The 252,227-nt window shown below is 46.2% G+C and overlaps 3 protein-coding genes across 4 annotated transcripts; 1 reads left to right on the top strand and 2 right to left on the bottom strand.

Moving 5' to 3' along the window:
- Positions 1 to 17,591: 17,591 nt before the first annotated feature.
- Positions 17,592 to 17,867, bottom strand: HRK (harakiri, BCL2 interacting protein; the record flags this gene model as incomplete). Its single annotated transcript, XM_079717058.1, has 1 exon — positions 17,592 to 17,867. One exon carries the CDS (start codon positions 17,865 to 17,867, stop codon positions 17,592 to 17,594), a length of 276 nt encoding a protein of 91 aa, XP_079573184.1.
- A 20,071-nt stretch (positions 17,868 to 37,938) lies between these two features.
- On the top strand, positions 37,939 to 158,036 carry FBXW8 (F-box and WD repeat domain containing 8; the record flags this gene model as incomplete). Its single annotated transcript, XM_079717310.1, has 11 exons — positions 37,939 to 38,259; positions 53,737 to 53,841; positions 65,962 to 66,126; positions 70,043 to 70,131; positions 83,363 to 83,520; positions 111,757 to 111,953; positions 115,102 to 115,308; positions 140,885 to 141,012; positions 154,293 to 154,466; positions 156,900 to 157,010; positions 157,892 to 158,036. 11 exons carry the CDS (start codon positions 37,939 to 37,941, stop codon positions 158,034 to 158,036), a joined length of 1,800 nt encoding a protein of 599 aa, XP_079573436.1.
- A 7,677-nt stretch (positions 158,037 to 165,713) lies between these two features.
- Positions 165,714 to 229,234, bottom strand: TESC (tescalcin; the record flags this gene model as incomplete). Of its 2 annotated transcripts, XM_079717883.1 has the most annotated exons (8): positions 165,714 to 165,791; positions 168,057 to 168,104; positions 171,939 to 172,046; positions 172,143 to 172,204; positions 173,859 to 173,998; positions 180,263 to 180,343; positions 202,302 to 202,371; positions 229,177 to 229,234. In XM_079717883.1, 8 exons carry the CDS (start codon positions 229,232 to 229,234, stop codon positions 165,714 to 165,716), a joined length of 645 nt encoding a protein of 214 aa, XP_079574009.1. The 2 variants fall into 2 exon arrangements, with proteins under 2 accessions (XP_079574009.1, XP_079574010.1); XM_079717884.1 differs by lacking the exon at positions 180,263 to 180,343.
- Positions 229,235 to 252,227: the final 22,993 nt, after the last annotated feature.

Below are 252,227 nucleotides of genomic sequence, written 5' to 3'. Positions count from 1 at the left end.
ATCCTCTGACCTTTAACCTGTGTCTAGGTAGTCAGCACATCCCCACTGTGGTCTTGAAGGTTCAGCCTTAAAGCAGCAGAGAGCTATGATCGCGTACAACTACAGTAATGAAAACCCCCTCCCCAGAAAATGGGGTCAGCTGGAAAGTCTAGCGTCTGGCTAGGAAAGTGACTAAATAAAAGCAGAGACTGTATTTCATATCATTCTAATGAATTTGCCTTCTCTGAGTTCACGGCTTGGCGGGGATGTCACCTGCTGCCCCCTGACGACCTTGCCTACACACTCATCCCCTGTAAACATAACTGCAGGAAGGGCTCCAGCCATGAAGGGAAACAAATTCTCTATAAACAAGCTTTCCTTTTGGCTTTGCCGAATTCCAAGCTGTCGGAGGTCGGCCGGGGGGAGGGGTGGGTGGGAAGCTGCCCTCACGTTCAGCAGTTCTGGGTTGCATTTTTCTTTAAAGGGCTATTTAGGAAAACATAAGGCATGGATTTGTTTTTTCTTTTTAAACAAAGACAGCTCTCAGCTTGCAGCAGCGCTGAAAGCTCCTGCATTCTAAAGGACCTGGTAATTTTCAGCAACACCCATGAGAAAGAATTGCCGTTTCAGACCCATGTCAACCTGAAAAAGGCTGGTCCCTCTGCTGGTTTCTTAGAACTGGAAGAGTGTCTGCAGACCAGACCAGCAGACCCCCTCTCCACAGGTACCGCGTGGTGACCTGCAAATCCAACCTTGTAGAATGACTGAACCTGCAGCCTCGTGCCTCACCATCTCAGCTTTGAAAAGGTCAGCGTGAGCCCTGCACAGAGGAATAATACGGGTTGTTGTTGGATATTTTTTTTAATGAAAGCAAAAAATTATCATCACTCCCTGAAGAGTCTTTGCAGCCAAGTCTCAGTCCAGCACACATCTTTTTTTAGCCCTTCTAGAAACTTCTGAAAATAGTAGCTTATCCTGGGGGGGAAAAAAAAAATCAGACCCTCAGAAAGTGAGATGCTGGTGCATTTCATTGAAATTACCCTCTCCCTCCCCCAACGTCCCTGGCTTATAAATCACCCTTGACCAGAAGGTAGCCATTTCTTGGCTCTTCAATCCATAAAACCTAAGCCCTAAATCCCCTTGGGGAGTCGGGGAGGCTGTGGTCTGAACTCGCAGGGTACTTGCGGGTGGAGGAGGCAGCAAACAAGTCACACGTGAGGTCAGTTTTCCACCCCGTAACCAGCAAGCCACTCAGTGCCATCACCCCCCGCTTCCTCCCTCCCAGAGCCCAAGGTTTGCTCCAAAACACCTCCGTATATTCATCCCCACATAGAGAAAGAGAAAAGACTCTCAAGTGGCACTTTTGTGACTGATTCCTTTAAAATAAGAATCTGAAACAGCAAAATAGAAACCTCTCTCATCCCCTGGCCTTGCAGGTCTGGCAACAGCATACCATGACAGCACCAGCAAGCACACACTTAGCACCAGCAAAATTTAAGCGAAGCACCAGAGACACCAGATTGGTAGGGGGGGAAAATGCCATTTGTCTTGATAACCGTGGGCCTAGCCATCTATCTAGGTAGGTAGAGAGAGAGAGGCTAGGACTTGTCAAGACTTAGAAATGGAGGTATCCCAGACTGCCCCTACAAAATTGGCCCTGAGTCCTCACTTTTCTTTTCTATTTTGCTTTTTGCACTTTCACCTCCTCCTCCACCGGCATCCCTTCCCAGGCAGTTGGTCGCCTCTGAAGCTAATTCCCACAAGTCTCTGCAAAATTTCTAGGTACACAGTAAGCATCTCTCTTCCACTGCCCCAGACATGAAAGAGCATCAAAGTTCACATCGGAAGGTGCAGAAAAGGGAGGGGACCACGTCCTCGACAAGGCATGCACTGAAGAATAATATTCATATTTTCTTTTTCTATATATAGAGAGCTGTATGTAAATAGTGTCGGGGTGTCTGTTTCTGCAGCTGGATATCAAAGAGGGCTTCCCCAGTCCCATTCCGCGTTGCTACTATTGCTCCAGGCGCCGTCTTTATTCTCCACTTCCTTCTCGAAGTGCCAACTGCGGCCTTTCAAGCTCTGGGCTCCCCCCTCAGGAAAATGGGAACCGGCCTTCTCCAAGGACACAGGGTTTTCACCAACCTGTGGAGGGAAAGATTTGTATTTCAGTCAGTAGGCACATGCAGACAGCCACTGGGGATGACGTCAGCGCCTTGGGCCGCTGCACAGCCAGCTCCACTTGTCGGGAGGGGGAGGGGGATAGGCGAGAGCTGCTAGATACCAAAGCTCGGATTTGGAAGGAAAGGTTCCCCCAAAGCTAGTCTTGGTGCTGCCCCTCCCCCCAAAGCTCTGTCCACACGGCAGCCTTCCTTAAACATATATATGCACATGCACACGCACACACACACACACACACACCCCTCGTTTTGAGACCTACATGTTTACATAGGCATCTTCTGTGATTTAAAAAGACAATGTAGAGACACACTACTTTTTTTGCTCCTCCGTGTCAGGAACGGGACCATCATCTATTCATTTCATAGATCCATATTCAAGGCAGACTTGTAGGACAGTCTCTGCTGTCATCCATCCACCCACCCATCCATCCATTCACTCATTCACTGACGAGCACGCCAAGCACCATACTAGGTGTTACAGATCCAATGACACAGTTCTTACCCTTAAGGGGCTCAAAAGCCAACAAAGGGAGATGAGATGAAATCAATAATGACAGTGTCATGGGAAGAGCCTGCAATCTGGGTAGACATGGGCTATGGGAGCCCACAGGAGAGGCAGCTCACGAGGGAGGAGGGGAAGTCAGAGAAAGAGGAAGACCCCTGCTGAGTACTGAACGATGCCAGTGAATTAGCCAGGATAAGGGGAGGTATTCCCGGCGGGGCAGAGAAAAACAGTGCATACCCAAGAGAATGGAAACTATATATCCATGCAAAAGCTTGTACACAAATGTTCAGAGCAGCATTATCTAGAATGGCCCCAACGTGGAAACAACCCAAATGCCCATCACCTGATGAATGCATAAATAAGTAGGGTATTTCCATACAATGGAATACTATTTGGCCATAAAAAGGAATGAATCACTGACACATGCTACAATATGGATGAACCTTGAAGACATGCTGCTAAATGAAAGAAGCCAGACACGAAAGGGACAAATGTTGTATGATTCCATTTACAGGGAATGTCTAGAACAAGCAAATCTATAAAGCAAGCAAGCAGATTTGTGGTTGCCCAGGGCTGGGGAGGAATGTAAGCAACTGGGGACTAAATGCTAATGAATACGAGGCTTCTGTTGGGGAACTGAAAATGCTCTAAAATTGATTGCGGGGATGGCTGCACAACTCTGGAAATATAATAAACACCACTGACTTGTGCTTGGGCTTCCCCACAATGTGGCAGCCTCACGGTAGATGGGATTCTGACCTGGTATCTTAGAGCTCCAAAGGCAAGTGTCTCGGAGGGTCAGATGGAAGCTGCTTTGCCTTTTTTGACCCAGCTTCAGAAGTCACTTTGGTTAACAGCAGATCACAAGCCAGCCCAGATTTAAGGGGAGTGGAATTAGACGCTACCCCATGGGGGAGTGGCAAGGTTCTAGAACAGCAAATGGGAGAGAAGATATTGTTGTGGCCATCTTTGGATTACGCAGTCTAACACAGAGTTTCAGAAAGTGTTCAGGGCTCTGAAGGTAACACACGAAGATAATGTAAAAGGATGTGAAGTATATCAGGAGGAGGAGAGGAAGAGCGAGAGGAGGAGAGGGAGGGAGTACAGGAAGGGGATGAAGAGAGGAGGGGAGGAAGGGAGAAGAAACAGGACACAGAGGAAGGACATAGCATGACTAGGTCAGGGAGCTCGATGAGCTTCAAGCAAAGACTGGGCCCTGGGGCCAGGGGGGAGGTGAGGTTGGAGAGTCAGCAGAGGAGATAAACACAATTCGTACATTACTCTAAAGCAGGTGGTGGGAAAACTGCCATGTGCATGATACAAACCACATGGTGTAGGAGAGAGATGACTTTATGACCTTCAAGTGGACAAAAGTCCGGGATATTGACTTGTATGAACTGCACCAACAGCCTCCCTTGGCCTCTGGTCTCCTCCGGGGTCTGGTTCACAGAAGGCAGCAATGGCCTGGCGAGACAGGGCCACAGGTCGGCCGGAGTACCTGCCAGGAAGCTCTCTGGTGCAGCTCCGGGCCCCTCTCCAGGCTCTGGGTCCTGTCCCCTTTAGGCCAGAGGGGCTGCCAGCCTGGGAGTGGGGCTGCAGGATCCCTCACTGATTTCCTAAACCCTGCGCACACTTTGCCATCGAACCTTTACTAAATCCTCCTCTGATGACTCAGTTTGGGGGTGCTCTCTGCCTCTTACTTGGACCCTGACCGATACATACAACTGCGTCCATAATCACATGGACCCCACAATCTACCTTAGCTGCTGGTCACAAGAATCTGAATCAGCAACTTCAAACCTTTTGCTTTTGACCTGCTCAGGTGGAAGGAGAAGACCCCCTCAGCCCGCCAACCACCAACCCCCACCCCGTTCCCCTCCTGTCCCATCAGGGCACAAGCGAAGAAGCCATTCTGCTTTACTGGATGTTTTCATGGAATACTGACTCAGAGTCACCGTTAACTCAACTGAGAAGCACACTCAATTTAGTTCATGGAAACCAGCTTCCGTAACCCCTAAAAATCTCACTTTGTTGGTGTCTAGTCATACTGACCTATAGAGTCAAAGTCAGTGGGACCCTGCAGCATTAGCCTGAGGTGATTATGCTGCCTTAAGCACGGGTACAAAAAAGGAACGACGGAGGGAGAGAAAGAAACCACGTTTATTAAGCACCTACTGTGTGTTATGGAGTGTGCTGACTTCATGCTAAGTATTGTTCTCTGCACAAGATAAAGCTCAGTGCCTGCCCTCAATTGGCCTCCAGTCTTACTGGGGAAGACATGAAATACCAGAGGCCAGGACGGTAAAAGACCATTGTCTGCAGACAATGAGTGTGCAGACACATTGGTCTGGGTGTGTTTAGAGCCCAGAAGTCGGTATGCGGTTACACTCACCAGGAAAGCTTCAGAGAGGAAGCAGGATTTGAACTGGGCCTTGAAGATACACAGACAATTTTTTTTTTAATTAAATGGTTTGTTTGTTTGTTTTTAATTTTATTTATTTATTTATTTTTGGCTGTGTTGGGTCTTCGTTGCTGTGCGAGGGCTTTCTCTAGTTGCGGCGAGCGGGGGCCACTCTTGATCGCGGTGCGCGGGCCTCTCACTGTCGTGGCCTCTCTTGTTGTGGAGCACAAGCTCCAGACGCACAGGCTCACTAGTTGTGGCTCACGGGCCTAGTTGCTCCGCGGCATGTGGGATCTTCCCAGACCAGGGCTTGAACCCGTGTCCCCTGCATTGGCAGGCAGATTCTCAACCACTGCGCCACCAGGGAAGCCCCAGACAATGTTTTTGCCATATTTGGAAGAAGGCAGGATCATTTAGGTGGGGAAAGGGCCTAAGCAAGGCACAAGGGCAGTGACAAGTATGGCTCAAACAGGGGACCCTGACGAGCAGGGAACTGCATCTGAAAGTTGTGACAATTGAGGCTGTGTCGATACCTGAGTTGAATGGAGATGATGAAGGGAAAATAACAGTGGCATCAGGCGAGAAACTGTATTGTTTCCTTGCAAAACTAGGACCAGCAACTGATTTTCACTTTTCCTACCTGTAAATCATTGAGCCTATAATGAGTCTTTCTAAGGGTTTCCAAGGGCTGCTAAATGGACAAATTCCTGTGCCCGTTTGTTTACTGATTACCGGCTGGCGTCCACAGTGAAGGATGAACATTAGAAGCACACCTCTGCACGGCATCAACCAGCCAGTGGACACCATGACAGCACGTTCCACAATCAGAGGGTGGGCCTATGTATACACTTCTGGAGGATTGTGTTTGTCTGTTTGTTTTTTAGTTAGCATTTTTTTCACTTCAGGATATGTTATGTCAGTAAGTATAACTCTTTTTTTTGTTTGTTTCTTCTGGGGGACTTTAAATTGGACACCCTCCACTAGCCCACAGAAGCAGTCAGATAAATGTGCTCAAGGATGTTCCCTCCAGCTTTATTTGTAATAAATTTGGAATTTATTACAAATCTGTAGTTTGGAAACAACCCATGTGTTTATTGATAGGAGACTGGATTAACAAATTAAGCCACCTGCCTATTACAAAGAGGTAAATCTAAATGTACTGACACAGAAAGATGGCTATGATTTTTAATTGAAAAGAGCAAATGCCCCAGATCTTTTTTCCTTTAATGAATATGTGTGTGTGTATGCATACACAGATAGCTATATCTATCTATATATCCATATAAAAAGTATGGCAGAGAGGCAAAATAGTATAATGGTTAAGAGCCCAGACTGGAGCTCGACACCTGAGTTGGAATCCTGATTCAGACACTTAAAAGCTGTGTGATCTTGGGCCAGTTATTAACCTCTCTGGGTCTCAGTTTCCTTATACGGAAAAGGTGGGGGAGTATATCGAATCTTACTGTGTTGATGTAAGGACTGAAAGTATTAACATATGTGAGGACTTAGAAGTCCAGCACACAGTAAGGTCTGCATTTGTTGTTATCATTATTGTTATTGTTGTTATATACTCCAGACTGAAAGTTACCCCAGGGGAGTGGCTTTGGGGGTGGAGTAAAAGAACAATTACAGCGCTCTACTTTATATACTTTGCTTCTGTATTGTTTATGTTATTTTTTTCTTTTCTTTTTTTGAAAGGAGTAAGGAGTCACTGCACAATTTTAAACTAGTTTAAAAACATAAAGCCCACAGCTCCCTATGAACCACTTGAACTGCCCCTGGGATGTTTTTCCTCAAACTTGGCTCATAAAGCAGTTTCTCAAATGCTGACTCACAACCAAAGCTCACAACTGAAGAGATTCATGAAACGCCTGTTCTTAAATGTCCCTGTTTCCACTTTGCACCCACAGAGTGGAGGGGCGGGGGACAGAGGGGGAGAACATGAAGCCTCGAGAGCCTGGCTGCCTGGGCTGGGGCGCTGCAGGTGGAGAGCTGTGAGCTGTGAATCCCGCTGCGGCATTAGAGCAGGAGCCTCACCTCCTTTTCCCTACATCTGAGAAGAGTTAGGACTCTTGGGTTCCCTCCTAAGAGGTCCCAATTTTTAATTTAAAAAAATATCTTTTTTGCTCTTGCCGTTTGCATATGTGGTAAGTTAGAAGTTCAAATAGCAGAGAATGATATAGAAATAAAAGGAAAGCTGCCTTCACTCCACCCCTAAGCCTCCCAGAATACTTTCTGTGCATTTACACACCCCTTGTCTCACCCCTTGACCCACCATTTCATCCTCAGGGCTCAGCACCATGCCCTGCACAGAGCAGGTGTTCAATTCAACCTGTTGAGTGACAGTGGCTAAGTGAGCACGTGAATAATGGTGGTCACTTCCCCACTCTTCCATCTGTTTTTTTTAATTAATTTTTTTTGGAGTATAGTTGATTTACAATGTTGTATTAGCTTCTGCTGTGCAGCAAAGTGAATCAGTTACACGTGTACATATATCCACTCTTTTTTATTCTATTCCCATATAGGTCATAACAGAGTATTGAGTAGAGTTTCCTGTGCTAGACAGTAGGTTCTTATTACCCACTCTTCCATCTTTGGTTTCCACAGGTTGATTTTGACCATGGAGTTCAAATGGTACCAGTGGTCGGTCCTGATGTCTAAGAATCATGGGTACAAAGCTCTCCATGTGGAATCCTCCTAGAGGGAAGATGCTCTGGTCCATGTTATCATTTTAATCTCTGTCCATGTAGCTCATGCTGGCCAGTTAGGACACTGGGCTCTGAGGAGACGGTGGCTGAGGGGACTAAAAGAGCAGAAGGCTAGGTGTGGGGTGTACGAGAAAGGAAGAGGCCATCTGGCAGCTCCTGGAAGATGTGTTTCCTTCTCTCTGCCTATCTATCTATTGCCCCTGTTATCTGTGAATAGTTATCAATGCTATCAGTGAACAGTTATTGATTATATGAAGTCTGTGGAGAGAGCCCAGAGACCTCAGAGCTCTGCCCACTATGAAGTTCTGGCAGGTGGGCCTTGAATGCCAAACTAACTTGATGTCTAAAAGAATAAGCACTGAGAAGTTGGGGGTAGCACAGCACACAATCGACACCAAACCAAATGGACAGACCCTTCTTAAAGCAATCTCGCCTTATGTATCACGTTACAACACACACATTCTTTCACCCAACAAGTTCACCTCTAGGAACTTCAGTTTTTTGTGTTTTTTTTTTGCAAAGTTGTCCAAACAAGAATGTTCACTAAACCTCACTTACGAACTATCAGAAAATAGGGAACAGCGTAAATATCCTGGGGATGTGACCAAATAAGGAAATCGTGGTCCATCCAAGCACTGGAACACCATGCAGCCATAAAAAAAAAAAAAGATGAAAACCTCTGTTGACATGGGAACATCTCAGCAACCTATTTTTACTGGGGAAAAAACAGATTACAAAACAGCATGAACAGTATGATCTCATTTATTTAAAATAGGATGCACATGTGGGTGTGTCTACGCATCAAGGGAAGTCTGGCAGGGTGGTCTCCGAAACCAGAGGTCATAAATTTAAATGCACTGGCCCCAGTAACGTGTGCCCAGGAGGGGCCAGGGTCAGTGGAGAGTTTGTGTCCCATCTAAAGAGGTTTCTGACACTCATCTCCAGCTTTTTACTGCCACATGGGACTTGGTATTTTCAGATCTTTCTGTTTTTTCAATAAAAACTGGAAACCCGGACTTCAATATGAAAGTGCCTGATTTTTAAGCCTGTGGGGGAAGACATGCAAGTCAAATAAAGCTAAATGGCAGGCCAATTACAGCCAGGAAACCACCAGGTTTCGACCTCTGCCTAGACACTAAGACATTCTTCGACAGAGACAGCTGGCATGTAAGCCCACCTCATTTTCACCTTCAGAAGCCACCTCTGTGCCTTGGTTTCCCCATCTATGAGGTGAGGGAGTTGCGTTAGGTGGTTTCTAAAGTCTTGTCTGTTTCTGGCTGTGTTTTTAGAACAGTGATCTCTTTGGGTCATAGATCTTTTGAGATCAAAGCAATGATTTCTCTCTGAAGTCGGGGGGCGGGGGCGGCAAATAGAGGAGTATGAAGTCAGCCAGTTTCATGTCTCATTTCTGGGGGTGTCCCCAATTCCCTGAGCCCCTCCCAAATTCATTCATTCATTTACTCATTCATCCATCCATTCATTCAGTAGTTAGTGAATGCCCATTCTGCACTGGTCACCATGCCAGGTGCTGGGATACAGTGATGGACAAAAAGCCAGGACTGGGGCCCTCATGGGACCTGGAAGCTAGTGTCCCCCAGGTTGGCGAGTCCTGTCCTGGAGGTTCCCCCAGCCCCGGCGCAGTGGCTTAAGAAGGCTGTTGGTGATCCACAGAGTTGGGGGCGGGGGCAGGATTAGCAACTGCTTTGTGCAAAAAGCTCAGAAAAGTCCCCTAAGAGTTCCCACCATACTCTGAATATGGGCCCGTGGACTGAAATTTACACCAAATAAGAACAACACATTGGGCTTCCCTGGTGGCGCAGTGGTTGAGAGTCCGCCTGCCGATGCAGGGGATATGGGTTCGTGCCCCGGTCCAGGAAGATCCCACGTGCTGTGGAGCGGCTGGGCCAGTGAGCCATGGCCACTGAGCCTGCGCGTCTGGAGCCTGTGCTGCGCAACAGGAGAGGCCACAACAGTGAGAGGCCCGCGTACCGCAAAAAAAAAAAAAAAAGAAAGAACAACACATATCCTGCACTATCATTCACCCTTTTCTGAACAGCAGTGAGATACCTTATACGCTCAGAAGGCAGAGGGACATGCCTAAGGTCACATAACTGGGAAATGGCAGATCAGGACTGGATCTGAAAGTCAGCCTGACTCCAAACTTCATGTCACTGTCCATCAAGCTGTCCTACCTCGGCATAAAATCTGGGTGAATTAGATAAACAGTTACCAGCAGTTAAATTTTCTGAATCAAGAATGAGGCCCCATGGTGTGCCAACAGGCTGAAACATTATAAATGAGCAGTAACTAGAACGAATTCATCTATGTGGCAAAATAGTGAGAAGACTTATAAGTAGAGGTGAAAAGCCTAATGAGTGTGGTGATAGCTGGTTGTCCAAGGAAAGAATTTCAGTTCAACATTAAATAATACTAAAAAGCACATCAAGTCTCAACGTATATTTAATTGTTAGTCTAAAAAGGTACAGCTTTTTAGAAATGGATACAACCTTAACTAGAGAGTAAAATAAACATAAACCATAGTTGGCCTAAAAGCTTTATATTCTTTTTATAATAAAAGAATGTTTACGTACACTTTTGATATCAAAGTTCCACATGTGGGCATTCTTAAGAAAATCATCTGTGATGTACCCGAAGAGTTACACCCAAGGATGTTCTGCATCACACTGGAAACTGTCTAAATGTCCAATAATAGCTGCATGAGGAGGTAAATGGTGGGAGAGCCAGAGAAATACTAGGCAACCTCTAAGAAGCGTGTCGTAGAAAATACTATAAAGCATGGAGAAATGTCCATGATATAATGACAAAGTCAGATTACAGGGCTTCCCTGGTGGCGCAGTGGTTGAGAGTCCACCTGCCGATGCAGGGGACACGGGTTCGTGCCCCGGTCAGGGAAGATCCCACATGCCGCGGAGCGGCTGGGCCTGTGAGCCGTGGCCGCTGAGCCTGCGCGTCCGGAGCCTGTGCTCCGCAACGGGAGAGGCCACAGCAGTGAGAGGCCTGTGTACCACAAAAAAAAAAAAAAAAAAAAAGTCAGATTACAGAGAATGTACTTAGAGGGATTCTCTTTGGTAAAGTACCTCTCAGTGCATTTTTTTTTAATGGAAAGAAACCTCTCAAAATGTTAACAATGGGTAGTGAGATAAAAACAATCGATTAAATTTTTCTTTTTTTCAGTATTTTCCAAGTATTTGATAACATGCTTGTAATATTTTTTGTAATCAAGATAAAGCTATTTTTTCTTAAAAAAAGGAATATTACATAAAGTTTCCCAAAACAATTTAATTCCATCTTGCCCAAGCCCATGGTCTGTGGAGCAAAAGTTCAAAGATGGCAACACTCTGTGGGGCAGCCAATTTTCTCTCCACAGGGCACGGAAAGGAGTTTTTTCTTTGCCTGGATATCCAGCAGTACTGAAAGGACACATCTCACTGATGTGGCCTAAAACAGAGATCCCTCACCCAACTGCAGGGGCACCAGTTTAAAGCAGGAAGGAGGGAGGGGAGACAATACGGAATTGAATGGAAATCCAGCCAATATCCACAACCTTCTGAGGGCACTGAGGGCTGGGCATCAGTGAGCTGCCACAGGGGCCAGAATCTCTCAGACCTTGGTGAGAGGTCTCCTCCAGTGAGAGTAGGCTGTGGTGGGGGTCAGAGCCGGGGTCTCCTGCCCCTGAGGTCTAGGAGCATCTGAGGCCGGGTTCTGGGACTTACTCATCTCTGCATCCCTGCATCCTGGCGCCTAGCCCTGAGCTGGTGCTCAATTCATATTTGCAAATGCATGAGGATGAGTAATTTATTGCATCACATCTAATTCTCCTCTTATAAAGCACCTCTTCATGTACTGTCAGCACTTGTGAATCCCTTGACAACAAAACTGAACCTCCCTACCATGGGCCTGATCTAGCCCCTGCCTGCCCTCTGACTTCCTCTCCCCCAAGTTCATGTGGTCTTAGCCCACTGCTCGTTTTCCTCTTCCTCAAACACACAGTGCAAAGTCTCACCTCCCCAGAACACCTTGCTTCCAGGTACTCACGTGGTTGGCTCCTTTTCGTCTCTCACATCATTGTTTCCTTGGTTCCTTCTCAAAGTGGCCATCTCCAACCACTGCAGGTAAGGAGCGCCCCAGGCTCTCGCTATGAAAGGCATACCTCGGAGATATTTGCATTTTCTACAAATCGAAGGTTTGTGGCAACTCTGTGTCAAGCAACTCTATTGATGCCATTTTTCTTTCCAACAGCATTTGCTCACTTCGTGTCTCTGTGTCACATTTGGATAATTCTCCCAATATTTCAAATCTTTCATCATTATTATATTTGTTACGGTGATCTGTGATCTTTGATGTGATTATTGCAAAAAGATTATGACTTATGGAAGGTTTAGATGATGGTTAGCATTTTTTAGCAATAAAGTATTTTTAAATTGAGGTGTGTGCATTGTTTTTAAAGATGTAATACTACTGCACACTTAATAGACTACAGTATAATGTAAATATAACTTTTATATGCACTGGGAAACCAAAAAATTTGTGACTCGCCTTATTGCAGGGGTCTAACCAAACCCACAATGTCTCCGAGGTATGCCTGTACATTATCTTCGTGTGTTACCTTCAGAGCCCTGAACACTTTCTGGAAGTCTGTGTTAGACTGCATAATCCAAAGATGGCCACAACAATATCTTCTCTCCCACTTGCTATTCTAGAACCTTGCCACTCCCCCATGGGGTAGTGTCTAATTCCACTCCCCTTAAATCTGGGCTGGCTTGTGATCTGCTTTTAACCAAAGTGATTTCTGAAGCTGGGTCAAAAAAGGCAAAGCAGCTTCCATCTGACCCTCGGAGACACTTGCCTTTGGAGCTCTAAGATACCAGGTCAGAATCCATCTACTGTGAGGCTGCCATGTTGTGGGGAAGCCCAAGCCACAAGAGGAGACTGAGTGTAGATGCTCTGATTGGCACTCCCAGCTGGTACCCAGCATCAACAGCCAGGCCTATAAATGAAGATCCCATCACCATGACTCGAGCCCCCAGTCAGCCTGGAACTGAGACAAGTCACCCCTGCTATGCTTTGTCTGAATTTCTAACCCACAGAATGTATGAGCCTAATTGAATAGTTGTTTTAAGCCACTAAGTTTTGGAGTAATTGGTTACACAGCAGTTGTAACCAGAACAATCTTTACTGATTTATCATCTGTCTCTTCCCACTAAAATGTAGGCTCCATGAGAGCAGGGGCTTCTATGTCTTGGTCCTTCCTGTGTCCACCATGCCCTGCACACAGTAGGAACTCAATAATTAATAGGTGAAAAAGTGAAAGAAGCCAAATTTAGGAAACACTAATGCTCATCGTGCACAGTTTCTGAATGATTCATGTATTCACCATAGTTATTTTGTATCTACTACGTGACAAGCAAGCTGCCATGGGCTAGGGACAGTGTGGGGCAGCTCACTGTTACCATGAAATCCTGTCACACACAGTGATGACCAGAAGGGAGACAGAAGCCCCCACTCCACTCCTCCCACCCCCAATGTAGGTCTGAAAAGCTGACTTTTCAAAAAAACCAGAATTATTCCCGGGTGCGGCTGTTTTTACATCCACAGCTCAGTCACTTGAATCCTGGCCTCTCAGTAGGCAAGAGAGTGACTCCAGACAGCGACCATGTGGCAGGAAGGCTGCCACCGTCCTGCACATCTGGCCGTTTCCCTGGGGGGCGGCGGGGGTTTCCTCCCCAACAGCTGTCTCCTCCTCCACTCACTCCTTTCCTTCCCTGACTAGGCTTTCAACCTCTAAAAGTAATCCTGGCAGGGGTGCAGCAGTCTGGGAGGGAGGCCTGAGGGATGCGCCTCCAGGTTTAACCACTTAATCCCCAAAATACCTGCCAAGAACCAGTTAGCATGTCTGGCGGGCAGGCCAGACCGTCATTAATTCATTAAAGCAGGCTCCTGCTGGCCCATTATCTTCCTCGCTGCTGACCACGTCGCCTCTTGGGTGCGCAGAGTACCCCTTTCTCCCTCCTTAGTCCTAAGGCAAGGTTCTGCCCACCCCAGCCGGAATCCTCCTCCTTCTCTTTCCCTCCCCCCACCACCCAAGGCAAGTGACACTTCTCCTCCCTCCCACACTTCCACCAGCCAGCGCTCACCATAAAGCATCTTTTGTTCCCTCTCCTGTATCTTAGAGCAGTGACTGGTTAAATCACACCCATTCTCCGCCCAGCCTCCCCAGCCTCCAAGGGGCTTCCCCCGAGGCTCCCTCAGAAAGGGAATCTCTCTAGTGCAGGAATTCAAGGCTCACCACCCCTTCTGCTTGCCGCCCCGGTATCATCTCCTCCCCTGCATCCCTCAAGTCATCTGACGGGCTGCATGCTGCAGGCCCTCAAAGGCAGAAACTCCAATGCCAGTTCTGACTTTGCCATTGATCGATCCTTTGGGACAACTCAGGTGGACTCTCTCTGCCTCAGTTTCCCCTTTGAATGGCATTAACCATTTCATAGCATCCTCTGACAACTGAACTAAGTGCCAGGCACTGCACTGGGCACGTGAAATAGATGCTCTCCTATCAACCTCCCAACAATCCTGATAGAGATACAGCTCCGGTTTACAGATAAAGGCTCAGAGAGGTTATGGTTCTTATCCAAGGTCACACTGCCAGAAAGTTCTTGGGCTGGGACTTAAATCCAGTTTCATCTGATCCCTAAACCCATGCTCTTAACCCCTATACTATCCTGGCCCATGTGGTCTTGATTCCCCAAAATGGCAAGTAAGAATACTCTGGAATCACCAGCAATGACAATGGCAAAGTGTTGTCTGCTTTAGGAAAGAAAGATATTAAATGCACAATCATAGTCATGATAGCTCACATTTATATTCACTTCTTATGTGCCAGGCACTGTTCTAGAGCTCTCTGTAAATGACTTCATTTTACCCTCTTGACAACAGCTGTGCATTTAAGTACTATTATTGTCCCCATTTTACATATGGGAAAACTGAGTCTCAGAGGGGAGGTTGAATTTTTGTTTGTTTGTTTAATGATGACTTCTGAGAAAACTATTGCTGGCTCACAGTACAGGCTCAAAACAAGCTTGTTGAAACTGCTGTCGTGCATATAGCTAAGCTCACCTTTAACCTAAGAGAATGGTCTGCCCTAGATGGCTGATTCGGGCCTCCCTGAAACAAATAAGGCACCCTGTGAGCATTCCCATTTCTCTTCTGGGGTAGGAAATGTGGAGAGGACCACACACAGAACTCAACAAACTATCTTTCTCCAGGAGATTTCCTTTCACGTCTTGCTAACTTACCGAAGGCTGGGGAAAGATGGGTTTCCCCCGGTTAAGCCAAAAGCACAAGAAAGGCCCGAGTTGGAGGTAGCAGCGAGAGAAGCCAAGTCCTTGTGATAGGGGCCGAGCCTGGGAGACCCAGCAAGGCGAACCCCGGGATGGTAGTGGTATACATTCTGTTCAATACCATTCTACCGGCGATCCCAGGGAGTGAGGTGCAGCGCGGCAGGAAAGCCGTGCCGGGCATCCTGGGGTCAGGGCACCCGAGGCGGGAGGACCCTAGAGGGTGTGCCTGCTGGGGACGCCCGGACGGGACACAGCAGGATGGAGGAGAACCCAGGGGTATGCTGAGGAGGTGGCCTGGAGTCGGGACGTAGCACGGGGCTCTGGGGCAGAATCAGACTCAGGAAGGGGAAGTAAACTGCGACGACAATTATCCGCTGACGCCGCACCGGCGAAAACTCCTCCCCGCACCCCTTCCTTGTCGCGTGGGTCCTTCCCCGCGCCTGAGCTCAGAGAGGCGCGCTGCGTTCGCCCCGCGCGCCCTCGCGGAGGTTTCGGGCCACCTCCAGGGCGGCAGCCTCCTCCTGAGGGCCCCGTGAGCACCCCCGGCCCCGACGCGCGCCAGTCGGGCTCTGGCTGGGCGCTCTCCGCCCCCTGGGTGGGACGCCCAGCATCCTGCACCGTCTAGTCCCGAGAAGGCAGCGCTTGCCCAGCCTCGCCTGGTCTCCAAGCCTGGAGGAAGCGGTGTCCTAGCCCTCCTCCCCGTTTCTACTGGATTCCTCTCGCTTCCCATCTTTCTAATCCACGTTCCCACTACCTTGTCCTCCAGAAACTCCCTCTTTCTCCAGCTCCCCCGCCTTTCTTTCCTCGTCTCGCCGCCCGTTTTTTCTTTGCCTCCTTTCCCACCTTCATTCCGCCTTTCCCTAAATTACACACTTTGGGTTTCCCGTCTCTTGCTTGGCTCCCTTTTTCTGCCCCACCTCCCCGTGCCCCCGTCCAAAATTTTGGTCCTGCCTCTAGGATTCGGCGGCCCCAGCCTGGGCTTCTGCGGCCGAGGGCAGCCCCGGGCCTCTCTTCCGGGAGATGGAGAATCGGATGGGACCTCCGAGCCGGGCAGAGAGCGTCCCGAAGCGCGCACCTCTCTTCGCCAGCGCCCGGGCTGCGCCGGCCCACGAGACATCTGTCGCCCGCGCTCCCGGCTCACACCCCGCGCACCCCCGCATCTCCCCGGGCGCTGCCACCCCCCACGCTCCGGCTGCCGCCTCTCCCTGCGGGCGCCGCGCCAGCTTCCCAGGGTGTTGGCGCACCGCGGGGCTCAGCCGCGACCCGAGCGCTCGGTTTCTATGGGCCATGGCATCCTGAGGCTGGCCTTCTCACCTTCGACCTTCACCTTCCGGCCCTAGACCCACCTTTGGTGGGCTCAGCCTGATTCCCTCCACTCGCACTCATGCAGCTCTCCTCTCTATTCCAGAATCTGAAAAGACGATCCTTACACGTTTGCTCCCCTAAAGCGCCTAGCAAAGTGCCAGGCGCACAGCTGGTGCTCAGTAATTCCCCAATCCCAAGGGCCCAGCGCACAGTAGGTGCTCAGTACCTTTCTCCTACTGGTACCAGACACACTAAGCGCTCCATAGTCACCCCCCACCCCCGCCGCGCAGTGCCTAGCATACTGCAGGCTCTCAAACACCTCCTCCTTCAACAAGGCCTAGCACCCAGAAAGAGCTCAATTGATGCTCTTTCATTAAGGCTTCCCCTTGGAGTTTCCCTGAGAGCCTCCGATCCCAGCTCACTTGGGGGCATCTTCTTCATCTCAGTTCCTCCGTTTGGTGAAGAGGAGGCCAAGCTCCTCAAACGGGACACCTCGCTGGAGGGGAGATGAAGTTGCCAGAGCGGAGGAAAACTTAGGTAGGGAGAAAGACGGAGCCGGCCAGAAACCAGGAGGGGGAGGAAGTCGCGAGAAGTGCTCGGGGCGCCGGGAGACGGGCAACAGAAACCGGAGAAGTGACACTTAAGGAGAAGGGGGTTTGGAGCGGCGGTGATGGAAACGGTGGCGACTCTGGAGTGGCAGGCGTCTGAAAGAGGACTGAGGACTCGTCTTGAAACCGCGATAGATTATAATTCTTTGGCTTGGCCTGTAACTGTTCCCAGAGCAAGCCCAGTTTTTACTTATACTGTGTGTTTGCTTGAGCCGCTGGTGGGGCTTACGGAGGCTAAAGTCCTCCCAAAGCCACCCCGATGGAGAGAGTGGCAAGATGCGCTTAAGGACTCGGAAAGAAGGGGCAGAAACGGTGGAGCCGGTACTTGGAAGGAGAGGTGGGGACTGCCTGGGAGGGGGACCGAGATCCTTGCGGAGGAAGAAGGAGAGGGGAAGAGAAGAACGCCAAACTTGAGGCTCTCCCGCTCCCAAGCCAGCCGCAAGTCTTCAGTCCCCAGACACCGCGCGCTGGCGCTCGCTCCCTCGCTCGCGTACCTGTTGCTCGCTCCGGCTGGGTCTCGGCTCCGGCCCCACCAAGAAGCCCCGCGTTCCTACAAGTTCCGCCTGCCGAGCAGCCAGGCCGCCAGCGCCGCCACCTGCGCGGCCGCGCACAGCCAGGGCCAGTAGGTGGGGAGCGCGCTGGGCGCCGGCGCCCTCCGGCTCCGCGCGCGGCGCCGCCACATGGTGCGCTGGTGCAGCTCGTCGCCGAGCGCCTTGAGCCGGGCGGCCGTGAGCTGCGCGGCGGACGAGCGCAGACCCAGGCGGCCCGCGCTGCAGGCGCACACCGCCGGCGGGCCGCGGCCGCGGTGCAGGGGGCACGGGCACATGACCGCTCGCCTCGCTCCCTCCCCGCGTCGGCCGCCCCTCGCCTCCTCTGCCTCGGCCTCTGCGCCTGCCTCCGCCGCGCTCCAGTCGCCGGGGGCCTCCCCTGGACACCAAGTTTCTCCTTGTGTTGTGCGTTTGTTGTGCTGACGGCGCTATTATTAATTAAAGTGTCACATGGTGGAGGGGGCGGGGAGGGCGCGGGGAGGGGGGTTACATCATCCGGCCCCGGGGGGGGGGGGGCTGCAGGCAGAAGAAACCAAGAGGTAACTTTTAACCCTAGCGGCGCCGGCAGTGAGGGGGCACGCGGGTTGGGAGAAGAGGAGCGCGGGGCGCTGGGACGCCTGAAGGCGACCGGCCGCTTGGGTCTCTGGCTTCTGGGGTCGCGGGAGACCCTCGCGGAGGCGTGGAGCGCCGGGGGAGGTTTTCTCCTGCATTATTCAAAAAATGTTCCGAAGCTATTGTTTGGTTTGGGGGAGGTGGGTCGATTCAAAATCTCATGAGAGGGCCGGATCCAACCCAACTTGCCTACTTTCAGGTCTGACTCCGCACCTGTAGGCTGCGGATACGAGCACACCCGACGCACAACCCCACCCCCATCTGAGATAGGCCGCCAGACCCTTCCTTAAGCGCCCGCAGCGCCGCTAGAAACCTTGATGGAGGCGGGGAGAGGATTAGGGGGTCGGCCCTTAGTCTCGGCTGTTCCCGGCACACCGCGCCTCCGCCCGAAAGACCCTCACAAGGGGTTTTCCAGAAGGAAACTTATTTTTGTCTGCTTCCTTTGTCAAAATTACTTTCCTGCAGGGGTTAGTTTCTAGCAGTGATCCCGATTTAACGCGCAATGGCGACTCTAAGGGGTCGGCGGGGTCGGGGATGGGGGCCTCCGGCAGGGAATTTTAGCTCCTTTTTTTTTTTTTTTTTTTTTTTCCCAATCCGAGAACTGCCCCTATGACCCTCCAGACTAGAAAATCTGGAAGGTGCAGATGGGTGAAGGGACTCTCGGGATTCTTCGGAGGAGAATGAGACCTTCACCCGCCTTGAATCCATGGGGATTCAGAAAACTGGGGGAGCCTGGAGGTGGCTCCAAGCCAGACTTCTAGGTCCTGATGAGGCAGCTCTGATCCTCTTCCTCCCACGGGCAGGGTGTTGCCAAGGCCTGAGGAGTCCTTTGGTCACTTGGAAAAGATTCTTCAAGACTATGAACTTAGTTTGGGTCTGGATTTATCATGGAGAGATTTCCCCTTGACCTGCAGCATGGTCAGGGCTCAGATCCCAGCTGTGCTCTGTGATCTTGGTGGCTCTTTAGATCCACCCAACCCCAATTCTCCTATTTAATAATGGTCAACACTTACTGAGTGCCTTCTGTGTAGGTTACTGGGCTAAGGCCCCTGTCTACACTGCCTAAAGTGAGTTTCCACGTTCTAGGGTGGTGAGAGTGTGCTGTTACTATCCTGTTTTACAGATGAGGAAACTGAGGCACAGGGAGGTAAGGTCTCTTGCCGGGAGATCACAGAGTTAATGAGGAATAAACCTGGATCTAAGTTAGGGCAGTCTGCCGCAGGCTTTAAACTCTTAACCATGGTTTTATACTGCCCCCTGTAATCTGTGAATAATAATACCTCCCTCCTAGGATGGGGCAGAGATTAAATGAGAGAAATGTATGCCAAGCACCTGGCATGCAGCGGGCCCTGGATAAACCTTGGTTCCCTTTGCTTCTGGCCAGAACCACTTCCCCATTCTCCTGGGACTCACCTCCTTAATCCCCCCTAGTCTTTGCAGAGGGGACCTGATCCATTGCCCAGTGTAGTGTTCCAAGAATGAAGATACAGTGTCTATTTAAAAAGCCCTTTGGATTTAAACTGAACAATTCCCTCCCCCCACCCCCGTTTTAATCTGCACGCTTTTAACGGCTCACTTCATGGACATTAATTTTAATGGGACGATTATTACCCTGTTTGGAAGCCTGCCCCTCAAAATGCTGGGCTCGTGAGGTGCCGCTGGGTCGGGTCCCGGCAGCTTGGATGTTTTCTGTAGCGGAGAGAGTGCAGCCTTGGCCGTGGGCACTGGGGACGTGTCATTCAGCAGAGGGAGAAGAGGGGGTGATGGGAAAGTGGGGGAGAAGAGAAGACCTCCTCTCCCCCCAGTACTCTGCAGGTGACAGTCAGTCCCTAAATTGGCTCACCTTAGAGTGGGCCCACCAAGTCTCCCATTCACTAACTGGGGAACTTGGCCTTGAGATGAGGCTTTTTGGAGCCTCCATTTCCTCAACTGTAAATTGGGAATAATAGTACCTACTTCTATAGTACCTACCTCATAAATAAGATCATACCAGGAAGCCCTGAGCATGGTGCCCAGCACACCCGTGAGCATTTAATAAATGTTGGCTACTGTTACTATTTTATAGTAGATCATGCACTCGCTAAACAGCGTGCTTTGAAGAATGTTGGAAGGCCCGCACCCTCAAATATATATGGTTCCCCTATTGTGAACTGGCAATTCTGTCACTGATGTTGAGTATTGTCTAGAAAAAGCAAATTCTTTGGGAGAGTGACATGTAACACTCTCCTAACGCTTTAGTAAAAATGCATTTTTGATTTTCACGTTTAATAAACACACGGTGCTTACTCTGTGCCAGGCACTGTTCTAAGTGCCTTAGATGTATCAACTCATTTAACGACCCTATGTAATAGGACAGGTGTGATTATTAGTCCTTTGTTTTGGATGAGCAAACTGAGGCGGAGCATTTAAGTAATTTGACCAGGGTCATACAGCTCTCTGGCCCCAGAGTTAATGCTCTTTAGCATTATGTCACCACTGGGGACTTAGGAAGAGGGAGGCAGGGCGGCTGTTATGGGCTGAACTGTGTCCCCCTAAAATTCCTGTGCAGAAGTCCTAAACCCCAGGACCTCAGAATGTGACTGTATTTGGAGACAAGGCCTTTAAAGAGGTGATTAAGTTAAAATGAGGTCATTAGAGCTGGGCCCCAATCCAATATGACTGGTCTTCTTATAAGAAGAGAGAGAGACACCACGGGTACATGGCCGCGTGCAAGCCAAGAAGAGAGGCCTCAGATAAAACCCACCCTGCTGACACCTTGATCTTGGACTTCTGGCCTCCAGAGCTGTGAGAAAATAACTTTTTGATGTTTAGGCCCCCCACTCTGTAGTGCTTTGTTATGGCAGCCCTAATACAGAGGGAGTGAGAGGGGAAAAATGCCCTAAAGGTAAGCTAGAAGTAGATATTCACCAGACTATCGCCACTTTTTTTTTCTTTTCTTTTTCCTCCCCATCCCCCATTATTTTTTCTCTTTTAGGTTGCTTTATTTGCTTTTAGGCCTTACGGATTCTGAAACGGTGCACCTCAGATTGGGACTTGAACCCACATGCCAGGACTCAAACCTGGCCAAAACCCACGGTTTTCCGACTGAGATCACACACCTGGTTTCAGGACTTAATGAAGCTCAGGTTCCTGATGTCTCATCGCAGAAAGAATTCAGTGAGAGACAAAGTGATAGGTAAGAAGTGGATTTATTTAGAGAGAAACACACTCCCCAGACAGAACGTGGGCCATCTCAGAAGGTGAGAAAGGCCTATGGCCACTTTTACTGCCGAGCACATGCCTGGATATTTTTCTAGGACTGTTCATCCGTTTCCCTTCCTCCTCCTTCATGTCCTGTTGGAGATCTTTAAGGGAGGAGGAGTTTAAGGGGATTATTTTGAGAAATAGTTCATGAAATCCAGTTGATACATTTATTCAGAGAAAACTTTCCATACCAACTGCAAGGATGTGCAGCCTCTTTCTTATAAAGAAATAAGATAGATTTTTCTAGGCCATGAAGACTTCTTATAGTACCCCAGTGCTTAAAACTGGGCTTAGCACATGGCAAGTGTTCAGTAAATATTTGTCAAAAGGAAGAAAGAAAGAAAGCAAGGAAGAAAGGAAGGGAGGAAGAAAGGAAGAAGGAAAGAGGGAAGGAACGAATGAGTGAATGGTAAGCATCCTGCTTTGTCTTTCCCACTTTCAGACATGCGTGGTGATGTACATAGAATTGTTATTATCAATAACATTAAAAAAATTTTTGCCGCAAATCATTCCTTTACCTTCTACAGAAATCAAAACTCAAGTGTTTCTAGCAGGAAGTGTATGTGTATTGGGGGGGTGCGTAGTATTTCTTTTCTTTAATTGAATCAATAATAACCTATCCTGGTGTTGGAGACCAACTGAGCCTTACCTTACGGTGTTTTAATTCATGTGGCTTGGTGAAGTGATAAATGAATGAACAGCTGTTGCCTCCTCCAAACAGCTGTGTTTCCTGAAGCCATGTATTAATGCCAGGGCCAGATTTGATGCCAGGTGTTGGCCTGGTGAACAACAGAGTTCTTGAATCTAAATCAGAGTTATAGCACAGTGGTTTGACACCCTGTGCCAGAGAAACCTGGGTTTGAACTCTAGCCCCATCATACAATGTTGGGCCCTGCCTTGGGCATAATTTTCATCTCTCTGAGCCCCCACTTTCCCATCTGTAAAATGGGAATAATAATCAAAACACCTACCTCATTGGGTTGTTGTGAGGATTAAAAGAAAGAATGTATCAAGCGTTCAGCAAAGTGCTTGGCACTCAATAAATGTTTGTTATGGCCCTTGTTGATGTATCAGGATTATTAAGCATCCACTTAAGAAACAGAACAGGGACCATGACCCAAACCCACTGGGAAAACAGAGGATTAATATTTCAGTGAGTCCAGTATTCAATTACATCACAGTTATTCCTAGGAAAGTCCCTTGCATTCAATAGAGCCAGAGCAGCACGGTGCTCATCTCTCATATTTATCCTATTTAACCCTCTGATACCTGGAAAGATGGGGTAATTCCTCCAGGGCTCTCCTAATTATTCATTTGCTACTTCTCCCTTAAGGATATTTTTGTTGTAAGTAAAGAGAAAACAGCAGTCGAATGTCCACAGCAGGAGAGAAAAGATTAACCAGCCCATAACTGTAGTCTCATCAATACTTTAAGTGTAAAGGGTAAAGCTCACTTAAATAAAACCTAATTCCTTGATTACTGGAGTCACAGGAGATGGGGCTGATTAAACTTGTACTCCCATGGGGCTTCCCTAGTGGCGCAGTAGTTAAGAATCTGCCTGCCTATGCAAGGGACACGGGTTCGAGCCCTGGTTCAGGAAGATCCCACATGCGGTAGAGCAACTAAGTCTGTGTGCCACAACTGCTGAGCCTGCGCTCTAGAGCCCATGAACCACAGCTATTGAGCCCGCGGGCCGCAGCTACTGAAGCCCACATGCCTAGAACCTGTGCTCCGCAACAAACAATAGCCCCCGCTGGCCGCAACTAGAGAAAGCCCACACGCAGCAACGAAGACCCAACGCAGGCAAAAAATAAATAAAATATAAATTTAAACTTGTACTCCTGCTGTGAAAATTCAGACATATTGTGCTTTGCTCAGGCAATAATCACTTTATTGTAGGCAACAGAGCTTACTTTAAACAAGTGAATCACTAGACTTGAAATTATACTGATGAGAGGATAAATACTAGAGAACAATTTGGCAGACCTGGAAAAATTGGAAATTCACATACCCTATGACCTGGTGATTACATTTCTAGCTATTTACTCTAGATCAGTGGTTCTCAACTAAGGACAGTTTTGCTCCCCTGGAGATATTTGGCAAAGTCTGGAGATGTTTTCTGGTTGTCAAAACTGAAGGGTTCTACTAGCATCTAATGGGTAGAAGCTTGGGATGCCACTTAACAGCCTACAATGCACAGACAGCAAAGAATTATCTAGCCCAAAATGTCAATAGTGCCAAGTGTGGGAAACCCTGTCCTAGATATAGCAGGTGGTATACATTTGGTAGAGACTTAAATCCTAAGAGTTTTTATTATTTACTTGACAATGAGTCCAGAGCAGAAATTGGCAAACTATGGTATGTGAGCCAATCGGTCTGCTGCCTGTTTTTGTAATAATTTTATTGGAATACAGTCATGCTCATTCATTTACATATAGTTTCTGGCTGCATTTCTGCTGCAACAGCAGAGTTGAATAGTTGCAACAGAAATCATATGGCCTGAAAATTGTAAAATATTACTATCTTGCCCTTTACAGAAAAAGTATGCCAACCCCTGGTGTGGAGGAAGACAAGCTCAGGGTTGGGTTTGTGGTACAATTATTTCATTAAGAATCAGGCTATGTCTTTGCTTCTGCTCCACAGTCCTCAGTATTTTGGTTTTGGTCCTCAGGCTTATTGCCTCGTGGCTGCAAGGTGGCTGCCACAGCTCCAGATATCACATGTGTACTGGGTTAAATAGTGTCCTCCAAAGTTTGTCTCCATCTGGAAGCTGTGAATGTGACCTTATTTGAAGATAGAGTCTTTGCACATGTAAACAAGTTAAGACAAGGTCATACAGGATTAGGGTGTGTCCAAATCCAATGACTGATGTCCTCATAAGAGGAGGAAAATTTGGACACAGACATGCACAGAGGGAAAATGACTAAGGTACAGAGCTGTCTGTCATGGGGACCACATCATAGTTCAACTTCTCCCTGTGCCCAGTCCTGCTTCTTTCTCCTCCCTTCTCTAGGTGGCAATCCCAAGGGTGTCCCTAACAAACGCCTGTATGCGAATCTCCATCTCAGATTGGCTTCCTGGGAAACCCTACAATAACCATGTTAAATCTTCCACCTTTGTTGAAATGGAAGTCCTGACACATAGTAAAGACAGCTATACTATGGATGGCTGAATGGGTAAACAAATGTGGTCTATCCATACAAGGAAATATTATTCAGCCTTGAAGAGGAAGGAAATCTTGATACATGCTACAAAGTGAATGAGTCTTGAAAACATGCTAAGTGAAATAAGCCAGACACAAAAGGACAAGTACTGTATGATTCCACTTATATGAGGTTTCTAGAGTAGTCAAACCCACAGAGACAGACAGTAGAATGGTGGTTGCCAGGGGCTGGGGGGAGGGGAGATGGGTATTTAGTGTTTCATGGATACAGAGTTTCATTTGGGGAGGATGAAAAAGTTCTGAAGATGGATGGTGGTCATGGTTACAACAGTGTGAATGTACTTAATGCCACTAAACTGTACACTTAAAAATGGTTAAGATGGGGGAATTCCCTGGCGGTCCAGTGGTTAGGACTCGGCACTCTCACTGCCGGGGCCTGGGGTCCCCGGTCAGGGAATTAAGATCCCGCAAGCCACGTGGCTCAGCCAAAAAAAAATGGTTAAGATGGTAAATTTTATGTTATTTATATATATATATATATATATATATATATATATTTTTTTTTTTTTTTTTGGCTGCTTTGGGTCTTCGTTGCTGCTCGCAGGCTTTATCTACTTGCTGCAAGCTGGGGCTACTCTTCATTGTGGTGTGTGGCCTTCTCATTGTGGTGGCTTCTCTTGTTGTGGAGCATGGGCTCTAGGCGCACGGACTTCAGTAGTTGCAGCATGCAGGCTCAGTAGTTGTGGCGCCCAGGCTTAGATGTTCCTTGGCATGTGGGATCTTCCTGGACCAGGGATCGAACTTGTGTCCCCTACACTGGCAGGCAGATTCTTAACCACTGCACCACCACGGAAGTCCCAATGTTGTATATATTTTAGCACCGTAAAAAAAAAAATCAAATCAACAGCAACAAAACACCCTCATACAATCATGATTCCAAATCTAAAAACGTTTTATCGTTCTTAATCTTTTCCTTTGCTTATCCCCACAGCTTTTTAGATCCATAGAATCTCAGATGTGGAAAGTCCCCAGAAATCATCTCAAAGTGTGTGTCCCTGGACCAGCAGCAATAGGATCGTCTGAAAATTTATTGGCAGTGCAAATTCTCCAGCTTTAACCAGACCAGTCAGTCAGGCACTGTGGCGTAGGGTCCCACCCCCTGTGTTTCTGATGCTCGTTAAAGTGTGAAAACTGATGGCCTAGGTTATTTTTTGTATTTTGCTGATGAGGAAAGTGGGAATGATAGAGGTCAGGTGACTTGCCCAAGATCACAGAGCTAGCTCCTGGATGTGTTAGAACAGCAGCCAAAGTCTTTGGGCTTCCTCTTTCCTCAACACTCTGCCTACCAGTTGTCCCCAGATTCCGTACTAGATGGAGTCAGGGATTGTAGTACATGTGTTAAGTTAATTCTCTTTCCTTTATGCAACCTAATGTTCCAGGAATGCTTATCCCCAACTGCAGTAGAAGAAAGTGAGCCCAACAGAGAGAAAGAGGGAGAGAGAAGGAGGAAGAAAGAGAGAGAGAAGGAGGAAGGCGGGGGAGAACCAACAGTAAGAGAGATCTGAAGCCTGAGTTTACTTTACCCTTGAACTTCCCAGAGCAAAAATAGATTCTCTTTTTAGCTAAAGTCATTTTAAGTTGGGTTTCTGTTTCTATCAACCTAAGAATCTTCTAGTGTGATGAAAAGGAGTGGTAAGAGGGGATATCTTTGCCTTGTTCCTAATCTTAGTTGGAAAGCTTCTAGTTTCTCACCATTAAGTATGATGTTAGCTATAGGTTTTTTTGGTAGATATTCTTTATCAACTTGAGGAAGTTCCCCTCTTTTCTTATTTTACTGAGAGGTTTTATCATGAATGGGTGCTGGATTTTGTCAAATGCTTTTTCTGCATCTATTGACATAATCATTAGATTTTTCTTTTTTAGCCTGCTGATGTGATGAATTGCCTTAACTGATTTTTGAGTATTGAACCAGCCTTGCATAGCTGGGATAAATCCTACTTGGTCATTCTTTTGGGTTCCTGGATCCAGTTCTAACATTGGTGGGGAGGGTTCCCCCCACCAACAAGCAATTATCCAGACACCAGCAGGGTGTCCTGCGATTCAAGTCAACTCTCATGCTCTCTACCTGGAGAGAGCATCAGAGTCTACAGGTTAAGGGTTCAGTTCTACAAGACTGCCCCCCCACCTTAGTTCAGATGCCAGTCGAAAGCCTGGGTTGTTACCTGTACTTCTGACCCACTGGGCTTTAAATCAGAGGTTCCCACGACCTCCTCCTCAGGTTTGATTAATTTGCTAGAGTGGCTCACAGAACTCAGAAACATGTAACTGGTTTATTACGAAAGGATATAACTCAGGACCAGCCAGATGGAAGAGATGCATAGGGCAAGGTATGAGGGGAGAGAGTGTGCCCTCTCCAGGCTCATCACTCTCCCCACATCTCCACATGTTCACCAATCCAGAAGCTGTCCAAACCCCATCCTTTTGGATTTTTATGGAGGCTTGATTGCATAGTCATGATTGGTGAAATCATTGGCCATTGGTGATCGAATCAAATCTCCAGACCATCTCCCTAACCTAGAGGTCAGTGGGGTAGGACTGAAAGTTCCAACCCTCTAATCACATGGTTGGTTCTACGGGCAACCAGCCCATCCTTAGGTGCCTTCCAAAAGTCACCTCATTCGCATAACAAAAGGTAACTTGACCATTCTCAAAACTTAGGAAATTCCAAAGGTTTCAGGAGCTGTGAGCCACGAACCAAAGAGGAAAACCAAATACGTGTGAGAAATATATTTGGTCAGCCAAATGACCAATTATACTGATATGTCTTTCTTAAAAGTAATATCACAGTCATGGTATGTAATTCTTTTTATTCATTGGTGGATTTGATTTGCTAATATTTTGCTGAGACTATTTGCATCTATGTTCATCTATCTTCATGAGAGATATTAGTCTGTAGTTTTCTGAAAATGTCTTTGTTAGGGTATTAGGGTAATGCAGGCCTCATAGAATGAGTTAGGAAGTATTCCCTCTGCTTCTATCCTCTGAAACAGATTGTGGAGAATTTGTAGAATTTATTCCTTAAATGCTTGATAGAAGTCACTAGTGAACCCATCTGGGCCTGGTGCTTTCTGTTTTAGAAGGTTATTAACTACTGATTCAATTTCTTCAGTAGATGTAAGCCTATTCAGATCATCTATTTCTTCTTGTGTGGGTTCTCATCCAAGTTATCAAATTTGTGGGCATAGAGTTGTTTATAATATTCTTTTTTTATCCTTTTAATGTCCATGGGATCTGTAGCGCTATCCCCTCTTTTATTTCTGATATTAGTCATTTACATCCTTTCTCTTTTTTTCCCTTCTCCCATGTGGAGGCTGGAGCTGACTGGATTTGGACATTTCCCTTCCTCCAAGTCAGTTAGGTTCTGATAATACTCTAGCAGGTTACCCTCTGGTTAACTAGTTTCTCCTAAGGGCAGACCTGGTTAAGAAGAACAGAATACTCTGGTGTATTTCAAAATGGTTCATTTCCTGTCTCCCTGCTGGAACTATGAGGGGACTTTTCTCTGATATTTACTGCGAGAACTTGATGGAGCTTCTGGAGGAAAACCTCAGAAAAGTGTGGAGCCCCACTGTGACTGGGTCCCCTGGGGCTTTTAACTCTCAGACTTGAGCACACTGAACCTCAGGCAATTCATCCACGACAGCTCCGATTTTCCTACCCCAGCACTGTTCTGCTTGTGAGCCCCTGCTTCAGTAAGCTGGACTCCCTGTATTCACCTGTTTCACCAATCTTGGGGGCAGTGGTTTGCTCTATCTTCACCTCTCTTATGGATCCGAGAAGAGTTGATGATTTTTCAGTCTGTTCAGCTTTGCACTTGTTGTTAGGACAGAGTGGAGACTTCAAAGCTTTTTACATGCAGAATCAGAAGTCAACCAAAGAATCTTAACTAATACAGAATCTAACCCAGCCTGGAGAAGGAAAAAGGAAAGGAAGGCTTCTTGGAGGAGGTGACCTCTAAAATGAAACCTGGTAGGAGTTAGGCTGATGCAGGTGAGAGGGGATAGGAGCCTGATGGGGTGGAAAGCTCTAAGAGATTGAGATGATTAGAGCTTAGAGACTGAGGGACAGTGTTGAGAAATCAGACTGCAAACGTGAGCTAGAGACAGACTTCAGAAAGTCTTACGTAGCGTTGACCTTGGAGAAATATTGTGAAAATGGACATTAAGATTCACAGCACTGACATGTCACCAAGGAACTCAGGCACATTTTAGACATTCTCTACTTCATTCTCATGACAGCTCCTGTGATGTCCATCTGCAAAGTGCTTTGAGGAAATTCTGAGTGGCTTAAGGCATTTTGCTGCTATTAAGTCCCCATATAAATTGCAACTTATTGGCTCAATTGTTTGATTTCCTATTTTTCTTTCCATTTGTGTGTCACATGTAATTAGAGTTCCGAAGTGCTCAGTGCACCAAAGTGCTCAGAGTGATTTTTCTATAAAACAGAGAGGAGAGGAGATGCATGTCTTCAGCAGATTGCAAAGTGGAATAGACCAAGCAACCCTTTCTATCTCCTATATGAGCACTCGTGTTGAGATTTATGACTTTCAATGACATCCCTCACTTCTTTCTTAAAGGAGTGAATTCATCTTTCTCTTACTTTTTTTTTTGTGTGTGTGTAGTTGTGCATATCTTTATTACTTGCAGCCTCATCAGTAACACAAATATTTATTGAGCGTCTACTATGTGTGGTCACAAACCTCAGAAACACCTTCTTCCTTCTCTTAGCTTCATCACCCATGGATTCATTCGTTTCGTCATTCGTTCATTCATTCATTCATCCAACCAACCAACTAACAATTATCTAGCACATCCTACGAACCAAGCTGAGGACACAAGGATGAACAAGATAGAGATGGCCCAACCCTCAGGGAGGCTACATTCTAATAGGGGAGACACACAAACAAGTAAATAATAATGAAAACAAGTTAACTGTTAAGGGTCAGTTTCAGTGATGGAGAAAATTGTGTGTGGATGCATTACTTAGATGAGGCACTTAGGGATGGCTTGTCTGAGGAGGTCCCACGTAAGCCGAGAACTAAAGGGTGGATGGGGTCAGCTGCACTGAGGAGTGACGTGGGAAGAGTATTTTAGGACAACAGAAGTGTGTGCAAAGGCCCCCCAAGGTAGAAAACGGCTTGCTGCTTCAGACCACAGATAGGTTTGAATGGGAAGGTGTAAAATATACATTGAACCCTCATACACTGCTGGTGGGGATGTAAAGTGACACAGCCAATTTGAAAAAATCGTGTGGCAGTTCCTCAAATGATTCAGCATGATTAAAAATGATGTAATCCAGCAATTCCACTCTTCAGTATATACCCCAGAGAAATATAAGCACAACTACATAAAAACCTGTACATGAATGTTCATAACAGTGTTATTCATAAGAGCCAAAAGGTGGAAACAACCCAAATGCCCATCAGTGGATGAATGGATAATCAAAATGTGTTCCATTCATACAATGGAATGTTATTCAGCCATAAAAATGAATGAGTACTGACACATGCTACAACATGAATGAACCTTGAAAACACTATGCTAAGTGAAAGAAGCCAGTCTCATATGACCATATATCAAATGATTCCATTTCTATGAACTGTGCAGAATAGAGAAATCTATACAGAAAACAGAATTGTGGTTGCCCAGGAGAGGATTAGGGGTGATGGTTAAAGGGAGTGGGGTATCTTTTTTGGGTGGTGATGTTCTAAAATGTGGTGATGGTTTCGTGTATCTGTGAATATTCTAAAAGCCATCGAATTGTGCACTTTATTTTATTATTATTTTTTGGCCACACCACTCAGCTTGTGGGATTTTAGTTCCCTGATCAGGGACTGAACCTGGGCCCCATCAGTGAAAGCACCAAGTCCTAACCATTGGACTGCCGGGGAATTCCCAAATTGTGCATTTTTAAATGGGTGAATTGTACAGTATGTGAATTTTATCTCAATAAAGCTGTTTTTAAAAATGGATTTGTTATTTCAAGAACAGGTGAGGCACCTTGAGGTGTTTTCAACAGGGGAGTGTGCTGACCTGATTCACTTTTTCTTTTTCTTTTTTTTTGGCCTTGCTGCAGGGCATGGGGGATCTTAGTTCTCCAACCAGGTATCGAACCCACGCACCCTGCATTGGAAGTACGGAGTCTTAAGCACTGGACCGCCAGGGAAGTTCATGATTCACTTCTTCAAAAGCTCTCTGTCGGTTTTTATTCATTGCCAGGAGCCAGAGTGGAGGTAGGGAGACCAGTGAGGAGATACTCCAGGTGTGATGATGATGCCTTGGACTTTGGGCTGTCAGATTTAACAAATAAAAGTAAATGGCACCTAGTTAAATTGGAATTTCAGATAAGCAAATAATTTTTTTTTAAATATAAGTATGTCCCACAGATTGCATAGGACATATTTATACTAAAAAGTTTTTCTTTGCTTATCTGAAATTCAAATTTTGCGTAGGCATACTTATACTAAAAAAATAAATAAATCATTGTCTATCTGAAATTCCAATTTAACTGGGCATCAGTATTTTATCTGGCAACCCTACTTGGACCAGGATGGTGGCAGGGGAGGTGGAGAGAAGCAGACAGATTCAAGATATACTGTGAAGGGGGGCTTCCCTGGTGGCGCAGTGGTTGAGAGTCCGCCTGCCGATGCAGGGGACACAGGTTCGTGCCCCGGTCCGGGAAGATCCCACATGCCGCAGAGCAGCTGGGCCCGTGAGCCATGGCCGCTGAGCCTGCGTGTCCGGAGCCTGTGCTCCGCAAGGGGAGAGGCCACAACAGTGAGTAGGCCCGCGTACCATAAAAAAAAAAAAAAAAAAAAAGATATACTGTGAAGGTAGAATTGTCAGGACTTGCTGATGTGAGAGGAAGGGGAGAGGAACAACCAGCTTCTTGGCTGCAGCGTCAGGGTAGCGGCGTCATTTGCTGAGATAGGAAACACTTGGTCGGGGTTGCAGAGAAACAAGTTGGGAGGGAGGATTTGGAATTGAAGAAACGATGTTAGCGTTCCTGTCTTAACGGAGTCACGGTCAAAGTCATGCTAACAAGAATCTGTTCCTGTGAACCCAGACCAGGACGGCTCCAGGAAAAACCCAAGCTTGCCTTGGTGTGTTGCTTCCTAAGTAGGCAGGCAAGGAAATCAGCTCTTGGAGTCTCAGAGTCTAAGCTGGAGTGAGAGCCCCAAAACCATGGCCGCCTCCATGAACAGAGCGTCTCTGATGAGCCTCAGGTGGAGCTGAATTTTCAAGACAAATGAAAGGGACCCAGGGATAGAACCCTGGGGAGAATAACACCTACAGAGGGAGGGGTTTTGGAACCAGGCTGGGGAGATGAAAGGGGTGAGGGCTTCAATAAAAACAAGAGGAGACTGAGGAGAGAGAAACAGATATGGGGACTGGTGTCCATATGGGACAACCTCCTTTTAAGTGATTAAGTCTGTAACTGGCAGCTGACACTGAATTCCGTCTGTTCAGCATTTTAAAAAATGGAATTATTGATGGGAGAATTCTCAAGAACAAGCAAATTGTTTCTTGCTATAGATAGTTCTTCCTTAAGACCACAGTTGTTCCCCAAGGAATTTTATATTTTGCTATTTATGAAGGCATAAAACAGCAACAAAGGGCAATAATGCCTATAGCAATGAATACACCAGGGTCATGTTGATATGCGAAATGGCTGCTTGTAAAATTCTGATGTTTTTGTTAATGTTTCTAAACACTATACTTTGAAGTCACAATTATTTCTTTCTATTAGTTTCATGTTCGTCTCCTGGTGTTCTTCACTCATTAGTGGCCCCAAATGAGGTGTCATTCCTCAATCCTGCTCACAAGAGCTAAAGAGGTATCTTAATGGTAAGTGGAAGGGAGCTTTGTCCTAATTGATGGATTGCTCAAGAATGAACTACCGTTGGGGTTTGGAGGCTACTGAATGCAATTTACACTTTTAATAAAAATCTTTATTCTTTAAAAATCAAAATTTGTTGCTAGTCATTAAAAATCAAGATACTGGGTTTTGGAAGATTAAGATCCAACGGTGGCTGGAGCAGAGTTTTGGTTTCCCCTCTAGATAGGCGTCCACACTCCCTTTGCCGCTGTCCACACCTGCTCTAGTTGCCTCATTTTGATTTCATGGAGTCACCTGAAGGCATTTGACTCTGTGGTCACTGAAGGCCTTCTGTGGTAGGCTGAACAATGGCCCCCAAAGATAGCCAGGTCCTAATCTCTGGCACCTTGGAATGCTACCTTAGATGGCAAAAAGGTTTTTGCTGATGTGACTAAATTAAGGATCTTGAGGGACCTCCCTGGCGGGCCAGTGGGTAAGACTCTTCGCTTCCACTGCAGGGGGCACCGGTTCCATCCCTGGTTGGGAAACTAAGATCCTGCATGCTGCGCAGTGGCCAAAAAACAGAGTAAATTAAGGATCTTGAGATGGGGAGAGGAGCCTGGATTCCCCAGGTGGGCCTTATGTAATCACAGGAATCCTTACAAGAGGGAGGCAGAGGGAGACCTGAACGCAGAGACGGAAGGTAGTGTGATGGCGGAAGGAAGACGCTACCCTGCTGGCTTTGAAGATGGAGCCACGAGCGAAGGAACGCAAGGAGTGCACGTTCTAGAAGCTGGAAAAGGTAAGAAAACAGATTCTCCTCTCAAGCCTCTGAGGAAGCAGGGCCCTGCCAGCACCTTAATTTCAGCCCGGTGCAATGGATCTTGGACGTCTGGCTTCTAGAACTGTAAAAGAATAATTGCGTGTTTTTTTTTTTTTTTTGCGGTACACGGGCCTCTCACTGTTGTGGCCTCTCCTGCTGCGGAGCACAGGCTCCGGACGTGCAGGCTCAGCGGCCATGGCTCACGGGCCCAGCCGCTCCGCGGCATGTGGGATCTTCCCAGACCGGGGCACGAACCCGTGTCCCCTGCATCAGCAGGCGGAGTCTCAACCACTACGCCACCAGGGAAGCCCGCGTGTTGTTTTTAAGTCACTTTGTTTGTGTGTTATTAATTTGTTACAGCAGCCATGGAAACTGATAAACCCTCTCGTACATGAGAGCAAGTTAATGATCTTTGCTCCTGGCCCCCACTGTAACTACTTTTTTGAGACCTCCCTGACTCTGCAGTGAAGAAGTTCTTGAACCCTTGTAGTCCAGCATATGAGTGGTCTGAGGAGGAGGAGTGAGGCAGGAGGTACTTGGGGAAGGGTGTTGGCCATTTTCAGCCATCTTTCTGGGGCTCCAGCAGAGCTGGGGTTTGGAGGGGAGCGTACAACATCTCGACCATGGGCAGAGGAGGTGTGCAGGCACGGGAAGCACTAAGACTGACTTCCCAGAGCCTCCTTCCTGTGACAGTCTTGCACATGTTTTAGTCTGGTCCAGTATCCCTTCCCTCTTTGGCTGTTTTGGGGAACTCTGCTGCCTCACTTCATACGGTCCTGGAAATCCACCCCACTGTAGTCCCCGCTCCTTAGTCAGGGCCTGGAATGTGACCCAAACCAGCCCATTCCAGTGATCCTCTGGGATGGTGGTTCTCAAGCTGGATTGTGCATCAGAGTCACCTGGAGGGACTGTTAAAGCACAGGTTGCTAGGGTTGCATCAGAGTATCCTATTCAGTAGTCTGGCCTGACGGTTTGCATTCCTAAGGAGTCCCCAGGTGATGCTGGTCCAAGGGCCACACTCTGAGAGCTCCGGCTCTGGGACTTTGAATCCCAGAATGTGGAAGACAGGTGGTGAGTGTAACCAAAATGGATGGTTCAGGATTTCCTACAATGACATCTCTGAATCTGACCTGGTTCTGGGCATTCCAAGGGGCTAGTCATTCCTCTTTTCCTTTATTTCTCCGAGTTCGATTACTTTACGCTTGAGGTATCGAGATTTGATATCTGTTGCTTGCAACCAAAGATATCTAATGGATTGGACTTGCAAGGAACACTCTTGATAGGGGAAAAGGTGGGGCTCATGGAACACTAGACATACAGAGGATAGGTTAGACATAATCTCTAACTGCCAAGACCGTATTAATGTGGATCATAACGATCATTCACAGAATGCCTGCTATGTGCCTTATGGATGCTAGCATATGGTACATCTTATGGCATCTTACCAGCCTTACTCTGAAGGGAAGATATCTTTACCTTTATTTTTAAAATAAATTTATTTATTTTACTTATTTACTTTTGGCTGCGTTGGGTCTTCGTTGCTGAACGTGGGCTCTCTCCAGTTGCGGCGAGCGGGGGCTACTCTTCCGTTGCAGAGCACAGGTTCCGGACGCACAGGCTCAGCGGCCATGGCTCACGGGCCCAGCCGCTCCGCGGCACATGGGATCCTCCCCAACTGGGGCACAAACCCACGTCCCCTGCATCAGCAGGCGGACTCTCAACCACTGCGTCACCAGGGAAGCCCTTTACCTTTATTTTTCATTTGAGGATATGGAGGCCCAGGAATTTACTATTTTATTGGGAAGATATAAAATCAACATAATATTCTTAGTGAATGGTAGGCAATACTGAGAAAAGGACAGTATTTCCCTTCCTCTTAGCATTTTTCTCCCCTCTTTCTTCATTTTCCCTGGGTGACTAATTGCCCCATTAGCCTGCCCCCTCTGCCCCTTAAAATTCTTTTAAAGGGGCAAGAGGAAACTGACTTTTTGACCATCAAAATTAGGCATTTAAAACTTTTTCTAGTTTTCTTTTCAAGTATTAGATGCTCCATAAGTCCTAGAGATATAAAAAGAGCCTTATTTGCCTTCTGACCCACAAGCAGATAAATAAAAACAAGTTTGATCTTTGGAATTCATATGGAAAGCATCTAGAATGAAGTGGGATGTTAGCGAGTGTTTGGGGGGAAAATAGCTGCTCATTTTATCTTTATAACTAAAAATACTTATGGGGCACTTCTAATGCCCTACACTACATCCTCTTGATTTGCCGTTTACTTCAGCCTTGGCTATAGCAACTGACTTGTGCCTGACAGTCCCTCCTGTTAATTGTATAGAGTATCTCTTGCTTTTTGCCCCAGCGTCTCTTCACTGCCTTGGTGTGGGACATCCATGGGAATCTGTTTACTTATATTCAACCTGGAAGTGAAAGATTATGAAAAACCCATGGTTTAACCTTTCTCTAACGGAGGATGAGCCAGTGGCTAAATGTTCCCTCCCAGCTCTTACTTCTTGGGAGGACAATCTTCAAGCCTCCTTAGAAGGTCCCAGTGAGATTGAGTGTACGTTGCCCAGAACAGGACCAACCCAAGAATGCTCTTCGGATTAGCTGTCCCTCCTTCCCTGTTTTAGTCTTCTCGGTCCCCCACGTTTCTTCTCTGGAATCACTCCTACAAATAACTAGCTGCTTGCAAGCCTAGGTCTCAGGCTCTGCTTTCTGGAGGAACTCAGGCTGGGACAACATTTATTGTAGCAAATTATAATATACAGATAAAGAAAAAGAACACTAAAACACCCATAATTCTGTTCTCTCTAGAGATCTCTTTTGGTAAGATTTGGGTGTATATTCTTCTTAATGCATACACTCTCTTTAAGAGACACCACTGGGATCATGCCCTACATACAGTTATGTATCCCGACTTTGCTATATTGTGAATAATTTTCACGTAGTTAAGTTTTCTTCTCCAGTGTAATTTAATAGTGGCACAGTTTTTCAATAGCTGCACAGTTTTTCATTTACTCATTCATTATATGTAGTACTATGTGCCAGACACTGTTTTGAGCACTGAAGACATAGCAAAGAACAAATAGATGAGGTCTCTGCTCTCACGAAGCTGACAAGCCAGTTAGGATCTTTCTTACATTCTAATGGAGAATAACTTAATTAACCAATGCCCTATTGTCAACTACTTAGATTGCTTCTGATATTTAGCACTATAAACAATGCTTCAGTGAACCTCCCTGAAGGTATTCTTTGAACTCCTCAATCTTCTTCTCTTGGATAAGTTCCTAGAAGTGGAATTGCTGGAAGAAAGAGGATGTGAGTAAATGAAGGTGCTGGGATTCCCACCTAGATCCAACTCTGGCACCCAGGCTGTCAACAACCATGCTGGTGATATCACTGAATTTGAAAATAGACACACACACACACACACACACACACACACACACGCATGGTAACCAGAGGTGCCACCAAATGGTTCCTAGCTGGTCTAGATGTGTGGGCTCTATGATTCTGATAATTAATAGGTCAGGTATGGACTAAGAAAGAGGATTAGAATCCTGGGTCTGCAAATTACCAGCTGTGTGATCTGTGGCTATTTATCTGTAAAGTGGAGACAGTAGTTCTCACTTTAAGTGTTGTTATTAAGTAAATATTTATTGAGCTCCTATTAATCACTGGCCTCCAAGCTAAGAACTGACAGTCCAGTAGGGAAGGGAGATGTTAGTAAGACATCACACAGATATAAAATTACAAATTGTGTTCTGTGCTATTAAGTATGGGATGCTGTTGAGAATGAATAGCAGGGAGACGTGATTTGCGGGGGCGAGGTTTGGGAGTTTGGGAGAACTGAGATATGAAAGATGTGTGAGAGTTAACCAGGTCAAGGTGGGGATAAAAGTCCCTGAGGAGCGAACAACAGATACAAAGCCCTTAGAAGGTGGTATGCTGTTGTATGCCTCTTACTTTCCAATCTCATAGCCCTCTCACTTGCAGTTCCTTCTGGAAAGATCTCTTATGAGATCTGATCTTCCCATGGCTGGTTTCTCTCCTCATTTAGCTTTTAGCTCACACGGCGTATCAGACAGTCCATTCTCTGACCATCCTTCTAAAAGTAATCCTCCCATCCCTGTCCCTCGCCTTGTTTTATTACCTTACCTTGTTTTAGCTTCTTCATAACGCTTCCCACGGATTCAAACGTTCATATTCGTTTGTTGAACGCCTCCTCCTTCCCACCCCCTCACTTGAATGCAAACCCCTAGAGGGAAGAGATTATTTTTGTTGCTGCAGGTTCAAATACTGAATTCTCAGCACCTGACATAGTAGTTGCTCAATGCATGTTTGAATGAAAAAACAGGGCTTGGCTCACAGTCTGCGCTTGGCAAAAGCCACAAGCGGAAAGTTGAGAAGCTGGGGCGGGGGCAGGGCACAGACCCCGGCCTGGGTTGCCGCAAGCCACAGCGCCAGGGACAGCCGGAGGGGAGCACTGGGGGCGGGGCCGGGCACGCCACCCGGAACCCGAGCGCGGCAGCGGCGGCGGTTTCCGGCGGCGGCGGACACTTCCCGCGGAGGGACCGTCCCGTGGCACCTGGTGGGCCGGAGAGGACGCGGCGGGCCGGGAGCGGCGGCGATGGCCGACCACAGTTTGGACGAGTTCCGCCGGCGCTGGGAGGAGGAGCTGGCGCAGACCCAGGCGCTGAGGAAGCGGCGGCGGCCCGAGGTTGCCGAGCGGCGGCCGCGGCGGCCCGAGGTGGTCCCTGGGCGCGGCGAGCAGCAGGCCTCGGGGTACCTGGCGCTGGCCCAGGGCCTTTTGGAGGGCGCGGGGCGGCCCCCGGTGGCGCGGGCGACCCGGGCCGAGAGGCAGGAGGCGGCGAGCCGTTCCCGCTCCCCTCCGGCCCGCGAGGCTGCCGGCGGCGGGGAGCAGCTGGTGGATCAGCTCATCCGGGACCTGGTGAGTGGCCGTCGCCTCCCGCCGAGGCACGGGCTGGCCGTCGCCCCGGTACAAATGGCCTAATGAGTTGGAAAGTAACTGTGTGCCACCAGTGTGGGGGTGGGGAAATGAGTAGAGGTACACACCCCTGTGTTTGTGAGTGCATTGAGTATCTCTGGAAGGTGTGGTTCCCAGCTGGGGGCGATTTTGTGCCCCGTTTTGGCAGTGTCTGCAGACATTTTTGGATGCCACAATTGGGGCGGGGGTGTGTTCGCTGCAAGCGTCTAGTGGGTAGAGGCCAGGAATGCTCATGAACATTCTACAATGCACGGGACAGCACCCACAAAAAATTATCTGGTCTAAAATGTCAGCAAGTATGAGACCGAGAAATCCTGATCTAGAAGGGTTCCTAAACTTTTAACAAGGTTGCCTTTGTGGAGGAGAACTCACGACGTGGATAGGAAGGAATTTTAACTTTTCTCTATATAGTGTTTGTACAGTTCAAGTTTTTCTAACTGTTCATGCATTACTTCAGTTAAAGCAGAAAAAAAACTTTTGATAAGAACCTCCATGCTAATCATAGTGCTCATTTTGTGGGGCATGAATCCCTTCCAGAATCTGGAGGAAGCCAGGAACCCTCTCTCTTTAAAAAAAAAAAAAAAAAAAAAGCCCCTTTCACAAAGGTGGCACAATCAAGATCACCTGAAACACATTCATGTTTAAGAGTTGGAAAAAGGCAGCAGGTTTTAATGACTTAAATTGGGCTCAAAGGCAGCGTCTATGGCTTCTCAATAGGGAGTAATTCTGTAATTGCTAAGCTGTTTCCAGAAGAAGTGGCTTATTCAACATAATATGTAGTAATATTCAAATAACATTAGTAGCTATAAGATTTCTCAGAGTTTCTGGTTCTGTGCTCTGCCTATCTCTAAGGTTAGATATAAACTTTTTGTGTGTGTATGTGTGTGTTATAAGCGTTCTCATTTAATGTGTTAATTCTTATATATGAAAATTCATATTGGCGTCATGCGTGCTTCTGTAAGAAGCGGGTCATCATTGAAGAAGTCTGACATGTAAAAATTAAATTTGTTGGGCTTCCCTGGTGGCGCAGTGGTTGAGAGTCCGCCTGCCGATGCAGGGGACACGGGTTCGTGTCCTGCTCAGGGAAGATCCCACATGCCGTGGAGCGGCTGGGCCCGTGAGCCATGGCCGCTGGGCCTGCGCGTCCGGAGCCTGTGCTCTGCAACGGGAGAGGCCACAACAGTGAGAGGCCCGCGTACCGAGAAAAAAAAAAAAATTAAATTTGTCAGTGGCTTGGGAAGGTGACTTAGCACCTGGTTAAGTTGTTCAGGCCAGTCCAGATCTGCACAGTAGTTATCCCCACAAAAGTAAACTTGTAGGCTGAGGCAAGACCAGCTTTGGGGGTAAAGAGAAACAGGAATGTGGATTATTAGGACAAAGGCACATTTGGGGCCTCACAAATCCTCCCCACTGAATATGGCATTGTATTCAGGAGTCAGAACAATCCTGGGAGGTAGGTATTGTCAGTCTCATTTTACAAACGAGGAAATGCAGGTTTTCTGTAATTTGCCCAGGGTTACCCAGCTGCAAGTTCTTGGGATTGAATTTGGATTCAGATCTGTTGGACTTCAAATTTCACCAGGTAGGAGTTCCCAAAACTTGGCTTGCTGTAACAATCACATTAAGCCTTATTAAAATATAGGTTCTGGCCCTTCCCAGCCCTGCTGCATCAGTTTCCAGAGGAGGGGCCCAGAAACCTGGTGATTGGGATGATTAGGTGAGTTTGAGACATTGATCTCAGCTGTACAGCTTATTTTGGTTTGAGTTCTTGATTCCCTAGTCTTTCTAGTCCTAACATTCCTGAGGCACAGGCATTGATACCAAAAATAGTGGAGCCCTAACTGAAGTATCCTGAAAATGGAAGCGGCCTGCCTGCTGGAGGATCCAAGGGACTTAAGAATCTGTTTCATTTATAGTTAGAAAAAGCCTGCCCTGGAGTATATGCCCTTGATCCCTTCTGCTCCCTTTGGAATCACCACATTAGGTTCTGCTAGGCTCTAAGCTATCGTGAGGAGCATCCAACTTTGGGGCACCGCTAGTGGTTTTGTTTTTTTGTTTGTTTTTTGTACTTAGCAATCATCAGTAACACTGCTATAAATAAAAAATAAAGTAATAATAATTCATTGCGGGCTTACTTGTTTGTCTCCTGGGTATTGTCTTGTCAGGGTTTAGAGACATTGTCTTCTTCAGTTCTCCCAATGGCCCTCTCCAGTGGACAGCATTAGTCCCATATGACAGATGAGGTTTAGGAAAGTAATTGTTTTAAGGGACCCACCCAGTATCTTCAGTCTGAGAAATGATGGCAGCCTTTATAGAAAAGGTATTTCAGGGGTTGTAAGTCCCAAAGCCCACAGAGGGCAGGGAGGAAATGCAAATGAGTGAAGTAGGCTACATGTTACTCATTTGATCCTTCTTTTCCTAGTTCATCAGGTGTTGTGTCTTCAGATTCCAGCCATACTTTTGTAATAATTTGTTTCATAACGGCTACCGTTCTTTTTGTCACATTAAGTAGTAAACATAACGGTGTAGATATTGTCTTCACAATACCCCTAAAGAAAAATACTTAACCGTTTTTTCTTGAAGCACAGCCCTCCTCTTGGTCTTGTTTCCCCCCTTTTTAAAAATTAAAAAAAAAAGGCAACCTCTCTATTGAAGTGTACCAACCATAAATGTACATCTTGATGTATTTCCAAGAGTGTACACATCAATGTAAACAGCACCCAGGTTACAGAACAACATTACCAGCTTTTCAGAACCCTTATGTGTGCCATTCCACCCAAGGGTAACCACTCACCTGACTTCTAACGTCTTATTTATTTATTTATTTTTTAAAAATTGGGCGTCTCAATTATCCTTTATTTGTAGTTTACCTTGAATTACTCTGGTAACCTATTGAAGTTCTTTTTTTTTTTTTTTCCTCCAATTCACGCTGTCTTGGCGCACGTACGTGTCACCGGCTCTTTTTTTTTTAAATTTTATTTATTTATTTATGGCTGTGTTGGGTCTTCGTTTCTGTGCGAGGGCTTTCTCTAGTTGTGGCAAGTGGGGGCCACTCCTCATCGCGGTGCGCGGGCCTCTCACTATCGCGGCCTCTCTTGTTGCGGAGCACAGGCTCCAGACGCGCAGGCTCAGTAATTGTGGCTCACGGGGCCAGCTGCTCCGGGGCATGTGGGATCTTCCCAGACCAGGGCTCGAACCCGTGTATCCTGCGTTGGCAGGCGGACTCTCAACCACTGCGCCACCAGGGAAGCCTCTAACGTCTTATTTTAATTTTATCTGATTTTGAACTATATAAGTAGAATCATACAACACATACTTTTGGGTTCTTGTGCACAGCAGTATGTGTGAGATTTATCCCTATAAATATGCCACATCTTACTAATTCTGTTGATGGGCATTATTGATAACTAGTTTGTTAATAGCCAGTTTGGGGCTGTCAGGAATAGTGCTGCTGTGAACATTTTGTACATCTTTTGGAACATATGTACACACTCTTCTTGGGTATTTGCTTAGGAGTGGAATTGCCGGGTTACAGGATATGTGTATGTTCAGCCTTAGTAGATAATGACCATTTTCCAAAGTGGTTGTGCTGTTTTTTTCACTTTTCATAGTAACTGGAGTATGTGGAATATAGTGTTTCACTTTCTTCTTTGCCGTAAATATACCACCACCCAACTGAGACGACATATGGCGACTGAACGTGACCCTAGCATGGATGAGATGATAGTGACGAATTGGAAAATGTTAAGCTGTGGCTGGGCTGGAAGCGAGAACCTCTGCCCAGGTCAGCTCCTTGTTGCCGTGTAAGAATGTGGTCCTGGTGTTGCAGAGTCTTTAGGGTTTTTTCCCCCCAAATTGCGATTATGTATTTTTATGTGGGCTCTATCAGTTTTTGCTACGAAAAACCCCCAAAACTTTGGCTTAAGACAACCAAGATTTATTTAGCTCACCATCTTGCAGAGTGACAGTTGAGCTGGGCATGAGTGGGCTCATGTACCTGTCTGAGGTTAACTCCTGTCGGCAAGGCAGCTCCACTTCTGGTTGTGTGTGTGTGTGTGTGTCTGGATTACGTGTCTCATCTTCCAGCACGTTAGCCCTGGGTGGACCTTACCAGAGTTATGAGAGCAGCAAAAACGCAAGTCCCAACCCCCAAGTGCTTTTGAAGTCTCTGCCTAGGTCATGTTTGTTATTGTCTCATTGACCAACGCAATTCATATGGCCTCACCCAGAGTCAGATACCCAAATGCTTGAACACAGAGAGGCATGAACAAATTAGGGGACTAGTTAATATAACTATCTACCACAGAAACTCTTCCCACTTTTAGTTTTTGTTAACATATGTACACGATAGAAAACGACACCTCTCCTTCGGCTAGATTTGCCTTGGGCCATGAGTTTGTGATCTTTGCCTTATGTCTTCCCAAGGATCCTTTGATCTGTGGGTGACTCCTGAAAAGGAAAATTTAGTTCCATTTTGGACTCCCCAGAAACTCTGACAGGCTCATCCAGTTGACATGAAAGGGAAATAAAAAGCCGGTACCACCTGCTAACACCCCCTATCCCCTTTTTCCCCCACCTTTGGAGCACTCTGTTGTACCAGCACATCCTGTTGTGTTTTTGGTGCAGTCTCCTTCACTTCAGTCTTCAGTATCATCACTAGAGCAAGAACAACTAGTACGTTAGCACTCAGCAGTGAAATTGCCTCTTGATGGGAGCGTGAACAGCATCGCCTTACAGTGTCACATGGCCGGTACAGGCAAGACCTTTGATGGACAAGCCCAGCTGAAACGAAAACTTAGAAATGACTCCCACTGAGCCTCGTCTTCTCTTGTGAAGCTTTTAGTAATAGTGCTTAGAAACCATCTGTTTCAGATGGTGAGTTAGGGACACCTAAATTGTCTTTTTGGTATATGGTTGAGTTAGTGAAAGAAATGATACAGCCCTGCATAGAATTTTAGAGGCAGTAGGCACTTTGTCTTTTTTGTCTTTTTTCCCTTTCTCAGTAAATTCAGGCTTCTCACAGATAGTGGAGTATAATTGCAAGTATGCTGCTGCTTTCTTCACTGTGGTGGTTATGAAATCCAGTTGCTCGTTCCCATCTCTATTTAGGTGATGTGTCAGGACTCTGGGCTGCAAGCAGTCAGCACCCAACTCATACTGGCTTAAAAAAAACCAAACTGGAATCTGTTGATTCATGTAACTGAAAATTCCAGCTGTGGTCCTTGTTCTGGGTGGTTTTATGATGTAACTAGAAGTCTCTCCATCTTTCTTTTTTTTGTCCTCCCCCCACCCCAGTTTTACTGAGATGTAATTGACATAGAACACTGACAGGTACAGCTCGGTGACTTGACATATGTATATGTTACAAAATGATTACCACAGTAAGTTTAGTTAACATCAGTTACCTCAATAGTTACAAATTTTTTTTTCTCTGTAGAAATCTCTCCATCTCTCAGTCCTGCTTTCCTTTTGTTGGCTTTATTCATAGAATTGGCTTTATCCCAATTTGGGATAAAATGGCTGCCAGCAACTCCAGTCTTATATTCTGTCAGCTTAGCAACCCAGGGGAAAGAGAGCATCTGTTTTATGCAGCAGAAGTTATGAACTTAAATTCCCATTGATCCAGACTGGGTCATGGAGCCATCCTCAAACCAGTCACTGACACAAATTGGCCAGGCTCATATCCACTGCCCACTCCTGAAGATAAGCGTGGGGTCAGCCCCACCTAAGCCATGTTGACCAAGAGTGGGGTGGTTTCCTAAAAGAAAAGAGGGGATGGATGTTGGGCAGAAACAACAGATGACCACTTTAAGTGGGTAACTGTTTGAAGCGGCGCTAACTGTAGCAACGTAGGTGATTTCTGTTCATCCAACATATTTATGGATCAGCTGGGTGCCAGGGAATCAGTAGTAAGCAGAATGGACACAGTCTCTGACCTCAGAAGCCTAGTCTTGCTTCTTTTAACTGAAAGGGTAACATTAATGGAGCAGGATGGCTCTGGTTACAAGTCCAGGCTCGGAATTGGGCGGACCTGAGTTCAGATGCGGTCTCTGCTGCTGACTTGTCTGACCTTGGGCAGTTCACTTACCCTGCCTTATCAAATGAGGACCAGGCTAGTATGATCTTGTGTAGAGGCTGGGACATTCTTAGCACCAAGCTGGCTTACAATAAGTAGACAGTAAATTAAAACTGGTGCTATTATTATCATTAGTATTGCAGAAAAGTTCATTATACTATCTCACTTCCTCTTTGCTAAAGCTTATCCCTGGTGAGCCTCTTGCTTCAAGCCGCCCCCTGGAATCCCTGGAGGGCAGTGTCTCTTGTCTTCCTCTTGTAACCCCACCTATGGTACTCAGTGCAGTGGGGGCCCCGTCGGCATGTGTGGAATTGAAATAACACGGGCAGAGCTGCTGCTTCCAACAGCAGCCTCATAAGGAGGCTCTGTGATGGTTAGAACCCCTGTGAACATTCAGAGCGTTACGATTTGGGTTTTCAGGCCTGATGAAAGTTTTAATACTGTTGGCCAATATTTATTGCTCACTTTGTCAATATTTAATTTGTCAGAGCCTACATCTATGTTGTCAACAGGTCAATTTGATGACTTGACTTTCCTCTTTTTTTATTTTTTATTTTTTAATTTTTTTTTTTTGCGGTACATGGGCCTCTCACTGTTGTGGCCTCTCCCGTTGCAGAGCACAGGCTCCGGACGCGCAGGCTCAGCGGCCATGGCTCACGGTCCCAGCCACTCCGCGGCATGTGGGATCATCCCAGACTGGGGCACAAACCCGTGTCCCCCGCATCGGCAGGCGGACTCTCAACCACTGCGCCACCAGGGAAGCCCTCCTCTTTTTTTTAAAGTTAGAAACAAGTAAGGAAACTGACTAATACAAAATGAGAAGGCAACCGAGTCAAATGTGAACTCATGCATTGGCTTACCTGGAGTGACTTTCCTTCCGCTTTCTGTCCTTTGCCTTCCTTTTAAGGCTTAACTTGATTCTTGTTCCTATGTTAACTCTCCCCTGATCCCTCCAGCCCAAGGTTCTCTGCCTTTTCCTTTACTCCAACTAAAATGTTCTCTTGTCAGTGCCATGTATTTTTTTCCTGTTACGAGTGAGCACATGTCTACTTGGGCACGTTTTATAATGGTCTCTTGTACACTAGAACAACTTGTAACTTAGGACGTCTGCTTGTTGAAAGGTTCTGCTGCTTGAAGCAGCCTGGGCTCCATTCATTCACTCCTCAAGTACTCATTAGGTGGCTTCTTGGTACCAGGTACTCTTCTAGGCACTGAGGCTACAGCAGTGAACAAGTCAGAAAAAATTCATGCTCTTAGAAAGCCCACATCCTGGGCAAGAGGGAGATGGACAATGAACAAATAATTGTCAGGTAATAGATGCCCTGGAGAAGAATAAAGCAGGTGGAAGGGGTAGTGTGTGTATGTGTTGGGGGTAGTGCTGTCCAAGAGGGCCTTCCTGGGAAGGTCATGCTTATGGAAGGGGTGAGGGAGCAAGTGTGCAGAGATTCGGGGGAGGGCATTCTAGGCAGGGAACCGCAAGTGCAGAGGTTCTGTGGTGGCCATGGCCAGCTGGCCTCGTGGGCCCGTGTGACCTGTGCAGTCACATAGGGCCTCAGGCTTAGAAGCACCCTGTGCTTGGTTTAATGCTCTGTTGTTGCCATCTTGACATTCTTAATATTAAACAAGGGGCCCTGCATTTCCAGTTTCCACTGGGCTCTACAAATGATGTAGCCAATTCTGATGGTACGAATGTGCTTGGAGTATTTGGGACCCTTGACGTGAAGCTCTTTCCGCAAACAACCCGTACCCGCACAGGCCCCCCTGGGACCGGAAGCTTTTGATAAGGGAGCTCCCCCTCCCCCTCCCCTCTTGACTTCTTTCTGGAGAGAAAAACTGTATCCCAGTTTAGACTAAAAGGGGGCTTAGAAAGCAGAGGTCGTGCGTCCTCTGCCTCCCTAGCTTTCTCCACTGCCCAGCCTCCTGGGGTCGCCCCAGCCCACGCTGCCCGATTGTTTAGATGGCTCTCTTGTGTCCACCCCTTGCCAGAGTGCCCAGGGGAATCATACCAGTAGGTGGTGGATGATAATGGCTCTTGAAGTTGGGAAGCCCGTTAAAAAGAATCAAATCCCATGGACGTTTAATGTGCATCTACTGTATGCAGTGCAATGTGCCTGTTAGATACTGTAGTGTTAAAGTTCAGCTATATCATCCACGTATGCTGTCAACAAAAATTTATTGAATACCTTTTGCTCTTTCTCATAGCGAGGCAAGGGATTAGGTTAAATGTTAAACAATAAGTTGGCCTTTTGTGGACTGCTTGGGAGCTTAACCACTCTTTACAGCATTGTTGCTTCGGAGAAATGATTTCCAGGTTCTAAATAGCTGGCTTCCTGATGAACTTGGGAATACCTTGGGGGGGCTATCTCTATTGCCTTTTGTAGACTCCAGTTTTTATTCCATTTTATGGGACAGTGATTTAGCTCTATAAAAGATTTTAGCTCTTTGAGTGTTGATATCATTTCTTATACATTTGCTAACAGTACCTCCCTCCCCCCAGCACCTGGCATGGACCTGAATTCAGATAATGTTTTGAACATAAAACACCTTATCTTAAAAATGTATTGTTTTTCTTTGTGAAACTATCACATGGTTATTGTAAAAAATATTGAGGAAATTCAGAAGAATAGAAAGATGAAAACAAAAATCTCTTGTAATGTCATTGCTCAGTGGATACAGCTGTTAACATTTTGGTGGACTTTCGTCATTGTTTTTCTTTTGTATAAATAAGAACATGTTTTGAGACACATTTGGGAATGTAAATGAATGGCTGTTTATCTTGACAGTGTTTCAGACCTTTTTTTCCCCTAATCAACTAATTTTATTTTTCTTAAAGAAAATGCGGGTGAAACTGGAACTCATCTATTCCTTCTGATTGAGATTGTGTGCGTCTATTCCTTAGCAGTATGTAGAAAGTTGAGATAAATTCATGTAGAAAACAGTCTCCTTTCAGTGACAGATTTAGCAGAAACGCTATATATCTATTGTTTGAACTCAGGTGCTTTTCTTAGTTTCTTAACACACCATCTAGAGAGATCTCTCCTGTTGTTTGCCCTGGAGATTACCCTGGGAACAAACCTTAAGTCAGTTTCTTCACTTTTTACTGATTTGGCTCTTAGTAATTATCCCTTCTTCTACTAAACAAGAGAAGACAGATTAAATGTCTAACAGTAAGGCACAAAACCAGTCCATTTACAGACTTAGTCTTACATTAGCACATAAGAGTACAAATCAGCCTCCCTGGGGATGGATCTATTTGCAATTTCTCTTAGCGTTTTTGGAGTAAGTCCAGTAGACTTTGGGAAAATCTAGTATTCACTGACTTTGAATTAACAAAGTAACATGACCCCTTTGTGGTGGCTTTTTTTTTTTTGGCTTGATTGGGAAAGGATTGATTCTTACGTCTTTTGGTAAGTTAGGGTTGTGGTTCTCAACTTTTGGTTTGTATGAGGATTCCTGAGGAAGAGTTGCTTGAGCCCCATCTCTGGGAATTTGGGACATTAGGTCTGAGTGAGACCCTGGGTTTTTGGTTTAAAAACACACACACACACACACACACCCCTCCACAGATGATTTTGATGTATAATATAGGACAAGAGTCACCAATACTGGAGAGAGAATCAATATCTCAACCATTAAAAAAAAAATTAAAACCCAAGTTGTATGTTGTCTAAAGGGTATCCTTCTTTAAATTTGAAGGAATGTTAATACTTTAAATTTACTGGTCTTCTGTAGCATAAATTTGTCCATTCTAAATTATTCTCTAAACATTGTAGTCATACATTTTTATAGTACGACCACATTTCCTATATTTCAAGTGTCTCTTTTCTTCTTGGAATATCTTAGTTTCTGAACTGCCAACTTGTCCATTTCCATATTTAAGTTAGTATAGATATAGTTGGTTAATGTGGCCCATAACTTTTAGGGTGGCTGTATGCTTCAAAATAGCCTAGATGGAAGTCTGATAGAACCTTTTATTTTTTTTATTTTTAATTATTTTCTATTTAGAGACTGCAGTTAAATTCTTTTTTTTAACATCTTTATTGGAGTATAATTGCTAAAAATAGGGAACACTTCACAAATTTGCGTGTCATCCTTGTGCAGGGGCCATGCTAATCTTCTCTGTATTGTTCCAATTTTAGTATATGTGCTGCTGAAGCGAGCACTGATAGCACCTTTTAGATGGCAGGGTATTTCTCTGCACACTAGTAGCAAGTAGTAGTTTTTTTTTTTTTTTACTTTGTGAACCAGGGTAGTACCAAATGAGAGTGCTTAGGACCTTCTGCTACTATTAAGGTATATGTGGTTACTGGGCTGCAGCCTCTGTCCAGGATGTGGCTCCACATCCTTGTCAGATTATGCTGTACCTATAAAAGAACTGGATTTTTAACCACAGGATCAAGCATGCTCGTAACTCTCAATCTTTTGTAAGGTGTTCCCCAAGTGATATGTTACTGATAATAAGAGAGAGAAGTTTATGAGTGATTTACTTAACCCTGAAGCTGATCTAGTTTTTTGTTTTTGGTATAATAACATCACTCTAACTTACCTGCATTCCACTGTTGCCTCCTTAGTAGAAAGGGAAGTAGGTTACCTAGACTAATGTCTCTGGAGTTGTGCATAAGAGCCCTTGTGAATGTGCTGAACACAGGACTGTTTGGGAATAAAGATTAGATTTTCCGTGAAACAGACTCTGAGATAGAGATTTGCATGCAGGTGGTTTCATGGGTTGGCCTTTCTGAGGGGTCCCACATAGAGGTCTTTATACTCAGCTGAGTAGTCATTGGATGCACACTGCCCTCGAGGAGGGAGTGTAACCTGGAATGAGGCAGCTTTTTGGCCAAGGGCAGTGCCTGGGAAGGGACACAGCTATGAGCCAGTGGCAGGCAGCATTCTGGGCATCTTGGGGGAAAGTGTCATGGATCCAGAGGGGGAATCTGAGTGACCCACCACAGCGTCCACTACAAGAGCCAATGATAGAATGTCTTGCCAGAAGGATTCTAAGGGTGCAACATGAAACTTCAGCATTTGGTCTCCTGACCTTGTGGGTCTACATATTTCTTAAGATATGGAGATGTGGACCTTCCTTTAGTATGTTGGTTTCTTTTTTTTTTTTTTTTTTCCCTGCCATTCCCAGCCAGTGGTAGCAACAGGGAAGGTCATTTACATAAGAGTCTGGGACTTGATCTCTTTGGGATTGACCATCATTTTGGAGTTTAGATGCAATTCTAAGAGCACAGTGATTTTTTTTCCCACTCTTCACACCTTTTATTTTATTATTATTTTAAATATTTATTGGAGTATAATTGCTTTACATTGTTGTGTTAGTTGCTGCTGTATAACAGAGTGAATCAGCTATATGTATGCATATATCCTCGTATCCCCTCCCTTTTGTGTCTCCCACCCTCCCTATCCCACCCCTCTAGGTGGTCACAAAGCACTGAGCTGATCTCCCTGGGCTATGCGGCTGCTTCCCACTAGCTATCTGTTTTACATTTGGTAGTGTATATATGTCCATGCCACTCTCTCACTTTGTCCTAGCTTGCCCTTCCCCCTCCCCATATCAAGTCCATTCTCTAGTAGTTCTGTGTCTTTATTCCCATCTTGCCTCTAGATTCCTCATGACCATTTTTTTTTCTTAGATTCCATATATATGTGTTAGCATATGGTATTTGTTTTTCTCTTTCTCTTACTTCACTCTGTATGACAGATTCTAGGTCCATCCACCTTACTACAAATAATTTCGTTTCTTTTTATGGCTGAGTAATATTCCATTGTATATATGTGCCACATCTTCTTTATCCATTCATCTGTCGATGGACACTTAGGTTGCTTCCATGTCCTGGCTACTGTAAATAGAGCTGCAATGAACATTGTGGTACGTGACTCTTTTTGAGTTATGGTTTTCTCAGGATGTATGCCCAGTAGTGGGATTGCTGGGTCATATAGTAGTTCTATTTGTAGTTTTTGAAGGAACCTCCATACTGTTCTCCATAGTGGCTGTATCCATTTACATTCCCACCAACAGTGTAGGAGAGTTCCCTTTTCTAAGAGCACAGTGATTTAAACAAAAAAGTTTGGCTTAGTGATGTTGGTGTTTACATAATTATCATTCAGTGCTTGGAAGCAGTTGTTGCTCTCCAGAACTTATAAATGATCAAGAACAGTAACCCCGTGTGTTAGCAGTGAGACCAGCATGGAGCCTCTGACTGTTTGCTGGCATGGGAGCCCTCATACCCCGGACTGGCTGTTCACACCCTGCTGGCTACCCCCTTTTCATCCTCTGTGCACCAGAGCAGATCCGTCTGTGGTTATTACTGTGGTATAAGCTTTTTAAATTGATGATTCTTTTTTAAAAGCCCTCTTGGAAAAGCCCTTGTTGTGCGGTTACTTTCAGTATTCATACTTCTGAATGACAGCTTCTGCTGTACCATTCCCTTTCCACTGTCATCGACCATCATGTGCTTATCTCGTGACAAGGGGAGACAACTTTCTGTGTAAACAACAAGCTGACGTGGGGTCTACGTGGAATGTGGACCTAATCAAAAGTATGTGTTGAAGGAGAAAAAGGGACCTGGAATGCCACTCAAGGAAAGAAAATAGTACTATTAACAATCAATTATTGCATGCTTAGCCTGGATACTTGTGCCAGGCCCTTTCCATGTATTATTTCATTTTATTCTCATAACTGCCCTATGAATAACATATTAGGTGTGTTAATATCTGTTTCATAGATGAGGAAGCTAAGAATCAGCTGCTTTTAGCCTGGTCTCGTGGCTAGTCGGATGGCAGAACTGGGATGATCAGTTGGAATCTGTGCTCTAACCCTCCGTGCTCTGCTGCATCCCAGAGGTCGTGGGGGCTGGCGTGAAGGAGGATGGTGGCAGAGGTTGGAGTGTGCTGAGGCAGAGGCGGTGTTTTCTAGGATGAGAGTAGAGAACTGGCCAACTGAACAGGCAAAAGGGAGAAGGCACCTGCCACCAGAATTGTGACTTTTCTGCACCAGCAAAACTAAAAACAGAGATGACTTCTCATGCTTCATCACAGTAGTGTCAAGTACAGACATTAGTTTATAGGGGGTCCCGAAGGGACCGATTGAAGAAAGCAATGCCTCTGGCAGCAGGGAGAAAATAAAAAAAAGCTAATTATGAGTTCAGTTTGCACGAGTGCAGACTTTTCTTTGCCTTTATTCTGCTTGTATGAGGACAGGGAACATTTTTCTCTTGTTTCTTTACTGAGTGGATAAGGTAGACTTCTCCACCTCACCATAGTCAAAAAATCCAAAAGAGAAAGCAGAAGGAAGGCCAGAGCTGTGAATGATAGTCTTGTACTGTGTGCAGCTTTCCTCGATTCCCTCCATAGTTACGATAAGGAGTCTCAAGTTGGATCTGGGCATAGAGAAAGTGATGCCTCTCTTTCTTGACGAGTAAAGCTGATTAGCTGTAGGAGGGGACCTAGCATGACATTAGACAAATGACTTTCCATTATTGTTTTAGGCAAGGACCCCTTTGTCTTCCAATTACACTTGCAGATTTTTTTCTGTTGTTTTCTGTACAGCCAACACTGCTGTCCTGATTTAACATTCCGTTCCTTCTTTGCCCGCCGAGAACTGTCAACTCTTCCTCTTTTTTCCTCTAGAGATTCTTCTTGGCCTTCATGCTTAGCCTTGCGCTGTTTTTGCAGTTGAATACATTACCTCCTTATGCCCTGGATTATGTTTTAGCCCTGAGACTCCTAGATGAATGGAAACATGATTCCAGAAAAATCTTCACCCTGAATTGTGGTAGGGTTTGAGTCAGTGCTCACACTCCCTTAAAAATGCTGAGATTCTTTTCATGCAGCCTTGCAATATACAACTGTTGTATTTGAGTGGTGAATTAATAATTTGCTTGCAACCAGTAAGTCACCGATGTCAGCCAAAGCTTATTAAAAATGAACTTTATTAAGCAAGTTTTGTTGGGATGCAGAGCTCTGCTTTCCCCAGCTTTACAGGAGCACGCACCAAAGTGAGCTTTGGCAGGTGGATTCGGGAACAGGCAGAGGGATACATGTGCACACTTGGCCTTTTTTCTGTTTCACCCTCGTATTTCTTTGTGCTACCAGGATCGTCATGACAGCCTTATCTCTCAAATAAAGCCTGTTACCTCATCCCTAATTGCTTATCCAAAGGCAGGCGAGCTCTAATTTCTCCACATTAATAAATGACACTGAAGAAGAACTGCTCTGTTTGCACTGGCTCACTCAGGTTAAGCAGCACAAGCCCCCGGGTGCATTAGGAAACCTTGTGCTTCTCCTGTGGCCACGGGTAGATGGACTCACCTTACCCAAGAGCAGCACTTCATCTGTTTACTTTTTGCTCACGTTCACAGCCCTGTCCCCCTCTTCCTGATGAAAACACCGCAGTGACCTAGGTCAGCATTTCTTCTCTGTGGGCACTCACCCCCCTCCAAGTTGGGGGCTAGTAGCAGTTGTCCTGGAAGGACCAGTGGCCTCCCTGATTCCAAAGCTCTTTCTTGACTGCCTACCACTCACCTTTCCTTAGAAGCTGAGAGGTTTTCCACAAACCTTTGCATTGATTCCTGTGGCACACCCCAGGTTGTGAGATGGCACCCCTGCTTTTTTTTTTTTTTTTTTTGGCAGTACGCAGGCCTCTCACCACTGTGGCCTCCCCTGTTGCGGAGCACAGGCTCCGGACGCGCAGGCTCAATGGCCATGGCTCATGGGCCCAGCCGCTCCGCGGCATGTGGGATCTTCCCGGACCGGGGCACGAACCCGCGTCCCCTGCATCGGCAGGCGGACTCTCAACCACTGCGCCACCAGGGAAGCCCTCCTTTTTTTTTTTTTTTTTTTTTTTTTTTTTTTTTTTTGTGGTATGCGGGCCTCTCACTGTTGTGGCCTCTCCCGTTGCGGAGCACAGGCTCCGGATGCGCAGGCTCAGCAGCCATGGCTCACGGGCCCAGCCGCTCCGCGGCATATGGGATCCTCCCAGACCGGGGCACGAACCCGTATCCCCTGCATCGGCAGGCGGACTCTCAACCACTGCGCCACCAGGGAGGCCCAGCCCTCCTTTTTGAAACATTACGGGAAATGGTCTTGTGGAGTTTAGAAGTGAATGTAAGGAGGGTAAGCTTGTGGGGGTCGGATAATTGAGAGTAGCTGTCAAGCTCTGAATTAGTTCTATGACGGTGCTCTGCGGAATAGTAAGAATGCTTTGCTCCTCCTGGGAATCAGCATCTTCTCTCTTGTCACCACTTAAGGCTATTGCTGGTCATTTAAAGGGCATGTAAATATGAACATTTTCATATCTCAGAATCTTAAACTTATTTCTTTTCTTTTTTCCTCCTCAGAATGAAATGGATGACGTGCCCTTCTTTGATATCCAACTGCCTTACGAGTTGGCAATCAATATATTTCAGTATCTGGACAGGAAAGAACTAGGAAGGTGTGCGCAGGTAAGCTGTCATTAATGGATGGTCAGGATTTACCTACATGTGTAATTCAAGTATGGGAAGCTCCTCCATAGCAGAAATTTACTTTACAGAATGACAGACTTTAAAGAATTAATGAGTTGGATAGCAGCTTTACTTGAAGGAAAGCAACCTTGACCTTAAACAATTATGTTCCATATCACCATGTCGTGTTTATCTTCTTGTGACCGTCTGTCCCAGAGCTGTGCTCCTCCTGCAGTCTGAGTTATGGCTGACCTGTGGCAGCGTGCTCAAGGCTGACAAGGTTGTACTTGCCTTTACTGAGATCGCCAGACCTGTTAACGTCCTCTAATGCAAAGATGCAAGGCCTTGGTTCATTCACGCCAGTCGTTAGGTTGGGAGCTGAGGGTCAGCCTGGGGACAAAACAGTGAAGTCATGTTCCACTGTATGATCCAAATTACCCTTCAAACACCAGAGTTCCACTCAGTGAGGCGCGAGGCATGTGAGAGCTGAGATCCACCGAGGGAATTGCAGATCGGCGTCACCCATCGCATGCCTACTCTGGGGCACGTGCCCATGGCGTGGAATGGTGGGAGATACAGTCTAGGCTGGACTTTATTGTGTGCATGAATCACAGGGGATCTTGATAAAATGCTAATTGGGATTCAGGAGGTCTGGGGTGTGACCCAGTGATCTGCATTTCTACCAGGTGATGCCAGTGTGGCTTTGGCCATGCTTTAAGAGGCAAGCATTTATATCAGTAAAGTTAGTCTGTTATTCTCTTCCTTTTGGTGAAGAATGTCTAATTTCTCATAAGTTAAATGTGTATGTGATTGCTGACCATTTGGCTTTTCATGGACAACTGTGTTCCCAGAAGGCACTGGAGTATCCATTGCCAAAGAAGTAATTTGTTTAGTGGTTACTGTTTCCCATCCCTGGATCCTATAATGCATTTGATACAAGTTTCTGTACCTTCAGGAGAAAGAGTTCAGTGAAATTCAGTGGTAGGAGAACTATACAATAAAAATCTGAAACACCACCATGAATATGAAGGTAAAAATATTAAGGCAGTTTGAGGGTGGTGAAAACTGTAGACAGACTCTAGAGCTGTCAAACTCCATGGCAGTTCAGTGAAATGACACAAAATACAGGACAATTTAGAGAGTTTCTGGTTTTACTCTATTCCCCTATTATGGTTTTACCCTATTATGAAGCATTTTGCTTAATCAAAATTATTTTTCTACTTAAATATGAATTTGAGAAAGTGTTCAGTATTTTTGATTGCCACAGCATCAGTTAAGGGAGGGTATTGGCAAATATTTTTTTTTTTTTTTTTTTTTTTTTTTTTTTTTTTGGTGGTACGTGGGCCTCTCATTGTTGTGGCCTCTCCCGTTGCGGAGCACAGACTCCGGACGCGCAGGCCCAGCAGCCATGGCTCACGGGCCCAGCCGCTCCGCGGCATGTGGGATCTTCCCGGACCGGGGCACGAACCCGTGTCCCCTGCATTGGCAGGCGGACTCTCAACCACTGCGCCACCAGGGAAGCCCTTGGCAAATATTTTTTGATGCAGGGTGTGGAAATCTTTTGGAAGAAACTATGCAGAGGCTAAAATTCACAAAATAAAAATGTTTGAAGTGTAAACCATGCTCAGAGCCTATCGACTGCATTAAGTAAGAGTACCTACATTGTCTTCTTCTTTGCCTTGGAAATTGGATTTGTTATATTCTAACTTTACACATTGGCCCTGTTCCCAAGAGTTGAAAACAAGGGTGTAGCTAAACGAGTCCAGCTCCTGGATTTCAGCCTGATGCTGTTAGCCAAAGTCTTGGAACAGGGTCTAATAGCTAGCTTTCCACAAAGTCAGCCTTAGATGATAAAATCTTCATCCTTGATAGGGAGCTGCTGTTTAAGGAATCATTTCTTTTTACATTGCTTTTGCTCTCCTGCTTTGTAGAGGGCCATGTGGCTTTCACATCTGCTGCTGGTTTTCTCATCCAAAGAGTTTATCAGTGAAAGATAGAATCTGGTGGAAGAAGAAATCCCCCTTTTGGTACAGTGGGGCTGCATTCCAGGGTAGATTGGTTATGCTGGTGAGATTATTCTGCAGGTGTGAACAGTTTAATTTGCAACACAGTAGTCCAATTGTGCACCAGAATTCTTCCCTCTTGGGCCAGTTGGATTTGGGTTTTTGTGGTTGAACCTAATTTTTAGAGCACATGTATAAGAATAGAAAATATCCTTAAACAGAACCCCTGAGGTGGCTCTGATCTTCTAAGCCAGGATTTTTTTCGTAGAGCTTTTGCACAAAGATGACGATGGATGGCCAGTAGTTTGTGACTTGGCTTTGTTTTTTTCAAGCATTAAAAGAAAACCACAAAGTAATAAAAATAAGTAGCATTTTCATTTGTTTCTCATGGTGTTTTTATTTTTGAAACAGGAAAAGGGCCTTCTGCTGAATGGAATGTCCTGCTGCTTTATGATTTTATTTTAGAGGGGGCTTGCTCTCTCCGTCTAGCTCTTTCTCTCTGGTTCTCTTTTAATCTAGCCGCCTTGGGATTTCAGTGAAAGTGGTTGGGCCAGTTATGTGGAATTGGCACCATAAACTATATGAGTGCCCTTGGAGAAAACCTGTTTGCTTAGATCCTTATGCCAAATTGGTAACTGACTAACAGTAAGGAACCCTGATTGGGGCGGACTTCTGAGATTTCATTATGCCACAGACTATACTGGAGAATTGATTTGGCTCTTGACTTTGTCTCCTTTCTGCATCCCCTCTCTTTTCTGCTTTGTGAGGCTTTACGCTTCAAAACTAAAGTCCCCTTACGTTAGTTTGTGATCCTGTGTACCCTGAATGCTGACCTTCCTAGCTCCTTGGTATCCATACTTGTCCCTCGAGGGATTTAGTATCTCTGTGGGAGAGTATCATGCTGGGATGTCTCAAACAGTGTGGGTTTTAGTAAGCAGTTATGCTTGGGGCAGTTCATTGAGCAGTTTATCGTTTTGCTACTTATAATTTTTTGTTCTTTTGCGTGTGTGTGTGTGTGTGTATGTGTGTGTATGTCCACAGGATTTCCAAACACTTTAAAGGGTAATATTTTAAAATGGACAACAATGACAAAATTGTCGATTTTGAAATTACAAAATTGTTTGGTTTTTATGAGAAAAGTGAGTGTGCTGTTATATTACAACATGAGTAATTCTAAGGAGTAAAGGTTTTTAAGTATTTACCGATGTTCATTTAAAAAACTTTAAAAGTAATTAGAAATTCATAAGTTGCAAAAAATAGTGCAGAGAAGTTCTGTGTACCCTTCCCCCAGTTTCCTCCATTGGTAATGTCTTGCAGACTGTAGCCCAATATCAAAACCAGGAATTGACATTTGCAGAGTCCATGGAGCTTATTCAGATTTCACCAGTTTAATACACACTTATTTGTGTGTATTTAAGTCTACGCAGTTTTATCACGTGTGTAGATTTGAGTGACCACACAGTCAAGATATAGAATTTTCATCACAAGAATCCTGCTACTCTTTTATAGCCATGTCCTTCCCTAACCCCTGGCAACCTCGAATTTGTTCTCCATCTCTATAACTTTATTTTTTCATTTTCAATTTTAGCATATATTTTAGTTATGTGTATTTCCTAATGTGTAAGTTTAGATATAGAGCTGCAAAGGCAACAGGGCCATGATTTTCAAGTAAAAGGTAGAAAAACGTCCTTGAAGAATGTAATAAAGAAAAAGAAAGAAGATGGGAGAGGTTAAAAACTTAAGATTTATGTTAAAATTGGCAAGCAAGAAGTAGGTGTTTCAAAAATAAATAAGTAGCTCTGGAACTAAAGCCCAGTGTATTAGATTATGATATTTCAAGTTTCAAGGCAAATGTGATCTTATGATCTTCCCAGATGTCCAAATAGGAGAAACTAAAATTTGAGTTTTTCTAGCTACAGATCTTAATGACATTTTTAAAGGTTGGGAATTTAGAGCCAAGCGTGCCTGGTTGATTTTCAGAGCAGAAATTATTCTGAGGACCTGTAGTTGCTGGCAGGGTTCCGTTAGTTCTTAATTTCCACCTTTGCCCCCAGACTTCTCTCAGGGAGATATGTGCATGCCTGACACCCAAGCATCCACAGAAGTTTCCTTTTGATTCCCCAGGTTCCAGTGGCTGCTCCCTCTAAAAGGGGTTAGGGAGAAGCAAAGCAACTCCAGAAAAAAAGATGGGGAACTAGATGAAACAAGAATGGCAAAATATTGATAATCATTTGAACAGAGTGGGGGTGACTTGGGAGTTTTTTTACGCTGTTCACTTTACTTTTGTGTGGTTGAAATTTTTCATATTAAAATTTAAAAGAGAAAAAAATCAGAAAGCAAGAGATTATATTTGAATAAGAAAGTCAAAGCCTTCTGAGAGCAGCAAATGCCAGGAGCTGACCTTTAAAAATAAAAACAATCCAGTTTTTTTTCATAATTTTTGAATTTTATTTTATTTTTTTATACAGCAGGTTCTTATTAGTTATCTATTTTATATATATTAGTGTATACATGTCAATCCCAACCTCCCAATTCATCACACCACCACCACCCCCTGCCACCGCTTCCCCCCCTTGGTGTCCATACATTTGTTCTCTACATCTGTCTCTATTTGTGCCTTGCAGACTGGTTCATCTGTACCATTTTTCTAGGTTCCACAAGTATGCGTTAATATGCGATATTTGTTTTTCTCTCTCTGACTTACTTTGTATGACAGTCTCTAGATCCATCCATGTCTCTACAAATGATCCAATTTCATTCCTTTTTATGGATGAGTAACATTCCATTGTATATATGTACAACATCTTCTTTATCCATTTGTCTGTTGATGGGCATTTAGGTTGCATCCATGACCTGGCTATTGTAAATAGTGCTGCAGTGAACATTGGGGTGCATGTGTCTTTTTGAATTATGGTTTTCTCTGGCTATATACCCAGCAATCCAGTTTCTTTAGGTGTTGAACTTAAAAAAAAAAAAAAGTTGGACTTATTCTTCTCATTCAGTTATTTACAGAGGGCCTACTATGTGCCATGTACCATTCTACACGGTGAACAAAACATAAAAACCCCTGCCTTTTGGAAAGCTTTACATTATGTGCAGTAAATATATCATTAAATATCGAATATATCTGATGGTGGTAAGTGCTATGGAGAAAAATGAGACAGCAGAGATGATGTTGGGGGTTGCATCATCTGGGGTGGCCAGGGAAGACTTCATAGAGAAGGTGACCTTTCAGCAGAGACCTGAGGAGGGAAGAAGGAAGCTGGGCAGGTCTCTGGCAGAGGGGGATAGCAGGTGCAGAGGCCTTGAGGTGAGTGTACCTGTTGTGTGAGGAACAGCAGGAAGGTCAGACTGGCTAGGCTGTGGCAGCTGAGTAATGGCCTCCCTGAGATGTTCATGCCCTAATCCTCAGGCCTGTGACTACGTTATCTTTTATGGTAAAAAGACCGTTGCAGATGTAAGTTAAGGATCTTCACATGGAGTCATCTTGGATTATCCAGGTGGGTTCATTGTGACTACGGAGCTCCTTAGAGGGAGGCAGGAGGTCAGAGAGGAGAGGAGATGCTATGTTGCTGGCTTTGAAAATGGAGGAAGAGGTTGCAAGCCAAGGAATGTACGTGGCCCCTCAAAGCTGGAAAAGGTGAAGAAACAGATCGTCCCCTGAAGCCTCCAGGAGGAATGCAACCCTGCTGCCAACACCTTGATTTTATTTTATTTTTTGGCCACGCTGTGCAGCTTATGGGGTCTTAGTTCCCCAACCTGGGATTGAACCCGTGCCTCCTGCAGTGGAAACATGGACCTCCAGGGAGTTCCCCCAACACCTTGATTTTAGACTTCTGGCCCCCAGAACTGTAAGAGAATAAATGTGTGTCATTTAAAGCCGTAAGTTTGTAATAAGTTGTTAGAATATCAATAGGAAACTAACACAGGGATGTAGTGAGCAAACAGGGCTAAGAGAAGGAGAGATGGTCCAAATTCAAAAGGCACTTAATCTGTTAACAGAACTTGAACTTTTATTCTGAATGAGATGGGAAGCCATTGAAGTGTTTTAATCAGAGGAGTGACAAGGTCTGACATATGTTAAAAGGGATCATTTTCGCTGTCATGTGAAGAATATGCCAGGGGACAAGGCCGGCAGCAAGGAGACCAGTTTGAAGGCTACATGGTGGTTTGGACCAGGACTGTGCTGGTAGAAGTGGGTGGAGTCAGGGTTGCTGATGGGTTGGGTGTGGGGAGAGGAGGAAGAGTCAGCAGGACTCCAGGGTGTTTGGCCTGAGCAGCTGGGTGGATGAGGTTACCATTACTAACCAGGGGAAATGTTGGGATGAGCAAGTCTGGGGGGAAGATCAGCACTTGAATGTGAGGCTGCAGGTGAGTTCTGGGTTGAACTCAGGGTTGAAGATGTAAATTTGGAAGCAGTCAGCACATGGATGGTATTTAAAGCCAGGAAACTGAGTGTAGATAGAGGAGGAGATTAGGGGTTGGGCCCTGGCACGACAGTGAGTAGACGATAAGCAGACTGAGAAGGCGGTACCTGTGAGCTGGGAAGAAACCTAGCGTGCACAGTCCTCTGAACCAAGGGAGAGCAATTTTCAAGGAGGTGAAAGTGATCAAAGGTAACAAGCGGTCAAGTGAGAGGAGGGCTGAGAAAAGACTGCTGGGTTTAGCAAAGGGAGGTCAGTGGTGTGTCCTCCCCAGGTAGACTTCCTTATGTCATTGTGTGACTGGAACAGTGACACTTTTTCCCCTGTTGTGGGCCTCACTGGTAACCTTAATCCAGGCAGAGTTAATAAAGCTAGTTTTTGAGACAAGGTTTTTTTTTTTTTTTTTTTAATGCTGCAATTCATAGTGGTGCTATAAAGCAAAATGCTGGAAACACTTTTATTAGCAAATTCTTGCAGCTGAGGCTCACTCAGTGGGGCTTTTACTAGGCAGGGCCAGTCCAATCCTGGTGTATTAAAGAAAGACCATTAGGCCTTTGGAAAATTCAGGCTCGTAAACTTTCTAGATTTAATGTAATTTAAGAAATCAAAACAATTAGATTTCCTTTTGGTGATACTCTTTAAAATTTACTTGTGAAAGTTTTAACTAGGTGTTTTTCTTGTTGATTTTTTCCCCCTTCAGGATTAAAAGAAATTCTTAAAGCCTGTCATTTTTGTTCTCCTTTAAAAGAAGAATAAAAAGGCAACCCTCTCTTTATCATTTGCTAAAGAAATTGTTGGCACATTTGTGTTCAATACCTAATCGTAGATACAATCCTGATCCCTTTTTGGAAGTAATTCTCACCTCTAGCTTTTATAAATCCCTCAAAGAGCTTTATTGTTTGTTTTCCAGGATTAAACTTTATCCTGAATATTATTTTCTACAGAAGAGGCCCTGTGGTCTAGGGGTTAGTGGTGGCGATGACGCACCGAAACATCAACTTTTTGTTCTCAGGTTTTTATCCCATAACCCTGTTGTACAAATTTCAGATTGTGTTATTTAAGACAATTTGACATTTTCTTCAAAGCTGATATAAAAAAATGTTTTCGGCTTCCAAGATTTTTTAAGGTCTGACATATATTTGAGAGTTCTTGAAAGTCCCTGAAAAGTTTCTCCGTTTTAAAGTGGCTGGAATTTGTACAGTTTAGTACTCATTAAAACTCATCCAGAATGTTTAATTGGGATATTCTAGTTTGTAGTCACTGAGCATTGAATTTGGATTCTCCTGAAATGATGATGATTCACTGGCTTCATCTAACAAAGTGCAGCCTTGTAGCTAATTTTTGGACTGCAGAATTACAAAGATTACCCGCTGTTGGGGGCCAGTCTTGTGATCCAACTCGACTGTAAGGGCAGAGACCAGAACTTTTCCCTCTAGCTTCCCCAGCCATGGGCAGGCGGCCCCAATCTGGTCATTTCCGTGGGGTGTCACCACCTGCAAAAGGTGTCAATTTGGCAGGTTGAGGTGGAAAGTAGATAAGAATTGCTGGCCTTAGTGCCTGCGTACAGTTGGTGCCCGATATATGTTTTAATTGACTGAGTGATACCTATATCAGTGTTCTGTAAGGTGTCTTCGGGAGGACACTGGGCTTTTGAGACACTCCTTGTAAGAAGAGTTCAGGAGCCAGATAAGTTCGAGGAATGCAGCCTCTTATATTTCCTTCTTAGAGATATGCAACACGTGTCAGTCTGTTAAAAGCTCTGAGAAGTTCTGCAGTGAAAAGTCCTGCTTAGTTTTGTTTAAACCAGTGTTCTCCAAACTCGTGTGACCGTGGAATCCTTTTTTAAAGTAACTTATTAATACCCTAAGGAGCTGCTATTCTATTGAATATGCTTTGGGAAGTGCTGGTCTGTGTAGTGAAATAATGAGTCTGGGTCTTTCATCTAGTAGTTACATTTCATAAATTCTACAAAATTTTACATTTTATAATTTTTACACAAAAGTGCTGATGTATCCCAGGGATCAGAGTAAACTGCCATGTGGTTGGCTAGCACTTCGTGCCTTTGAGAACCCATGAGGGTGTCTGTGTGTTCACCCTTATACTTTATTTAACCCTGAATTGCAGGGGCCTATGGGAGAAGTACTCTGCTCTGGAGCTATTTGAGCTGTAGCCTGGCTCCGTCACAGCTGATGTTGGTCTGTCCCTATCTGTGCTTCATGATTGCCTAGTGCTGAGACTCACTTTGGCACAGACAGATGGACAGACACCACCCAGTGTCATGGACAGGCTCAGCTGTGGACCAAACATGCCAAAAATAAAACCATGGTGTTCTGTCTAGTCGAAACTGGAACTCCAGTGTTACTGAGTCATTATCCCATTCTTTATTGCCTGACCACTTGTGATCAGATGAGGGTTTGTTTCCCCGATGCCTTTATGGCTAAGATGGAGAAGTGTGGGATGACAGTGTGGTTAAGTGGATTTGTAACTGATGCTGTGGCCGTGCCTGGGGTGGGCTGCTTAATGGATCCATGTCAGCCTTGGGGGAGGGCTCTAGTGGTTTGCCACGGGCTCCATCCTCAGCCCTATCCTGGTTAATTTTTTAAAATAATTAAGACATGAAACCCCACAGACTGTATTTTGCTGATGACTTATGTAAAGGAAAAGTAGCATACCTACAATGGATAACAGAATTGAGATGCAAAAATGATATAAAATGCTGGGGGTGGGTATGTGCGATGAGCTGGAATTTAAAATGGATAGAAAGTTTAGAAAGTTAAGAATTTAAGTTTAAAACATAATAGTGTGAGAGTAAGAAATGGGGACTTTTTTTTCTTTAATTGCAACTTGTATTTAAAAAGACTGAAGATTGATAAATACCAAACTGAGGTTACTGTTGGCGAGAAAAGGATGTGGACACTGGGAGATGCATAGGAGTTTTAAGCTTATTGGTAATATTTCTTAAGCAGGGTGGTGTATCCGTGGGTGTTTGTAATATGTACCTTTTTGTCTGCCTTAAATATTTAATAAAATAAACAGACTCCAGAAGCTCTGGACCATACGTTCTGTAACCATGAGGATGTATCTTCAAGTGAAGTAGCAAATTAGTATCTGGTAAAATCCTTCTGTTCATGGCACTTGACAGTCTATATCTGGGGTATTGTTTAGTCCTGAGTATCACTTTTGAAGAGGGACACCAGAGATGCATAAATACTAGGGTACATTTCAGAGATAATGGGTAGGGGAGCTAGTCCTATGACAATTAGTTGGAGAAAATGGGTGTGTTTAGACCAGTGAAGAAGTGACTAAGGGGAAATGTGATGGCTGCCTTCAGCCATTTAAGGAGCTGTCAGTATGTCTTTTTTGTTCCTCTTTTCCTATATTACTATCTTCTTTTTTTTTTTTTTTAAGAAGTTTATTTATTTAAGTGTGTTGGGTCTTCGTTGCTGCACGTGGGCTTTCTCTAGTTGTGGCGAGCGGGGGCTACTCTTTGTTGTGGTGCACGGGCTTCTCATTGTGGTGGCTTCTCTTGTGGAGCACGGGCTCTAGGCGTGTGGGCTTCAGTAGTTGTGGCTCGCGGGCTCTAGAGCGTAGGCTCAGTAGTTGTGGCACACGGGCTTAGTTGCTCCGTGGCGTGTGGGATCTTCCCAGACCAGGGCTCGAACCCGTATCCCCTGCATTGGCACGTGGATTATTAACCACTGTGCCACCAGGGAAGCCCTGTTTGGTTCTTTAAAAAAAAAAAAAAATATTGTCTCTTTGTCAATATTCTCTACTTTGTGAGACATTTTGCTCATAAGTTTATTTCTTTAGATATGCTTTCCTTTAGTATTTTGAATATATTTATAATGGGGTATCCCACTCCCCAGGTTTTCCTTTTAAGGCTTTCGATTAGCCTCCTTTTAGCCCTACTTGGTAGTGCCATGTCAGGCAGCTGCACTGTTAAACAGTTGTCCCTTATTTTTTTCTGACAAATGCCCTGGATATAGGACAGAGTTAGCTATAAGTCAGATTAGATAAAGACAAGCCATGAGAACAGAGCTTTCTAGCAAGCTGCCAGACAGGCCAAATAGTGACGTTTCTCTGGGGATGGTAGTTTTGGAGAGCTATAAACCCATTTGGCCTCTCTGGGAGCTGCTAGACTGCTGGTTTTTACAGCTGCTATAGTTGGAGGCTGTTGGTTTTCAAGGCTACCATGGAACTAGAGGATGAGGATGGGATTAATGCAAGTGAAGACAATACAAAGGTTGCTATTCTTACCAAGATTCAGCCATTTTTCTTGAATAGATGCTTCTCAGAATGTTGCAAGCCTTTAGTTAATTTCTAGAGTTCTGAAAAAGTTGATTTTGACAGTTTTTGGCAGTATTCTTGTTGGTTTTGTGGAGGACCAGATTTTCGGAGATCTTCAACTCTGTAGTCCTGGAAGCTAACTCCCTAGAGGTATTTCTCAAATGAGGCACCCTTGTGTCATGAGAGTCTGCCATGCACGTGCTGTGTGCTCTCTCTCTGTCTCGTGTTCTCTCTTCTTGTCTGAGTATTTGATGTCTTGAAGTGGCCCCAAGGGAGTGTTAAGGAGCACACGTTACCATGAACCACTGGTCGTGACTCTTACTGTATTAGAAGTGAGGCTAAACCTTTGGGTGGACAGCAAGCAGAGTGTGGTGCAGACCCTGGATCATGTTGATCTGCTGGATCAGTTTCTCATTTTGCGAGCAGAGTCCATCTTTTGCAGTCTGCCCAGCTTTGTACATTATCCCATGATGAAGTAAATCCATCATTCCCCAAAGTTAGGGTTGGAAGACAAAGCACTAATAGCTAAAATGGCCATTTCCTCTGGATACTGTTGGGATTTGAAATTCAGTCCAGTCATAATATTAATTTCTCTATATCAGATCTTTTTTTTTTTTTTTCCTGCATTACGCGGGCCTCTCACTGTTGTGGCCTCTCCCGTTGCGGAGCACAGGCCCTGGACGCGCAGGCTCAGTGGCCATGGCTCACGGGCCCAGCCGCTCCACGGCATGTGGGATCTTCCCGGACCAGGGCACGAACCCGTGTCCCCTGCATCGGCAGGCGGACTCTCAACCACTGCGCCACCAGGGAAGCCCTCTATATCAGATCTTACCATCCTAGATAATTGCTTGAGTTTTCTGTTAAATAATTTTTTTAATCTACACATTTAAAATCTAAGTTTTTGCACATAATATAAATCTGAATTTCTCATATGACTAGAAGTTTTGGGTTATGGATATTTTATTACAGCTCTTTACTTCAGAGGTCATTGGTCTCTAGCTCTATAAGAGGGAAATACAAGTGCTTATTGGTAAAAAGTAAAGAGATTCTGTTCTGAAAAACTGTGTATGATTTTATATCTATTAACGTGTTACAGTGTGTATTTTATGCCTTTTATGTATTTGTGTATTTTTTCTCTTTATATTTTATACATATATATGTATAAAATAATTTAACCAAGTAGTTTAAAATGTGATATTACATGGTAGTACAACAATTTTGAAATCTTGAAAGATAAAACAGGAAACATTTGCTTGTATTTTTTTTCACCTCAGAGTGTTTTGTTAATGAGACATTTTATACTGCCATAAACCCAGGGCAGTAATAAAGGTGTTGATTGATTTTTGGATGACAAGGGACTTCTCTAATTGCAGAATTTGACATTTGTGTCACTTCTGCTGTTTTAGGTGAGCAAGACGTGGAAGGTGATTGCAGAAGATGAAGTACTCTGGTACAGGCTGTGCCAGCAGGAAGGGCACCTTCCCGAGAGCAGCATCTCCGATTATTCTTGCTGGAAGCTCATCTTCCAAGAGTGCCGAGCCAAGGAACACATGTTAAGAACCAACTGGAAGGTAGGCAGTGGCCAATATCATTACCTGTAGGGGAATAGCCTGCAAGGACACAGGAATCCGAGCCCGGGATTAAACACCGAGTCCTTCCAATTTCACCTGAGATTAACTGCCAGAAACAAAGAGAGGAGGAGGATGGTGAGCATCCCTTCAGCCGTTGGTGATTTGTTGCCCCTTTTGTTGCGCATTAGAGTATCTGCCCTTGTTTTCAAGCACACTCTTTGGGAGCGTCCTGTTGTCCTCTAGGAGAGGAGGGGCGAGACCGAGGATCCGGTCCCCTCGCCTCTGATGGTCGGGGTCTTTGGGCTAGTGCTCAGTGCAGCCCCTTTTCACTGCCACCATCTCCCTGGATGGACCAAGAAAGCACCACCTGAATACAGAAGAGGGGCTGAAAATGCTATTTCCAGCAAATTCTAAGAGGGAGATCATTAAGCATCTCTAAGTACTGGCTTCTCTTCCCTCACATAACCTATTGGCTTGCTTCCATAACATTTATCACTTCAGAATTTCTACAGAAATATTAGATCACAGCTGTGAATTTGCACAGAACAGTGTTTCTGTAGAAAATAACTGTCAAGAACAGTGTTACATAAAGCTGTTTAAGGCATGACGAGACAGCAGTGTGGTGCCCGTTTCTTCCCACCTGGGTAGCTGGAAATTCAGTTGGAAGGAAAGGACAGAGCTGTATTCTTTCCCCTTCCGTAAAGGTCAATCCTAATAGACTTTGAGATTAACAGGCTTCTGCTCATTACTGATCGTGACGTATTGCCTATGTGCACGTCTGTCCCCAGTCACCCCGTAACCTGATTAGTGACCGATACTCTTGATCTGGGCAGCATCCCAGTTCCTAGCAAAGTTAATAAGAGTAGTGTCCCTCTAACTCGGGTTTCTCAACCCCAGCACTAGTGCCATCTGGGACCGATACTTTGCGGTGAGGGCTGTCCTGGGCATTGCGGGATCTTCCACAGCATGTCCAGCCTCTCCCCAGTATATGCCAGAAGCGTTCTCTTCCTCCCCGCAGCTCTGACGACCAAAAAGTCTTCAGACCAGTCCGATGTCCCCTGAGGGCAAAATCAGCCCTGGGTGCGGACCATCCTTCTAAAGAGGATTAGCATAGCCATCCTTCGGCCATGAAGACCCACCACTACGTACAAATCCCTCTGGCCCCCGCCCTGTGTATCCCCTCCAGGTAGTAAACTCGCATGGAGCGACCCCTCGCCCTCTTGCCCATTCGCTTGGGTATGTCTGCGTGAAGGACATAAGTGAGAGCAGGCATTGGGTTTGCCAAAGCTGCTTAGACAGGCTGGGGGCCGGAGGGCAGAGGGTCTGACCCTGGCAGGAGGAGCCATAATTTAAGGAAAGCTTGAGAGTGAGGCATTTGCTAGGGCCTTTCTGTCCGGGAAGGAGGGATACTTTTGAGATTGGTGAGCATGAGAGCTGGAGATATTCCATGTACCCTGGCTCGAATTCATAAATGTCAGATTCTAAGAGAGAAAGCAGCAGCTGAGTTCTTTGTTTCCTCTTTGGTATTAGAAAGCTAGGGAGGGAAGCAGGTACAGCCGCCTCATCCAGGCCGGAGGGGGCAGAAGTGAAGGTGTTTAAAGACCCGCCTCATAGCATCTGGCACTTAATGCCAGTATACAGGTTACATGCAATCTAACTGAACGTCTGTTCTGTTGTTTTTCTCCAGCAAGCCCAAAGCCATGTGTTTGATAAGTGCTCAATAAGAGGTCGTTGCTTGAATGACCCGGAGTCAAACTGCAGGGAGACTGGAGGGAGGCTTCTCTGTGGAGTGTCTCTGGCCCATTTCCTGCACTGTTACCTGTGAGGACTACAGAAGTAAAATGTCAAATGACGACTCTTGCGTTAACTGTAGTGATTCTAGAATGAAAGGAATTCTTATGAAAACATGAAAGGTAGTGCAGAGCAAGGTGTTTTCCCTTTGTGTGCCTCTGCTTTCTCATCTCTAATGTGGAGCTGAGAGTAGCTGCGTCTAATGATATATCTAACACTCCTCCCACAGGGCGTGGCCTGTGTCTGCTGCTCAGTTAGCATTGGCCTTGGCACGCAGATGCTGTGGTTTGGTGCTATTCGTGGTCAACCTCAGGATGGGTTGGGAAGGTGATTTGGTGTGGCATCTCCTAGGTTGGTGTTTGAGGAAGCTGAGAAGGGGCCCCAGGGTTCTCAGTACTTCCACACAGGGGATGACCTGTGAATGCAGGAACTTACCTGGACCTGCAGTTCAGAGCCAGCGTGCAAATGATGCTCCTTTCCCTGGTGTTTGCATACACTCATTTCACTGTAGCATTCTAGGATCTCTCTAATCCAGAATACCAGTGTGGGGTTGGAGCCCTTGATGGGGAGGAAGCCACATGACGAAACTTAGTGGAGGACGTGAGCACGCAGGCCCTCTCCTTTTCTTTCAATAGCTTGTCCCTCAAAAGAGCTTTGCTGTTCTTGTCATTTTGTCTGTGGCCCTCGAACAGATGATTCTCAAGTCCTTCCCTTCCATCCCCATGTCTCCACTAGCAGGACAGCCCCACCTGGATGTGTCCAGTTGTGTCCCTCAGCCTTGGACTTGGTCCTCGAGTTCAGTGAGATCACCATGCAGACCGTCTTGCACAGTGCCTGGAGTACAGCTGCTTAATAAACGTTGGCTTTAATGGAACGGATGTCATCATCTGTCTCCTAATAATATAAATAGTAATAGTAACTACCATTTATTGAAAACCTGCTGTGTGCTGAGAACTGTGCTTGCCACTTACACACACTGTTTCTAATCCTTGTGCTGGTACAGCAAAGTTGAAATTATGGATGGCTTGGTATTTTTTTTTTAATTGAAGTATATAGTTGACTTACAGTATTGTTTCAGGCGTACAGCAAAGCAACTCAGTTATGTGTATATATTTTTTGATGGCTTGGTGTTGAATACCTTTTATTCATGCTTGCTTTTTGGCTTAACTGTCCTGCCCTCCCCTTCCCAACATCCCACATGTAAATACTTTCTATTCTTCAAGATTCCCTTTATTTTAAAAATAATTATTTTATTTATACATATTTTGAATCAATAAATAAACAATCGTGTTGCAGTAAATCAAAAGTCATAAAAGGGCATATACTGGAAAATACATCTCCCTCTCACCTCTCTCCACCTACCACCTAGTTCCCTCCTCAGGAGCAACTGTGTTACGGGTTTTAGGATTTCCTTTAAATACCATTTCCATGAACCTCTGACCTCTCAGTCAAAAACAATGTCTTTTCTTTTCCCCATCCTGATTTTTATCTTGTTGTATATACTTTTTCATTTTATCCTGAGAGCATTTATAAGAGGTGTTAACAGGTAAAATACCATTAACTACTTTCTCTCCTCTGAACTGAACTTTTTTTTTTTTTTTTTTTTTTTTTGCGGTACGCGGGCCTCTCACTGTCGTGGCCTCTCCTGTTGCGGAGCACAGCCTCTGGACGCGCAGGCTCAACGGCCATGGCTCACGGGCCCAGCCGCTCCGCGGCACGTGGGATCCTCCCAGACCAGGGCACGAACCCATGTCCCCTGCATCGGCAGGCGGACTCTCAACCACTGCGCCACCAGGGAAGCCCTGAACTGAACTTTTTAAATACACTTTATACATGTCTTCACTAGCAGCCTACTGCAGAGTGGAGAGGTTAACGTCCTGTAATCCCCTCAGGGACAGGGCCAGCGTCTCGTGCGTCCCGTGCCCAGTAGTTTCATTCAGTGTGCTTGTAACTCATAAATACATAGCTTAACATATTAGTTGTCTTTGTCCTTTCGAATGTCTTGATAACTATGGACACGGTCCATGCCATAAAAAAAACTGCCATGAATGTAGTTGAGAGCGAAATGCTTTGTCTCCCGGCTATCCAGAGAATAGTATAAACCGCACCCCCTTTTCTTATGCAGAATCGCAAAGGTGCCGTGAGTGAGCTGGAACACATTCCTGACGCAGTTTTATGTGATGTGCATTCTCACGATGGTGTTGTCATTGCTGGGTAAGCAAAAACAGTTTTTCAGTTAATATTCTTTTTTTTTTTTTTTTTGTGGTACGTGGGCCTCTCACTGTTGTGGCCTCTCCCGTTGCGGAGCACAGGCTCCGGACACACAGGCTCAGCGGCCATGGCTCACGGGCCCAGCCACTCCGCGGCATGTGGGATCTTCCCAGACCGGGGCACGAACCCTTGTCCCCTGCATCGGCAGGCGGACTCTCAACCACTGCGCCACCAGGGAAGCCCCAGGTGCTATTCTTTATTCTTGCTCTCTTGTTCTGAAGCCTTTATTATGAGGAAGGGCTGTGGCCACAGGTAATCTTCCTTCCCCACCACACAGTTCATATTTGCAGTTAACTTGCCCTGAAATTGGCTTTTTGTTGGTCTCCATTGCCAAGAAATTTAATTCTAACTTCTGTAAATTCCTTTGGCTTCTGTTCCAAAAACCACTTTCATGAATTCTTCATATTTTATTACAGAGATGTTTTTATGTGTTTCTTTAATGTATAATAAGAAGATAACTTTCTTCTTGGATTAACAAGATGTCTTGAACTAGAGTCTCACATTGTGTACTTAATGCCATAGAGACCAGGACACGTAAACTTCTGAGTCTGGATTGACTTCGGAGTGAGACACCCAAAAGTGGTTTCTACCTGGAGGAGCAAACAAAAACAGACCTTGGACTTAACAGCTTAGTAGCAGGAGAGCCTTTTTCTTTAAAGAAAACTCTTTCCTTCAGAAGCATTCCTTCATTGAAATTTCCAAGAGTCAGATTATTTTAATATTTTGTGGTCCGTAGTACCTATGTAAAAGTATTTTGCTTCAAACAAGATAAGCCTTAGGAGGAACACTTTCCATTAGCTTGTGTTTTACTGGCCATGATTTCGAGGCCAGTAAATACCCTTCTTGGGAGTGCTATAGAACTGTTACTTTTAGAAAAATTAATGGACCAGAAATCTAGAATTTTATCCCTTCAGTTACCAGTGTGGCTCAAGGCTTCTGCCCCTCATTGCTCAAGTATGGGCCTGAGAGCTCATGCTAGGTAAGATCCTTTTCACCTGCTAATTCTGAGATTCCTCAATAACTCCCAAAGGGACTGGGATCATTCTAGCTTAAAGAAGTTTCCTGGTGTGTCAGAGGCCTTTGAGGACAGACTGTTGAGACTGAACTGAAAGAGTCATAAAAGGAATTAGAAATAAGGGAGACGATTCTCGAAAGCCAATTATGAATTTCTTATCTGGACACTAGTCCAGATGCCAGTCCTTCTTTTCCTGCCTCTCCGTTCCCTCGAGGCCTGCTCAACATTACAGATTATGCCAGCACAAAGCAAAGCGATGGCAGAGTTTAGTGGATCGATAAGATGAAACTTGATCTGTGGGTCAGAGAGGCTCCTCATGGCCCCTCTTTCTAAGAGAACCTTACGTTTATGGCCTAGCATCAGATACTTCAATCTTGCTTGTATATAGAGCATTTTGTGTTTATCATTAAAATTTTATCAGGTGGTTACGATGCTTGTTTTCTGGGTCAGATCTTGAATCCCTTTTCATTTGAGACAGCGGTGTTTGTGGTTACCTCATTCCCAATCAATGTTGTATTCACCAGGCTTTCTGCAGTTATGTATCTCCAAGGAGCTTCTTAAAGAGACAGTGGCCATCTCACCATTTCCTTCTCTTTTACTTCTCTTGCATTTCTCCTATTTTGCATCTTCCCTTCCTTTTTCTCTATTTTTTTACACAAGTAGAATCTGTTCAGATGCTTAGTTTTTTTATATCTGCATTTAACCGATGTGACATTTTTGCATTTAAACCTGTTAAATGTATTTTATATAATTGATGAAGATTATGTTGCAGAATCTCGCCCCAGCTTCTTCCCAGCTTTTCAGTCCTTTCGTGTGAATGTTCCTGGTTTGGAGCTGCATTGCTTAGGCTTAGACTAATTTGTGTCACACTTAAGCTTAGAGCGAACCCAGTCTTGGCTCTGCCTTACTCTTCTTTGCGCGCAGAAACAGGGCACCCTTCAGACATGCATTCACTCGGACACGCTGAGACACTCGAGTCCCTGTCCAGTGAAAGGACCTGGAAGCCTCTCACCTGAGGTTTGTTTTTCCAGCAGAGGAAACAGACGTTATTCTCAAAGCTTTTGATCTTTCACTCTTGTCCATGAGTGTTTGCTTCCTTTCCTATCTCATGGGTGATAGTTTTCCAGTTACCTTTTCCTGATGTTTGGAGCCTTTGAAATTTGTTTCCAACCTCCCTTTCTCCTCATTACTCTTCCCAGGGCACCTTTGGTTCCCCACCCCCCACCACACTGTCCTAGTTACCTCTGACCGTGTCATTTTTTTAACTTGAGATGCAATTTCCATACCATAAAATCCACCCTTTTAAATTGTGTCAGTGATTTTTAGTATATTCACAAGGTTGTATAACTGCCCACCATTATCTAATTCTAGAACGTTTTCATTACCCCCAAAAGTAACCCAGTCCCCGTTTTTTCACGCCCAGCTCAAGCCTTGCCTCCTCCCACAGGTTCCATGCGGCGCTAGCCTATTAGCGCCCACTGCCGCTCCGCCCGGCGTCTACCCTCCTCACACCTCCGGAGGGGTGATTATCTGCACTTTATAAGGCAGCTAATCACGCGGCCTTGAGGCTTCGCCTAAGCATTTTTGTCTTAACTTTACAGCCATGTATTTTTTTTCAGTTAATTTGTAAGCATCTTTTAAAACTAGAGGTGATATATAATATTTCATTAAATGCTCTGTAGTACTAATACATTTTTTTAGTCTGAAAAAAAGCATTAACATTTGGTAGACTCCCTTCCCCCCACCTGTATACTACATGTTACGTGGGAAGCTGGAGGAATTCCTAATTTCTTTTGTCTGTTCTCTGATTTCTTAGTTTTTTTCAACTTAGAATCATACAGCTTGAAACCCGGAAGGAACTTAGAGATTCTCTTCGGAAATGCTCATTCTGGGTGAGGTAGCTGAGGCTCCGCAAGGTCCGGGGAGTGGGGCTGGCACCCGTGCCCTGCCTGCCCCGCTGTGCTTCTGTTGGGGGCGTGCAGAGAACCGGGCCCCAGTGCTGCCTTCTCCAGCCCTCGCTCGCTACTCTGATGGCTTGGCTATTATAGCGTCACTTTGGTTTCTTTTATGGCATGTATGGACCCTTCCTTTCTGTTAAAAATGAAAACAGTAGTAAAACCACATTGTCTTTGCAAAACTATTAGAAAGTGGAGAAGAGAAATTCCACCTAAATCCCAGCATGCTACCACAATTCCCGTTGTGGTTTTTGGTGTGTACCATTTATTTTTCTGCCTGTTTTTTAATACATATTTTAATTACTGGATTTAGGCGGATGGATTTTTATTTTTTCCAGATTACGAAATTATTTTAGGGACTTCCCTGGCAGTCCAGTGGTTAAGACTCTGCACTTCCACTGCAGGGGGCACGGGTTCGATCCATGGGTGGGGAACTAGGATCCTGAATGCCGTGTGGCACAGCCAAGAAATTTTTAAAAAGAAATTATTTTAAAATGCATTCATAATCCTCAACTTCTTTTCCATTTAACTTTTTGCCTTGAAGTCTCTAAACCATCCCTCAAACCCCGTCTCCTGAGTGCACCTTCCTTTTTTTCGGTCAATGCCATAAATAAAGGTAAAGATCAAGAGTTTGATCTTGTTGACTGTACCGTCTTAAAATGGTGGGGGCCATGTATTAAGCATGTTTGTAACCTCAGAGCCTAACACCAGTCCCAGCACCGAGGAAACTTTGGGGAAGGTATGTAGAGAAGGAAAACTCCTTGCACTTCTGAGACCCTGCACTCTCTGAGCCTCCTTACCGCATCTTTGACTTACCAAACTCTTACTCTGGCCCTTCCTCATGCCTCTCTGTGGTGTCATGTGGCCACCTAGCAGTGATATGCAGCATCCCAGAAAATACCAGAAACAGTTGTTTTCTTTGCTGGTCAGGTAAGTGGAAGTTCCTTCAACGGTGACTATGTATGTAATTCAAATACAACCTTTACTTTGATTTTTTCTGGCTAAAATTTCCCATTTCTTTAACCTGAGAATAATTTGTGCTGAGAAGCCACCAATCTCTGCTATAAGCCACCTGTCTCTTTCTCTCAGAGCTCAGCCTCTGTCTGTGTTTTCTTTGTGATCTGGTAGCGTTCCTGAAATGCGGTGAGGTTTAGTGTGTGCCTTCCTTGGATTTAGAAGAAGAGATGTTATCTAGAAAGTTGGTTGATAATAAGTGATTAGGAAGCATGGTGTTTGTTTCTTTGTTTTTGTTTGTTTGTGGTGAGAGCTCCGAGAATTTTAGAATGTCTCTCAAATTATACGTTTAGCATTGAGGGAAAAGACTAGAAGGGACGAGGTTATGACGGCATCCCCGTCCTGTTTTGTGAGGCCTAGACTGTCCTCTTTCTCCACAGTTGCACTCTGGGAGTTAAGGATGTTGAAAACAGATGACATCGTGAGTTCAGAAGGGTCACATTATAACCTGAGATGTAGGTCTAGGTATAATTTGCCAGGAATATATTCGCTTTACTGCCATCTAGTGAAGGAGAGCATCTCGGGTAAAACTTGCGGGAGAAAGTCAAGCAGGGGGCTCACTGGGAGCCTTGTGCCCGCTCTGCTAACCATTAAGCTATTAGCTCGCGAGAAGCTTTTATCAGATGCCCAGGAGTATGGTGGTGTTTTGCAATGAAGTCCCTCCTCACTGTTACTTAAGATTCATAAGTCTGAAGCGTTTCAGTTTGCATAAGAAAGCACACTATTCACATTAGAGGACCATTCCCCGTGCACCCCACCCCCCGTTTTGGTTTTAAAAAACATCATGCCCCCTCTTTGTGTCAAGGTTTTTCTCAACACTCCTAAATGCCTCTCCTTCCGTTTTCCACTGTGGTGATCTGCCTTTTTAGGGTGCAACTCCTGCCTTGACTGGAAGGAACAGTGACTGTGTATCCATGTTTCTTCTCTGTCAAGTGTGGTTGGAGGGAAAACTGGATCGTCTGATGTCTCCAAGTGCTAGGTGTCTTCTTTCCCTGAAAAGTACTCAGTTGTCCTGTTTGGTCTCCTGCATTTCCTCCATCTCCGTTCCCTCTGAGGCAAGTGACACCAGGCAAAACCGCCCACACGTCTCTAGCAGCCAAGTGACCTCTGGCTGTCGTTCTGGCTTTTATCCTTCCTAGAGCTCTGTCTGTCACAACCTGGACAGAGTCGAGAGGGTTGCCAGTCTTATGTAGACATGAAGCAACATTTTGAGCTTCCAGTTTATATATGTAAAATTTGGTGTCTGAATCTCTGGTTGGTTCACTTTGCCTATTGACACTTTATTGGAATGTTATCATTGTTTATAATTAAGAACTGTTGGAAAATAGTAGTTCAGACATAGGCACGTGTCTAAGGTAACTTGAAATATCTTGCTTTTAGCCATTTTTTCTCCACTTTTCCCAGTAATTAAAAATGTGCCTTTGTATTGACCATGCACCATGCCAAAATATGGCTTTGATCTGAAATAGTGTGTATTTGCCCTGAATTTTACAACACTTGCTATTCAGGAGCTGAGGACCTCAAGGATGGTGTTTATAATACTCTAGCTTCATGTGAATGTATAAAAATGGATAATACCTAGGATTACTTTGAGGCTCTTGAGATGATAACAGATGCTTTGTAAATACAGATTGGTGATAAAAATTGAGGCTCTTGAGATGCTAACAGATGCTTTGTAAATACAGATTGGTGATAAAAATTGCATTAGATAAATGTCACCCCATATTTATTCTTACTAAGGACTTGCTTTCTGTCTTTCTCCTTTTTAAAAAAACTTTTTCTCTTGACAGTTCCTTTCAACCTTGCGTTATATAGATTTTGTGCTGCTGCTTATTATGACATTGGATTGTTTCCCATAAAGAATTCGATCATTACCCGCTAGGGACCTCTTTTTATAAATACTTTTATTTATTTATTTTCTGCTGTGAGGTATACATGCTTTTCTGGTAAATAAGTCTGAGGTAAGATATTGATAAGAGACCAGAGGAGAGCTTTACATTTATTATATCCTTAATGAAGGAGCTCCAGAATATCCTTAATAAATACTGGTGAACTCATGACTGCATTTATCCATCTCTGGTTCTCCAAGGAATAATGGGAAGGGCCACAGCTACAGTAACTCTGCATAATCATCATTGACTCTGACTCTATTGATTGTGATTAACCAAGATGTATGGAAAACAGTTTTCAGTGTGTAGTGCATGAATCTCGTAAGGTCCATTAAGATGTTCATTATTTTTCAATTGATGCATCTTAAGCTGCCCTTGATGTTTGTAGTAGTGCATTTCCACAGAAAGACTGCACCGTGGGATTGAGTTCATTTTGTTAATTGCATAACACAACACAGTCATGTTTCATAGAAAACAGTAAATACTCTTGCTTTCATTGATTTGTAATCTTTGGTATTACTAAAGAAAGTATGGAGTATGTGTGACTAGATCCTAAAACCTCTGCATGTTAAGGGCATAAACGTTTCTTGAAACGTGGGCACTGCACTTGTAGGGACCCCTGCCTAATTGCTTTGTAGGCTTTAAACCACTTCCATCTTCTGAGTTTAAGTCAGAATCGTTCATTCAGTATGTACTAAGCACAGATGAATACTGCAGACACATTCCTTGCTGAGGGGAGGGGTACACATCCCTTGCTCATAGGCCAAAGGGATACGGTTACAGGTGGTTACAGGACAGTGTGAGAGAGGTTAGGGTAGGGGAAGAGTGGGCACCATAACACACTGACTGGCGAGAGGCTCCTAGTGTAGGCTTCAGGTCTGGCAGGGTTTCTCCTGAGAAGTGACTTCTCAGTTGAGTCTGGAAGGGATGACTAGGAGTTGGCCAGGCAGAGTTTTTATTTATTTATTTATTTGGCTGCACCAGGTCTTCGTTGCGGCACGCAGGCTCCTTTAGTTGTGGCATTCGGCACCTAGTTCCCTGACCAGGTATCGAACCCGGGCCCCCTGCGTTGGGAGCGTGGAGTCTTACCCACTGGGCCACCAGGGAAGTCCCCAGGCAGAGTTTTGTATGGAGTAAGGACGCAGGTAACTTGCATAGATTCCGTGGCTCCTCACTCCCAAACCAACGGTGGGCATGAAAAATCCGTGACAGCATTTATTTTTCTGGTGAGTTGGATGGAATACAGCTTCAGAATCCTTCTCAACACAGGGCTGTAGGCAGCCACTACTGATTTATTGGGTTTGACACACAAATGAAACCATTTGCTGTTCCTGGCCTGAGGCCTCATAACAAGGCTCCGTTTGGCTGCTGTGAGTACTTGATCAGAATAGACTTGTGACTTTGGGGGTGGCTGTACGAGTATGGTCCTGTAGAGGGTGAAGTTTTACCAGCCATCCCACATGTGCTCCCACATCACCTGTGAAGCACGTGTAGGCGGCACCTTTGCATCTGCCCAGTCCCACGCCCCTTGCCAGCATACTGAGCTTTTTCGTTGTTGGCTTCTTGCCTTCCAGTTGAGCTGTAGTGGTAGAATTGATGAGTTAGGGTCAGGGGCTATGTCCCGCAAGCCTGAGTCACAGTATTGAAAACAGTAAATTCCTTATATTGCACTTAAATGGGGATGGTTCTTAAAAGCCGTATGTGTTTACAGACACTCATCAGAGGAGGCAGAGTGACTTGTTGGCTAAAGCAGCAGTTAGAGAAAAGCCTGGGGACCCGGTTTGACCCCAGCTGTGCCACTAAAATGTTTCTTGTGACCTTGGGTAAGTCACTTAACCTGACTTCCAGATTCTTAAAACAGTGCCCCAGGTTGTTGTGAAGAGCCTTGAAAAAAATTTTTTTAGCAAATCACTGGCAGCTGGAAGCAAAATGGAACCATCCCCCCACAGCTCCCACCTGCTTGGCTCCTTAGACGAGGAGAAAGGTTCAAGGTTGTTTGCAGCTGTACAGCATTTCTTCCATTTTCTTCAGGTCTCCTAGTCCAAATAAGTAGTCTGCTTATTGGAAATGTTCTAGTTAATGAAAGCTCTTCAGTGGTAAATCATTTTAAATTGGCAGTTCCTCTGGTGTGCCGAGCTTCAAAGAGGCTCTATTCCCATTCTTTCAACAAAAAATCAGCTGTGGTCTCTGACCTATTTATTTGGAGGTAAACTCAATGTTGCCAAGCATAAAAAAAGACTGGGAAAAGCATACATCTTCACTGGTCCGTGCCGTGGGCCGGGACCTCCTTACTCGTTTGGAAAAGGCTTCTTTCTTCCTTAGTTTTTCTTTAGTGTTCTTACATCAGCTAATATATTAGTCGCAGTTGTACTTTGCACAGGCACTAATTAGAGAGCCATCAACATTGGGGTCCAAAGGCTTACTGACAATGCAACTGTCATAGTGGTGTCTTAATTGGTTGAGTGTAATTGTCATTAGGCAGCCGTAAAGACATCTGGAGCTCTGGAGAAAAATCAGCCCTTTCCCTACCTCCCTTTCCTATCTGTTCTTGCTTCTCCTGGCCAACGTTATTAAGCGCTTTTAGATCACATTTAGGGTTTGGTCCAGGTCCCTCTGCCCCAAACAATGTTTTACTTTCATGAAAATGTCTGTTTCTTTAGCACGAGTTCATTAACACACCACTGCTGTGGTTGCTTTCAAGTGTTAGATTTTAGAGCCTATTGCTGAGTCATCATGTAGTACCTGCTGAAATAGGATATTTATTCTCTTTTCCCATCATAAAGGAGACACCGAGTCTTTTATATTTGCCTCGTGAGTTGTTTTGCAGCATTTATGCTATTATCATGCTTTCTGGCCATGAAGAATGGAGTTGATTTAAACGGATATATATGAAAAATTTCATGTTTACCAAAATAATTTAGCTAATTCCGTGTTTTATAGAGAGGTTTTAATCAGTTTGGAAGTAAATGCAAGAAGTCTGACGCATCTCGATGCCTGCATTCCGGGTGTTTCACTGCTCATTAGCACTAGAAGGTGGGCAGCAGAAAGAAAAGGAGATGCCACTCAAACCAGCTGGGGACCCCCTTCTTCCAGCTGTGTGTAAGGCACTGTGACGGAGGCTGTGGCGTTGAGGTGGGGCGTTCACGAGGACTTCACGGTCAGGGTGAGGAGACGTGGGATGTAGCAGTGAATGCCATTTCTTCAGGTCCAAGGGCACAGTAGTTGTTGAGTCAGAGAGGCTTCATGGAGGAGGAGGGCCTGGGCTAGGCCTTGAGACGTTGGTGGGCTTGAGTGAGGTAGGTGGTTCTCAATCTTGGTGGCACGTTGGGAAACACTGTTGTCTGGTTCCACCCCCAGAGAGTCAGATTTCATTGATCTGGTGTGCCCTTGGGTATTGGGAGTTTTAAAAGCATCCCAGGTGACTCTAATGTGTAGCCAAGGTTGACCCACCCAGCTGGGTCATGGGGAGGGAAGGGGCTCCAGAAAGGAGGAGCCAAGGTGCAGAGGCACCTATGGTGTGGAAGCCAGTGAACGGCAGGCCTGGCTAGAGGCTAGCTCATGCTAAGGAAGAGGAGAAAATGAGGCTGGAAGAGGGGTGGAGGCCAGTTTATGGAGAGTTCTCAGTGCCTGGCCTGTAGTTCAGGCTTCATTCAGTGTGGTGTTGAGGCCTCAGGATTTACAGAGGGCTTCCTAGGTGTCAAGTACTATTCTAGTTCTACTGTTCTGGTCACTGGATCAACATCAGTGAGCAAGACCCAACCCCTGACCTTAGAAGCTTGTGGGTTTCTAGGGGAGGTGAACAGTCAGATGACTACACACGAGAGGAAAGTCTAGGCCGCTGTCATGGTAGATGATAAGGCTCGGGGTCTAGTGTGGAGGGCGAGGGAGAGAGGGAGAGAGATCTGCATAGTCAACAGGTATTTTTGAGGGCTTGGCTGGTGCGGGGCTGGCTGCAGGTGGGCGAGGCTCCGGAGTGAGGAGGCTGCTGTGGGGCGGCTGGGAGCTGATGCGGGAGCGGGACCCGGTGGCAGCCTGGGAACGAGAAGAGCAGGAAGGGCGTGCGGACCGCATGTGTAGCAGTGTGGGTGGCCGGGGAAGGAGGTGTTGAGGAGCCCCCCGGTTTTGTACCAGTGACCTGGGATGGATGCTGTCACCGACAGAATCAGGAGCTTGCAACAGGCCAGTCGGGTTGTGGGCTGAGGCTTTCTGAGGAGAGCACGTGTTTAATTTTAGGTGGGTGGAATTGCAGTGGGAAGGGGACAACCTCATGGAAGAAAAGGCTGGTCAGGAGCCTTTTAGATGTGAAAAGGTGCTCCTCTCTGTGTGACCTCTGCCCTCCGTCTCTCCTCTTCCCCCAGAAGAGAGAGACAGATTGTATTTCATAGCTCACGGTTGTGTGGTTCAGCAGTTTTCCAAGTTTTGGTTTGGTTGTTGTTGCTTTACCTTGGAACTCCTTGTGTAAAGGGAGCTTGCGGATGGTGGAGCTCAGGCCACCCAAATCCTGTCCTCTGTACCCACTAAGGGGGCACCTCAAAGGACCCCGTGAAGACGGCTGGTGTGGTCCCATATACAGGTCATAAGAGACAGAATGACCAAGACTGATGGGAAGGAAATACATTTTCCTGGTTTGGGTACTGCTTTCTCTCAGAGTTCCGGAGTCCTCTGATCTCCTGAGGTCCCTCTGCCTTTCACTTACCTTCTCTGTGTTTCTGAAAGACATTGCCATCCTTCTTATGCTTCTTTTCTGAACTGGCTGGTTCCTTTCACATAGAATTTAACCTTAAGAATCTAATAATCATACACAGCCTAGAAATTCAACCATGTTATCTCTGGTGAGTGTCTCTGTTGCTAAGTATGTGGCTTTATTGCAGGGAATGCTCGAGTCATTTTAGGGTGTCAGGGTGAGCCTGGTAGTTTTGGTGCAGTGCAGTGTGTGTTCTTTTTTTTTTTTTTTTTTTTTTTTTTTTTTGTGGTACGCGGGCCTCTCACTGCCGTGGCCTCTCCCGCTGCGGAGCACAGGCTCCGGATGCGCAGGCTCAGCAGCCATGGCTCACGGGCCCAGCCGCTCCGCGGCATATGGGATCCTCCCAGACCGGGGCATGAACCCGTATCCCCTGCATCGGCAGACGGACCCTCAACCACTGCGCCACCAGGGAGGCCCCGCAGTGTGTGTTCTTACGGAGGTTTCCTCATTGAAGGTGGTCTGGAGCACTGCCTGGAGGGTCTGGGAGCCAGCGGCCGTGCTTTGCCCGTGGCGATATCAATATCTGCCTTTGCTTGTGCATCGCCAGGTGTAATGACACTCATGGAGTGAGCGTTTCTATTTACTGGAAGATCTGTGGTCAAACAGAGCCCCATCAGTCCAGTTTTAGAAAGCACATCTCTCCTATTTGCCTCTTTACACTATGCATACACTCCAGTCATTGTCCTACAGGGAGAGAGTCCAGTGCTCCAACCTAGAGAATGTGTGTGACAGAATGGCCTTTGAATTCATAATGTACGTATTTGCTGTCAACTAATAATTTGAGGGAAACACTGCTACATTTAGTAAATGAAGCATTCCTGAATCAGAATATTCCCAGTTTCTTTATTAAGAAACCTCACATGAGAAATTCATCTATAACTACTTCCTAGATGCATCATGTCATAGACTTCAGTAATTAAATAAATCTTGGAGTTATCTTGTTCGATTCTACACTTGTAATGTGAGGTCAAAGAAGGAACTATGGCTTGGCCTCAGGAAGACAGAACACCTTTGCAGTTGTCTGCCTGTCTCTGTGTTTGTGTGGGTTCATCATGAGACTCTTACCCCGTTTCTTTTTTTTTTAAATCTTTATTGGAGTATAATTGCTTCACAATGCTATATGTTAGTTTCTGTTGTACAACAAAGTGAATCAGCCATATGCATACATATATCCCCATATCCCCTCCCTCTAGGTTGTCACAAAACACCGACCTGATCTCCCTGTACTCAGCCATAAAAAGAAACAAAATTGAGTTATTTGTAGTGAGGTGGATGGACCTAGAGTCTGTCATGCAGAGTGAAGTCAGAGAAAGAAAAACAAATACCGTACGCTAACGCATATACATGGAATCTAAAAGAAAAAAAAATGGTACTGATGAACCTAGTGGCAGGGCGGGAATAAAGACACAGACATAGAGAATGGACTTGAGGACACGGGGCTGGAGGGGAGAGGTGGAAGCTGGGGTGAAGTGAGAGGAGCATCGATATACATCCATTACCCCGTTCCTAACGTGCTTTCCCACTGTTGCTTTACATGTTGAATCAAACCCCCTGTAGCAGATGTGAGGAGCTTAGCGTAGACACCTCAGTGGCAGCCAGCGCACCACCTCATCATCTGGCCATTCCATTATCGTCGGGGCCTGGTGTCTGAGCAGGTTCCGGCCCTGCCTTGGCTTTGCTGGAGTGAGGCATTTGCTGGAGTGGCAGGAGTAATCGGAGAGAGTGAGGGCTCCTGTCCTCTGAGCGGGCAAGACCGGGGAGTGTCAGACATTTCGGCAAGAGCTTTCATGAGAAGGCAGCACTGTCTGGCTGCTAAAGGCAAGATTTAATTGTTTCAGCAAATCAATTAGTCTTTAGGGACTTTAATCAGTCAAATCTGATGCATGGATGAAGTATTAGAAAGCTTGTGCCTGTAAGACCATTAGTCCTTAGCAGTTCCCTCTCTGTCTTTCGCGTGTGTGTGTCTGTGTATAAATAGTGTGGCTTCTACACATTTCTGCTAGTGATCCCTTTACTGGGAGGACTTAAGTTAGCAGATTGGTTATAATAGTCAAAAAGGAAAAACAAGAAGATCTTGCTACCCAATTTTTTTTTTTTTTTTTTTTTTTTGCGGTACACGGGCCTCTCACTGTTGTGGCCTCTCCCGTTGCGGAGCACAGGCTCCGGACGCGCAGGCTCAGCGGCCATGGCTCACGGGCCCAGCCGCTCCGCGGCACGTGGGATCTTCCCGGACCGGGGCACGAACCCACGTCGCCTGCATCGGCAGGCGGAGTCTGAACCACTGCGCCACCAGGGAAGCCCGCTACCCAATTTTTTATTCCAGTATTCTCATTTGAAATTGTCCCATTGTGTTACGAGAACAGGAAACGTGCTCTTGGCCTTTCTGTTACGAGTTGCCATTTCCTCTTGTTGGAGTGACTCGTGTAAACAGTGTTGCAGCAGTGGCTCCACACCGGCCAGATCGGACTCCTCTGTCGTTTTAAGGCTTCTCCATTCTCTCCACGGTGGCCCTGCTCTCCACTCCCCGTTTGGAACCAAGCGTGTCCTTCTCTTCCAGATATACATCAGGGGACGTGAGGGTGTGGGACACCCGCACCTGGGACTACACAGCCCCCTTCCTGGAATCGGACTACGAGGAGGATGAGCCTGGAATGCAGCCATATGTCTCCTTTGTGAGGATAAACAGCTCGCTGGCGGTAGCAGCTTATGAGGATGGTAAGTAACCACAAGCCTCCTTGACAAAGCTTGACAAAAATTAAGCAGCTGTGGCCAGCTCCACCCATAATCCCTCCGTACATACATGTGGGCACACACATATTCACACACACACACCCTTATTCTTGCCTTTATGTGAAGAAGTTGGCCAGTAACCCTCAGTGCATTAGTAGGCATTGGAACACAGCGCCCTTTGAAACTGGTGTTTAATTCCTACTGGAACTGTAGGGCTGGGTTTTAGAGCCAGACACAAGGCTGGCCAAGCCATCTTAAGCAAATAACTTGTTTGGTGTTAAGTATACTTGGCCTACTTTTCCTTTAGTCTCTGCTTGATCCAAAGGAAACAGTGAAAAGAGGATAGACATAGATAATCTATTGACAAATATGGAAATAGAAAAATAAAGGTAGGCAGGGCCTACCTTTTCCTGGCACTTACATACCATACGAGATAATTTATGGTAATATGTTGTCTCTCTGGGACCAACAGAATTCTCTTTGTGTGGGGGCAACTGTGGATTTACAGCACTAGGTAAGAAGAGTCTAATAATTTTGATGGCCGTGATATTGTATTACTACCTCTCATGCTCCTGACTTCCATTATGTTGTAAAGTTTGAGTCTCCAAAAGCTTTGTCTCCCCACTTGCCTGAAAGTTGGATCACAAGATATTGCAGAATGTTAGCATTCCTGTCATGGCATGGTTGCAGATCTTCAGAGGTAGCTCAGAGGGACAAAACTGTAGTAAAGGAGCTAATGGGGAATTTTATATCCATATGCCATTTAAGAAATAAAAATTAGAGCTGAAATATTAAATACTTTCATTTTATTACTTTAACAACATGAACTCTGTTTTTTTGGTTTGACATTAGTTGGGCACCATTGATGGATTTTCCTTCAGCCTCTAGAAATTCAGCTAAGCTGTCTCTGGGGTATGTCATAGTTTGTGTATGTTGGTTAACATCCTGGATAGATAACATAAGAGCAGCTTGAGTGTGATTCCTATGTGCCGAATTATCAATGAGGTTTTTTTCAAACAACTATGCAGAAGTTGTAATACTTTTAAGTTAGAATCATATACAGTTTTATTTATTTATTTATTTATTTTGTGGTACGCGGGCCTCTCACTGTTGTGGCCTCTCCCGTTGCGGAGCACAGGCTCCGGACGCACAGGCTCAGCGGCCATGGCTCACGGGCCCAGCCGCTCTGCGGCATGTGGGATCTTCCCGGACCGGGGCACGAACCCGTGTCCCCTGCATCGGCAGGCGGACTCTCAACCACTGCGCCACCAGGGAAGCTCCCATATACAGTTTTAGAACCATCCAGTAGCCTCTTCCTGCCACACACACATTCTTCTTCGGATCGGGAAACTGAGGTCCAGAGAAGCCGACTAAGTTATTTCCTTGAGGTTGAATCATTCATCAGTAGCAAATCGAGAACTTTGGTTGTATCTTCTAGGCCGTGCCAGGGATGTAGTGCTGTTTATGTAATGACTCCACAGAGACACTTATAAAGAGGTGCATCTCAGTTTTTTGCACCCTCACATCTCATATCTTGTGAGCTTGAAAATACAGCTTTTGGTGATGTGCAAGTGTGCTGCTGGTTTTAGTTTGTTGGTTAGAATTGTAGTTGTCACCCTTATCCCTGTCGTTGCACAGAAATATTAGGAAACCTTGTAGATAGGCTAGGGAAACTTGTTTTTTCAGTAAATACTTGGCACATAATTGTCATAATGTATTTTAAATACTTGGTTTAAAAAAATTTCGTAGTTAAAATTCAAACAAAGCACAAAAGGATAATATATAAAAAAAGAAAATGTATACAAAGAAGTTGAAGTGTTCCTGCCTGCTCCCCTAGTCCTAGTTCCTCTGACGTTTCACACGTATGTCCCACTCTGTGTACTCTTCTGCATGTTGCTTATTCACCTAATGACACATCTTGGGATCTTTCCATATTAGCACTTATAGGTAAACCCTGTTCTTTTTTAGCTTGTGTAGTATTGCATTATGTGGCTGTACTATATTTATTAGGGCCCTTAATGGTGCACATTTGGATTGGTTTTTGTTGTTGTTGTTATTAGAAGCAGTGCTGCAAAACAATATCCTTGAACAAGTATCGTGATGGACTTATGCAAGTATAGTCACAGAGTAAATTACCAGTAATTACCGGATTGGAGGCTACAGATGCTTTACATTTTGATAAATGCTGCCAGATTGCCCTCCAAAAGGGTTTCACTAGTTTATAGTCTCACTAAAAGTATATGAGAATGACTGCTTCCTCATGCTTGTCTGATAGGTGGACATGGTATTTCACTGTTGTTTTTGTTTACCTTTCTTTATATAAGTATATATGAACATCTCTTCATTGTGTTTTTAGGTGTTTGTATTTCTTTCTCTGCAGATTGTTTCCCCATTTTCTTTGGGTTGTTATCTTCTGCAGTTGAAAATAAAGGGCTAAGGAAATAACCCTTGTCATTGATTTTAAATATTTTTTCAATTTGTCCCTTATTCTTCAGTGGACTTTGTTTATGGTTTATTTTTCTAGACAGTAGTTATGTGTGTATGTGTATATATGATTTTAATTTTTTAATCCGTAAATGAGTGGGTTTTATTTTGTAATTTAATGCATTTGACTAAGTAATACATTTTAAGGGATGTAAGATCAAGCTAATATATAAAGTTATGCATTGCCAAGTCTTGCTTCTACCCATTTTTGTCCACTCCATTCTAAAGCAGCCATATTTTTTAGTTTGTTTTCGATCCTTCCAGTATTTCTTTATTGTAAATACAAGTAAATATTAGTATCTATTCACATTCTCTCCTCCCCCCGCCCTTTTTTTTTTTTTTTTGGCTGCGTTGGGTCATCTTTGCTGCGCGTGGGCTTTCTCTAGTTTCGGTGACTGGGGGCTACTCTTCATTGTGGTGTGTGGGCTTGTCATTGTGGTGGTTTCTCTTGTTGCAGAACACGGGCTCTAGGGGCGTGGGTTTCAGTAATTGTGGCGCACGGGCTTAGTTGCTCCGCAGCATGTGGGATCTTCCTGGACCAGGGAACGAACCTGTGTCCCCTGCATTGGCAGGCGGATTCTTAACCACTTCGCCACCAGGGAAGTCCCTTCCCCCCTTTTTAAACAAAAGATAGCATACTAGTTTATATCATCCCATACCTTGGTTTTTTTCACTTAATGGCGTATCTTTTTTTTAATTGGATAAATTTGACATGTAACATTGTGTAAGTTTAAGGTATACAGTGTGTTACTTTGATACATTTATATACTGTAATATGGCTGCCATTGTAGTGATATTTATCACTACATAATTACAGTACAATATTGTTATCTGTATTCATTATACTATACATTAGAACCCTGTGGTTTATTCACCACTTGTTACAAGTTTGTACCTTTAAACACCATCAATCTTATCCCACCTGTCCCCCCACCCCCTGGTAACCACCGTTTTACTCCGTTTTTTTAAACAGGTTTGACTTTCAGATTTCACATGTAGGTGATACCATATAGTACTTGTCTTTCTCTGACTTTATCTCACTTAACATAATATGCTCAAAGTCCATCCACGTTCTTGAAAATGGCAGGATTTCCTTCTTTCTCATGGCTGAATAATATTTTATTGTGTATGTATACCACGTCTTTTTTATCCATTCATCCATTGATGGGCATTTGGCTTGTATCCATATCTTGGCTATTGTAAATAATGCTGTAATAAACCTGGGAATGCTTACATCTCGTTAATGACATAGCTTGAAACGTTGTCCACGTCAGTGTATGGAGAAGATGCTCCTTTTTCATGGTATTCCATTGTGTACAGGCACTGTGGTTTATTTACACAGTCCTTTATTGAGGAACAGTTGTGTTATGCTTTTGCTATTACAGTGTGGTAGTGAAAAGCCTTGTATATATGACATTTCATGTAAATGCAGGAAGGATTATTTCCTACAAAAATGTCTGGGTCAAAAGGTGGGTGCGAATGGGCTTATATTATTTTGCACTCGAACCAGCAGGGTATGAAGTTGTGCCCATTTTCTCAGCAAAGTATGTTTCAAACTGTTCATTATTTGTCACTTTGATAGATAAGAAATGGTATCCAAATGTTTCAACTTACATTTCTCTTAGTGTGAGAGAGGTTGAATTTTTTCACATGTGTACCTGCTACTTATAATTCTTTTTTCTTCTGTTACTGTTAGGGCTTAAAAATTTTTTTTTTTATTGAGATGATACTATATAAATTTCAGGTGTACAACATAGTGATTCACAATTTTTAAAGGTTGTACTCCATTTATAGTTTTTCTAAAATATTGACTATATTCCCTGTGCTGTACAATGTATCCTGGTAGCTTATTTATTTTATACATAGTAGTTTGTACCTCTTAAACCCCTACCCCATCTTGCCCCATCTGCCCCTCCCCCTTCCCTCTCCCAGTAGTAACCACTAGTTTATTCTCTGTATCTATGAGTCTGCTTCTTTTTTGTTGTATTTGCTAGTTTGTTTTATTTTTAAGATTCCACATATAAGTGAGATCATACAGTATCTGTCTCTCTGTCTGACTTATTTCACTTATCATAATGCCCTCTAAGTCCATCCATGTTGTTGCAAATGGCAAAATTCTATTCTTTTTTATGGCTGAGAGGTATTCCATTGTGTGTGTGTGTGTGTGTGTGTGTGTGTGTGTGTGTGTACACCACATCTTCTTTACCCATTCATCTGTTGATGGACAATTAGGTTGCTTCCATATCTTGGCTATTGTAAATAATGCTGCTATGAAGATTGGAGTGCATGTATCTTTTCAAATTAATGTTTTCATTTTTTTTTCAAATATATACCCAGGAGTGGAATTGCTTAGTCATATGGTAGTTACATTTTTAGTTTTTTGAGGAACCTCCATACTGTTTTCCACAGTGGCTGCACCAATTTACATTCCCACCAGCAGTGTATAAGGGTTCCCTTTTCTCCACATCCTTGCCAACGTTTGTTATTTGTGTTCTTTTGGATGATAGTGTTATGGCTTATCTTTATATTTGAATCTTGACCAGTATAGAGTTCATCCTAGAATAGTATATGAATCTGATTATATCTTTCCAGCATCTCTTATTAGAAAGCCCATCTCTACCTCACTGGTTTGAGGTGCTGCCTTTACAAGTTTTTGCATCTGAAACTCTTTTAGTATTTCGGTCTGTTTCTGGATGTTACATTCTGTTCAGTTGATCTGTCTAGTTGTTTACACTTACATCATCACGTTGGTCTGTCTTATTATTTTGGGTTTCATTTTACCCTTCTGTGGGTAAAATCTATAGTACTTCCTTGGCTGCATCATTTACATTGAAATCTTTGCTTTGTCTTGAATTCCTTTTGGTATTAGGATTGTTTCTTTGATAAAAGCTCCTGTGTTTTCTTGCTCCTCTCTCACTCAGCTTGTTTTACCAGTCTGATGGGAATTGTTACTTTCTGAGATAAGCAACAGCTTCTTATTCCCCCCTCCAACCTCACCCCAGACCTCAGGTAGCATTGTCTTTGGTCTTATTTCAGTTTAACAGATTGTCACTGTGGTATTTGTACCAACCTACTCCTGAGTAACTACTTCTGGGCAAAGACAGGTTGAAATAATCAAACACACATTTTGTATTGCTTCTTTCTAGGAGCAGGGAACATGCGCTTCTTAGGCAGTGCCATAGCACAAAGGAAATTCACCTCATGAGGTCTGAAATTCGTGACTGTGCCCCACAGAAAAGAAGAATAAGATAATAAAATGAGCCAGTGAACTTCAGCTCCCTGTTTGTGCCAAAGGGAAGCTCTGTAGCTATTGAGACCCCCTTGATGGTCTGTCTGTACACATATTCTCCGCAGAAGGCATCAGGTCCAGAGGGGGAGATGGAAACTGCTTTGAGAAAAAGTTAGTCATCCCCACGTCCTTTTTAGCCTCCTGGCCCTGCAGGAACACTGTACCACCCACCTGGGGTGTTGAGATTTGGCAAGATGATCCACAGTTGTGATTTTTTGAATTCCAACCCACTGGCCTCATATTTCTTCTGCCTTGTTTCCGATTGTCAGCACTGGCCGTCCTCCAGTTTGATTTTACCACTAATTGTGTTGCACGTTACCGTACCGAAATGAATCAAATCAAAATGCTTTTCCTGGAGCATTAGATAAAGCAGGCGAAGGTTCTGAGTAATGAGCAGATGCTACTAATGCAGGGACAGTGCAGACCTTGCCAGGACTCCATCTGCTCCATGCTTGCCTGCCTTTGGCCTGGAGCCGCAGCACTGGGGAATGGCAGTATACTCAACCCGCTCCCTGTTCAGAGTTTGTCACGAAAACTCACTCTTCGGTGAGAAATGAGATTACACACTTCTTAGGTGCAAAGAAGTTCTTATTTGTCCCCCTCAGTGGAGAGAGGAGAGACAAGACCCAGTGCACATTAGCATGTGGAAGCCTAGATAGGACAGCCAACAGTCGTCTTTTTGTGGTGCCATCAAGCAAGGCAAAGTGGCTTATCCACTCCTGCAGCACTCCTAGTGCAATTGTCTGAATACACGCATGCTCCATTGTCCAGGGTTGTGCCTGACCTGGGCCGAAGTGACTATGATTTCTCATTTACTGTCATGCACACAATGGGTGGGAGTGGGTCTCTCCAAGCGTCTTCTTAGCAGTGAACAGTAGGACCATATTTTAGACGGCTGTAGAGACTAGGTGCTTCTAAAGTTTTATTTGTAATTTTATGTTTAATAAAAAATCAGTTCTTCAATAGTTTTGTTTATGTGTCTCATTTGTATGTTGATGATGACATTTCAATTTAATAGCATAACCTTTGAATGTAATATTCAATCTTCTCCTCTCCCCTGGTGTTTCAGAAGTGGATTATTAACATAATAATGCATTGCTTGGGAGATGGCTAAGATACCTGACTGTGGATTGTGGAGAATTTTGTGTTTTTTCAAGGCCTGCCTTTTCTGGTCATTTTTCTCTTAAAAGTTTCAATAAGTAATTCTTGCCTGAAACCGTTGCCTACCCTTAGGTCTTAGGAGTCTTATTCAGACACTCAGTGGATAAAACAATATGAAACAACTTTCTGATAAAAACCAAAAAAATACCAGATGGAGTCCTTTTTTCTTAACAGTAAGAGTGCTCACATTTTAAAGATATTCAGAGTGGATTTAAAAATTGAAATGCAGAGTTTTGAACTGAGGTGGTTCTTTCCATACTGAGGAAGTATTTCTTAGGGCACTGAACTTTAAAGTTGACTGCCGCCTGGAATGGTCTAGGGTGTTAGATTTTGTTTCATAGACAAGCCATAGAGACTATGTTTATGTGATGGAGGAAGTTGCTGAATAAAAATGTTTTTTTAAAGTTTTTCTATTCTTCAGTGAGGGGAGTTTGAAGTTATATTTGTTTTACACTTGCTTATATGTGCTTTGGACTGAATATGCATTGTAACTAAATAATAGTTCAGTGTTCCTCAAGTAGCATTCCACAGATAAAATCGTGGGTGGGAGTTGTGAGATCTCTAGAATTTTTTTTTTTTTTTTTTTTTTTAAGTAGTAGAGGGAAGGATTATTTATTTATTTATTTATTTATTTATTTATTTATTTTTGGCTGTGTTGGGTCTTCGTTTCATGTGAGGGCTTTCTCTAGTTGCGGCAAGCGGGGGCCACTCTTCATCGCGGTGCGTGGGCCTTTCCCTGTCACGGCCTCTCTTGTTGCGGGGCACAGGCTCCAGACACGCAGGCTCAGCAGTTGTGGCTCACGGGCCCAGTTGCTCTGCGGCACGTGGGATCTTCCCAGACCAGGGCTCGAACCCGTGTCCCCTGCATTGGCAGGCAGATTTTCAACCACTGCGCCACCAGGGAAGCCCAGGAAGTTTTTTAAAATCTTTGTATTTTTATGGTAATTTAAAAAAGGAATCTGGATCTTTTGACCTTGTAACTAAACCATACTGTGAGATCTCATTATTTGAATTTGCATTTTGTAGTCACAGGCTGTTGGCATCAAGTGATCACCTGTGTGCCTTGTAATGCTTTGTTTTTCACACTGATTCATAGATGAATTCTTAGAGGTCTGCAAACTCTCAAATTTAAGAAACACTGGAGAGGGAAGTTCTCATGCTTTAGGCACACATTAGTAGATGATCAATTTCTAGGATAACTACAAAATTTTGAAGTTACTAGTGAAAATAATTTGAAATAGTTTTATCATGCAGGAAACAGTGGCACATTGCATTTATGATACAAGGTTTGGTGTTAATCCTTTGGTTAACTGGGGGGTGGTTTTACTGAACACTGATATATTTTTTTAAATACATCTTTATTGGAGTATAATCGCTTTACAACGTTGTGTTAGTTTCTGCTGTACAAGAAAGTGAATCAACTATATGCATACATATATCCCCATATCCCCTCCCTCTTGGGTCTCCCTCCCACCCTCCCTATCCCACCCCTCTAGGTCATCACAGAGCACTGAGCTGATCTCCCTCTGCTATGCAGTAGCTTCCCACTAGCTATCTATTTTACATTTGGTAGTGTATATATGTCAGTGCTACTCTCTCATTGTGTCCCAGCCTCCCCTTCCCCCACTGTACCCTCAAGTCCGTTCTCAACGTCTGCATCTTTATTCCTGCCCTACCACTAGGTTCATCAGTACCAGTTTTCTAGATTCCATACATATGCGTTAGCGTACGGTATTTGTTTTTCTCTTCCTGACTTACTTCACTCTGTATGACAGACTCTAGGTCCATCCACCTCACTAAAAATAACTCATTTTCGTTCCTTTTTATGGCTAATACTCCATAGTGTATATTGAACGCTGATTTTTTTTTTAACATCTTTACTGGAGTATAGTCGCTTTACAACGTTGTGTTAGTTTCTGCTGTACAAGAAAGTGAATCAGCTATATGCATACATATATCCCCATATCCCCTCCCTCTTGCATCTCCCTCCCACCCTCCTTATCCCACCCCTCTTGGTGGTCACACAGCACCGAGCTGATCTCCCTGTACTTTGCAGCTGCTTCCCACTAGCTATATATTTTACATTTGGTAGTGTATATATGTCAGTGCTACTCTCTCACTTCGTCCCAGCTTACCCTTCCCCCTCTGTGTCCTCAAGTCCATTCTCTACGTCTGCATCTTTATTACTGTCCTGCCCCTAGGTTCATTAGAACCATTTTTTTAGATTCCGTATATATTGAACACTGATTTTTAATGACACAGCACGATGCATAAATTTTGAACTGAATGAAATTTAGAAACAGTATATCAGTATATGGGATGTAGCTAAGGCAATGCTTAGAAGGAAATTTGTAGCATTAAGTGCTTATATTAGAAAAGAGAAAGTCTCAAATCAACAGTATAGTTTTTCACCTTAAACTAGAAAAAGAAGAGAAAGTTAAACAAAATAAGCAGAAGGAATAAAGTAATAAAGATAAGGGCAGAAATCAATGAAGTAGAATAGAGAAAAAAACAATAGAGGAAAATCAATGAAATGGGCAGCTGTTCCTTTGAAAATGTTGACCGAATTGACAAACCCTAACCAGATTGATCAGGAAAAAAAGAGAGAAGAAATGAATTACCAACATGAGGAATGTAAGAGGGGACATCACTACAGATCCTGTAGATATTAAAAAGTTACAGTGAACTATTATGAACAACTTTATGCCAGTAAATTCAACCAGTTAGATAAAATGGATACATTGATTTTTTTGAAAAACAAACTACCTAAGTTCACTTGATAAGAACTGTAAAACATGAATAGCTATATTTCCATTAAATAAATTGAATTTGTAATTTAGAAGTTTCCACAAAGAAGACTGCAAGCCAAATGGCTTTACTGGTGAATTCTCCCAGACATTTAAGGAAGAAATAATACCAGTTCTATACACTTCCATAAAATAGACTAAGAGGAACACTTCTCAACTCAGCTTGTGAGGCCAGCATTACCTATCAAGACTAAAGAAGAAAAAATAATAACTAATATACGATAACAAGTATACTACAGATTGATAGTCCTCATGAACATAGATGTAAAAATCCTTTAGTGTTATCATTAGAACTTTCATTGTAAATCCATCCTGATTGAGAAGTCACTTAGTTTTCAGGGCAGCTACTGAAAACATTTGTAAGATACAAGTTAATATGTTTTTACTTTTGTTAGAGATAGCCTTTCAAATTATTTTTTAAAACCATTTTATTATGGAAAATTCAAAATATGCAGAAGTGGAGAGAATAGTATGATGAGCCCCCACATCCCTGTCCCTCAGCTTCAGTAGTTACCAGCATTGCTTTTAAATTACACAGGTTTCTAAATATTACACAGTTATATCACTCAACATATGAGTGGAGCTATTTTTGAAGACAGACATATTTTCCTGTTAGCAGTAAACAGTAGTTTTAAAAAGAAAAAGAACAAGGAGGCTAAGACTTACTGAATGCCAGTCCTGGCCCAGGCCCTACTGAATGCCAGTCCTGGCCCAGGCCCTGTGCCGGCCTGATCCAGGAGAAGTGGTGGTGATGTTACAGATTCCTTTGGAGGTTTTTTGGTTTTGTTTTTTAATTTATTTTATTTATTCATTTTTGGCTGCATTGGGTCTTCCCTTCTGCGCGTGGGCTCCCTTTAGTTGCAGCGAGCGGGGGCCACTCTTGCGGCGGTGTGTGAGCTTCTCATTGTGGTGGCCTCTCCTGTTGCAGAACACGGGCTCTAGGCACGTGGGCTTCAGTAGTTGTGGCATGCGGGCTCAGCAGTTGAGGCTCGCGGGCTCTAGAGAGCAGGCTCAGTAGTTGTGGCGCACAGGCTTAGTTGCTCCGTGGCATGTGGAATCTTCCAAGACCAGGGCTCGAACCTATGTCCCCTGCATTGGCAGGCGGAATCCTAACCGCTGCGCCACGAGGGAAGCCCTTTCCTTTGGAGTTTAATTCACCTTAACCCATCAATGAATCGGAAGTAGAATTTGAGTTTTTAATTTAATTTTGTATATCCGTGTTAAATATTAATTATAAAATTATGTGGATTGTGATTGGAAAAAATAATAAAGATATCTCATCACTGATAAAATTAATATTTATAAAGATATGTGTACAAATTTTAACAAATTGTTTGATGTAGTATTACATGTAGAAAAAACATCTAGTAAAAAAGTGTTCTTTCTCTCCCTACCACTGCCGGGTCCTGGTTCCCCCCAGTCACCCCCTCTCTTCTCTAGAGACGTTGACCACTCCCAGTGTCTGATATAGTTTTCCAGATACACTCTATATTGTTTACATCACTTAGTTATAGTGCAGGAGAAAATTGGCTGGAGTTAGTGGCTGTGTGCACAATAATGTCTTTCTTGCACTATCTGCCTTCTCTGCACTTCCCCTTATAGAAGAGCTGGTCCAAATTCTTCCTCATTGATCTGTTTTTCCTTTGACTTTGCTAACTGTAAATGTTTCTATTTAGTCACATTGTCATATTCCTACACTATATCACTTGCCTCCTTTTTAATTTACTGTCTCTTTGTTTTTGATTCTTCTTTTTAGAATGTTCTTTCTTTCTGCTTTGAACTTAAGACTACTGAATATATTCATCTTTCCTCCTTCTTGACTCAGTTTCTGCCTTGGTGATCTTATGTCTTGTCATTCCTTTGCTTATGCACTAACCAGTCACTTCATTGGTCCACAAGCCCATTCACATTCCCTTGTCAGTATGGAATGCAGCTTCCAGAATACTTCATATGTATTGTTTTTCTGCCATAAGCAACAGAGTTCAGCTTTAGAGCTCTGTTCAGCTGGGACGTTGAGGATGAGTGGATGCAGCATTTAGGTGAGGGATAAATTTCATTTAGTTTTTTGTTTCAAGACCCTCCATGATTTAGCCCTTCTCTGTGTCCCTTGTTTACGCTGATTTTAATGTCCTACTGACCTCTTCTCCCATGAAAGCAGAACTTGTTTTTTGGGGGGTTTTTTTTTTTTGTTTTTTGTTTTTGGTGGTATGCGGGCCTCTCACTGTTGTGGCCTCTCCCGTTGAGGAGCACAGGCTCCGGACACGCAGGCCCAGCGGCTATGGCTCACGGGCCTAGCCGCTCCGCGGCATGTGGGATCTTCCCAGAATGGGGCACGAACCTGTGTCCCCTGCATCGGCAGGCGGACTCTCAACCACTGCGCCACCAGGGAAGCCCCAGAACTTGTTTTGTCCTCTCAAACTTTACGCCACTTACATCTCTGGCTTACATTTCATAGTGATGTTGTGTAGACTTAATGAGTGAAGAGGTACACGTTTAGTGAGTGCTGTGGGTATATTTATTTATTTATTTATTCTAAATGCCCGATTTAATACATGAATCAAACATGAAGAAGCCCAAAGAAATAACCCTTGAAGCATCCTTGAAAATCTCTTAACAACTGGTTTCTTCAGCACACGTCTCTTTAACACACAGATTCTTTAACATGTGCCCATGATGCAGATATTTTACGCAACTGGTTACAAGGAGCGCCTTATGCTTAGACATGAGACATGCAAGAGGGAAAGCAGTCATTCAGCTGTGGGTTTATGAGAAGCGTCTATATCAATGAACCCCAGTCCCACCAAAAATGTTACTACTGGGACCTGTGCTTGGCTGCCTCCTGACTCTCCCCTCTCCCAGCTCTTCCTACTTTCCCAGCCTGGTCCAAGCTTCATCAAAGCTATTTTTGGTTACTGCATCACACACACACACACACACACACACACCACACACCACACACCACACACCACACACACACCACACACACACCACACACACACCCCAGTCAGCACTCCCATGGCTGCCGTGGGCCAAGGAGAAACTCAGCAGGCAAACCTCCAAATATTTGGGCTGAGAGCAGTGCCTGAAGGGCAAATATCAGGGCCCCTGGACTGGGTGGGGCCCAACTCCATCCTCACCCCATCCTGGGTCAGAAGCATCCCCACACACACACATGCACTTGGCCAGCCTCCTCAGGGCTGGGAGGTGGCCTGCCCTGGGCCCCTGTTTGCTCCAGGTTTACACTGTAGTAAAAATACGCCTTTTCTCTGTCGGCCAGAGATCTGCAGGATTGGCTTTCTTGCATGGCTCCTCCTCTGACATACAGGGAAGAGCAAGGAACATTTACTGATCACCTATGACCTGTATGGGTGTATTTTAAATTTCTGTTAAGGTGCTTTTTCTCATTGCAGAATTTCCTTTGACTCCTCCTTAATTTCTTATAGGCAAGTGTTTATTTACATGGTGGAAATTTATGAATAGTCAATGTCACTCAGTGTCTGAACTGCAGTTAGTTGATCTTGTCTACTTAATTATTATGAAGCTGAGACCAAGCCTCAGGTGTTTATTGTGCAAGCTCAAGTGAACAGGAGCTCATGGCTAAAATAAGTTCTGATCAAGAAAGCGCTATGGGGGCTTTCCTGGTGGCGCAGTGGTTGAGAGTCCACCTGCCGATGCAGGGGACATGGGTTCGTGTCCCGGTCCGGGAAGATCCCACATACCGCGGAGCAGCTGGGCCCGTGAGCCATGGCCGCTGAGCCTGCGCGTCCGGAGCCTGTGCTCCGCAACGGGAGAGGCCACAACAGTGAGAGGCCCGTGTACCAAAAAAAAAAAAGAAAAGAAAGGAAAGCGCTATGGGACTTCCTTGGTGGCGCAGTGGTTAAGAATCCGCCTGCCAATGCAGGGGACACGGGTTCGAGCCCTGGTCCGGGAAGATCCCACATGCTGCAGAGCAACTAAGCCCGTGCGCCACAACTACTGAAGCCCCGCGCACCTAGAGCCCGAGCTCCGCAACAAGGGAAGCCACTGCAATGAGAAGCCTGCGCACCGCAAGGCAGAGTAGCCCCCGCTTGCCACACCTAGGGAAAGCCCGCGCACAGCAGGGAAGACCCAACTCAGCCAAAAATAAATAGATTAATTAATTTAAAAAAAGAAAAAAAGCTCGAAAGACCACCAGACAAACTGTGCAGTTCAATAAGTGACCAGTCTATGACTTTCTAAACTGTTAACCTGTTTTAAATTTAATGGTGCATGAAAAAGATCAGAGGGGAGGGATCATACCAATTGTCTTTTTCCAAAACCAGTTCAGCAGTTATTTACCTTTCAAGCAATTAACATAATTACCATTATGCTAAAAAGCAATTTTGGGAAGTTCTGCCCTGAGCTCTTATGATTCCACTGGGACAGTTTTAGTTGGGACTTATCTTTTTGATGGAAGCCTAATTGCAGTTTTGGCTTTGTGCATGCAAACAGAAGCAGCTAATTGTTTAGGCAAATAGCAGATTAATTTAAATATGCATCCCTAAGAAAACAAAAACAGTATCCATTATGGTCCTTGTTCCTGTGATGAGGAATATAAATATTCTGTGCAAGTACCATTAGGTGGAGGTCTTAAGGATTGTCGACATTATTTCACAGTGGTAGCACTTTCCTGATGTAGAGTAATCTTTACAAAAGCTAACATAAATCAGTTTAAACTCATTTAGATCCCATTTCCACTATGTGCAGTTTCATTACCACACTCTGGCTGGCCTCCTTTGGGAGGTGGAAGGGGCATGCTGCAAACTGGCATGGGTGCCCATCCACAGCTGCTGAGCAGACTTTATGTCTCCTCCAAAGACTGGCCATCGTTACTCATCTCCCCATAAATGACTGTTCCTAGGCTAGGGTGAACTCAGAGTTCCTGCAGCCCTGGTGCTGCTTGTCAAGGTGGAGGGCCCTGAGCCCAAAGAGCAGTGGGACTGCCAAGCCGTACTCCTGTCTACTTTATTGGGCCGATGGCCCTCACTCATTGTGGTCTTCCGCAGTTTTTGAGAGACGCTTTTTTTTTTTTTGCCTGCGTCCTTTTCATTTTTCTCCTGAATGAAACAGTATTGTGATCCCAGCACTAGCTCAGAGGTAAACATCTTTTACGCAGCCATTGAGGTTTTGTCATGGAGAAAGACAGACACCTGGTCTCCTTTCAGCTTTCCCAGTGTGGGCATGAGCCCCAGCTCTGAGGGTTATTTATGCCTGGTTCAGGGAATGATGACAATGACCTGTTTACTAAGTCACTACTGAGGAACCACCCAGAAGCTCCCTTTGCGTTTGCTGAGAAGTTTTCTCTTGTTTCACCTTGGCCTAGCGTACGGGATAAGGGTGGTAGACACCTTTTGGGGTGTCTCCTTGCTCTGAAGCCCCTCTGGAGGTGGACCTATTCATACAATTTGAGTTGGTCTTTTGACATCAGCTGAGTAGACAAGGATGGGGACCCCAGGCCTGGGGGCAGCTGATTCATGGTCTTGGCTGAACGTTTAGGCTGAAGACTTTCAGTCTCAATTGTGTGCTTGGAGTAGAAGCCCTTGTGAAGTGGGGAATAGAGAAAGCTGCTTTGTGTAGAGAGAGAGGGACGCACGGTTACCGAGAGAAGCAGAGGCAAGACGTATGGTGCAACAAGAGACGGACTACCTTGATCTGAATGTTTTCCTACTTCTGGTTCTGATCCCTTTTACTGTCCAGCTGTATTTCCTGCCCTTGGGTTCCATGAAATAGCCTTGTTCCTTTTCAGTCTGTTTCCTTTTGTATTTAAACCAGTTTCAGTGGATTTGTTTCTTACAACCAAATATTCCATTGCTAAAACATAAGACAAACATTCAGCAAACCTTCATTGATGTTCAGCCGCTTTCAGTACTGTGAAGTCACTCCTAGGAAATGCAGCAGAAAAAGGACACAATCCTGCCACTTCAGAAATCCACCCAGTGCTAGGAGCCAAATCCATATTAGTGCTGTGTCTGCGATAGGATAAAACGTGGCCTTTCAAATGAATTTACATCAAATTTTTAAAATCATCACCTGTTTGGGAAGGAAATTTGTTTGGCTCTGATAGGTATTGATTAATATTGTGCAATGGATGTGGACCCAGTTCAACTTGAAATGTCTGCATAAGTTAGCCGCTCCTTTTGGGGAATCTTAAATAGTTTGACAGTAGGACTTATCCATTGTTAAGCTTAGCCACTGTCCCATTGCAGTTTGTGTATATATCTTTTATATTTTTGTTACGTTATATTTTCATGGCTATAACATGTCTTTCTGCAGTGAGAATTTTGTGAGAACAGAGATCATATCCCAACCAAGATGCTTGGTGATGCCACTAGAATGTCAGCTCCATGCGGTCAGGGACTTTTTTGTTTTATTTTGTCTTGTTCACTGCAGTTTCCCCAGAGCTTAGAAAGGCAAGGGCTCAAATAAACGTGTTGAATGTATTGTTGCATTAACTCCTTTTTGGCTAAATATTGGTTAACATGGATAATAATCCACTACAATATTATAAAACATTCTTATAATTCAAGTATTCACTGTTCAAGCCCCTGCAGTTTTTTTTTTTTTAATTTTTAATTTTTTGCTTTATAACAAATTTAATCAGTTATACATATACATATGTTCCCATATCCCCTCCCTTTTGCGTCTCCCTCCCACCCCTCCAGGCGGTCACAAAGCACCGAGCTGATCTCCCTGTGCTATGCGGCTGCTTCCCACTAGCTATCTACCTTACGTTTGGTAGTGTATATATGTCCATGCCGCTCTTTCACTTTGTCACAGCTTACCCTTCCCCCTCCCCATATCCTCAAGTCCATTCTCTAGTAGGTCTGTGTCTTTATTCCTATCTTACCCCTATGTTCTTCATGACATTTTTTTTTCTTAAATTCCATATATATGTGTCAGCATACAGTATTTGTCTTTCTCTTTCTGACTTACTTCACTCTGTATGACAGACTCTAGGTCCATCCACCTCATTACAAATAGTTCAATTTCATTTCTTTTTATGGCTGAGTAATATTCCATTGTATATATGTGCCACATCTTCTTTACCCATTCATCCGATGATGGACACCTAGGTTGTTTCCATCTCCGGGCTATTGTAAATAGGGCTGCTATGAACATTTTGGTACATGTCTCTTTTTGAATTATGGTTTTCTCAGGGTATATGCCCAGTAGTGGGATTGCTGGGTCATATGGTAGTTCTATTTGTAGTTTTTTAAGGAACCTCCATACCGTTCTCCATAGTGGCTGTACCAATTCACATTCCCACCAGCAGTGCAAGAGTGTTCCCTTTTTTCCACACCCTCTCCAGCATTTATTGTTTCTAGATTTTTTGATGATGGCCATTCTCACTGGTGTGAGATGATATCTCATTGTAGTTTTGATTTGCATTTCTCTAATGAGTAAAGATGTTGAGCATCCTTTCATGTGTTTGTTGGCAGTCTGTATATCTTCTGTGGAGAAATGTCTATTTAGGTCTTCTGCCCATTTTTGGATTGGGTTGTTTGTTTTTTTGTTATTGAGCTGCATGAGCTGCTTATAAATTTTGGAGATTAATCCTTTGTCAGTTGCTTCATTTGCAAATATTTTCTCCCATTCTGAGGGTTGTCTTTTGGTCTTGTTTATGGTTTCCTTTGCTGTGCAAAAGCTTTTAAGTTTCATTAGGTCCCATGTGTTTATTTTTGTCTTTTATTTCCATTTCTCTAGGAGGTGGGTCAAAAAGGATCTTGCTGTGATTTATGTCATAGAGTGTTCTGCCTATGTTTTCCTCTATGAGTTTGATAGTGTCTGGCCTTACATTTAGGTCTTTAATCCATTTTGAGCTTATTTTTGTGTATGGTGTTAGGGAGTGATCTAATCTCATACTTTTACATGTCCCTGTCCAGTTTTCCCAACACCACTTATTGAAGAGACTGTCCTTTCTCCACTGTACATTCCTGCCTCCTTTATCAAAGATAAGGTGACCATATGTCCGTGGGTTTATCTCTGGGCTTTCTATCCTGTTCCATTGATCTATCTTTCTGTTTTTGTGCCAGTACCATACTGTCTTGATTACTGTAGCTTTGTAGTATAGTCTGAAGTCAGGGAGCCTGATTCCTCCAGCTCCATTTTTCGTTCTCAAGATTGCTTTGGCTATTCAGGGTCTTTTGTGTTTCCATACAAATTGTGAAATTTTTTGTTCTAGTTCTGTGAAAAATGCCAGTGGTAGTTTGATAGGGATTGCATTGAATCTGTAGATTGCTTTGGGTAGTAGAGTCATTTTCACAATGTTGATCTTCCAATCCAAGAACATGGTACATCTCTCCATCTATTTGTATCATCTTTAATTTCTTTCATCAGTGTCTTATAATTTTCTGCATACAGGTCTTTTGTCTCCTTAGGTAGGTTTATTCCTAGATATTTTATTCTTTTTGTTGCAATGGTAAATGGGAGTGTTTCCTTGATTTCACTTTCAGATTTTTCATCATTAGTATATAGGAATGCCACAGATTTCTGTGCATTAATTTTGTATCCTGCAACTTTACCAAATTCATTGATTAGCTCTAGTAGTTTTCTGGTAGCATCTTTAGGATTCTCTATGTATAGTATCATGTCATCTGCAAACAGTGACAGCTTTACTTCTTCTTTTCCAATTTGGATTCCTTTTATTTCCTTTTCTTCTCTGATTGCTGTGGCTAAAACTTCCAAAACTATGTTGAATAAGAGTGGTGAGAGTGGGCAACCTTGTCTTGTTCCTGATCTTAGTGGAAATGGTTTCAGTTTTTCACCATTGAGGACGATGCTGGCTGTGGGTTTGTCATATGTGGCCTTTATTATGTTGAGGAAAGTTCCCTCTATGCCTACTTTCTGCAGGGTTTTTATCATAAATCGGTGTTGAATTTTGTCGAAAGCTTTCTCTGCATCTATTGAGATGATCATATGGTTTTTCTCCTTCAATTTGTTAATATGGTGTATCACGTTGATTGATTTGCATATATTGAAGAATCCTTGCATTCCTGGAATAAACCCCACTTGATCATGGTATATGATCCTTTTAATGTGCTGTTGGATTCTGTTTGCTAGTATTTTGTTGAGGATTTTTGCATCTATGTTCATCAGTGATATTGGCCTGTAGTTTTCTTTCTTTGTGACATCCTTGTCTGGTTTTGGTATCAAGGTGATGGTGGCCTCGTAGAATGAGTTTGGGAGTGCTCCTCCCTCTGCTATATTTTGGAAGAGTTTGAGAAGGATAGGTGTTAGCTCTTCTCTAAATGCTTGATAGAATTCGCCTGTGAAGCCATCTGGTCCTGGGCTTTTGTTTGTTGGAAGATTTTTTATCACAGTTTCAATTTCAGTGCTTGTGATTGGTCTGTTCATATGTTCTATTTCTTCCTGATTCAGTCTTGGCAGGTTGTGCATTTCTAAGAATTTGTCCATTTCTTCCAGGTTGTCCATTTTATTGGCATAGAGTTGCTTGTAGTAATCTCTCATGATCTTTTGTATTTCTGCAGTGTCAGTTGTTACTTCTCCTTTTTCATTTCTAATTCTATTGATTTGAGTCTTCTCCCTTTTTTTCTTGATGAGTCTGGCTAATGGTTTGTCAATTTTGTTTATCTTCTCAAAGAACCAGCTTTTAGTTTTATTGATCTTTGCTATTGTTTCCTTCATTTCTTTTTCATTTATTTCTGATCTGATTTTTATGATTTCTTTCCTTCTGCTAACTTTGGGATGTTTTTGTTCTTCTTTCTCTAATTGCTTTAGGTGCAAGGTTAGGTTGTTTATTCGAGATGTTTCCTGTTTCTTAAGGTGGGATTGTATTGCTATAAACTTCCCTCTTAGAACTGCTTTTGCTGCATCCCATAGGTTTTGGGTCATCGTGTCTCCATTGTCATTTGTTTCTAGGTATTTTTTAATTTCCTCTTTGATTTCTTCAGTGATCACTTCGTTATTAAGTAATGTATTGTTTAGCCTCCATGTGTTTGTATTTTTTATAGCTCTTTTCCTGTAATTGATATCTAGTCTCATAGCATTGTGGTTGGAAAAGATACTTGATACAATTTCAATTTTCTTAAATTTACCAAGGCTTGATTTGTGACCCAAGATATGATCTATCCTGGAGAATGTTCCATGAGCACTTGAGAAAAACATGTATTCTGTTGTTTTTGGATGGAATGTCCTATAAATATCAATTAAGTCCATCTTGTTTAATGTATCATTTAAAGCTTGTGTTTCCTTATTTATTTTCATTTTGGATGATCTGTCCATTGGTGAAAGTGGGGTGTTAAAGTCCCCTGCTGTGATTGTGTTACTGTCGATTTCTCCTTTTATGGCTGTTAGTGTTTGCCTTATGTATTGAGGTGCTCCTATGTTGGGTGCATAAATATTTACAATTGTTATATCTTCTTCTTGGATCGATCCCTTGATCATTATGTAGTGTCCTTCTTTGTCTCTTCTAGTAGTCTTTATTTTAAAGTCTATTTTGTCTGATATGAGAATTGCTACTCCAGCTTTCTTTTGGTTTCCATTTGCATGGGATATCTTTTTCCATCCCCTTACTTTCAGTCTGTATGTGTCTCTAGGTCTGAAGTGGGTCTCTTGTAGACAGCATATATATGGGTCTTGTTTTTGTATCCATTCAGCCAATCTGTGTCTTTTGGTGGGAGCATTTAGTCCATTTACATTTAAGGTAATTATCGATATGTATCGATATGTATGTTCCTATTCCCATTTTCTTAATTGTTTTGGGTTCGTTATTGTAGGTCTTTTCCTTCTGTTGTGTTTCTTGCCTAGAGAAGTTCCTTTAGCATTTGTTGTAAAGCTGGTTTGGTGGTGCTGAACTCTCTCAGCTTTTGCTTGTCTGTAAACGTTTTAATTTCTCCATCCAATCTGAATGAGATCCTTGCTGGGTAGAGTAATCTTGGTTGCAGGTTTTTCTCCTTCATCACTTTAATTATGTCCTGCCACTCCCTTCTGGCTTGTAGAGTTTCTGCTGAGAGATCAGCTGTTATCCTGATGGGGATTCCCTTGTGTGTTATTTGTTGTTTTTGCCTTGCTGCTTTTAATATTTCTTTGTGTTTAATTTTTGACAGTTTGATTAATATGTGTCTTGGCGTATTTCTCCTTGGATTTATTCTGTATGGGACTCTCTGTGCCTCCTGGACTTGATTAACTATTTCCTTTCCCATATTAGGGAAGTTTTCAACTATAATCTCTTCAAATATTTTCTCAGTCCCTTTCTTTTTCTCTTCTTCTTCTGCAACCCCTATAATTCGAATGTTGGTGCGTTTAATGTTGTCCCAGAGGTCTCTGAGACTGTCCTCTGTTCTTTTCATTCTTTTTTCTTTATTTTGCTCTGCAGCAGTTATTTCCACTATTTTATCTTCCACCTCACTTATCTGTTCTTCTGCCTCAGTTATTCTGCTATTGATCCCATCTAGAGTATTTTTCATTTCATTTATTGTGTTTTTAATCGATGCTTGATTCATCTTTAGTTCTTCTAGGTCCTTGTTAACTGTTTCTTGCATTTTGTCTGTTCTGTTTCCAAGATTTTGGATCTGGGAAATAGAATCTTGGATCATCTTTACCATCATTATTCTGAATTCTTTTTCAGGTAGACTGCCTATTACCTCTTCATTTGTTAGGTCTGGTGGGTTTTTATCTTGCTCCTTCTCCTGCTGTGTGTTTTTCTGTCTTCTCATTTTGCTTATGTTACTGTGTTTGGGGTCTCCTTTTTGCAGGCTGCAGGTTCGTAGTTCCTGTTGTTTTTGGTGTCTGTCCCCAGTGGCTAAGGTTGTTTCAGTAGGTTGTGTAGGCTTCCTGGTTGGGGGGACTAGAGTCTGTGTTCTGGTGGATGAGGCTGGATCTTGTCTTTCTCGTGGGCAGGTCCACGTCTGGTGGTGTGTTTTGGGGTGTCTGCGGACTTTTTATGATTTTAGGCCACCTCTCTGCTAATGGGTGGCGTTGTGTTCCTGTCTTGCTAGTTGTTTGGCATAGGGTGTCCAGCACTGTAGCTTGCTGGTCGTTGAGTGAAGCTGGGTGCTGGTGTTGAGATGGAGATCTCTGGAAGATTTTCGCCGTTTGATATTATGTGGAGCTGGGAGGTGTCTTGTGGACCAGTGTCCTGAAGTTGGCTCTCCCACCTCAGAGGCACAGCACTGACTCCTGGCTCCTCAATTTGGGATGATTTGTTGTCTATTCATGTATTCCACAGATGCAGGGTACATCAAGTTGATTGTGGAGCTTTAATCCGCTGCTTCTGAGGCTGCTGGGAGAGGTTTCCCTTTCTCTTCTTTGTTCTCACAGCTCCCGGGTCTCAGCTTTGGATTTGGTCCCGCCTCTGCGTGTAGGTCGCCGGAGGGCGTCTGTTCTTCGCTCAGACAGGACAGGGTTAAAGGAGCAGCCTCTTCGGGAACTCTGGCTCTCTCAGGCCGGGCGGGAGGGAGGGGCACGGAGTGCGGGGCGAGCCTGCAGCGGCAGAGGTCGGCGTGACGTTGCACCAGCCCGAGGCGCGCCGTGCGTTCTCCCAGGGAAGCCGCCCCTGGATCCCGGGACCCCGGCAGTGGCGGGCTGCACAGGCTCCCGGAAGGGCGGTGTGGACAGTGACCTGCGCTCGCACACAGGCCTCTTGGCGGCGGCAGCAGCAGCCCCAGCGTCCCACGCCCGTCACTGTGCTCCGCGCTTTCAGTCGTGACTCGCGCCCGTCTGTGGAGATCCTTTAAGCAGCGCTCTTAATCCCCTCTCCTCGCGCACCAGGAAACCAAAAGGGCAGAAAAAGTCTCTTGCCTCTTCGGCAGCTCCGGCACATTAGCCCCCTTCAGGCTGAGTTCTCGCCGCCAGCCCCAGTCCTCTCCCTGCGCTCTGGCCGAAGCCCGAGCCTCAGCTTCCAGCGCCGCCCGCCCCGGCGGGCGAGCAGACAAGCCTCTCGGGCTGGTGAGTGCCGCTCGGCACCAATCCTCTGTGCGGGAATCTCTCCGCTTTGCCCTACCCAGGTATGTGGGGAGTTTCTTGCCTTTTGGGAGGTCTGGGGTCTTCTGCCAGTGTTCAGTAGGTGTTCTGTAGGAGTTGTTCCACGTGTAGCTGTATTTCTGGTGTATCCGTGGGGAGGAAGGTGATCTCCGTGTCTTACTCTTCCGCCATCTTACCCGGAAGTCGCCCCTGCAGTTTTGAGGTTGTAAAAGTAGCATGATACAAACTATATTAAATAATAAAATTACCTTTTATAAAATTAGCTTTCACTCAAGCATCCATCCTGTTAGCTGCTGTGTCTGTCCCTGCTCACCTTGCCCATGTGTCTTGGGGTCAAATATCCAACAACACAGTTGCAAAGTGAAATTGCACAAGCTGCAGGATTTAATAATGTTAAAAGTGGTAAGGGGAAGAGCAGTAGAAGTGCTAATTACATGGGTAAATATAAATGGCTTTTTTTGTTATTTCTCTTTAAAAGACAATTGCCTGCTTGTGCAAAAATAACAACAATGTATGTGGGGTTTATAACATACAGTAGAAATAAAAAGTGTGGCAACAATAGCAGAGAGGCTGGGAGGGAGGAAATGGAAGTACGCTGCTTCACTGTATGTGAAGGGATGTAATATCGCTTGAAGGAAGACTGGTAGTTACAGATGTGTGCTAAAAACCTAAAGCAACAACTGAAATAAACACAAAGTTTTGGCTAATAAACCAACAAAGGAATTAAAATGAAATAAACACATCATTAATCCAAATACTCCGTCCGAAAGAAGGCAGAAAAAGAGGGGGAAAGGGAGCAAAGAGCAAATGGGACAAATAGAAAACAAGCGGCAAAATGGTAGATTAAACCCATCCTTACCAGTTATCACATTAAAGATAAGAGTCTAAATACCCCAGTTAAAAGCAAGATCAGTTAAATGCCATCTACAAGAAACCCACTTTAGATATAAAGACACAACGCAAAGTGAAAGGACAGAAAGACACATCGCGTGCTAACAGTAACCGAAAGAAAGTTGGAGTGACTATATCAACATCAAAGTGGATTTCAGAGCAAAGAACACAACACAAAGAGGGACATTTCATGTAACACAGCGTCACTTCAGCAAGAGGACACAACAGTCCTAAATGTTAATGCACCTAAAAGTGATCTTGGAGGACTGTGCAAACGATAGTGGCACTGATGACAAGTGAGAATCTGGCCGAGTTATACACTTGATAGCTGCAGTAGAGAAAACGGACAAAGATCATTACACAACAGGCATTCAGAAGAGAAGGATGTGACCATTAAATGGATGGCACCTAGAATATATTTTCTAAAAAGACCCTTCTTAGAATAGCTCTGCAACCTTGTGGTAAAGGGTATTTTGTTGCATACAGTTCTGTTGGGGAAATGAAGCCAACAAAACCAGTACTTGATTAGTAATGAAAAATGTGTTTATAGATAAACTCCATGTGTGCTTCAAGTGAGCTGTGGTTGAATAACTTCCACACTTGGCAGAAGACAGGTTAAGTTTATGTCGATTACTCATGGAGCTCATGGTTACTTCATGCACTTGTAAATGCAGCCGCTCATCCTGCACTCTCTTTTTTTTTTTCCGGTATGCGGGCCTCTCACTGCTGTGGCCTCTCCCGTTGCAGAGCACAGGCTCCGGACGTGCAGGCTCAGTGGCCATGGCTCACGGGCCCAGCCGCTCCGCGGCATGTGGGATCTTCCCGGACAGGGGCACGAACCCGTGTCCCCTGCATCTGCAGGCGGACTCTCAACCACTGCGCCACCAGGGAAGCCCTCATCCTGCACTTTCTAGCTAACTTCCAGCCCAGCCGCCTCACATACCAAGTGGCTTTGGACCAGTTGTTGAACCACTCAGAGCTTCTGTTTTGTCAAACGAAGATAATGATGCTCTTCCGAAGATGGAAGTTAGCGCTGAAGGAGAGGAGACAAGTGATTGAACACTCAGAGGCTTCATGCAATAGTGGTTGCTTTACTGTTTTATTGTAATGTCTGCAAACAAATGCAGTGCAGGCCTATTTGGAAGAGGCACATCCTGGAGTGTGCCTGTCTCCTATTTAATGTGTAGAGTCATTGGCATTTTTTGCAGTGTATCTGCTTCTTCTGAGTCAAAATGGAAAGAATTAGCTAAAATTTTGCCAGAGGAATGTGTTGTGGAGCCTTTTGCAATCTGCTTATCCCCCAAGTTTATCATAATTCTTAGAAGAGTGCACTGTTTTACATCTGAAGCAACATTTAACTTGAAGAAAGCTCTGCTTTTGTTTTTAATCACCTACTTAGCCTACCGACAGTTTGAAAGGCTTGCAAAGCAACCCACAAGTGTTGTTTTCTTCTGACTCGCTGTATTTATTTAGTGATGAATGATACCTTGTAGTAAGATCCTAGGTTCAAAGCATTTACTGTTTAAGGACAAAGTACAAGACAAGAAAAATGGGAAGAGGGATTGCAAAAAGATGAGAAGTGAAAGCTTTATTTTAGAAAGTTGTAGGAAATAGGACTGGTTTTATGGATGGGCAATCGAGAGGAAATTAATGTTATTAATAGATTAAATATGCTCTATAACATGGCAGGCCCTATAGAATACATAAAAATGTAGAAATGCTTGGTCTGTCTCCAATATTTTGTGTGGTTTATCTCCTTTAATCTGCCCAACAGCCCTGTGTAATGGGTAACGTTACCTTCAGTTTTACAGATGAAAAAACAGGCTCTCAGCTTTACGTAACTTGCCCAAGGCCTTCAGCTAGCAAGCAGCGGAGCTGGATTTGAACTCAAACAGCCACAGACTGTGTTATCTGCACACAATTATTTTCAGTGATTTTTGAAAAATAAAATCAGTTGGAATTGGAACAGGACATTATCCAGCATGATGCAGAAAGTAACTGTTTTCTTGAATAAAGTTTTGTGGGTAAAAAGGTAGCTTAGTGGATGGGAGTGGTAAAAAGAAATTATTTGGCAAGAAAAGAATACGTGGCCCTCCAAATACAGAAACATTTATATTTCTGACAGAAAAGTGTAAGTTCCTGCAGACAACTGGTTCTCAAACTTGGGCATACATCCCAGAGTTTGCTGCCCAAGAACCTGCATTTCTAATAAGCCCCCAAGTGTTGCTGATGCTGCTTGTCCAGGGTCTACACTTGGATATCATTGCTGTAGACAGTTTGAGAAGGGTGGAGACACAGCCAGTGTGTGTAAGAGGAATTCATCTGGGGAGCAGCATTCAGGGGGCTGGGGAGAAGGGTGTATAGTATATGGGTAAATTGTGGTGGTTTTTTTTTTTTTTTTGGCTCCTCCATCCATGCATCTTGCAGGATCTTAGTTCCCCGACCAGGGATTGAACCCAGGCCCCCGGCAATGGAAGCGTGGAGTCCTAACCACTGGACTGCCAGGGAATTCCTTAAATCGTGGTTTTTAACAAGTCTGGGATAGTCAAGCTCGTGTTTTAGACTATGCAAAATAAAACACCTCTGCTAACTGTGGCTAAAAGAAGGTGGTGGTGAGGAGGGATGTAAAATACTTATAAGAACCTCTTAGAATGTAGGTTAATGGCTGTTTTCAGATGTTGCTAGTGTCTAGGTCAGTGCCTGGCATATAAAAAGTGCTCAATAATAATTTCTTGCATGTTATTTCACCTCTTAGAATGGCTATCATCAAAGACAAGAGATAGCAAATGGTGAGGATGTGGAGAAAAGGGAACCCTCATGCAGTGTCAGTGGGCATGTAAATTGGTGCAGCCACTATGGAAAACAGTATGGAGTTTCCTCAAAAAATTAACAATAGAACTACCATGTGATCCAGCAATTTGACTTTTGGGTATATATCTGAAAGAAATGAAATCACTATGTTGAAGAGATATCTGCACCCTCGTGTTCACTCACAATAGCCAAGACATGGAAACAACCTAAGTGTCCATTGACAGATGAGTGGATAAAGAAGATGTGGTGTATGTATACAGTGGAACACTACTCAGCCATAACAAAGGAGGAAATCCTGCTATTTGCAACAACATGGATGGATCTTGAGGGCATTATGCTGTGAGATAAGAGAAAAAAACAAATGCTATATGATCTCACTTATATGTGGACTCTTAAAAAAAAGAAAAGCCTCATAGAAACAGATCAGATGTGTGGTTGCCAGGGGTAGAGGAATTGGTTGAAGGTGGTCAAAAGGTACAAACTTCCAGTTATAAAATAAATAAGTTCTGGGGATGTAATGTACAGCATGATGACTATAGTTAATAATAGTGTATTGTATATTTGAAAGTTGCTGAGAGAATAGATCTTAAAAGTTCTCATAAGGAAAAGGACATTTGTAACTATGTGAGGTGATGTTAACTAAACTTATTGTGGTAATCATTTCACAGTATATACATATATCAAATCATTCTGTTGTACACCTTAAGCTTATATAATGTTCTGTGTCAATTATATTTTAACAAAACTAGAAAAAATTATTTGTTGCATAAATAGACAAATAAGAGAATGAATTAAGAACTCCATATGTTAAAACTACTCAGCAATTATGTCCTCCCATTCTTCTTAGATCTCTCATAAAAGCATTTTTTAAAAATTTATCTTTTTGGCAAGGATAATTTTGGGGAAATTTTTCAGAATATACAAGGGGGTGTTACAGTAAATTTCTCTCCTACTCTTGTCCCTTTTCCCTGGTTTCTTTCCTTAGAGGCCTTAACAATTCTTAACAGTTTCTTTTTCATTGTTAAGTTTCTTAAGCATCCTTCCAGGATAGTCTGTGTATACATTTGTGTATGTGTGCGTGTACATTTTCTAAAATGCAAAAGTAACATAGCATACTATACCACTCTTTCTGTCCTTCCTTTTTTCATTTAACAGTATATTTTGTTGATCATTTTATATAGCTCATGTATAAGGCTGACTCTTTTAATTGCTCTTTTTATTTAAATTCCAAACTATGGAGATACCATTATTTAAGTATTTCTCTATTGGTGGACATTTAGATAGCCTCCAATCTTTTGACATAATTAAAAACGTAGTAACTATCCTATATACATTTGTGATTTGGTAGATATTATCAAATTGCCTCCAGAGTTAGGTGAAATAGTTCACATTCCTATGAACAGTTTAAGAGAAAGCCTGTTTCCCCATATCCTCAAAAGCAAAATGTTTTATGAAATTTTTTGTCTTTGTCAATTTGATTGGTGAAAAATACTATCCTATTTTAGTTTTTATTTGTATTTTTCTAATTGTGAGTGAATTTTTATATTTTTTGAATGTTTATATGTCAACTGCATTTGTTTTTCTATGAACACCATAGCACGCTCATGTCCTTTGCTCACTTTTCAGTTGCTTTTTTCTTATTGAATCTTAGAAGCTCTTTATATATTAAGGAAATAGGCTCTTTGTTATATGTGATGCAGATTTTTTTTTACCAATTTATTATTTATCTTTTAAATTTTCTTTATGTTGCATGATTATTTTATAATTGTGCATACTAAATGAATTTAAAATTGTTACCTGAATTTTTTTTCTACATAGGATTTCTTAATATTTGGGATCTAAGGACTGGAAGGTATCCTATTCATCGTTTTGAGCATGATGCAAGAATACAAGCACTAGCCCTCAGCCAGGAAGATGCAACTGTTGCCACAGCTTCTGCTTTTGATGTCGTAATGTTATGCCCCAATGAGGAGGGATATTGGCAAATAGCTGCAGAATTTGAAGTTCAGAAACTGGTGAGCTTTTTGTTTGGTCGTTTTATTTTTCATTCTTAGAATCTCTGGGTCTGACATAAACAGATAGTAATGATGTTGGCAGTGCCCATTCACTCAGGGCTTTCTGTGGGCCTCATGTCCATAAATCTCACAACAGCCTTGCAAAATAAGTAGTTTTATTTTCCTCATTTACCAAGCAGCCAATAAAGTCTTGGAGCAGTGAATTGACTTGCCCCTGATAAGAAGTTGTGATTCTGACCTCAAGGCTGACATCGGGGCTGCAGTTTCTCATCACTGTGGTCCTCAGCCTCCTTCACATTAACAGGACGTTCACCCCTGGAAATCTGAGATCAGGATCTGGCCTGATACATAAGTGAAGATGAGTTCAGTGGTACCATCACAGGCTATGTGGGAAAGAAAGTTTCCATCCTACACTTTCTCCATCCGAAGATTTTCTCACTTGGCATTAAGGGTAACTCTTAAGTGAGTATAGATTCAAGTCAGTGTTAATCGGGTAGCCGTGTTCCATGATGTCATGTGTGAAGCTCAGTTAACCTTACTAGTTCATTACATAGAGCCTGTTTCTGAGTTCACTTGTACATGAGCCTCAACATTTGCATGGTGGGAGATGATTTGGTGGTAAGAAGGAAGAGCTGAAATCTGTCTATGCTGAATTTGGATTTAATTTAAAGCAAACTTGATTTTGGCACTGGTTGGGGAGTGAACAGAAAAGCCAACGCTGAATAATGAATTGATGGCCTGACCTGGAACATATCCTATTCCTCTCCCTTTTCCCCTGGTGGAAATCTTGTTAGACATGAATAACTAAAAAGCCATGGCATCACTGCTTCACTTCTGTAAGCTGCTTGTCCCTTTAATGCTCAGCCTCTGTGGTTCTAGTGTAGTGTTCTCATGCTGTCTTCTTCTCTTGGGGTTTTATTAGAAAAATGTGAAAGTACCATATTTCTGTCCTCAAAACTACATAGTGCTTGTTATTTGGTTTCTGCCTAAAGAACACTGTAGATCAACAATAGCTATATGAACTCAAGACAATTACTTGAGATGTGAGTCCCTTCAGAAAGTGCAAATCCGGCCTTGGCAATAAGGTGGCATCCTGGCACCGACCGGAAGCTTTCTGAAGGTGTTTACAGTTCCCAGAAGATGGCACAACCGCAGTCAGTCTGAGCCTCTTGGTCTATCACACATCCAGCATGAAGGTGAATTAAATGGCTAGACTGAGGATGTTGATTTTAGGAAAGCAAGAAGTGATTTTTAGGATGGGGGAGAGAGGAATGAAGCAGCCATTGCTGGAGGCCTGTGTTATAACGCTCTTTTTGTATTATTTCTCACCCTGGATGAGGGCTGGCCCCAGAATGTACTATCTCTGGAAAAGGCAGCCCCTGGCCCGGGTTGCTGGGCCATCTTTGTCTTCCTCAGATAGGCTCCCTGAATCACCGTGGCAGTGTTCCCAGGTTTGTAATACTGGCCTAGAACAGCTGTCCTTCGCGATGGGCCCTCAGCTGGGGATGTGGGGCCACCACTCACACTGTGGGTCCTCAGGGTTAGCAGAGCCACCCAGATGTTTACTCTCTCGAGCGCTTCTGGACAGTTCTCAGGATTCAGGCCTTTGAACTCGTTTGGCTTCTTGTCAGGGACCGTGGATTTTCATAATTACCTAGGTGGCTTACCTTCTGCTTGCCTTCTGCTTTTGTACTCTCAGAATTTACTCAGGAAGGTGAAAACCCGATGTAAACTGCACTCGGGGGAAGCATGCCACTTAACGAACATAGGAAAGCAAGTTACTCTTAAAGGCAGCTCCTCATACCCACGCAGATTAGAGAAAGTAGTAGCAGTGATGCAGCCGGAGGACTGTGTGGCATAAAAGTGCTTGCAGTGGCCTTCCTACCCTAGGATGGTATTGAAACCAGGAGAAAGTAGATAACTCGGGTGCTTTTAACCTTTTAGCAACACATTTTTGCTATTTGCACAAATGTTAAAATGTGATTCCGGGGCTTCCCTGGTGGCGCAGTGGTTGAGAGTCCACCTGCCGATGCAGGGGACGTGGGTTCATGCCCCGGTCCGGGAAGATCGCACATGCTGCAGAGCGGCTGGGCCCGTGAGCCATGGCCGCTGAGCCTGCGCAACGGGAGAGGCCACAACAGTGAGAGGCCTGCGTACCGCAAAAAAAAAAAAAAAAGTGATTTTGACTGATTTGGAACTGAGTGAATTTTATGTTATTTATTCAGTTTCTTGTGAAAAAAAATAAAAACTAACTTTTATTTTTGAATAGTTATTCTAGCCTCGTGGTTCAGAATTTAAAAGACACAATAAGGTTTACAGTGAGAATCTCCCTTCCACTCTGTCCCACAACTCATTTCCCTCCCTGAAGGCAGCTGTTGTTAGATTTGTGCACGTACAAGACAAGCGTGTCACAGGCTTCCTCTGCCCCACCTTTACACACAGTAGCACACTGTGAATCCTGTTACCTTGTTTTTTTCCCCCAAATTTATCTTAGAGGTGACCCCCTTTGTATGAGTTTGTAAAGGTTGTCTTCCTGCTTTTTTCTGTGACCACATGGTATTCCAATACATGGATGTACTGTAAGTTATTTAATTAGTTCCTTAGTAAGGCATGTTTAGGGTTTTCTAGTTTTTAGCTATGACCAAATAGTGCTACAGCAAATAATGTTGTACACAGTTGTTTTGCATAAATGTGAGTTTATTTGTAAATAAATTCCTAGAAGTGACTTGCTGTGTCAGAGCACATGCACATCTGACGTTGTGTTAAGTGTTCCCAGATTTTGGACCAGATTACATCCCACCAACCTTAATGGGATCCATAAATGTGGTTGTCCCCCCTCCACTTCCAGCCCAGTGTCTTATCAGACTAATTGATCTTTACTGATATGACAGATGAAAATGCTATCTTGGTGAATTTTCACCTTTTATTTCTCTTGTTAGGAGTGTGTTGTGTTTCTTTTACGATGAGCATCTTTTCATTTGTGTAGGAACTGTGTTTCACTTCCTGTGAACTGGCCCTTGGCCCATCTTTTTCTGTTGGGTTGCTGGTCTTCTCATTGATGTGTAGGAGGAATTGTGTATTTTTGAGCAAGTCAGGATGAATTGTAGGCGAGACCTGAAGGACTAAAATGACCCTTATTCTTTAACAGGTTGACTACCTTGAAATAGTTCCAGATACTGGAAGGTATCCTGTGGCCGTAGCCACTGCTGGAGATCTGGTATACCTGCTAAAAGCCGAAGACTCTGCCAGAACCCTCCATTATGTCTACGGGCAGCCTGTCACATGTCTAGATGTCTCTGCCAACCAGGCTGCTTTTGGTGTGAAGAGTCTGGGATGGGTGTACGAAGGAAACAAGGTACAAAAATAGCAAGATGTGCAATTAACAAAAAAGAACATGGATTTTATTTTTTTAAGGCAATTTAAAAATTAAAGATCTCTAATATGTTTTTAAAAGATGTGTTCAGGCAATATATATCAGCCTGGTTAGAAAAAACTCAGGTAGTTCAAAATGATGTAATATGATAAGTAATTGTTTTCTTTCTCTTCCCTTCCCCCAACCCTACTCCACAGAAGAAACTATTAACAGTTTCTAGGTATCCGTCTAGAAAATTTAAATGCATATATAGGTACATTTATACACTAAAAAACATAGCTTTGTTGAAATGAGATCACAGTGTACATACTGTTCTGTGCCCAACGTTTTTATGCAGTAATGTAGCCTGGAGAGCATTCCACATGAACTCCCTCTCCCTAGAATTCCAGCGATGCTTACAACTCGTAGTCTGCTTAACCAGTCTCCTCACTAGTGGGCATTTAGGTTGCTTTCTCTGTTTGGGCTGTTAGAGACAGTGCTACAGTGCATGTTGCAACTTGTAAATCTCTAGGATAAATTGCTAGCAATTATGTTGCTTGATCAGAGGGTTGATGGACATTGCCAAGTTGCCTTCTAAAAAGGTTGCATCAAAATTTACATTCTTATCCACAGTTTGTAAAAGTGCCTCTGATACTCCTTCAGCCAGAAACAAGGAGGAGACAAGTTTTTAATTGAAATTGTTTGCATGATGACTCAATTTTATCACTACTTAGTATTTTACCATCCTGACTGCAGGCCAAGTACTTAGTCTTAAAGCTGACTTACAGAACTCTTTCTCTTCCAGTGGAATCAGGGGAGAGGGATAAAGGTTCATTTTGTTTTGCTTTTCCTCCGGTTTGTTGGGTCTTGACCCTGCTGGCAGTGGGTGTAACCCTGGGAAGGAACTTCTCTGAGCCAGCAGCTCCTCTGACGATGTCCTTCTCCCAAGGAAGGAGGCCCTTTTCACGTAGCAGTGTTGTGAACTGGAAAAGAGCCAGTCTCTGGATGCACACCGTCTGCGTTCCAGCTGCAGGCCTACCACCTGCTACCCTGTGTGACCTTAAACAGGTCGCTTAACCCTCATTAGGCCTCAGTTCCCTCATTTGTAAAAGGGAGTTCATGATGGTACCTACTTCACAGAATTGTAGGATTAAATGAAAACATATGTGTAAAGCTTTAAGCATAGTACCTGGCATTGGAGAGTTAACAATCACTGTGTGCTTCCTGTTATTTCTAGCACTCATAGTTTGAGTCTAGCCTCTGGTTGTGATTTTTATATCTTGTTTCTCCTATGCAGTCACCTGTAAGGTCAAATCTCACCTATCTAGGTGTTCACTGGTTTTGCAACATGGATTCCAATTATATATTCTTCAACCAGGAAGATAGATAAAGCCGTAGAAAATACATGTGGCTTAGTTTAGTCTCACTGTGAGAAGGGATCCCTTTGTGCTCAAGTTGGCCTGCTTTGCTGGAGCATATTCAGCATATCTTAGCTGGAAAGTCTGTGGTGATATAATTCCTGTGTTTCGTCTTCCCAGGAAGTGGGGGGAAAGGGACAGCACTTGGTTTCCTAAGGCTGTTTCCTTCCTTGGCCTTTGAAAACACTTTCTTTTCTGATCCCTGGTGAGCTCATGTGACGAGACGAGAGAGACTTTGCTTTCTAATTTTTCATCCATCATGCTTTCAAGTTTCAGTTATCTCACTTATTTCTCGAGTTCTCAGTGTAGTGAGGTGATAGTTTATTTAATCCTAGCCTGGCTTAAATTTTTCATATTTTTAATAAACTTTTCATGTAACAGGTCCTATTTCTCTGACTTACCTGAGTGGATCTGTTTCTATAGTGATACAGTTGCAGTGGATATATTTGAGAAACCAGTTAAAGGGATAGCTCAGCACAAAATTAGACTGGGAGCATCCTTTAAGTGTTGATGTAAGTAGGCACTTTTTTGGATGCCTCTCAATATTTCCAACCCAATTAAAAAGCGTTAATTATAAGAATTAGCTGATTCTTATGTTAATTTGATGAAAATTTATTTTTAAAAGTTTATAGTCCCTCTAATAACTTGTTAGCGGGTAGTTTTCATTGGTGTTTTAAAATGAAGAGTGGAAGTAAATTTGCTACAAGAATGTGTTTAAGTGCCTCTTTGAAATCTGACAGTAGCATTTAGTCATGCAGATATTTTGTGAGTACACCACCAAACCTTCAAACACTGGTGTGGGTGGATGGGTTGCTGTTAGTAGTGCTGGTGGTAACTCTGCATTGAGAAGCTTTTCCAACATGAATGCCACCCACTTGAACGTGAGGGAAGCCAACTTTAACTGTGAAACTTTCCTTATTTTTGCAGAGGTAGGACTTTCTGTCTGATTATGTTTAATGGATCTTCTGCTTCCTCAGAAAACCCAACATTTCTGTGTGAATTAAGCCATGTACTGGGTGGCTCTGTGAGACTTTAGTAGCATCCTGCCACCCCATAATGTACTGTCATAATTCTTAAGTCTTATGTGCAGGCTCTGTGTCACCTTGCTGGTGAGCTCCACGCTTTGGTCCTGTCGGTCTCCATCCGGCCTGGCAGCACGTTTTACTAGGTTGGTATGAGACTGGGAGCAGTAGAGTTTGCCTGGAGCTGTGTCCACGTGAGGGTTTGTGTCTGTGCCTCTGGGCCTGTATGTTTAGGATTCAGATGAAGCCTTTATGAGAGCAGAGTCTGGTTTATCTTCCTTTGTACCTGATACATAACTGGGGGTTAGCTAGAGTCCACTGCTGATTAACTGTGATAAAAGCAGACATGAAGTTCAAATGTTGGTAATAGAATTTTAGTCAGGAACTGAAATTTCCCTGACTTGTAGGAGTATTTCAGCAGTGTTACTTTTGTTTACTTGGAAAATGTCTTTACACCATATGATGATCACATTAGCATTTTATAGACACCACAGCTGTCTGAGCATCAGTAATAATGGTTCAGACTCACCCATTCACATATCTACTAGCCAGCCTGTCACGTATTTATCACAGAGAGTCACAGAGCACCAGTCGTGTCCTGGCATCAGAGCATTAAGACAACATCGTGCACAGATTCCAGCAGACGGGCATTTGTCAAGTAACTTAGCTCTGTTAGTAAACATACTTAGTTTTTTAAGGAAAGGAAACCAAGTAACTTAGCAGAAGTTTATCCATTGAATCTTAAGAAAAGGCTTGTGAATATAGCTGGTTCAGTCATTTCCAGCTCTGGTAGGAAGGTTCAGAGAAAGTGTTAGTGCTCGGGTACATTAGGGGCCACGCTTGGGTTTGCCAGCATGTTCTTTCTTTGGCCAAGTAAAGTTGTAGGGAAAAAAAGGCTATTATCTATTTGCACTCTTTCTTCAAAGAGCAGATCTTTAAACATCTTTAAAAAAAAAAAAAAGAAAGTATTTTTTTGACTAGGTAATGCATTCACCTGATTCAGAAATCAAAAGACATGAAAGGAAGGGTGTGCCGTGGGATGACTCCTTCCCACTCTGTTCAACCCGCCACCCAGTTCCTCTTCCTGGAGCAGCTAAATCAGTGTTGCCAGTGTCTTGCACATCCTGCCAGAGATGTTTTATGCATATGTAAGCAAATTGTCCATACATGCCCTCAATCCCCTCTTTCTAAAAAACATAAATAGTAAAATACTCTATTTTTGTCCTGCCTCTTGTGCAACAGAATCTCTTAGAGATCATTTCATCATTTCTTATAACATAATAAAGAACTTCCTGGTAGGTTTTTTTATTTTTTGCAATTTTATGATATTGCACCTTGTAGTTGTACCTTAAGTAGTTCTGCGACCCCCCTACCCCCCACTGATGGATGTTAGCTTGCTCCCAGTCTTCTGCCATTGTGAACAACACTTGGTCCACATGAACGTATTTGTAGGATTAGCTCCTCAAAGTAAAGACTTGCTGGGTCAGAGGGCGCTGTGCCTTCATGATTTTGATAGCTGTTGCCCTCTATAGTAGGTGTTCCTTGGAAAGTGGAGGATGGCAGTGCATCCCATTCTCCTAGCAGTTCCTTAACATCTTTCCTCTCACAGGCTTTACAGAAGGATCACAACAAAATGAGGCCAGAAGGAATAAACAGAGCTCTGTCTGGTCCTGCCTTCATTTAAGTTATTTTGTAGCGCTCTGCTTTGAGGATGAATGACCTCATCTAGAATCACATGCTTCACCTAGAATCAGTGCAGTGGGACTGACAGCCTTATCAGACCACCGTTAGGGTGGACAGAGCTACAACACACACTGATATGTGCCCCTTCTTGGCTTGTTTGCTACCATTTGAGGGAGAGCCCATGGTTCTTTAAAGACAGTAGGCTCACCTGCCTCTTTTTTTGTAAAATGAGGAGGGTTGGACATGTGACTTTTGGTCTCCTGTCCAGCACCCACGTTCCTTGATTCTTTTTATTCATTCATTTATTTATTTATTTATTGGCTGCGTTGGGTCTTTGTTGCTGTGTGCGAGCTTTCTCTAGTTAGGGTGAGCAGGGGCTACTCTTTGTTGTGGTGCACGGGCTTCTCACTGTCGTGGCTTCTCTTGCTGTGGAGCACGGGCTCTAGGCGCGTAGGCTTCAGTAGTTGTGGCACGTGGGCTCAGTAGTTGTGGCTCACGGGCTCTAGAGCGCAGGCTCAGTAGTTGTGATGCACGGGCTTAGTTGCTCCGTGGCATGTGGGATCTTCCTGGGCCAGGGCTCGAACCTGTGTCCCTTGCATTGGCAGGCAGATTCTTAACCACTGCGCCACCAGGGAAGCCGCCTTGATTCTTTAAGCAGTTAGGTGGTTTAAACTTTTTCCTTTACCTGTGGAGTCGTGTTGAGCTGGTCTGTCCTTGGAGGCTACTGGGGAGCTGAGGGTTTCTGAAATGGGTTGAGGAACCCATTGCTCTCCTGTTACTTCTCTAATGGGATCTCCTAAGGGCCATGCTTATAGCTGGCAGGAATGATTGGGCAGGAAACTGTTGGGTACTTTTTCATCAATTCCTGTGTCTTTCTGGGCAAGCGGTATGTGGTGAGAAGGGCTGCTTGAAGGTCTTTTACTTTTAGATGAAAATGGACTCTTAAGTGTTGATGTTGCATTCTTGGGTTCTCACACTTCAGTGGCATAAATGATCTTAAAGGTAGTCGTTGCTAAGTGGCATATGATTGTAAAAGAAAACAAATGGAAGAGCAGTTACTCTGGCCTCATCTCTTCATCATGTTGCAGGGCAAAGATCAGTGTCAGCTCTGTTAATGTGGCCCTTTGTGCCCAAATAGCCTTTTAAAATTTGTTTTTAGTCTCATACTTCCTGAATCTGTCAAAAATACTTCACCCATGAAAACGTTTTTATGATGCTAATCATCTTTATTAATTCTTTTGCTGCCTGAATTAAATTTTGCTCTCAGAGATGGAGGGTTAGGAGATAGAATTGCCTCATTTAAGAGCATTATGTTGACGATGAGTCTCATGCCTCATAAAGGAAGAGAGAGACCCACTTACAGCTCTCAGCATCATTCTGTGTATTTGGACATATTTCCTAATTTAGTTCTGAAGTGCTTGGCATTCGGTGGCAGATTGTATTTAGCAGCACGCGGCGCGCATCCTAATCAGGGTGACGTGAGTGAAGTAATCCAGGAGGCTGGGGTGTGTTTGACAAGGACACTGGCTTGGCGCTGCTGCCTCAGCTTACATCACGCTGGAAAATAATTGCTAACGTCTATTAGGATAATCATTCCCTGTACGTGGACGTGAAAAGACTCTGGATTGGTTATTGCACTCGTCACAAGTTGAAATACCTGTCTGGAAGAGCCTTTAGGATCAAAGGCTCATGGATTCTGGCACCATTCTCCATACCTACACCAGAATATGAAATCCATCTTTCCTTTTGTTCAAGGTTCCATTCCAGAGGAGAACTAAAAACTGTATTTTACAAGCAGGATGAATAATTTGAAATTGAAAGTTCACAAAGTAAATAAGTGTCTCATTTCCTCTTCACTTTCACCTTAAACCTTTAACATTTTTCATATTTATTTACTTTCTGCTTGGAAAAGTTTAAGAAAATAGCTCTTGGAGACCAGTTTTCTGGGTTGTTGAGTGATGTTGACTACCAAAGGGTCCACTTTTGTTGCTAACGTTGCTGTCATCGTGAGCGACTGCTTACTGAACATGCACTACTTGCTGGATATCTGACCGTGCTGCAAACAGGGATGTCTCAAACGTGACATCCACGTCGGGGCTTACCTCCTCGTGGGCTTTAACAGCAGCTTAGTGACACAGAGGTGGTTTTCTCCATGTTGAGATGGACATGAGGTCGTAGGGAGACCTTCACAGTTAATTTGCTGAATTCCAAAGTACTGAAAAGTTATACAGGTTAATACGTAGATGAGGATTGAATATTCATATGCATTTTGTACATGTTTTAATATTAAAATGTATCAGTGGTAAGAGATTGGTTCAAGGTGGCAGAGTAGAAGGACGTGCGCTCACTCCCTCTTGGGAGAGCACCGGAATCACAACTAACTGCTGAAGAGTCATCGACAGGAAGACACTGGAACTCACCAAAAAGGTACCCCACATCCAAAGACAAAGGAGAAGCCGCAATGAGATGGTAGGAGGGGCGCAATCACAATAAAATCGAGTCCCATAACTGCTGGGTGGGTGACTCACAAACTGGAGAACACTTATACCACAGAAGTCCACCCACTGGAGTGAAGGTTCTGAGGCCCACGTCAGGCTTCCAAACCTGGGGGTCCGGCAACGGGAGGAGGAATTCCCAGAGAATCAGACTGTGAAGGCTAGCAGGATTTGATTGTAGGAGTTCGACATGACTGGGGGAAACAGAGACTGCACTCTTGGAGAGCACACACAGAATAGTGTGTGTGTCAGAACCCAGGGGGAAGGAGCAGTGACCCCCATAGACCCACCTGCTGGTGTTGGAGGGTCTCCTGCAGAGGTGGGGGGCGGCTGTGGCTCACCATGGGGACAAGGACACTGGCAGCAGAAGTTCTGGGAAGTACTCCTTGCCATGAGCCCTCCTGGAGTCTGCCATTAACCCCACCAAAGAGCCTGTAGGCTCCATTGCTGGGTCATCTCAGGCCAAACAACCAGCAGGGAGGGAACTCAGCCCCACCCATCCGCAAACAATCAGATTAAAGTTTTACTGAGCTCTTCCCACCAGAGCAACACCCAGCTCTACCCGCCACCACTCTCTCCCATCTGGAAGCTTGCACAAGGTCTTAGAGAGCCTCATCCACCAGAGGGCAGACAGCAGGAGCAAGAAGAACTACAATCCTGAAGCCTGTGGAACGAAAACTGCATTCACAGAAAGATAGACAAGATGAAAAGGCAGAGGGCTATGTACCAGATGAAGGAACAAGATAAAACCACAGAAAAACAACTAAATGAAGTGGAGATAGACAACATTCCAGAAAAAGAAGTGAGAATAATGGTAGTGAAGATGATCCAGGACCTCGGAAAAAGAATGAAGGCAAAGATCAAGAAGATGCAAGAAATGTTTAACAAAGACCTAGAAGAATTAAAGAACAAACAAACAGAGATGAACAGTACAATAATTGAAATGAAAAATACACTGGAAGGAATCAGTAGCAGAATAACTGAGGCAGAAGAATGGATAAGTGACCTGGAAGACAGAATGGTGAAATTCACTGCCGTGAAACAGAATAAAACGAAAAGAATGAAAAGACAGCCTTAGAGACCTCTCGGACAAAATTAAATACACCAACATTCGCATTATAGGGGTTCCAGAAGGAGAAGAGAGAGAGAACGAACTCGAGAAAGTATTTGAAGAGATTACAGTTGAAAACTTACCTAACATGGGAAAGGAAATAGCCACCCAAGTCCAGGAAGCAAAACCCAAGGAGAAACACACCAAGACACATAGTAATCAAATTGACAAAAATTAAAGCCAAAGAAAAATTATTAAAAGCAAGAAGGGAAAAATGACAAGTAACATACAAGGGAACTCCCATAAGGTTTAACAGCTGACTTCTCAGCAGAAACTCTACAAGCCAGAAGGGAGTGGCATGACATATTTAAAGTGATGAAAAGGAAGAAGCTACAACCAAGATTACTCCACCGGCAAGGATCTCATTCAGATTCGAGGGAGAAATCAAAAGCTTTACAGATAAGCAAAAACTAAGAGAATTCAGCACCACCAAACCAGCTCTACAACAAATGCTAAAGGAACTTCTCTATGTGGGAAACACAAGAGAAGAAAAAGACCTACAAAAACAAACCTAAAACAATTAAGAAAATGGTCATAGGAACATACATATCAATAATTACCTTAAATGTGAATGGATTAAATTCTCCAACCAAAAGACACAGGCTTGCTGAATGGATACAAAAACAAGACCCATATATATGCTGTCTACAAGAGACCCATTTCAGACCTAGGGACACATACAGACTGAAAGTGAGGGGATGGAAAAACATAGTCCATGCAAATGGAAATCAAAAGAAAGCTGGAGTAGCAATACTCATATCAGATAAAATAGACTTTAAAATAAAGAATGTTACAAGAGGGGCTTCCCTGGTGGCGCAGTGGTTGAGAGTCCGCCTGCCGATGCAGGGGACACGGGTTCGTGCCCCGGTCTGGGAAGATCCCACATGCTGCGGAGCGGCTGGGCCCGTGAGCCATGGCCGCTGAGCCTGCGCGTCCGGAGCCTGTGCTCCGCAACGGCAGAGGCCACAACAGTGAGAGGCCCGCGTACCACAAAAAAAAAAAAAAAAAAAAAAAAAAAAAAAAAGAATGTTACAAGAGACAAGGAAGGACACTACATAATGATCAAGGGATCAATCCAAGAAGAAGATATAATAATTATAAATATAAATGCACCCAACATAGAAGCACCTCAATACATAAGGCAACTGCTAACAGCTATAAAAGAGGAAATCGACAGTAGCACAATAATAGTGGGGGACTTTAACACCTCACTTACACCAATGGACAGATCATCCAGACAGAAAATTAATAAGGAAACACAAGCTTTAAATGACACAATAGACCAGATAGATTTAATTGGTATTTATAGGACATTCCATCTGAAAACAGCAGATTACACTTTCTTCTCAAGTGCACACGGAACATTCTCCAGGATAGGTCACATCTTGGGTCACAAATAAAGCCTTGGTAAATTTAGGAAAATTGAAATCATATCAAGCATCTTTTCTGACTACAATGCTATGAGATTAAAAATCAATTACAGGGGAAAAAAATGTAAAAAACACAAACACATGGAGGCTAAACAATATGTTACTAAATAACCAAGAGATCACTGAAGGAATCAAAGAGGAAATCAAAAAATACCGAGAGGCAAATGACAACAAAAACACAATGATCCAAAACCTATGGGATGCAGCAAAAGCAGTTCTAAGAGGGAAGTTTATAGCAATACAATCCAACCTCAAGAAAGAAGAAAAATGTCAAACAATCTCCACTCACACCTAAAGGAACTAGAGAAAGAAAAACAAACAAAACCCAAAGTTAGTAGGAGGAAAGAAATCATAAAGATCAGAGCAGAAATAAATGAAATAGAAACAAAGAAAACAATAGCAAAGATCAATAAAACTAAAAGCTGGTTCTTTGAGAAGATAAACAAAATTGATAAACCATTAGCCAGACTCATCAAGAAAAAGAGGGAGAGGACTCAAATCAATAAAATTAGAAATGAAAAAGAAGTTACAACAGACACTGCAGAAATACAAAGCATCCTAAGAGACTGCTACAAGCAACTCTATGCCAATAAAATGGACAACCTGGAAGAAATGGACAAATTCTTAGAAAAGTATAACCTTCCAAGACTGAACCAGGAAGAAACAGAAAATATGAACAGACCAATCACAAGTAATGAAATTGAAACTGTGATTAGAAATCTTCCAGCAAACAAAAGTCCAGGACCAGATGGCTTCACAGGTGAATTCTATCAAACATTTAGAGAAGAGCTAACACTCATCCTTCTCAAACTCTTCCAAAAAACTTCAGAGGAAGGAACACTCCCAAACTCATTCTATGAGGCCACCATCACCCTGATACCAAAACCAGACAAAGATACTACAAAAAAAGAAAATTACAGACCAATACCACCGATGAATATAGATGCAAAAATCCTCAACAAAATCCTAGCAAACCATATGATCATCTCAACAGATGCAGAAAACCTTTTGACAAAATTCAACACCCAGTTATGATAAAAACTCCAGAAAGTGAGTGTAGAGGGAACCTACCTCAACATAATAAAGGCCATATACGACAAACCCACAGCAAACATCCTTCTCAGTGGTGAAAAACTGAAAGCATTTCCTCTAAGATCAGGAATAAGACAAGGATGTGCACTCTGGCCACTGTTATTCAACATAGTTTTGTAAGTCCTAGCCATGGCAATCAGAGAAGAAAAATAAGAGGAATACAAATTGGAAAAGAAGAAGTAAAACTGTCACTCTTTGCAGATGACATGATACTATACATAGAGAAGGCTAAAGATGCCACCAGAAAACTACTAGAGCTAATCAATGAATTTGGTAAAGTAGTAGGATACAAAATTAATCCACAGAAATCTCTTGCATTCCTATATACTAACAATGAAAGATCAGAAAGAGAAATTAAGGAAACAATCGCATTCGCCATTGCAACAAAAAGAATAAAATACCTAGGAATAAACCCACCTAAGGAGGTAAAAGCCTGTTCTCAGAAAACTATAAGACACTGATGAAAGAAATCAAAGATGACACAAGCAGATGGAGAGATGTACCATGTTCTTGGATTGGAAGAATCAATATTGTGAAAATGACTATACTACCCAAAGCAATCTACAGATTCAATGCAATCCCTATCAAATTACCAGTGGCAGTTTTTACAGAACTAGAACAAAAAATCTTAAAATTTGTATGGAGACACAAAAGACCCCAAATAGCCAAAGCAGTCTTGAGGGGAAAAAAACGGAGCTGGAGGAATCAGACTCCCTGACTTTAGACTATACTACAAAACTACAGTAATCAAGACAATATGGTCCTGGCACAAAAACAGAAACATAGATCAATGGAACAGGATAGAAAGCCCAGAGATAAACCCACACACCTATAGTCAACTAATCTATGACACAAAGGAGGCAAGGATATACAATGGAGAAAAGACAGTGTCTTCAATAAGTGGTGCTGGGAAAACTGGACAGCTACACGTAAAAGAATGAAATTAGAACACTCCCTAACACCATACACAAAAATGAACTCAAAATGGATTAAAGACCTAAATGTAAGGCCAGACACTCTCAAACTCTTAGAGGAAAACATAGGCAGAACTCTCCATGACATAAATCACAGCAAGATCCTTTTTGACCCACCTGCTAGAGAAATGGAAATAAAAACAAAAATAAACAAATGGGACCTAATGAAACTTAAAAGCTTTTGCACAGCAGAGGAAACTATAAACAAGATGAAAAGAGAACCCTCAGAATGGGAGAAAATGTTTGCAAACGAATCAATGGACAAAGGACTAATCTCCAAAATATACAAACAGCTCATGCAGCTCAATATTAAAAAATGAAACAACCCAATGAAAAAATGGGCAGAAGACCTAAATAGACATTTCTTCAAAGAAGACATACAGATGGCCAAGAGGCACATTGAAAGCTGCTCAACATCACTAACTATTAGAGAAATGCAAATCAAAACTACAATGAGGTATCACCTCACACTGGTTAGAATGGGCATCTTCAGAAAATCTACAAGCAAATGCTGGAGAGGGTGTGGAGAAAAGGGAACCCTCTTTCACTGTTAGTCGGAATGTAAATCGATAACAGCCACTATGGAGAACAGTATGGAGAGGTTCCTTACAAAAGTAAAAATAGAAGGTACCATATGACCCAGCAGTCCCACTACTGGGCATATACCCAGAGAAAACCATAATTCAAAAAGACACATGCACCCCAATGTTCACTGCAGCAGTGTTTACAATAGCTAGGTCATGGAAGCAACCTATATGCCCATTGACAGACAAATAGATAAAGAAGATGTGGTACATATATACAATGGAATACTACTCAGCCATTAAAAGGAACGAAATTGGGTCATTTGTAGAGACATGGATGGACCTAGAGACTGTCATACAGACTGAAGTAAGTCAGAGAAACACACATGTCGTATATTAACGCATATATGTGGAATCTGGAAAAATGGTACAGATGAACCCGTTTGCAGGGCAGAAATAGAGACACAGATGTAGAGGACAAACGTATGGACACCAAGGAGGAAAGTGGAAGGGTGGTGGTGGTGGGATGATTTGGGAGATTGGGATTGACATGTATACACTGATGTGTATAAAATGGATGACTAATAAGAACCTGCTGTATAAAAGAAATAAATAGAATGTATCAATGATTGATATAATTGTTAGTGTATTGTTGATAATGAATAGTTTTCACATGTGAAAACCCTGAAATGCCTCCATAGAGCCCCAAGGGCTTCTCAAGATAACGTCTCTGACTTAGAGACCTTTGAGGACCCAACCACCTCTGATATTCTCTACAGCCATGATGGGTGATTCTGCAAAAACTATTTCTTAGAACGCTGCCACTTCTTGTAGAAGCTAAGAGTGCTTCAGGATCTCCAGCGATCCTGGGCTACTCCTGGGAGGGAGTGATGGAAGTCATAGAAAGTGAATACAGGGAAAAGTATTTTCAGATAAGTTGGGTAGTGGTATAACCACTGGGGACTTGGAGTCAGATAAGCCTTAGGCAAGTTGCTTACATGCCTCAGGCTTCCCATTTGGAAATGGGAGAATACCTGGGGAAAGGAGGTAATGTGCTTATGGCTGGTGCTCAGGACTTGTTAGGCGCCTCCTTCGCCTCCCCATCCCCACCAGCTTTGGGGTCAGGTCAGAGTTCATCAGGAAAGCCTGGGCAAGGGGGCAGTCCAGGCAGAGGCACCAGGCCTGGAGGAGGGTTTCTGGGGGGCCAGGAAGCAGTGCTGGGGTGGTCCAGGCGGGCTGGAGCACAGGTGCTGTGGGCTGGTGTGGGAGCTGTGCTAAAGCCATACCTGCTAGGAGTCATTTTCCTGAGAGTTGTTTTACAAGAATGCATTTAGAATAGGAAGGGCTGGGGGAATTCAACTTTTTGCAGGATGAATGCAGTTAAGTTAATGTGAATGCTGAGTCACTTCGTGTATGGTCACTTTGAGATGTGGAGCCTCATTGGAGAGGGCTGGCACTGTGTCTTAAGTATCTTTTGTCTTCGCTCACACTGGCGTAGTTTTTGTATATCATGACACGCGTATCATTTTCTAATTTCTAAAAACATCAGAATTCTAGAAGCACTGAGCAAGTTTTTACAAGACCATTACATTGACATATATGATGATCATTTCCTTTTTTAAAAAAAAATTTAATTAATTATTTATTTTTGGCTGCATTGGGTCTTTGTTGCTGCACGCGGGCTTTCTCTAGTTGCGGTGAGCAGGGGCTACTCTTTGTTGCGGTGTGCAGGCTTCTCATTGCGGTGGGTTCTCTTGTTGCGGAGCATGGGTTCTAGGTGCGTGGGCTTCAGTAGTTGTGGCATGACAGCTCAGTAGTTGTGGCTCATGGGCTCTAGAGCGCAGGCTCAGTAGCTGTAGTGCCCAGGCTTAGTTGCTCCGTGGCAAGTGGGATCTTCCCAGATCAGGGCTTGAACCCATATCCCCTGTGTTGGCAGGTGGTTTCTTAACCACCGTGCCACCAGGGAAGCCCTCATTTGTCTTTTGAATTAAGCTTAGAATTTTATATAGGGCCTAATTTTTCTAATGGCTTTCCTATTATTTATGTGGGATTTCCATCCGGGTTTACCGTTCCATACCCATGGGAGAGTGTGAAGTTGGAGTTGATCTTGGCGTTTATATCACTGTTTGAATAGGTGGCTTTGGTTTCTTTGTGCCAGATGAGCAGCAACTAGTTCGTTAGGGTTAAAAAATCAGCTCGTTTTTCAGTTAATGAGGATCAGGGGGGCCTATTGGAAATGTTTACCTTTGTTCTATAATCAGTAACAGTAACACTGTAGAATAGGCTGCAGGCTTTCCATGTGTATATATCCAGACAGTTGAGACAGATGGTGTTTGATAGAGGGTAGAAAAGGGCACACAGAAAATGGCCTGAGTGAATTTGAATTTCACAATATTTAAGATATTTTATTGTTTTCAAGTACACATAGCAGCTTAAACTAACAAAAATATTACAGAGTAGAGGGCTTTTGCTTTTTATTCAATACGTAGATGAATATGATTTTTTAATTTACCCGGCACTTCAGTCTATAAGGCACTGTGTTAGAGAGTGGGGTTTATAATTAACTTATCAGTTATTGAGTTGCAGATGAGTTCTTCTAATGGACGCAAAGTTACTCTCTTAAGCATTCTCCCAATGTGTTATTAATTTACAGGGTAAATCCAGTTTTGTAGCTGGTCAAGGGAAAACCCCAGCTCAGTCCACGTTTGAACAATCACATTCCAGATTAAGGGACTTGGGAGGTTTTCAGTGGGTCACAGTGAGGCCAGGAATCGTCTGAATGTGCCACGTGCAGGAAGCAGCTCTGCAGTGACCTGGGTTCTGACTGTCTCCTGCTGCAGGTGGTCTGTTGATACGGGACTGACCGACTGGACCAGGACCGAATTCAATACCCACATTTCTTTGGATCTTTCTAGGTTAGGACCTGTGGCCCAGGCTCTGCCTGTTCCCCTGGGTGGCCTCTCTGGACTGCGGAGTTTCCTTAGGGTGTGAACTCCTATCTCATGTTCCACAATAAGTTTTAAAGCATATGTTGAAAATGACATGAGAATACTTCTTCCCCAGCCCCCCCCCACCTGCCCCTGCCCTTTCCCCACCTTTGGTCTCCTGTACCACCTGTCAGTGTCCCTCCTCATGGTCCCTTTCAGATTTTGTCGGAGCAGTGGCTGCGTGCCAAGGACTGTGGGTGACTGGCTGGTGCGCACCTCCTGCCTGGCCTTCCAGACCCTGGAGAGTCAGCCTCCCACTCTCCACCCTGCACCTCCGAAAGGAGCCTGTGCAGTCCAGAATATGCCATGTTTATTCCGGAGTAGCAACAGCATTCCCTCTTCCCCTCCTGTCTCTCCATGTCCTTTCAGGAAAGGTCCATCCAGGGTCCCACTTATCAGGAGAAGCCGTCCCAACTGTCGTGGCTCTCAGTGAGCACCTCCCTCCCCTTACGCTTACAGTACACAGGGTCCTCATCTCACATCGCCTTACTGGTACTGCCCAGCGCTCTTCTTAACCAGATTGCTGTCAGCTGGGAGGCAGGAAGTGAGCATTTAGAGCTGAGTACCACTGCTTTAATGTTTCCGATTCTTTTTTGGCTTGGGAGGCAGTCAGTGTCGGTGTAGTGCAGGGGTCCTCAAACACCAGGGAGTATCAGAAAAATACAGATCTTGGGCCTCCACCCCGAAGGCTTCTGACTCACCGAGTCTGGGTTGGGGCCTGAGGGTCTGTTTTGCTCAGTGCTGCCGATGCTGCTAGTCCAGAGCCGCACTCTGAGCACCTGGGGTAGTTGGAGGTCCACCCACCCAGCTTTGAATTCTGGTTCCAAACCTTCATTTCTGTGTAAGTGATTTGGCCTCTCTACACCCCTGCTTCCTCATATGTAAAGTGAGTAAAATCATGATAGCCACTGTATGGCATGGTGGGGATCAGGTGAGAGAACGCACAGTCGCAGTGTTTTGCACATAAGAGGACACTGTAAGTATTAGGCATTACTAACCAGTTTTGCCAGGACTCAGGAAAAGGCTTGTCATATGGTGGCAAACACTGACCTAGAAATGAGATTAGCTGGGCTCTGCCTAGTGCATCCTCAGCTGCTGTTGTTACCTGTGTAATTTGGGGCAAGTTATTTAAATTATTTTAAGCCTCAGTTTCTTTATGCATAAAATGTGCACGGTAATGTTTGTCTTCCTTTGCTGGTTGTGAGAATCAGATGGAATGATATTCTGAAAGGATTTGTGTGAAAGGAATATCGTGATGATTATTAACAGCTGATATTTACAGTGTACTTCGTGTGCAAGACGCTGCTGACCACGTTTGTGCCGGCACTGTCGCGTGCCACGTAGTACCATATAGTGAAAGGTTGTTATGCCCTTAAGCGTGTGAAGGGGACTGGGGTGGACTGTGTGCCCTACACCAAAGGCCCCAGTAGTTCACTGCAATTTTTCATGCTCCTGCATCAGCTGTCATTTGTCTTGGTGATCTGACTGTAGCCACATTCTGCCTGTCTACCCACTTCTAAGCCTTTGTCCAGTCTAACTTGGGGCCAAATGAGAAGTTGCCAGGCCGGTTGCAAACTGACGTGCAAGCACCGTAATATCCTGAATTGCGTATACAGTGTGAAGTCTACAGGCTCACGAGTGTTGTTACACGACCAGCTCTCACTTGCAATCTTCCTATGTAAAAAAATCATGTCCAGGTTGTCTTTAATTTTGAAGAATTCATTTCGTAGTTTGCAGCCTCAGTTTTCCTCCCTACATAACACAGATTTAATGATAACTTTCCTTCTCGTGGGGACTTTGGTTAGTTACATGTAGTTAATATTTGTGAAGTGCTCCGAAACTGTCCATGCTCTTTATTATGATGAGGCCTGTTGGGAACCTGAAAGGAGTATGTGAGGCTTTTCAGCTTTGAGTTATATATTTGCATAATAATTATAATCTCTTCATTGCGCTAAATGCTCTGACAGCGAACGTTTCCTATTCATTTTATGTACCCCGTCAACCCGTTCTTTGTTAGTCGTACCTCTTATCCTTCTTCTAGCGCTAGGACAGAGACTGTCTGAAGAGATCCCTGAAGCAAAGCAGAGAACCATATTCTGGTCACTACCTTCCTTTATTATTTCCAGCACCTATGGATGTGGGGGGAGAGAGAGACTGGCTCATATTGGCCTGCATTTTCACCCAAGTGCACTCTTGCTCTCTGGGTTCTTTTCAGGCTTAGGTCACAATAGGTGTTGGTTTGGCCTGCTCTGGTCCTTTGTAGACATCTGCCCACATCACAAAGCCCCATGTCTGGCACAGTCTGCGGTGATTGGCAGTGCCTTCCCGGGCAGAGTCCAGTCCTGGAACAGCAGGGGTTGCAGGTGCATTGGCACGTGGTGGTGGGCAGTGCACACGGGCCTGCCTACCCGATGCCTGGCGAGGCTCAGCAACACCGTCCCATCCCTGGAATATCCTGTCCTTGTGGGCTTGTCACTCTCATTAAAACTTAAACATGAAAGCAGCTCAGGCTGCTTCTCCCTTTGTGCCGCGTTTGAGGGTGGACTGTGCCAGAAGCATGTCATGGAAACTGTTGAGGGGCTGCTGTGTTTCAGGGAGCTGTGCTCATGTCAGGGGTCCATTTCTTCAGCTCTGCATCTTGCTGTTTGCTGCTGCTAAAAGCACCTGAGAGGCAAGTTTTTGTTTGCCAGCAGAGTCACCTTTGGGATGGTGGTGAAAGTCATTTTCCACATGTTCACAGATACGCCGCGTTACCAAGCCTCTTGCGCTGACTTATCTCTGGCAAGGACTTACAAAATAGTCTCTCTGGCTGATTGTCAAAAATTACATCATATCAGAGTAAACTGCTTTTAAATCAGACATCCATTATTCATGTATATTAACTGCTTTTTTATTTTTTTATTGGCTGTTTTTTGTATGATTTACTCTTTTCTCACTAGCTCGCCTTCCCTCCCCAACTGTCTTTCTCATCGTTTTTCACAGTCTTAGCTCATCTTTGAATTTATAGAGACTGTTCACTTAGCTTTGTATGTGAACATCAATATGCAGACCCTGCATTTTTTGTAGTAAAATTTTTGAGCACGTTTTTGTGGGTCATATTTATGTTGGGTCAGAAGAGCAACTTGGGTCGTTTACATGAGTAAATTCTACCCCAAAGACTGAGAGGTCTTTTTCTTTTGTATCTTCTATTTTTTTTTAATTGAGCATTACTAGTCTTGTACTTTAAGTTCTGTATGGAATAAAACTGTACCTCCCACTTATGAAACAGCTAAATACGCTGCTGTTGGTGGAAAGCAAATTGACTTAATGTGTTCATCTGTGGGAGGGCATATCTTTAATGTAAGGCTGGTGTGTCGTTCACCTGTAATCGACACAGGCAGAGGTGTGCAGCACTTATTCATTCTTTCAGCAAATAGATACCGAGTCCTTCCTTTGTGCCAATCACGGTACAGGTATCCAAGAAAGTATCTGTTCACTCCAAACCATGATGCTGGAGGTCCCCCGTGCACCTGGCATCTTTATGCTCCTGGTACTTTGCCCTGATGCAAGGCACTTGACTGTTTGGAATAATAAGGACTAGATAGAGTTTATTCTATTTATTTAACCCCAGATCAGCATTGTTGTTGTGTGTAGTCAACATTTGCATATATTCGTGCACATTTACCTGAATCTTCTCTCACTGTTCTTGCCAGCATTTCAGACCTTTTAGTCTGGAATGATTTTATCTCTTCCAAAAGTATATTGTGTAGTGAGGGTCTCTTGGCCACAAGTGCTCTCTGCTCTCGGTATTTTTATCCCAAAACATCTTTATTTCATACTCATTCTTGAAAGGTGGTTTTACTAGTCCTTTATCATTCCAGGATGACAGGTATTTTCTCTCAGACCTTTGTAGAGATGATTGGTTTGACTTCCACTGTTATTACTGAGAAGTTGTTTAACTGTCATTCCCATTAAGGACTTTTTCTCTTCTTTTGGCTGGTTTTTCCTTGTCTTTAAATTTCTGTGGTTTCACTCTGCTGTCTCTAGGTGTGGATTTAGTTTTATTTTCCCTGTTTGGGGTTCTCTTGCACTTCTTTCAGTTGCAGAAAGTTCTCAGCCATTGCCTTGTTGAAATTTCCCCTCATTCTCTCTATTCCTTCTGTCTAGAACTCAGGTTAGATGTGTGTTAGACCAACTTGTTCTCCCTTCTGTGCTCTTTCTCACTCACTCATCTTTTCCATCTCCATCTCTCTGTGTTGCATCCTGAATAATTTCTTCATCTTTGTCTTCCAGTTCACAAATTCTCTCTTGGAATCCGTTTAACTCATCCATTGATTTTTTTTTTTTTCCTTTGGTTGTGCTGGGTCTTAGTTGCAGCACGTGGGCTCCTTAGTTGCAGGACATGGGCTCCTTAGTTGCGGCATGCACGTGGGAGCTAGTTCACTGACCAGGGATCGAACCAGGGCCCCCTGCATTGTGAGTGCAGAGTCTTATCCACTACACCACCAGGGAAGTCCCCTGGTTTTTTTTTTTTAATTTCTAGAAATTCTATTTGTTTTGTTTTTCAAAGCTACTTCATCAGTTTTGCTGCTTTTGACCCCTCACCCTCTTTTATTTCTGTAAACATTTCCAGCATGCATATTTTTCTTCAACTGATAAAAATCTGATATCCTTGGAAGCCTATTTTCTGCCTCTCACTTATGATGAGCTGTTTCTGTGTTGGGGAAAAAAATTTTTTTTAAATTGTGAGCTCATATTTGGCTGATCTTGATTTGGAGATCTCCTATGGGGCCTGGGTTGAGAGGATCTTCCTCCTGAGAAGATTCTGCCAGGTACCAGGAAGCATGTTACCAACATGAAAGTACTTCTATTACTAGACCTGGGTCTTTTGGCATTGCAGGTAGTGTAACTTCAAACTCCCAACCTGCGTGAGGCTTGCAGGCCGAGGGCAAACATTTTCCATCCTGAGCTGAACCTGAGACAGGCAAGTGGCCACGTAGGCTCTCTTCACCAGTGGATAGATTTTTGTTCCTATCTTGCTTTTTGCTGAGTGTACACAGCTATCCAAGGGGCCCAGCTTTAGGCAGACTTACCAGTTCTGGTTCCACCTGGCACTGGCTGGAAACCTTGCCTCCTATTTCCCCAGTTTTCCAGGCTCCTGACACTGGCAGATGTCCCCAGAGCAGCCCCTGATGTGAGTGCTACTTCCCTTTCTGGTTGTAGTGCTCTCTTCATTTTTGCCTCCTCGGACTTTCTCGGGTTTCGTAGGAGTTAAACAGAATGTTTACAGGAATGTTTACTAGACTGAATCTTCAGTGTTCTAAACAGGATGGTTTTCCAGACATCCCAGACATTCATAGTATGCTGTGTTGTCAGAGGTGGAACCTTGGGCCTGGATATAGTTTGGGAGTTCTGGAATCTGGCGACTGTGGAGAGAGATCTGTGGAACCTTCTGTTTTGAGTACAAGGAAGTGGTTCCTTGGTACAAGCCAGCAGCAAGATTAGGCATCCAGAAATGGAGGAATGTGTTAAGCAAAACAAGGACTATCTGAGTACTTACTATGTACCAGACCATGGTAAGCCCTGGGTTTGCCTGATAAATATGTACCAGTCAGTTAATCTACAAGCACTTACTGAGTACCCAGCACGTGCTGGCCCTTAGTCAGTGCTGCAGGAATGAAAGAGAGGATTGCTGCCCCAAGGAACTAGTCTAAGTCTAGGACATTGTTTTACAGTATGTGGCATGGCGCTTGGTAACAGTGCCTCAGCTGGCCTGCTAAAATCACAGTCTCCTCGGTGACCCTCCTGCCCTCCAGCGTTTGAGAACCATGGGTCTGGGGAAAAGTTGGAGGAAGCAAATGTATACAGTTCAAGGTGGCACCTTGGGGACACCAGATGGGGTGCATAGATGGTGAATACCTTCAGCGCTGACAAGAGGGAATAAACTCTGCTAAGGGCTCACAGAGAACACACAATAAGCTTAATTGGGATGGAAGAGGAGAGAACATGAGGATTATTTGCTTTACTCTCTAGAATTCGGCTTCTTATCATGACTTTACCCCCTCAGAAGGGCATAATATATGTGGTAGTGATGGAGGTGGGTTGTTAGAGATCAGAAAAGAAAGTAGGTAGACTTTGTTATCTCCAGGAATTTCAGTCAAATCTTCCTCTCCGTGCCTTTTTTTTTATCTTTTACTTCGCTGCAATCCAGCACAGCATCTCCTAACCTTTTCTCTCTCTGTCGCTTCCCTTTTTTTAGATGGTGGCAGACAAATTATCTTTAATTCACAACGCCTTTTAAAAAGCTATGGTCTTGTAAGGAAGCCTTCTGACCACTCTTCACCCCTTTGGAAAGGCAGTGCCTGGGGTCCTGAGGCGCTGAGCCTGCTGCTCAGGTTGACATTGTGGGTGGTGTAATGCCTTTGGCAGATGACACATAGGAGTGTGAGGAAGACTCACTATTTTGGTAAACTTAAAGAAAACACAAATGGAATTCCTTTTTTCAGTCATTAGCACACAGCCAAAAGTCTGGGACTGCAAGGCTCTGTAATCTCTTCATAGCTATTTCTGTATACAGTGGTTCCTGTTTCATTATGAGGCTAATAGCAGTCCCAGATTTAGGAAATGTTTGTATTGCTAAATCTAGCTCTTACTGGGTGAAGGAGGAAGTTGGCCTGCCTTGAGCTCACCCCACTGCAGGGGCAGTAGCCATTTCTTATCCCTTTCCTCATGGTTTCGTTGGAAAGCCAGGCCTAGGCACACTAAATGGTCCGGGTCACACCTGAAAGGGGCGGGGCCTGCCTGCACCAGGGCGTTGCCGATGTTTCCCAGATGTCAGGCCTGTGGCCACCACCTCCATCCTGACTCTACACTGCTGCCCCTACTGTTACACCTCCACCTGCTAGGACATGGCTGTAAGGTGGGTCTCCTTAGAGAGGCGAGCCCCACAGATGGCGGACCAGGACAGTTGGTGGCCGTGCACTAGCTGGTGAAGAGGTGGATTGTTTCAGCTGGCAGCCGGCTGAGGCTCCTGCACATCATCCACCCTCCCTGTTCATTCCAGTGCCTGCTGCACAGAGAAGAGGCATAAACATTTGTTTACTGGCTGTTGAAAGAATTACAGCATTATTTATTTTGTCTAAAAAATTAGAAACAACCCAAATATCCATCAATATGGAATCATACATCCATAGACAAGTTCTATGCAGCCTTTAAAAAGAACAAGATCTATGTATAGGTACTGATGAGGAAAGAACTCTCATGTTATTTAGTAGGAAAAACAAGTTGTAGAACGACAGTCCCATCGAGAGAAAAAAATAATTTTATACACAGAGAGAGAAAGAGTGTGCATGCAACAGACAAGACAGACATGTATATAGAAAAAGTCTAGCAGTACATAGCCCTCCACATCCACAGGTTGCGAATCCACGGATTCAACCAACCTCGGATCGAAAATATTCCCCCCCAAATTCTAGAAAGTTCCAAAAGTCAGAATTTGCTGAGCACCAGCAACTATTTACATAGCATTTACATCGTATTAGGTGTTGTAATTAATCTAGAAATGATTTAAAGTAGATGAGAAGTTGTAGGTTATATGCAAATAGTACACCATTTTATATAAGGGACTTGAGCGTGGGCAGATTTTGGTATCCGAGGGGTCCCGGCACTAAACCCCCATGGATACCGAGGGACAGCTGTATACACTAAACTGTTAAAGTGGTTATTTCTGAGAGATGGCTATCCAGAAGGTTACACAAAATATATTATGTTTGAAATCAGAAAAAAACAAAGATTCTTTAGAAATTTCAGAGAAATCTGAATAATTGACAAAAATGAAAGTTAGGATTCTAAGAATAGGATTTGTGAAAATACCTTAACATCTCTAAGAAGGAACAAACAAAGTTCTTTTTAAACAATGCTTGCTTCTACCAGGTGCCCTCTAGATCTCCCTGGAAGCCAAAGAGAAAGGAGTAGACCCTGCAGTGTCCGAGACTACACACTGCATCTCCTGCAGTTACCTTTGTAAAATATACAACATGGTTCAGTCATTTTAGATAATTCTTAAAGAAACATCCAACTTCTATACAAATTTGCTCCTTAATCACTATTTAAATCCTTTTATAATATACATGTGGTGCTTAAAAGAAAAAAATCCCAGCAACATCTATTGATTTTGGCGGTCACATTAGTGCAGAACATTTTCTCCAAGATTTTAGCTATGGGTCGTTTTTTCCTTCTTTCCAGCATATCCATACACTTCTGAGAGTGAGTCAAGTGGCCATGGGTTGAGACTCAACCCAACTAGGGCAATAAAGAGAAAAATTAGTCTAATGCATGGTCTTAACAAGAGGGAGAGTGTGAGCATGAATAATTAATCTCACTAGTCTGTGGCAATCAGATAAAATGAAGTCCCATTTGCTCAACCTTATTAAAAGAGAGAGAGCACAGAGGGGAGAGAGAGATGCTAAAGGTCGTTGAGGGACTCGTAACGTGGGAAGAACCGCCTCTGAGATGGGTAATGTGTTTTCGGATCTCTGCGGTCTTTAACTAAACGTAATGGTCAAGGTACTCTTTGGATAGTTCTGATTCATTGAATTATTAAACATTTTAGAAAATACTTGACTCCTGACTACGAACTTATACGATGAGTTTGCAGTCTTTTTGGAGAGGGATTAGATCCCACTGTTTCATTCAGAAATGATCTATCCTCTTGTCAAAAAAGAACTTCTAAAAAAAAAAAGTAAAGACATAGGAACAGACTCAATATCAGATTTTAATTCTTATATTTATCATGGACATTTCTTCCTGCTATAGATGTTGAAGTATTTTAAAAAGAAGAAGAGAATGAGTCCAAAAGCCCTCTTGAAAACTGTATAGTGATATATAAGTGCAGAATGTTACTTTCAGGGTAGACCATGAGATTGCTGGGTTGTTTTTTTTTTTTTCCTCCAGGAACCGATTTTTATGTAATTTTTAGGATATTCACTGTAGATAGAAGATTTGATTTATTTCTATGTCCATACTTGGAAGAAGAATCTTATTTTGGATATTTTACAGTTGAAATTTTCTCAGAAACTTTTATTTTCAACTGCATGAAAATAAAAATAAAATTTAGCTTGTTCTCTATGGTCTTTAGGGATTAAGAAGGCATTTTAGGGCTTCCCTGGTGGCGCAGTGGTTGGGAGTCCGCCTGCCGATGCAGGGGAGACGGGTTCGTGCCCCGGTCTGGGAGGATCCCGCGTGCCGCGGAGCGGCTGGGCCCGTGAGCCGTGGCCGCTGGGCCTGTGCGTCCGGAGCCTGTGCTCCGCAACGGGAGAGGCCACAGCAGTGAGAGGCCCACATACCACAAAAAAAAAAAAAAAAAAAAAAAAAAAAAAAGAAGGCATTTTACATTTTGAAATTGACTTCTTTCCTTTCAGATATTGTGAGCAATTTTACTTAATATTATAGTGTTGTTTTGACTATTAGGAATTTGCAAAGATTCAGTTGTTAGAAATGTGTCAACAATGAGATCAATGGTTTTCAAGGTGGAGTCAGTTTATTAACCTCTCAGTACTAAAATAGGAATCTGTACACTGATAATTGATAAATGTATAGGTTAACAAGAAAAAATAGCACATCATTTTCATGTGTGGGCTAAGAGAGGAGACTCTAAAAAATATTAACATTAAAACTTTGAGTTCAGTGATTTTTTTTTTTTTTTTTTTTTTGCGGTACGAGGGCCTCTCACTGCTGTGGCCTCTCCCGTTGTGGAGCACAGGCTCCGGACACGCAGGCTCAGCGGCCACGGCTCACGGGCCCAGCCACTCCGCGGCATGTGGGATCTTCCCAGACCGGGGCACAAACCCGTGTCCCCTGCATCGGCAGGCGGACTCTCAACCACTGTGCCACCAGGGAAGCCCTCAGTGATTAATTTTAACCACATGATCAACAGAATATAATATATGCTCACATGTGTGTGTGTGTGTGTAAATGAGGAGGCTTTTGAACAGTGAATTTGAGTGCAAGGACTGTGTCTTCACTACTTACAACAATTACTGACCCATGGCAAGCACTTAATGTTAACTGAATTACTAAGATCTTTCTGGTAAAAGACTTAAATAATCTTCAGAAAGATTCCTTATGAATCATCCTTGTTTCCCCATTTGCTGGAGAAAAGGCAGTGTTCAAATGTAATGAATACATTGTCTAGAGATCAAGGATACTTTCTCACTTGCCTCCATACCTTATGGAACAGAGCTTACTATAATTAGCTAGTGGAGAGTGACTGAAGAGAGAAATGTTGGGGAATATCAGTTATACCTCAATTAAAAAAATTTTTTTTAACGTTTGGGAATAAGACTTTATGTTTTGGTTTGTAGTTTAATCTAAAGGAATCATCTAGTGGTTAACTGTACAAGCTTCATCATCTTGGATGCTTATACTGTTTGTTCTTTTCACCTTCCGTGGTATAAATACAGAGGGGGAAAAGAGAGAGAGAACCCTGTACACAGACTTCTTGTTCGCCTCCCCCATTAACTAATCAGAAGCAGTCAGTGACCCTTAGTTTCCATGCTTCTTTTTCTGTTAAGAAATTGGGATACCGAATTTCCCCATCTGGCATTTTTTGTGTGTCCTATGAGTTTCTTTGCACCTTGGCCTGGAATTCTTTGGATTTTCTTTTCTCTTGCGTTTCCTTTTGTCGTTCTAAGAGCCACATCCTTATACTGTCATTACCTGGAAGGGGTCAGGAAATGAAGTATTAGAGCCTCTTCTCTAATGGGAGCTGGTGCTGTGACCGTGCCCCGGGGCGACGCTGGGTGGAAATTGTTTGTGCGGGCCTGCTGCCCCTAACGCACACCCACGTGTTTTTCCTCCTCCCCAGATCCTGGTGTATAGCCTGGAAGCAGAACGCTGCCTCTCGAAGCTGGGCAACGCGCTTGGCGACTTCACCTGCGTCAACCTCCGGGACAGCCCTCCCAACCTCATGGTCAGTGGCAACATGGACAGGAGGTAGGTGTCAGTAGAGTCGCATCTTAGAGCCGCAGGCAGCTTCTCTTGAGGCCTGGCCGCTCGGCCTCCACTGAGCTCACTGATTTCCTCCACGGCTCACCCTCCTCACTTCTCACTCACATCTTTGCCCACCTGAGTTCAGCCCTGATCCCATAAATACCATCTCTGTGAACTTGGAGAACAAAGTCTTGTATTAGGTAATAGTTGGATGGAGTTGCGTCTCTGCCTCATTTCTGCAACACCATGGGAAGGTTGTCTTTTAGGCCATTTGGTGGACGCAGTTGGTGGAAGGTCCAGTGAGACCACTTGGAATATCTTTTGTCCCCCTGCTGTAAAATTTGTTTGGCATTTAAAAGCTCACTTTCTCATAATAAAAACAATAACCTAAGGGATGAATCATGTTCAGCAAAATAGGTTTGCCTGCCAAATGATGTCAAGAGTGTGTTTCAGACCACTATGGTGTCCCTCCGGTGATGGGGGAAAAAAGAGACTTCATGTGAACAGATTCCAGTTTCTATTTAGCTGATTAGCAGTCTTCCCTTTAACGTATTGGCTTAGGGAGCAGGATTTTCCCGGTACAGGGTCCAGTGCCAGCTCCGGCCGCTCCAGGACCCATCAGCATGGAAGGATTAAAGTGTTTGAAAAGACTGTCTGAGTCCAAATTTTAGGCTTTTTTCCTTTCTCTTCCCTCTCCCCCTTGTCTTTTCCTTTTCTTTCTTCTTCCTTTTTTTTTTTTTTTTTCTTTTTTTGACTGGTTATCTGTCATGTCCGATCCAGTGCCCTGAAGAGAGGGAGCATGGCTGGAGGCCAGGTTCAGCGGGCGCCCCCTCCCCTGGCCAGCCCCGGGCTGCAGGTGGCGGGCCACTTGGTGGGGTATCAGATCGTGAGGCGGGTCCTCTTTTGTGCCAAATCCCAGACCTCTGTCGCACCAGTGCAGCAGCTTGCAAAAATAATTATTTTGTCAGATAATATTTTCAACTTCTGACCTTCACTACTACTGTCTCCCTCCCAGAGAGCAAAAAGATGTGAGGATGCTTTATTGAAAGAAAATACCTGATCTTTTTTTCCTCGAGCCCTCCTGAAACAGCTGATGCTTCTCATGCTTGAGAATTGAACTCCTCAGTGTATGTCCAGGCAGTTTTTCTCTTTAAAAAAAAAAAAAAAAACTAGGCTTGATAAGTGCCCCCACTTGTGGCACAGCAAATGAAACACATCAGTTTATAGCTTTACTCTCCCATTTTCATTTCTGACTGAGCTGTACAAAGGCTCCAAGCTTATCTGATAGGACCTACCCACAGGGACCTAACAGCTCTTCGCTTTCCAGGAGAGCAAATGCAGAGGGCTCTGTGGGGCATCCAAATGGAAGGGTTTGGGATTGTAGGTTATGCTTCAGGGTTTGTTGACAGCATGACCATTTAGGTGTTCAACCACAGCTAGGCTCCCAGGAAACCAAAATGGTGTTCCAGAGAAGAGACCTCTGCTTTCTGTATAACGTAGCCTAATTAGCTCTAGAAGCACAGTTACAGCCAGATTGTCATGACCATTGTCAGCTGCACATCCTGCTGTCAGTGAGGAGACCTGTACATACTCGGCAAGGCTGATGTTTTCCTCTGGAGCCGGGCTGCCTGACCATGCTCCCCACTGCCAGAGGAGAAGCCAGATGTGCAGTGTAAAAGGGCTCTCTGGTCATTTTGAAGGCCAAATCTGACCATGTTAAAATCCATTTTATTAGTAAACCAAAGTTATGTTTTTTGGGGTTTTTTTTTTTACACCCTTTGTCTTTTTGGATGAAAAGAATAGACTTGGGACTTGGAGTTGGGGAAGGGGCTATCCAAAATGGCATTTAGTCAGGGCCACTTCTACATCTGTGTGCCAGCTATTTGACCACTACTGGTACCGCAGAGGCCTGCCATCATATATATAAGATTGTTCTTTATGAATCACATTAACAGTGTAAGCAATATGAATTCCAAACATGGGGCTTAAAAATATTATACATCTGGAAAAAGGAAGGAATAAGGACTCTAGACTTTTAAGTGCATAGAGGCATGTCTTGTGGGGTTTTTCCCCAAGACTTAATAGCTATGAGTAGGAACTCATCAGAGATGCACACCCAGGCTTGTACAGCTTATGTTTTATTTCAGAAGTGGGACGGAGGGGCCAAATACTATGAAGAGAGCTAGGTGGCTATCACTTCATGACAGATGCAGTTTAAAAACCTTGGAAACTCCATTTTTATTTAAAAAACTGAACTTCTATTGCATTCTCTTAGTACTTTATAAATAACTTGAGAATGAAATGGACTCTAAAGGTACATAAAACTGTCCAAGGTTAAAACAAAAAAATGTTTCTTTAAAGTAAGGAAATCAGCTTGAGTAACTTTGCTAATAACATGGGTGGAATTTTCTAAGGAGTTGGTTTTTTTTGGGGGGGTGGGTATAAGCTGAAATTAAAAATGAAAAAATAGCTCATCTAGCCTGTCACTAGAGGTTAAGTAGAGTCTGATAAAGATTAAGAGAACGATCAGGGTGGGAACTGAGTTATGGTTGGATTGTATTTTTCCCTCCCTGGGAGGGAAGGGTTATAAAGTGGGGTTATATAGGTGCGGCTCTGCACAAGAGTTTTAACACTACAGATCAATGAGGGTTTTTTAATGCATATTTTGTCCTTTCCTGCTAAGCCAAGAAGAAAGAGTGGTAATAACATTAGAGAAGGGAGCGGTGTGCATCTGGTGTGAGGACAGGATGCTTGTGTCTTACCACAGTGTGTGTCTAGCGCTCAGAGAGGGCTTAACTCTATGTTTTGCATTTATTCTAAGATGCACTTTTTTTTTTTTTTTACATTTTCACATCTATGAAAATCAAGATGTGTCTTTTATAATAACATCTTACAAATGGCAGCATGTTAAAATATTACATAAAGTAATGGTGCTTCTTGAATTGGATGGTGTTTTCAATTAAATAAAAGTCTCTATTTGTTCAATGAAGGCAAAAATAAATCTTAGGAAGTAGAACAGTTATGAGAAACTTGAATGGGTTACCAAGATAAAGTCTGCAGGAAATAGACCACTGTGAGTTTTTTTGTTTTGTTTCTTTAGTTTAACTTTTGGGGTTCACTGAGCATTTAGAATCTGTAAATTTATGTCTTCCACCAAATTTGGGATGTGTTTGGCCATTATTCAGATATTTTTTTCCACACTGATCCCTTTCCCCTCTCCTCTGGGACTTGAGTGATGTGAAGAACAGACTTTTTGATATTATCCCACAGGTCACTGAAGCTCTATTCATTTTCTTTCCTAAGCCTTACATTCTTCAAGTTGCAAATATCTACTGATTTAACTTTGGGTTCACGAACTGTTTCCTCTGTCACCTCCATTCTGCTGTTGAACCCATCTAGTGAATTTTTTATTTCAGATTTTATACTTTTTTGGTTCAAAATTTCCATTGTTTTTCTGCTCAGAATTTCATTCTTTCTTATCACTGTACCTTAACCTCATGGAATATAGTTACAATAGCTGCTTTAAAGTCACTGATGATTCCAAAAGTCTGGGTTATTTTAGGGTTGACATTTTCCCTTGAGAATGGGTCACATTTTCCTGGGGCTTTTGGGGTGGGGGTATGTCAAGTAATTTTGGATGTATCCTGGACATTTTGTGTCCCCTTTGGATCCTGTTACATAATCCTCTGGAGGATGCTGAGTTTTGTTTTTGTTTTAAACAGTCAGTCCCCCTGGTTAGGTTCAGACTGCAAGTTGTGTCTTGCCTTCTGTGGGTGGTGATTCCAGTGTCAGTTCAATTTCCAAAACCTTTGCTGTGCTTCTCTGACTGCCCTGCACATGTGCCACCCAGAGGTTAGTCTGAGCTGGCAGTGGTTGAAATCTTATCCGAGCCTTTGCTGTACTGCTTTGGGTCTGCGCCTGGGCCGTGTGCGGGGTCGCACGTGGTATCACGGGCTCCCCGTCTCCAGTTCCTCCCTCTCTTCATCCCTGTGATTCCTAGCTTTCAGGGCCCTTGTCCCCTGGGCCTTTGACGAGAAGATGGGGTTTCTCTCAGGGTTTCACCTGCTGACATCCCTACCACCACGCAGCTCTGTGAATAGGGTCTGCCTTGGGGCAAAACCAGAGAGAAAAGAGATGGGGGAATCCCCAAAGATGCCACACCCACGTTCTTTGGACTTAGGGGCTTCTCTCCTTGGTTCTTCAGAAAGAGGGTGTTCCTGTTAGCGTTTTAGCTCCCACACCACCACACAGCTCTGCTACAGGAGCTCACACTCGGGGTGAGGCTGTGAGAGAGAAACTCCTTTCCCCATGGCCCCTTCCTCCGTGGCCACTTACCCCACAATCCACTGTAGTGAGTCAACTCCCCAGGGCCCTCAGGTGTTTGCTTTTTGTGTTTTGTCCAGAGGTTTGGGTTGTAGCAGCAGAAGACAGAGGCAGTAGTGGGCTTACTTTAGGTCAGACACAGAACTCCTACTCTCTTTAAATTACTTAAATAAACTGTTTAGTTGGCAGTAGAGGGCTGTATTAAAGGGGGTCCCTTCTCCTTCTGTGCTCTCAGTCTTCTCATCTGGGATCTGCTCATTTCTAACGAATGAAATCAGGGATCTAGACCAGAGAATTGCTCTGGTGGGGAGAATCAAAATAAGAGTTGGTGATAAGGGTGGGACTTCCCTGGTGGTCCAGTGGTTAGGACTCTGCGCTTTCACTGCCACGGCCCAGGTTCAATCCCTGGTCAGGGAACTAAGATCCCGCAGGCGGCACGGCGGGGCCAAAAAGAAGAGTTGGTGGTAAGGGCGTACATCAGGTTGTTAGTGGGCTGCCAAAGCAACATGCACTGAGCCAACAAATCCCACTGCTTTTCCTCCTGTAATCTTAAATTGATTAAAAAATTTTTTAGCTTTATTGAGATAGAATGCACATCCCTACAATTCACCAATTTAAATTATACAATCCAGTGTAAAGTTCACAAGGTTGTGCAGTCATCACCAAGTCAGGCTTGGAACATTTTCATCACCCCATGTAGAAACCTTGTGCCCATCAGCAGTCACTCTCCATGTCCTCCCAGCTTCTCTAGCTCTGGGCAACCACTAATCACTTCCTGCCTCTACAGATCTGTCTGTTTTAGATATTTCATATAAATGGAATCATAGAACATGTGACTTTTTATGACTGGCTGCTTCCACTTAGCATAATGTTTCCAAGATAAACCTGTGTTTTAGCTTGAATCACCACTTAATTCCTTTTTATGGCCAAGTAATATTCCATTGTATGAGTATACCATATTTACTTATTCATTCATCAGTTAACATTTGGGTTGTTTCCATTTTTTGGTTATTATGAATAATGCTGCTGTTACCATTCAACTACAGATTTTTGTGTAGACATATGTTTTCAGTTCTCTTGGATATATACCTAGGAGTGGCATTGCTGGCTTATATAACCCTATGTTTAACTATTTGAGGAACTGCTAGACTCTTTTCCAAAGTGACTGTACCATCTTACATTCCCCCCAGCAGTGTATGGGGGTTCCAGTTTCTCCACATCCTGACCGGTACTTGCTATGGTCTCTGATGATAGCTGTCCTAAAGGTATGATGTTGTTGAACATCCTTTCATGTGCTTTTTGGCCTCTTTGGATAAATGTTTATTCAAATCCTTGGCCCATTTTTAAATTAGGTTGTCTGTTTATTGAGTTGCAAGAGTTCCTTATATAGTCTGGATACCACCCTCTTATCAGATATGATTTGTAAATATTTCTCCCCATTCTATGGGTTGTCTTTTCACACTTGATAATGTCCTTTGAAGCACAGAAGTTTTTAATTTTGATGAAATTCCATTTATCCAGTTTTTCTTTGTCATTTGTGCTATTGGTATCATATTGAAGAAGCCATTTCCTAGCCCAAAGTCACAAAGATTTACTCCTATGTTTACCTAAAAGAATTTTTATGATTTTGGCTCCTACACTGAGGTCTATGATGCATTTGGAGTTAATTTTTGTATATGGTGTGAGGTGGGAGTCCAACCTCATTCTTTTTTGCATGTGGATATCCATTGTCCTAGCGTCATCCGTTGAAAAGACTATTTTTTCCCCTTTGAATTGTCTTGGCACCACTGTTGAAAATCAGTTGACCATAGAGAGGTTATTCTAGGTATACTCATCTGATTGAAATTTCAAAGGATTTATTAAAGTAAGCTAAATGTTTCTATACATTTTTGTCCACAGGTGGTGTTATGGGCTGGCTTGTAAGGGTTGCAGAATGTTCGGTCTAGCAGAGCTCTTTAAGACCATCTAATGTTGGCCCAGCTAAGGAAACAGGTCTAGAAAGGTCGAGTGATCAGTCCAAGGGGCTTATTACTCTTTATGGGCAATAAACAAAGAACTCTAAACTTTAGAGATACAGCTTTACAATACATAGAGCTCTAACCATAGCCTACTTGGATTAAACTGGGCAGTTCTACCTGAAAATACATGTTTTTCTAGTTGCTATTAAAAATGAATCATTCACCAAAGGCCATCATTGGTGCTATATATACGTTATAGCTACTGATTTGGGCATATAAGGTTGTATTTAAAAATCCTCTTTAATATAGGTTCGATGAGACAAAACAGAATCATGTTATTGATTTCTTTTAAAAAAATGAGTTTTCTTGATTAATTTGGTCACTTAAAAAAAGGGAGACTGTTTTAATGCCGTCTTGCTTGTTCCCTTTATTTTCTGGATAGAAATATAGCTGAAGGTCAGGTCCTTCTTAATGAAACTGCTGAGCCAGAGTCTGAACAGGCTTCATCTTTGCCATCAAATACAGTTTGCCTTATTATTTTATGGGACTATTTTATCCAAACCAATGGGAAGCAAGCTCTGAGTTGTGACCCCTAATTAGAGAGTGTCGGAGCTTTCTTCTCGCCTTGACAAATACAAAGTTGTGGTGGCTTCTGGTGCTGCTGCTGGCTGTTAGGGAGAGTGAGTGCGGCGTAAATGTTACATTTGCTCCATCTGCAAGTGTTGTAATAAGTTATTCAAAGCTCTTAGCACAGGACCAGCCAGAGCGTGCCTCCCTCTCAGTTCCAGCACGTTTTCCTGCCCATCAGATGGATGCTCCTCTGTTGGAGTCTTTGGAAGGTTCTGGTGTCTTTTGTTTTAATTGGCGGGCTTGAGCCGACTCCTATGGTGTGATTTTCATTAGAGAGGGGCTGGAGAGAGGGAGTATTGGAACAGCCCTCCAAACCCAACCATGAATATTAAACATAATACAATTACAGCTTTCAGACCAATTATTTTTTTCTTTTCAACGGGCAAAGTTGATGAAACACACGCTGGATAGGGATTCACAGTGTCTACCATTGGCTTCTTTTTGTCCCTGGAATCAGTTGTCTTGGCATGTTTGTGCCCATTTGCTGTGCTACCTGTTTCCCCACGTCGGGAATTTGATTTGGGCGCTAAGGGTACGGGCTCTGCCAGGGAACGCTGCTGTGCACGCTGGGGCCGCGCCGTCAGGTGTGTGAAGCAGAGATGCATTTCGTAATGTGAACTTGAATGGTTCGCGTGGACTTCGCACCCCGTGCTGTGTGCTATCTCTTTATGTCAGCCAGAAACCAGAGCAGTGCCTCTTTGAGGAGATGTCTTCTAAGTGCTTCTCCTTTTTCCCTGTGGGGAGAAGTTCGAGTCTGTTTTTGGCCCATTTTTGTTTTCCTTAGTGATAAAATACACTAATGCTGTATCTTTTGGTGTATTTGTGTATTTTGTTTGGAGCCATCCATGCCGGTATCTAAATACAATAGGAAAACAGATGGCAAACTTTGAACTTCTGGACCAAATTTGTGTTTGCCTTTGTCTCCTTAACAGCCAAACTGTAAATTATGGAGTATAAATATTCAACAGAGGAGCTCTTTATGAAAATCACTAGAGCAAAATAGACCCTTATTAACCAAATACGCACTGAAAAGTGCTCAAGCTAAAAATTCCCCCCCCACCCCTTTTCAAGTTCCCGTTAGTAAGCAGTGCAGCTGCAGCCTCCAGGCAGAGTTCCTTTCACGGCAACTTTACCTTTTCTCCCTTCTCTAACCCACAAATGCCTAAAGATTAGTGTCTGTAAATGCTGACTGAGGGAGCTCTGGAGCTCTTTGTCTTCTGTGTGTTTCCTGCTCGCTCCGCATCTCTCTGGTCACAGAGCCCTCCCTGGGAAGAGGGGAGGCGGGGTGGGGGGGTGTTGATTGGCCTGCTGTACTAAGGGAGCCCTCAGTCAGCCTCGCCGCCAGCAGGGAAGAAGCCATGGACCTCACTCACCCCCGTGTCGTAAGACTGTAGATTTCTAAAACCCTGTTTTATTTGAAACAAAACATCCACATGGGAGTGTATACAAGGTACGTTGTGTACAATTTAAAGAACGGAACGCCTGAGCATTCCCGCCACCCACCCACTTACGGAACAGAGTGTGACCAGTGCTTGTGAAGGCCTCTGGGTGCCCCTCCCGGTCACGAACGAGTTCTTGTTCCTTAAACAACATGGCAGCGTCTAGAATAAACAGTAAAAGCCGCATTTATTCCCCTCATTCTTCCACTGAGACTCTTCCCCAAGGTAATTGCTGTTACCAACTCCAGTATGTCCTTCCAGAATTTTATCTTTAAATTTTTTTAACTTAAGCAGGTAACCTTTTGAATTCAAAAGCACAAAAAAAGTATATCCAGGGAGAAGTTGTCTCCTGGGAGCTTCTCTTTCCTCAGCGGAGGCTGTGCTGCGGCGTTCTCCAGAGGGGGCCTGCGCACCCAGATGCGGGCCTCCCTCCCCGCCCCCCAGCTGCCGTCACGCAGCCGGGCCTGGTGCGCTTGGTGTGTGGCTGTTTGGGCGACGGCCGTCCTCGGTGTGTGTAGCTCTGCCTCGTTCTGATGCCCGTGCAGGTCTCCCCTGTACCGGACGGACCATCACGGCGTTAGCTGGCATCTGCTGATGGAGCTAGGTGACGTGTGCCTTCCCCGTTGAGTCACTCAAATTCATGACAGTGTGGATACTGTTTTCTCATTTTTCCTGTTGGTCTGATTATCAGACGTCTTTTTGTCTCGGGTTGCTCTTGAGACCCCTTGTGTCTTTCGTGGCGTCCCCCTGTATTACTATGCTCTGTGATACGTATTTCTTTTCATTTATTCTGATCAGTGCTCGTGAGTGTGCCTAGCTTTCATTTTGGAAAAACATAGGCCATTAACACTTTGAATATCGCCTCTTTGCCACACACTGGATTTTTTTCCTTCTGGGATTTCTTTTGGGCGTAAGCTGAACCATCATCCCCTTCCATTCTTCCCGTCTCTTAATGCTTCACTCACATTTTTCATCTGTTTCTCTCTTTGTGCTCCATTCTAGGTAACTTTTCAGATGTATTTTCTAATTTACACATGCTTTGTCTAATCTGTTTCTAGCCTATCTAATGAGTTTAATTGCAGGGATTATGTTTTCGTGTCTAGAAGTTCTGTACTGCTTTTTTATAAAGCAAGGTCTCAATACTCCCCTTTGAGTGGACCCCAGTCTTACAGCCTTGCCCCCGTGGTACAGTAAGAGCCAGTCCCGTTGCTTCCTGAGACTGGCATCTGCCAATAGCCTCACCCCCACCGCACATGCATAGAGGCAACCAAAATTGCAACTCGAGCTCTCCAACCTGGTTGTCTGCATAGGCCCTAGGGAGGTCGCTTACTCTGTGAGCTCAGCAGTGCACTTAAAAGGATGTAGTTACGTCTTATCCAGCAGTATGAAGTGATTTTCAGTGGGAGGGTCAACAGGGTGCCCGAAACAGAAGCCTCATCTTTGCTACTGAAAAAGTACTGTGGCTAATGGCCTTGTATGTATATATGTGGATGTACATGTATGTTAGATATAGCCTATATAAAACCCTCGAAGCAGAACTGCTAGGTCAAAGTGAAGTATATATATATTTTTGTTGGATATTGCCAAGTCACTTTCTTTGGGCTTGTGCTCACATCAGCCGTACAGAAGTACCTCTCTATCCAGGGCTCACCAGCATGGAAGGGGTCTCGGAGTACTACCAGACTTTACCTTTGCTGGGTAGGCAGGTTGAGTGGTATTACTGCATTGTAGTTTTAGTGCATAATTCCCCTCATTACCAGTGAACTTGAACATCTTACAAGTGTTTAAAAGCCATTCGTGGGCTTCCCTTGTGGTGCAGTGGTTGAGAGTCCGCCTGCCGATGCAGGGGACACGGGTTCGTGCCCCGGTCCGGGAAGATCCCACATGCTGCGGAGCGGCTGGGCCCATGAGCCATGGCCGCTGGGCCTGCGCATCCGGAGCCTGTGCTCCGCAACGGGAGAGGCCACAGCAGTGAGAGGCCCGCGTACCGCCAAAAAAAAAAAAAAAAAAAAAAGCCATTAGTATTTTTTTTCCTGTGAACTATTTTTTCTTTTCTAACTTTATTAAAGTTTAATACTGGGCTATCAATCTTTACTATCAATTTGAAGGAATTTTTTTTATAAGAAATTAGTCCTCTGGTGCAAACATTTTTCCCAGTTTACAATTTGCCTTGATTTTTTTTTTTTTTTTTTTGGTAATGTTTAGAAAGGCCTTCCTATCCTGAATGTTTAACTCTCTGGCCCTCTGTAATTAATGTTGGTGTAATGTATATGGTAGAGCTCCAAGTTGAGAAAGTTGTTACAGGGTATTTTGCTTATCATTGCGAATTTAAGTGGGATCTTTTCTTCAATTACATTTTTAAAACTAGTGGTTGTACAAAGGATAGTTATTGATTTTGACATATTAAAATACATTTGATTCTGAATTATTACTGAATTACCTTGGATTGTCAACCCTAATGATAAATTTGTCCACTTCTCATTTTCTTCTTTTATCTAATTATATCTAATTTTTTAAAAACAATGTGAAATAATATTGGTAAAAGTAGATTACTTTTTAAAGACTTCTCATTAGGAATAAGTGTTCTATGTCATCAAATCTCTCTTCAATGTCCATGGAAGTGACCCTCTCTGTGGGTTTCTTGTTGTCAGAGAGGCATAGTGGACCACAGGAATGGACATCCTAGACAGAGTCCACTTGCTGGTTAACATGTTGCTGTGAGTTCTGTTAGTTGATATTTTATTCAGGTCTTAGCACTGGTGCAGATCTGTCATGCTTGCAGTGTCAGGTTTTGGGTAATAACAGAATGCTGGCTCCATGTAAAGAGTCAGAGCTTTCCTCCCTTTGCTGTGCTGTGGAACAGTAGATGTAGCCCGGGGTTTGGGAAATGCGGGGGGCAGTCTGTTCCTTCCAGGTTGGACCCATTTTGCTTGTTCTTGTTTTGCAGGGACAGCTTGCTCCTCAACAGCTTTCCCAGCTTGCTCTGTGTTCCTTGATCTGTTTGGATTTTCTGTCTCCTGGGGGTTAGTTTTGATAATTCTTATTTTCCTACAACATCATTTATTGATCTAGGTCTTCAAATATGGAGATTCAAAAAATGAACTCAAGAAATAGAAAACCTGAATAGATTACAATGATGAAAGAAACTGAATTACTAAAAAGGAGGGAAAATCGACCTACAGAAATTAGGTTCATGTGGGGTTTTTTGTTTCTTTCCTGGCAAGTTTTATCAAACATTTAGTAAACTGTATCCTTGTCATCATTTTGAAGTACTCTCAGGCTAATGCTTTTTGCTCTGAAATCTACCTTTTCAGGTATTAAAGTTGTCACCTCTTCCTTGTCACATGCAAATGTGCCTTTCGTGTGTAGCATATATTGAGGTGTTTTTTTTTAACCATTTTAAGTACTATTTGGTTCTTTTTCAAACCTGCTTTTTTCTGCTTTTTAAAATTATTTATTTATTTATTTGGTTGTGCTGCGTCTTAGTTGTGGCAGGCTCCTTAGTTGTGACATGCATGTGGGATCTAGCTCCCTGACCAGAGTCTTAACCACTGTGCCACCAGGGAAGTCCCTATATTGAGTTTTGCTTTGTGACTTGAGGCTCTTCCTCTTAAGAGGTGTGTTTGTCCTGTGTGCGTCTGCCCACCCAGCCTGACACATTAGGGCTTTCTAAGCTGTCTGCTAACATTCAGTGTTTGTTTCATACATCCCTCCATGGTGTGTGTGTCGGCTCCTCATGGCCCTTCTGATATTTTGCTACATCACTTTCTTTCAGAGAGTATCCATGGGTAGCTCACATTGACTCCTTTTATGTTTAAAAAAAAAAAAAAAAGTCTTCATTATGCCCTCAAACTTTGTAGGTAAGCTAGGTATAGAATTTCCAGTTCAAATAATTTCTCCTCAGAACTCTGAAGATACTTTGTGTCTGTGCGTGCTCACGTACCTGTAAGAGTTTAGGACCTAGAACATGTTTAGGTGATCCCTTCTCCCCACATTATTTGTGTCAGACATGTTTGTCCAGCTCCCCTGCTAGTGGCATCTTTTCAGGGCAGCGACTCTCTTTTCTTTTGTGACTTGCAGCATAGGGGCTGTTAAATTCACCTGTACTGAAATGTTGCCACATTCAGTTTTAGCTCTTGTGGCTTATTTCAGGAACTGTGTTGGTACTGTGTTTATCCTTATGTGGAAATTCAGCATATACTTGTTTAGAAAGTAGTTTTTAAAGATGTTCTTAAAGAAATTCAGATTATTACAAGGTAAGTAATTATCTCAAGACTTCAGATAAGTGACTGCCAAGTGTCCACATACTCTTATCACGATTCTGTTATGCTTAGTGAACTGTAGATGCATCGCCTTTCCAAATTTCAACAAGATGGCGATGAACTTAAAAGTTGAGTTAAATTACCCAAAAAGTGTTATTTTCCCAACCAGGTAAGGGTTCAGGTTTCAGACAAATGTAGCTGTTTTACAACTTGCTCTTAACAGACTTTTATATGAACAGCAAAACTGCCATGCTGGGCAGTTTACTTACCCTCTGGACAGCCTTCTCAGGCCGACGTCCCCCTGGAGGCACCATGGCAGGCAGGTCAGCCTCCCTTGCAATGGGCTTGTGCCCAGGGCAGGCGTCTCCCCTGTGGAGCACATAAAAGTGAGCAGCAGGGCAGCTGGTGTATTTGTTCTGAGTCCTCCTTATTCTGTGCTTGGAGTGGTTGGGGGTGCCCTAAACTAGTTCACTTCTAGTGCCTCTTGGCCTCCTCTGAGAGTACACTAAGGAGGTGGTGAAAGTTTAGTATCAGTATTTAGGTGTTCGTGACTGAAGGGGTTTCATACTCTGTTTTCATAGGGTTGCTGTACACAGACCAGCATGGCTGAGGAGGAATTCGTCATTTCAGGCTCTAATGCTAAATCTCTGCGCTCTTCTGTGGCCCTGCAGGGTGAGGCTCCACGACCTCCGCACTGACACGATCGCCCTGTCCATCTCTGCCCACCAACTTGGAGTCTCTTCAGTCCAGATGGACGACTGGAAGATTGTCAGCGGGGGCGAGGAGGGCCTGGTCTCCGTGTGGGATTATCGGATGAACCAGAAGCTATGGGAGGTGCACTCCAGGTAAGGTGGGTCCTCAGGTGCTTCTAGTAAGCACAGTAGCAGCAATGATGGCATCAGTCAGCCACTGAGCCAGGTACTGTGCGAAGTGCTGTCCACACGTTACCACGTGGTCCTCACTGGAACCCTGCAAGTCAGCTGCTGTGAAATGGGCTCAGAAATGGTGCTGGTCACTGTTCAGATTGCCACAACTCCCAGCTCAGGTAGAGACCACAGTGGGGCAGGCCAGACAGTGGGCGGGGGTACTGCAGGCAGCCCCCCCACCTCTCCTCCACTCCAGGAAGTCTTGATCTTCCTTACTGTTTACAAGGGCGCTTCAGACTGAAAGTATTCAGGCTTCAACGAAGGAGGAATTTGTAACTTTAACCTTTAGCTCTAAAATTCAAGAGCTGTTCTCCCAAGCGCAGCAGAGGGCTGTATGGATGTAGGTAAACGGATACGAAGGCGGTCCAGCCGGTTAAACGTTGCGCGCTGGCGTCTGACCTTTAAAGCAGAGGCGGCCTCGCCTGGAGCAGGGGTCGGCTGGAGCGGCCGTGAGGCTCTCCCCCGTTGCCCACATCCATCCAGCCCCCGTGCCTGTGCGAGACAGGCACCGAGCTCCCCCAGCTGCCCCTCAGCACCTCTGGGACGAGACGTGTCCCCACTAACTGCCGAGCGTGATAAAATGAAGACTGCTCACAAGTCTAGCTTAAGTATGAGGTCAAATAGAGGAACTGGTTTCTTCCTTGGAGGGTGGCGATAACCGGTGCTTGGGCCTGCATCTTTCTCAGACCACAGTGCCCTCCACGCTGCTTGGTTGGCTTTGTCCAGCCCTGCCTGCTGTGGTGATGCACTGAGTTGCCACCAGGTGGTGCCAAAAAGCAACTAAAACTCTCACACTTTGGAAGCCCAGAACTATCTGCCTTTAAGGACACCCTTTTGTTTTAAAGAGCTCAACCTGGCCTCTAGGACAGCCTCCTCGGCAGTCCAGGCCCCCAGGGACCGCCACCAGCAGCTCCGTTTAGTTCACTAGGCCTGCACTCCAGCAGATCTCATTTTTCTCTCCCTGAAAAGCTGCACTCCCTCGGATGGGTCATTCAGGTGACGCCAGGCTAAGCGAGGTCGTGCCCAGAACTGGGTCGTCCTGTCCCAGCCTTCCTAACTCATTTGTAAGTGCACGTCCAGTTCTCACCAGTGCCTAGTGGCTTTCCCAGAGAAGGTCACCAAAGCATTGTTTACCACAGCAAGGCTGATGCCTCGTCCGGCACCCGCCCGGGGTTCTCATACTCACTCAGGTCCTCGCGGCTGCTGATCCTGATTCCCTCTCACGCCCTGGTCCCGCTGTTGCTCGGTCTCCTGCCCGCTGCAGCCTCTTCGCCACACTCCCCAGGTCCTCTCGCCCCTCCTCAGCCAGCTCTCCCTTGACCTCCCCTTTCTGCCACTGGTACCAGCAGTCACCCAGCTGCAAGCTGGGACTGAGCTCCGACCTCTCCCTTCCCTGTCCTCTTGCGGCTTTGTTTTCCATCCCTCTGGCCTCACTGGGCCCTGAGAGAATCCTCTGCTGTGGCCAAGACGCCTGTCCCTGCCTCTGGCACAGCCGTGGCTCAGCCTGAAGGGACTCCCCCTCAGCCCCTCCGTGCCACCCTCGGCCCTTCTGCAGGGACCTGGCTGCCCTTGCAGTCTGTGCTGCGGTCTCCTGTTCCTCCTGCCAAGTGCTGAATTCTGTGTCTCATCTTGTGCTCTAGAAACACTGGTTACTTTTTGTGGGAATGGATCTCACCTTCTTAACAGTTGGGAATCCCTCTGATGGCAGGCATCTGCTTGCATTAGACATCTTTTTTATCCTGTGTCTCCTGGCTCACTGCTCTGCTGGAAAAAAGTTTTTAGAATGAACAAAAGCCTTTGCTACATAGGTTTCAAGCCATTTTGTTCCAAAACTTTCTGAATGTGCTTTCACAACCCAGAGTCCACGTATCAGTTGTAGCCCTCTGACTTCAGGACGGGCGGGCCTTTGTAGGGCACCACTCAACACACCCTGCCGCTGGGGAACCTGGCTCAGGGAGCTGGAGTGACTCGCCCAGGGCCGGCCGGCCAGCCGGGTCGGGGGTGCAGAAATGGGGCTGTTCTCCACTGCGTGTGTCCGAGTTGTCTCAGGTTGTTTGTCCTCTGTGTCCCAACACACCAAGGTGTTAGGGCATCAGCCAGTGAGCACAGGGACGTTGAGACATGTTTACAGAGTAGGCTTGGCGTGGGGCCTTCTCCAGCTAGCTCTGGGAACTGAGGCCAGACACTGCCCCTCTGGGGGCCCAGTTTCCTCCTCTGTAAAGGAAAAAGCTGGCTTAGATGGTTCTAGAGTCCCTTGCAGCTCCAAACTTCCGAGACCACAGCAGCAAAGGTGGGACGTGCTGAGTTCCAGTGGACTCAACCTTGACACGCGTTCTCTCCCATCTGTTCCAGACACCCCGTGCGGCACATCTCCTTCAACTGCCACAGCCTCATCACGGCCCACGTGCCCTACGAGAGGGTGGTGCGCAACGCCGACCTGGACAACTTCGTCACCCACCGGAGGTCAGTGCTTGGGCTCGGTTGGTCCGGGTTTGTAGGAGTTCAGACGAGACACTCTTAGCTTGATTTTATTAATAGAACATCCCAGGCCACATTGGCCCCTACAGGATGGTACCCTCAGGCTTAGCTGTTCTTTTCATAGAAGTCAGGAACATACATGTACATGTGGGCAGGGTGGTAGGATGGGTACATGTACATGTGGGCAGGGTGGTAGGATGGGAGCGGGAGGGGGAAGGCGGCTACATGTGCCAAGAGCCCAAGACAAAAGGCTTAGGGACCTGTGGTGTTGAATCCCAGTGACAGAGGCAGAGCCCAGTCCTCACGCTCAGCCTGCTGGGTGACGGCTGCCAGAGGAGAGAGGCCCATGCCAGAGGCTCAGGACCCTTTTTTTTTTGCGGTACGCGGGCCTCTCACTGTTGTGGCCTCTCCCATTGCGGAGCACAGGTCTGCGGCCATGGCTCACAGGCCCAGCCACTCCGTGGCATGTGAGATCTTCCCGGACCGGGGCACGAACCTGTGTCCCCTGCATCGGCAGGCGGACTCTCAACCACTGTGCCACCAGGGAAGCCCAGGACCCTTTCTGATTACTGTTGGCCTGGCTTCCAAGCAGCCTCTTGTGAGGCCTTCCCTGAGGCTGACCCTTCCTGCCTCCCTGTTCAGCCAGGTGCCTCCCGGCACTCAGTTCCCTCCATCAAACTTGTCTGCTCACCTGTCTGTCTCTAGTCCTGGGATCTGGAGTGTCCACAACACACTGAGGCCGAAGCAGACATGTGTCACGATGACTCGCTCTCCTGTCTCCAGCACGTGCCTGCTGCAAAGACAGAAGTCACTGGGGGGGCTGGGGACCAGAACTGACCCTGCCGCTGTCTCTGTGCTTTCTCTAGACACCGGGGGCTGATCCAGGCCTACGAGTTTGCAGTGGACCGGCTGGCCTTTCAGAGCACTGTGCCCATCTGCCGTTCGTCCTGTGACACCATACCGGGTTACAACTATGACCTGGCACTTGCTTTTCCCTGTGACAACATTTAGAGAATTGTCTCATTTGGGAGCTGGGAGAAACATGGGAAGAACCAATTCTGTGTATTTTAGAACTACAGAGGAGCACCGCACTAGGTTTTAAGTGTTGGGGGAAGAAAGCAACTGCGGGGCGCACTTCTGTGACCCCCCCCACATATTCCTCTATTGCCTTTGCTTTTCTCCTTTGCCAATTCATTTTTCTCCAGCTGCGTCTGTCAGGGCTCGTTTCATCTTACTCTGTTCTCACTCTCTCTCTCTCTCATGGCTTTCAGTACCACACACTGATGGCTCAGATTTATGGCTCCTCCACTGCAGCCCTGCATCTGCTCCCCACCTGTCTCAGGAGTGTCCCCCGGGCCCAAGCTGGGACCTCCCCACATCACACGTCATTCTGTACACTACACACAGCCCTCGCTCCAGCGAGGGCTTCTGCACCCCTGCTCAGCCTCTTTCCAGTCTCCAAACCCTTTCTTCTTTGGGGGCCTTTGGACATGCTAGTGTCTGAGCCCTTGGATCTGAGACCAAGAATTCAACTCTGGGTCGTCTTCTCTGACACCACCACCCAACCTGGGAGAGCAGCACTTTTCCCTGGTAGATTTTAACACGGTTATAATTATATATTTATACAACTACTTCGTTAATAACTTTTGCTTACTGTTGTGTCTGCGATGCACAATACACAGCAGACACTTTCTACGTACCGTGAATACCCATCGTCTGCGTGGGGTGGCAGGTGATGGGTTCTGGAGAGGGAAAAGGGGCGGGACCATTACGCTCAACCACCGAGCAGCACGCGAGCCCCTTCCGTGTGATGACCAGCTTCCGTTTCCAAGGAATAAGAGGGCAAAGCCTGCGTTACTCATGATTTAGACTGTTGTGAGCAGCAGCCATCTACTGTACCTTCAAAATATCAGAGCAGAAAACTGATAGAACTACTCCAAGAAACAAAATCCTTGCCCATGGTGGGTGATGCGGAGGACTTACTTAATTTATAAGCGTGACACGATGGATGTAGATGGGATTCTATCCCTTTTCAAATACCCACAAAACATGCATAAAAAATGACCATGTATGAAGGCCACAAGGAAAATCTCAGATTACACGAAGAGCAATACCAGACAGGTCCAATCCAGTGCCCCCAGTCCCAATGCGGTACGATTAGAAATCAACAAAAAGCTAAACAAAAACATACACCTGGAAGCCCCAGGCACTCCTGAATTAACGGTTTTAAACAGGGAAAGAAAAATGGAAAATAGAAACTCTCCAGACCAGGGTGATGGTGGAAGCACTGAACACCAAGACCCAGGGGACGAGGCCCGAATGAGCGGGGGAGATGTCATGACTTCATAGAAAATAAGACAGCAAAACAAAGTAGAAAGGAGGAGTTAAATCCTTCTTTAAAGGAGTTAAGAAAGGATAAAAATACACATTAATAACTAGAAAACCAACAAATAGTGAAGTTGATCATAAAGCCGAAAGCAGGTTTTTGAAAAGATAAAATATACAACTCTTGATAAAGGAAGAAAAAAGGCACAAGGGACTATCAAACTGAGTATTTTCAGCATGGGGATAACGTCCCACTGATCCAAGAGCAAAGTGAAGCTTCCCTGCTGTTCACAAGCGTGCACGGTTGGGAAATGCGCCACTACGCGGAGTCCTAGAACTTTTTGAGTCATGAGGGTTTTGGAAGGTTTTTCAAATTAAGATCCTCAGTCATAAAAAAAATCCACATCCAACTAGACAGCCACATAGAGAGCCGCGACTGGGAACCATCCCCTCAGTCCCGAGAGCACTGCTTTCCTTCAGGCTGCCTTCCCGGGAAGGCAGCTGTGTCAGGAGGGTTTTCTGCTTCCTTTCAGAAAACCCAATTACCTCATCAATGAAGCCAACGTGCAGTTGGCAACTGAAGTACGTACTTTATTTACGCTCGCTGCCTTGTGCTGCTCTGACACCGTAGTGACCTCACTTTATACAGTTTTCAACTCTCACAGTCTTAATGCAACTGGACCACTGCGGAAAGTTTGTTTTTCCTTTTAAGAAGCAGCCCCTTCCAGTCTCATTTCACAGTTCATTTTGCAGATACATTCTCCCTCCTAGCTTTGCAGGAATTAAGGGTAATGGAAGAGTTCAAAAGAAATTAGACCCAGAAAATGTTACTGAAAGTAAAAACGGTTTTAAACTACTTTCATTCACTGCCAGCTGTTGGTCCAGTGTAAACGTTACAAGCGTGGGGTTTTTCCTCCCAGCCTGTTGATAACATCTCCCATTCATGAAAACCACCTGGGTTTTGTGAAGTTTATTGGACCCAAATAATCTCCAAGCACACCAAGTTCAGTCAGTGTTTTTGCTGTAAACCTACATTGTGGAAGAAATAGCCTGATGGGGAAAGGATCAAAGTTCCTTTATGAACCAACATTTACCAGTGGCTTAAAAAAATCTTGGCCCATGTCCACCCCCGTCTGCTCATCCCATCTTACCTTTGTCCCCACTGGCTATTTTGTGGGAGCTTCTTTGCAAGTTCTGAATTCTTAGTTGACTTATCGTCTCCTTTTCTTCTGTATCTCTTCTGCTTTTCAAACTCGGGCCCCATGTCTTCCCTAAAGACAGAAGAGACTCAGATATGCCGCTGGGGGCGGCCAGAGGGCCAAACACCGGAAATCTCTGTCCTGTCTTAAAACATTGTATGACGTTGCTTTCTGCTTTATAACATGTCCATGTTGGTTCTAGTATTAAATTTTTAAAATGTATTTATTGCTGAAATTACTTGTCACCCTGGCAAGGTGCGTGGTGACAGTCCCCTGGCATACCACTTTACAAGCTTCCCCCCACCCTGGAAATCTCACCTGACATGTTGAATAGTTTTTCCCAGAACCACTATTAGAGGGGCTCCTAGGCCAGGATCCAAGAAACCCACACAACCATGTGTGAAATTGTGCGTAAGGGCATTTTCTGGGAGGAAGTATGGCTCTGTCATCAGATTCTCCAAGGGAACCACAGCCCTGAGAGTTTCATCTGCGGCCGCTAGGCTGTGCTTTGCAGTCTCAGCCGTGTGCTGCCTTGGTGTTGCCACTGCTGCTGCCCAAGCAATAATCCATTTGCACAGACACCCTAGGGCCAGCAATACCTCCCCTATCAAGGCTCACCAGATTCAGCTGATTCGAGGAAAAACTGAATGTCCCCAACAGTGGAGTTTTGGTCCTTTCTGTGCAGGAGAGCTGACCACACCAGGGTGAAGTCCTCCGTACCCCCTCCTCGGAACCAGAGGCCCCACATTTGAGGGGATAGCGCGTCCCACTCTGCATTCAAATGACAAACACTGGTCACTGCAAACCAACTTTGCTCATCCTAGGAGAGAAACGTCTTCCTGGTAGGGGCACAGCCTTCTTGTTAAGGCCGTCCATGGCCTGTCAGGACGGGCAGATCTACGACAATGGCTGAGGCGGGGGCCGGCTGGCTCTCCCAACTCGGACCTTTGCTCTGGGCAGCAGCTGTGGCAGCCGGGAGCGTGTGGTGCTGGCCGCCCGTCCGCGGCGCCCTGAGCCTCGCAGACCTGCCCACCTCACCAGCGGCCAGGCCAGATGGCTCCCTGGCTGCTGCAGTGAGCCATGCAGCGATTTGGACGGAGGCTGCCTGGGATGGGCGATGGCACAGCCCCTCTCGCTGGGCTCTGGCCCGTGCCATGCGGGTGCCAGCCTGCTCTCTGCCTCTGATGGTGGGCAGGGGCTTCCAGGCAGAAGCTCTGTGCCGGGGACCTTCTCGCCCCCCAGGGAGGGAGGGCAGGCTCCCACCCCTGCCCACCACTGTGTCTCCTGTGCCCTCACCCAGCGCTGGCACTGACGCAGCCGCCTCGTGTCTCTAAGATGGAGGCGGCCATAAACTGCTGCTCGGCACATCCTCCAGCCTTACTGCTGCCCCTTGGACCACTCCTGGGGTAAAGACCAGAAACCTAGCCCCTTGCTGACTTGGTCAACATGCAGATTAGAAGGAAGAGCAGTCACCGTGTGCCCATCAGAGTCCTCAGTCCTCCTGGGGCCAAGTTCATCCACCACCGAATCCCTGCTGGCACTTGTTCACTGATTCCAGAAGAGCCTGGAGGCAAAGGCAACACTGACGCCCTGGGAAGTCATGGTGAAAACCCCGGTCCCTCCCACGCAACTCTCCAAGGCCTTCCCAAGGTCACTGTGTGGGAGGACAGCTTGCAAAGCAGGTGTTTGCAGAAACCTTGCCAAGGCAACTTGTACCTTTAACTCTCCATCAGCCTGTGTAAGTCACCGTGCCGCCTGCAGTTCAGCTCCGGCCTGGTGAACCACAGGCAGTGGAGACGGGTTCAGCTGCTCAGCGACAAGGATCCGATCCATACATGACGCACTTCGAGAACTTGCCAGTGCCTGGGATCAGAAAAAAATGGAACGGTTTTGTTAAAAGTCTAGCAGTAATTCGTTCCCTCAGAGGATGCTTGGCCAAAATTGGAAGCTGTTGTCATCTTACTGCATTCCCTTATCCATAATTCATGTTTAACGTGGCTGCAGAAGCTCTCCCCTGAGCTTCTCATATTAGATTTCCATTACGCAGCCCTTTTGTAAACCTACCAAATAGGCGTGTTTGTGTCAAACTGCCGTATTCTTTTCACGGCCGAAAGCCCAGTTCTGGTAACTTTTCCCCTTGGTAATATGCTTTCAACCCAATTCCTGGGAAATGGGTGGAGAACATGGAGAGAGGTGACCTCACCCTCATCCCGCAGGCTGCAGACTCTGTCCCTGGTCCCCGTCTCTCACACACACACAGCCTGAGGCCCTCGAAGCACTGACTTCAGATATTTGACTTAGCGCTGATTAGTCAGGAAAGCTGTAAAACAAGTGCATTTGTTAATTTCTCAACTTGCCTATTTTAGAACAAACATCACCTGCTTCAGGCTGCTTCAGATGGGGGGAGGGTGCTACACTCCCTCAGGGTCTCTGTAGCCAGAAAGCCCCTCCTGGGCACGCGCACCAGTAAGGGGCCCTTTCCGAGCTTCCAGCCTCCAGCCTCTGCAGACCGCACTGCCCAGACAGCCGTCCTGAGATGCGTACCCAGAGCAGTGACCCTCATTCTTTCTAATCAAAGGCCAGCAGACTGTGGGGAATAACCACCCTTCCTAGGAACAGGTCCGCACCAACTAATAGCTGACCCCGATCACTCCCAGAACCACCAAATGAGTGAAAACACATCACGCACACAGTGCCCTGGGAGCCGGCCGGGGAGCCCCAGGCAGACTCTGGCCCGCCCTCTGGTGGAAATGAGCCCCAACCCTGCCAATTAGACATCCTCAGTGACGGTGAACAAACAGCTTGGGTTTGAGCAGTATGGACTGGGCTCAGGGTGATTAAGTCTCACTTTAATTAGCGGTTTAGGTAAGCTGAGGCTCAAAGCTTCAGAGACACGAGGCCCGGCCCTCAGTGGTCTGAACAGGGCAAACGCTTGCTGGTGCCCACAGTGGCCATGTCTCCCAAACACAGGCTCTGCAGGGGGGCTGATGGAAGATCTATTATTTATAAAAACACTTTACATTAATGAACTGCCTTTGTTGAGAAGAAAATGGAAGCAAATTGGGAGAATGCCAGAAAATCCAGCCTACGGTGGCCACACCAGCAGTCCCTGCTGCTCTGTAACTCCATGGGTCCCCGGCAGTAGTGTGGGGCAGGGGAGGGCACAGGGACACACGCTTCTGCCAGGCTGCAGGGGTCTCACTGGAGACCCGTCCTGGACGATAGCTAACTAGCACCTAAATAGGACCAGATCTCCCCACACCAGGCCTTTCTAGATTCCTTCTGTGGGCAGCCAGGCACCCAGGGGTGTGAGCAACTGATCCCAGCAGCAGGAGAAGGGGGGAATGGGGAGGGAGATCACATCCCACTTTCCTACCCCATTGCCGGCACCTGGAGGGTAAGAAGCACAGCCTTGGCCCTGACCTACTGCTTTGAAAACGTCAAAATATTTGTGGAATTGAGCACAAGTCTAAATAAGAAGCAGATTCTACTGTGTAGCACAGGGAACTACATCCAATCTCCTGGGATAAACCATAATGGAAAATATAAAAAAAGGAATATATATATATATGTATAACTGAGGCTCTTATGCTGTACAGCAGAAATTAGCACAACATTGTAAATCAGCTATACTTCGATTTAAAAAATAAAATTTTTTAAAAAGTTAAAAAAAGCAGAGCTCTAGAAGTGACTTCAGACCGCTCTCCACTTACCAAAGACGGGGCTGCGCTGCCCCTGGCCGCCTGCCTGTCAGGCGCATCGTGGAGACTGGCGTTCCTCAGGCACGGCTGGGGTCGGAGGCCCAGCCCGGTCCACCGCACGCTCACTAGGGCGGGATGCCCGCGCCAGCTCTCACTGTCTAAATGATGAGAGTTTCCCAGCTCCACTGCCGCCCTCGGGACGCCTGCTGGCTTTTAAATACTGACGTTAATCTTGTCCTAAGCAACGTATGCACAACACAGCTTGGGGGGGGGCGGATGTCAGAGGAAGGGACCATCATGACTGCCTCAGGGAAGGGAAGACCAGGCGCTGGGCATCGGATGAAGACTCCAGGGGGCACCTGTTACATTCTGAACCCCAACATGTGGGTATAAGATAGATACAACACACTTAATATAAAAATTGAATTACAAATTCAAGAATGCAAGTAATAGCAATAGCCAATTATCAGGGGAACAATTATCAGGGGAACAATTATCAGGGGAACTTCCCTGGAAGGCTAGGAAGGTGCCTCCAGCGAGTGTCGATGAAAGCAGCGAGCCTGGAATGTAAACAGTGACCAGTGACTGGGGCGATGGCAGCTCTCCCGAGCGAGTCAGCAGGTCACCAGGGCACCACCGACTGCCAGCCCTCTTTTGACTCATGGGCTACTGCCACCAACCGAGATGAATGACCTTTGTTTCTTCCTCCCCTCAAACCCCACTGCCGGAAGGTGACAACCGGAGTTGTGGGAGATGCTACCTGGGGCAGTCACCTCCCCTGCTGCTGCTGCGCTGGGGACAGTGGAGTGCAGACCATGCAGCCGGCCCCCATCCTGAGGAAGGGCCGCAGGGCACACCCAGCCTGTTCCCGCCAGGCCCTGACCGCCCGCGGCCCCGCGGGGCGAGCTCGGGCGCTCACTGCAGCTGGCCCAGGCTCAGCTCCTCTCGCCTCCTCCTGGGGTCTGAATATCCGGTCGTGGCACCAAGGAAGCACCCCCACCCCGCCCAAGTCCCGGCCCCCATGGAACGAGGAGCTGCTTCTCCTTACCTTCCTGCCTAGGCTTGCGAAGGCAGGTGAATTCCCAGCACTCATGCGGGGAAAACAGCAAATATTTAACCCACAATAAACCAGAAAGGAAGGGAAAAATAAATCCCCTTGCAAACCAGCCTCTGCAGACTGGCTGCTGCTGCTTGCCCCTCGTTCCTCATGTAGTCAGCCAGCCTCGGGCCGCCAAATGGCCAGGCCACGTGCATGGACGTGGGGAACAGACAGGAGCCAGGCTCATTAACAAACCCATTTTCTTCTTTATTGGAGCTAAAAACAGCAAAGCCCCATGTACCATACCCTGCGGGAAAAAGAGATGAGCGAGGGATGTTGACTATTTACAAGAGCTGGAGCAAAAGGGCCCCCGTGGGCCTCGCTGCCCGGGTCCGAGTGCGGGTTCTCCGTGGGGGAGGGGCGGTCAGTGGCATAGGGCGATGGTTTCCATGTTAAGGAAGCGGACGTGCATCTTTGTCTCGATGTCTATCCCCTGCCAGATCTGGAACAGACGGAGCAGCATGAGCGGGCATCCCCACCGGAGTCCTCGGCCACCTTCCCACCCGCCCTCCTCCGCCACCCACTGAGAAGCTCCCGCAGGTGGAATCCAGTGCGGAGCTTGGAAGAGAAACTTCCATCTGCCTTTTTGCTGGTTAATTGGGCTCTGACATTTGGATTCTTTCTGGATTGTCACAGCAAGTTATTATTAAGTACTGAATCCAAGCTCTTAGCTGAAGCCACTTGAATCCCACCCACCACTTCAGGCTCCATGATTTTCATGCAAATTCCTTAACCCCACTAAACCTCCCTTCCACCAGGAAAATGTCAAGACCACCACCTGTGCTGCCCGTTCACGGAATGTTTTGGGGGCTCCAGGGGACTCATGCACGGAAGCGATTTATAAACTGTTAAGGGCTGTGCAATTATAAGGTTTCATTAAGCCATCATCATAAACTAAAAGGTCACAACAGTTAGGTCTTCACAACCTCCCAGGGATAGGACAGGTCACCATGTTCCAGACAGACAAGGCTCATGCCCAGGAAAGGTAATTTCTGCCAAAGACCACATCCATCACCACATACCTGGTACTGGCACTGCCGTCACGGTCCATCCTGGCTAGGGCCCTAGCGGACACTCAGGCCACCAGACCCTGTATCTGCCACACTAGGAAGCCCCAGCGCGGGCAGGACTGTGCGCCCGCCAGCTCCTTGGCCACTTGGGGCCCAGGAGGACCATGGATGGAGAGATGGCGGGCAGGATGCAAACAGGAACGGAGGGACGTGGTGGGCAGTGACTTGTCACTGTCTCCCTGCTTATGTAAGAACTTCAAACTCTCAAGCTGTCACCCTCAACATCTCCAGGGACAGCCTTGAGGCTGGGGAGAGCAGAGCCCTGTGGGCACCCAAGTGGCAGGGAGGCCTCAGCACATTTCCTGCCACTGTCACATGCCTACGGTCCGCCAGGTGCTTTGTTAGGTGAACAAGACATTCCCAGGAGAAGATACCTGGATGCCAGGGTGGGTGGTTTCTGCCAAAGGCTGGGTGATGCCAGGCGGCAAGAGGCTAGTGGTGGGGCTCAGAGAATGGGATGGGCCGGCTGGTCAGGAAAAACTCCCACAGGGCAGAGGCAACGGGCTTGGGAACACTAGAGGCGGGGCAGCGGCGGGGGCGGCCTTCTGGGGAAGAAGCTTGGTTTCTGAGGCCAAAATTGGATTTCATCCTATCTTCTGGCTTAAAGCAGCCATCCCTCCTCCCTAACCTTCCCTGGCCTCCCTGATCTTCTAACTCCTTATTCTGGTTCTTGCTTGGGTGTCATCACTTTTCTGGAGCGCAGACCTCAGAACAAGCCAAGGTGACCTGTGGCACCAACGCCAACTCAGCCTCTCCCAGTCTGCCTGCCCTGCCCAGCCCTGGGGGCGGCGGAGGGGGGCGCCTGTCCTCCTCCGGCCCAGCAGGCCCTTCGGGTCTCTCCCTCAGGCCCAGGTCCGTGCCGGCCGCCCCCTTCCTCTCGCCATGACTGGCCAGGTTGGCGGCGCAGAGTCTGGGGGAGGGCCCGGCCGAGCTGCCCCTCAGCTCGCCAGAGTCCCCGGCCCCAGCCCAGGCACAGGCCTGTTTCCCAGGGGGCCACCCTGGGTATCGTCCCCCTGACTTCCCATCTTCCTTGCCTCCTGGAAGGGGCTCGGGGACACCGCTGTTGGGATGCTCAGGGCCAAAGCACGGGCAGAGCACGGGGGGCTCGACTCCTTGCCACGGGGATCTGCCTGTCAGAGCAGCGAGGGGTCCCAGTTCCCAGCCTGCGAGCAGGCTTGTAGCAGTGAAGGCTGGGGGAGGCCTGATCGTCCACTAACAGGGGTGGAAGGTGTGCAGCCAGACAAACAGCACGGACTGCGAGGCCCAGGGCATAACCACACGCGGTCAGCACCAGTGTGTGCTGCTGTGAAGAGCAGGTCTCGTACAGGCACAGAACATTCCAGAACCCTGGTCCCAACTGTCAACAGGGTGCTTCTGAGGAGGGGGACCAGGTACTCGCGGGGCGAGAAAAATGGAGTTTTCCTCACAGGCCCTTTTGCACTTGCTTAGTTGTTCTGACCGTGTATACCTATCATCACCCTTCCAATAAAAATAAGTAAAAACAGTTTAAACTATTTTAAAGGCCACACCCAGGCTTGACCCCTTTCCACGGAGACGCCCATCTCCTCCTGACCAGCAGGGGCCCCCTCAAGCCCCCAGCACAGCCCCCATGCCCACCCCCACCCCCAGGTACCCACCTTCAGGAAGTCATCGAAAGTGATGCCCTCGTACACCTGATCAGGCTCCTGGGGATAGAGCACAGGGTGCAGTGAGGGGCTTCTGCCTGGAGACTCTCCATTCCCCCCCCCAACCCTGCAACACAGAAGGCTGGGGCCATTTAGGCAGAATCATGAGAATGGGGAGTACACTCTGGATTGTTCGCCTCCAGCTCGAGGCTGGTCGCCCTGAACTCCAGCGTCCCCTTCACTGGCTCGACGGTGGGACGGAAGGTGGTGCAGGCTCACCAGGGCCCGCCCCCCATGCCCCCCAGGGAGGACAGGTCAGACGAGGGTGGGCGCAGAGGCAGGGCTCGCTCCCCCCGGCACAGCCGCCTCCCGTCACTTCCCAACAGTACGGCCACCAGCAGACACCTCCTGCCATTTCTTGGTCCTGCCTCCTCAAACCAGCCTTGGTAAGACCAGTTCTGGGCCGACCTGCACTCCAGACACCGGGGAAAGGGCCGAGTCACCCTGATAACATCTGGCCCAGGAGCCTCCCACCTGCCGAGTCACTGGCAGTGCCCGTCTCTGCACACACACGAGATGATAAATGGGGCTCCTGCCCATGGTGCTGCTAAGACCAAGTCCCCACGGCGCCCTCTGTGACAGTGAAAGCTGGGCTGACACCCCACTGCCCGTCCATACAAGACCAGCCAAATAAATCGTGGTCGCCCTGGCTATTGGTTACCACGCAGAAGGGGTCGATCTAGACCTGCTGATATGGAAAAGGCTCCGAGACACATACACGGGGGAAAAAACAACCAAGGAGCAGAAAGACGGCTGCAGAGTCTGTCCTGCATCACTAAGCCGACGGCTGCCACCTGCTCCGTGGACCTGTGGGGTCAGCATGGCGGAGAGCGAGCCGCGGCAGTTCAGCACCATTTTGTGTGAATCAGAACCGAAAGACACACGTGTACACGTCGGTCTGTGTCAGGAAAAACACCGTCAAGGGCAGTTCCCTTTAGGGAGAAGGACCAGGGCCGATGGGTGGAGGGCCAAGAAGGACGCCCTTCTCTCTGCGTACCGCTCGGAAAGCTGTTCCTACGTGTATTTAAGAAAACGTCGCAGGCGCTCTCCGAGCGTTTGCTGTGTGTACTTTACAAACGTTATTACCATGAACTGATGCAAACCTCACAACAGCTCCCAGAGGTGGGTTCTGTTCTTAATCTAATTTTGGATATACTTTTTTTTTTTGGATGTGGACCATTTTTAAAGTCTTCATTGAATTTGTTACAACATTCCTTCTGTTTTATGTTTTCGTTTTTTGGCCGAGAGGCATGTGGGATCTCAGCTCCCCGACCAGGGATCTAACCCGCACCCCCTGCATTGGAAGGCGAAGTCTTAACCACTGGACCACCAGGGGAGTCCCCTGGATATACTTTTTAATTTTATGAAAAACACCAGTTTTTTAGAAGGCCTGGGCCAGCCCTGCCCCTAGGGCTGTCCGCTCTTCCTGCCCAGGGGCACAGACAGAAGTGGCCGCCCACTCCCTGCCAGAGACCCCGGATTCCCAGGGCAGCGAGGGGAGCTAATCACAGATAAGGCCCCGCCGGCCCAAGACCCGGGCTGGAGGGCAGGCACCGGGTGGAGGGGCTGCAGGATCAGGGCAGCGCCCTAGGCTGAGACCCCAGCACAGCTGCCCCAGCCTCCAGCCACAGCAAGGCTTTCCAGGGAAACACCCTGGAAAGAGCTCACTGCTGCAGTCGACAGCCGGCTTCGGAGGTTACAGTAGGGTGATGCGTCATTTGTCTTTGGCGAAAGGTGCGGGCAGAAATGTTAAGCGTCCTCAGAGGCCACAGGGTGTGAACTGACTCGGCCACCCCTCACGCTGCGCCTCTGTGTGTATCTGGTCGACGATCACACAAGGAAACACTCTAAGAGCACACAGAGAGGATCCATACATCAAGAAAGATGCACACGGTGGGCGGGACGCACACCCGGGAAGCCGGCACGGACTCCCGGAATGCCCCGGCTTCTAAGGTTGTGCAGCTTTTATGCAGATCAGCAGCTGCCAGCTGCCAACAATTTTACTACAGCAAATTAAGAAAACTGTCACCAATTGAAACTGGAGTGGGACGGGGAGCAATTTAACGAAGGAGAGTGTCATTAAATCAAATGGGAATTTGGCTCGGGCAACCCGGCAGGGGAATCCCCACGCTCCCCACCGAGGTCACCGGCCTTTTCTGCAGCAGTTAATTGTCTGAGTGGGGTGGCTTCGCCAAAGCCAGAAGCCTCTCCCTGGGTCCCCGAAGCAGACAAATGAAATACAGGCTGAGAAAGTGACCTCAGCCCCCCGCCCGCCATCTCCTGATGACAGGCCTGAGCACAGACAGCAGGTTTCAGCAGGAAAACACCCCTCCATCTGGGCTGGGGTCACCCCAAAGCCATGATGGTGTCTGGGGCTGCAGCCACTATAAATACACAGGAGCCAGAGGGGACAGCCCCAGGGGGACCACCCGAAACCCTCAGGGAACGAAGTCCATGGAGATGGTCACGTGCCTGCCGGCACGGCTCCCAGGGGCTCTGAGCCCCTGCGTCAGGGGCTGTCTGGACAGGACCCGGCCCTGCAAGAGCGAGTCCACCGAGCATAGCAAAAAGGTCGCTGTCCCCAAAGTCCAGAAAATTCTTTATGTCCCCACCAGTGAAGCAAGGTTACAAATCTATGAAGTGATGCACGTGAAGAAGCCAGCACAGTGCCTGCACACGCTGTGTGGTCACCCTGCAGGTGGCCCTGGGGGCACCTGGCTGCCTGGAGCCTCCAGGGGGCCCCTGCCAGAGTCCATGCCTCCCCACCCTGACAACGGCACCATCTGAGCACGTAAAAGCAGGCAGTGACCGCTCATAGGACGTGCCGGTCACCACTGCCCTGACCATTCGCTCCTGTGCCCCTCTGTGCCAACAGTTCTGTACTGGGGGGTGACTTCGCCCCCCCGCCCCAGGGACAGTGGGCCATGTCTGGAGACATGTTGGTTGTCACGACTTGGAGGGTGTGACTGGCATCTAGTGGGTGGAAGCCAGGGAGGCTGCTCAAACCCCTGCAAACCCAGGACAACCCCACGTGTCAACAAGGCCGGGCAGAGAAACCCTGCTCTAACTCACCGACACCACCGGAGGCCCGACAGCACGGTTCCAAGAAATGATCCAGCCGCTTCTACGCCAGTGGGACCCTGACAAGCCTCAGCTGCGTCCAGCTGTGGTCCAGCTCCTGATCACGTGGTCCCACCCGCCTTCCTCCCCATCAGAGCTCGAGCCCGGCCCCTCCGCCTGGGCCACCGCAGCAGCCTTGCAAGTGCTTCTGGTCGAATCCTCTCTTGTCTCTGTCAGCAGGGGGCCTCCCATCCTCATCAGCGCACAAGCCCTGATGGCCCAGCCCCTCTCCTGTCTCATCTACACGTCACCCGCCGCTGCTCCCAGCTCCTTACTGGACCCCAGATCGTGGGCCCTCAAGAGAGCTCCCTGCTGACCCCTGCCCTCCAGGCCACAAATCCCCTCATTAATAATTAAATGACAGCAAGCCCGGGCTGTACTCCGACCAGGCCTGGCACTGTGCCAGGCGCTGCCCGTGGGCCCGAGGAAGCTACGTAATGGGGTCTACGGCCCCCAAAGCCCAGACTCCCCTGCTTGGCCTGATCCCCCAAGGGTTGGGACATCGGGCCGGTCTTCTGGGGGGACAGGAAAGCAGCGAGAGGCCTCTGAGCAGTGGTCTGCACCAGGCCCGGTCAGAGTGGCGAGCAGGACATGCACAGTCTCTGCCCGCTGGGGCCTTCCAGAAACACAGACTAGTTCCAGGGCACGGCACGGCGGGGTCGGCAGGGGCAGGGGCAGGGAGGGATCTGGGGGTTCGGCTCCGGCAGCTCTCACCATCCGCCCCACGCAGACGCTGGCCGCCTCCATCATGGCCCCGTCGGCAATGGAGCGCGCAGACTCCTTCTCGATGTGGGGGTTTCCGGAGAGCAGCTCCTCGACCACCTGCCGGTGAAGCACAGACGCCGTGAACTCGGGCCTCCATCCCGGCCGCAGGGCAGGGGAGGCGCTGGGGCCCGCCGGCGCGGGAGCATACTTTACATTTCGATACTCTTCCAGGGTGATGCGGCCGTCGCTGTCCGAGTCATACATGTGGAACAGAACTGGGGGCGGCAGTGGGGAGAGAGCGGCTGAGTCAGGCAAGGCAGAGGGGAGCCCGGGTCCCCCTGCCCCCCAACCTTCCCCTACCTCAAACTGAGCAAAAGACCCCAGTAACGGAAACCTGCCAAAGCCATAGGGGGCAAGGGCAAAGGCCATGGGGCCAGACCGACCACTTCCTGGTGGGTGACCTTGGGCAAGTGACCTAACTTTTCTGAGCCTCAGCTTCCCCATCTGTAAAATGGGAGTAACCACACATCTGCCTCATGGTGTTGCCAGGTGAGCTAAGGCTGGTGGACCAGGGCCAGCGACCGCCTGGCACACTGTGAGTGCAGATGACGTGATAGTCTCATTAACAGGAAGCCAGATGAGCGTTATTTCAAAGTGGCATTCCTGACAGACCCAAGAGGGTGGCTGTCATCCCAGGCCTGTGGCAGATCACGGACCCGGCTGCCTACATCCTGTCCCTGGCTGATCTGAGCTGGCCCCTGATGGTACGAGGGGCATTCACACCTGCTCTGGTTATTTCACTCTTAGTGACATCACGTGGTCCCTTTACTGACATCACTCAGCATCCCACAGCCCAACAGAGCCAGGAGCTGAAGGGGAGGTGACCTCCCGCCCCCTGGCTCAGCCTCAGGCTCACAAAGTCCTCGGCCCTGGCATTTATCCAGCCCGGCGCTGTGCAAATGTATCTTCCTCTCATCCTCACATGACCCCGTGAGGCCAGGGCTGCCCTGAGCCCATTTCACAGACGGGGCTGCCAAGCTCACAGAAGCTAAGGCATTTGCCCGCAGCCACCCCATTAAGGGAGGGGCAGCCGGGAGTTTGAACCAGAGTCCGTCCCATCCCACAGCCCTCACACCTCTTGACTTGGCCCTTGGAACAGTGTGGAAGCCGGGCGGACACCAGGCATCACCGCCCCGCCCCCAACAGCCCTCAGTACACATCCTGAGCTAAGTATGAGCTAAGTATAGCCCAAGCCCCGTGTTTACATGTCCCTGCAGACGCTGCTGCCTCGGATGGGATGGAGAGGGATGCTGGAGTCGTGGGAAAGTGCACAGGGAAGGGAGGTGTGACGCAAGCCACCCTGGGACTCTGTGCCATCCCCCACCAAGGCCGATCCCAGCTCAACTTGCTCAGAGCCCAGGGCCAGCAGAGGCTCCTCCGGGACGGACGAGCCCCACAGAGGCCGCCCCGTGAAGCTGCGTATGGTGGCCAGTCATGGGCCAGGGAAGGGAAGAAAGGAACTTTCAGGAAGCACCCGAGATCCCACCCAGCCTCAGAATCACCCTTATGCTCAGTCCTCATCCCCACCGTCAGGTTCAGGGTCACACAGCTGCTTAGTGAAGGGGCTGGATTGAACCAGGTCTGTCCAAACCAAGGGTCTTAACCTTTTCCAATCACTGACACCTCCTTCTGTTCCCAGAAAACCACCAGCTGCTGAGAAGTGTCAACAAGGGTGCTGCCACGGAGCAGCCTCGGAGGAGAGGGAGGTGCAAATGCCACTCCGTGTGTGTGAAAATCGGGACCAACCTCCCCAAGGCCTGGGGTGGCGCTCCCTGACCTGACCCTCCCCACCCCACCGTGGGGGCACGGCAGGACTCAGGGCCACACAGGCGGCCAGGTGTGCATCGGGAGGGGCCCTGGGACACCCACATCTTAGCTTCTCTTCCCGGCACAGCTGCACCTGCCCCTCATCCATGGTGGTGTCGATGGGCCGGAAGTAGGACATGATGGTCAGGAAGTCCTCGAAGTTGATCTCGTCAGCCAGGCCGCTGGGCCCCTTGCGCAGGTTCCTACAGGAGCAACGAGGGGGTGTCGGAAATGCATTAAGAGCAGAATCTTGTCCTTCTGCTACCAACAGCCCTCGAGAACCTGGCCCTTCTGGGCACACACTTCACTTATGATGGCTGTCCTGGCCTTGGGTTTTGTTTCCCAACCTGCTCGTGGGGGCCCCGGGCCCCAGGGCAGTTTAGTCCAGCCCCTCCCCGGCGTTCCCCCCTAGAAATCACCATCTGAGGGCCTGGGGGGAGACACGGGCAACTGCACAGCTGCTGGGATGGAGGGCTTCCCGGGCATGCTGCGGTGCACAGAGCTGGGCATTTAAACACAGGGAAACCGAGGCAGTAATTCACCCAGGTACGTCTCCTGACCCTTACCTTTAGATCGGGGGTCAGCGAACTGCAGCCTGGGGGCCAAATCCCACATGCTGCCTATTTTTATATAGCCCATAAACTAAGAAGGGTTTTTCTATTTTAATACGGTTGAAAAAAATGCTGGGGAGAAAAAAAGAATAGCACCTCATGACAAATGAAAACTCCATGAAATTCAAATTTCGGTGTCCATAAATAAAGTTTTATTGGCACACGGCCAGGCCCACTGATTTACATAGTATCCCTGGCTGCTTACAAGCTACAGAGGCAGAGTTGAGCAGCTGTGACAGAGACCATGTGGCCCGCAAAACCTAAAATATTTACTCTCTGGCCTTTTAGAGAAAGTTTGCCAATTCCTGCTATCAGCTGTTTAAAACTCGAGCACAATGATCAGTTGCAGGCAGCTCTGAGTAACGTTTCCTACCAAAGTGCAAAACTCGCCAATGGGCTTCCCTGGTGGCGCAGTGGTTGAGAGTCCGCCTGCCAATGCAGGGGACACGGGTTCGTGCCCCGGTCCAGGAAGATCCCACATGCCGCGGAGCGGCTGGGCCCGTGAGCCATGGCCGCTGAGCCTGTGCGTCCAGAGCCTGTGCTCCACAATGGGAGAGGCCACAACAGTGAGAGGCCCGCGTACCAGAAAAAAAAACAAAACAACTCGCCAATGACTGCAGGTTTTCTAATAGATCATGGCACAGAGTCCCAGGGTGGCCTGCGTCACACCTCCCTTGCCCGTGCACTTTCCCACCATTCCAACATCCCTATGGATGTGCTTTTCTGCAGGGGCAAGAAAAGGGCTCGTGTTCCAGGCGGGGCTCAGGGAGTGAACCCAAGGCTGGGTCTCCCCTGTGCCTAGCACACAGCGGGTACTCAGCAAATGCGTGAGTGCACTGAAAAGCCACTGGGTGAGGGTCCTGGCAGAGAAAAAGAGTTGAGAAAACAGCTTGGAGAGGACTCCAACCAAACACGGGCTCCTGACCCACTGCTGCCAAGCCCTCATCACTAACCGACTTCCGCTGGTGCAGGTGGCCATCGGGCTGACGGGCTGAGGGTCCCTCTGCCCTCACTGTGCATCCTTGCAAAGAGACAGTTCTCAGCTGGCCCGGGATAACGAACAGTCAAGGGCTAGTGCTTGTCAAATGCATGTGGGTCCCACGTGCGGTTAGGACCGTATCTCGGTTTAAAGGAATACATTCGAGGTTCTCTCTCTAGGGGCCCATCTACTTCTTTTCAAACACTGCCCCTGAAGTGTGCACCACACTTCACAGTTTAGAGATCTCGCTATTCCCAATTTTCCATTCCAGGACATTTTCCAGAAAGAGGTGGCTCCCAAGCCTGGAACAGGGAAGGTGGATCATGAAACAACAAATCTGAGAGGTAAGGCGAGATCTTCTCCTGGACTCAGGAAGCCTAATCTTTGAATGTTTTTTCTTAATCTTCCCGGAAATCTTCTATCTTACAAAGTTTTTCCACTGCTCCTCCAGGCAGATTTTTAATCATCTCAGAGTTTCTTGCTGTCAGGGGCACAGTCCAAATTTACAGGGTGTAAAAATAGCCCCAGGATTTATCGGGCTCCTCGGAGGTACTTTCCGCTGTGTTTGGGTTGCACGTCCTTCTCAAGGGGTTCAGGCTGCAGCGAGAGGGATGACAATGAGCTCGGGGGACACGTGATAAACCCCGGGGCAGGCTGGCCACGAACGGGTCCTTCTCAGGGAAGGTCGAGACCCGGCTGCTTCAGCATCAGGACCTGATTCAGGGGCTAGGCATCCCTTCTCCTCCGAGTGTCCCCGGGAGGTCCACATGGGCCAGCATCATGGTCTCTAAAGGTAACCACAACGCAGAGACCGAGGAAACCCAGACGCAGCCCCTAGAGCCAGACCCACGTGCGCTCCAGTCCACTTCCACAGCGGAGCACCCAAGACCTGGGTTGGGTGACAGAAGAAGAGGGGCTCCAACCAAACCTGCAGCCCAGCACGAGAGCATTCCTTCTGCGGGGATGCCTGACTCAGAGCAGTCTTTGTGCTTCCTTAACTCTCCGATGACCCTGTAGGGATCAGAGTCCTTGGAGGTGGGGACAGACCCAGCTCGAACTGCCCTCCAAGACCAGCTTCTTGGTTCGAAACGTCTTAGGAAGCAAGGTGGACGCTGGTATCTCTTGAAAGGAAAATCCCGTCGCCAGACCCTCCTCTTGAGTCCTCCCCGAACTCCTCGCTGGAACTTACAGGACGAGATGTGAAGCATGCACAGGCGCCCAGCAGCTCTGGGTCCAGGCTCGGGAAGCCTTTCCTTAATCCTCCCCTATTTGGTGACTTCTGGGCGGCCCACCGACTCACCCGGGGCCTCCCTTTCTCCACACCATGTCTCTAAGCAGCCGCCCCAGGCTGAGGCCCCAGGACCCACAGGGGAGGCTCTCGCCATCCCCTACTGGCCACTGCCCTCCCTCTCCCGCTGTCACGCGTCATCTTCCGATAGCAATTCCCGAGAGCAGGTGCCTCGTGAGCTGCCCGCACTGCAGACCTGCAGACCCGGGACTCCCTTGACTCCGTCCCCATCGTATCCAGTCCATCTCCAGTTTCACTCCTCTGATCTCTCTGGGATCCCTCCTCGTCTCTCCTGGGATCACCTGGTCCAGCCTCCTCCATCTCAGTGAGCACACCACATGCAGACAGAACGAGCTTTGCAAAAAGCAACAGACTCTGTCGCTCCCCGGCTCGCTGCCCTCTGGGAAGCTCCTCCAGCTCTTGGGGTGACCCCCAAGCCCCCAACCTGGTCTCCCAGGCCCAAGAGGTTTGGTCCCAGCCGCCCAGCTCTCACCACCCCTTCCCACCACACTCCCCTCCCCAGGGGCCCAAAAGCTTGTTTCAATGTCCACCTTCTGGGCACTCAACGTTCCCTGATCGACTAAGGCCCCTTCCTCCATCCTTTAGGTGCCACTGCACCTGCGCCGCCCTTAAGAGCTCTGTCCTAACCTCAGATGCTCCAAGTACAGTAGGGGGTCTCTCCTGCCTCTGACTGTGGACTGTGGACTCAGGGCACGCCTTCTTGTCCTCTGGCCCCTGCCAACACACTGTCCCCTCAGCAGAGGCAGCACTCATGGTCAGAAGCCTGGCAACGCCTAAATTCCACTCTGAGAGCTGAAAACGCAGCTCCTGGATCTGTTCTGTTCCCACAGGGGACAGCTGAGCGCCAAGCCACCTTGGGCCAGATTTGGTTTTTTGTTTGTTTTATAAATTTATTTATTTTTGGCTGCGTTGGGTCTTCGTTGCTGCACACGGGCTTTCTCTAGTTGTGGCGGGGGGGGCTTGCTCTTCGTTGCAGTGCACAGGCTTCTCACTGCAGTGGTTTCTCTTGTTGTGGTGCACGGGCTCTAGGTGTGCGGGCTTCAGTAGTTACAGCATGCGGGCTCAGTAGTTGTGGCTTGCGGGCTCTAGAGCGCAGGCTCAGCAGTTGTGGCACACGGGCTTAGTTGCTCCGCAGCATGTGGGATCTTCCCGGACCAGGGCTCGAACCTGTGTCCCCTGCACTGGTGGGCGGATTCTTTTTTCTTTTTTGCCTGCGATACACGGGCCTCTCACTGTTATGGCCTCTCCCGTTACAGAGTACAGGCTCCGGATGCGCAGGCTCAGCAGCCATGGCTTACGGGCCCAGCCGCTCCGCGGCATGTGGGATCTTCCTGGACCAGGGCACGAACCCGCGTCCCCTGCATCAGTGGGCAGACTCTCAACCACTGCGCCACCAGGGAAGCCCAGTAGGTGGATTCATAACCACTGCGCCACCAGCGAAGTCCCCAGATTTGTTTTAAGGAATAATTACACACAGTAAAGGGCACATATCTTACGTTTGGACCAATGTGTGCACCTGAAAAACCCACCCCCTAATAAGGATACCAGAAGTTTCCCTTGGGCCCCTCTCCAGCCCAACCTGTCTCCTCCTGGGCTGGCGGTAAGGATGGAAGAACCAAGCCCTTGGCCCTAGGTGGGCTCCACGGGCCCAGGGGAAGCAGGGTTTGCCAGGACCTCTGGGGTGTCATCCTCTCCTCACCTTAGCACACCTAGAACTGCAGGAAACACCAGCCCCTCTAGCTCCAACCCACAAAAGGCTGGGTCCCTGGGGCCCAGCCAACCTCACAACTGGCCCAGTCTCGTCCAGCCATTTGGAAACAAGCCTCACAGACACATACATGCAGGCATGTGTATATACAGACACACGTTAGGCATCACTAGGCTCTGGTCACCCTGTACCACCTTCTTGTGATGCCTCCAGCTCTAGGCCCTGACCACCATGTCGCCTCCACGTGTGGGGGCCGCATCACCGCTCCCCCTGCCCCCTCCCCTGCCAGCCCCCCCAGTCCTGCTCTGCCCCACTGCCCACCCAGCCCTCCCTCTGGGATTCCGCAGGCAGAACCAGGATTAAAAAGGAGCTGAGGGCCCTGCCCACCCCACACCTCTGACCATGCTTGGCCTCCTGTGCTCCAGCCAGGCCCCCTCTGCCACTCGCACCACTCCCTGCGCCACAGGGTCTTTGCACGTGCAGTTCTGGTCTCTCTCTGCTTTGCCTAGTTAACTCCTGGGCACTCTCTCCTCAGGTCTCACCCCACAGGTCCGGGAGGAAGGCCTCTGCATTTTCTGGGGCAGTCTGAGGACCCCATAGCCCCAACCCATGAACAGGTGAGGCCCGGAGTCTTGCTCAGGGCCCTGCAGCCCTGGCAGAAACAAAGCTGGGTGGTTCAGGCTCGTACAACTTGAAACCCGTCCGGGAGTCCCCACCCATGATATGACCTCAAGGAAGGGACATGCCTATTCCCTTCCTTTCTCTTTCTGCCAGTTCTCTCTGCTTCTCAGCGATCTCTGCAGACACAGGGTGTCAGGCCTGGGCCCCTGGTGTGTTTGTCCACAGGTTCTGGCAGCCTGGAGAGGGCATGACCCCCTCATACCCCCACCCCTGCACCTCTCCACCAAGCCTCAGACACAGTGATCTCCATGAGGATATGTGAGTCTTTCAACTCCGATGACACTAGACATTTGGGGACATGAGCTCTGGTGTCAGCCTCAGCTTTGGGATACTGTCCATGGTGCCTCTCTCTGCCTCAGTCTGTAAGCCAGGGTACTGAGCATAACGACAGGTACCCTGGCTCTCTAACATACCTCATCTCAGCACAGCCTCACAGCAACCCTGAGAGGCAGGTGCTATTATTACCTCCATTCTATATGTGAGAAAACCGAGGCAGCCTCCAAGAGGGGCCCCAGTGATCCTGCCTCCTGGTATTCATGCCCCATGTAGTCCCCTTTCCAAGTGCGACGTGACCCAGTGACTTCTGATGAGGACAATACAGCAAAAGTCATGGCATGTTATCTGCAAGATGAAGTTACCAAAAGATGGTGTTTTCCATCTCAGGTGCCCAATCTCTCTCTCTTTCATTGGAACATCTTACTCTGGGGGAAGCCAGCTGCCAGGTGTGGTAGCCTTGGTGACTGGTCCATGAGATGCCTCCAGCCAACAGCCCGGAGAGTGAGCTCAGAAGCAGAGCCTCCCCCAATCGAGCCTTCGGGTGAATGTAGCCCCAGCTGACCCACCCTGAGCCTGAGAACCCAGATCCCTGACTCTCAAAAATGGTTAGCCAATAAATATATATTGTTTCAAACTGCTAAGTTTGGGGGACATTTGTTACACAGCCATAGCTAACTAATACAGAGGCCTAGAGAGATTGAGTGAGCTGTCCCAAGTCACCCAGCCATGAATCCAGGACTGCCAGACCCTGAACCTGTGCTTGTAGCTCCTACCTGACAAAGCCCCCTCTTCTCTGCGTCAGCTTAAGGGGCTGTTCTGAGCACACGAGTAATGCAAGAAGTTACAAGGGCAAATGCTCCCCCAAAGTCACCCACCATCGGCAGCTCCAGGAGAAAGGCCCACCTGTTGTCGAAGAAGGCACGGACGATTTTGGATCTGATCGGGTTGAGCTCCAGGTCAGGGATGTTGTTGAAGTTCTCCTTGCTGGGTACCAAGGAGGGGGTGCACCAGGGAAAGAGTGAGAAAAGAAAGCAGACGTCAGAGAGCATGTTCATCACGTCTCAAGCTGTGTTTTTTTATCCTGAGCAGACTCCACGAGAACAGTCCAGAATGAGAGAGGACTGGAATATGCTGCACTGGTATGCCTCCTCCTCTAACCTCTGGACTGGCAGGACCACAGAGGGTCTGGAGGCTCAGAGATGCCCCTGTGAATCTGATAAATGTCCTAGACATCCACCCCCAGGAAGATGCAGCGACACAAGATCTGCACCGCATTCCAAGGGGTCAGAGAACCCAGGTAGGGAAACCCTCAGTTGGCCCTTCTGGAATCAGAGAAGAAGGATGCTGGCTTGGAGCTTTGGAAGACAGTGTGGCAGGTCCTCAACAAGTGAGAAACATGGAGTTACCATGTGACCCAGGGATTCCACTCCTAGGTATATACCTGGGTATGGCCCTAGAGAAATGAAAACACTCATCCACATAAAAATTTGCCCATGAATATTCATAGAAGCATTCTTCCTAACAGCCATAAAGTAGAAACACCCCAAATGTCTACCAACAGATAACTGAATAAATATGGTCTATCCATATAAGAGAATATTATTCAGCCATAGAAAGGAATGAAATACAGATATAGGCTACAACATGGACGGACCTTAAAGACACAGTGATAAGTGAAAGAAGCCAGACACAAAAGACCACATAGTGTATGATTTCATTCATATGAAATGTTCAGAATAAATCAATCCATAGAGACAGAAAGTAGCTTAGTGATTGCCAGGGGCTGGGGGATTGGGAGTCATGGGGAATGGGAATGGTGTCTAAAGGTATGGGGATTCTTTTGGGGATGATGAAAATGTTGTAAAATTGACTGTAGTGATGGATGCACAACTCTGTAAACACACTAAAAGCCATTGCATTGCACATCTTAGTGGGTGAATTGTAGGATATGTGAACTGTATTTCAGTAAAGCTGTTTAAAAAAAGAGAGAGAGAGAGGGACCTCCCTGACGGTCCAGTGGTTAAGACTCCACGCTTCCACTGCAGGGGGCGTGGGTTCCATCCCTGGTCTCCCTGCTCGGGGAACAAGATCCTGCATGCCAAACAGCAGCACAGCCAAAAAAAAAAAAAGGAGAGAGGGAGGAGAGATGCTTGCAGGAGAGGGTGAATTTCAAACACAGCCACTCTGTTGCTGGGCACAGGTGTTGCTGGGTCCTAGATAGAGGCTGTGGGTTTGCAGGCGTGGAGGCAGGTAAGTCCCTCACCTACCTGACCTCCCCACATAAGGCCATCCTTTGTTCTCGGAATCTGCTTCCAGCTCCCTGAACTTCAAAGGGCAGTGGCCTTGGAAGGGACCCAGGGCACAGGCTGGTAATTCCGGGGAACAAGGGGGCACGCCCAGTGGGGAGAGGAGGAAGGATATTAGCCACTTAAAACGAGGATGTCCAGGGGCCCTCAGATTCAGAACTCGAAACTAGAACCAACCCACGCTGGGAAGGAGGAAAGGCCACGTACACGGAGAATTCAGCACCGTCAGAGCTGTGAGGTTCTGTAATCACACAGCTGACCCCTGTCCTGCCCCCACCTTACAGATGGGGAAGCTGAGGCTCAGGGAGGAGAAGCAGGACCTGCCTGGGGCCCGGACGCCTCCGTGTTCTCTCCACCTCTGTGTGTTTCCGCCTCTCCCCATCTCGCAGTGCTCCCAGCTTGGTTTGCTTGCAGCACTTGGCCAAACTCAGGAGCCGGCATCAGTGGACGCCAACATTTTAGATTCCTGAGAGCCCAGTTCTAAAGGGGGCGACACAGAGCAGCTGGCCTGCAGCAATGGAATACTTATTTGGCCATAAAAAAGGAATGCAGTACTGACCCATGCTCCAACACAGATGAACCTCAAAAGCATGAACCTTATTTCACCAGTTAGCAGTGAAAGAAGACACACAAAAGGCCACACAGTGTATGATTCCATTTATATGAAATGTCCAGAATGAGCAAATTCATAGCGACAGAAAGCAGACTGGTGGGTGCCAGGGGCCGGGGGATAGTTAATGGCTCGTAGGCACAGGGTTTCTTTTGGGGGTGATGAAAATATTCTAAAACTGACTGTAGACTTCAAGTGGGCGAATTGTGTCGCATGTGAATTATATCTCAATGAGGCTGTTTTAAAATATCCCTAAACTATTTTTAAAAAGCAAAAAGCAAAGAACCACTGCACTATGGCTCCATCGATATGAAGAACAAAAAGTGAGGTGCTAACCTGTGCAGGTTCACGGTCAGCTATCTCCGGGAATGGTGACTAGGAGGGAGCATGAGGGGGCTCTTGGGGCTGAGGACGTTCTGCTCTTGCTCTGGGTTTGGGGTCACGGGTGCGTTCAGTCTGTGAAGGATCATCTCACTGCCCCCGTCACTTTTCCCCACGCACATGACAGTCGCCCCACACTGGCACAGGCCCCCACCCTCCCCTTCTGCCTCGTGAGTGGGAAGCAGCCACAGGAGGAAACAGAAAACCCGAGCCCCCAGGATGGGAACAGGTCAAGTCAAAGGGCCACGTGGAGCTTGAGAGGGGATCTGGGGAGAAGGGAAAGGAAGCGAGCAGCTGCTAGTTGGCAGGAGACCCCCAAGCCCTCTCTGGCTTTCACTGGCCAGGGGTCTTGGCTACTGCTAACTCTTCCTCAGCCTTAGTCTCCTCATCTGTGAAGTGGGCACAGCCTCTGGAGTCAGACTTGGGTTCTACCAGCTCTGCTACCTGGGACAAGTGACTTAGCCTCTCTGAGCCTCCGTTTGCTCCCCTACACACAGGAGCCTCAGGCGGCTGTCGCTCTCAGCACAGTGCCTGGCGGAGAGCAAGGGCTCCATGGATGGAGGCCTTCAGGCATCCGAGAGCATGGGGACAGGACTCCCGTCTCCACAGCACCACCGCCTGAAGGCCTCGCACAGCTGAGGGCTGCGCAGGGGCTCAAATCACGGCGTGTGGACCGAACAGCTGAGCAGAAGGGACGGCGGGGGTGGGCAGGGCACGTGGCCCCCAGGCTCTGCTCCGTCCCCAGGCATCCACGCCCTTTGGGGCCCCCAGGAGTCCTCAGTCTGCAGATCCTTGGAGAGGATCGCAACCCCGCTCTGCCTCGCCGAGTCCTGGAAGGGGCTCTCAGAGGAGCTTTGTCCCAGGGCTGCTGGAAGGACCACATCTGGGGACACGCCTGGGAAGTAGATCTGGTTAATTCCCCAGGAGGGAACAGAGGCCAAAAACGGGGCAGCTGCAGGTTCTAGGGGGACTGGGAGACACCCGGTCCCCATGCTTGTGAAGGTGGCGAGAAGGGCCCCCCTGGCACCATGACATCCTACAAAGGCCCAGAGGGACCCTGGCTGACTTGGGAGGGAGAGCAGACGGCAAGGTCCCAGGAGGAGGATAGAGGCAGATGGACCTCGAAGAGCCTGACTGTGTGTCTGGAGGAGAAACTTAACAACAAAGAAGAGGTCTGACTTCCCACTGACAGAGGTGAGGCAGGTGCCAGGAATCGAACTGGGGACACAGTGTCTTTGGGTCCTGGCCGCACAGCCCCTGGCAGGTCTGTGCAGGTGTCTTTGAAGCCCAGCTGCCTTTCTCCATAAGCTAGAACCACACTGTCCCTCACCACGGGCACCTTACTGACTCTCCAAGCCTCAGTTTCCTCATCTGTGAATTGCGTACAGAACAAGCACCACCCCCCAATGTCAAAGGGGAAGTGAAGTCAAGTACACCTGGGGGCTGGTCCAGGCTCCGCTCCTGACCAGGCATGTGGTCCTGGGTGAGCCACTGCATGTCCCAGAGCCTTGATTTCTCATCTGTAAAATGGGGATTGTGGGAATATCCCAGCAGGATCATGGGGTTAATGAAATGATTAAATGAGATAAACAAAGGTAAGGTGCTTAGCATAATGCCTGACATGCAGTGAGACTGTCATTTTAAAATGATGATGGTGATAATTAGAACAGCAGCAGCAGCTAACCTTCTATGTACTCCCAAGGTGTCAGGTACTGTTCTGAGAGCTCTACATTATTATCCTACAAGGTAAGAACATATTTCCACCTTACAGATGAGGAAACTGAGGCAGAGAGGTGAAGAAATGTCTTACTACTAAGAACAATACCCCTGACTTAGGTGGCACATGGAAGCCCTAGCCCGGGAGCAGCTTCTCCTAAGGGGCGTAGGGAGAGGGACCAGGACTTTCCTGTCAGGATCTTTTGTGCAAAGGCATGTGGATGGGAGAACCACCTGGTGCCAAGTAGGGAATTCTTTGGAATTCCCTGGCCGTCCAGTGGTTAGGACTCAGTGCTTTCCCTGTCATGGCCCCGGTTCAATCCCTGGTTGAGGAACTAAGATCCTGCAAGCCACATGGTGCAGCGCCCCCCAACCAAAAAAAAAAAAAAAAAAAAAGCAGGGAGAGAGGGCAGACAGCAGAAGCAAGAAGAACTACAGTCCTGCACCCTGTGGAACAAAAACCACATTCACAGGAAGATGGACAAGATGGAAAGGCAGAGGGCTACGTACCAGATGAAGGAACAAGATAAAACCCCAGAAAAACAACTAAATGAAGTGGAGACAGGCAACCATCCAGAAAAAGAATTCAGAATAATGATAGTGAAGATGATCCAGGACCTCAGAAAAAGAATGCAGGCAAAGATCGAGAAGATGCAAGAAATGCTTAAAAAAGACCTAGAAGAATTAAAGAACAAAGAAACAGAGATGAACAATACAATAACTGAAATGAAAACTACACTAGAAGGAATCAATAGCAAAATAACTGAGGCAGAAGAACGGGTAAGTGACCTGGAAGAGAGAATGGTGGAATTCACTGCTGTGGAACAGAATAAAGAAAAAAGAATGAAAAGAAATGAAGACAGCCTAAGAGACCTCTGGGACAACATTAAATGCAACAACATTTGCATTACAGGGGTCCCAGAAGGAGAAGAGAGAAAGGACCCAAGAAAATATTTGAAGAGATTACAGTTGAAAACTTCCCTAACATGGGAAAGGAAATAGACACCCAAGTCCAGGAAGTACAGAGAGTCCCATACAGGATAAACCCAAGGAGAAACACGCTGAGACATACAGTAATCAAATTTGCAAATATTAAAGACAAAGAAAAATTATTGAAAGCAGCAAGGGAAAAATGACAAATAACATACAAGGGAACTCCCATAAGGTTAACAGCTGATTTCTCAGCAGAAACTCTACAAGCCAGAAGGGAGTGGCATGATATACTTAAAGCGATGAAAGGGAAAAACCTACAACCAAGATTACTCTACCTGGCAAGGATTTCATTCAGATTCGATGGAGAAATCAAAATCTTTACAGACAAGCAAAAGCTAAGAGAATTCAGCACCACCAAACCAGCTCTACAACAAATGCTAAAGGAACTTCTCTAAGTGGGAAACACAAGAGAAGAAAAGGACCTACAAAAACAAACCCAAAACAATTAAGAAAATGGTCACAGGAACATACATATCAATAATTACCTTAAACGTGAATGGATTAAATGCTCCAACCAAAATACACTGAAGGCTCGCTGAATGGATACAAAAACAAGACCCGTATATATGCTGTCTACAAGAGACCCACTTCAGACCTAGGGACACATACAGACTGAAAGTGAGGGGATGGAAAAAGATATTCCATGCAAATGGAAATCAAAAGAAAGCTGGAGTAGCAATTCTCATATCAGACAAAATAGCCTTTAAAATAAAGACTATTGCAAGACACACAGAAGAACACTACATAATGATCAAGGGATCAACCCAAGAAGAAGATATAACAATTATAAATATATACACACCCAACATAGGAGCACCTCAATACATAAGGCAACTGCTAACAGCTATAAAAGAGGAAATCGACAGTAGCACAATAATAGTGGGGGACTTTAACACCTCACTTACACCAATGGACAGATCATGCAAACAGAAAATTAACAAGGAAACACAAGCTTTAAATGACACAACAGACCAGATAGATTTAATTGGTATTTATAGGAGATTCCATCCCAAAACAGCAGATTACACTTTCTTCTCAAGTGCACACGGAACATTCTCCAGGATAGATCACATCTTGGGTCATAAATCAAGCCTCAGTAAATTTAAGAAAATTGAAATCATATCAAGCATCTTTTCTGACCACAACACTATGAGATTAGAAATCAATTACAGGGGAAAAAATGTACAAAACACAAACACATGGAGGCGAAATAATACGTTACTAAATAACCAAGAGATCACTGAAGAAATCAAAGAGAAAATCAAAAAATACCTAGAGACAAATGACAATGAAAACGTGATGATCCAAAACCTATGGGATGTAGCAAAAGCAGTTCTAAGAGGGCAGTTTATAACTATACAAGCCTACCTCAAGAAACAAGAAAAATCTCAAATAAACAATCTAACCTTACACCTAAAGGAACTAGGGAAAGAAGAACAAACAAAACCCAAAGTTAGCAGAAGGAAAGAAATCATAAAGATCAGAGCAGAAATAAATGAAATAGAAACAAAGAAAACAATAGCAAAGATCAATAAAACTAAAAGCTGGTTCTTTGAGAAGATAAACAAAATTGATAAACCATTAGCCAGACTCATCAAGAAAAAGAGGGAGAGGACTCAAATCAATAAAATTAGAAATGAAAATGGAGAAGTTACAACAGACACCACAGAAATACAAAGCATCCTGATAGACTACTACAAGCAACTCTATGCCAATAAAATGGACAACCTGGAAGAAATGGACAAATTCTTAGAAAGGGATAACCTTCCAAGACAGAGCCAGGAAGAAATAGAAAATGTGAACAGACCAGTCACAAGTAATGAAATTGAAACTGTGATTAAAAATCTTGCAACAAACAAAAGTCCAGGACCAGATGGCTTCATAGGTGAATTCTATCAAACATTTAGAGAAGAGATGACACCCATCCTTCTCAAACTCTTCCAAAAAATTGCAGAGGAAGGAACACGCCCAAACTCATTCTATGAGGCCACCATCACCTTAACACAAAAACCAGACAGATACTACAAAAAAAGAAAATTACAGACCAACATCACTGATGAATATAGATGCAAAAATCCTCAACAAAATCCTAGCAAACAGAATCCAACAATACATTAAAAGGATCATACACCATAATCAAGTGGGATTTATCACAGGAATGCAAGGATTCTTCAATATATGCAAATCAATCAATGTGATGCACCATGTTAACAAACTGAAGAAGAAAAACCATATGATCATCTCAATAGATGCAGAAAAAGCTTTTGACAAAATTCAACACCCATTTATGACAAAAACTCTCCAGAAAGTGGGCATAGAGGGAACCTACCTCAACATAATAAAGGCCATATATGACAAACCCACAGCAAACATCATTCTCAATGGTGAAAAACTGAAAGCATTTCCTCTAAGATCAGGAACAAGACAAGGATGTCCACTCTCACCACTATTACTCAACATAGTTTTGTAAGTCCTAGCCACGGCAATCAGAGAAGAAAAAGAAATAAAACGAATACAAATTGGAAAACAGGAAGTAAAACTGTCACTGTTTGCAGATGACATGATACTATACATAGAGAATCCTAAAGATGCCACCAGAAAACTAGTAGAGCTAATCAATGAATTTGGTAAAGTTGCCAGATACAAAATTAATGCACAGAAAATTTGCCAGATACAAACAAAATTAATGCACAGAAATCTCTTGCATTCTTATACACTAATGATGAAAAATCTGAAAGAGAAATTAAGGAAACACTCTCATTTACCACTGCAACAAAAAGAATAAAAGACCTAGGAATAAACCCACCTAAGGAGGTAAAAGCCTGTTCTCAGAAAACTATAAGACACTGATGAAAGAAATCAAAGATGACACAAGCAGATGGAGAGATGTACCATGTTCTTGGATTGGAAGAATCAATATTGTGAAAATGACTGTACTACCCAAAGCAATCTACAGATTCAATGCAATCCCTATCAAATTACCAATGGCAGTTTTTACAGAACTAGAACAAAAAATCTTAAAATTTGTATGGAGACACAAAAGACCCCAAATAGCCAAAGCAGTCTTGAGGGAAAAAAACGGAGCTGGAGGAATCAGACTCCCTGACTTTAAACTATACTACAAAGCTACAGTAATCAAGACAATATGGTCCTGGCACAAAAACAGAAATATAGATCAATGGAACAAGATAGAAAGCCCAGAGATAAACCCATGAACCTATGGTCAACTAATCTATGACAAAGGAGGCAAGGATATACAATGGAGAAAAGACAGTCTCTTCAAAAAGTGGTGCTGGGGAAAGTGAACAGCTACATGTAAAAGAATGAAATTAGAACACTCCCTAACACCATACATAAAAATAAACTCAAAATGGATTAAAGACCTAGAAATAGGACAGAACACTATAAAACTCTTAGAAGAAAACATAGGAAAAACACTCTGACATAAATCACAGCAAGATCTTTTCTGACCCACCTCCTAGAGCAATGGAAATAAAAACAAAAGTAAACAAATGGGACCTAATGAAACTTAAAAGCTTTTGTACAGCAAAGGAAACCATAAACAAGATGAAAAGACAACCCTCAGAATGGGAGAAAGTATTTGCAAACAATTCAACGGACAAAGGATTAATCTCCAATATATATAAACAGCTCATGCAGCTCAATATTAAAAAAAGAAACATCCCAATCAAAAAATGGTCAGAAGACCTAAATAGACATTTCTCCAAAGAAGACACACATATGGCCGAGAAGCACATGAAAAGCTGCTCAACATCACTAGTTATTAGAGAAATGCAAATCAAAACTACACTGAGGTATCACCTCACACCAGTTAGAATGGGCATCATCAGAAAATCTACAAACAACAAATGCTGGAGAGGGTGTGGAGAAAAGGGAACCCTCTTGCATTGCTGGTGGGAATGTAAACTGATACAGCCACTGTGGAGAACAGTATGGAGGTTCCTTAAAAAACTAAAAATAGAACTACCATATGATGCAGCAATCCCACTACTGGGCATATACCCCGAGAAAACCATAATTCAAAAAGACACATGCACCCCAATATTTATTGCAGCACTATTTACAATAACCGGGTCATGGAAGCAACCTAAATGCCCACTGACAGATGAATGGATAAAGAAGATGTGATACATATATACAATGGAATACTACTCAGCCATAAAAAGGAACGAAATTGAGTCATTTGTAGAGACGTGGATGGATCTAGAGACTGTCATACAGAGTGAAGTAAGTCAGAAAGAGAAAAACAAATATCGTATATTAACGCATATATGTGGAACCTAGAAAATGGTACAGATGAACCGGTTTGCAGGGCAGAAATTGAGACACAGATGTAGAGAACAAACGTATGGACACCAAGGGGGGAAAGCGGCAGGGGGATGCGGATGGTGGTGTGATGAATTGGGCAATTGGGATTGACATGTATACACTAATATGTATAAAGTGGATAACTAATAAGAACCTGCTGTATAAAACAATAAATAAAAGAATAAAAAAAGAAAGCAGGGAACTCTTGGCGCTTCTCAAACATGAACTTGCACACGAATCCTGGGGATCGTGGTAAAATGCAGGTTCTGATTCAACAGTCCTGTAAAGGCCAGTTTCAGTCTCATTTTCCTTCTTTCCCTCCCGCCCCCAGGTGTCCATGGGGCTGGTTGAACCAGCTCAGCCAAAGGCCTCCCTGCCACCCGTGGGAACAGCTCTGCTTCACCCTGAGCCCAGGGCTGGGACTGGAGCTGACACACGGTGGCCAGTGATCCAGCGATGCTGCCCCAGTGACCAGCGGGGAGGGGTCTACCCATGAGGGGTCAGGGGCACACAGCTTCTGTGGGTTTACAACCTTCCCCCTCGAGTCCCCCTCGTGTTTCCTGTGCCAGGCTGAGTACTCTGTGAGCTCAGCCATGTTTAATCACCCTCACATCCCAATGATGGGTGACGCCAATGAACCCCATTTTACAGGCAAGAAAATGAGGCCCAGAGAGGTGAAGTGACTAAGCCATCGTCACACAGCTAGTAGAAGAGCTTTGAATCCGGCTCTCACCACCCCATGCACTTCCTCACACTTGCTATTTCCTTCGAATTGTGGTTTTTAATTTAAAGAGAGAGAATGAGAGAGATCTTCATGGGGCATCTGATCCCACCCAGCCCTGAGAGGCCCCATCCGGGACCCAGAAAGAGGGCAAGACAAGTGTCCAGCCCACAAAGGAAGGAAAGACTAAAAAACCACGAAGGAGGGTGGGCCGGGCACTTCCTCCTGCCTTGCGCTGTGGGTTGGTTTCCGGCGGCTTTGAGGCTCAGCTCAACTGCAAAGTTCTCTCTGCAAGTTTGGGGAGGATTCTCAGCCTGCAGCCCCAGCCTCCCTGCTCTCTGCTGGTCCAGGGCTTCACACATCAAGGAAAGCCACGGGGCTCGCTCCTCTGCGGGCCGCATGCCCTACCCTCCCGGACCCCCTCCCTGCACTTAGTGTTGAGCTTGTGATGGTTAAACAGCGGGGAAACTGGGGGCCCACAGGGGCTCATGAAGGAAGGAGCACGTCTCATCTAGCCCGTGTCTTGCCAGGCAGTGCCGAGCCGCTCAAAGTGCAGTGCCTGGACCAGCAGTGGCAGCAGCAGCACCAGGGAGCTTGTGAGAAATGGAGGGTCTTGGCTGGGCCCAACCAGCTGACTCAGAACCTGCATTTTACCTCGATCCCCAGGATCCGTATGCAAGTTTGCGTTTGAGAAGCTCTGAGAATTCCCTACTTGCACCAGGCGGTTCTCCCATCCACATGCCTTTGCACAACAGATTCCAGCAGGAAAGCCCCGGTCCCCCCGCCCCCAGACAAATGCCTCTTCCAAAAGCTGAGGCAGCATCAGCGACGTGATTCCTCCCCGCACGCGCTTCCCGCCCCACCCCCACTGCTGCTCCATGCCTGGCCCGGCCGCACCCCAATACCGGTCATGTACTCATTACAGGGGGAGCAACAGGTACTGCAGCACCTTCCAGGTGGCAGACCCTGTTCTGCATGCTGGCTTCAGCAGCGACGGGACAGACATGAGCCCTCCTGGGGTTCCAGTGGGGGAAACGATAGAGAAAACGGAGGGACTTCCCTGGCGGTCCAGGGGTTAAGAACTCTGCCTTCCAGTGCAGGAGGCGTGGGTTCGGTCCCTGGTTGGGGAACTCAGATCCCATATGCCGTGGGGTGCGGCCAAAAACTTAAAAAAGAAAATGACACTTAAGTATCAAAGTCACACTGGCTAAAGAAGGAAAACAACAAACTTTTTTTTAAAAAAAAGAAAAGAAAACGGAGCATCCCAGGCAGTGAGAAGCGCTTCGCAGACACATCGAGCACACTGGGGATGGATGAGACCGCAGGCAGCTGGTGCAAGTCTCCGTGGGCTGGTCCGGGAAAGGCCTCACGGTGAAGGTGACACGTGAGCACAGACCCGCAGGAGGCAAGGGCTCAACCCCAGGGGACACCTGGCAACGTCTGGAGACATTTCTGGCTGTTGCACTGGGAAAAGGCGCTACAGGCAGCCAGGGATGCGGCTCAACATCCTACAATATACATGACAGCCCCCCCCCCACAACAAGAATGATCCAGCTCCAAGCGCCAGTGGAAAGCCTACTCTGGGGAAAAGCATTTTAGAAAGAAGGAACGGTGCGTGCTAGAGCCCTGAGGCAGGAACAGTAAGAACGTCCACGCGGCTGGAACAGAAGGAGTAAAAGGCAGATGGTCAGGAGATCAGAGGGGTGGCGGGCACAGGGATCTGCAGGACACGCACGGACCAGGCGGCTCTGACTTCATTCTCCTCGGTGAGATGGAACAGTCTTAGCAGAGAAGTGCCATTTTCGGAGTCTCCCCCCACCATGCATCACGGTGGGTCTATACGAGGGCGGGGCAGGGAGAACAGGAGCAGGTCGTCTTGGGGGGTGTGGCTGCTACGATAACCCAGGTGAGAGCTGACGGCAGCCTGGATGGGAGGTCCGGGGTGAGGGGGGTGACGGCGGGCTTTGCCCTCGGACGCGTTAAGCGTGAGATGCCTTTGGGACATCCAGGGGACGGGCAGGGGCTAGGTGAGCCTGGAGTTCAGAGGAGATGGCCCGGCCAGAGATACAAATTAGATAGTTAATATCCAGGTGGTATTCTGAGCCAGCACTGAGTCTTTTATTTCGGGTCCTTCCTACGGCCAAGGCGGGCCTCCGTGATCTGCTCCCAACTCTCCCGTCCTCTCATCACTCGGGCTGACGGAGCTCGGTCCCACCTCCGCCCGGAGCATCCTTCCCTCTTCCCTCCACACACCGGCCCCTTCTCTCCATCCTGCTCTCAGCCTCAGGGCGGCCACCTCAGAGGGGCCTTCACGGCCACCTGTCCCAACGTCCTTCTCCACATGGTGGTCCCAAGGGATGCACCCTCTCTGCCCCGCTTCCTTCATCACTGTGTATAACGAGCTGGCTTATATGCTAGTTACCTCGCTCACATTCACACACCTGAACAGAAGCCCCCCACGAGGGGCAGAGGGAGCCTCACTTCTCATTCGGTCTCCTCGGCACTAGAATCTGCCATGGAAGGTCTTAACACCTGCTTTTGTAAAGCAAGGACTGAGTCAAGTATTAATAGTCCTGGGAAAAGAATCTGTTAAAAAAAATTTATGTGAGTCCCCTAAATCTAGGACCATTTAGGGAGCTTCTTCCTGATCTGGGGGACACCTGGGCACCCTTTCACACCAAACTGATGCCTTCATGGGTCCCCTTCTCACATCTGACCTCACACGGTCACCTGAGCAGGTGTGAGAGCCCCGGGGCCACTCACACCTGCTGTTTCCTGGGCAGTTTTACAAGTAACTGCGGGTTTTTCTTTTTAAGTGAATGTGTATCATCCTAGCTGAGGCTTTAAAGGGAGTCCTGGTAAACTCCTGGAATATATTAAATACTGACAGTGAAACAGCCTCACCATCTAGGTGGGGCCTCAATTCTTTCACTGTTGTACTTCTTAAAAAAAGAAAAAGTAAATCCTTAGTTATTTGACAGGTTAAAAAACAAAGCGACTGGGTTAAAAAGTGACTTCATTTGGGGAAAAGAGATGTGATCACAGTGGTTCAGGGCTCTGGCTATTCCAACAGCCAGCCCTGCTGTGGGACCTTAACCTTCTTAGCCTCAGTTTCTTGATCTGACAAATGGGGTAATGGTGTGAACTTCAGAGGGTCCCCGAGACCCTCGAGACCACACAGCTAACAGTTAACCTCTCACTGGATAAAGCCGTGAGAGGCACGGCTGAGGGATGCAAAACAAGCCCTGGAGTTAGGACTTTTGCTGACATCTGGCCCATCAGAATGCTGCTTGGCGCTTTGGTGGCGCTGGACAGTGGGCACTGCGTATTTTTTCTTCCCCGTGTACATCTATGGTTGCGTTCATCCCGGGAATCACTCCACATGTGGTGGCTCGATGCAGCTAAAAATATTTTTGTAATGCAGCTCTATCTAATCAGGCACCCTCCTGGCCCCCATCACTAGATTTGAAGGATTCCATCGCATCTATTTCTGGGGGTTGGTGAGCCTGCCAGAGCACTATCAGGAAGTCAAAGGCTGCTGTTTAAAACATTTGATGCTTGGGCTTCCCTGGTGGCGCAGTGGTTGAGAGTCCGCCTGCCGATGCAGGGGACACGGGTTCGTGCCCCGGTCCGGGAAGATCCCACATGCCGCGGAGCGGCTAGGCCCGTGAGCCATGGCCACTGAGCCTGCGCGTCCGGAGCCTGTGCTCCGCAACAGGAGAGGCCACAGCAGTGAGAGGCCCGCGTAACAACAACAACAAAAAAAACATTTGATGCTTAAGGGACCCCACTAAAGAAAGAAAATGTGCCAGAAACCATTACTGTATTTTCTTCACTGTCTAAAATCAGCACTGTTTAACAAGCTTATTCATGGAAGGTCTTTCCTGTTAGAAGAAAAGCTTTTGAGGACAGAAGTCTCTGCATATTAGGTGCTCAATTAACGAGTCAGATGAACATTTTCTATCCAAGCATTTTTCATCAAGAGGCCTCAGAACAGAGTGCTTTGTGATCAGGGTGGATTCAGGTTTGGGGGGTCCAGAAACACATATAATCTGGGGGGGCCCTCTTAAAGAAAAAGAATTCAGCATTAGGAATTCTTTTAAAAAGTTGCTGGGCCTTGTAAGGAACACATACAGAGTGGGGCCCTGATGCGCTGGCTTTGAAAGCCTCAGGGTAAACTCACCCCTGGATGTCCTTACATGATTTTTCAGAAAAAGAGGGGACATGACCAGATATGGGTAGGAAGTGGTGGGTTAAAATTAAAAACAATTTTCACAATTTTTACCCCACAGGATTTTTTTAAAAGCTATATTCAACTTATTAAAGTCATAAATTCAGAAACCTGGGCTTCCCTGGTGGCGCAGTGGTTAAGAATCCACCTGCCAGTGCAGGGGACACGGGTTCGAGCCCTGGTCTGGGAAGATCCCACATGCCGTGGAGCAACTAAGCCCGTGCGCCACAACTACTGAGCCTGTGCTCTAGAGCCCGTGAGCGACAACTACTGAGCCCGCGTGCCACAACTACTGAAGCCCGTGTGCCTAGAGCCCATGCTCCACAACAAGAGAGGCCACTGCAGTGAGAAGCCCGCGCACTGCAATGAAGAGTAGCTCCCACTCGCCGCAACTGGAGAAAGCCCACGCGCAGCAACGAAGACCCAATGCAGCCAAAAATAAACAAAATAAATAGATTTATAAAAAAATAAGTAAATTCAGAGACCCAATTCTTCATTAAGCTTTTAAACACAACGTACAAGTCCTACTAGTCTATGTATAAATGCTGCAGGTGTAAATGGTCACTTTTAAGGGGCTTTCTGCACTGAAAGTATTCCAAAGTCCCCCCATGGGACCCTAGTAAGCTCTCGGGCACCTTTGTTCTCTGAGAGGGAGTGGGGACAGAGGGGGCCACATCCCACACCCCTCCCAGACTGGGATACCAGGGACCTTGCTCAGGGGACCCCAGTCAACAACTTTCACAAATCTCGACACTAAATAAACAAAGCTCTTTTCTATGCTCCAAAACCCCAGAGTGGCCCAGGGCCTCCTGGATATTCCCCTGGACATGCCCAGGGATCAGAGAGGTTGAAGGCCCAGCCTGGGGTCACACAGGAAACCCTTTGCAGAATGGGGACCAGATCACAGTCCAGGGCCGCTCATCCCTTCTGCCCAGGGAGAACGTGCAGGAAAGCCTAGGAGGACTGGAAAAACTGCCCCATCGCCCTTCTCCAGGCCCTGGAGGGTGGACTAGGATTAGGCAAAGCAGTTCCAGGGGACTGGGAAGAGGCCCTTCCTGCAGGCCTGTTTGCATAAGCACGGCAGTCGAGTGGTGTTGCCTCCTTCCTGCACGCTGGGCCGGGCTATCACTGTGTATAGCTGACACTACCCGCCCAGCAGAGACTGCAGCCGCTGCAGCAGGTGCTGTGGTGTTGGGAATGATAACCCCCATCCCAGGACGGTAAGGGTGGAGGGTCCCAGAGAGCAGAGCAGGGAGACTGAGGCCCTCACGGGACACTTGCAAGTCAAAGCCATGCCCCCAGCTTCCTTACAGAGGGATCTCAGCACCGGGTTCAAATCAGCTCCTCCACGTATGAGCTGTGTGACCAGGAGCCAGGTACGCGACCTCCCTGAGCCTCACCTTCACATGTATCCAACGGGGAGAACAGGTGTTCCTACCACTACCTGTGGGGTTGTATAAGGAGGAAGTAACAGACTGTGCAGCACAAAACATGCTGAAACAATAGCTTCTACCTGTGAACAGTCCCCATGTGCCAGGCCCCCAGATAAATTCTTCTACCAGGAAGCATATATAAACCCTGTGAGGGAAAGACTATTAATAACAACAGGTCTCATCTATACCATGCTCGATGGATTACAGAGAACTCTTCTAGTCAATATGCTCACTCACTTGTTCCTCACTTCTTTGCTCTCTCATTCATTCATTCATTCAATCAATCAACTACTCCCAGAGCATCCACCCTGTTACAAGCCCTGAACTCAGCACTAGAGCCAGGGGAACAGACCCAGTTCCTGCCCCGCAAGAAGCCAATAGTCTGTTGCAGGGGACAGGTGGCTGGAAGGGGGGCAGTTACAACTCTGTGCTGTAAATGTTGGGCTGGGGCACCCCCAGGAGGAATCTGTGGGGGTTAGGAGGCAGGAGGCTGTCTTGGAGGAGGTGGTGTCCACACTGAGACCTCAGCAAAGCAAAACCCAGCAGCTGAAGACCCTGGTGGACCCCAATAAAGAGCATGGACATGACATTGACTGGGGAGCCCCTGAGGGCTTGGGAGCAGGGGCTGCTCCCTGGGTCCAGGTAGATATAACCAGGGCTTGCTTGAGGGCAGGGGTGGAAAGGGCAATGCATAGGGTGCTCCCAGGGGTGGGTGTGCAGGAGATACGCAAGTGGGGTGCAGGGTGGCGGGCAGAGTCACCAGCTCAAACCTTCCCAAGTCCTGGCTTGACCTACGAGGCATGGGAAATAGGAGGCTGCACATGGACCTCTCAGCACCTGGGGGTGGATAGCACCACCTATCCAAGCCTGGAGGGCAAACAGGGTGCCATCCCCAGATTCTAGGCACCTCACCAAGACTGCCCATGACAGTTAAAAATGCAGAGGCCCAGGCCCCACTACGGTCCTGTGAATCAAAACCTGCGTTTTAGCAAGATACCCGGGTGATTTGTATGTACACTCATGCTGGGAAAGAACCAGTGTAGGCTATTCACAATAGCAAGACATGGAAACAGCCTAAATGTCCATCAACAGATGAATGGATAAGGAAGATGTAGAACATATACGCAATGGAATACTACTCAACCATAAAAATGAATGGAATAATGCCATTTGCAGCAACATGGGTGGACCCAGAGATTATCATATTAAGTAAGAAAAAGACAAATACCATATGATATCACTTATATGTGGAATCTAAAACATGCCACAAATATACTTATCTACGAAACAGAAACAGACACACAAACATAGAGCACAGACTCGTGGTTGCCAAGGGGGAGGGGGTTGGGAGAGGGAGGGATTGGGAGTTTGGGGTTAGCAGATGTAAACTAGTATATACAGAATGATTGGAAGGGAAGAGGTAAAGCTGTCACTATATGCAGATGACGATACTATATATAGAAAACCCTAAGGACTCCACACAAAAACTAGTAGATCTGATAAATGAATTCAGCAAACTAACAGGATACAAGATTAACATTCAGAAATCAGTTGCATTTCTTTACACTAACAATGAAATATCATTAGAAAGGGAATGTAAAAAAATAATACCTTTTAAAATCACACAAGAAACAACAAACAAAAAAAAAACCTAGGAATAAACCTGACCAAGGAGGTTGAAAGACTTATATGCTGAGAACTATAAAACATTAATAAAAGAAATAAAGAAGATTCAAAGAAATGGAAAGATAGCCCATGCTCTTGGAGTGGAAGAATTAATATTGTTAAAACACCAATACTGCCCAGAGCAATCTACAGGTTTAATGTAATCCCCATCAAATTACCCATGACATTTTTCACAGAACTAGAATAATCCAAAAATTTACTTGGAACCATAAAAAACACAGAATTGCCAAAGCAATCCTGAGAGGAAAAAAAAAAAACAAAACAGGAGGCATAACTCTCCCAGACTTCAGACAATACTACAAAGCTACAGTAATCAAAACAGTGTGTTATTGATACAAAAACAGACAAACGGATCAACAGAACAGAATAGAGAATCAGAAATAAACCCACATGCCTATGGTCAATTAATCTTCAACAAAGGAGGCAAGAATATAAAATGGGAAAAAGTCTCTTCAGCAAGTGGTGCTGGGAAAGTTGGACAGCTGCATGTAAATCAATGAAGTTAGAACACACCCTCACACCATGCACAAAAATAAACTAAAAAATGGCCTGAAGACTTAAACATAATACATGACACCATAAGACTAGAAGAGAGCACAGGCAAAACATTCTCTGACATAAATCATACCAATGTTTTCTTAGGTCAGTCTCCCAATGCAATAGAAATAAAATAAAAATAAACAAATAGGAACTAATCAAACTTACAAGCTTTTGCACAGCAAAGAAAACCATTTTAAAAAAATGGAAAGACAACTTACGGAATGGGAGAAAATACTTGCAAATGATGTGACCAACAAGGGCTTAATCGCCAAAATATACAAATAGTTCATACAACTCAACAACAAAAAAACCAAACAACCCAATCTAAAGATGGGCAGAAGACCTAAATAGACATTTCTCCAAAGAAGACATACACATGGCTAGTAGTTACATGAAAAGCTGCTCAACATCACTAATTATTAGAGAATGCAAGTCAAAACTACAATGAGGTATCACCTCACACCAGTTAGAATGGGCATCATCAGAAAATCTGCAAACAACAAATGCTGGAGAGGGTGTGGAGAAAAGGGAACCCTCCTACACTGTTGGCAGGAATGTAAGTTGGTGCAGCCACTATGGAAAACAGTATGGAGGTTCCTCAGAAAACTAAAAACAGAATTACGATATGATCCAGCAATTCCACTACTGGGCATGTACCTGGACAAAACTATAATTCAAAAAGATACATACACCCCTATGTTCATAGCAGCACTGTTCACAATAGCCAAGACATGGAAACAACCTAAATGTCCATCAACAGATGAATGGATAAAGAAGATGTGGTACATATATACACTGGGATATTACTCAGCCATAAAAAAGAATGAAATGATGCCATTTGCAGCAACATGGATGGACCTAGAGATTACCATACTAAGTGAAGTCAGTCAGAAAGAGAAAGACAAATACCATACGATATCACTTATATGTGGAATCTAAAATATGGCATAAATGAACCTATCTACAAAACAGAAACTGACTCACAGACATAGAGAACAGACTTGTGGTTGCCGAGGGAGAGGGAAGGATTGGGAATTTGGGGTTAGCAGATGCAAACTAGTATATACAAGATGGATAAACAACAAGATCCTACTGTATAGCACAGGGAACTATATCCAATCTCCTGGGATAAACCATAATGGAAAAGAATATGAAAAAGAATGTAGGGACTTCCCTGGTGGCACAGTTGTTAAGACTCCACGATCCCAATGCAGGGGGCCCGGGTTTGATCCTGGTCAGGGAACTAGATTCCACATATATGCCGCAACTAGGAGTTTGCGTGCCACAGCTAAGGAGCCCGTGGGCCACAACTATGGATCCCTCCTTTGCAACCAAATAATAAAATAAAATTAAAAAAAGATTAATCAGAAAATAACTTTAAAAAAGTCTGCATATATGTGTATAATTGGGTCACTTTGCCATACAGCAGAAATTAACACAACTTTGTAAACCAACTATATTTCAATTAAAAAAATAATGGATAAACAACAAGGTCCTACTGTATAGCATAGGGAACTATATTCAATACCCTGTAATAAACCATAATGAAAAAGAATATATATATGTACAGCTGAATCACTTTACTATACAGCAGAAATTAACAGAACATTGAAAATCAACTATACTTCAATAACATTAAAAAAAAAAAAAAAAGAACCAGCGTAGAGCTCAACATTTCAGTACATCCTCGCAAAAGCCCATGAGGGGCCGCTGGGCAACACAGTCAGGGCTCGGATGCTGGAATCTCAAAGTGGGAGGGGCCTCCACCAGCACTGCCACCTCCTGCTCACACAGCACCTGTGCTCCCCACCTCCACTCCAGCCCTAAAATCAACGGCCACTTCTTGGACATCTCAAGGTGGGTCCTCATGACCTCACCAAAGGTCGAATGATGACAGCCCTGTTTGCCAAATGACAAGGAACCCAGCTCAGAGCAGGAGCATCCTGCATCTGCTCATCTTTAATGCTTAAATCAAATCCCAAATGACCACATTCACTTTACAGAGGAGACAGGCTCAGAGAAACAGAACAATTAACCCAAAGTCACGCAGCCAGGGATATGGATGAACCAAATACGATATGTTTCCTAAGTCTGGGTTTTGCCTCTGCTTCTCCCAAGTCTGAAAACACATGTGGAATTTGAACCTGAGACCTCTCACCAAGCCAAGAACCATGGACCCCAGACCCATAATAATGAGAAGCCCAAGGCAGCTTATGATAGGGCTGGGGGCACAGCTTGGTGGAAAATTATCTTGAGAAAGGGGGCCCTGCCTTCACACACCCCCAATTATGAGCTGCATGGTGGTCCCACCAGCCAGCACAGATATTGCCCACCTGGCACAGAGCATGTGCCCATGAATTTCTAAAGGAATGAAGGCTGCCCTTGACACCTCTATGTTCCAAAATCCAGGTGCACATGTGTCACCTCGCCTGAGACTTGAACCCATTCCTCAGTCCCTGGTCCAAGGAAGCCCTTGGAAATCACTCCACCCCTGCCCTTGGCAGATGACCCAGCCCTGCTCACTCACAGCTCTGGGAAAAAAACAATTTTTTTTTTTTTTTTTTTTTTTTTTTTTGCAGTACATGGCCCTCTCACTGTTGTGGCCTCTCCCGTTGTGGCCTCTCCCGTTGCGGAGCACAGGCTCCGGACACGCAGGCCCAGCGCCCATGGCTCACGGGCCCAGCCGCTCCACGGCATGTGGGATCTTCCCAGACCGGGGCACGAACCCATGTCCCCTGCATCGGCAGGTGGACTCTCAACCACTGCGCCACGAGGGAAGCCCGAAAAAAACAATTTGCATTTCCAACCCCTGGCTATGGTGATTGGCTCAGCGCTGGGCATGTGACCCCATCAGAGCCAATGAGAAGTCAGAGGAACTTTTGCTGGGCTCTTCACTGGGTTTAGTGAGTGAGATGTGTAGAATTCAAGAAGTCAGTCCTGATGTAATTTACTCCCACCCTGGACACAGTCAAATTGAGACCAGAGGCCATCAGAACCTTGAGACCACCAGACTCTGAGCTCTGGAAACAGATACTCTGAGAATATAATGCACTGGATTAACAACATGCCTTTGTTTAGATAGACGAGAGAAAGTGGATAGTATTTACATGTTGCTTTCCATAAAAATTTAGTTAAATTTTAAGTCCATTTACTAAGGAAAAAAACATGTTTCCCTGGACTATTTAAAGGTTTATTTTAAAGCTCCAAGACTGTAACCTTGAGACTCTGAATGTCTATTTTAGGAAACTACATCTGTTAGAAAGTTTGTGGTAGAACAGTACTCATTTTACATTGGAAACTGCTTGCTTTAGATCAACTCGAAGCTTCCTCATCAATTTTGTGCTCGACTCATTGACTAGGACTTCTCACTTAGTTCTAAATAACAACCACCACCTAATACTGAACACACTCTCGTAGAAGAAGGCAAACAGTCCAAGGTGTTCCTCCTCACAAAAAGGTAACCCACCCAGCTTCTACAAGATTCACATTAAATAACGCAATGTGAAATGGTGATTTTCCCTGACAGAAATCTGAGGCTGGAACTACCAACCAGAGGAAGCAGGGTCAAGAGCCGGGGCCTCGTGACAGCATTCAAGCCCCTGAACTTGAGCTGCACCACAACTGACTCATCTTTGGGGTGCCCAGCGCTGGGAGTGATCCTGGCACTCAACAGGCCCATCATGTGTGTCTGGGGTTCCAGGGAAGGCAAGGTGAGGTAGGGGTGGCTGACCAGCTCTTTGTCCCCGCCCATTGTTTTCACTCCAGTTATAATTTTCTGATCCCAGTAGAAACAGATGAGATTCTTTTCCTCCCAGCTGAGGACATCTTGTCTAGAAGGAACCAAAAGCATATGACAACTACAGCTTTGTCTCAGAAATGGGGCTACCCAGGGGCTCTGGGAGAGCCAGCCAGCACTCAGGGGAAAAGATAAATGGAAAGGGACATCCCCAAGGGTCACGGCCCTGTCCGACACCCAAACCCAGCTGCTGATCTTACCGAATGGTGGGCTGGTCTCCACTCAGGTACTTAAACCTCCGGTGGAGCTGCTCGATCTGGTCAGACGAGACTAAGAAGTAGGAGGAAAAAAAGAAAAAAAAAAAAAGTGAGAAAGGCATCATTGACCTCTGAACTCAGAGCTAAGGGAGGGAGGCTGGAGCCTCACCCTCACCCTCCTGTTCCATTCATTCTCTCGCCATCTCCTACCAAGGCAAAACGAAGCTCAGGATGAAGAAGCAGAGAACGGGTTTGCCATTCCTCCTGGTAACACAGCTCTGGGGTTATTATTATTAGCTCTGCCCCCTTAGCAATAAGACAATTACTACTAATAACAGCTCCTGGGACAGGACAAACGTGAACCAGGTCACCCTCTCTTTCCTCAGCTCATTAAAGAGATGGTATCTGCTTGTCTGACTTCCTCCCCTCCCACTCCTGGAGATGGGCATTTTCCCCACTGAAAAAGGGGCTTCGTGTGTCACATTAAAAGAGACAGAGGAGGAGGGAAGGGGGAAAGTGGCTCAGGCTGGTGCCGGAAGTGATTTGGGAGACCCGTAGTAAGAAGTGTACAGAGAATCTGGTAAAGCAAGAGAAGTGGGAGGAAAAGAAATTTGATCATTGCTGTTGTGGGCAATGTATTTAGATAACCTCAATTGTTTCATTTTCTTCCTTCCAGTTTGATTGAGATATAATCGATGTACAGCACTGTATAAGTTTAAGGTGTACCGCATAATGATTTGAGTCACATACATCGTGAAACGATGACCACAGTAAGTTTAGTGAATGTCCGTCATCTCATATGCAAAATTTAATAAATCACTGAAGAAATCAAAGAGGAACCAAAAAAAATACCTAGAGGCAAATGACAATGAAAACACAATGATCCAAAACCTATGGGACGCAGCAAAAGCAGTTCTAAGAGGGAAGTTTATAGCAATACAATCTTACCTCCGGAAACAAGAAAAATCTCAAATAAACAACCTAACCTTACACCTAAAGCAACAAGAGAAAGAAGAACAAATAGAACCCAATGTTAGTAGAACGAAAGAAATCGTAAGGATCAGAGCAGAAATAAATGAAATAGAGATGAAGAAATCAACAGAAAAGATCAATGAAACTAAAAGCTGGTTCTTTGAAAAGATAAACAGAATTGATAAACCTTTAGCCAGACTCATCAAGAAAAAAAGGGAGAGGACTCAAATCAATCAAATTCGAAATGAAAAAAGGAGAAGTTAAACAGACACCACAGAAATACAAAGGATCATAAGAGACTACTATACGTCAATAAAATGGAGAACCTAGGAGAAATGGACAAATTCTTAGAAAGGTACAACCTTCCAAGACTGAACCAGGAAGAAATAGAAAATATGAACACCAATTACAAGTTCTGAAATTGAAACAGTGGTTAAAAAACTTCCAACAAACAAAAGTCCAGGACCAGATGGCTTCACAGGTGAATTCTATCAAACATTTAGAGAAGAGTTATTAACACCTATCCTTCTTAAACTCTTCCAAAAAATTGCAGAGGCAGGAACACTTTCAAACTCATTCTATGAGGCCACTATCACCCTGATACGAAAACAAGACAAAGATACCGCACAAAAAAAGAAAATTACAGACCAATAAAACTGATCAACATAGATGCAAAAATCCTCAACAAAATACTAGCAAACCGAATCCAACAAATACATTTAAAAGGATCATACACCACGATCAAGTGGGATTTATCCCAGGGATGCAAGGATTCTTCAATATCTGCAAATCAATCGGTGTGATAAACCACAGTAACAAACTGAAGAACAGAAACCATATTATCATCTCAATAGATGCAGGAAAAGCTTTTGACAAAATTCAACACCCATTTATGATAAAAACTCTCCAGAAAGTGAGTATAGAGAGAACTTACCTCAAAATAATAAAGGCCATATATGACAAAGCCACAGCTAACATCATTCTCAACAGTGAAAAGTTGAAAGTATTCCCTCTAAGATCAGGAACAAGACAAGGATGTCCAATGTCACCACTTATATGCAACACAGTTTTGGAAGTTCTAGCCACGGCAAACAGAGAAGAAGAAGAAACAAAAGGAACCCAAATTGGAAAAGAAGTAAAACTGTCACTGTTTGCAGATGACATGATACTATACACAGAAAATCCTAAAGATGCTACCAGGAGACTACTAGAGCTCATCAATGAATTCAGTAAAGTTGCAGGATACAAAATTAATACACAGAAATCTCTTCATTCCTATACACTAACAACAAAAGATCAGAAAGAGAAATCAAGGAAATAATCCCATTTACCATTGCAGCAAAAAGAATAAAACACCTAGGAATAAACCTACTTAAGGAGGCAAAAGACTTGTACTCAGGAGACTATAAGATATGATGAAAGAAATAAAAGATACAAACAGATGGAGACATATACCACGTTACTGAACTGGAAGAATCAATATTGTCAAAAAGACTATACTACCCAAGGCAATCTACAGATTCAATGCAATCCCTATCAAGTTACCAATGGTGTTTTTCACAGAACTAGAACAAAAAATTTTTTAATTTGTATGGAAATACAAAAGACCCCAAATAGCCAAAGCAATTCTGAGAAAGAAAAATGGAGCTGGAGGAATCAGGCTCCCTGACTCCAGACTATATTACAAAGCTACAGTAATTGAAGCAGTATGGTACTGGCACAAAAACAGAAATATAGATCAATGGAACAGGATAGAAAGCCCAGAAATAAACCCACAAAGCTATGGTCAATGAACCTATGACAAAGGAGGCAAGAATATACAATGGAGAAAAGATAGTCTCTTCAATAAGTGGTGCTGGGGAAAACTGGACAGCTACATGTAAAAGAATGAAATTAGAACATTATCCAACATCATACACAAAAATAAACAAAATGGATTAATGGGGACTACCCCGGTGGTGCAGTGGTTAAGAATCTGCCTGCAGGGCTTCCCTGGTGGCGCAGCGGTTGAGAGTCCGCCTGCCGATGCAGGGGACGCGGGTTCGTGCCCTGGTCCGGGAGGATCCCACATGCCGCGGAGCGGCTGGGCCTGTGAGCCATGGCTGCTGAGCCTGCGCGTCCGGAGCCTGTGCTCCGCGGCGGGAGAGGCCACAACAGTGAGAGGCCCACGTACCGCAAAAAAAAAAAAAAAAAAAAAAAGAGAATCTGCCTGCCAATGTGGATTTGAGCCCTGGTCTGGAAAGATCCCACATGCCGTGGAGCAACTAAGCCCGTGGGCCACAACTACTGAGCCTGTGCTCTAGAGCCCGCGAGCCACAACTACTGAGCCTGCGTGCCTAGAGCCCGTGCTCCACAACAAGAGAAGCCACTGCAATGAGAAGCCTGCGCCCCACAACAAAGAGTAGCCCCCACTCGCCGCAACTAGAGAAAGCTCGCGTGCAGCAACGAAGACCCAATGCAGCCAAATAAATAAATTTTTAAAAATGGATTAATGACCTAAATGTAAGGCCAGACACTATAAAACTCTTAGAGGAAAACATAGGCAGAACACTCTCTGACATAAATCACAGCAATAACTTCTTTGATTCACCTCCTAATGAAAATAAAAACAAAAATAAACAAATGAGACCAAATTAAACTTAAAAGCTTCTGCACAGCAAAGAAAACCATAAACAAAATAAAAAGACAACCCACAGAATGGCAGAAAATGTTTGCAAACGAAGCAATCAACAAGGGATTGATTAATCTCCAAAATATACAAACAGCTCATGCAGCTCTTATATCAAAAAACAAACAACCCAATCAAAAATGGGCAGAAGATCTAAGTAGACATTTCTCCAAAGAAGACATACAGATAGCCTAAAGCACATGAAAACATGCTCAGCATCACTAATTATCAGAGAAATGCAAATCAAAACTACAGTGAGGTATCACCTCACACCAGTCAGAATGGCCATCATTAAAAAGTCTACAAACAATAAATGCTGGAGAGGGTGTGGAGAAAAGGGAACTCTCCTACACTATTGGTCGGAATGTAAATTGGTACAGCCACTATAGAGAACAGTATGGAGGTTCCTTAAAAAGCTAAAAACAGAACTACCATATGACCTAGCAATCCTACTCCTGGGCACATATCTGGAGAAAACTATAATTTAAAAAGATACATGCACCTCAATGTTCACTGCAGCGCTATTACAACAGCCAGGACATAGAAGCAACCTAAATGTCCACTGACAGAGAAATGGATAAAGAAGATGTGGTACATATATACAATGGAATATTACTTAGCCATAAAAAAGAAGAAAATCATGCCATTTGCAGCAACATGGATGCAACTAGAAATCATCATACTAAGTGAAGTCAGACAAAGACAAATATCATATCACTCATATGTGGAATCTAATTTAAAAAAATGATACAAATGAACTTATTTACAAAACAGAAACAGACTTACAGATATCAAAAACAAACTTATGGTTAACAAAGGGGAAAAGCTGGGGGGAGGGATAAATCAGGAGTTTGGGATTGACACACACACCCTACTGTATATAAGATAGATAACAAACAAGGACCTACTATACAGCTCAGGGAACTCTACTCAATACTCTGTGATAACCTATATGAGAAAAGGATCTGAAAACGAATGAAAATGAAAAATTCAGCATAACTGAATCTCTTTGCTGTACACCTGAAATGAACACAACATTGGAAATCAACTGTGCTCCAATAAAAGTTAATTAAAAAAAAAGAAAAAGCTATTTTTTTCCGTGTGATGAGAACTGTTAGGATTTACTTTCCTAACAATTTCCATGTATAGCATACGGCAATGTTCGTTGTATTTATCATGTGGTACATCACATCCCTAGTACTGATTTATCTTATAACTGCAAGATCGTACCCTCTGACTGCCGTCATCCAATTCCCCCTCTCCCCACCCCCAATTGTTTTAGAAAACCTACGTACAGTTGTTTTTTTTTTTTAATTACCATTTTTGGTGGGTAGGCCCTGTTTGTTCCACAGCTAAGACGGGGCCTGGTGGGTTCCAGGCTTTAGAAGGCTTCCACCCACGTGTCAGTGCTTATTTTATGAAACGCACAGTATTAAACCCTCATGTGTACTTTCTCACTTCCTCCTCAAAACAACCCTGTGAATAGATACTTTTTCCCTCGGTTGTATCATTGGAAAAGTGCAGCTCAGAGGGTGTTATGATCACACAACTGTGATTGGTAGAACTGGGATTCAACCTCAAATCTCCCCAGCTCCACAGCCCACCCTTAACCGCTATACAACATCACCTCTTTTCCCAGAATATCCTAGTGTTTGAGGCCCTTAGGCCTGGTGCCTGGGGACTACGGACAGTTCAGGCAAAACTTTCTGAAATGGGGCTTCCCTGGTGGCACAATGGTTAAGAATCTGTCTGCCAATGCAGGGGTCACGGGTTCGAGCCCTGGTCAGGGAAGATCCCACATGCCACAGAGCAACTAAGCCCATGTGTCACAACTACTGAGGCTGCGCTCTAGAGCCCGCGAGCCACAACTACTGAAGCCTGCGCACCTAGAGCCCGTGCTCTGCAACAAGAGAAGCCACCGCAATGAGAAGCCTGCGCACTGCAATGAAGAGTAGCCCCTGCTCGCCAAAACTAGAGAAAGTCTGCGCGCAGTAACGAAGACCCAATGCACCTCCCCAAAAATTAACATAAAATAAATAAATTTTAAAAAACAAAACAAAACTTTCCGTAATGGTGGCTGGGCTGGGGAAGGGCTCTTTCCCCGCACCATCCTCTTGGCATTTCTCATCCCTTAAGCATCTTTTCGCTTCCTATTCCAGAGGTAGCTAATTTCTGGGGCCAACTGGTCACCTTACTTTACTTCATGTTTTTTTTAGCCTCAGGCTCAAGCTGTAATCTCTTTAAGAATCTGCAACTCAGCGGACTTCCCTGGTGGTCCAGTGGGTAAGACTCCACGCTACCAATGTAGGGGGCCTGGGTTCAATCCCTGGTCAGGGAACTAGATCCCGCATGTATGCCGCAACTAAGAAGTCCGCATGCCACAACTAAAAGATCCCACGTACCACAATGAAGATCCCATGTGCAGCAACTAAGATCCGGTGCAGTCAAAATAAATAAATAAATAAATAAAAATTTTAAAAATAATAAATAAATAAATATTCAAAATGAAAAAGAATATGCAACTCAGAATTCTCAAGCCTTTCTAGAAGCTGTTGTTGGCTAGAAAATACTCTTTACAATGACCACCGCACCCCGGAGGCCTGCTATGTGCTGGGGGAATGGGGCTCATCTCCACACATTAGCTCATCCGTTCCTCATGACGCCCTGGGAGGAGGCTGCATCCCATGTTACAGATGTAGAAACGGACACTCGGAAAGGTCAGGTAACCCCTGGGGACAGTTATCACCTTTCTGGAGGAAAATACAGCCATTTACATCATATGTATGTTAGCAGAGACATTCATGTATTCCATGGTCTGGCCATTCCACTCTTAAATTAAGTACATACCCAACAGAAATGCATATTTGCACACATCAGAAGATGTGTAGAAGAAATGATTTCATGGCAGTACGATTTGAAGAGCCCTAAACTGGAAATTATCCAAATGCCCTGCAATGGCAGAATAGATAAAATGTGTGGTATATGCAAGTAATGGAATAGGATACAGCAGTGAAAATGAACAAAGAGTATGGACAATAACTTGGGTGAGTTCCAAAACATAATAACAAGCAGAAGAAGCCAGACATGGAAGAGTACCTACTTTATGATTCCATTTACATAAAGCTCAAAAATGGGCAAAACTCATCTGCAGTGTTAAGTCAGGATAGGAAGGCTACATACAGTATGATTCCAACTACATGACATTCTGGAAGAGGCAAAACTCCTGAGACGGCAACGAGGTCAGCGGTTACCAGGAGAATGATGAGTTGGCAAAGCACAGAGAATTGTTAAGGCAGTGAACCTACTCTGTATGATACTATAATTATGGATACATGTCATTATACATTTGTCCAAACCCGTAGGATGTAGGACGCCAAGAGAGAACCCTCATGTAAACCGTGGGCTCTGGGTGATGATGTATCAATGGAGGTCCATCGATTGTAACAAATGTCCCCTCTGGTGGGGGATGCTGAAAGTGGGCGAGGCTGTGAGTGTGTGGGGGGCAGGGGGCCATGAGTAATCTCTGTACCTTCCCCTGAATTTTGGTGTTAACCTAAAATGGCTCATAATAACGTCTTAATTTTTTAAAAAGTTAGGATAGAAGTTGCCCTTGAGGGGGCAGTAATTTGAATGGGGCATGAGAGGGTTTCTGGGAACTGGAAGCGTTTAATTCTTGATCCAGCTGCAGGTTACATAGATGTGTTCTCAGAAAGTTTGGGGATCTGCATGCTCACTAGTGATGCACTCTTCTGTACGTGATATCGGAATAAAACATTTACTTAAGAAGCTCAGCAATTCTACTTAGTGGGGATTTATCCTGAAAGAATAAATCCAACGGGTACAACAAGAAGAGTACGTAACTGTTCACCATTGCATTCTCTACAATAGTGTAAAAACTGGACTCAACCTCAGGGCCCACCAAGGGCAGATCAGTTAAATACTTTATGGTAGGTTTAGCCAATTTTTAAAAAAAGATGCTGCCTTTGAAAGTGACAGTTGTGTATTGAATGTGAACATACATTCCAACATAATGTTGTCTAAAAACAACCGCTATGAAAACAGCATGAACTCCCATTGGGAAAACATCTAAATATATACAAATGTATATAAGTAAGGAAAGAAAATCGACCTGTTTTCCCCAAATAGTAATAGCAATTATCTCTCAATGCTGGGATTAAAGACTCTGTTTGTTTTGCTTTGATTCATCTATATTTTCCAAACCTTCTCTAATATGCAGTATATATTTATTAGTCATATAACGAATATATTAAGCACACAATATGGTCCCATATGGGACAGCCGAGGGATCTCAAAAATATTGTTAGTGGTGAATCATCATTGGCAAGTACTGCATCCTGGGCACGTGTGTGCTTGTTTAATCCTCTCCATGACCCAATGACCAACAGACAGATGATTCCCATTTTACAGACACACAGAGGCTCTGAGGAGATCAGTAACCGGCTCAAGGTCACTAAACTTGAAAGAGGCAGACCCAGGATTTGAACTTAGTTTGTCTGGCAGAACATGTGTGGTTTAGTTTAGGTTTTCTTTTTAACTGACACCCCACACTGCCTCGCTTTGGGTGATCAGATTACATTGGCCAATTAGAGTTCTCAGCTCTAACCCACAGATCAAGAAAAAATACACGGATGCCATTTGCAGCAACATGGATGGACCTAGAGATTATCACACTAAGTGAAGTAAGCCGGAGAAAGACAAATTATCACATGATATTGCTTATTTGTGGAATCTTAAAAAATGATACAAATGAACTTATTTACAAAGCAGAAATAGACTTACAGACATAGAAAACAAACTTATGGTTACCAAAGGGGGAAGGGGGTAGGGAGGGATAAATGAGGAGTTTGGGATTAACATACACACACGACTATATATAAAATAGATGAACAAGGTGCTACTGTATAGCAGAAAAGTATACTCAATATCTTATAATGACCTATAATGGAAAAGAATCTAAAAAAGAATATATATATGTATAACTGAGTCATTTTGCTATATACCTGAAACTAACACATCGTAAATCAACTATATTTCAGTAATTTTTTTTTAAATACACTGATCTGTTGCAAAATAATGATCAGAAATTAATGCCAACCACACGCTCCTAAACCACCTCCATGAAAAATAAGTGAGAGAGGCCCGTCATAAAGCCACACCTGGCGGGTTTCCATTTATACGAAACACTCAGAGAGGCAAAGCCATAGAGACAGAAAGTAGACCAGTGGTTGCCTGGGGCTGTGGAAAGAGAGAGGGAATCACTGCTAATAGCAAAGGAGTTTCTTTGAGGGGGATGAAAATGTTCCAAAATTAGATTGTTAACACAACCCTGTGATTATACTACAAACTGAGGACACTTTAAATGGGTGAAATGCAGGGGACGTGAGTTATATCTCAATAAAGACATTAAAAAAGACGTTAGTGTATAATCAGGACAACAATAGCCATTAATTAACAACAGGCATTCATCAAGCTGTGTCCTGGGCACTGTGTTCGACTCTACTCTTGACAACCCTTGGCTCACATAACCCTCAATCAATCCTATCAGGTAGGGGCAGTTTGCTCCCCAACCTAGAGATGGGAACACTGAGACCTGCCCAAGTTCACATAGACAGGAAGCACTGTGTAAACCATAAACCATCTCAGATCAGATTTCTCTAATGAAGAGTTTCCAGCTAATTGCATCCAAAGTGCATGCACACATGACACACGCACCTTTCTGTCCTGCTTGATTGAAAGCAGAGGAATTAGGAGGACAAACTCCCTAATTCTGGTCCCCTCTTTTTGGCACTCAAATCATCAGAGCCAAGAGCTCAGCCCTCAGCTAAGCTCCTGTTCCCTCAACTCCGGCCCCCCAGGCTGACCCTGGGCCCCCTGTAAGGTCTGTCCCGTGAGCGCCTGATACACATGTGCCCATGTCACACCCTGGAAGGCCCTGTCTGTTGTCCCCTCAAGGGTTCCCGGCACGGAAGCTTTTCCAGTTTCCCCGCTCCTCACTCTGAGCCCTCTCTCCAGGCCCCTGTGAGGTCACAGTTGCCATGGGAACGAGAGGCAGAGACACCTTGAGTCCGGCATCTCGAGCTTGTTATTTTGGGTATTAGATTTCAACCTGAGGGAAATGTACACCCTTCCATGGGGTTGGTGGGAGTTTAATCTGCCCAGTTTTGGGGGGCGGGCACGGAGCGACTTGTCATTTTGTATCAAAAGCTTAAACAAAAAAGTATACACCTGTACTGCCCAATACAGAGCCACATGTGGCTACTGAAATGTGCTGAAGTGTAAAAAAATATACCAGCTTTCAAAGACTTAGTACGAAAAAAACGTAAACTGTGTTAATAATTTTTATATTAATTATATTTGAAATAATATTTTAGTTATAATGGGTTAAATATATTATTAAACTAACTTCACCTGTTTCTTTACTTTTTTTTTTTTAATGTGGCTACTAGAAAATTGGGAATTACATTCCATCTATAGCTCATTGAAAATTTAGAATTATTCCACCTCACATTATATTTGTGCTGGAGAGTGCTTGGTATACACGCTCTGAAGCAGCAACTTGATCCCTAGGAATGAATCCTGAGGAAGAGAGACATATGTACAAAGATAAACAGATAAGAGTAATCATCGTTGTCTGTTTCAAACAGTAAAAAATTGGGGCAATGCTGGGCCATGGGAAACAGGTTAAATAAATCCTGGTGCATCCTACACGGCCTGAGAAAATATGTTTATAATATCGTGGGGCATCAGAAAATGTTCATGGAATATCATTACATGGAAAAACCAACAGGCTACAAAGATCTCATTTACATGAAAGTTCATATTGTTATACAAGTGTGTGCACAAGAAAAATTATGAAAGGGTCACAACAAAATAGTAAATTGTTCCAGATAGTAGAATGACAGGACATTTCCCTCCTCTAGCTCCTTACCTTTGCTTATCTGTCCTTTAACTTTTCTGCAATTAATAGGGATTACTTGTGTAATCTTATTTAAATTAAAAAAATTTTAACTTCAAGGGCTATAATGAAAAGTAAAACAGAAAATACCTAGCGTTTGTGACACTGTGGAGAAATTGGACCCCTCAGACATTGCTGGTGGGGATGGAAAATTGCACAGCTGCTGTGGAAAAGGGTTTGGTGACTCCTCAATAAATTAAACATAGATTTACCACACAATCCAGAAATTCTTCTCCTAAGTATATAACCAAGATAAATGAAAACATACGCCCACAGAAAAGCCCATAAATGAATGTTCACAGCACTATGATGCACAACAGCCAAAAGGTAGAAACAACCCAGATGTCCATCAACAGGTGAATGGATTAAGAAAGCAGCTCATGCAGCTCAGTATCAAAAAAAACAACCCAATCAAAAAACGGGTGGAAGATCTAAATAGACATTTCTCCAAAGAAGACATACAGATGGTCAAAAAGCACATGAAAAGACACTCAACATCATTAATTATCAGAGAAATGCAAAACAAAACTACAATGAGGTATCACCTCATACTGGTCAGAATGGCCGTCATCGAAAAGTCTACAAACAGAGCTGCAATGAACATTTTGGTACATGACTCTTTTTGAATTATGGTTTTCTCAGGGTATATGCCCAGTAGTGGGGTTGCTGGGTCATATGGTAGTTCTATTTTTCGTTTTTTAAGGAACCCCCACACTGTTCTCCATAGTGGCTGTATCAATTTACATTCCCACCAACAGTGCAAGAGGGTTCCCTTTTCTCCACACCCTCTCCAGCATGTATTGTTTGTAGATTTTTTGATGATGACCATTCTGACCGTGTGAGATGATATTTCATTGTAGTTTTGATTTGCATTTCTCTAATGATTAATGATGTTGAGCATTCTTACATGGAAGCAACCTAAGTGTCCATCAACAGATGAATGGATGAAGAAGATGTGGCACATATATACAATGGAATATTACTCAGCCATAAAACGGAACAAAACTGAGTTATTTGTAGTGAGGTGGATGGACTTAGAGACTGTCACACAGAGTGAAGTAAGTCAGAAAGAGAACAACAAATACTGTATGCTAACACATACATATGGAATCTAAAAAAAAGAAGAAGAAAAAAGGTCAGAGGAACCTAGGGGCAAGATGGGAATAAAGATGCAGACCTACTAGAGAATGGACTTGAGGATACGGGGAGGGGGAAGGGTAAGCTGGGACAAAGTGAGAGAGTGGCATGGACATATATACACTACCAAACGTAAAATAGCTAGTGGGAAGCAGCCGCATAGCACAGGTGCTTTGTGACCATCTAGAGGGGTGGGATAGGCAGGGTGGGAGGGAGGGAGATGCAAGAGGGAAGAGATATTGGGACATATGTATAACTGATTCACTTTGTTATAAAGCAGAAACTAACACACCATTGTAAAGCAATTATACTCTAATAAAGATGTTAAAACATCTACAAACAAATGCTGGGGAGGGTGTGGAGAAAAGGGAACCCTCTTGCACTGTTGGTGGGAATGTAAATGGATACAGCCACTGTGGAGAATAGTATGGAGGTTCCTTAAAAAACTAAAAATAGTACTACCATACGATCCAGCAATCCCACTACTGGGCATATATCTGGAGAAAACTAATTTGAAAGATACATGCACCCCAATGTTCACTGCAGCACTCTTACAATAGCTAGGACATGGAAGCAACCTAAATGTCCACCGACAGAGGTATGGATAAAGAAGATGGGGTACATATATACAGTGGAATATTGCTCAGCCATAAAAAAGAATGAAATAACGCCATTTGTAGCAACATGGATGGACCTAGAGATTGTCATACTGAGTGAAGTAAGTCAGAAAGACAAATATCATATGATATCACTTACAAGTGGAATTTTTTAAAATGATACGAATGGACTTATTTACAAAACAGAAACAGACTCACAGACTTGAAAAACAAACTTACGGTTACCAAAGGGGAAAGATGGAGGGGAGGGATAAATCAGGAGTTAGGGATGAACATAAACAAACTACTACATATAAAACAGATAATCAACAAGGACCTATTGTATAGCACAGGGAACTCAGTGTTCTGTAATAACCTATATGGGAAAAGAATCTGAAAAAAAATGGATATATGTATATGTATAACTGAATCACTTTGCTGTACACCTGAAACTAACACAACATTGTAAATCAACTATACTCCAATAGAAATTTAAAATTAAATTTAAAAAATAAGTACTAGGGGTGTAATGTACATGGTAAATATAATTAACACTGCCGTATGTTATACATGAAAGTTACTGAGAGAAAATCCTAAGAGTTCTCATCACAAGAAAAAAAGGTTTTTTTCTATTTCTTTAATTTTGTATCTATATGAAATGATGGATGTTCACAGAACTTATTGCGATCATCACTTCGTGATGTATGTAAATCAAATCATGCTGCACACCTTAAACTTATATAGTGCTGTATGTCAATTATATCTCAGTAAAACTGGAAGAAGAAAAAAGGCAGGCAGCACAAATAGTTTTTCCTCCCATATTCAGTTTGCTTGTTTACTAAAAACTACATATTTAAGGAAACAAAGAACAATATTTGATTAAAAATTGATTTAGTAAAAAAGTGTTCTATCCGTACAATGGAATATTATTTGGCCATAAAAAAGGATGGAGTACTGACACCTGCTACAATGTGGATGAACCTGGAACACATTCTGCTGAGGCAAAGAAACCAGACACAAAAGGCCACATAGTGTGTGATTCCATTGATGTGAAATGCCCAGAATAGGCAAATCTACGGACACAGAAAGTGCATGAGTGGGGTGCTAATGGATATGGGGTCTCTGCCTGGCCTTGGCCCGAAAAGTCAGGCCGCCACCCTGGTATGCTAAGCAAGGAGTCACTGGGGAAGGAGAGTCGTACAGACCAGGGGTCAGAGACAACACTCAGGAAGGAGGGCGGGAGGAGACTAGGCGCCGAGAAACAGGCCCGAAATCTCCCACAAGGTCCAGCCTCCCTCACTTGACTTGAGAGGAAACCGAAGATCCCCATTTACCCACATCCGCTACGGGGTGATCAGGGCTATTTGAGCCTGGTGGTGAGGGGCATATAGAATACCACTTGCTTCTTCCTCCCAGAATCTGGGCTGCCCTCAGGGGTGTGAGGGCCTGACGGACTCCTCCGTGGCGCACCTGTATCTGCTCAACCCTCTGACAGGTGCCCCCACCACTCATTAAGAGATATTTACTGAGTGCCTCTGGTTTGCTGGGCACCTGCCAGATGCCAAGGATGCAGACACAAAAGGCAGAGCCCTCACCTAGCTGGGATCCAGGGTCCTAAGTGCAGTGTCCGCTTGCCAAGGAGCACCAAAGTTGGAGCAGGGCTTCCAGTCCACGGGGGTGGGGTGGGAGGTGATGCCCGATGGGATCCCAGGGGCTGAGGGCTGGCGCAGGCAGAGTGGGAAGAACTCGGGGAGCTCCAAGCCCTTTAGCACGGGCGGGAGGCGGACTAGGAACAGGGGCACAGGAGTGGGGGGCACACACGTCAGACTAAGGCATTTAGACTTCACCCTGAGTTTCCGGAGGATGCTAAGTGACAGAACAAGATCCCAATGTGCCCGGCAACCGAATGGAGGGCTGATGCAGATGATGGGGCTGGGAACCCACTGAGAGGTGGGCAGTTGTAGCAGTCCAGGTAGGGAAGGGCGCTCAAGACACAGCTGAGAGAAGCAAGGGTGGTTGAGAGCATGCTGGCTGCTTTCTCCAGGGGCGCCCCAGAGCCACTCTGCCTCCCTGTTTCCCCCGGCAGTGCCAGCCTGGATGCAGGCTCTGGGACTCCAAGTGGCATCACTGGGAAGGGCTTGGTGGCTTCCAGGACCCCCAAAGCTCTCCTGCTGTGTCCCGAGAGATTGGCCAGTACTCAACCCAGGCATTGGCCGAGGTCCTGCAACACAGAGATGCGCCCAGCCAGACAGAAAGGTGAGCTAATAACCCCATCGCTGCCAAGAGCTGCAGGTTCAACCCCCAGCTTCTCGACTTCCTAATAAACCTTCTCCCCAAGACTGTTACTTCCTCCTCCGTAATTCAGAGATAATAATAGCACTGCCTACATGTGGCTGTTCATACCATGAAAAACAATCAAATCACATAAACAATATGCATAATCGTCAAAACGTAGGAACCCAAATGTCCATCTACTTGTGAACAGATGAACAAAATGTGGCATCTCCATCCAATGGAACATTATTCCACCATGAGACAGAATGAAGCAGTGACACTTGATACAACCTGGATGAACCTTGAAAACATGACATTAAGAAGCCAGACATGCAAGGCCACTACTGTATGCTTCCTTTCATATGAATCTCCCAAAGTAAGCAAATCCATAGAGACAGAAAGTAGGTTAGTGGTTGCCAGGGGCTACGAGTTGGGAGATTAGAGTGACTGCTGAAGCTTCTTTTTGGGGTGATGAAGATGGTCGGGAAATACAGTGGCGATGGTGGCACAGCATTGAGAATGGGCTTAATGCCACTGAATTGTATGCTTTAAGATGGTTAAGCTGGGGGACTTCCCTGTTGGTCCAGTGATTAGGACTCCACGCTTCCACGGTTGGGGGCCCAGGTTCAATCCCTGGTTGGGAAACTAAGGTCCTGCAAGCCGCATGGTGTGGCCAAAATAAATAATAAAAATAAAATAAAATGGTTAGGATGGTAAATTTCATGTTATGTGAATTTTGCCCCCATTGAAAAAAAAATCATATACACACTCAGCACTGGACCTGGCCGGAGGAGCATAAGATCCTGGAGCCGCCATGCTTGCTATTATTATGTCCCCAAAGCAATAATCTCATGGTACCTATGTGGCTCTTCAGCTGCCTCCAGGATCCCAGGGGAGAGAGAACTTGTGTACCTCCTGGAATTACAGCCCAAGCAATGACTAAGCCAGGGCCTGGGGAGGGAGAGCGAGGGACCGGCCTCCACAGCCTGGAAGGGACTCTCCCCCACATGCCTGGCACGCACACGACGCTTCACGGTGCCGGATGCCCCGTTCCTCTCCTCCACCTGCCTGCCCCTTGGAAGCCATGTGCCGGGCGTGTACACATTTCAGACCACACCTCACTGCTGGGAATTTAAAGTAATCCAAAGATGCACCTGGGTGCACTCGGTCTTGAGAATGAAGTTATCAAACTCAATTCTATTCCAAAGCAGAAGCAATGACAAGATTAATTGCTGGCCTTCCTCCAGCAGCTTTCAACCCTTTGCTCGAAAACTTCAACCCACTTTGTAAGTGCAAAAGCTGAGGGGTTCCCAGGAAGAGCTGCCCCAGGCCCATGCCAGCCTGAGGACGGCATTTATTTTAGGTACAGAGGGTCTTGTTAGGATATTTCGTTTTGTTTTGTTTTCTGCACAGAATGAATCCTCCAAATCTCAGGACTGGAGGGGACTCTGGGACAGACTGAAGGGACATGATTTTAGAAAACATCCTCCCCTCATGAGCAATGAGACAACTCAGAAAGCTGTCCGGGTGGGGGAGCATGACTCTCAAAATCACACAGACCACGCTCTGCTCATCCACGCTCACCTTCCTATGGCTAGCCTCTGTTCTTTCCCGATTGCCTTAGAGCAGTAATAACCACCACCAAGCGTCAGCATTTACTCAGAGGCAGGAACTAAGCCACACACTTGACACACATGATCTTATTTAGTCCTCATCACAGTGCCTGCCTCTCCTGGGGGTCATCACACCCATTTTACAGATACGGAAACTGACTCTCAGAGAGGGTAAGTCACTCGCTGAAGTTCACACAGATATGAGTGGCAGAACTGGGATCTGAGCCCAGGTCTGTGACTCCAGAATCTGTTCTCATGACCATCTGCTGTGCTGTCTGCCAAAACTAAGAAGTGACTGGGACAATGAATATATACCATTTACATCACTAAACAAAGAGAGATGTCTCCATTTTAATAAAAAGACTAAAGATGAGGAAGGGAGAAAAGCAACAGTTAATCAGCGGAGATTTGGGCACTTTTCAGAGCCTCTAGGGGACTGGTTTTCACATTCTTCCAGAACTATCTTCAGCTCCAGATTTACCAAAAGCATGAGGGCTTATTATGGTAGGACATTTAGGTAAAGAACTCCAGTTTCAGGACTTCCCTGGTGGTCCAGTGGTTAAGACGCCACGCTTCCAAAGCAGGGGGCGTGGGGTAGATCCCTCACTGGGGAACTAAGATCCCACATGCCACGCAGCATGGCCAAAAAATAAAAAAATATTAAAAAAAAAAAAAAAAAGAACTCCATTTCCTTCTACAAGGAGCTAACACAGACTTTGCATTCCACTATGAACCTATGAAGCACGGGACAAAAATAAGAAAAAAATTTAAGACATCACTAAGCTTGAAAGAAAGGGAAATCCCCAGGTGCCAGAAGCAAGGAGGGGACTCAGACCCAGCACGTGAGGTGGCCCAGGGGTACCAGGATATTTCCAGGCTCTCACAGAAAAGGTGTGGCTTCTAGCCCACTGAGTGACAGCAGTGGCCATGGGTCCATGAGTTAGAAGTGAGACTCCTATCAAAAGCTAGAGCACAAAGGGCTGCCTCTCCATATAAGGTGGGAGAGAAAAATGTTCCCTGCTGGCCCAGAGAATCAACAAGGAAGCTGACTCTGCAGAATAGGTGGCGGGTGCAGCGGAGAGGAGGGGGACTCTGTGATGAATCAAAACTCCAGGCCTGTGTCATTCACGAGAGAAAAATCCAAACCTCTGTGGTGCAGGAAAGCCAAATTGAGGAATTAATGTAAAAGTGTTTCCAGACCAGTGAAAGCCCTAAGGTACCCAGAACAACAAATGCAAAGCACTGTGTGAGGTACTTCTATAGCCCAGGGCACAGGGTACTCTCATGGGGGAGGTACTTCAGCTAAGCCCATCTCTACTTGGTTTGGCCTCAGCATGAATCTGGAGATGAGTGAAAACCAGGGGGGAGCCAGCCCAAAGATGAGCTCAGAATCAAAAACCAAACTACACAGCAAATGACCACCATATGGGAGAGTCAGCAGACACAATAAATGGAATGGATCTCCAAGAAGATGAGACAGCAGAAACTATACAGTAAGCTTTAAATTATTACAAATAATATAAGAACAGTGCCCTATGACCAAAGCAGTGAATCTGAAAACCTTATAGAACTTACAAAATGTTTTTTTTTTAAGTCTATGGAATTAAAAAAACTAAGTTGGGTTAAGGCAGCAAAGCTGTAATAGCTAAAGAGAGAATTAGTGAATTGGAAGACAGACCTAAGGAAACAAATCATAATACAGCACAGAGCAACAAAAAGATAGGAAATATGCAAGAACAGTAAAGAGGCATTCAGGACAGAATGACACGGTTCATCCCCTTTCAAAAGTAATTACTGAGGAAAAAGATTAGGAGAAAGGGGAGAGATATTATCTTCATTATGGAAGATATCAGTCAATTTTAGGATAATACAGCAGAAACCATTCCCAGGCAGGATAAATTAAATCCACACCTACACAAAGCACCTAAAAAAACACCACCAGCAAATATTTTTAAACAGAGGAGAAAAAGCAGATTCCTACAAAGAAATATCAATCAGACAAAAGAGCTGACTTTTCAACAGCAAAAAGAGACCAAAAACTCAGTGCTGAGAGAAAACGTGCAGCAACCTCGAATTTTATACCCAGCCAAATGATCATTCCTGTAGCCTGGCAAAATAAAGACATTTTCAGACAAAGCTGACAACTCACAGAGACTCGTTGCAAACTCCATGGAAAGGTGTGTTACATAAGAAGAAACTGAATTTCGGGACTTCCCTGGTGGTCCAGTGGGTAGGACTCTGTGCTCCCAAGGCAGGGGGCCCGGGTTCGATCTCTGGTTGGGGAACTAGATCCCGTATGCATGCTACGACTAAGAGTTCGCATGCCACAACTAAGAAGCCCGCATGCCCCAACTAAAAAAGGATCCTGCATGCCGCAACAAAGATCCTGTGTGCCACAACTAAGACCTCGTACAGCCAAAATAAATAGATATTAAAAAAAAGAAACTGAATCTGTAAGGAAGAATGGTTGCAAAAATTAATAGAGTCTGCATAAAACAAAAACCAATACGTAGGTTTTTAAATTAAAGAAAAAATACTACAGAGTGATACAAATTAAAGTATGCTAAGGTCCCCGATCATTAGCACAACATCAAGAAAATGACAAACTTGAGGCATGTCAAAGATGGCAGGTGTGTCACAAGTGATATGAATTACTGAAGGACGTTACAGAATACCCTTAAAAAGGAGATATATGGCCAGCTTCTAAAAGGTTTACAATCGAAATGATCTGTACCTGCCAACAACTGTTGAACACTTATGACGTGTGAAGAGCTTTACTCAAATTCTCATTCTATCCTCACAGCAGCCCCGGGACACATTCCCATCATACAGCTGAGGAAACTAAGACTCAGGGAGGCGAAGTTTCTTGCTTAGACAGTAAACAGCAGCGTCATGATTCAAACCCACATCTACCTGCTGGTAAAGGTCAAGGTGGTGGAAGGCTAGTCTGTGTCCATGTGGGACTCTGGCTGAGGCCTTGGAGATGCAGGAGAGGACAAGATAAGGGAACCCCTGAGAACTACCAGGTGGGTGAGGCCTGTGAAGTGCTGGGTGCTCACCTGGGATTCTCTGATCACTGAGACCCTGGCATGGGTGCTCAGGAGCTGGGAAGGCGCCCCCCTTCTCTTTCCATCGCTGTATAACTCAGCCACACCAACCGTGCTGCTGTCTCCTGCCTGGCCACCGGCCCTCCCTCCCGGCCCTCCTCAGAGTTAGGCCCTGAGACCTAACTGCTCCCTTTCACCTCCCAGGGAGCTGTGCTGAGAACAGAAGGCCCACTTCTGACAGCCTGCCCGTCCACAAAGGTCACACTCTTGGGACAACAAAGGGCCTTTTTGTCCTCACGCTTAAGGTGATTTCCACCACTGGCAGAAATCACCCACTTGACCTTCTGGTTTTATGAATTAATAATAAAGATGGAGACGGCGACAGGATGGCTGGCAGGACCAGGGTGCCAGGCTCCTCCTCGTCACCTTGCCCAGCCTCTCCAAGCTGGGAAAAGGAGGCCCTGCCTTATCTTCCCAAAGCAGTGGGCACTCCTGAGCCAAAAACGCCTTGTTCCCCGGGCTTGAGATAGCAGATACTAAAGTGCTTTGCAAAAGTAGAAGCATCTTATCAAGGCTTTTTTTTCTGTAGGATTGGGCCGTATGGCATATCTGAGCAGTGATTAAATTCCATGCTGCATTCTGGGAACCATTAACTCACAGAAAAATTATCCTGCCAGCGTGGGGATGGGGGAGGTGAGAAAGAAAGATGCATAAGGGATCTAATTACTACTAATCCGTGGAGCTGGGAAGTCTTGGAGTAGATTGCCAGTTGCTTTCACGCAGAGAAAACACAACTTCTGAAACAGACGTGAGCCACACAGTCAGACCCAGGAAATGGAGGGGGTCTCTTCTTCTTAGCCCTCCCCACACCCCTCACACTGCTCATCACCAAGCTTGCCCTCCCTGGGGGTTTGGGGGGCATAGCCCACACTTCTAGAGCTTTCCACATCACCCAGAGCTAATCCTATCTGCCTTGAGGTTGAGGTCCGATTGCCAGCTGGGTAAACAAGTGTGTGGAACACTGTTAACAAGGTCATGGGGCAGCAGTGTTGCCTCTCACAGATAATATGACTTGGGGTCATTCACACTCTCCACCTATATTATGTCACATGGGAGAGGCAGTTTCTCCTTGCACCCGAAAGAGAGCCTTTTCTTCTTTTTTTACAGTGTATTCCTAAATTTATTTTTATTTATTTAATTTTTATTGAGTATGGTTGCTTTACAATGTTGTGTCAGCCTCCACTGCACAACAAAATGAATCAGCCATACATACACATACAGATATCCCCTCCCTTTTGGACTTCCCTCCCATTTAAGTCACCACAGTGCACTAGGTGAGTTCCCTGTCCTATACAGCATGTTCCCATCAGCTGTCCATTTTATACATTGTATCAATAATATATACGTGTCAATCCCAGTCTCCCAATTCCTCCCACCCCACCCCTTTCCCCCCTTGGTATCCATACATTTGTTCTCTACCCGTTTCTACTTCTGCTTTGCAAGTAAGATAATCTATACCATTAAAGAGGCCTTGTTTTGAATTTGGGTTCCACACACAGCATCTAAGTGACCTTTATTTTAATTACACTTTATTTGTTTTTATTGAAGTATAATTGATTTATAAAATCAAAATCGTGTTAGTTGCAGGTGTACAGCACAGTGATTCAGTTATACGTATGTATCTAAGTGACCTTGAGCAGTCACCTGCGTGTCTGAGCCTCAGTTTCCTTATCTGTAAACGGGTAACAAAAGTCCCACTGGGCTCTTAGGAGGATGAGATGATGGATGGAAAAGGCCCAAGAAAGAGCAGCTGTTACCTCATCCACAGCTCTAGACCATCTCGTTGACTGCCACATCTTCAAAGGGGTGAAAACGGCGGCTCAGAGAGGGCTGCGGCCTGGAGCAGGCGTCCCAGCACTGCCGCATGGGGCAAGCCCGATGATCGCCGGCCTCCTAGCCCTATTCTGCAGCTACTGCTAACATGGGATGACTGGATCCAGGGGCACAGAGTGCAAAATGGGCCAGGGCAGGGGGTGCTTCTGGCTGCCCAGGAATTAGTTCACTTGCTACCCAGCCCTTTTCTGCACGTTTCCACACTGGGAGCACCCAGGGAGTGGGCAGAGGTCTGGATGACCCGCCCAAGGCAGAGAAGGTTCCAGAGGGCTGGGGGCACTTGGCCCTCCCTGCTGTGGTCATGACCACTGCACCCAGGGCCCCCGAGAGCTCAGCCTTTGGGGACCAGTCCTCCCAGATAAGTTTGTTCCTCCCTCAGCAGGGAGCCACCATTTTTCATTCTCCTAAAAAAATTGCAGTGCTCTTATTATTACTTTCTTATTGGGATCTGATTTACATAGTGTGGAATGCATCTTCACTGTTTTAAGAATCTCAGGAAAGCTGAGGGTCCACATCTCCCAGAGCCCCACGGACACAATTCTGCACCCCACTTTATGGGTTTCAGAAACTCCCCAAGGATCCCAAGTTAAAACTACAGTCCACCCCAGAGGAAACGGAAAGGGAGCCAGTAGGTCTTGTTGGCCATTTAGCTTCACAAGCCTTGGTGACAACAGGATGGACACAGTGGTACTGGCCGGTCCGCCCTTACCCCTCAAGGCCCCGAGCTTCAGGAAGGCAGGGGAGGTGTCTGGTGCACCAGGGCATGTGGTATGTGGTGAAGGGGCTGTGGTCTGGGGCTGCTTGAAGACTTTATAACCCAGGAGTACTGCCCAGCCGGGAGATTCCAGTGGAAAATGCAGTGCCACCCCTAGAAGCCAGCCCAGGCCACACAGGCCTCCCGCATCTCTGGTTCCCTCCCCAAAGGATGAGGTCCGGGGGTCAGACCAGGACTTGAATCCTGCCTCTGCTTCTCAGTGGCCTGTGGCAGTCACGTCCTCTCTTCAACCTTGACTTCCCCATCTCTGGAATGGGAAGGCCACAGTGTTCCTGGGAGGATTCCATGAGCCACTGCGGGGAAACTTCATAGCTCAGCACAGTGTTTGGCAGATGACAGGCACCCGATAAACATTAGCTCTAACCATCATGAGGTCTGAACTCTAGATCTGGGAGATTGATTTTTCTTCTTCCTTCTGGCAGCTTCTTGGCATCTACGTAGACATGCCTGTGGAGATGTTCTGGAGCCTGAAGGAAAAAATAGACCCCTCCACCTTTCCCAGATTCCTCCTCGTATTCTTTCCTTTCCAATTCCAGGAGCAGACACGGGGTTGGGGGGACAGGAAGCGGGGGCCACCTCCAGGCCAGCTCAAGGTGGGGACAGGGAACACGCTACAGTGACTGATTCCTTTCTTCCTGTCCAGCGTCCATGTCACACCTTGGGACACACACTGGGCTTGACACCATGCCTGCCATGGAGAAAGGCCAGCTCACCACTTGGACACACAACCAGAATGCCTTCGCTCGGGTTTTTAATATGAATTTTAACAGTCTAGGTAGTCAGCTTTCCTGGTGCAGAAAAGATGCTTGGGAGTACTTGTCCATGTTTTAAATCAGTCGATGAGACTCTGACAGGCAAGGAGAGGTGGGCGTGCGGACCCAAGGATGCCCTGCGTGAGCGAGCTTGCGCTCAGGCCTATTTTTGGTGAGGCTGACGTGGCCAAGGCCAGCTGCTGGTGTGGCACTAGATTTTATACCAGACACTGGCTCCTGGGCAATACTCCCCGGGTTATAAAGTCCCAAGGGCCTTCACCCCTTCAACGTGAACCTCTTGTGAGCTGAGTACAAAGGTACTGAGTACACTCCCCACTCTCAGGGAGCTCCAAGTTTCAAGGGGGTGGCAGGTGACAAAGCTGACAATTATAACAGGGTGTGATGTGAGCTATTACGGGAGGGAATGCAGGGGCTGCGGGAGTGCTGAGGACGGGCATTTAGCACACAAAGGTAGGAAGGAGGGTAGCCGGGGATGGCTTTCTGGAAGGAAACAATAGCTAAGCGGAGCTCTGAACGAGGAAGAACATGAGTTTCATAAAGAGACGAGGCAGGGCTTCCCTGGTGGCGCAGTGGTTGAAAGTCCACCTGCCGATGCAGGGGACACGGGTTCGTGCCCCGGTCCGGGAAGATCCCACATGCCGTGGAGCGGCTGGGCCCGTGAGCCATGGCCGCTGAGCCTGTGCGTCCGGAGCCTGTGCTCCGCCACGGGGGAGGCCACAACAGTGAGAGGCCCGCGTACCACACACACACACACACACACACACACAAATAGAGAGACGGGGAAAAGAGGAAACGTGCGCGATCTTCACCTGGGTGGTGGTTACAGAAGTATGGCCATATGCAAATGCCGAATTATGTGAGATGGGAAGAGTGCTCCAGGCACAGGGAACTGATTGTACAAAGGCCTGATGGTGAGAAAAACACATGGGCAGGCTGTCCCTACCCCTTCTGGGTTCCTAGAAATCTGAGGGGCAACGAAACACAGTGAAAGCACAGCAGTGGCAGGACAGTGAACCTGGGGATCCTGAGGTCCCCTACTCCTCCGTTTATGAGCTGTGGGACGGCAGGCAAGTGGCTTTACTCCTCTGAGCCTCTGTAAAATGGCCATAGTACCACCTTCCCTGGAGGATTACCATGAGGATTCCAAGACAGTGCATGCAAAGGGACCAGGTTGATTCTTCAAATCAGGGACCACCCTGCTCCTCAGAGAGGCGGGGGAAGCCTAGCAACTCTGTGGGCACAGCCTGTTCTCTGGCTGCCCTGGACCTAGGCTCTTCCCCCTTCTCAGGGATGCTTCCCAAGGGTTCTTATAGGAACACTCCACCCAGCCTGCAGGATGCTGGGAGCTGACGTTCCCATACCAAGTCAAGCACTGCCACACATACATACACCCTCTTGTTGAATCTATACCGCCACCCCACGATCCAGGTGGGAGCACTAACGCTCAGAGAGGTAAAATGACTTGCTTAAGGTCATGCAGCTGTGAAGAACTGGCACCAAGACTTAACTCTTACTTGTGGCTCAGAGCAACCAGGACCTATCAATGTATTTAAAGCACGGCTGATAATACTAAACACTTGTGCTTGTTCTAAATACTTCACGTGAATTCACTCACTTAATCCTTCCCAACAACTCAGAGGAAGGTACCACTTTTATCCCGATTTTATAGTGCATGAAACTGAGGCACTCAGGGCATAAATGACTTGCCCAAGGCTACATACCCATCAAGACCCCTTAAATCAGGTTCCTGTCCCGACCTGAGCCCTATGTCCACGTCCTCAACTTGTTCCTGCCAAAGGACCTTTGCATTTGCTGTGCCCTCTGCTCCAAATGCACTTCCGACTGGTCTTCACGCAGCTGGCTCCTTCTTACTTGGGTCTATTCCATTATCACCTCCCCCGAGAAGCCCTCCTGGTCCCCTCAAAAGAAATGTTTCCTTGCCCCTCCCCCAACTCTCATGCCGTCGGATTGTATCTTCTTCAGGGAACTTGACACCGGTGGGTGGATCTGTTTATACTGTGCATCTCCCCTCAGAAAATCAACCTCTCTGGGTCTGAATGGATAAAAGTGCTCAGACTGTGCCAACCCCTTTCACAGAACTAGGGGGAAGTTTCCACCTACTTGAAGTTCAGATAACGGAAGGCATTATCCTCCCCTCTAGTCTGACCTCAGAACTCCTTCCCTGACCTCCTCTGTCTCCCCTCCCTCTTTGGGGGTGTGAAATCTGAGTTCTGAGCAGCAAAACGGGAAGTCACATCAGCCACCTCTAGGAAAGCAACAAAGCACGGAACCCTCAGCTTCAATCATCCGGGTAGGAGGCTGGGCCCAGGAAACTGACAAGATTCCCAGCATGCTCTGCAGCCCTATCACCTGTCAAACCCACAACCAGATGGAATTCCCCCAGACTGCCTGCCACAGGGGGGCTGCCTGAGAGACTGCGGCCAGCCCACCCTTCCTGCAGAGATCCCAGCCTCAGAGAACCCCCATTTCTAACCAGCCAGATTCAAGGCAGCCAGAGGGCATTCAAGAAATAATAAAAACAGGGGAAATCCAAGAAAGTCAGGTGACAGGAATCCTACCTCCTCTCTCATGTGCGCCTTGTTGAACTAGACTTTATAAAACTTTTTGAGTAAGTCAAACAGTCACACATGGTTCAAAATGAAAACATAAAAAAGTTAACAGTGAAAAGCTCACCCCCCTTCATCTTTTCTACCAAATCCAGTAAGTATTCATTATTCTTAATTCCTTGATGCAAATAAGTTACAAAAATATACTCTTACTCCCCCTCTTTAAAAAAAAGGGGGTTCCATATGATATATATGCACCACAACTTTTCTTTTCTCCAGTTGAAGATAGCTATCTATATTTGTACACAGGAAGGTGTCCGCATACATGTCTGTGTATGTACGCATGTGTAGACGCAGACACCAATTGTTAAGGGCTTTCTGTAATTTTCACCCAATTCTCCTGGAAACAGGTGTTTAGATTTGGAATCAGGTGTTTAGATTGGGAGTCAGGAGGAGTCATCTTTCAGCCCACGCACAAATGGCGGGGCCTCTCCCTCCAGCTGATCCACCATAGACGCTGACTGTCTGCACTAAACTTGAAGCACGCACCAGGAGCCAGCTCCTGACTGGAAATAACAGCTGCAGCTCCCGTTTTCTTGAGCATTTATCTACAAGATACTAGCAGAAATCCCATTCTAGAAAAAAGGAAACAGAGACAGAGAGAGGTAAAGTGACTAGCCCAAGGACACACAGCCAGGAAGTAGCGCTGGCGGGGCTGACACCCGGTCTGCCCATTGCCAAAGCCAGTCTGCCCACTCACCTGGCCTCTCTAGGTCTTCAGTCCACACCCCCCTTCACAGCCCGTAATAGAACCGGGTGCCCCGAGGTCAGGGCCCAGGGTCAAGTTCCCAGCCCGGCTGGACTTGGGCGGTCAGGCGCCTCCGCCATCACTTCGCTGCGGTCAGCTCGGCCCGCAGCCCGACCTGCCGGTGCGGTGCGCCCTGCCCCGGGCGGATACGGGGCGCACACCCTCTGCGGGCCCGGGAGTCCGGGCGAGCTCCACGAAGGTCGCCGGGCTCCAGCAAAGTGCTCTTCGGGCGCTGCCTTGCTTAATCCTCCCAGTTACCCATGGAGGGTGGATAGGGGGGGACCCGCCTGAAACCATTTCACAGACGGGAGGCTCGGAGACCCGCTCACCCGCGCTAAGGTCGCGGGGCCGGGCTCCCTCCCAGCTCTTGCCGGACTGAAAAACTTTCCTCCCTCTGCGTAATCCTGAATCCAAACGACTTTCAGGTGCGGGTCGCGTACAATAGCTGAGCGTCCATGGGCGCTAGCTCTCCCGGCCCGGGAGCCCGGACACTGCTCCCTCCCAGGTCCGCAGTCCCAGGTTCAGGGGTTCCCAGCCAACTCCGAGAGCACCGAGGCAGAGCTGCCGCGACACTTACTCAGCATCACCGCAGCCTGCAAAGTGGCCGGCGGGGACCCATTTGAAGGAGGGGGAGACTGAGGCGCAGAGAGAGTCAGCTACTAGCCCAAGGTCACACAGCGCGGTGGCCCGAAGCCCAGCGGGTGGCCGTGGGCTGGGAGCCCCCGTGCCAGCCGGCCGGCGGTCGCGGTCCCCGTCCCTTTCCCCCGCGGGATACTCACAGCCCGTCTTGCCCTCGAGCTCCCGCACCTCCTCGGACGCGGAGTGGGTAGCGCCCATGGTGCCCGCGGCGGGGGCCCGGGGACGCTCGTCCCTTCCAGGCCCTGGGCTGGCGTCGGCTGCGCAGCGGCAGGTCCGGCCTCGGGTCCGACACAGGTCGGGACGCCAGGAACTGGTCTGAGCCGCGGGTTCCGCGTGGGGTGCGAGCGCGGCCTCTTATAGCGGCGGCGGGCGGAGCGCCACGGTCCTAGTGCGCTCCGGCTTCGCGCATTGCCATTGCCGGGAGTGGGGAGCGCCCCGCCCCGGGCCGGAAACGGCGGGGAGAGGGGTGGGGAGAGGAGGGGGACCCAGGTTCCCTATTTCCCACAACCGCGGCCGTGCTCGTCGCGCCTCACCCCTTCCGCACCCCTGCCGGCTGTGGGAAGAAGGTGTGAGCAGATTTGGGGGTGTAGGTAGGAGGGATCAGACGCCACGGAGGTTCCATGCCCTCCTCCACCCTGTTCCCCTACACATCCTCCCAGATGTCAGGAGGGAAACTCCCTGGGAACAATGGAGAAGGACAGCATTAATTATCTCTATGGTGGACAGCAATAAAGATAATACAATAATAATCATCCAACCTGGGCTTCCCTGGTGGCGCAGTGGTTGAGCGTCCGCCTGCCGATGTAGGGGACACGGGGTCGTGCCCCGGTCCGGGAAGATCCCACATGCCGTGGAGCGGCTGGGCCCGTGAGCCATGGCCGCTGAGCCTGTGCGTCTGAAGCCTGTGCTCCGCAATGGGAGAGGCCACAACAGTGAGAGGCCTGCGTACCGCAAAAATAAATAAATAAATAAATAAATAAATAATCATCCAACCTGAATGCGCAAGTGGGGGGGCTTTCTTTGGCTTATTCCAGGAAAGCCCACCCTGATGAAGTGGTCACCCCCACGTACAAGACTGGCCTGTCCTAGCTGCTTAGCCTAGTTGCTTAGGGTGGGGACGTTCTCAGTCTTTAGGTTCAGGGATTCTGACTCAGGCAGGGCCCAGGAGGCTGCATTTCAAACTACCAGAGAGAATGCCATCCTTCTGGGAGAAGTTTTGCCTGAAGCTGGCTGGAGAAGTTGGGTTCCGTAACCAGGTTGGGTGGCCCCGGCCAGGCCTGCCACCTATCTAACCATGATCCCTTCCCCTTAAGATGGGGATAATACTAGTTAATGAGACATAGATCAGAAAGGCCTGGCCTGGGACACAGCGCAAGAGAGCCGCTGTGGAATGATGTCCACTTTACAACAGAGGAACTGCTTCTCAGAAGGGTCACACAGCCAGGGCATCAATTCAAAGTCAACACTTTCCCTGTCTCAAGCCCAGGCCATTGTGCTCCACGGTGCCTGGTGACGTGGCCATCAAGGATTGGCATGTATTCAGGGTCTGTCCTGGGTGCTGGGCTCTGCTGACAGCGCTGGGGGGCGGTGGTCATGGAGACTGGATCCGGCCCACCTACATCCACATCACAGAGCACTGGGGAGGGAGTGCTGAGAACCAGGTGCCCATACCTGCAGGCCACAGGTCCAAGCTGAGGGTTATAGCCCTTTCCAGGGACAAGGATGCCGTTCAGAGTGCCCAGGGGGCTCCTGAAACCTGCCAGAGCAGCAGCATCAGCCCCCTCCAGGTTGAAAATCCAGCTCCCCTTTACACTCTGTCAGGACACTCACAGAGCTGGGGCGGCACCTGGAATGTGCATTTGCAAAGCTCGCGGGCGGTGCTGAGACCTAGCCAAGCCGGGGAAATGTTGGCTGTGGGGCATCAGCTGGTCCAAGCAAACTGGAAAGCCGCCTGGGAGACTGCATGTCAGGTCTGAAGGAATCTAGAAACCCAAGCTGGCCTCTGGATCAAGAAATGGGGCCCTGGGCCCCTTGGGAATTACCCACAACTGCTGGACACAATTTTCTTCGGACTTAAAATATCTGTTCCTGGAATTTTATTATATTAAATTATCCAAGGATTAAATGCTGGGGTTTTTTTGCTGGGGAGATAGAAAATGACGTTCTCATGGCTGCATCTCCTCCCCCTTGGCATGGCTGCTCTCAGAGCTGGTACAGTACAGGTGGGTGGGGGTAAAGGCCCTGGGACAGTGCCCTGGGGCAGGGAGGGGGCACGTGGCCTCGCCCTGCCCCTCGGGTAATCGCGGAGAGACTCCCAGTGTATGGGGTGAAGGGAGGTGGTCTTTACTCCATCATCTGTCTGCACAGTCAACTTCATCTCAAGCTCCGCTGGCCACGGTCAGTTTCTAGACAAGCACTTGTGCCGGTCCCTTCTGCCAGGAACTCCGTTGCCCTCCCTTTTCCCGTGATCGGGGCTCCTCAGATCTCAGCATAAACCTCACCTCCTTAGAGAGTCCTTCTCAGGGTCCCCATCCGCTCTCCTGGGTCTGCTGCCATACAAGCCGCCTTCACCAGCCAGCGGGAGCTGGAAGGCTGGGTGTGATGACCACAGGGAATTTGTTCCTGATGGCAGGGCTTGGAGAAATAATCGGGAGCTCCTTGTGGCAGCAGGAAGGCACAATACGCAGGCTTGCTTGTTCATTCATTGATTCATCGCCCATTTATCGAAGGCCTGCTGTGTACAGGGGCCTGCCTGGGGGCTGGGGCCACACTTCTGTTCTTAAGAGAGTCCTGGAGGAGTGGGAGACAGACACACAGGAGGTGACAATGCAGCAGGGTAAACAAGGCCCCGCAGAGATCTGGAATGTTCGAGCTGGAATGGCCGCTGGAGAGACTGTTAACCCCTAAGCTGAGCTTTGGGGAGTCCATGACTGTCCCAAACGGTGGTCCCAAAGGGACATGCAGAGGCAAATACTGGCTGGACAGAAGTACCTGTGAGGTTTGGGGGCCCTGCGGTCACCCACCCTCTGCCTGGGGTTTGCCTCCTTCTCTGGCAATGATGCACACACACGGCAGGGCTCTCTGCACACAAAGCCTGCTGCCACTGTTCCAGGACATCAGGCCTTTAATTCAATCCTGCTAATGGCGTCAGAGCACCAAGGAGGTCTGGAGTGCTGCGTGGGGTCTGGCTGGGCTGATTGGATCTGTTGTCTGAAGCCCTGCAAGAGGGGGCACCCTGTGTGGTGATCTTTATCCTCCCCCTCACTCAGTGTGACCTTCGGAGAGCTAGGCAACACTTTGGTCACCAGGCAACTGCCTCTCTTCTCCCAGAGGAGCTGATTACAAACAGTGGCTGCGGTGAGAATGGCTGGTACCTGTGAGGCCACCAAGGGCAGCTGAGCCCAGAGATGGTGAGGATGGTCTTCATTCGTCTAAGGGAAACAGACTACCGAACCACACTTGGGCAACTGGCTTTGCCTCCCTGGGCCTCAGTTTCCCATCTGTAAAGTGGGAATAACAATGGTGCCTTCTTCATGATGTTTATGAGGGTTAAATGTGGATTCATATATCTAAAGGGCTTAAAACAGTGCCTGACACAGGAAGTGCTATCCAGTGGGGTGCAGGTAAACAGGCCCTGAGAAAACAGAGGGGAAGCTCTACTTTGCAACATTGCCCATTTCCCTGTTGTAAATACTCCCACCATGGTCCATTTCAAGCTACCAATAATTGAACAATGGGCTTGCAAAATTCCTGAATGTTTAATAAGTTGTTCTTGCAAGCTGGTCTGAGACAACTCAGCACACCACTACACAGTAGGCTGTTATTATGATTCATATGTTCATTTGTCCATTCATTCATCTATTCACTCATTCACTACTGAGTGCCAGGAATTCAGATACTACAGTGAGGCAGTCAGTCTCTGACCTCAGAGTCTGGAAGGAAAAAGATAGGAACAGACCATCATTAGTGCGTACACTACTGGGTACCCAATACATGCCCATTTTATTTTTTTTTAATTTTTAAAATAAATTTATTTACTTATTTTTGGCTGCGTTGGGTCTTCATTGCTGCATGCGGGCTTTCTCTAGTTGCAGTGAGCGGGGGCTACACTTTGTTGAGGCGTGCAGGCTTCTCATTGCGGTAGCTTCTCCTGCTGCAGAGCATGGGCTCCGGGCACGCGAGCTTCAGTAGTTGTGACTTGCAGGCTCCAGAGCGCAGGCTCAGCAGTTGTGGCACACGGTCCCAGCTGCTCTGCAGCATGTGGGATCCTCCAGGACCAGGGTTCGAACCTGTATCCCCCACACTGGCAGGTGGACTCCTAACCACTGTGCCATCAGGGAAGTCCTGCCCATTTTATTGATGGGAAAACCAAGGTGTTCAGAATGGATGGTAAACCAGAATCAGAGTACACATATGCAGTTGTGTAAATGGCAGTTCACCCGTATTGCTCTCCTGGCCCTCTGATCACTTAGCTTGGGGGGTGTCCAAAGGGCTGGCAATGTTCTGGGAGCAACAAAACACTTTTCTTAATTTGGGGACCACTGACCCTATGAAAGTTACAGGGATTCCAAGTGCCATCTTGCTTGGCCTTTGACTTAGAGCAGACTACACCTAACCACTTCAAACAAGTAAGGATTAGTGCTGCTCTTGTAAATTACATCCAGGGAGGGAAGCCCCAGAAATGGCTACAACAGTGTCTTGACTCTGAAACAGCTTTTCTCTTAAGTTCATTTAAGCTCCTTATGCTGCTCTCATATGTCTTGGTCTCTTGGTTTCAGCGTGAATGGAATCAGAGAAGAATCATCCCCAATTTGAATTTTGAATTAAAGGTGTCCTTTTGGTTATCTTTTATTTGTTTTATTTATTTTTTTGTTGATAATATATTTTTTAACATCTTTACTGGAGTATAATTGCTTTACAATGTTGTGTTAGTTTCTGCTGTATAACAAACGGAATCAGCTATACATATACGTATATCCCCATATCCTCTCCCTCTTGCATCTCCCTCCCACCCTCCCTATCCCACCCCTCTAGGTGGTCACAAAGCACTGAGCTGATCTCCCTGTGCTATGCGGCTGCTTCCCACTAGCTATCTATTTTACATTTGGTAGTGTATATATGTCCATGCCACTCTCTCACTTTATCCCAGCTTACCCTTCCCCCTCCCTGTGTCCTCAAGTCCATTCTCTCTGTGTCTTTATTCCTGCCCTGCCCCTAGGTTCTTCAAAACCAAAATTTTTTTTTTTACATTTCATATATATGTTAGCATACAGTATTTGTTGTTCTCTTTCTGACTTACTTCACTCTGTATGACAGACTCTAGATCCATCCACCTCACTACAAATAACTCAATTTCGTTTCTTTTCATGGCTGAGTAATATTCCATTGTATATATGTGCCACATCTTCTTCATCCATTCATATGTTGATGGACACTTAGGTTGCTTCCGTATCCTGGCTATTGTAAATAGTGCTGCAGTGAACATTGTGGTACATGACTCTTTTTTTTTTTTTTTTTTTTTTTTTTTTTTTTTTTTTTTTTTTTTTTGCGGTAGGCGGGCCTCTCACTGTTGTGGCCTCTCCCCTTGCGGAGCACAGGCTCCGGAGCACAGGCTCAGTGGCCATGGCTCACGGGCCCAGCCGCTCCGCGGCATGTGGGATCTTCCCAGACCGGGGCACGAACCCGTGTCCCCTGCATCGGCAGGCGGACTCTCAACCACTGCGCCACCAGGGAAGCCCCATGACTCTTTTTGAATTATGGTTTTCTCAGGGTATATGCCCAGTAGTGGGTTGCTGGGTTGTATGGTAGTTCTATTTTTAGTTTCTTAGGGAACCTCCATACTGTTCTCCATAGTGGCTGCACCAATTTACATTCCCACCAACAGTGCAAGAGGGTTCTCTTTCTCCACACCCTCTCCAGCATTTATTGTTTGTAGATCTTTTTGATGATGGCCATTCTGACTGATGTGAGATGATACCTCATTGTAGTTTTGATTTGCATTTCTCTAATGATTAGTGATGTTGAGCATCCTTTTTTGTTTGTTGGCAATCTGTATATCTTCTTCGGAGAAATGTCTACTTAGGTCTTCTGCCCATTTTTGGATTGTGTTGTTTGTTTTTTTGATATTGAGCTGCATGAGCTGCTTGTAAATTTTGGAGATTAATCCTTTGTCAGCTGCTTCGTTTGCAAATATTTTCTCCCATTCTGAGGGCTGTCTTTTCGTCTTGTTTATGGTTTCCTTTGCTGTGCAAAAGCTTTTAGGTTTCATTAGGTCCCATTTGTTTCTTTTTGTTATTTCCATTTCTCTAGGAGGTGGGTCCGAAAGGATCTTGCTGTGATTTATGTCATAGAGTGTTCTGCCTATGTTTTCCTCTAAGAGTTTGATAGTGTCTGGCCTTACATTTAGGTCTTTAGTCCATTTTGAGTTTATTTTTGTGTACACCGTTAGGAGTGTTCTAATTTCATTCTTTTACATGTAGCTGTCCAGTTTTCCCAGCACCACTTATTGAAGAGGCCGTCTTTTCTCCACTGTATATTCTTGCCTCCTTTATCAAAGATAAGGTGACCACATGTGCGTGGGTTTATCTCTGCGTTTTCTATCCTGCTTTTGGTTATCTTTTAAACAATCCTTTCTCACCCGAGGCACCCTGATCTTTGAAGCTAAACTTGGGTGATGGTGTGCTGCAGGAGACGGATTCAGATCTAAGTTGCATCCCAGCTCTGCCACTCCCCGGGTGGTGTGGCCTTGGGCTGGTTCCTTTGAAGCTCTGAACCTTGATGTCCTCATCTGTATAATGGCTCCACAATCCCATCTTTACAGAGAGGATTCAGCAAGGGTGAAATGGCTAGGAGGTGACAGGGCTGGGATTGGATGCTGAGCCGGCCACCTGCAGGACCATGAACTAACCAGCAGGGCAGTACCACTGGCTGGGATCCTGCCACCTGGTTCATCTTAGCACCTCCCCAGCCAGGGGGTGGGAGTGGGGGCAGGCACAGCCACCTCCTCCCTCCCTCCCTGCCTCCCCTCCCTCCTGGGATGGCTGCAAGTACCAGTGGGACCCGGCTGAGGGCCTGGGAGGCAGGGTGATAAATATATGCTGGGGTTCAGAGTCAGCACAGCCGATAATTTGGGGCTTATTTGGGACAGGATGCAGCAGGCACCTACCATCTGGGCCAGCTGGGGCAGACGGAGGGCAAAGGCAGGCCGGGGCGGAGTGTGGGTGAGGGTGGAGGTAAGAGGTGGGCCCAGGTGCCCCGCTGCGCGCCCCCCTCCCGAAGCTGTGCTGACTTGGCAGTGCCCAGGCCACTCCCACTGACTGGGCACGCTTCCCAGATGTCCACCCTCAGCTGTCTCCGCAACCCTCCCAGGGCTGGCTGTGGACAGCCGAGATGGGAACAAGATCCAGCTCTACCCTTCATGGAGAAAGATGTGGTTGTGAAGGAACGACAGGTTCCCAGCTGCTCTTTCAAGACTCTTTACACACAGGAAACATCCCCTCTGCCCAAGAGACCCCAGCGTGGGGTGAGGGGAGAGAAAGGTGCTTTGGGGGCTTCTGGGTCCTCCACTGCATGTAGAGGCAGGTGAAAATCCTGGACAGGGTTTAGTGTTTTGACCTGGCAGAGGGGCTGCTGGGGGGAGAAACCGGCGAAGAGGAGCCTCCCTCCCTCCCCACATTGCAGTGGGAGGGAGCCAAGTTGGGGGGCTCGGGGGGGGGATTAAAGAGCCCCTTGGAATTGGCAGGCTCGACCCTTTCATTTTCACCAGGGAGGAAGCTCAGAGGGTCAAGGTCACATAGTCTAAACCCCAAAGAGGGAGGGAGCATAGAGAGGGCCCTGGACCTCAAGCCCAGCCACCAGATGTCACAGGGTGAGGGGAGGCCTGTGGATTTCTGGGGAGAGGGAGGCAGGTGGGGACAGGAGTGAACTCACCACCATGGCGCCCCTGGGCTTGCCGGTCAGCAAGAGGAACAGGAGAGTCTGTGCTGGTGGGGGGGGGGGGGCGCTCAGGAGCAGGGGCTTCCAGAAGGAGGCATCCCTCCCAGGGGACCCGGGAGGCCAGGGCAGAAGGCGAGGGCACAAGTGAGACAGCACTGGGGCTGCCCTGAAATCCACGGGGAGCCGCGCGGGCTCAGCTCCCACGCTGCGCACTCCAGGCCTGAGGAGTCAGGGCCCTCGGGAGGTGCGTGGTGAGGCCTGAGGGTTGCCTGACAGCACAGGCCCCTCCCCTCTTGGGGGGCTCTTTCGTGGAGCCAGGGTGCAAGGTCAACATCACGTGCAGCCACAGTCATCCTCAAAAATCCCCTAGTGACCATAAAGTCTGGTCCTTACAGGTTTATGCACACAACCCGGTGCAGGACATACGCATAACATCTAAAGACGCAAACATCCAGTAACAAACCGCGCACGAGCGCCTGAGTACGGCAAGCCATAGTTTTAAACAGTATTTTAAGTTTAAACGGTTCCGTCTCCTTTTCTTTCTCCTTCCCTCGTCCCAATCCCTCTAATACTAAAAAAGCTCACAGCTCCCGGCGGGGAACCGTAATTCAACCTTAGGTTGACCTAATCTTTGTACTTAATCTCTCCCCAGAATTTACTAACTTCAGAAAAAGTCAGCAGTTACCTGCCGGGACTCGGAGCAAGTTCTGGACCGGAGTTCTGCTTCCCTTAAAAGGCAGGAGTTCCCACACTCGGGTGTGTATAAGAGTCCCCCAGAGTGATTGGTGCAGTGGGCTGGGGTGGGGGGCTGGGGTCTGCACGTGTCAGAGGCCCCTCAGGTGCCGGTGAGGCCGGGGCCAGCAGGACAGAGGCACCTGTGCCCTCTCACTGCCCGGGAGCATCTAAACCCAGAGCTGGCCAGGGACCGCCCGCCCTCTCCCCTGCTGACCCCTGCTCTCTATCCCTGTCTTACTGGTCCGGTGGCCAGCGTCCAGAAAACAGTGGGGGTGGTGAGGAGGTGGAGAAGTGACAGATCAGAAACCCCATCTTGGGGGGGTCACCCGGCCCCGTTCCTACACCTTCAACGAATTCCTTCGACTCAGTGCATCCCTCTGAGGGGGAAAGGCGGTGACGCTGTACTGGCTGGCAGCTGTTACCAAGCTGGAGAAAACCCACATCCCCCCAAGCTGCTCTGCTCTTATGTCACCAGAAAGCATCTCCCGTCGGGCCTCAGCAGCTATTCTTAGTCTGGAGAACACACCTCCGCCTGTTAGAAGTCTCTAGACTTCAGCAGGCTTTTTATAAACCACTTGGAAACTCACAGCCTGCCGGACGCTGGTTAAATACTTCTTTCTTGTAGGCAGAATGTTCGAAGCGTCTCTGGGGTAGGCGCACCTTCCGCCCCAGGGAAACTTGTAGATAATGTTGTAATATCAGCAGTGATCACTTCCATCGATTGAACCTGCGCGCAGCCCTTCAGTACTAACAGCAAACATGGGCGTGCATTGTGTGTGTCGAGCTGTGTGTGATTTCGGAGGTAGGTACAGTGCCGTGGCCACAGTGCAGCTGAAAGACCTGGGTTCAAATCCTGCCTCTGCCGCTTACAGGTCACGTGACCACGAGGAACTCACTCTGCTTCTCTTTGCCTCTGGGTAACCAGGATACCCACGGCTTCGAGGATGCTGCGCTGCTGTGAAGGTGACTAGACCTTAAACAGTGATCACTGTCCTTTGGACCTTAATTCCCCTGGCTCCAGCACAAGAATAACACAAGGGTACTTACCCTGCAGGGTTGCCGTGAGGGTCAGAAAGACGTGCATGCAGGGCTGGCCCACGGTGGGCTCGCAGTGTGTGGTAGAGATGATTGTATTATACTGCTCAAATCCCGACATGGCCTCATAGCCTGGGTGCCTTTTACGGCCTCCATCCTCCCAGCATAGGGCTGTGCACATAGTAGGTGCTCAAGAAATACTGATGGCAACAACGGGGACTGCCCCCTCCCCATTTACTGTGGACAACCAAAGCTTGGTTGTTATTGCTCCAGGCAGCCTCACCAAAAGCACCTGGGTCTCGGGGTTTGCTTTCTCCACGAAGGTGGGGAAACTGAAGATGCTCACTGGCAGAGGGCGGCAAGGCTGTCTTGTTTGTGCTGCTGGTGCCCGCAGCTGTGGCCTGTAGGGACGTGAGATGCTCTCTGTTGAATTCTGAGTGAACTGAAAGGCAATGAAGGATTCAGAGCATAGCCATTGGTGGGTTCAGAGCACGAGCCCCTGCTGCAGGACGGGAATAATCAGACCCACCATACTGGGAGGCTGCAAGGGGTCAATGAGATGGGCCATGTGTACATGCCGGCCAGCGGGCACAATGTGAAGGCAACACTGGAGTTTTCTTCCCTGACTGTTCTTGTGTAAGAAGCTTCTGTCATTTCACCCCTCGCTCATGCTGTCCTGTGTCCAGCTAGTTCTTGGATCTAAAATGCAGAAGACAGCACATGGGCTTCTCTAAGATGGATGTGAGGAGACAGATGATGCTCCCCAGCTGGGGTTCCTCAGACCCCCGGTTCCCTGGAGTCTAGGTTTTTACTATAAACCTTCTCCTCGAGGATTCTGCACATTTGGTTGGAAAGTGAACAGGGAAGACTGGGAAGCCACAGCAGGAGGAAACGTATTAAGCTGCCTTCTCTTTGTGCTAATGAGCATTTATTTATATGATAATGTAATAATACAGCATTATTTAGGTTATTTAGGATCTGTTAGACTGTGAGTGAAGAATGCTTATTTTTTTTTTTTTTTTTAAGAATGCTTCTTGTAAATATCACAGACAGGTCTTCTCCTTTTTATCCAGAAGTTGGAGATGAGCATTTCCAAGGTTGGCACAGAAGTTCAGCAAAGTTGGAGTCTGGGCTGGCATTTCTATAATTCTTTGGGCCTTCCCCTCATGGCTGCAATGTCTTTTGATAGTATTTAGTATTCAGAGCTGAGTAGTTGCAACAGAGACTGGCCTGCAAAGCCCAAAATATTTACTATCTGGCTCTTTATAGAAAAAGTTTTTCTATCTCGGCCTTACTGTGATAAGCTCCACTATTTAAAAGACACAGGGGGGTCTGCTCTCAGGTTGGCAATACTCTGGCTGGGAAGATGACATGCACAAAAAAGAGAAAACAACAGATACACCCATGACTAGAGTCTGTGTGTGTGGAACAGTCTGGGGGTCAACTCTTGAACTGGATGGCTATTTCTCTTTTCCTTCTAAAGTTATTTCTTCTACCCAGTGCCGCCTGAGGACACTTTCCATTGAGTTTGGCAAATGCCAGGCGCCACGCTCGGTGCAGGAAGTACACACGTCACGGTGATCCAGCCCCTGAATCTGCCCTTAAGCTGCTGGAAGCGTTTTGGGGGACACAGGCAAGAAATGAACATCCAGAGTGGCAAGTGCTCTGATAGGGTTAAGCTTAAGGTACTAAGGGGGCGGGGTCAGGCTGGCGAAAGTGAGAGGGTTGAAGCTGCCCAGGGTAGGGCCGCGATGTCGGAGGTAGGGTGTCCCTGCAGAGGGAACAGCCCACGCGGTGGCCCACAGGTGGGCGTGTGTGGAGAAATGAGGGAGCCTGTGATCCGGGGCTGATGTAGAGTCTGTGTGCTAGAGGGCGGAAAGCTGCCCTCAGGAGTTTGGGCTTTATCCTTGCAACTCCCATCAAGCAAGGGATTAACTGGAAGAGATACGTACTTTAGAAAGATCACCTTGGATGCAGCTGAACCTTCAAGGCAGGAGGCAGCGGGGGGCCTGGACCAGGGTGGTGGCAGCGGGGATGCACCTAGGCATCCTCTGCAGGACCTGGTGGTGGATGAAACATGAGGAGTAAAAGAAGGGGTGGTGAGCCCTTCATTCAATTTCAGGATTCAGCAGACCCCTCCCGAGGGTGGGGGGGGTCCCCGTTTCCCTCCGGACACTTCCCCAGCACAGGGCGGGAGGCCACACAGCCCACTTCCCTCCTGAGACCCCTCTGATTCACCCAGTGAGCCCACCGTCTCCCCTTTGCGCCTGACACTGCCACCGATGGGGAGATGGCAGGGCGTTCCCTATACCTGGATGGCTCTAGGCCCAAGGGAGACAGAGCCTGTCCTAGTCCGTGCGGGCGAGGAACCATGTCCTCGTTCCCTGAGTCACTTACTGGAGCCAAGGAAGACCAGGTTTGTTCAGCAAACACTATCCCAAAGAGAGCGTGTCGGAAGACACAGCCTCTCTCCTGTGACTTTCCCAGCCTGTTCTGTTCTGGTGGATTTGTGGCACATTCCACAAGGCAGCAATGTATGGCCGAAATCCGAGCAGTCTGAACCCCGCCCATTCCTGGGCCACCGAGGGGGAGGGGCACTTTCATGTAAAATAAAATGGTGACAGCGAGGCAGCGTCTCCAGGCAAACAAGCAGGTCCCCGGCAGATGCAAGGCTTCTGCAGGTGGAGAGAGAAGCTGATCGCAGAAAGAACTCCGGATCAGGAGGTGGCGTGGGTGTGGACAAATCTCCCCCAGCCTTCAATCTGTGCTGCTCAGCAAGAGAAATGACAGTAGTAGTAAAACAAGCTGGGAATGGATTTTGCTTTCTTCTGAGTCACCCGGGGGAGGAAAATGGAAAATTACCTCTCTCTCTCTTTCCCAAATGGGACACGAGTTCCTTGGAGGGGACAGCTGAGCCTGGGGCGTGCAACCAGCTGGCAGGATCCCTGGGCCATCTTGCGCAGCGGCCGCTCTATTCTGGCTCTCTGCGTGCGCCCATTCTGCGTCTCCTCCTGGCAGGTCACACGGTGCCGGAGCCTAATGAGCTCTTCAGGCTAGTGATGCAGCTGGCTTTGGGGAGCTGTGCAGCCTGACCAGGGGTGACATGCTGAATGGACCTTGCCCAGACAGTGGACACTTAGCAGAGTCTGTCACTCCCAGAGGAAACTACAGAAACACCTGCCCCAGCCCCCTCACCCCAGAACCATCTGTTTGTCTCTATTACCACATGACTATGCTACTGGGAGGGAGACTTCCGCCTCCCCTCCTATGGGGCTCACTGAGGGGGAACCGCAGCCCCACATATCAGAATGTGCATCTCAGCCCTGGAACCAGCCCGCTGTCCCCACTTCCGCTCCCACCCCCCAGCTCCAAGCAGAGGGCAAAACCAAACTAGAATAAGCAACAAATGATAAATGGTGCTTGGACGCTGCCTAATTAAGAGAAAAGTTAGGTGGAAGACTTAACACACATGGAGGAAATGGAGCTGTTGATAAATAACACACCCACATAAACGGTGACCGAGTCACCATCTTGAGAAACCAAGGACTCAACAGGTGGTCCTCTGAACATCTCTGCTGGCAGCTGCTAATCCCTGGAAAGGGAAAAGGATGAGCACACAAAGAAATCATGCTTTGCCTGGAGGTCATAAAGCGTGTGCCGAGTCTAACCTTCTCACTTTCACTAACTCCACCCACGTGTTCTCACTGAGACTTTCTCACAAGCAACATCACTGAAAACTGTCAACATCTTTAATGGGAGGGTTGCTTTATTCTGTCTCCAGGAGGATAAGGAGGTAAACTCCACCAGGAGAGTTGTTATCTTAGTTCGGGCTGCTTTAGCAAAAACACCGTAGACTGGGGTGGCTTAAACAACAAATGGCCTATTTCTCACTGTTCTGGAGGCTGGGAAGGTCAAGATCTGGTGCTGGCAGATCTGGTGTTTGGTGAAGGGCATGTGTCCTGGTTTGTGGGTAGCCAGCTTCTTGCTGTGTCCTCACATGATGGAGGGGGTGAGGGAACAGTCTGAGGTCTCTTCTATTAAGGGCACTAATCCTATCACGAAGGCTCCACCCTCATGACCTAATCACCTCCCAAAGGCCCCACCTCCTAATAACATCACCTAGGGGGTTAGGTTTCAACACATGAATTGCTGGGGCAGGGGTTGGGGGGGTGACATGCAAACACTCAGTCTATAGCGGCTATAAAGAGCAGCTTGGAGTCAGGCAGAGATGGGCTGGGCTCTGGGTGGGCCCTGTTCCTTAGTAGCTGTGTCATCTTGGGCAAGCTACTCAACTTCTCTGAGCCTTAGTTCCCCCGTGTAAAACTGGGAATATTCCTAATACCCCCAGGATTGTCAGAGAATAAAGGCTCAGGAGAGTGTGAGCTCTGACCCAGTGTGGAATGTTTGTGCTTTTTCGGAGCGTGTCCTATCACAGGAAGGTGCAGTGACTCCATCTAACATTCTAGAAGCATTTGTCTGCCTCTTCCGTGTCAGCCCCTGTGGACCCAGACAGGAGCAGGTGCAAACACTGACCTTGTAAGGTCTCCCCGAAAGTGGAAGGAAAATCTGCCTTGTTGCACAACGGAACGGAAGATGCCAGCCAGCCTGGGGTGCACGAGCTCCTGCTCACACCTGGGGCTAAAGAGCCACGACCTTACACCTATGGCCGCCTCGGGTGTCAGTCACCCACACATGGAACTGGGCTGTCCCAGGCTTGAGAGGACAGTCCCGTTTGGGTCTAAGTCTCAGCTGACTACGTTTTCCATATTATGAGGTCCAGGTCCTGAAAGCAGAGGGTGAACGGATTCGCCAGGATGGAGCACCTCAGCCCCAGGTGCTAACAGACAACCTGCCCAACTGGATTCAAACGTGTGTAACCGAGCAGGACGCTATGGGGCCTTCCCGGGTCAGACCCCTCCCCCCTCTCCTCTGCTGAAGCTCTTCTCTGAACTACCTGGATAACAGCATCTGATGCCCATTCCCTGAGCTGTTTTACAGATGCTAAAACTCCCACCAGATGGAAGATGTTAACTACTTGATGACCATGAGCACGGAGCCCCCAGGTCTCCTGGAGCCTAAGTAAGGATTGATAGTAAAAACTCCTGTGACATCGCCCCATTACCTCACCATCACCCAAACAGAGAATTGTGCACGAGCTGATCACAGACCCTGGGACGCCCCTCCATCACCTGGCCTTTATAAATGCTTTCCTGAACCCCATCAGAGAGTTTGGGGTTTGGGGGCATTAGCTGTCCTCAAGTCCTTGCTTGGTGGCTACAATAAACACGGCACTTTCCTTCACTACAACCTGCTGTCAGTAGATGGGCTTTACTGTGCGGGCGAGTGGACTCGAGTGTGGTTCAGTAACACGCATATGAGCAAAGCTGACGTTTTGGGGAACAAAAACCTAAAACCCCAAAGGGACACAGGGAAACTTTTGGAAATGGATACATTTGTCACCTGGATTGTGGTGAGGGGAACACAAGTCTATGCATATATCCAAACTCACCAAGTTGTATACATGAATTATACGCAGTTTTTATTTATTTATTTATTTTTGGCTGCACTGGGTCTTCACTGCTGCACGCAGGCTTTCTCTAGTTGCGGTGAGCAGGGGCTACTCTTCATTGTGGTGCACGGGCTTCTCATTGCGTTGTCTTCTCTTGTTGTGGAGCACAGGCTCTAGGCATGCAGGCTTCAGTAGTTGCAGCACGCAGGCTCAGTAGTTGTGGCTCGTGGGCTCTGGAGCGCAGGCTCAGTAGTTGTGGTGCATGGGCTTAGTTGCTCCATGGCATGTGGGACCTTCCCGGACCAGGGCTCGAACCTGTGTCCCCTGCATTGGCAGGCGGATTCTTAACCACTGCGCCACCAGGGAAGCCCTATATGCAGTTTTTAATATATACCGATTATACCTCAATAAAGCTAGAGGAGGGAAAAGCAACTTCCTTTAAAAAGTCTCTGCAGCCTTGGAATAGGGTTTCCCCAAACTTCAAGAGCGCAAACTGCTGGGATGGGGAGGGATAACACATCCTCATTTTCCCTCAACAAAGTCAATGTGAGTGAAATAGAGTGGCTGAAGGTGGTCAGGTGGTTGTCACAGCACAGTCAGTGAAGAAATAAGGTTCTAAATCCCAAATAATGAGGAATGATATTATTAGCAAGATATTTTCTGAGGTCAAGCCCAAAGGCTCAGGCTCTAGTCCCTGCTCTGAGACCCATGCCAGATCAAGTCACTTTAATCCCGATGGGCCTCATTATTTCTCTTTGTAAAATATCAGGAACCAGGGCTCTAGCAGCTGATTCTTTAAGGGGTCTGTTAGCTTTCAAAATCTCTGTGGAAACAATTTAGGAAATGGTTTCATACGAAGGTAGCCACTACCCAGAAATTCTTATAACCGCACTTTAAAAAAATCCTACCTTTATAAGAGGCAAGTAACTCTCTAATCAGGTTTTCTTTTTTTTCTTTAAAGGAACAGGTTCTAGAAGCTTCTGGGGTCAAGTCAATAAACTAAGGGAAGACAAAGGAACACATATCTAAAAAGGTCTTTGGAATATACATTTTAGCATTTGCAGGTGACAAAAGTGTACTTATGTATTCACTACAGCTCCTGGCACAAAGGTGGGCACATTAAAAGACACTCCAAGATAGGACAGCAGTGGTCAACCAGTAGGAAGGAAAAGACAGCATCTCTTTCCAAAGCTGCCTCCCAGGTGGGGCTTGAATTCTCAGTGGGGCAAAACTAATTGTTGGGGGGAGTGAAAAAACGATTACTCTTTTGGTATGTAAAGCACAGATACACATACAATGCCTCAGTGGACATACACTGAGGTATTAAAATTTCACGGCAGTTCGCAGCACTTCTATTCACAAGTGCTAAAAGGTGAAAACAACGCAAATGTCCATCAATAGCTGAATGGATAAACAAAATGTGCTCTATGCATAAATTATTACTTGGCCATAGAAAGGAATTAGGTACTGATTCATACTACAAAGTGAATGGACCTTAAAAACATGATGCTAAGTGAAAGCAGCCAGTCCCCAAATGCCATATATTGTATGATTCCCTTTACATGAAATGTCTAGAATAGACAAACCCGTAGAGATAGAAAGCAGACTGGGACGGGGGTGGGGGGCGGCTTGAAACGAGGAGCGACTGCTTCCTGCTTCATGGGGACAGGGTTTTATTTGGGGGCAGTAAAATGTTTTCATCTAGATAAAGGCGGTGGTTGCCCAATATTGTGAATGCGCTAAGTGCCACCGACTGTACACTTTAAGATGGTGAATTTTATGTTCTATGAATTTCACCTCAATTTAAAAAAAAGATCAAAACAATTTCATGGGGTGAGGGCTATTAGGAAAAAATTATCTTAAAAGGGTCCTGGAGTTGCAGGGTGGGGGGCAGTTATTGGAAAAAAAGGCTGAGAAGGACGGGGGTGGAGACGGGTAAGAGATCCTGTGGGAAAAGCCTTCTGCACAGGAACAGCCAGGACAGACCATCAGCGCATCGTGATGGTAGATCATGAAAGATTTCCACAACGCTGAGAAGATGGTGTTCTAGAAATAGGAGAAACTCGAAACTCTCATTCAAAGTGCTCTCTTAATTTTCCCCAGATTCAACGACTTCAATACGAACATTTCCATTAAGAATTCTGTCATTTTCACATAGTGTTTTGGGGCAGGAGCCCACTGTGTCCCCCTTTGCCTGGCAAAGCAATAAAGCTATTCTCTTCTACTTCACTCACACACACAAAAAAAGAATTCTGTCATTTTAAGAGAAGTAGATGGAAATTCGATCTAACCGCACAAGGAGTCTAGAATGAACTGGTTCTCCCCTCACATCTTTCTTTATTCTGTACAACCTTTTTTTCTTAAGTTCAGGAAACAACCTGCTTTAGCTCTTTCTACTCCCCAGAAGACATTGACATCATTGTCCTCAGTTTTTGTTTCTTTTTGTTTTTGTACAGCCAAACAGGAAATTGCGCTTCCTATGGAAAAATTAGCCCACTTTGAACTTAAAAACCAAACCAAAAAAACCCCCCCAAAACAACAAAACCACCCTTGAAAGAACTGCTGTGACAAACCCTAAACTCTACAGTGTCAGCTTAGCAGGCGGGTGGCTAGGAGGCTGGAGAGTGTTTGGGGTTATACCTGGTTAAATTGCTGCTTATAATTTGCAAGGCAGAGCCTCGGGCACTGTAGCGAGTCTAGAAGCTGTCAAAGATACAGAATACAGGGTACTGGCTGCTCTTTGCAGCAGCTGATAACAAGATATCCGAGAGACGGACACTCAGGCAAAAACGTGCTGGTTTAGAACTAAAACAGCAGAGTCAGAAATCCCAGGCTTCCTATGCTGGGAAAGGCACTGCTTCTGGACACCATGGCAAGAGACAAAGATGGAAATCAGTTTGAGCAACGAAGGCCCCTTAGACACCTGCCCGTTCAACAGTGAGACTCGGCTTTGACTAACAGCAGAGTCAGGCGGCCGCCACTAGGTCAGGAAGGGACACGCACCAGGAAGAGAAGCTAGGAAATAAAGTGGACTTGGGAGTTCCGGAAAAGAACTCTGGGTATGATTACCTGTGCAGGTAGTAGTCTGCTAAGTTTTTGAGGAAATTGTTGCCAGAGGGATCAGAAGCTTGAAAAACAAAAGTCTTGGATTGGGGCTGTGAAAGCTACACAGCTTACAGGGAGGGTGCACCCGCAGCACCCGCCTGTGAGGCGACCAGAATGGGCCCCAGAGGGCCGGATGGGGTGCGGGGAGCAGTGGACGAGGGAGTCCCTCCCAGAGAGCACACTCAACCTCCGCCATGCCCCGCAGGGAGACGGCTTCACGACGCCCACCTGCCCTGCGGTATTTCATCAGCCAGCGCCCAGGGCCTACTGTGTGTCTCGTTTTTTCCAAGCAGGAGTTCTCATTGCATTTCCCTGCTTGACCAGTGAATGGGAACTGGGAGGGGGCGTATGGACTGATGGGGAGAACGGCCCAGCTGGGCAGGAAGTGGGTGAGAGACACAGACAAGGCAGGGACCCTAAACCTTTCACTTTCCCCACCCGGCACACAGGAGGCCACCGCCCAGCCTCCTCTGGAGTTAGGGTGCGAGTCGGTGACTTGAGTTCTGGCTACTGAGGCAGAAGTACCTACGGGTGCGGCTCACCCCTGTGAGGTCTCCGCCCCCCACCCCCACCCCAAGGCCATCTGTTGTGGGGAGAACCGGTTGCGGTGGCAGCGTGGCCTGCAGGGACCCCTGCTGCTGGTAGTCGTGCTGTGGCAGGAGCCAGCAAGATGTTTCTGGACTGAGCTGCCCCCAGCCTGGTGCCTGGCAGCCGGGCCAGCCTGACTTCAGACGCCGGCTCCCTGGGAGGGAGAGTGCCCTGCAGGGGACAGTCACACCGCCTGACCCCCCCTCCTCCACCCTGGCCTCCCTGGAGGAAGGTGAGGGGAAGTGGGGAGCGCCGCCCCCAGCCCCAGCTCTAGAGCCCTTCAGACATGTCCCTCCCTCCACGCTCATGCCCTCCCGCTGCACAGCAGGTGGCCCAGGGTGCTCTGGGAAGCCACACCCGGTGGGCCTGGGTCTGCAGGTGACTGCGTGAGGGCTGCCCGCCAGCCCACTCGCCTGCCCCGTGTTCCGTGAACAAGAAAGTTCTTCTGTGTTCAAGCCATCGTACATTTTTGGGTCTATTTATTACAGAACTAACATTACCCTAATACAATCATTGCTAAATGGCCGTAATACATTTCTTCTGTAATTGCACATAAGTTTTAGTCACCAAAGGAATGTTCTTTTCTCCCAAGACTATAAATTTTCAGAACTGAAACGCGAGAAGTTAAGGTTGCAGCCAGGCAAAGGGTAAAGACACTTGCGAGGTAGTTGCTGAGGTTGTCGGCAGTCTGGGTGCGGGGAGCTGGGGCTCAGAGGTCAGGTCCCTGGGTTCACAGCCAGGCTCCCCACCTGCGAGCAGTCCGCTCAGGGAACTAGGCGGGCCTACACCTCAGCAGGGGTCAGCGGACTGCAGCCCACGGGCCAGCCGGCCCCATCCAGCCTATGGACTGTTTCTTCACAGCCCTCTAGCTAAGAATGTTTTTTACATTTTTCAAACCGAAGAATATGTGACAGAGACCTTACATGGCCTGCAAACATATTCACTGCCCAGCCCGTGTCTTGCAGGGTTGCCGTGAGGATTATAAACAGTTGAGGCTGGTGCCTGGCTTAAAGTAAGCATGCAATGCAAGGTAATACCTGCAGTACAGCTGTTAATGTCTCCAAAACCAGACTGTCACAGAGCCAAATTCTGCATTCCTTCTAGGTGAACAGTCTCTCCTTCCCTCCAAAAATCAAACAAAAAACATGAAGAGCTACAGCTTGATTATTACGGCCACAAGACACTTTTCCATGAAGAGGCTGCTGGCAATCCAACTTCACTCCCTTGGAACATGAACGAAGGAAAAGACACGTCCCCCCCTTTACAGCAAAGGGGACTGGTGGTAGCGGATGAGAGCCCAGGACATGAAAGCGTGACTCAGTTTAATACCTTCCGAAAGACTCAGACGTTTTAAACACAGAACGAGACTTTAAGTGGATATTAGAAAATGTAAAACTGATTGAGCAAGAGTATTGATGCTGGTTTTTGAAACAACATGACTTTGCAATGTAAATGCACTTCTGATGGAGAGCTATTACGAGGCTCAGACAGAGACACCACGAAGCCAGCCTTTCAAAATCCGATTAGATGGATCATGTTTTCAAACGAGACGCTTCGCAAGACTGGTCTGCTGGTGACGTGGACTAGGTTTGGGCATAACTGACGTCTCGCTGAGACTGTGTTTTCCAAAGCAGGTCTGCAAACCCTGGGCCTCGGGGATGCTGTGCACATGCGGGTATGCTGGGGGAGGAAAGTTCTAGGGTCTTAGAAGTTGGGAAGACACCACTACACTCCCCTCCTGGAAAGTCACAAAGTACAACAGCATGTGAAAGGCTCTGAGAAATGCCGCAGTGTACGAAACTGGTGACGGCTCAGCCGTGACCTTCCCTTTCCGTGTCGTGTGTGACAGCGCGGGGAAGTGGCGCTCAGCGGGACGCTGTGGAAAACGCCGCGTGCGTGCAGCTGTCGGGTCAGCATTAACGACACACCAAGAACCTGGGTTTCCCTCAAAGCGTCTGCAACTCTCACTTTACAACACGTAACTCGACATAATTAAAAGGCTGCAATCTTTGCGTTACAACCGGACACTCTCAAGATGACTAGCCAGCTCGACAAATTACCGTTTGGCAGGGAAATCATAATATAAAGGTGCTTTGTCCTCTCACTGATGTAAAGAAAAATTCAGTAGAGCCAGTTTTTGCATATTTCCATCAGAATGAGAACTGAGAGGGATTCTGCTGTTGTCACGGCTGGGCTTTCTGTTCTGGAACGAAACCCGGCAGGCCATTTGTGTGGTTTCTCTGGATAAGTTCCATTTATTAATCATTGTACAAAAAAATCTTGGCATTCATTTGAAGAGAAAAGAAGTTACTATATCCAAATATTTAATATTTCAACATTGTGAAAATTCTACCTTTATAACAGGGGTTTTTAAAGTGGAGATAACGTTTTGAAAAAATTTAAAAAGAAACTTATGATTTATTAGAGTACAGGATCCAAAACACATTTTTAGAAAAATATAAAGTGCCCAAAGACCAACTTACACAGGTGACACAGGCTTCCTGGAGCCAAATGAAGCATTCATGAAGAAACACAGTTAGAAACAGTCTAGATACATATTTACAGTGGGTCAGTAAAGGTAAAACCATCTTTCTTGGCTTTGATGTTACTCTAAGAAAAAAGGAAATCAAACCAGAAAACCAACAATTGCAACTCTCAGCATGCGCCACAGATTCTTAGTAATGCATCTCATTAATATTAATGCCATAGTATCTAATTTTCACCTTTAAATGAGAGTAGTGTAAAACCCCCCAACCTCAGACGGGCTGGGTGTTGTGAGTGGTCACAATTTCAAATGCAAGTCCAAATCATCTGACTTTGGATTGGACAGATGAGGAACACGGGCCCTGGACCAGAGCTGATGGGGGCTGGAGGGAGCTGGCTAGCCAAATCCCCATCTCTTTCCCATAACTGCTCAATAGCTGTCACTTGCTATTAGGTGGTCTCAGGTGGCTTCCCCAAACCTTGGTCATCCCAGGGTTTCCAAAGGGTAAACGAGAGGCAGTCATCAAACATGGTGTGACAATACTGCATGCAAATGGTCAGACAGGCAGCGAGGCGTGGCCGGATCACAGCCCCCCAAAGTCTCATTCACTAGAGCAACTGGAATCTTTTAAACTTAGAGAGTAAAGTAACTAGGTTCTAACTCCAGAAGTTAGCTGCTACTGGTTAACTACAAGGTCAGCCCGCTGGAGAAGGGACGGGTCGAGAACGGTAGGAGTCCGGAGCCGAGTTAAGACTCGGTACCTTCACGCTCAGGTACCACGAACGTGGAAAGGACCGGTGCCAGCGGAGCCTGGCTATGCAGCCGGACTCCCCAGCGGCCTGAGCACAGACTTCCTCCTGGTGCTTTCACAGCAACGGTAACTCGAGAACACGGGCCACACTCACGTCTCCTTTCCCACAGGGCACACACTCTTAAAATTGGAAATATTCCGTTTATTTCTAACCCGCCACATTCAAAAAGGTCCTGAAGTGATTCTAAGGAAGGACAGGGAGCACGAAAATTCCCCTTTTCCTTTTTAATTTCTAAGTTTCATTATCTCTTCTTTCTTCTGGTTATAAAAGTGAAACCTCATTTTCAGGCCTTTGGAGACCACGGAGTATGGTTTCTAAAAGCAGACATTTTAACAGCAGATTGTACTTCCTACTACAAAAAGAGCTCATCACTGATTTAAGATCTACTTACGATACTGGAGTAGATTTAAAAAAAAACCCACTTATTTTAAAGGGAGGAATAGCAGATGAATGTGGAAAACCCCATTCACAAAGGCTATTATTAATTATGCATTTTCTCAAAGAATTTTATGTAATAAAATAGAAAACTAATAATTCGTAGAGATATGAGCATAAATCCAAGAGATGAATCCGGAAGGCAAAACTGTGTCATTCTCTCAATTCAAATAAAGAAAAGGATAAATGCCAGAAATCTGTTTCAAGAATTAGAAAAAAATAAATTCCAATGCTTCTGATTACCATTAGTTTGTTAATGACTCCAGAGCTAAGATGCTGCCAAGATCACCTAGAGCTTCAGCCCTGGATCGGCACTAAATTCAGGGTAAAAAGACAGATGAACCTGACTGAGGAGTGCACACATTCCACAGAGAAATCAGAGAGAAATGACTGCAAACGAACAACCCCATCTGTCCAGCAAATGAAATGTTCTGAGACGATGTAGACAGACACAACGGGAAGTGAAGAAAAAGAACGGTTATGAGTGTCGACTGTGAGACGTCATGAAGACAGCATGTCACGAACTGTCACCACAGGACAAGCATACAAGCC

This window comes from Hyperoodon ampullatus (assembly GCF_949752795.1).
Source record: "Hyperoodon ampullatus genome assembly, chromosome: 13".
NCBI lineage: Eukaryota > Metazoa > Chordata > Mammalia > Artiodactyla > Ziphiidae > Hyperoodon > Hyperoodon ampullatus.
Note: the sequence above shows the minus strand (reverse complement) of the source record. Positions and strands in the feature narration are given on the sequence as shown.